The sequence below is a fragment of the Epinephelus fuscoguttatus genome, linkage group LG9 (genome assembly GCF_011397635.1).
Source record: "Epinephelus fuscoguttatus linkage group LG9, E.fuscoguttatus.final_Chr_v1".
In the NCBI taxonomy this organism is placed as follows: domain Eukaryota; kingdom Metazoa; phylum Chordata; class Actinopteri; order Perciformes; family Serranidae; genus Epinephelus; species Epinephelus fuscoguttatus.
In genome coordinates this window covers 17109871-17352636 of record NC_064760.1, presented here as the reverse complement: position 1 = coordinate 17352636, position 242766 = coordinate 17109871, and the positions used below count along the sequence as shown (strand labels likewise).

Here is a 242766-nt window from a genome sequence, read left to right as displayed (position 1 = left end):
TGGGGGGGTTAAGTGCTGAGAAGAAAATGTTAGCATGCTAATATGCTAAATTCATACCTGCTTAACATTAACATGTTAGCATTTAGCTCAAAGGACCCTCATCTCTAAGTATAGCCTCACACTATGGGTACAGACTAGTCTTGTTTTAACTAAATTACACCAGCAACATTGGCGTAATTTAACCAACACTGATTTAGAAGTTCATAATTGTTTACCAGGGACTGTGGTTAATGGGGAAGTTTACCTGTTTCTCTCAATATCAGTAAATATTTATATAACAGTGTGAGATAAGGTGATTAAGATTTTGTGTTTGATTTCAGACACATCACAATGACACACCAGTGAATAAAATAGCAGATGTTTATATGCAGGTAGTGCAATACAAACACCAGTGAATAAAATAGCAGATGTTTATATGCAGGTAGTGCAATACAATTAAGTTAAAATAGTAAAAGAATAATTTATTTACCATCAGGGAACCGTCATTGCTAATTGACAGAAAAGGGACATTTTGTACATTGCAAACAGAACCGAGTGTTTAATAACTATTTCATTTTGTCTACTGCTATAAACCTAATAAATACATCTGAGACAGTTTCTTTTAAAAAAGCAGGATTAACACAAATATACTGTACATCACACACCTATGTTAATCTGTCAATTAAAAAAACAAATCCTGCATTACTTTATTGAATGACAAAGTAGAACAGATCCCCATGTTAGCACTACTTTTTTTTTACTCATACTGACCAATCACTACATTTTAACAAAACGGAAAACAAAAGTGAAAAAGTAAAAATAATACAAAAACAAATTCTTCTGCATGATCCAACACTAAGTGCTATATGTACGGACTGAAGAAATCCTCAATTTGTGTCTCCTATTATCACATTTGTATGCAAAATCTCTAGCCTGTGCTCTGTAGCAGGCAGATGTTGCATTAAAAGAACATTTAGGAAACATGGCAAGCACAGGAAATCAAAGTGTACAGGTGTATCAAAATAAAACAGAGGGCGTTTAATGAAAAAAAAATAAAATAAAATAAAGCCATTTGTTTTTCCAGCCACTTTAAAATTAAATATCTTCCCTGCTACAACACCCACATGCGGGATCGCCAACAGTCACACAATGAAAAAATATATTTCAGATCATAATGAACATTCTCTTGTACAGAATTCAGATTAAAACAGTTTCAGCTGGGGACAAGGAACGATCAGTCTGGGAAATGTTGCATTTAATCCTCAAAAACAGGCTGAGTCATGATTGATGCAGCCGGTCAGTTCTGAGCAACTTTATTTCATTATGGATCACATCCTGTATTTTACACAAATCTGGTGAAACCACAAAATGCATTATAATGTATCCTGTGGAAAAAAAAGTCACATGGTTACACACAAACTCATCAGTTGAAGTTTTTTAAATAGGTGAACCCCATTCATATTTTATGTAACGGAGCTCAGCGAGCTGCTTTAGGCATCGAGGCCTTAAAAAATCTACTGCTGAAACAAGAGAGCATCATTCAAAGGTCTTAATTCAATGCTTTGTGCTTCAGATCGTGTAGCTGAGATGTTCTAGCTGATAAGTTAAACATACATGATTTTATTACAGCTGTTGTGATAGGTCTTAAACTCTGCCTTATTTTGGGGGGCAGTTTTTGATTCTTGCATGATTCATATGAACTAATTATTTCCTTTGCTGCGTGTGAACCACTTCTATGGTTTTTTTTGGCTAGTGTGACTATCATTTATTCCAATGATACAAAAGATAAAGGCTACTACACAAGCAGAGTAATATGAGTAAAGATACGGTCACATTACACTTCCTTCCTGCTGCAATCCGCTCCATCTCCCTTTCACTTCGACTGAAGATGGCATAGCTGACGAATTCACTCCAGCGGACTCGTAATTCACAGTTCACTGTGCGTACGCCACATATTTCATTCAACAAAAAGGCTAATGTGACCTTACCTCGAGCTGACACTATTGAGAATTACAGAAGAATATTGTTGACATGGAAGCAAAGAGGAGTAAAGGGTGGGGGGGCACCTAAAAGGCACAGGTAATACAGCAGCGGGTGCTGCTCAGTAGGTCTCTGGTATAACAAAGTCAAACTCTGTGGCCCCCTGTGTAGGACTGTTCATGGCTGACGCCGGTCTGCCATGAGCATCAGGTGGCATGTGAGCATCGGGCTCGATAAAGATGTCGTCCCAGTTCAACATCCTGCTCTGGGTGGAGGAGTGGACGTCTTCGCTGACGCTGGTTATGTGGTGCACGCTGCCGTCCTCGGATATGACGGGGACCCCCTGCCCCTCAGTACTCCACGAGTACGGCCTCATCTGCACTGTTTTACACGGCAGGAGTCGGTATAAGTTGTTATCCGTCTCGTCTTTCTCTTTCCTCCCGCTGGGGTCCTGGTTGTGGACTTGCTTGCAGTGGGTGGACAGTAGCTGGTAGTTCATGAACATGTCGTTGCACACCAAGCACTGGTACCTCCTCTCTCCTGTGTGGTGGATTTCGTGTTTAGTTCTGTACTCAGCCAGTGCAAACACCTTGTTACAGTAGCGACACGGGTATTTCTTTTCCCATGAGTGGGTGTTGAAGTGACGGCGGAGACTCGTCAGACACACATAGGGGCGCTTGCAGACGATGCACACGTAGAAAGTCTTCCCGTCCATGATCAGCTCATAGTGATCCTCGAGCTCTGTTTTGGCCTTCTTCTTGTTTGGGCTGCCTTTCTGTGACATGGGAGTTTTATCAAAGGGTTTGATAGGTGTTGCCATTAATGATCTCTTCCCTTTACTGGACTTAGAGCCTCCTTCACCTGGATCTTCTTTCACGGGGACAATGTCATAAGTGTCTTCTCCAATATTGGCATACACTTTACAGCCTGATGAAATTGAATCAATCTCTGTGGCTGTGTTGAGGGTCACTGTCTTTTTTGCTGCTATAGCTGATTTGGGACTGTTGGTCTGATTTGTTTCGCCTCCATCTACATCTACGATCCTTATTTTGAAATCCCCTTGCTGAGATGACGCTGAGACTTGCTTCTTGTGGACTCCCATTATGTCGCTGCTTTCAGAGGACTGAGAGGCACTCGAGGGCTCAGGGGTGAAACTGCTTGACCTGGCTGGTGTTGTGGGAGCACTTCCTGAGGAAACTCTGGCAGGGGAAGACGAGTTATTGGAGCTGCTGTCTGGACTGCGCAGAGGGCTTCTGTTGGGCAAACTGGTGTTTGTAGAGCTGATGCTGGGAGGCTTTGGAGCGGATGATTTCAAGGGGGGTTTGGCTTTCTCTTTCTCTTTCGGTTTTGCAGCTGTATGATTTGATTCAGTTTGCGTTGATGCTGCATTTTCTGAATCAGCTGTGTCCAAATCGATGATCTCACCAGAGCTGGATTTCTGACTGGCAGCTCTGGTTTGAGCATCTGTTTGTGACACAAACATAACATCACTGTCCGAGTCCTCGTCATTACCTCCAACCCTGCTTGTCTGATTGAATTCCTCTGCAGATATTGAGAAAGACTCTGTGATGATGGGCATCATCTCTGCTTTGCTTTCTGTCTCCTTCGACAAACCAGGCAGACCCTTAACTTGTGATAACGGAGACCCCAGGTTTGCAATGAACTTGACCCCCAGGATCTGTCCAGCGTTGATGAGCTCCTCCAGCATGTCGGAGCGGACACGGACAATCTTGGAGGTGTAAATGTAATTGAGAATCTCCTCAAAGATTTCTGCTCTGATGAAGTTTAACTCAATCACTTGTCCAGCGACACTGAAGAGCTGGTGGAAATATGTGCTTGAGGCAGACAGGATTGTTTTGTGAGCCCTGAATTTCTTGTCCTGTATGATAATGGTGACATCACAAAATAATCCATGGTTTCGCTGCTCATTCATCGACTTCAGCACAGCTGCTGAATACTGTGTGTCCGTCGCAGATATCAGCTTCAGACTTGGCATGGCTGCAGAGAGAAAAACAGAGAGAGAACAAGTCAGAATCCCATTTCTGAATGCACAAAAAAGTTGATTAATTTCACTGTAGTGACATGTAGAATATCATGAGGTGCTAAAACAGACCAGGTAGTTAAAGGGTTTGGTTCAAATTAACCTGCTTTTCCAGTTTAACAGTCAGTTACCTTTGACGCCCAAGAAGACAACAGGTAAACAACACAAAGTTTGCTAAAGGAATTTTAACATTAAAACACTTTCGGTTTCTTTTGTCTATGCTTTACTGCGTGTTACACCCAGTTTTCAGTGTATTTGCCAACTGTAAGTCCAACATCCATGAGGATTATAATATCTGTTTTTTTGGGGGGGAAATTGTCTTATGGATGTGTTGAATCAAGTTCACGGCCATATCATGTAAGATGTGGAGATGCTGTTGAAGTGTAGTGCAGCATACCTGACCAATAGACGATCTATGTGACAAAAATGTGAGTTTGGCTTTTCTACACTGACACTAGCTGTAATTTGTCAGTCAACATATACACCAATTTCAATAAACATAAATTGGTCTAACTCTAGTTTCTAATACTTACTTTACCCACACCAGAAAAAGACATGAACAAAATATTAGAAAGCAGTTTTCTCTGTTAATCTCATGACAAAATGAAACAGCAAGCAACACAAGCTAAAAGCTCCAAAATCAAAAACCATGAAGCTGAATCAAAACAGTTTAAGCAAAAATAGTAAGTCAAGGCTTGATTTATGGCTGTTTTAACAGATTTTTTGGGTCACTCCCCTCCAGTAGGAGGAGGCTTCAGTCCATCAGGACCAAAACCTAACACCACTGACACGGCCTCTTGCCTCCCACAGACATCTAACCCTATACATTACATTAACGCATATTTTGAACAACTAACTCTGCACACTGCACATGTTCTTTATACTGTGACTTTTTTCCACATCCCCTTTTCAAGAGTTTTTGCACATCCTGAACAAAACTGTTCAGGTCTCTCATTTAAACACAGTTAAAGGTCTATAGATCTATTATACACGTTATAGTGTTCCTAGTAGCTTTTTACTTTTAATACAATTTATCCATTCTATATTTAGCCAATTTTCTTGACTTTTGCAGCACGTGTTTGTTTTTCATCTTAATGTTTATTGTATGCACCAAACATCAAGGCAAAATCCTTGTAAATTAAAAACCTGCTGGACAATTAAACCATATTCTGATAAATGTGCCCTATAAACCGGCTACAGTTCAGGTGCAATTACATGTTAATTATTAGCAGAAAAATACTCTTCAGTAACTGATGCAAACAGGAAGAGTGAGTATAAATGTGAACATCAGTGTTTGTCGTGGTGCAAACAAATGTTAGGCATGAAAATGTTATTCATATCAGGCTACAAAACAATAACGTTACCATAGCTGACGTTAGCTTCAGGCTCATTTAACAAAGTTGCAGCTGAAATGTTAGTCTCGAGTGACACTGCACACGTGCACAACCATATTTACTTCACTTGCACGTGCACGTTAACGTTAACTAATTTGACATATCTATTATTGTTGCTCTTTAAGCGTTTAAAGTAATATTGAACCGCTGTCGTTAGCTAGCTAACAAAGGTAGTGCTAGCTGTGTTTCCTCTTCCTCTTTAATGAGCAGCGCGGCCTACTGTTTAGCATCTAGTTAGCATGCTAGCTCCAAATGCAACACCACAATGCATGCGTTAAAAGCTGCTACTTTAAAAGGCTGCGCTTAAAATGATTTATGTTTACCTGCGACCCTGGTGTTCACTGCCAAGACCTAGCAGGACCGCTACCGCCGGCTGTAGTGAGTGTTAACTGTCTAACGTTACAGACAATGGCTAACAACAGAACAGACAGCTTCCCCTGCCAGCTGCACTACAGCCTCATTCATTGAGCTGCCACGAGGGGGCGCCCTCGGGTTGCATTAACAACCACACACAATTAAAACTGCATACCATCACAAGACATGTTTAATAACATACATTTATTAGTTTAGTCACTTTTACAACAAATAAATCAGAGAAAGAGTACAAATAAACTCAGATTTAACACCAGAAGTTACAATATTGTGCAAAAACAACCAAGAAAATCCCTGCAGCATGATGGCAGAGACACCAGGCGTTAAATAGTCCAGGTAGGGTACCTAAATTGTATATAATTGATCTATTTTTAAATGTAATATGCATGTAAGGCAGTCTAATGGCACTAAATCATACAGCACTCTCTGCAGACTTTTCACAGTTGGTACTTTTTCTTACATCTATGACAATATATCTTATTATCTTATTAGGGTCCTGGCAGCACTATTGTAATCCTAGGTATTCTTCTTCTTCTGAGGAAATCATACTTCCCATGGGTGAAAACTCACCAAACTTTGCACAAAGGTCCAGTCTCATGCCAGATATCCTCAGCTGTAAACTCAAGCCAATAGTCCTGATGGTGGCGCTACAGCAAGCGTCTAAAGTTCAAAACTTTGAAAATTCATAACAAATCAACCATATGTGCTACAACTTTCATCAAACTGTAGCCCCAATACTGAAGAAGCGTTTGTACATTTAAACCTATTAAAAATTCTGAAGTTCATCACTGTTTTTTTTTTTTTAAAAAACTGTAAAACTTCTTAAACCTATCTCCTCCCACAATTTTTGTTCAATTGACACCAAACTTGCTACAGAGCATCTTCAGACTGTCCTACAAAAACTGCATTTCTCAGATTTTTGATTTATCAAAAATTGAGACTACAGTGCATCAAAATGTTTGACTGTAAACGGTACTGTAAACATATACATGCAAATTCTTGCTAAATAAATCTTCAATGTTCATGAAAAAAATGACAAAATTCTAGAGTCATGGTAGATGATGTGTGGCAAATTTCCGAATTTTATCTCAAAAACTGAATTTTTGACAGCATTTTGAATTTTGCTCTAATGTGAACAATTGGAGTCAATATAAAAATGGCAATTTTAAACATCAGTTTAAACAAATTACCAACATCTCCATGCTGTCTAGATGCAATATGTGTATTTTCAGATTTTTGTTTCGATAACTGAATTTTTTTACAGTGGTTTGAAATCTGCTTTTCCATGCATGGACGGCTGCTAAACCTGCACGTCTGGCTTAGTCAATTTGTGAAGCTACACATAAATTGTCACTGACTAATTAGCTCAGTGAGATAGAAATTGATTCTTAGTCTCAGAGGTTCTGAGTTCAAGCCTCAGCTGATGCAAAAGGCAGATTGTGTTGCTAAATTCCTAAATGTCTTCCAATTCTTCTGCTTGTTGCTCAGAATTGACTAAAAATGCCCGGACCCGACCCATCGCTGCACAGCAGCTATAATTTTAGTATAATTTTTTTCTAAAATAATTCTTTATTGAGCTTAACAAATACAAACAAGGGGTCATTTTCAAGTCCTTTAGCTCAGGTATCATCTGCCTTTGGTCGAGCCAACAAAGTAAACTACATACCAAAGTCCAACAAAAAAAGAAAATAACTAAACATACATACAAATGACAGAAAATAGGGATAGACCGATATGGATTTTTTTTTAGGGCCGATGCCGATACCGATTTTTTCCATCACCCTTAGCCGATGACCGATTGTGGACTGCCGATTTTCTTGAGCCGATATTTGGGGCTGATACTGCTTTTGCTCCCTCAATTTACATCAAAAAAATGACACAATGATAACAAATATTACAGGTCTCAAGTTTAAAATAAGAAACATTTATTGAACAGTAAAAAATACTAAAACAAGATGGAAAGTTGAGGTAGAACAGGTAGAATATTATTATTATTATTATTATTATTATACATTCAAATAAAAAAAAGAGTCCAGTGCTCTTAAATCTTCCAGTAATGTCTTTATAAAATAAACAAATATTTAAGCTGAAGCATAAATAAAACAACAACTACTGTACACAGTAGGATTCGCTGCATGTGCGCTGCATGGTCTTCCGGCAACGCAGAGCTGCCCGTGGATGCCTGTCTGTAAATCATGCCAGGGAAAAATAAATCCGCGAACCCACGCGCGTATCGGCCGATGCCGATACAAGTAAAAAACTCAAATATCGGCCCGATATATCAGCCGGCCGATGTATCGGCCTATCCTTAACAGAAAAGCAGGGCTACCTCAAATTAATTTTAAAAAATTATGGTAATAAACAAGTTCCAGTGACTTACACAGAGTTTAAATTCATTATTCCAATGGCTGAAGCAGGGTTTAGTCTTAATGCATCTACTTTCATGAATGAAAAACTCCCCCAGTAATAAGACAGTGTTAAGAGTGATAACTAACGGTTCACTCCCTTCAAAATAAAAGTATCTGCTCCTATAACTACACACATTAAATAAAAATTAATCAAAATACCTGGGGTGCTCTGTTGAGGTTCAGATGGTCTTCTCAGACCGAGGCCTGCTGAGGTCCCTGTGGAGTGGCTGAAGTCTGCATGCAGCTCATCGGACATCATCTTCCTCCTCCGTCCCTTGTATTTATCATACTCCACAGCGTGTTTGGCGATGTAATGCTGCTTCATATTAAACTCTCTGTGCAGTACTTTCTTCCTGCAGATAAGGCACATAGCGGTGGAGCTCAGCTCTGTGAAGAAGAACTCCAGTGCCAGTGCCTCCTTCACTTTGTTGGTCGCCGTCTCCAAGTTTGTCTTCACTTTAATATCAGAAGACATCTTGATTTCCTGAGATGTGTTAACGAGAGTCTCTGTTGTTAGGCTGGAAAAACTCACAGACTACTTCACAGAGTACCAGTGTTGTTGTGTAGCGTCCCCAGCTCATTCATTCAGTGTCATTGCTCGGTTACAACTGTGGTTAAAAGTCCACTGAAGTCCACATTGTTTTTCACAGTGTCACTTCTTTTTCTCTGAAATTGAATGGCGGTTGGACAGCAAGGACTTAATGCGCTACCGCCACCAGCTGGTTTATTTTATATTATATGTTATTCATTGTACATTGTTTTATGTGTATTTTAGTAAATTTAACTTATTAACATATAGTTTTATCTTTTAGTGCTGCAGTTGGTGTTGGCCTCTGGTGACATGAGCGGCTGGTGCAGTGGGAGTTCACCTGTTGAGTTGTGGTGATATAATTTAAGGACCCATGGACACCCTGGATCCACCACAAACGCCTTGGTGCCAGACACCACAGGACACACCCAGAGGTCCCCGTGTCTATGCCTCGACAGGTCAGAGGCCCAACTTTGGACTGAACTTGGCTCTGACCTGTCGAGGCATGGACACAGGACCTCTGGCATTCTAGCATGTCTCACCGGTGCTCGATCAGATTGGGATTTGTGGAAGTTTGACAGCTTGTCGGCAGTCAGGTAAAAGTCATTTGAAAATCTACATGGAAGTCTTGTGGCGATTGCCAGCTGGGGAGCACAACTTCAGCAATCCCAACACCAAAAACAGGCAGTTCATCAGTTAAAAGAAATTTCCAATCAGACACTCGATGCCAGTGCATGCCACCTTCAGTGTCTGTTACCTCAGTGACTACAAACCCCACTGAATCTCAGCCATGTTTTCCAACTAAATTTATAATGTATAAATTTAATAATTTATAAATTTATAAAGTTCTGCCCTTCTGATACGTAACCGCTCCCTTCTGGTGAGAGCGCTTACATTATCCTTGAGCCAGCGCTACATGTTGTTATACAAACTGAAATTCTGAGAGCGGAGGGATATGGAAAGGCTATGGCAGGTGCATGCTTGTTGCCTTGCGAGTGGAGTTTTCCATCATATGCATAAGGCTGCCCATAAAACCTGTCCTTCAGTCACCTCATGGGAGAGCATATATCTGCATCACTCTTTGAGACCACAACTGTGTCTCTCCCTTCAGCCCATTCGTGATACATGAAACTACCTCATATTATGACTCACCTTGTTGTTTTATGTTGAGCTTTATGTCGGCCTGCTCAGCAGCATGTTGTGTGTTGACGAGTCCTGCCTGGCACCTGATCTCTCTGGTGTGTTTAGGCTGAAAAAGAACAGAAAGAATTCAAGTTTATCCACGTTAAAGTTTTTTTTTTTTAAAAAATAACCATGTTATAGATGTTAAATGTGCAGTCATATTAGTCAAAGCAATGTTCTAACCAACTCTACAATTCACATAAACTGTCACAACAGCTTTCAATGAAGGTATAGATTAACATTATCAACGGCTGCCATATTACACACTCTCATGGCTACAGCACAGCTTTATAGGACCGATGGAATTGACTCACTGTACGATTGTATGAATGTAATTAAGGACTGGATGTCTTCTAACTCCCTTCAGGTGAACGCAGCTAAAACTGAGATTTTAATTTTAATTATTGCACCTGATGCCTCAGCATCTAAAGTGGCCAGCTGCTTAGGGTCCCTCAGTGCAAATGTGCGCCCCAAGTCGAGAAACCTTGGGGTCACATTTGATCAGGCCATGCTCTTCGATGACCACATCAAAACTGTCACTCGCTCCTGCTTTTTCCACCTCAAAAACATTTCCAAACTCAGATCCATGTTAACTTATTCCGAGCTAGAAATGATCATCCGTGCTTTTATATTCCTAACGTCTGGATTACTGTAATTCTCTTTTCACCTGTCTAAATAAAACTTCATTAGACCGCCTCCAGCTGGTCCAGAATGCTGCTGCCAGGCTTCTGTCCAGATCTCATAAGTTCACTCACATCACTCCAGTCCTGGCATCCCTGCACTGGCTCCCTGTTAATTTCAGGATCCAACACAAGATTCTAACCATCACTTACAGAGCCCTCCATGGTCAAGCACCTGCATACTTGACGGATCTGGCGTCCTTTCACTGTCCTGTCTAGGATTTTTGCTGCAATACCACAAGTGCCCACTGGGGAAAATTTGCTGCCAGGCTGAGCACCGTGTGGGGCCGCATATGTACACAGAGATAAGGTTACCATATTTTTCCAAATAGTAGCCTGGGCGTTTATTTCACAAAATCGATTTTGACCCCAGGCGTTTAAAAGAACCAGGCGGCTATTTGCTCAAGGCTTTTTTTTTTTTTTTTTTGCACCAACCTGCACCAGGCTGTTATTTAGCTACAGCTCCAGTCCAGTATGTTTTTTAGTGCAAAAATACTGTATAAGGCATAAGGTAACGGTAAACATATCCGTACATACGGTACGATACAAACATGAACAAGAACAAGTACAGTATTACGGTATTCTTCAAACAAGACGTAGCGAAGACATCAACATGCCAGTAGTGCACAAGATACTGTGTGCAAACAAGAGGTAAATCAACATGTAGTGCAACAATTGTCTAACACCGTAATAAAAAATAAAATACGGTACCACATACCAGTACTAAAAATACTGTAAATCAAAGCTACGGTACACTACCTTTTAAATAAAACAGTGCATAAAATAAAATGATGGCACCAAGTACTGTATAAAACAATCAAAACAACACAGCAACAATAATATTGTAGCAATCTCATCCTCCTCCTCCTCCTCTCCCTCATCATCATCTTCCTCGATCACAAGTTCGTTGAGGAACTGAACTGCTGTTCCTCATCGCTCTCATCCTCTTCCTCAGCCACTGTAGCCTGCTGCCTAGCCCTCGCGAGCTGCTCTCTCCCTGCCTGGCATGGCTGTCCCTCCTTGAGGCAATGAATGAGCTGGTCCTCACTCCCATCAGCTGCAACCATCAACCCACACACCTTGTAAGATACCGGTACCAAAATCAGCTATCAGCCGGCTACCTTGTACACACACACACACACACACACACACACACACACACACACACACACACACACACACACACACACACCATGTCGAACCGCGCAGCTGTTTCGTCCATGGCGATGATATTCTTCGGCTGCATCTTCTTACTCTCCATCTGGTGACTGGAGCAGATGGCACAGTTGACTTGCTTCTCAATAGGAGCTTCCTTCTGAGCAATAGTTGTTCTCCTCTTGTGGGAAAAATTGTTACGTCGGAGGAATCGGTCAAGCCATCCATTAGTCGCTCCAAACGCGTCCCCACCTCTCTTATCCCCCGCTGTGGTATACAACTCCTTGGCCTTCCTGATAATCATTGTGCGGGAGACCCGGAGGTTCCGTCCGCGAGTTTGGTGTATCCACTTGCACAAGTTATTCTCAAGCTCTTCGCTCTTTTTTTTCCTCCCTCCACCTGACAAGCGAAGCCGCTTGGCATCTGTGGCCGCCTGCGATGCCATTTCACCTTTTTTTTTCTTCCATTCACGGACGCGCCTCGGGTCCACGTTAAACTCTCTGGCAGCTGCTTCTCCGGAGTGCTGCTCTGCATATTTCACAACTGCTAGCTTAAACTCCATGTCAAACTTTCTGTTTTTCTTCCCTCTTAGCTTATCGTTTTTGTCCCTCTCCTGACTATTCTCCTCATTCCACTCCATCTCTGTGTTTTCCTCTCCACCGGTGTAAACTTCCCTCGCGTCCGCCATGCTGGCTGTTTTTTAGTGACGCGAGAGTGGAGGACGTGATGTCACGTGACTCCCGTATCAAATAATTGCCCCAACATTTAATCGGACACACCGGCTTTTAATACACAAAATGGGGTCAAACCCCCGGCGGCTTTTTGGAAATATACGGTATGTGGAAACATTATGTAAGCTAACCAAGGGTGTTTCTTTACATAAAATGTAAGAATTCAGGTTATAAGTGATCACTTGAGACACATGTGGAGACACATATCAGGTGTGAACACAACAGAGCTGTCCACTTTGATCGCATCAGATAAGACCATTATAATACCAGGTGTAAACAGGCTCTGAGTTTAGCCTTGCTTCAGCCATACACCGTTAGCTAGTCATGTCACGGTTATTACAATGCTTGTTACAAGCTGTTTATACACTCACCTGGTCATGTAGCTGAGGTGCTGGCAGTATGTACCGCGGCTGTGATGAAAGTCTCTTCGGGAGACCGATGTTTGGCACTGCGTTGTTCTTTAGCTGGGGCAGTTTAGAGAAACCCATGCTCACCTCCATGAGATTAGAGAAGCAGTCCTGAGAGAAGTGACGGTTACAAACACCAGCTCTGGGCGGGAGGTCACAGTCTGGTAAACCCAGAGCCCGTAACCACTGACGCCTCGCCTCCTCGTCCGATGGGAAGCTGTGTAGTCCGGAGGTGTTCTTACAGCCGGGGAAACTACACTGACGACCCATCCTGTAACGTTACAGTTAATTATGATGCTTGTTTTCCACTAATAAATGAACATGATCAATTCCGCCCACAGAAAGCTGAGCTACCTGTCAAATATCAAATCGGGCGGTAACTGAACTGTTGACGCTGCTTCTTCTTCTTCTTCTCTGTGTTTTCTGGCAGATTGCAATACCAACTTTAAAGGTGCATACCGCCACCTACTGGACCGGAGTATGTAAGACAGGATCTAGTTTTACATTACTATCATGGATAAATAATAAAGAAACAAAACAAAATAAAACAAAACAAACAAACAAAAAAAAAACAAAAAAAGAAAGAAAGAAACGCCAACCGCTATATTCCATAGAACAAACCAGTGTTATATAGGTAATCTATTACCCCTCTCACCCACACCTTATCTCCCTTAGTTCCCAGTATCCCTACCAAATTCCAATCCCGTCCTGCCTCTCTCACCCTTTCTTGCAACCTTACCCTTTCTTCGTTATATTTACTACAGTACATAATTACATGTTTAACATTTTCCAATAATATTACAATATGTGCAAACTTGTGAGTTTACTTTTCCCAGTAAAAATAAACCAGTATGATCAAACCTTAATCTTGATAGAACTACCTCCTCTCTTCTACTTCTTCCCTTAATACTCTGCGCTCTGACTGTGTTTTGTATTCGGCAGCTAACACACCAACTTTTAGGCGCATCACCCTACTGGACTGGAGTGGTGAGCGGTTGATTGGCAGGAGAACAAAACAAAACAAAACAAAACATACAAACAACTCATTTATTTCTATTGTTCCTGCTGTTATTATAAAATCAGCTGACGCTTTCATACTTTCCTTGACGTGTATTGTAGCTGATTCCCTAGTGTATTGTGTTATACAGAGAATGGAGTGGTTTCAATAATGGGGGAAGGTTACTTTGGAAATGTAATTGTTTACCAAATAGTTATTTATTACACTGTCAAAAATATGATGAGTAATTGAACTAATGTAACTTATTAGATTTTATTATTTTTTAATCACTTAATAACAAATGTTTTAAACTGGGCAGTAAAGCGAGAAAAATGTTTGGACATATTCTATGCCAAAAAAAGGTTTTCCTGCACATCAAGAAAATGCGAAGCAACAGAATTTAAATGTCTTATTCTACATATAAACTTTTTACCAAAAAGAATATATTCAGATGTAATCCCTTTATTATCCCCATCATTTTGATTGGTAACTGTAATTTAACTATTTTTTTTCCTCAGTACCTGTAACTGATTAAAATGAAACCATTTTGTAATTTACTTACATGTCACTAGTTACTAATTAATAAAAATAAAGATAAAGACAAAAAATAAAATGAAACCAAAACATTGAGAAACGATTAACAATTTAGTCTCAAGTAACTAAGTATAAGTCATTTTTGGATATAGTACCTTTTGTGCTTCATTCATCTTTTAAAATATATCTTTCTATTTATTCTATTTTGACAAACCATACTGCCTCCAAGGACAAGCGGAACTATGTTCATCAAAGATTGTGATAGACCGGTTCCTATTTGGGGACGGACGTAAGAACACTTCCTGTTATTAAACGCAGAGAAGAAGAGAAGAAACAACAACATGGACGCGTGTTAATTTCTCTCTAAATCTCCCTCAATTCATTTACTTTTTATCTTCAGTGTGTCCCGTAGTTTCAGTGAGAGTCTACAGCGGTCGGTGGATATGCCTATGTCCGATCGTTCGAGCTCAGACGGCGGCGGGGAGCCCCGGAGTCCTCGGAGTCCTCGGGCCCGGAGACCTCGCACTCGCTCCCGCAGCCGCCACCGCAGCGACAGCCGTGAGCGGAGCCTGTCTCCGTACAGCTTCGGACCCAAACTGCCGAAGCCTCGTAACAGGGAGAAGGAGCACGAGGAGCGGGATCGCCGGTTCAAAGAGGCCAGAAACATCCGGAGGATCCGCATAGGAAGCCCCCGTAGGAGTCGGTCTCGGTCCAGGTCCAGGTCCAGGTCCAGATCCAGATCCAGGGATCGTCACGGTGCTAACAACAACCACTGGTCCGAGCAGCGGGACGGTCCTGGAAAACATGGCAGCTTCAAAGATGATTATTACTATGAGCAGCAGCGGGACGACGCTCAGAGACAGAGACAGGAGGCCTTCATCGCCAGGTAACACATGAACACACAAACTATCGATTAACCGGTTTATTTCATTAAGTATTTAAAGGGTTCCTCAAATAGCAAAGCCTGATAATAGTAATGCTTTTATAAATATATTTTCAGGGATTTCTACTAGAAAAAAATAGATATGACCCAGAAGAACTACTCTGAATCTTGGAACAAATAAATCCTACAAGAATAAATTCATTCAGATATGATGAAGGGCTGGGCGATATGGAAATTATTAAATATCATTACATAGGCTATTTATTTTTTTTACGATTATTTTTTGGGCTTTTTTGCCTTTTATTGTGTAGGACAGAGTGAAGGGGGTGAGAGAGAGGGCGGGGGGTGACATGCAGAAATGGTCTGATACTCTGATCTCAACATTGCAACTATATCGTAGGGTTGGCTGTTGGTGCTTTCACAAAATATTTACTTGACGAGATACTTTATTCATGAATATCAGTATTGTGGATATAATGACAAGGTGGGTAAAGGGAAATAATAAAATGGCAGCAGCAGTGTTTTCCAGCCTTTAATACCAGGACAAGACAGCACTTATAATATTATGATATCCAAAAGTTAAGGCAATATTTAATCTCGTATTATGATGTCAATATAATATTGATATATTGACCAGCTCTATTATGAAATGCCTGAAACATATCAAACGATTTAATGAATCACAAAATAACATCAAGTGGAGAACTGTCAGCCAGTTACAACACAGAGAGAGAAAAATCTATTAAAAGTCCCACCTCGATGGCGGATGAAGAGCTTTTCACAGTCTAAGGATGTTGTTGCCCTGTGTAATATATTTTTTATGGTAGTATAGGTCATTATTTTGTAAGCAAAGTATCTAACACAATGGGTTGTCCTTTTAGAATTCATCAAAGGAGATCACCCATCTTTCAATTAACGTTACCCCGCTTAACAGTCTACAGGTTATTTTTAGTAAAGGCTAATTTACTTGGGAATGTAAAGTATGTTATAAATTACAGCATACTGTTTGTGCAATATTAAAGTCAAGGGTTTGATTGTAATAGTCAAGCCCTTTACTGATTTTTTTTTGATGTATCATTAAGTATAGTGATTGTACCCAGTGCTCTGAAGTTAGCTAAAATCTTCCCAATACCTACCTTCTTCAATTAATACCCAGTCCCAATGGAGGTCTAATGCATCCACTTAAAAATTGTTGCCCAGTTTTTCTGAATTAATGAGATAATAGGCTCATACATTTTTGTTTTTCTGAATTTATGAATTTATTATGTCATTAATTCAGTAAATCAAAAGCAGAATTGTTTTCTCATGTGTATGTTTAACGCTTCCACTAATTCTTCCCTGTTTTTCCAAGATCTCAGAAAAACCTGACAAGAGACCTCTAAATCTTTTGAGTAAAGACAATATAATCTGTAATATATAATGTGGACATGTTTGATACAATATCCACAAAGAACAACAAACTCTTGGAATAGTCCTCAATCCTTCAAAACCTTCCAGGACAGTTAAACCAATAGATATTTGCTTGGTGACTTATCCTGATACAGTTCAAGAGACACAGCTGAAATCAATGTCACTATACAATTTGGGTATTGTTTGTCATTGCCAGTACTGAATTGTTGTACAGCTCTACAGCTGATCTGACAAATGATGTAATTAGGTTTTTAAGGATTATAGGAACTGATGTGATGCTGCCTCAGTGGTTTTCCCACATTTATCTAACTGACACTGTAAAATAGTTATTTGCTGCATCTGTTTGTGTCTCTGTTACAGGCGTCTGCAGGAGAGGGAGAGGATCGGGGAGTTAGGTTGTCCTGAAGTTTGGGGATATTCACCCAGAGTGAAGGAGCCAGAGTGAGTTGAGATGCTCCTTCACTGTCTGCAACACATTTATTGTATGATGTTGTATTTTAGAAGCACTAGATTTTGTTTCTCTAGAGCGAAACACCTCGCTCTCCTCTTTGTGTGTTCGGGTGCAGAAAGCATGAATTTCTTTCTCTGTTCTTCACCAGCTCTGATGAGTTCACACCAGTCGAAGAAGATGAGAAAAACAGCAGCTCAGAGTCGAGCTCAGAAGGTAGAGCACACACAGTGTTTGAACATGATTAAATAACTGTGATATTTAATGCTGTTTGAATTTACAAATAATTCTGTCTTGTTCACAGAAGAAAGGAAGAAGAAAAAGAAGAAGAAGAAATCTAAGAAGAAGAAGAACAAGAAGCACTCGGAGGACAGCGAGCTGGAGTCAGATTCAGATGGTATCCCAACTTAATTGTCATAGTGTAATAACATGAAGTCTTTCTCCATGAGTTTCATCAGCTCAACTGTCATGTTATTATCTTTCAGAGGAAGAAATAAAGAAGAAGAAAAAGAAAAAGAAGAGCAAGAAGTAAGTGCCAACCTCCAACTAAATACCAACTTCATTCACACAGAAAAAAGGGGCATCAGATTAACAAAACATCCCACTTTTCTTAACAGGTCGAAGAAGTCCAAGAAGAAGAAGGCGAAGAAGAGCCGCAAGGAGTCCAGCAACTCCAGCAGTGAAGAGTCAGAGGAGGAGGAGGAGGATCCCAACGGGGTGATGTGGGTGGAGAAAACCTGCATGGATGAACACGTGGTCGGCCCCGAAGCTCCGCTCACACACTTGTCGCAGGACGACCGACCTTTGGAGTGAGTCTGTTCAGCTGTTGCACTTTATGTGACGTTAGTAACACAGTTTACAGCACTGCAACTAGAATTTACACAATAAAAACACTGCAGAGGGTTTTCTGGTAACCCCTAATATTCATAAACACTGACAGGTTTTGTTTTTCAGTGATGATAAGAGGCAAACTCCCTGTAGTTATTCTGTTTCAGCACAGTTTAGAGCAAAATAAATGTGACTCAATCATGTTTTTACCAGTAAAAATGTACCTGAAAGCACCACTGTGCAGCCTCACAGACATGCTAACAAGGCTGTGGACTTTTAGGCTCGTAAATTCAGTGATTCCAGCGAATGAAATGTGACTGTTTGCTGTTTTTCTTTAGCCCCGTTTCCACCAAACACTTTCGGTATGGTACCTTTGGAACCAAAAGTAACCCTTCAGACATGGTACCTAGACCCTTCACTGCAAACAGTACCCTTAAATGTGGGTGAGGTTGTTGTCACTCACTGCTCCGCCCAGCACTCACTGTATTTCCTCCTTTCCTCAGTCTTTACCAGTTAAATATAGCAGGTTTGTGCATTTAGTCCTTCTCCTCCAAGACTTGTTCATGTTCTTACGCCTCCCTGTAGTCCCCTCCATGTTTACTGTCTACGCAGTTGGGTGCTGGAAATAGTGCTGCTGTGGTTGTTGGCAATGTTCATGTCATTCAACGTCAGTGTCTGTATGAGCCAAGACTAAAAACTAGGATAATATTAAACATGTTGATTTTGTTAGAACGTCAAGATGAGATAAAGACTGACTTAGGACTCTCGGTTTTATGATCACCTTACACCAAACTATGGAGATCATAGGAGCGTGCACCACCTGAGGTAAAACGGTGAGCTTATTCTGAGATTGGAAATATGTATGCGACAATAAAATCGCATGGCAAGAAGCTTGCTGAAAGGCCGGCAATTGGACAAACAAGACATTTAAAAAGGTCAGCTTGGACAATCAGACCTGTTGATGTCCATTTTTTCACCATTTTCCTACATGTCGTTTGTCAAACAGTCAATAAAATTATCTGCAGGATGATGAAATTAATCATTAGTTGCAGTTGTTGCTTTGCAGTGGTATGAGCTCTGCTAAGAATAAGCAAAAGCTCCTCCCTAACTCAAGTTTAACAAGTGCATTTTTCCTCTTCTCCCAGTTTTGGTCATGCACTGTTGCCAGGTGAAGGTGCTGCGATGGCGGAGTACGTGAAAGCAGGCAAACGTATCCCCAGAAGAGGTGAGATCGGTCTCACCAGCGATGAGATCGCAAACTTCGAGAAGTCTGGCTACGTGATGAGCGGCAGCAGGTATGTGATGTTTAGAAATACAACTCTATATTATCACCATGGCTGTGAGACGATTTGTACGGCAGCAGTTCAATAGCTGCTGATGTTTCAGATGTCATATTACTGTTACACTGACATATTTGACATGTAACCCCGCAGACATCGCCGTATGGAGGCCGTGCGTCTGAGAAAGGAAAACCAGATCTACAGTGCAGACGAGAAGAGAGCGCTGGCGTCCTTCAACCAGGAGGAGAGGAGGAAGAGAGAGAGCAAGATCCTGTCGAGCTTCAGGGAAATGGTGTACAGGAAGACCAAAGGCAAGGAGGAGAAGTGACATCACACATCTCTACAGATCAGAAAACACCTTTACTTCCTGTCTTGATGTATTAATGTTTTATTTTTTTGGAGGATGAATACATACAGTTTAAACCGAATGTAAACTGTGGAGAGAGAATTTTAATTGTAAAGAAATGTGTTGAATGAGTCTGAGAAGTTTTCTGTTGTATTATATTCTCCATCATATCTACTCACTGGAACTAGTCTCTGCAGTGTTCAACCTTAATTTTCTGTTGTAAATATTTTGTGAATGATCCTGATTAAAATGGTAAATAAATTCTCATCACCAGGCTGTAGTTTTCACAGTTCTTTTTCATAGTTGTGGTTGCACTAAGAGATAAACATTTACAGTAATTCTGAAGCAAAAAAGGAAAGATTAGAAAAACTTAACATCGTGTTTAACATTTTTTCATCTTTCCTATTCAGATTTATCTTTCAACTCCTTATTCTGTTGTTCTGAGACACAGTTTAAGAGCAATCTTTTAATTAATAGTCATTTGATTTCCTTGTTTACCTGAGCTTCTAATTGTAAATATTTCAGCTGGATAACTTTCAGTATAGCTCACTGATAGTTTAGTAACCAGACCTAAATGAAATCTGCAGATTTTTCATACAGTTCTTAGCAATCCAGAATGAAAATCTGTTGAATTCTGCACAATGTTTTGTTTGCTTATAACATGAAACATATATTAAAAAACTTTTTTTTTTCTAAACCTGCGCTGATGTCTTCAGAATTTGTGGGTGTGGATTCACTGTTCGAGTTTTACTTGCTCAAATACCTCCAGATATTTGGGATATGACTCTATTTCAACTGGACTCTTTTAATCAATGAATCAGTTGAAACGTCTCTGTTAAATGTCAGAGTTCTGAAAAATGCTCCTCAAAACTAAAAGTAACATCTTCAAATGTCTTGAGTTGAATGAACAAACTCAAAAACTTTCAACTGATGAAATAAAACATTGAAAAGCAGCAATTTGTCGCATTTGAGATGCAATTATGTAAATAGTTGCTGATTTATTTTCAGCTCTGTTGGCAGGCAGAGGGACTCCGTGTGCTCTGAAAAATTTAATTAGTTTGGAGAGTTCATTTTGCTGATGAGAAGAAAACATTTAAAGGAGCACTTCACCCACAAAATAACTATTTGTATATCAGTTAGTCACGTTAGGTTACCTTTAATTTGTGAAGAAAACTTTAAATCGCTCACATCCTCCATGAACAATGGCAAATATATTTTTGTATTGGAGTCTAGCTTTGAAGATGGCAAGATTAGTTTTACCTTCACTTCAGGTTTAAATAGTACGGTTTTAGTGAAAATGCACGTGTTTGAAAAGCACTGAGCATACGGATGGTCAAATGAGACTTAAATTATACTGAATGAGAATGAATGAATGGGTTGTGTGAGAGTTTATAAGTAGATGATTTGATAGTTTTGCTTTTGTGAGTTATAGTTTTGTTTCTGGGTTTTTTTCACAGTGTAACACAGCACGACAAATTGATTTACAAATAGTCATTTTATGGGTAAAGTCTTCCTTTAAGCTGTATCACAACTACGTATCTCAGACGATGTCTAATCTTACTGCAGATATTGATATGTTTCTAAACTGCAACACCGAATTATCACCTGAACAGGAAACATGACACCTAACAGTATATGAACAAGTGCAAAATATTTATTTGATCAGAGCATCAATCTCTTGTCAGCTGCTTTTGAAATTAAACATATGAGCCAAGAAGTCTCAGAATATTTCCACAGTGGAACATTTTAATGGACAACAGAGACAAGTGTCTTAAAAGACTGAAAAAACAACCAGCTGAATGTTAAATATAATCTTTTATTGTACAACTTTCTTCTCATCAGGGTCTCCACATTCCTCGTCATCAGTTGATGTTCTCGAGTCCCTGTGGAGGAAAAACAAAAAAGTATCAAAACTACAGTCTTTTACAATTACAAAACATGGCATCATTTTCATCAATCGACCTTTTTTTCTAGTTGTTTTTGACATGTCTCTGCCCTCCATACAGCTTTTTGTTATAGTTCATTCACTGAATGAATCTCATGTTGCACAAACTAGAAACTTAACGGAGATGATAATGACCATGTCGTACACACTGTCCTCTCACACAGGTGTTTGATCACACTTCTTCTACCACTTCACCCCCGTGTGGGTGCTTTTCAACATAAATGGGTTTTGGTGACCTCAAGTAGTTTCTAGCAAAGCTCTGTCCACCTTGAACCTGAGCAGAGGCATAATCAGCCAAATATATAAAAAAAAACAAAAAAACACCACGTGTGTGTTTGTGTTGATTTAATGGGTTTAAGTAGTCTGGCTCATGAACACAACAAAGTTCAGCAGCTGACACTCAAACTGTGGTTTTAGGTGTATTTTACCTCCCCAAAATAATGTCATCATTATACCAGACTTTTGTCAAATATGTTGTAGCTTCTGCCCCATGAAACAGTGACTTAACTTTAACTAAACTAAAAAAGCAATTTTGAATTATTTATGTAAATAAGTCTAAAGATTACTGGCTGATTTTGATGGCATGCTGATGTACACGTTCCTGCAAGTTACAAATAACTTCTGCTTTTAATCGAACCTGTTTTTGCAATGTGTATTCACTTATGTTGTCTGTCTTGTTTGCTCATCACTGATTTTTAATAGAAAGATAGATACTTAATTAATTGCAAGGGACATTAAGGCACCCACACATACAAAAACACAGATACAAACAGAGATAAGGACAGAAAATATAAGTGTAATAATAAAAACAGTTTGGTCCCAGGACTACTACTGAGCGCTGTTACTACTACTTGTGATGGTAGTGCAAATGTAAGTGGTGGACAGTGCAGGTATTGCAATGTAAGGTGATTAAATGAGAGTGTAAGAGCAGTGCAGGAGTAATGAATACTTTCCTATGGATAATATAAATACAACTGAAGATAAATATATGTACAGATGCCAATGCAAATACACATTTTTTTTAAAATTTGATTATTTTTTATAGAAGGTGCTTAATAGTAAAAACTTTGTTGAGCAAGGTAATAGGGATGCTGGTAAATATAAAATTCAAACAGAAGACGAAAATTGTACATAAAGACACTTGTGACGTCAGTTAGTAGCTGAGAGACAGCGCAACTAAAGAGACTAGTGACTAGGTGGAGGGTGAGGGAGTGCATACAAAATAAAATAGCACGAAACAATACGCTTTCTGTGCAAATAACACACATTTCAAAGAAGGACTTTCCTTGTAAAAGATTATAATACCATAGTTATAGACACATGGACACTTGCCTTGGAATCATAGTGTCGTCCTGTTCCCGACACTCGCCTGTCTCTCTCCAACAGGTACCACTGCCACGGCTGCCGGACAATCCTCTTTTCCTACAAGAAAAATAAGTACTACTTTAATTAAGTAGTTTAGAGGACAAAACACTAACATGTTTTCTACATGTTAGCATGGTCAGAGCCACATTAGCGCCCAGCATCCTCCTCACCTTCCCTCCGTTGGTGCCCTTGTGGATCCAGGCTGTGGCGACGCCAGGAATGATCATACACACGGTCATGATGCCGAAGCTGGGCAGGATTTCATACCACATGATTGCGGCTGGTAACTGTAAGGCGACAGAGGGCAACTATAATGACAACCAAGTTGCCCAAAGACTATCACCAATGGTTTATTTTGCTAAGAAGCTAACAAAATGTCGCCTCTCCTGACGACCTATGTTCCGCAAGCAGAAGAAGACAAATACTTCCTGTCGGGGTTTTCAAAAGAAAAGCAAAAGCTCTGTAAAGATGATGAAAATCGCCATTATTGTAACAAAACGTTAGTGTACTTCCAGAGAAATAGTTTATGTTTATATATTTGTTGAAAGATTGCTTCTACAGGTAAATAGAGGAAGTACAGTTTAGACTACAAATGGATTTTTAGAGAAACGTTTACTTTGCAACGAATATACCGTGTACCGCTGTTTTTGGATTAAATTAACATAATGGCATCAGATACTGACTGAGAACTTTCTTAGTCGATGTGACAATTGGTGTCAAATACAATATAAACCGCTCAAAAACGTTAACTTAAACTTGCAAGCTTTTATTTTGAAGGGCACCTGAAAAGGGGAAGCTTCATTTTGCTGGTTTCGATGTTCCTTTTTTTATTTATCAAAACGACGAAATATATCATACCAGTCAAATTTCTAATAAATAAACGAAACAGACAGGAACAAATAGACAAAAAATAAATTTAATCATGATTTAAATTTCACTTCTTTTATACAACGGTTTTCATTCACAGCGCCCCCGCACGGCGGTAAGGCGGAAGTGCAGGCCCAACGGTCAGAGAGGAAGTTAAGGTTAGTTCGTTTGCTACTAGCCGGCTAACTTGCTAAAAAAAGTAAACAAGTCTGCGGAATGAGGTGAAATACAACCGCGGGACGAAACTAGCTTTTCAACTATGAAGGAAGACAAGGAAAACGCTCGGCCCAAGGAGAGAAAGGTGGAAATAAAGTGTGAAGATGGAGAAAAGACGGAGAAGTCCAAGGAAAAGAAAGAGGCCATGACAAAGGTAAAACTTGCTAGCTGTGTTAGCTACGGTTGCTACAAACCGACAGTTATGGATATTTCTAGTTTCATGAAATAATTTTAATTAGCTTTGTTTTGTCAGATACAACATGCTTAGTCTACTTTTGTAATTTATATAGTGAGGAAGACAAATTTTCACCTGGGCAACCAAAACTTAATGTTATTATTAGTTAACTGTTTTCATTTCCTCAGTCTGACAGTTCTCCCAGTTGTAGTAATATCTTCACCTGTCAAAAATGTTTCCTTTAGATCGTGATCAGACGATTACCACCTAGTCTGACCAAGGAGGAGCTGGAGGAGCAGTTGCAGCCTCTCCCAGAGGTGGACTACCTGGAATTCTTCTCCAATGACACCAGGTGAGTTAGTATAAAGACGCTGCATCATTAAAAAAAGTCATATAAGTGTCTCCAACGGTGTAACCTGGCATGAGTTTTCTTTCCTTTCAGCCTGTACCCTCACCTCTTTGCAAGGGCTTACATAAACTTCAAAAACCAAGAGGATATTGTTCTCTTCAGAGATCGTTTTGATGGATACGTGTTCATTGACAGCAGAGGTATGAAGAGCACACATTTACAACTTAAAAGACAACCTGGAGGATTTTCTCAGACATTAGTTTAGGCTTCATGCTTGTCTTCATGTTGTTTTTAACAGGACAGGAGTATCCTGCCATCGTGGAGTTTGCACCTTTCCAAAAGACGGCCAAGAAAAGAAGCAAGAAGAAGGATGCAAAGTGTGGAACAATTACTGAAGGTAGAGACATTTACTCGTGAAGGTTATGTTAAGATAGAAAAGTAAGATTTGATGATGGTGGAGTTGAGTAGGACTTGGCATTTATTCATCAAAGGGTCCTGTAAAAAGTCTGGATTAATGCTTGTGGTAGCACTGTTTTTAAGATGATGGTTCTGTTTGACCAAAAATAGTTCTAAAATAAGTTGCACCATATTAAGCTACAGATAAGCAGTCTTAACAGGAGCAGCAACTTGTCTTTATATGTATGTTGTAAATTTTCTTTCAGATCCTGATTACAAGAAGTTTCTTGAATTTTACAACGGTGATGAAGACAAGTTGGCATCAACACCTGAGACCCTGCTGGAAGAGATTGAGGCAAAGTCAAAGGAACTTGTTGGTAGGTGAACAGTCCCTTAAATTAAAAATATGCACCTGAAAGATCATTGTATGAATATTGAAACAGACACACTGCTGGAGTGATTCATTTAAACATGTTTTTTTCCCTCTTCAAGCTAAAAAAACAACTCCTCTGCTGGACTTCCTGAAGAATAAACAGGTAAATTAACATTGTGGTGTTCCTAGTTGTGATTTTTTTAGTTGCATGATGAAAGCTGGCCTCATGTCCTCTTTAAATGCTGTACAGAGAATACGGGAGGAAAAGAAAGAGGAGAGAAGAAGGAGGGAGCTTGAACGCAAGCGTCTGCGTGACGAAGAGCGTCGCAAGTGGAGGGAGGAGGAGAGAAGGAAGCGCAAAGAGGCCGATAAGATGAAGAGACTTGAGAAACCGCTGGAGAAAGATAAGGACCAAGTTAAAGAGGAACCAAAGATTAAGGTATGTGCTGCAGTGGACTGAAGTGATTAAAGATAGTGTGTCATTTTCAATATCTCATTAGGATTTTGTCTTAATTTTCAACTGTGAAGCTCCTGAAGAAGCCAGACAGAGGGGAGGATGCTGATTCTGAGAAGCCCAAGGAAAAGGCCAAGAAGCCAGAGAGGCCAAATAAAGAGGAGAGATCCACAGGGAGCAGTGATCATAAGAGGCGTCAGCATGGTGAAAACAAGGAGGATCGAGGAAGGAAGTTAGTTGGATTCATTTATTTTTTTTTAAATACGTTTCTCACTTTGAGCAGGATGCTTAAACCAGATTTGTGCTTTACACACAGAGGGGACGAAGATGGGAGGAAGGAGTTCAGGGAGCGTGACCTAGATCGAGATAGAGAGCGCGATCGGGAGAAGGAGAGGCGGCAGAGAGAGAAGGAGCGCATCAGGCGACAGGACGAAGATCGGCGGAGAAGGAGGGAACGGCAGGATGGAGAGAACTCATGCAGGAAACGGGAGGATGAGGTCAAAAAAGATAAAGAGCGTGTCTTGGAGAAGAAAAAGGGTGATAACACTGGAGACTCCGCTCACTCTGAGAGGCCCGAGAAACCTGCCAAAGACAAGAAGGAGGACAGCGGTAAAAGAGAGCGACTGAGAAATAAGGTAACGACCCCAGCCTCTTAAATTAAGTCATTTTTTAAAGTATTTTCAGTTTGTCTAAGAGAGTTGTTTCTTTGCATCAGGACCGTCCTGCGATTCAGCTGTACCAGCCAGGAGCAAGAAGCCGAAATCGAGGTGGTGGAGGAGGAGGAGGAGGAGGAGCAGCAGAATCCAGCCCCGCTGACAGGAAGCCAGACACTGAGACCCAAAAAGTGGCTGACAAAGGAGACGATTGAGCAGATTTCTACTTATGGCATTTTAAGTTTGGTGAAGAGAGGGGAGACAGGCCTGTGAGGCTCAGAGCAGCGCTGTGGTGCCTCAGGGTGACACGCACTGCATTTCAAGCAGGGCTGCATCCGGCTCTCCCAGTCTCAGAGGCAGAGATGCGATTGTGGAGCCTCTTAGTGCCTGAATGTGACCCTCTTTAGTTTAATTTGTTAGGAGAGGTAACAGTAACCTTTGGAAAGAGTTTGGCTGCAGGGCACATTGGGCGGAGCCAAAGCTTTCTTGGACCATATGAACTCAAAGTGACCTTATTTCAGTATTGTTTCTCTGATGTTAGGTGTCGTACACACGGCAACATGTCAGTTCATATCACAGGTGTAAACCTACCAATTACTCAACATGTCAGCATTGCCAAGCCCATCAATATTGTTTCTACACTGTCTCGATATCTGTTGTTGCATTGCCATTTTCAGTTTGAAGTGTACACATTGAAGTTACATCTTACTCTGCCCGGGGGTTAGACAATCCTAATGTATGTGCAGAGCTTTAATTCAAGGCTTTCATGGTCTGTAACTGTAAAACCGCCTCACAGACACAACAGTCTGTGCTCACCTGGTTTAGGATCATGTGTTTTGTTCATACAGTGACCGAGGAGAAATAGCCATTCCTGCCTAGACTGCCATGTGACAGCCTCGCCTGCATGCAGACCTTAATCAGAGATCTCAACCTGTGGCCTTTCCCCCTTTTTTCTAATGTGAAACTCCCCTTAAACATTAACGTGTGATGCACTAAACTGAATGCAGCATGAGAACGCATCCCTGCTGGTGATGCTAACATACAGTTGCTACTTTTGACTGGAAATAAAAGAGGCCTTTGCTAATGTGTACATGTCTTGTTTTTCCTCTTTTAATTTATTTTTGTTTTAAGTTAAAGGCTTTTGAGCTATTTCATAACACTGCACCTCGTCCTCCATTTAACTAGGCTGTGTAGGCCTAATTAGCTGCTGAGAATAGACTTGAATCTTTGGGACTGGGGCAGAAAGTTCCTGTCAGGCCCCTGCTGACCACCTCAGAATACTCCTGTAATATTTAATTATATTTAACAAAGTTGAGTATGTATTATTTGAGCACTATATGTGACAACGGGTCCTTCTCTCATGCCCACATAATGACCTTATGATGCAGATCCAGCTTTAGCCAACTAACAGTGGTGCACATTACCAAACAAATGTGCAATTATTACATTTACCAAAACAAAACTGACATGGAGTAAATCTTGGGTTTTTGTTGGATCCTTTAATCCAAAACATTTTGATCTGTTCGTATAAAAAGTCACACTGAATACATTTTATTTTGTTGGTATCCAAATATTCTCCAGATATCCCATCAGTAATGGGAAATAGGACTTAATCAGAGGGGATTAGCCCCTGGCAGTTGTGGAAGCAGAACTCAGATCCTAATGTATATGTAGTTACTGGTATACCAAGATACAAAAAGTCATGAAGTACACCATTAAAGTGTCAAAAGTAGAAGTACCCACATAGATGGCTCTTTTCAAAGTTTCATTTTATGCATTAAGTTGAGTTTCAGTATTGCAGCAGATGGAAGTGGAGCCAGTTTTAACCACTTTAAATATTGCTGGCTACTCTCATCTGTAGTAATGCATCTTTTTAATGAGCTTTTCATTGGTTTGTATGTTTATTTTTATCTGCAAAGTAGCTACAGCTGTCAGAGGAGTAAACAGTGCAATGATTCCCTCTAAATTGTAGTGGAGTATAAGCATTAAGTAGCATGAAATATACTCAAGTATAGTGCATACACCTCAGGATTGTATATAAGTTTTTGTATTACCAGTGTTCACACAATGCATCTGGTGGTTAATACATTCAGTTTGCATACAAAGTCGAAAGCGATGATTGTAAACCATAAATGAGAATAATGTAATAAATGAGCAAAATCTTCAGTAATAAATGAATCATACAAAACCAAATAAATAAAACAGAATAAAATAAAGCCACAAGTATGAGCACACACAATTAGGGGTTTAGCTAGTTGGTCATAAAGCTGTAAGATATGCATTAATCATTTGCTTTAGTCATTTTTTTATGACGTATTTTTAAGTTTTATTTTTTTATTTTTTTTTTAATATTATTAATTTCAAAAAGCAACTCTCTGATTTGTTGGGCAGCATCACCATCAAGAGTTTGGTCTGTCTATTAATATTTTGCAGGTGGTACTGTTAAGTGAATGTCTAATTAAAGCATTGTTGAATTTTTTTTGTCCATAATTGAGATTCCATCCACATTAATGCTGTAACTGACTACAGTAATGTTGTCATACATATTTGAGTTGCAGTGTGATGAGGTTATGAAGCCAGTTGGCAGAATTGTATTAAAGTAATCGCATCAAGCCTGAAGCTCCTCAGGTGTAGTAACCCAACTCGCCTCGTGGTGTCGCTGTGTGTAGAACTCGCAGCCCGCTCGGCGGACGCTGATTGGATAAAAGAGCTGACGTCACTTCCTTCTTCCTCTTCTACTACCGCCATAGTTCGGGAAAGGACTGTGGACAAAATGGTAAATACAAAATCTTTAACCATCCGTGTCAGCAGCCCCTGTAAACATGTACAGATATATTGAATGATTAATAAATATCTCAGTGGTGCCTTATAAATCTGTATGTCGTGTAAAAAGAAGTAATATGAGCGTATTAAAGTTGCTCGATGATGCTAGCCGGTACCCACTCTGTAGAGCTACGCATGTTAGTCTGTGACTTCCTTCATATGACTTACCTGCTAGCTTGTTCAGTTTTACGTTATTTGCCTTGAATATGTTCCTTTTGAATGTAGCACTCATTTCATAAAAGGTAGAAATATTGTGCATTGATGTGGTATTAATGGCGCTCTCTGTTGTTTGTAGTCGTCCCACAAGACTTTCAGGATCAAGCGCTTCCTCGCCAAGAAGCAGAAACAGAACAGGCCCATTCCCCAGTGGATCAGAATGAAGACTGGCAACAAGATCAGGTCAGTTTGTAATGTGTGTTATTGTGTACAGAGAACCGTATTAAGTAGAGATGCTGTGTGCTGAAGGCTAACAGTCTGTGCATGTGGACGCTGCGTGTGTATATGACTAGATAAGGTGTACCTGTATTGATCCTCTGTGGGGACATTAAGCTTTTACAACAGAATGAACAGAAGTACAAGCAAGTACAGAAAGAAGTAGATTATTTAAAATGAGAATAGAACAAAAACAATTCAACATTTGGAGGCAAATAATAGGGTGGAGTGACAGTGTGATCAGTAGCTGCAGACTTAGTAAGACAATGTAAACGGTACACCTGATTAAAGTACGACTAAGTAATGGTGCTTAGTGTTTGTATTAATATAATAGAATGTAATGCATTAGTCAGTTTTATATTAACATAACATGGTTTATGATATATTAAAGGATGAGAAATAGCAAAAGTTGAATTGTCATGACACATTTTAATGTAAAGTATAGTACCTCAATATAACATTGTATATAGTGCAGCAATAGCACATACTTTAAAGAATATTCTAGTGAGTTGAGCCCCAGTAATTCACTCCTATTTAAACCAGTTGCCAGTTAACGAGGTACATTTACTTGCGTTAATACACTCTACCAGAATAACTGTGCAATAATTTCCATCTGTCATTTTAATGTTCAGTTAGGATGAAAAAGATGCTCACAAACACTGTCAGGATAGGAAGTTACTAAATGACAACACACAATTGACTACTCTCGATAGTAAATTTATTTCAATGCTTTATGCAGAATACAGGTGTTTTGCACAGTTTCTCAGATACTGGGCATTTTGTCCATTACACATATATTTATATTTACAAGTTAGGGCTACACAAGCACCAAAAAGACAGATAATGCAATATGAGTCACAGTTTTAGTGGGAATGGTAATTGTACATGTCACTTTCAGTTGGAGAATAAAAAGAGCCAAAGAGGCATGTTACCTTACCACTATAATATGATGTGTATATATGTGTCTCTTTAGCACCACAATGCTTTATTTACAATGATACATTGTGACATATTTTACCTTTTATTAAAAAAAAAAAAAACAACTGCATCTCCTGCGGTTTTGATACCACACTACTGTGATTTTGATAATATTTGGATTAATTGTGCAGCCACGTCATGAGAAGCCAAGTCACTGCAGCTCCATTAAGTGCTAGACGTATTCACCATGTACACTCAGTTGCCATTTTATTAGGTACACATATCTCAAATGAATGCACTCTTTATACAACAGTCCTGCTCTTAATCTGACCTCCATGTAAGTTACAATGTTCAGTTTCTGCTAAGACTGTTCAGAGTGGTCTTTATTCAGTGTTATCATTTTAGAGGCTGCAGTTGCTAGTGTGTGGTGGTGTTGACTTGTGCTGTCATATTGAGATGTTTTACATTGAAGACAGTCAGCTAATGTTAAGCAATATCATAATGGGACATAATTCAACAGCACCACAAACTCCAGCCTCCAAAATGGTCAAAGAGAACATATGGCCTGTTGTATTATATTGCATTACTTGCTCTCTGGAGATTTACTGTTATAAACTGACAACTGAGTGTTTACATAAAACCTATGTAATAGCCTGTTATATTCAGTTGCACATAACATGCACTTAGATAATTTCAGCAGTACAATTAAATGAACATTCAAAAGAAGAAATGTCCTTAAGAGGTTTGCAGGACTGTCCAACCTTCTACTCGAGAACTTGTCTGTTTTCTAATGGGTTTAAAATTGCACCCCAGTACTGTTTCACTGTCAAGCTGCCTCTGAGCTCTCTGTTATCACTAAGTGCAGAGATGCATGACTGACTAATGCGAGGAAGGAACAGGAACTTCATGTCATGTAAAGCAGGTCTGCAATTGCAGCACTCCGTTGCAGTAGAGTGCTGTCATTAACCCTGCTGAGAGCATCTTTCTGCTACAGAGATCTGACTCCTGCTCACTGTGGTGGTGATTAGGAGGCTCTCTGTAGCCGAACATTTCACTGTTTGCCCAATCGGCTGATCTGCCCACTTAATTGCTTTCCTGAAGGATTTCCATGGTATTTTTTTTCTGGAATTACTGAGGTCTGGAACAATTCCCACAGTGGCCTCACTGATTTAGTGCCAGTGGAAAGAGATTATGTATAATTGTTTCTTCAGAGGGGGGTTGACAAGTAGATTTACAGTCGCTTTAAATGTTATTATTGCAGTGACTTTAGTGATGGAGTGTGTATCAAACCGACTGTTTCTATCAGGATGTGGTGTCAGTTTGTAGCCTCTGAAATCGGAGCAGCACCAACAGAATTTGCATAGTTTCAGCTGAACCCTTGAACTTGCCCTTAATTTTACTTTTCCGTATTTGAATGAGAAGCCTGGTATCATCTGTTTAGTAGTTTTCGACTACCCAGTTAGTCCTGACATGTCCAAGAGAACACCATTAATACAGGACATAATTACAACCTGTAAAATCAATGAGGCTTGGGCCTGAACATAAATTTCCAGACCTGTGTAGTAATAGGTGGATTCTATCTTTGTTAGTTAAGCTCTTGCCATTGAATTAAGACTTTAAGGGAAACTTTCCCATGGTTTTGTGTCTTAAGTTATTAAGGGAGACAACAATTTTTCGTCCAGTATTGAAACCGCCGTGGCGGAATAGGCTGCAAAGTAAGCCCTAAGAGCAATAGTGCATCGTCAATTTATGTCCATTAAAAATGCTTGTTTTTGCCACAAGTGTTTGATGACATTATGAAAAGGACCCTATGGAGAAGTTAAACATTTTTCCTCGCACTTTGCTGATCCGTTTGTTATTTTGGCAAAGTCTTGCTCAAGGAGAAGTCTTGTGAAATCTTTTGAGTTGTTGCAGGAAACAACGGTGGAAATGTTGACAGTTGGAGTGCCTGGGAGAGTTTGTGTTTGAGAACAGAAAGCATAGCATAGTGTAAAAGATTTTCAGTGCCATGGCTAAATGTTCGACTGATTTAGATGAGGAATGTTAGATTTCAGAACGCGACTTCTCCTTGAGCAAGACTTGGTTACACACATTAAAAACAGATCATTGAAAAGCAAGGAAAAGGTTTCACTTCTCTGTAGGGTCCTTTCTGTAATGTAGTCAGACACTTAAAAGCACTTTAAGGAGACATAAATTGACGATGCACAGTTGCCCTCAGAAACTACATTGCAGCCTGTTTCACTGGTGTGGCTGCCATGCTCTTGTCAATACTGGACCAATCTCAACAATGGTTCCCATCAGTCATATAGACACAAAACCATGGGAAAACTAAGTTAAAAAATTCTAATGTGTCCCTTTAATTGCAAAAATGGCACAACCAATAGACGACAGAGGAGATCACTGCAAGATACATGTTCTGCCTCAGTGTTTATCATGAACATGGAAACCACAGTTTGACAGCATAGCTCAGGGTGGAGTTTTTAATCTCTTAAAATGTTATGACAAGCTTTACTACTCAGACTCGATCTTAGTTCAGCTGCCATCTGTGTCACTATAAATTCATCCCTCTTTTGAGCCCTGTTTTATAGTTTATTTGTTATCATGACATCATCTGAAATTTGTTGTTCATGTCTTTAGGTACAACTCCAAGAGGAGACACTGGAGGAGGACCAAGCTGGGCCTGTAAACATGAGGGTCCCAGGATCCCAGAGTCCCTCCATCCCAACATCTGCCAGGACCTCCAGCTGCTGGGCCTGACCGCGGGGAGGGAGCCATGTTATCTGGAGCAGCAGTCGTTTTGTACAGAAACTCTGGTTGTGCTCATGTTTGACAATAAAAGATCTGTGATCAAACTTGATACGAGGCTGTTTTTGTAATCCATCTACTAGTTGAGTGTTTTTCTGAGGCAAACCAAACATGGCATGGGGAAGGGTGGTGCTGACACAGCTCTGCAGAAACAGAAGTACTCACTCTGAAGGGGTCTCACTCTTGGCCACACAGCAAATACTTTGTGAATCACTGTTTCATGGAAGATTGTGGTCAGAATCTGAGCTCTGGCTTTGTTGCTTGTGCCAAACACAGCACTGCTATTCAAGGAGTCTAATGTAGTAGCAGGACAAACTATGATATGTTTACTTAAAGTGTTAAAACCTGGGGGAAAACGTACGCCACGTCAGTAATCGCTTACATTTGTGTACACAAGCAGAACTGGGTCAGCTGCAAGACATGTTAAAAATAAGCTCAGTATGTGTATTAAGTGTTTTATTAAAGTGGGGTTCGGTGAAAGTTAATGCAGAGTAATGTACTCATGTGCCAGTACTCAAACCAGATGAAACTCTGGGACCATCTGAAAAGCAGTATTGACACTGAGTGGATTATTGATGAAACTGTGCAGTGTCTCCTTTTTGGCTTGAGTCCAGTTAATCCTTTGAAACCCTGTAGCAACATCACTTTTCCTGTGCTGCTTTCAGACGCCTTTCGTAAATATTCAAAGCTTTGAACCCTGAGCAAACTGGTGCAGTTTCTTTGAAGAACGTGGGGAAAAAGACAAAGAGCAGCTTGGTAGGAAATGTTCCACAAATTGGAAAAAAATAATAGATTTAGAACAATATTTTTTTTAAAAAGCTAGGGGATTAAAGACAAGCTAGGGTAAAAAATATGTATTTAAAATAATGATACAAAATTTTTAGTTCTTTCCCTGGTCGTATATACTTTTTATTATTTACTTTACTAATTTCCTTTTAATTTTTTTTCTTTTTACTACGTTCTTGCTGTTTTTTGGGTTATTTCTTTTAACTGCCTTCATCCCATGTTTTTGAAGGAACCCAAGCCAGTGTGCTCAGGTTTCAGAGGGTGAATATGTATTTGGTGACCCTCTCACAAGAGGATATGAGTCATAAGCAGTTTCATTTTAAGGATTTTTAGAAGCTTTAAAATGGAAAATATCAAGTATTTGACAAGGAAAACATTTCAAGAAAAAAGCTTGTTATCCTTTTGTTCACTGATAATATATCCAGCCATTTCTGCCTGTAATTAAAGCCTGAAAACCTGTTTTCTTAAAAATCTGCAAGTAGGCCTACAGCAGGAAATTTTAGTCTGTTTCCAACAGAGAACTTGTTTTAAAGAATATATTACAAATTGCTGTTTGTCTTAAAAGGTCAAACCAGGTTGTTGCTGTCGAAAAATAATTTTGATTAAACAAATAGATTCACCCTGGCTTGTCCCACTGTAAGGACTCATTCATAGGCAGAAATGACTTGGTAATGACTTGGTAAGGAGTCTCTGAGAGTGAAGTAATGCACATATTTGGAGGCTTGTGTCATAATAACTCAGCCTTTGCTTCCAAAAAATGAAAACGAGGGCAGCAGCTTCCTTAAAGACCCAAGCCTCCAGCCGCCTGCTCTCTTAGTCCGGTCACACGAGTCCACCTCATCTGTCCCTCCATGATCCACCTCGTCATATGCAGCAGAGTTCATGGCACCAGCACCAGCGCTGTTATTGTTGACGTTCCTGTTGACATTTAGTGGCGCACACGCACAGCTGTGCTCATCGTCCCAGGTCCCCAGCAGCTCCTTCATCTCCAGCGGGGCGTCTCCCTGCAGATACTGCCACGGTCTCTTCCCATTGTAATCCATGGCATCGACGTTGGCGCTGAAAGCTCCCACCAGCAGCTTGACGACCATGTACTGTCTGTGCATGCTGGCGACATGCAGCGGGGTGAGCCCGCCGCTGCCCCGCACGTTCACATTCACCGGGATCCCCGCGCTCTCCGCGTACCGCAAAAGTTTGAGCAGAGTCTCGTCCTGTCCTCTCTTGGCCAGCCAGTGCAGCACCGAGTACCCACTGATGAAATCCCTCCTGGTCAGCAGATGAGGGTCCTCTGAGATGAAGTCCAGGATGGTCTCATAGCTGCCCTCCACTGCAGAAAGCATCCACGCGTGCTCCATCGGGTACAGAGCCCAGCTCGCGTCCTGCTCAGAGGACACGCTGGGAGTGTGTGACAGCACGCTGCTGAAGCCGCTGTGTGACGGGTTGCTCAAAAGCAGCTCCTTCAGGTACTTTTTACGCATAGCGGGTGTGATAGAGACTCTCTCCGGAGGCTCCCTGTCCTCAGAGCCTCCGGGCGCGGAGCTGTCAGTGACCTCATGCTGCCTCTGCAGCCGCGACCTACGCTGGAAAGCACTGGGCATGACCTGCATGCCATACCGCGAGAGTCGCTCCACAACGGTGCCCTGTTTGGACCTCCCGCTGCCGTGGGCGTCAGTGTCACTGACAGCTGGTTCACATCCAACATCATCCGATCTGTTCTCATACATGCCTCCCTGCACGATGACTCCGAGGCTACTTCCTTTATTTAGACAACACCCCGAAGATAGCAATGTCAGGCTAGAAACTGGGAACCGTTTCCCTCCATTCCGCTGGACTCATTCCCTGTGTCATAGGAGCAAACAGTCTATTTTTAATATATACGTACACAGATCTAAATCATTTTGGTAATGCGCAAACATGCAATTTTACGCGTCTTAACTGCAAAATGACCAAGTTCCTCTTTTTGTAAGCACAATTAAGACATTTAAATGCATTACCTTTTCCAAAAAACACCTTAAAACAACTAATGTTTAATTCAGTCCTGTGTGCATCCGGTTGATCCCGCGCCAATGTTACTCACCTGTTCTGTGTCCAAAGCGCACCCCGACTCTCCAGCTGTGTCTGCTATTAACCATTAAGCGCCTCACTCTTTGTCAAACACATTTGGTCCATTGATAAAACACTTATTTAAAGTATTTCTCCTACATACCGAGCTACAGACGCATACCGCGAGTCTCCCTTCCTTTACAAGAGGAACTGAGACAAAGTTCATTCTAATCTCAGGCAAAACCAATAGCGAGAATCCCTCACATGTGACCACTGATGGACTTCAAAAGCAGGAAGTAAGTACAATGCTCACTCCCCTGATACTCTCACAGCCTGTCACCAGCCATGAATCATCACTGCAAAGCAAATAAAGAGATAGCAGAGACAGATAAAAGATAAAACAACTTTATTTCAGTAAAAAATTTCAGAATTACACATTAACATTCAGTCAGTAGAAGACTCTGGGGGAAGCTCAACAGTCAGCTCATCAAGTGTTTGAAGGAAGGCGTCCAGCTCGAGGCAGTAATCTGGAGAGGGGAGATACAGTCAAGTTAATGATACCTGTGGTTAATGATACTTGTAGTTTCAAACCTGTGCCCTGTACTTAATGGCTGCAGCTGCCAGGCAATGGTAACTTCTTATTTAGTGCTGCATGTTGCCTTTGAAATCATCACATATCAGATAACAATTCACTCATTAAAACTTGTTCCTCCACATGATGGTTATTTTTTACAGTTAAGAGAAAAAAGAAAAAAAAAAAAAAAAAAAAGTACAGTGAATTTCTGATAGCATATGGTACAATTAATTTACAACAAAGTGGCTTCAATGAAAACTTTAGAAGTCTGGATTATTCACCATAACAAGGGCACTGTGTCTGAGAAGTCACGCTGTATATATTTTAAATCGGACAAACAGAAAGTTCAAGGTCCACACAGTTTAACAGCCAGCGTCACACTTGCGTTTGGCAATGAAAGCTGTGTGCTGGAAATTATCTGTACTTAAATTTTTTTTTATTTTTTTTTTAACTAACTTGACAAGTTTGCAAGTCACTTGTGGTCCATTCAGGGGAGGACCCACCACCCACCAGTTAGAAACCAGTGCACTAGAGGGGACACCAGAGGACTCAGACAGGGCTCAACAATAAGGATCGCCTGTAGCAAGTTAAGTGCCAGGGGAGGTTAGTATATTTAGCAACTCACTTGCCTGATAAGCAAGAGGTGAAAAAACTAATTAAAAAGCATTGTTTTTAAAGCTGATGTAAGTAGCTAAGGAGTGAGCCATATTGCTTCCCTCTCATCTCTGTTCACAGCTGCATGTGTGCAGTATCAGTCAGGCACTCATGAGAAAATGGCCATGGTTAAGGACAAAGTTTATGAGCAAAAGTGAGCATTTCAGTTATCCTGGAAACAGACGTTTAGGTGGTGTTAAAGGAGGTGGGCAAAACTTATTCTAAGCATGTCAAGTTTCTGAAAAATGTGATAACTGCTAATAAATAAAAAACAGTAGGGGTTAGTAAAAACTGACTTCAGGGAAGAAAATGTCCGAAGTTTCCTCAGGCAAATGAAAAAACAAACAAAAACAACACATTAATGCTGCATCCTGAACATGGCGACACTAAAGGACGTTACTGTATTGTTAATTCTGAGATCAAGGCAAAAAATAGTGGCGCCATCAGAGATGATAAAACAAGCACATCCTGACAACAACAAGAATGGATCTCTCGCTCAGCCAGTGTTCACTGCCCCTCCTGCTCATGTGCATATGGCATCTGACCAACACGTCACAGTAATTTCTGAGGATGTGCACAACCCAACGCTCCAAACAACAAGGTGGAGGCATAATACACAAGGCAGCCATCATGCACACACAAACACATGGTGAAAAATCAAGCATCTTTCTGGCTTAACACTATACATCAAGGTTGGGCATCACACAACAGGAGAAAACAAATGTGCAAGTGGTCAGATGTTACCATAACGATAGGGGTGATATTTGATCATCACAGAAAAATGTTGCAAATCAGTCAGACTGTTTTATAGCAATTCTGGATACACTGATTTGTGCATGGATTAGTTGAGTATTTAATTTTTTGTACCAGCGAAAACAGACAATCCTATCTGATTATTTCATCCATAAACATTTTTTTGATCAATTGTTCCAGAAATCTACTATAATAACTGTAACAAATGTCATGACATCATGTTACATATACTTATGGGTGGGTTCATGCAAGATTTCATCGTGGATTGTGATTTTTTAAAAAAAGCTACAAAACACAATAAGTTGATCATGGTGAATTTCCATTATTGGGATAATTGTAAATATTGTGTCCAGCAGTGCCCAAAGAGACTGCTGAGCAACAAATGATAAAAGACTCTGCAAAAACAGACTTCATGACCAGCAAACGTAAAGAAATCTTAATCAAGAAATATGTTTTCAAACCCAAACAGTAAGTGTGGCTGCAGCCCTGTTAGGAAGGTGGGATACCTGAACGTTTTGGCATCTTTACAGGTGACAGGTCTGGGAGTGGATCAAACTTTTCCAGCTCCTCTTCACACAGATGTGAAGCTTGTGGGAAACAGGCCAGTCCAGGCAGGGCAAAGCCACTGAGAGGGATCAGATCCTCAGGTATGCCATACTTCTCAAACTCTGGAAAAATACACATCAAATCACATGTTTTAGATCAAATGTTTTAAAACATTGTAGGGAAAAAAAAGGGGCACAAGATCGGTGGATGAACCTTATACACAGAGTCTGTAATATATTTGGCACATGCACGTTCTTAAATACATATGAGCCTCAGTGGGTTGAGTCCTGAGGGAATAAATCATGAATGAACTCAAAGGAAGCAAAGCTAATGTGATGCTGCAGTGGGATTCATACAGAAATTGTCCATGTCATTTCTGATTGAGCAGCATTTACAACTAATACACATAACTGAAACGTGATTGTACAGCTGATTATAGTGTGATGGTACATATAGACTTTTTAAACTGTGCCTTTTATAACTATACAATTTTGAAATACGACCTTCTCTGCAAGTAGTGAGAACTGCGGTGTGATAGTCACCTAGTGGGTCATAAGGGATGAACTTCTCAATTTCTGGATATTCCTCCACTTTGGTCTTCTGGTCTGAAGCATGTTTGACTTTAGTTTCCTGTGGGGAACAAAAACGTTTTTACATGTAGAGGTTCGAGCACAACAATCCCATTAGTCTGGCAATACTTTTAGAATATAACTATGATGCTTTATTCCAACCTGTGGCTTTAGGAGTTTCTTCTCTTGTGTGTTTACAGCAGGGGTTGAGACTTTTTTGTTGACAGCTCCAAACGCCTTACGACCAGATGGCAGAGGGGTGTGTAAGGTTTTGGCAGTCATAGGGGATAAGAGTTTCTCTAGAGGGGGAAAGAATGAAAGCTTAATGCACATTGTCATACAGACCAATACTACTGCTAGAAAAATAATTCTATGTATGCACAAGGTTGGCATTTCCATACCTGGAGCAGACTGAAGCCGCTGTCGCATCTTCAGAGACGGCGGATGAAGACATGCATTTTCTCGCTCTGCAAAGATTATGTTGTCCATTTTATCTGAAAAGACAACCAGATATTATATCATATATCTATTGTTACATATTAAAAACCATCACAATGGAAGAGGCCTTTCTGTGGCAGCTGTTTTGACACATTGTAAGTACACAGGTGTAATTGCTGAATTTGCAGGGCCATGGTATTGTGCATGCGGGCTCATGGGACACTGTAATGCAACCAAGCCATCATTAATGTTTTTAGGGCTGAAACAAATAAAGTAATTAATAAAATCAGCAGAAAATAATCCACTATTTTGATAATCAATTAACATTTTCAGCCGTATACCAAGCAAAAATGTGAAATAATCCACAGTTTCAGCTTTTCATTGTCATATATTTCAGTAGTTTCTACTGTTGTATGAAACAAGTAAGCTGAAGATGTCACTTTGGGCTCTGGGATTGGGCATAATCATTTCTCCAACATTCTATGAACAAATAATTAGGAACATTAAATCAATTAAAAAACATTAGTTGCTTCCATGAATGTTGGTAAAAGTTTATTCTTCACTTTGTGAGTAGTTTGACAAAATAAAGTACCAAATCAAGAGACACATACTAGCTTTAAACGGCATCTCAGGTCTTTGTCAAAGGTAATTTGTGATAACTGAGCAGATGCAATCTGCTGATTAAGAAGGGGTTGAAACTCTGGGAAAAAAGTTAGCAAGTGGACTTCAAGTCAAGATTTTATTTTGTCATTTTAGTATGTCATCTTAATTGAGCACAGATATACTTCATGTTATAAAGGTTAATCAAAACAAACAACATATTACATTGAGTTCTGGCACCTTCACAGGAAAACTGTGTTTCCAATGGATCAGGTCATGTGAAATCAAAACTAGAGTGAAAGGTCTTGGTGCTAATAGCCACTATGGCTGGTAGCCAGCCTGTGTTTACTCAGCCTCCGACATTAAACATTCAACTAACAGTAAAGTGTAGTGCGACTAATAGCCAACCTGGCAGTGTTACAGCACTAATAGCTCTAGCTACCACTAATGAACGACACAGGTCCTGTGCTGAGGGCTGAAATAAAAGCTGGCTGTCTCCCTGTCTGTAGATAAACGTTAGCACTTTGACTTCACGTTGTTGTCGTGCTGCATGCTCTGTCTTAAGACACAATTTAATTAACGTTCGTAAGATTTCTGTTTGTCATGGCGACCAGTTAAAGAAACGTTACACAACGTCTGTGAAACGTTTACAAACATAACGGTCGGGAACGTTTGTCGATCATCATAATGCTAACATCATTTTCGCAGTTTCTTTATAAGAAACTCCAGCTTAGGTTAAAGTTTAACAAACACACAGACAGTCTACAGCTAATTAAAGTTAGCATCGACTGACTTATTGCTAGCTTAATTAGGTCAAGTTATCAGGCTTCCATGTGCGCAAGATGAGGATACATACTCAATATCTGACCGAATTTAACTAAGCTAGCTAGCTAACGTTAGTGACGTCCCGTCTTCGTAGAGTTATAAAACCTAAAGGTATTTGTTAAAAGTGCCGATAAACTCAACAATAACCTAGATACACCAGTGTTAACGTAACATTACCTCGGTCAGATGTGCTAAACGCCGTTGGTTGCTGTTTTCCTCTCACACCGGAAAGTTGTTATGATTTGGTTCTGACGGACCGCGCTTCCGTTTTAAATTCACTGCCTTCTTCCTATTGGTCACTGAAGCACACGTGACTTCAGTGGGCGTTACCCAAAATAATGTACACAAACGTTACAATTTTTATACAGTCTATGGTTACAACACAGCCAAAATATACAATAGCGTCATTATTCACAGAGATGCAACTGTTGTCATAATCAGCCTTACTTCCTCATATGATGAAACACCTCATGTGTTTATGAAGTCATATCGTTGTCATCTATATGTTGCTTTTATATTCAGTATTTCCCGTGGTGAATACAGATTATAGTACTGATATAACTGAGGGAACTGCAAGACAGATAAATAACAATGAAAGACAAAAACATTATGATAATAAAAAATTAATAATATGTGACATTTGAATACAGATACAAAATAGAATTAAAAAATCATGTGACATTTGAATACAGATCACAGTATTAATATAACTGAGCTAACTGCAAGTCAGAGATAAATAACAATGAAAGACAATAATAATAATAATAATAATAATAATAATAAATGTTTCAAAAAAATTGAATAAAAAAATTAATAAAAAGAACAAAATACAAGTGGTCATTTAGTTACGGAAGAGCAGTAGGGCCACTGGAAAAAAAAAAAAACTGAGTTGTGACTTTTTTCTCAGAATTCTGAGAAAAAAGTCAGAACTCAGTTTTTTACCCCCACAGTGGCCCTACTCCTCTTCCGTATTTAGCAATTACAGTACACAGATATACATAAAGACATAGGGCCTTCCCAATTTTACAACATTTTACTTATTTGTTTTAGTAAAGTTATCTCATTTAGAAATGCGGGAGATATTGGGTTAGTTTTACACCAACCTTTATATTTTCATAATTTACTATCATAATTTTGATCGTTATAAGTCAACAACTATTGGAAAAATGTCCCAAAATTACTTAGTGACATAACAAGAGAAAAAAAGATGTTCTGAGGTTTTAATGTCTGTGTTGCAGAAAATATATTCAAAAATATTCAAATCTAAATGAAACCTTTGGTGTAAGAAGTCATTATATATGTAAATCTCATTCATCATTTTAAGCTGAACTTCTTTAGCCTTGGGTTGAATTGGTAAAGAGAGGTATCTGGGTCTTATTTTAACTGTCAGATTACTGCTGTATTTTTGGAACACATGTTTTTAATCGTAATGGGAAACAAACTAAAGTGAGAACATTACTTGATAATTTATTATTGGGTTTTTTTTATCTAAAAGAAAATTACATCCATCTATTACTTATGAAGGATTTTGTGGAATAACCGCAGAATAAAACAGCATGCCTCTAATTAGCTTGTGGAATTGCCTTAATTACTGTGTTACATTGCCTGTCAGTACAACCAAGATTGTATTTTCTCACAACACTATATATGTTAAAATGCTGCCATGATTATCTAATAAATGAATAATGGACCAGACACCCCTCTCCATCCATTCCTTGTGATAAAATGATTTTTTTTAAATTAAAATACTTCTTTTATTCCAAATAGAAACCGTGTGTGAGGTAAAGTTATACTCTTATCAATTTCCAATAATCTCCGTTTGTAACCTTCATTGACTGCGGCTCACTTCACACTGGACGACACCATGAACGCATCCCGTGGGGGAGCTCAGTGGGTAGAGCTCATCTTTTAATCATAAAAATTCGGAAGTTTTTTTCCCAAACACGAATTGGAGTGTATGTGGCTTTTATAATTGCCTTAAACTAAACACACACACAGAGTTATCGCCGTGTTATACAATCGTAAATTAGCCTGTTGAACAGTGGTACATTCCTACTAGGCCATCTTTCGGCGTAACTGGAACGGTGCAGCTTCCTTTGCTAACCAGAGAGAGCAGCAGAGGTTTCGTCCTCCGGCTAACAGCTACTACCATGGCGTCAACCGAGATAGCAAGGCAAGCGGTGAGTAGCCTATTTTACTCAGGATGCCATCGTCACTGCAAATACGTACCTCTTGAAATTTATTTTCTGTCCTCGATAACGGCATGTATGTATTTTAAGCTTTACGTAAGAGGCTGTATTTTGGGGTAGATTTAGGTTGGCTAGCATCCGCTTTTCGTGGTTATATCCCATCCTCAATTCAATGTAACGTCGCTAAAGAAACGGCTTCTAGTGACGGTTTGCGATTAGGAATAGGATTAAGCATTTTTAAAATCTTTTAAAGTGAGGCCCGAGGCTGATAAATCGTAGCTTTCCCTTAAATATCTTCATTCTAGTATTTTCATTTTCGTGAGCTAACGGCTGCAGATTTCCTGTGCTGATATCGCTAGCTAAAACTGACGTTACATATCAAACGAGATGGTTCTTTTACGTGTGGTGAAACGTTTTAAACACTATGTAGTAGACTGTATTAGCTCACGGTAAAGCTATAACCTATTATAGAGCCATCGGTAGGCCATTCATTCTGTACGCCCCCATTTCAGCACAGCTACGGTGCTCATTTCCGTTATGTTGTTTCATCTAAGTCCCGTTAACTTTGAGTCGGGCGTTGTCTGATGGTCAAAGAAAATATGGACAAACAGAATCCCACTAGCTACCGGCATTTAGGCTCAGCAGTTTGAGAAGTGTGTGTAAAGTTTGCCTGTATTTTTGTCTGGGGGGAAAAAGGAAGCCACTACACCCAGAAGGAGTGCTCAGAATAGCCAGGTTTTGCAGCTTGATATCCCTTTGCGGCTCAATGAATGAAAACCCGCTGTGTGTAACTTGGCTGTGACTGTCTTGAAAAGCAGGAATGGTTCCAGGAATGTTGCACTTGCAGCTGAAGAGGAAAGGCTGTTTGTCCAGTCACATTACCCCCAGTTTTCCAAATACTCCTTTCAGCTGTTTAAACCCCATTTCAACTATCCAAATAATCCACAACTGTCCGGCACCGTCAGCTTGACCAGTTATTTTAAATTGACCCTCAAACGGAATGTTTTCCTCTCAAAGCCACATTGGAAAGCAACGCTGTGTTATGTTAAGCCACATAATGGCCGGTTGGCTGAGGTTTAGCTGGTTGAGCGCTCTTGCTTTGCCATATAATCTAAATTCTTTGCTTTCCTGCACCTCTTAATGTAGACGTGGGCTGCAGAAATGAGATTCGCAGAGATGGAGATACTCACCAGCAGCCACACGCCCCCACACACATGTAACAACTGTGCTTTTACACTTTGGTGTTTTGTGTCTCTGGTCCAGAGATAGCCTGTGTACAAACAGTGTAAAAGTAGAGTGAAGGGAAGTGCAGCCAGCCAAAAATAGTGAGTTTAAGGGTTCAAGTCAGAGTGACACCACAGTCATGCACAGTGGGCTATGTTAAATGGACTCTTTGGCCCTTAAAACAGTCAGCTTTTATATATTGTCAGCGTTCTTTGCTGTTTTTGCAGCTATCTTGACAACAACAGCGACACCTTTCCATATATGTACATTGTGGTTTGTAACTGTCTCGTCGGTGGGAAGAAAGTCACAGCTCAGGAAACAGGAAGTGAGCAACATTGCACCTGAAGTCAGTCTCAAAGACGAACGTAATCGAAGATGCTGGAAAGTTTGGTAATTTCAGTGTTATTTGGTAATATAATGTTAGTTTTCAACAGGAAACCATGATCAAAATGTACTGCAGATGACAGAGAAGTGTACATGTTTACAGACGTGAGAGCATAGTGTCTTAACAAGGCATATCAATGCATAAGATGGTCGGTAGTTGATTTGTATTTGCCTGATGTTTGTTTTTAGGGTGAAGGTGCTCGTGCTGTCCCTCTGGCAGGCCATGTCGGCTTTGACAGTATGCCTGACCAGCTGGTCAACAAGTCTGTCAACCACGGATTCTGCTTTAACATCCTCTGTGTTGGTGAGTACGTCATGCGTGAAAATGCTTTTACCCTCTCTCTCTCTCCTGAGGCTAAAAGACGACTTATTTGCTTCAATGAACGTCTGGCTTTTCCACAAGATGCAAAGCACATTGCTCAGTACTTGATATGCTTAGACTGCTTTGGACCAGTCAGCAGTGGTTAACATGATGAGTAAGATGCTCTGGGTCCAGAGAGGAAGTTTAGAAATGTCTGCAGGTAGTTATGCAGTTTCAGTATGACATTATTCATTTGCATTGTGGTTAACAGAATACAAGCCTTTTGAAAGATTTGTCAGACTGTACATCTGTTTTATCGACAAAACAAGTCACTTCAGCTTCATTGAGTGCCAGGATTATTCACTCAGGTACACTCAGTTGCCAGTTTATTAGATGCACCCAGCTACAACTAATGAAATCTAATACAACAGTCCTGCAATAAACCAGAGCTTTATGGAGGGGATGAAGTTCAGTTTGCATTTAAGCTGTAATAGAGAGGCGTCAATTCAACTTTATGGTCATTTTAATGGCTGTTCTTTGTGGTGCTGTTAAAGTGTGAGAGGTGCTTCTAATATTTTTCCTTTCCATTTGCACCAGTGAGTGCTGGCTAGGACTTAAGATGTTTCAATTTTTGGCAACATTTCATCTCTGCCTGCTGCACACAAGCAATTTTTGCTTTCTGGAATCATGTAGTTTTAGCACATGAAATCCCCAAGCAGCAATGGAAATGTGTAACCAATTTGTTGGCCATCTTTTCTTCCCCTGCCTTTTGTTTGATTTTACCCATCACATCTTCTAATTTTAGAACACAGAGGAAAGGAGACACAGCATACAGACGCACAAATGTGGTGCACACCAATATGTAAACACTTTCAATCTCTGAATTCTACACTGATATTTTTGTTGATTGAATTTGTGATGATAAAGCTTCAGTTACTGGTCACAGAGCAGCGGCAAATGTCAAACGTTTCTATTTTTCTAAGACTCTGTGTGCTATCTGTTTGTCATATGATGCTATTTAGAGATCTAGAATACTACAGTCTGTGTCTGTTTGTTTAAAGCGTTTTCATCAGCGGAAATCCCTTGTGACCATTTTTTAGTGGTGTAATTTGGCATGAGTCGGTTTTAGATAAGTGTCGGATTGAAAAGTGGGAAAAGGCCAAAAACAATTTGTTTGTCATAATTTAAATAAAACCATTGTCATTGTTAATTTATATTGGTCCTAGCAGAGGGCTGACAACAGCTTTTGTTGCAAACTGTAAATGCTGTTGTGTGACTCATGAGTGCAGCATTTCACAGTCGCACAAGCATTGCTCGAGGCAAAGACATGTGATCTTTGTTTTTCATAATTTGGTTGTGGTCTAAAATTCCGAAGAGGGAATCAGAAATGTGGAGATGATTGTTTCCATTGGGGTTAAAGACAACTGATATTTCTGCACAGGGTTTTTATTATGTTATTTACGATTTCAGGAGGTTTGATTCGACCCTTCTACAGTTTGTCCCTTCATTTCTTTAAACAAGATGCCAAATTGCCTTCAGCATGAGAGACTTCTCTATAGTGACTTAAACAGAGCTTAGAAACAGGCAGAAAGACCATTGATGTGTATGTTACTGTGGATTTTGAGGGAAAGATTAGAAATATGGAACATTGTGAGATATCCTATAAAAATGGGCTATGGTGCTGAGACTGTAGGTCAGGCTGTGATGAATAAAAATAGAAGTTCTTACAGAGCGTGCTCTGTATCTGAGTCATCTGACAGCCTCCAACAGCAAATGGATGTCAGAAGACATCAGCAAATGAGCAGCTTCTTCTGCTGCTTTTGTGACTGTAAGCACTTGAAAATGATATATTTTGTCCAGAGCATCTTCAAAATGTCATATTTAATCTACTCTCACTTTAATTCGACACCTTCCTTTTAAGGCTTTATTTTTTAGTTCCATTAAATAGGCGGTGAATAAAAATGGCTGATGAGCTCAGCGAAAATGTGTCAGACGCTAAAAACTAAAATGGGACACTCAAGGAAAATCTGCAGTGTGAAGTGATAGACATTACTACGTAAGTGGAGGTGAAGAGGACAATTCAGTGTGACTGAAAACACGCCATTGATTTAAATTACATAATCAACAAGGCAATAGCTGACTGAGCACAAGATCAAGGTTTTATAGGATCCCATTAACATGATGTATTGTCTCTGTGTCGTCTAGGCGAGACGGGTCTGGGGAAGTCCACCCTCATGGACACGTTGTTCAACACCAAGTTTGAAGGTGAGCCCACTCAGCACAACCAGCCAGGAGTCACGCTCAAGTCCAACACCTACGAGCTCCAGGAGAGTAACGTGCGCCTCAAACTCACTGTCGTCAACACCGTGGGCTTTGGAGACCAGATCAATAAAGAGGACAGGTAAACAAGTCTGGATAACTGCCATTTCTTTAACAGACAGAAAGGTCTGATATCAGAAAACTGGTTTCTTTCATACAGTTCTATTTTTGCTGGCAGGCTCTGTCTTTGTGAGCAACACCAGAAATCCACACTTGATTGTGCACACAACATTTCTGACGAACAATGACTCTGTCAGAGCTCTGAGCCTTTTGGGAGCTTGGGTTTCATTCAGGATCAGGACTGAATGAAACCGTACCCGCAGGATTTGGAATCAAGTCTCCATCTGGGGTTTTCTGAGAACGTTCATAGTATCGAGTTTTACAAACAGAAATCAGATGTAGATGCTTTTTTCCCCCCTTCTTTTTCATTGGTGAAGCTCAGTGCACATCAGGTTGAAATGTCTTTCTGTAGTATGTGTCCTTTTCATGTTTGCATGCAATGCTGAAATAATCTTTGTATTAGTCTGTTGGTTGAAAATTAATAACAATTTAAAAAATCTATTTGTTATTCTAATCATTCAATTAAGTCAAGATGAAATGAAAAATGCCTTTTCAACCCTCTTAGATCACATCTCCACCCATATTATACACCTATTTAACAATATATGGGAAAAATTACAAAGATGAATTTCTTTGTTTTCTTATAACAAAATCTGATCATGTTTTCTCTTGTAAAATAAAATATGGCACATGTTTACATATTCTAATGCCAGCCAATTTGAACCAATTATATCATGACATCCACCCATCAATCAATCTGCAACTTTTAGCCTCACAGAGCAAAGATCAAGTTAGCTAGCTAGCAACAACATGCTACACTGGTGTCTTCGTTTCCCCAAAATACTGTGGTTACTGCACCTCAGGCTAGAATGTATTCACTTTTAAGGAAAGTGATAAATGTGACAGCTTCAGATTACGCGCTGCTTCAGCAGCTCACGTTAATGGAGCATACAGTGGACGTGCTGTCCATTCAGCATCACACCGTCAGCCCTTCACGGTTATGAAACGCCCACTTTTCAACAATCTAATCAGGGTCCTCCCAACGTTATATCCTGCCCGTCTATCCTGTTTTACTTGGAAATGCATCACAGTGCTGAAGTTAGATACTCTCAAAATGTTGTTTCATCTGTACTTCAAATAAAATACTAAACATTTGGAAATTAAACCCTCTCAAATGGATGCAACCCTTGAAGGTGGGATCTTAAGGCCAGACTGAGACGTCACCTTCTCCTCACATGAGGTGGTCTATCCTCACAGAGACCGAAACTGATGATGGATTGCATCAGCTTGTTAAGTTTACCAGGAAGTTGCTCTCAAATGAATGAAGTATATATGCAGTGACTCTTTCACTGGTTTAGTTTAAGTGATGTTTTTACTGGTGATGACCAGCTGAATACTAATACCTTGTAAAAACACATAATTGGTACATAATATTTCTCAGCTTCAGGAGTTGATGAGGGTGACCTGAATGCTTCATTAAGCAATTTAAACTTCACAATGGATTATGAGGATAAGGGCCCCACAACATACTTTGTCTTTGTTTTCCAAATTGTGTCTACATCCAGCCAGAGTTCACCTTTTTATATGCTGTAATGGTGTGACATAATTTCTGAACAGGACAGGTGCTAAGATGCTTAAATCACCTCCTTGTTTCTCCGTTTTCTGACAGCTACAAGTCAATCGTGGAGTTCATCGATGCCCAGTTTGAAGCATATCTACAAGAGGAGCTGAAAATCAAGCGCACGCTACACAGCTACCACGACACCCGCATCCACGCATGCCTTTACTTTATAGCTCCAACAGGACACTCGCTCAAGTCCCTGGACTTGGTGACCATGAAGAAACTCGATAGCAAGGTGAGCTTTACTTCACTTCATCAGCCAGAAGCCATTTGTTTGTCTCAGAGTTTCCAGTAGAATTTCTTTTGTTGTGTGTAGGGCTGCCACTAAGGATTATTTTTATTGTCGACTAATCTGTCGATTATTTCTTCGATTAGTCGACTAATCATTTCATCGAAAAATGTGTTAAAATGTTGAAAAATGTCGGTCTGTCTCTCACAAACCCCAAAATTACATCATCTAATGTCTTGTTTCTTAGTCACGCCAAAGGGTTTTACTTCACCGTCATGGGAGAGTGTGTAAAGCTGCCAATATTTGACCGTAAGAAGCTGCAGTAAGAGTATTTTGGGGTACTTTTATGGTACTTTTCTATGAAACATGACTCAAACCGATTAGTCAACTACTAAAATAGTCATCGATTATTTTAATAGTCGATTAGTCATCGATTAGTCGACTAATCGTGGCAGCCCTAGTTGTTTGTTTGTAAGCTGGGGATCATTTGTTCATTCAGTGACCCACTTTCAGCTCTGAGTGTTTTCCATCAGTTCCGGATCAATTCCAGTGAGTGTTAGGCTTAATTAGGGCTCTGTTAAAGTTCCTCTCCTGGCATTGATTAAACCCCTAAACACTCGTCTCTGTTCATCACAATTACACATATGGAAGTTTTTCCTACGAAAAAAAACCCTTCGTACCTTAAAATGGCTTAGATGGAACTCTACAACTTGGTCACATTTAGTATTTCAGCCATTGCAGCTCGAGTATACCTGCTCATCACTCTCTATCACATTGGAAATGTAACGGTAATACATAGCATGGGCTTACAACTTGACTACGTTATCAAATGGCTGATAATGTGTTGCCAATGCTAGATAAACTTTGCTCCACCAGCTCTGACAAATTGAAATTAACTTGAAAAATACTTAGGGCTACGATCTAAAAGTCAAAGATTTGACTCATCAGTCAGAAACCCCCTCGGTCGACTGAGGCTCTTCAGGTTGAGCAGGTTTCTTTTCTGTCAGTCAATGTAATACAGTGTACTTCTGGGGTAAGTTTGGGTCCTCAGATTTAGCCGCAGAGTGAGTGCTCCTTGCTTTCACACTGCTCTCTGGCTGCCTGGAGGAAGACAGGCTTTGCACTGTTAGGCTCTGAGATAATGTTTTGTTCTGCCCTCTGCTTAGAAGTGGTGACTTTACAGCTCACAGCAACTTGATATGATACAGTCTCTAGTTTTTGTTTATTATACAGTGAAATGTTGTTTCACATTTCCAATCTGTTGTTAGCATAGTTAGCACGTATTAGCTTGGAGGGCTACGTTGCTGTCACCCTGAACGTCCTGCCAAACCTTCCTCAAACTTTCAAACTTTGTATGGAAACAATGAAACAAATAGATGAATATTCGTATTGAACAGCCAAATCTGATTCGACTGACAAAATTCTGAGCTGGATACAGCCCTAAAAATACTGATTCCTAGCTACACCTGGCTTCCTCCTTGTTTCATCATAGCATTTTGCTAATGATATTGGACGCTCCACCCAGAAAGTTGACAGGTCATGATGACTGTCATTGGTACACTACAGCTCAGAGGTGGAAATGCTGAGCCATGGCGTTGACTGCTTATTTCGCTCATGATATGTCTTGTAACATATAACAAACACCATATGGACCTGTTAACATGTCCATGTGGTGTTGAAAACTTGATTTTCATTGGATGGAGGGCTTTAATATAAAAACATCATACAACAATCGTCATTAGCAATCCTGCAAGATTCACAAATCTAATAGCCATCGTGTTTGTATTGTTTTTTAGTGTTGCAAAGACAGGATAACTGATATGATGCTTACGAACATGACTAGACTTACTGTAGCACGTCACAGACATACTGTAGGTAAATCCTTTGGCACTGCATTGTTGTTTGCAGCATCTGATCTATCTGCTGTAGTCACGGGCCATAAACCTTTTCTAGGCCATCTGCCTGCATGCAGATTGGCTCTGGTCTTGTTACTGCGTCGGTGTAGGTCAGCTGTGAAATGCAGTCAGCTCAGTGACTCCAGCCTCGTTTTTTTTATGTGAGGGCCTTTCCACAGTAGCTGATTTGCATGGACCTCCTGGCTTTTGTACAAAGAGTCGGCTCAGTGTTTGCCAGAGCAGCTGTACCCTCTGGCAAACGCTCACACCAACGTGATGCAGAGCAGAGCCTCCTCTCTGTTTACACATTCACCTGGGGGGGTGTTCAAACAATACTCTGCTGAAGTGTCCATGAGCAAGACGTTAAGCCCTCACCAGACAGTAAAGTATTACTCGTTCACATGACCCTGAGGGTGCCCTGCCGTTAGTTAAAGGGGCCCCCATTTGGAGAGCAAATAATTTGGGATCGTGTAGGCGACAGGGTTTGTAGAAAATAGTTGTGTGGGAGTGGGAGTGGAAGTCACATTTTTCACCAGCCAGTTGTGAGTGCATGTATAAGAATGACCCTGCCTGTTCTTCCCTTGTTTGGATAACACGAATAGCTTAAGTGCTACTGAAATCATTTGAGTCAGACTATTAACACCATGTTTGGAGAGTGATGTGGAGCAGAAGATGGAGGCCCGCTGCTCCCTTTGCAGCTTTTACTATTTTTATCTCTGAGCTTAGGAATGTGTAATTGTTTGCGATACACAAAGGCCTGGGGCTAGAGAGAGGTACAGTGACGTGTTGAAATGATTAGGAGAGCATGAGTTACTCAGTACTCAGTACTCAGTCCTTAATGAAACTGCTTAAAAATTTACAATCCTAGGCAACCTGTGATTGGAAGGGACATAACAGAATAAGGTAAAGGTAGATTTTATTCAGCTACTAAACCTGAATGTTGTTCAGTTGGAGCTACTACTTATTGGCTTGTAATGTCTTTAACATTTTGATCAACTCATTTCCAAATTTAAACTACGTAAATGTTGTCAGGAAGCTTTTAAACAGATTCAGTTTTAGCAGCATATCTGAAAGCATGGTGTGCACCTTGTCATTGTTTTTTTAGCCTACATTAAACCTCTCATTTCTCATCTGCAGGTCAACATTATCCCAATCGTTGCCAAGTCGGACGCCATCTCCAAGAGTGAGCTGGCCAAGTTCAAAATCAAAATCACCAGTGAGCTGGTCAGCAACGGAGTCCAGATCTACCAGTTCCCCACTGATGACGAGTCAGTGGCAGAGATAAACTCCACCATGAACGTGAGCATCACAACTACTTTTTTTATTTACACAGGGTTCCCGCAGATCAGTAAAAAGTCTTAAATAACATTGAAGTCATGAAGCTAAAAATAAGGCCTTCATTGGTATTAAAATGTTTTAAACCAATCTTTCAAACGTCTTAAATGCCAAGATGTGAGATGTAGGATTTTATTGGTACAAGACAACACATACAAGGCCCTGTATTTGGTGCAAAATGGTTTTCAAACTTGGCATGATGGGAGTCAAGGCAGTGGAATCCCACATGCAGAGTGAGAAATACAAAATCGCCAGGAACACTTGCCAACAAACACCAGGTATTTCCCAGTTCTGTTCTACCCCCTTCTTTTGGCAAAATTTCCGCTAACCCAAAGTATTTGATGTCAGTTCATATGTTTTTTTTCTTCAGTTTCTGGTATTGTAAAATTGGTCTTATATTTCATACCACTTTGCGTTAAGAAAATCTTAAATCTATCTTGCTTTAAGCTGTAGAAACCCTGCTGCATCACATGCTTTTACACAGAATATGTTATTTAGTTCACATTAGAGATGTCGTGTAAGGTCATGTTTGTCAGACTTAAACTTCAATTTTATCTCAAGGAAGCACATTGTAATACGCAACACATTTCTTGTAAGTTTTAACACAAATTCTGTTATGTGTTACCGGAAGATGTGATGTAGAATCAGGACAGGCATAGTCTGTGTCTGCTGAGACAGTCAGGATGCCGCCCCATGCAGGGAGGAGTGTGTTCAGGGGAGCACATTCAGCCAGCTCACTCTGCAGGAAGCCGGCAGTGTGGGAAAGGGCCTGTGCTCACTGACAGATGAGCCAAGCGGCTCACTCAGCTGTTTATGAGGTCTGATCTGTGGAAATGCCTGAACTCACCCTAAATGACTGTGTTAGACCGTTGCCTCTGGGCTATTGTTGTACAGTCTGACCACGACTCTGTTCTGATGAAAATGTCATACATCTTCCTGTCAGAGCTGCTTCTTGGTGTCTGTGAAAATTGGCCCTTAATGGTCAGGTCACGTAATGAACACAGCACATTTTCCTCTCTTTTCTCAGTCATGTTGACACTGTTTAGAAACGTATACTTAGCATTTGTGAATGAGATAGTTGCAGTAATTCTCTCTGATTTGTGAGTAATGACATGTTAGCAGAGCTGCAGCATGTATGTACAAATTTATCAGTGGTTTCTGATGAGAATTGAGTTGAATCAGCACAGCTCTCAGGCATGTTTCACAGTATACCAATGCGGCTTTCCCCTCTGCTCCACAGAGCCATTTGCCTTTTGCTGTGGTGGGGAGCACAGAGGAAGTAAAGATTGGGAACAAGATGGTGAAGGCCCGGCAGTACCCCTGGGGAACGGTTCAGGGTAAGCCTAGGTCACATCCTACACAGGAAATGAGAGTGTGCTCCCTCTCGTCAGAGCTGCCGCAGCTACTCCCTCCCCCATCATAGTCCTCCTAAGCTCCGACAGCTGCTGCAAACTCGTTGATAACCTGTTATATAACCTCATTTAGCAGCGGCACCCTCTCTGCCATCACACTGTGTTAGAGCTGCAGCAGCTCTTGGTGCCTACAGATTTTTATGTCACTAACAGTGTTTTAATTGATTTGATCAATCCATAATTGAGTCTTTGCAATGTGTTGCAAATACATCACAAGTAGATTGATAGTTAAACTGAAATGTGTGGCAAAGCTCATGTTTCACTGATCGGCTCTTTAGCGATTTGATACTATTCTAAAACATTTTAACAGTTATCAGAATAGTTGCAGTTTCATGTTATGCAGACTGACTAATCAATCTCTAGTACTGTGTTCCAGCAAATTGGATTTAAAATGTATTGTTGCCCACAAGGTTGACTGTCATTTGCTTTAGCTGTGTTTACATCCACATCCAATGATCCGTGTAGAAATCAAAGCCCTTTTTATACACAACACTGGAGGGTGAATCAGGCTACGGTTTCTACACTGTTTACCCAATATGGATGTGAACACAGTCAAACAGCCCCGTCAGCACTTTAACCTCAAAGCCATTGTTTCATCTAAAATTCAATGTGTTGAGTTACAGCCAAAACAATGAAAAACATATCACTGTCCTAACGCTTACAGGCTGCACTGACTGTATTATATTTCTGGCCAGGGGCTTTATCTGACATTGTTTATCAAAGGCCGGCAGTGTGCGTGCATACTCACATGATGCCACATGGTCTGTGGGAGTGTGGTGAGTGTGGTGCTCTGCCCAATAACAAAATCAATAGAGGAACCACAGGACATGAACACTGCTCTTTTCTGTTCTTCGTGTACAGGTACTGTTGGTAGCACTGGGTCTTTGAAATACTCTCCTTGTTTAATACATGAGACTATTGCTGTTAGTTAACATAAACCGTAAAGTTGGGGTAGGCTTTCTTGTGTCATTGGGGAAAGAAGTCCAAACTTTGAGCATATTGTGATTCAAGAGGTCTGAGAGAACACTAGACTTCAGCACATCCTTGTGGCTCTTTTTACAGGAAAAAGTCTAGCCCATGGCAGGAAAGTTTGGCCAATCACAGGTCATTTCAGAGAGAGGGCTGTTAGATAAGGTGCACATTCAGATAGTGAAAGCCTGATTCACTGGTGGTAAATCCTGCAGAAAATGTTGCTATCCCTGCATTGGCAACACGCTGCAAAGCAACTAGGGATGTCAGTTTTGGTTAATATTGCTTTTGATAGCCTGACACCCATCAACCAGTAACTAACCGGTTAATTTAATAACTAAATAATGTGAAATAAGAGAGGCCTTTCCTTTTAGTGTAGTTAGTGTAATTAGTCATTTTGTGCTGCAAAACCTTTTTACCATTGTTGACTATGTTAGTCCCACTAGTTGTGCTGACACAGCTAATGGTGCTAACAGAGCTAACAATGATGCTAAAGTTGCTTTGTGGCTTGAATTTGAGCCACTTACTCATTGGGTCAACGTGGGGAGCGACCACCGAGTGAGCAGAATATTTCCACAGCAACTCTGTCATGTCGGGATGGTGTTACTAGCAGCTGAAACATAGCAGTGGGCACTATGTTTCAGCATGTTGACGCAGCTACGTGACTGGCTGTCTCCCACCAGATCCAGGTGGTGCGCAGTGCAGTAAACTGAAGATTACCTGAATTAACCTACAAACAAACACGTGTAACCAGTCAAAAATATTCTTTGCTATTAATTTGTTAACAGTTAACCACTGACATCTCTAGAAGCAACACAAAAAAGGAGGACGGACCTATTAAAAAGAGATTCTAAATGAGTGTCATATATAGGCAAAGCAATATAAGCAAAGTGTTTCAAAGATCTAGAGAAAATGTTGCTAAAACTTGAGCCTTTTGTTAACTGGAGCCAAAGGCTCACAGCTGCAGCAAATTCAGGTTCATGTTAAGATAGTTAGCAAGAGCGTTGAATCACAGTGTCAGCTCAAAGGGCTTTACATGCCCACAAGTTTGCAAAGAAAACAGGACAGTAATTCTTTTAGAAAGGCTGCTATATAACGGCATCACAATCAGAATGATGGACAGGTTACTGTATAAAATGTGTACATATCTTCTTGTTCATCTGGTTTGAGAGGCGTTGGACTGAGAGTGGAAAACTGAGAGTGGAGAGCTGCAGGAGGATTGTATTCTTGTATTTGTATTTTATCTCACTAGGTTTTTTAGGAATTGTGTGTTTGTGTGTTGTGTTGTGTTGTTTGTTGTATGAGCAACGTCTAAGACGATTTTCTGTCACGACAGACAATAAAGCTTTTGTGATTCTGATTCTGATTCTCAAACTATGGCTTTTTTGCCTTTGTCCAAAAAAAACCTACCTATCCTGGCTTGTGTCGGGTAAAACATTCATATGTCACTATGATGTTTGTCTCTCACAGTGGAGAATGAGAATCACTGCGATTTCGTCAAACTGCGTGAAATGCTCATCAGAGTTAACATGGAGGACCTGCGAGAGCAGACTCACACGCGTCATTATGAGCTCTACCGCCGATGCAAACTCGAGGAGATGGGCTTTAAAGACACAGACCCTGACAGCAAGCCCTTCAGGTAGTAGACCAGCTAGGTTTTCTTTGATCATGTGGCTCTCCACCTACATCTGCTTGTTCCTACTCTGCTCTCTCACTTTGCATTTTTCTACTTCCATGTAAGCCCTTTATTTTTTGTTAGAGTGCACCAGTTTGAGTTTGTGTTTTGTGCAGTGCACAGTTCATAATTAATTTGTGTTCCCTTTTTCCTGTGCTAGTCTGCAGGAGACGTACGAAGCAAAGAGGAACGAGTTCATGGGTGAGCTGCAGAAGAAAGAAGAGGAAATGAGGCAAATGTTCGTCCAAAGAGTCAAAGAGAAGGAGGCTGAGCTCAAAGAAGCAGAGAAAGAGGTACTGTCCTCAAACTTTGATCTGACACCATCCTGAAATCCTGAAACATCATGTGCTTCACTTGTTCAAGGAAGCTTCCACTCTTGTCTTGAATAATACACAGCATTGTTGTTGTTTTTTTCTGTCACTGGCACATAGTTGCACGAGAAGTTCGACCGTCTGAAGAAGCTCCACCAGGATGAGAAAAAGAAACTGGAGGAGAAGAAGAAGTCCCTGGACGATGAGCTCAACATGTTCAAACAGAAAAAGACTGCTGCAGAGCTCTTGCAGAACCAAGCCCAGCAGGCAGGGGGCTCCACCACACTCAAGAGGGACAAAGAGAGGAAAAAGTAAGTATTGTTCTCTTCCTCCTGTGCCTTCCTTACATCTGTCCTGACATCTTAGGTGCAGGAGACGAGCTCCAGTTGTGTAAGGACTGGAAAAGTCTGGATACTTTGAGGCTGGGAGGAACAAGGCCACATATTATTACACTGACATTTCAGGATGTAGATAATTTGCCAAATGAGTGCATGAATATTATTGCCGATGTGTGAGAAGTTGTTTGTAAAGCCTTTGGGGTCCTTATATTGTGCATTAGTCTAAAATGTGTAGCTGTATTCTGATAAAAGTGCAAATTCCTTGAGCCTTTACGCTGCTTTGTGCACATGTGCTGCAGACAGAACTTAATCTTCGTCTGTCCCACTAATATCAAGCACTTAATGGTTTCTCTGTCACCACTTGTTAATAATCTGCCTAATATTTAATGCGTAGAGTAGTGAAAGGCTCCGGCTAAGCCTCAGACTTCTCTCTGCTCTAGTGTACCCTCTGTACATTATGTTCAACGCTAAATTCCATGCTCAAAGAGCTGACCAGAATTATAATTTATGACCAAAGGGGGGAATTACGAGGAGCAGAGAGGGGGAGAGACTGGTGACAATGAGTCGCTGTCCTCATCTAAATAGATCTAACAGATTTGTGCAAATAACTATATTTCAACTCTGTTAACAGTCATTGGACAGTCTCATTAACTTGAAAGTGAGCTGATGATTAAGGATCAGAGTTCATATTGTTACAGTTGCGTCATGGAAACTACTAAATCGTCCCTCACAGTGGCCACTCCTCTGGTTTTAATGAACCGACAGTATGAACTCTCAGTTTTCCATATTTGTTTTTCCTCACATGGTTAATATAAATGGTTTCTTTAAATAATTAGTGTATGTGACTGTTCTCCACAACATGTTTCAGACAGCGTTTGAAGCCAGATGTGTTCTCATATGGTTGTAGCGTGCTGTTGACATTGTTGGTCCCTTCATGTTGGTAATCAACTCCTGGTTTTGTGTTGAAGCTGATGTGACGCCGTGCCTGTTAGAAAAGGAAGAAGACACTTGCACTGAGAAGGTTCTTGTTGCTTTATTTTTTTCCTTCCTTGTTAATTTATTTTCTTCACAGCCACTTATTCTCTTTATGAGCTCTGCCTGGAAAGTTCCTCTTCCCAAAAAGGGGCAGCTGTGCAACTTTTGTCTGTGGGTCACTGATTAAAACTGACTAGAGAGGTCTTGCACACGTTAATGTTTGTATCTGTCGGTGTTTTCTTCAGTTCCCAGACGACACTGTGATTGATCTCTGCTTGTTGTGTAGATGTGAATCTGTCCTGTGAGTGCATGTGTCACCTATGTTGCATCCATAATGTTTTCCAGTTAACTCCTCCCACACTTGCTGCATGCTGCATGGGGCATCTCTTCTGGTAAGACACCACCAACGATCTAAAAATACAACTATGAAAAAATATAAATGAGGTTTATACTTTTAATATGTGACATGTACATGAAAAAGGATCACTGCCAAATACAATAAATAAATAAATCGTTGCTAAAAAAGGGTAGATCAAAGAACCGAAAATGTTTCTCCGCTGCCTATTGTCTGGAGATTTAATCTGTTCTGTGGATACTCTCCATTTTTGTCCTTCATTGAATGTGACATCCTGCTCCTCACCTAAATATAGAACAGGCTGCATCTCCACATTAGACTTTAACAAAAATCAATGAACCTTTCAAAGCTGTTTGAATATTATCAAAATTAACATGCATTTAATTTGCTCTTTAAAGTTATGTTAGATAGTGGTAATTGGGCACAGGCATTCAGATATTCACAGGGCTACAGTATATCATTGCTAACATCTGTGTCGATCATATCCTTGAGCTGGCAGTGTTTACTGTCCTTGCGCCAGCTTCTAAATCAACCAGTTTATTAGCTCCCCACACACCCATTTGATATACTGCCCCATCTGCCTCCCTAAATCCACAACAGTCTCTTTTTTGTGGCTCTACTTCCCCACCCGGCCTTGCGATCGCACAAAGAGCCATTCAAGGCTGAACTGAGACTAACAGGTCACACCAGAACAGCAACCAGCCTCGGGGCTCGTCTCTGTTTGTAGAGATGACATGTTTTGTTGATCTCACAGCCATATGACGACCCCCTCCGCCCACCCCTCCCTCTTGAGTGGATACAAGAGCCAAATCCACAGAGGGAGATGTTGTTGAGACTCAACCGCTGGGGAGGGTGGAATTGAACCAAGACATCTGTCTCACAATCTGTAAACTCCTCAAGCAGCTCAGGACTGTTAAAATAGATGAAAACAAGCTGCTGTTCGATGAGTACAATCAGACACATTGTTTAAAGCTCAGGGGCGGGACAAAATTTCTTCTTCTGATGACACAAAATACACGACTGTACTTGCACCCTAACCTCTGTACACTCAAACCTCTTTGAGTTGCCTTGAAAGCACGATCTCCTCTAAATGTCATGTGGTCACTAATGTTAATGTGATGTCACCCATGTGAAACAGTGTGTGTCGTGATGATGTTTTAACTCAAAAGAAAGCAATAACAGCCCCTTCTCTCTCATTTCCAGCTTAGGATTCCTGTAGAAAAAGTGCTCCCTTGTGGCCATCCTGCTGTGAATGAGTTTCCACCCCATCATCCTTTTTACAGTACCCCTTCCCCACCTTCACCTTCACCCAACCCCCATAATTCAACCCTCCACATGCCCCTCCCTGCTCTCTGGAAGACGCTGGGCATTGCTATCAGTTTGACATCACTTTTTTTTTTTTTTTTTTTTGCTGAATGATGCTTGTCTGTTATATGATTTGTACAAGCAATTATTCGGCTTGTCTTTTTATACGAATTTACAAAATAATGCATTCCATGTTTGTTTTGTATTCAGTGCTTAATTGCATGACGGAGTGAGCTTTTTTGAATATTAACATACATGACTACTGTTGTGATGGGCAGAAATGTGTTGAGGGTAAAGTGAAACACGCATCAGACGGTGGGACTTGAAGATGTTTGTGTGGTTTGCAGTAGATTACAGAGAAAACAGAATTAAGACATCTGAGGATTGGATTAAGTTAATGTTGACCCATCTTCAGATTAAAGAACAGCAATCGACTTTGTCTGTTTCAGTGTTACAAACTCTATTCAGTAGCTGTTTCTGAAATATCTACTTACCTTGACAATGTTAACAACAACGTACTTGTTAGTAATTAGTCATTGAGCTTGGGCTCGGGGTAGGGATAATTATAATCCTTAAGATTTCAGTCCTGGTTTATTTTAGCAACACCCGCAGGTGCCAACTTCAAAGAACTAGCGGCAACGAAAGCCGACTGCTGCATCACCTGTGTCTCGGCCAAAATATTCCACATAAACATGACGCAAAGACGACGAGCCTGAACGTTCTGCACTTGCGTGAGAGGAAATAACTCTTTATACCAGCAGATGGGGAAAAAGGGAAGGGAAACTGGAAGGCCATCTCAATGCTAGTTAGCCAGTTAGCACATTAACAACACAATCCAATGTTGAAAGACTTTAGCTGTTTGTTTACTTTCCTCACTTCCGTTTCTCTTCTCGTGCACTGAGCTGAACTGCCAATCAGAGTGATTTCATTCGCCAACGGACTCTGTTGTCTATGACGCTGGTTCAACATGCTGAATCGGCTAAAACAAAGCCAAGGTGGGCTAATGAAGGGGCAATGGTGTGGGACGTACCGCAAAAACTAGGGCAAAAGACGCTCACTGACGGACCAACAACGACTGACGGCCAACTATCGGCTTGGTGTGTCAGGGCCTTGCTTAGCAGCTGCTTTGTCAGAAATACAACAGACGAGCAACTGGTGTATGTTTACAGCCAAGACAAAAGAAACTCACACTGTCAGCCAAACACTTTTTTTAGTAGTGTGATGAGTATACACACGGTGCGAGTTACTCAGTTTACCTTAATTTGTCAAATGGTGCTAATAAATGACAGTGGCCTTCTTTTGTATACACATTTTTGATCAGCGGTCTTTGTTAGCGCTAATCGTAGTGACGAGTACATTGCATTTCCTGTGACTGCATCACAATAAAAGCACCATGTGTTTCGCCAGTTGAATGCTTTTATTGTGTAGCAGTAGGAAAAGAAGAAGTACCAGTAATTTAATACAGATTTGGGGTATTATTTATAACTGTTGTGTACACACAAAACAAGGCCTGAAAGAGGCGTACGCCACCTACCACGCAAAGTTGTGATCTATAAAAAAAAAAACACCTTGATGTGTGCACCTGTATGGAAACTCTGGCGCCTTTTTCCGCTTTTGTCTGCACATACAATTTTAGTAGTGTTTTATAAACGAGAACCCTGATCCGGCTGTGTGAGAGGGAACAGTAAACAGTGAGTCTGATATTGTTGATTTTTAATGACAGTAACACTGGATAACACGCATCTTTTCCCCATAATCCCTTGTCCATCTAAGGGCAAAATGAATCCACCTCAGGAATGGCGGACCCTGCCACCAACAATGTAGACTATTATTACAGAATATAGATGCATTCAGTGACTATTTCAGGAAAAAATGCAGACCATAAATAAGATCAAAAAGGAGATTTTATTTTTTAATGAAAATCTGAAATACAGCTTTAAAGGTCCTACTGGTTATCACCTCTGCCGTGTATGTACCAGACTTCCAAAACAGTATGAATTTATTTAATCTGTTTAGTATTTTTGTCCCTCTGCTGATGCTGTTTCACTTTATCCAGATGCATGAGTAGTTGTGAGCCTAATCTCTTTGCCACTTCTCCCATACCTCGTTCATTGTCATGTGTCATGTGCATACCTGTATTAGCTTTCACATTTGCACTTTTTTTTTATACACAAATGTGATGTTTTTTAAGTATATATATATGTGTATTAATGTTGTCAGTGCAATTGTAACTTTCTTTTTTATTTTACTTATTATGAAGGCACATTTGAAAGTCAATCACCATCATGTCCGTGGTCCTGCAGGGACCGGTGTTGTTTTGTATCAATGTTAAACATAAAAGAATTATTATCTCAAAAGAAAATAAAGGCCAATTTTTCACCAAATATTACAACTGTGGCCATAATCATTGTGTATGACTAATATTGCTCTAAATCAGGAGATTAGATGAAAGTTTAATAACTCCAAATGGGGACAGTGGGTTTGCTTGACTTGAACAGTGAAGGAATGTCGATGCCAGTACATGTCGCTTTCTATTGACCTCAGTTATTCCTTGTTTTAACGCTGCCCAAAGGTTCAAGGTTGTTTAATTGTCTTTAAAAAGAGAAAACTGTCTTGGATTCCAGACACTGCTGCATGACAACATATTCCACATGACACAAGTGTCAAAATACATCAAGTCAAAGAGCCATTCCCTCCTCCTAATCCTCAGCTCACTGGTCTGTGTGGTGTCACTTTCCTTTGCAGTAATCCCTGGCTCTGCACTGAGTAGGTCCTCAGCCCTCAAGCTTTGCTAAGGGACCAGCCTTTGTGGGTACTGAGTACCTCAAATGTGACCAGAGGCTTTGTGGACCCCGTCCTTCAGGGTTTCTTAATCATTACCTGCTCTGCTATAATATGATTAATGTGTATCCGTTTGTCACCGCAGCTCTAACCTCAGCTTTCTAATTCTTGCTGTGTTTTTGCCTCCGCTTGTATTTATGTGGTTTTTTTTTTTTGTACGCTGTGACTAACACCTTTTCCACGTGGTGGATATTACATGCGCACTTGTTCATTTGTTGTCAAAGTTGGATTGTTATTAACATTTTTTCACACCTAAACGGACCACAGACGAGAAGACAATCACTTTAATTAATTCACTGTTTGAAAATCATCAGCGGGCACAATATAATCTAATGATTTCATGCTTAATGTGTTGTTTGAAAATGATCCCAGGGATGTTACCAGCTACTTTTATATGTATAATCATCAAATCTATTTTCTACCTGATACCAGATGCACCTCTAAACCTCAGGCTTGTCTTTTTTGTAAACGTCTCTGCTTTGCCACCTCTCTAACTGCTGGCTTTCTCTCTCTTTGTCTCTTTAGCTTCTTTTAATCTGTCTTGACCAACTGAAGAGGGGATGTTTGCAGCTTCAGCAAGAACTAAGCACCCTTTACCTCCTCCCGTTTTTTCTCGCTGTCTCAACCCCTTTTTTTTATTCTTCCCATTGCATCTCTTTTCATTGATTATGGCCTTATGTGGACTCGCATGGTATTTCTGACCACCTAGTGAAGCTCTAAAGCATGCAGGTTGGGAACCGGGCACAGTTTAAATCTGCTGTTATGTCTTAATGTAAATAAAGAGACTTCTGTAGTTACTAGGGAGTCATCATCAGTTGGGGTTGCAGGACTCACAGGTGAAATCATTATTTGATCTTTACTTGAAACTAAATTTGCAATGACCTGCACTATGCACTCATCTTTTTAACAGGATTCTTAATACAAAGCGCACATTAAGATAAAACTGAAACACTGAGGCTTGCTGATTAAAAAAACACTCATAAAGGACGGAAGCATTTAATGCACAACACATAATAAAAACCTCCTGCTGTCAGGTTTTTTTCTCAACATTAAAATTAAATTTAGAGTCCTAATCATGCAAAAGCCAAAGCAATATTTCTACTTAGCACTTCATCTTAAGGTGCCCATGTTTACATGTCACTGTTTAATACCATGGAGGTCACATGTCATGGCCTTTTATTACACATTGTGCTTTAATATTCACCAGCCTATTCTATATATTTTTTTGCATGCATCTTTTTATTTCATTACCGCTGTGATCTTTGAACCTGCTTGATTTTATCCCCCTAATAACTTTACAGTCTATTTCATCTTCATCACTGTTTTCTTCAAATGGTGCATATTATTAATGTATATTTGCTCTGTCCTATGATTTCAGCTCCCTTTTTGCCAAATATTAGTATAAGATGGAGTTGGACTGAATCCCAGTTAGGAGTATGAAGAAAAAAAAAGATACTCATGCATTTGTATAATTTATAAGGATATATTTTGTGTATTGAAGTGGAGACCTGTTGTTTATTACCTATGACCTTTGGACGTGACTCTGAGTGTAAAGTAACATTTTGGTGTCAGAAAATGCCATACATTTTTCTAGTATCAGTCATCACCTCTTGTAGTCAGAAACTCTCCCACACTACAAATAATTAAATATCTTACTTTAGTTTGATTCCATTGATGTACATTTTCAATAAAAAATATGATCCGAACATGTTAAGCTTTTGTCATTTATTTACAGTGTTTGAATCTCATGGTTACCCCAACTAATGTATTTTGGAGATAGCACTGTTTTTATGGGCTGTAAATAAAAATAAAAATGAAAATAAAATAAAAATACATCTCATTTACTGTGCAATTTTGAGGCACTTGTACTTAACTTCACTAGGTCCTAGTTCCAGCTACTTAATACCTCTACTCACTCTGGAGGAAAATATCATACTCTTCACTAAATTTGTGTGACAGCTTTAGTTAACTTTTCTTTGTAGATTTAGACTATAAATACAAAGTATAATCAACCAATAAAGTATGATATATAATAGGTTAAACAACCCAACGGTATACACTAATTAAAATGAGCTGCATCTTCACCAGCTGCAACATTTAAGTGATGAAAACATTAATGCATCGATACCTATTGGATGGACCATTGTCAAACCATGGGTAATAAAACAGTGATTTATGTTTGTGTAGGATATGAGGTTGATCCAAGTGTGGACAGTTCCAAATTGATTGCCAGGCGTACACAGGGTTTTATAAATCAGACTTTTTTTTGGCACACACCCTTTTCTGCTTTTGTTCACATATACAATTTTAGTATGGACCCTGTGCACTGTTTTATAAAGGAGACCCGAGAGTTAATGGTAAACAGTGAGTCTGAGTCCAGTTATTCAAAATTACAGTAACACTGGATAATGTGTATCTTTTCCATCCATGTAAAGGCAAAATTAATCCACCTCAGGAATGGCGGACCCCGCCACTAACAATTAAGACTATTATTATGGAATGTAAATATGTTCAATGACTATTCTCCCCCCAAAAAAGAAAAAGAAAGTAGACCATAGATAATGTCAAAAAGGAGATTTGAATTTCATGAAAATCTGAAATACAATTTAACAGGTTCCACTGGTTATCACCTGTCGATTTATTTTTCGATAGAATATCCTTATTCTAGATTAAGATTGTGATAAAATTGTGTTTATATACTAATAGCCAGGCTGAAAAGGCTTGCTTATGAAAGTTGCCTAATTTAATTGGGATATTAGCACAGAAAAATTGCATTTTAACAAATCATGCCACATGTAGAATTAAATAAATATGTGAGGAAAGCATTACAGAGACAGGATTAAAAAAAAATCCATTTAATTTTGAATGTATTATTTAAGATATTAATATCCAAGATCTCCAGATCACCTTGTGCTCTACTACTATAATAAATAATTTTTAATTTTATTTTTTTTTTATTGTTTTTTATATATTTTTTTCTTCATCCGAAGATAATCAGATATAATTTTATCCAACTCCTTGATAACACTTGCTGGGATACTGACTAACAATGTCATGAATGATGTTTCTACATTTATCTCATTCAGTTTCTGAACCACATGTACACATGAATGACGTAAGCAGCATCAGCCCGCTGTGCTTGAACCGTCCGGCGGCAAAGCATTCTGGGTCAGTGCAGTGACGGACCGACGCCATGATTTTTACTGTAGCTGAGCTGGACCAGAAAATGGATGCTTCCTGCTAGTTAGCTGAGTCGCTGTCTGTAGCTCCCAGCAGGTTTTGCGCAGCACTTTAAACCACCCGCCTCGGATATCACACTCAAACGACACAAGCCTACATGTCTGGTTCCTCTAGAGACAAGCTGAAGCTAATATAAAACTGTATGAGGAGGCTGTTGTGGCTGAAGTGGAGCTGGGTCAGCTAGCAGCTAGCTGGCTAATGCTAGCAGACACCACCGGTTTGCCAGTGTTAGCTAAGTTAGCTAAAAGAGGCTAACACGATAATAACAGACAACTGATCAGAGAAATAAATGTACTGTCTCTCACTCAGCGGAAGAACAGAGATATAAATCGGACCAAAGGCTACACCTTAAGGTAGGAATATGACACAGCTCAGTAGTGACACCTTTAATTGTTGACAAATTATTTTTTTAAACATGTTTAGCTGTGAAAGATGCACTGTATGTCGGCCTACTGCGTCACTCTGTCAGGGCCTTGTGGTGGCAGAACATGCACCTGTTTTATCTCATTTAACGTCATATTCATTATATTTTTAATTGTACAATATAATGTTTTGTCCAGACACATGGTTTTTGTTTCAGTCTCTGCATGCTGCTGCCAGTCCATCCCTGTCATGCATCAACATTTATCTCCCCATGAATTATTCATATTTCTCTACTCTAAAATATGTTAAACATTTCTAACAAATGGTTTAAGGTCTTCTGCATCACATAAACACATATTAATGTACGTTAAAACACTTCTTTTTACTTTACAGATCTTTTTTAAGCACATGTGGGTCATTTTTCCATGCCCACAGTGCAAAGTTAACAACTTAACTCAAGAACTATGAGCCATAAGATTATAAAATGCTCAAAATGTTTTAGATAATATTAACTTACAGGCCATGTTTAACTATCAATATCTATTTATAAATCTCACTACCTCTCTATACATACAGACATACATATAAATACTTACAAATATGGCTATTTATTTATACATTTTTACCATTTTTTATCATTTATCATGTGTCTGGGATGGGTCTGTAGACCAAAAACTAATCTCCACCCATAAGGATTATTCTTTGAGTGCCTAAGATTGGCTAATGTTTTCCTGACAGTTACATGTCACTATTTTTATATAAATAAAAAATCCCCTATGAAAATCCCATCTTTTTTCCCTTCTCCAAAAGTAATGAGGCTGAAACATTGCTGCAAAACAGGAACGGCCCATGTGGTGTTTTTCCAGGAAATGTTTTGAGCCTCTAAAGGCAGCATGAAGCATAAACTCATTATGACCAGATGTTGTGTTTGTTTGTTTAATCCATTTGTGCGTTTGTGTCTAACTTACATTTCTGGCCTCAATGACAGGTATGGCCTGGATTTGATTTGGACGGCGCTGGTGATGGCAGAAGGGACTGACACTGGCGAAATGCCCTCCTTTGACCAAAGTCCTAGTTCTGAAGCAAAAAAGAGACCTACTTCTTCTGATGGCAGTGAGTGTTGATCTGGGTTGTGTACTATGTGTTTGAGTTTAAAAGTTTTCCATATCCACATTGTTGTCTACTGTTTGTGTTTCACTGTTACAACCTTATAGCAAATATAATTCATATCACACTTTTATAACTGCTCTTGGACATGAGGAAAGTCAAGTAATTAAACAGAAGACTGGTTTGCTTTTTGGGGGGACAATCCAAACATTTTACAGTAGTAACATATATCAGGTTGCAATAATAAGGCTGACACTCTTCTTCATGTTTACTACGCATGAAAAGACCAGTTAAGTTTTATGTCTGCCTTTTCACTTTTCTCAAACCTCTCCAGCCTGTCTGTGGCTTTCAGGCCGAGCCCATTCATTCCCACTGAATGTGTAAATCTTTAAAAACAGGCCACACATATAAATTCTCATTTGGGCACTGTTATTTTTAACAAATGTCACTCAAACACGAATATATAATGTATTTGTTGGCAGTTATTTTCAGATGCCTAAATGAATATTTAAGGCACAAGGACAGTTTAAGCTATGTAGGATTGGCTCTTAATACACCACAGTCAGTGCCCATGTTCATCTTTATGAAGGAACATGTCACGGGGTGCAACTGTGTGGCTTATGTATATGTCTCTAGCAGTTTTTGCTACACCCATGGAAGCCTATGGCACAAAGGAATAAGATATATCAGGCTTTGGCTTTACAGATGATACAGGATCAATTAATTCTTGCACTTTTTCATGGGATTCATTGACAATAAGAAGAATATAGACTTTTACCAGCCATTTCCATTAAAGGATCAGATCTGTATTGCTCAGCACTTAAAACATGTACTTCTACCTCCTCTGTGAGTAGGGATGGTTGAGGAGGTAAATGCTGCCTACGCACGATGACTTAAGTGCCCATTGAACAGTCTTTGACCTGCCTACTTCAGAAACTTGACCATTAAGTCCTGTCACAGCATCCTGTTTGAAGATATGAATGCTATCTATCACACTAGCCTCATGGGACTTTTATCACATTAACCCTGGTGTGCCCATTCATTCAAGTAAAATCAGACGTCCTTTTTGGTTTTCTAACTGCCCGCCTGTGTCCTGTTCCTACAGGAGACGAGCCCATGAGGAAAATGCCTGTGTCAAAATTTGGTTCCAGGCCTCGATTCGAGCCTGTACACTTTGTCAGTGGTGGAAGCAGTGGAGGAACTGGCGCTGATGAGAAGGAGAACGATAAGGAGCGCAGGAGGAGTGAGTCATATAGTGCGAGACGGGACTCTGAACACTCTTCGTACAGCAGCACTAGCAGAGCGCAGGGCTCCTCCTCTCTGAGGCCTGCTTTTGACAGAGTGCCCTCATACAGTTCTGACTCATGGGGTCCCCATAGAGACAGAGACAGAGAAAGGGACAGAGAGAGTTTTTCAGGTAGCACAAGTGGGCTGGGTTATGGAGGACGTGGGTCCACTTCAAACTTCATGGCAAAAACACAGCAGGAATACGCAGCCAAGTATGAAGCCCACTCCTCACGAACTTCGGACTCCTATTCTCTGCCCCACAGATACAATGGATATGGGGGAGGGAGCAGATCAGGAGGCTGGGAATCTGGACGTCAGGGATTGGGGTACGGTCATCAGGACCGGCCGTCATCAAGCAGGCCATTCAGCCGAGTCTACAACAGCCCGGGCAGGAGCAGTCCCACCACATCTCAGCTGGGCTCTTCGTTGCAGCCTGTTCCCATATCTCAGTCAACGTTAGATGAGAAGCAAAGGCTGATTTCCAATGTAGCGTCTGCTTTGGCTGTTGCTTTTAGAGACCCTATGTTCATGACCGGAAGTGAATCGCCAAACTATAATTTCATGCTGAGCCGCAGCATTCAGGCCTGCAAGACCAATCCTGAGTATATTTATGTCAACCTGAAGGACATTCCTCAGGCAGACCTACCGAAGAACAGGAAAGTACCAACAGATGGTTATGCCTGTGAACTGAGATGTCAGGGTGTGTATCTTGCTACCGGATACTCTGGTAGTAAAAATGGAGCGAGGGACCGGGCCTCTGAGCAGGCTGTGAAACTCTTCCTGAAAGCAGTCGAGGTTCGTGTGGTGCAGCGCAAATTCAGACACTTGGTAGTCACTGACATGGTTGTGTGCCAGGTACACAGCCCAACCCCAGGCTTTTTACCTGCACTCCGAAACCCAGAGGATAAACCCACACCCAGCTCCAAGGGCCAATACGAGCCTGACAAACGGAAGCACTGGACAGAGTTTGTGGTTATGGATAATGCTCACGATGCCATCTGCATACTCAACAATTCTGCGGCTTTTAATCGCATGAAGATAGACTACAAGTTCGACCTGCTCCCCAACAACTCTTGGCTGTGCAGTGTTTTCCTGCAGGATGAACTGGTCGCTCAGGCGACAGGTACCAAAAAGAGCTCAAAGCATGCAGCAGCTCAGGAGGCAGTGAGGAAACTTCGCATGAATCAGGCACAACGACAACAGCAGCAGCAGCAGCAGCAGCAACAACACTACCACCACCACCACCACCAACCACAACAACAACAACAACAACAACAGCCGCAACAACTATCACAATACTCCAGAGAAAATAATCAGTCAGATGCTGGGGGACGCTTTGGGCCACCGGTTGGCAAAAAGAAGCATCTGAGTGAATTGGTCATCCTGGAAAACTCTGACAATGCAATCTGTATCATTAATGACACAGCGCAGTTTAATAAAGTGTCTGCTGATTACAAGTTCACAGTTCTGCCTGATCATCGCTGGAGGTGTGAAGTCTACTTGGAAGGACAGTATGTAGCAGCAGGAATCGGGCCCAAAAAAATAGTGAAGCACATTGCAGCAAAGGAAGCCTTGGCCACCTTGAGGCAAACACAGGCTGTGGTCAAATCCAACTTGAGAAAGGAAGGTCACAACGACGCCATATCCCGATCCCAGATCCTGGCTCGCTCTGGTGAAGAGGCCACAAGGCAGGAGATTAAGGAAGACAACATTGGAAACCAGCTGCTCCGCAAGATGGGCTGGAAAGGAGGCGGCCTGGGCCGAGATGGGGAGGGCATCGCAGAACCAATCAGAGTGAAGGAACAGTTCTCCAGAGAGGGATTGGGTATGGACACGGACAAAACTGGGAACCAGCTCAGCAAGCGTGATATCGAGGACATCATTCGTAACTATGCCAGCTCAGACCGTCAGGACGATCTTCGCTTCTCCACTGATCTCACCAATGACGAACGCAAGCAGATCCATCAGATATCACAGAAATACGGCCTACGGAGCAAGTCATACGGACAGGGACGGCAGCGGTTCCTCGTTGTCAGCCGCAAAGTACACAAAGACCAGCTGATTGGTCAGCTGTTACAGGAGGGACAGGTGGGACGATATGAACTTGTGAAACCTCAGGCCTCTCACTGACTTGCATGCAGGGCAAAATTAAAAAAAAATCATCAGACATCAGCTCGGACTTCATTACAAATCACAAGTGTAACAGCTGTGTTTATACTTGTGTGACAATTTACAACATGTTAACACATGCGAATCCTTCAGGGATCACCTGTGGTTTCTGCATTCCTTTGCCATAAACTGTACTTTAGCTTTAGCAGGGGCTGTAGGATAAGTGTCTTTTTTGTCTCCTGTCATTCCATGTCTTATTCGTTTCACTTTTGCACAACGAGCTTGTGTTCAGTACTTTGTGGTATCATGTCCTGATGATGACTCTGAGTTTTTTTGTTTTTTCTTGGTCACCAAAATCCACTTTTTGTTTTGTGGCTATTTAAGGAACCTGGCAGAATATGCAGCTTTCCACTGCTTGTTTGTGAACATTGTTGACAGTAGACTCGTGAGAGGCATCAACATCCAACCGTAGCTAGGTGCTCATATCAGTCTCACTGTAGTGTTACATCTCTATACAGCAATACCAGCAATGTCGTCTGCTCTTTCAACACCCAGAGGTCATTCTACAAGTACAAGCTGCAACCATTATCGGAAAAATCTTCACCTGGAAACTGTAAGCTGTGATCTTTGTTAAGTGTCAGATGTGTTGGTTTATGTGAGTACAGTTAACTTGTCTGCTTGTTTTCACAGCTGTAATGACTGAATAAATTAAAACTGATAACCATCAGATGGATATTTTTGTGCTGAGTTAAAAAGGCAACAAAGACGATTGATGTATATTTATTTTATTTACAAGAAAATGTACAGTTTGTTACATGGGTTACCAGTGCAAAGTCTTATAATCTGAAAACAGACACCATCCTGTTTCAAACAGTAGTATCAGCCTATTATGTCAGCTGACCTGTAAGATTGTAAAATAGCATAGAAATGTTCTCACACAGCCTTAAAACATCAGCATTATGAAACTGTGCATGAAACAAAGTTAAGCACCCACAGAGGGTACTAAATGTCTTGTTTCTGTGTTGAAGAGGGACGACTGTATTCACCAATATCTCTTTTAAAATCAAAGGCATGGCTTTACAAGTACAGTTGAGAGAAAAACAACCCTCAAAGGCATCTGTTGAGTTGACAACTTGTTCGAGGGATGGATGTCCATGCCAGGGTAATTTTCTATCCCTCTGAAAGCCTTTCAAAAGACAGAAAGAAACAAAACCAAACGGAGTGAGGCCACTGAAACAGAAGGAGAAACTCCCATGAACGCCTTTGTTTTGTTTTTTTTTGTTTTGTAAAACTGACGTGTCGGTATCTACACAGCAAACCACACAGCAAGCACATCTAATAAACTGTCGCCGTGTCAACCAACCAGTTTACTTCATGTATAAATAAACAGGTAGAAAAGCGACAGCTGAGAGACCGCCTGTTTTTAAAAAAAGAAAAAGAGTCGGGGCATTTAGCAAGTAACCCAGATATAACAAGGTACATTAACTTTTAACAAACATATGCTATCGCCCAACAATAGCATTCGGCAGGAGTGAATGCCACAACACAACAGCATACAAACTTAGCAACAGTTATGGGACAAATATACTGAGAAGGATTTTTAAGATGTGTCGTTTTATTATTTTTTATTTTTTTGTGAGCTCAGTTTTCTTGATCGGTGGTTTCTTGATTCTGGGCCGGACACTGTTCGTACTCGAACAATAACAGGGGTCAACAGTCACGCCAACTCTGTTCAACAATAGCAGAAACCCTCTTCTCGTACTCCCGCTTGTTTTCCTGGTACAGCTGGGCTGCTTGGCTGTTGGCGGGACTGTTTGGGTTTGGCTCGTCCAGTAAAGACTTTAAATATAAAAAAAAGAATGTCAGAGGGTTAGGTTTCTAATAAAGTTTTATGATATTATAACTTAGGGCTGGGTATTGATATATGATACCTTTGGGGGGACAGAAATAACCCAGTACCAAGTAGTATTGAAACTTATCTAGTCAAACACTACCTGCATTCGATCCTGTTTGTACCCAGATTGAGGAAGAAATGACCACTGATATGGTTTTGCTCGCGGCCAATCACTGGAGGCGTTCATCAGTTAAATGCAACGTATGACTGCCTCACTACCACCGAAACTACAACCCATACAGTCTATGGGTGAGGTCGAGTTGGGGATTCACAGGGTTCCTACACATTTTCCTTTTCAAAGTTCCATACTTTTCCTGAGTCAAATTTCCAAACTTCTGTGTACATTTTTCAGACCATATTATTCATCTGAGTTCTAATAGCAAGATGTTTATGATGTAAATTAATGGTTTTAAAATCCAACTGTTAACATGTACTGTATGTTACACTCTGACTATGTTGCCAACTAATTGCCACAGGATTGTAACTAGGTACTGTCGCTCATACAAACTGATTAACACAAAACTGAACTGACTTTAACACACAGCATTTGTTTGAAGCTGCAACACTAAAACAATACAATGCTATTTAAATAACTGTAAACCTTCCACCACTTCAGTAACAGAAGGGATGTTCATGTGCAATTCGTCAGGGAACTAGAAAAGAGAACTGAAGTCCACTCACATTGCGTCATTAGCTGTTATATTATTCTCCCCCCCCCATATTTTTTAGAAACTAAGAACCAAAAAAATCAGTTGAGAAAAGTGAACTAATTCATTTTCACAGCATCTGTGCAGCCTTGTTTATTTACTGTGTCCATGGATATGACAATGAACACAGCCATAAAGTTAGGGATTCCTTGTGCAGAAAAGACAGTCCATTTACTTTTCTGATAACCTAATCACTGTGTAACTCAAACATTCAGAGAAGCTTGATACTTGTATTTGTGATGCTTTCAAATATGTGCAGTTCACAGATACTGCTGCATTTTCTTTCAAACTAATTTGGTTGTGAATATCTGGATTTGGTCCAGAGCTGTTTTGCAGGCTGTAATGTACAGGCAGCTCTGTGTAGGAGTGTTCAATCACACGCTATACTTCCTGCCTTGCTTTCAACATCAAGCTCACTCTGGCACGCACTCTCTGACACAGTGGTAAACATTTTGTCTGCGCTGCCTGCCTGCTCCAAATGCCATGAAAAACACTCTGCTTGTTTGATGAATTTATTTTTAGAAATGAAATATTTTCGAAAACAGAATTGGAACCAAAGAATTACATTTATATACTCTCTTTTTTTCAATGCATACCCAAACCTGGTAATTACTAAAACCAAATTCCATACTTTTTCATATTGCGTAGGAACCCTGAGTTCAGCGTGCTGAGATGTCACCAAAATGTTAGAAAGTGTGGCTATTCTAATACCTGTGGCATCTGGTGGTGTTTTTACGCTACAGAATGCTTCCATTCACAGAGTATCAAATTAAGTGGAGAAAAAAGGTATCAAATAAAGTACTCTACTGATATTGGTATAACTTTGAGGGTACTTGAAGTGGTAGTGGTTCTGGTATCGTAATTTATTAAACAACAACCAGCCCTAGTTTTAACAGTCATTTCAGCACTGGACAGTCATTGTGTGTAAATGACAATACGTATATTGTGCAGGTATTTCTCTTTATCACTACAAATTTGATCTTCATTAATTTGCATTAGCACAGGATATGTTCATGTGTAAGTAAGAATGTTAGATTACCTGTATTGAAGTTAAGATCGAAGAGACATCATAGGTTGGACTCCAACGATTCTGAAGTATATCTAAGCATATGCTGCCATCTGCATACACTGCAAAAGAGCACACAGAATATAAAGCGTTTACTCTGCAGATAATACAGAAAACAAGTCAGTGTTCTTGGGGAAAATAAAAGATACATTTAAAACACTTAATTGCTGCTATTGAAATTGTTAGTGGCGTTGAAGTACATACCATTTGGATGAAACATTTTGGAGACAAATCGCACTGTTGGAGGTTTATTTGGATATTCCTCTGTGAATTCAATGGTAAGTTTGAAGGTTCCTGAAAGTAATAAGTAATGACACAGACTGAATTAAAATACATTAACTAAAAACAGTCCAATCCAGTAACCAAGTAGAAAGTGCAGGTATCAGTTTGTGGACCTGACTGTTTTGATCAAAAGCAACATTAAATCATTTTTGTAACTCAGCTGCCTAGTTAGTGATCAGAAACTGATATCTGTAGTGAAATGGTGCTGCTTAAAGTAAAGACCAATGAAAGCTGTATTTATAACACTTATTTTTATTGTCCACAGATGCTGAGGGCAACAGTAAGGGAATTAACTCCCAAGTCAAAGTTTGCTTTCTTGGACAGAGTCCAGTGCAATAAGTTATTCGTTTAAACATCTAAACTTCTTTAAATACAATCCATCTGATCGATGTTGGAGAGCTGATCACTAGTTAACAAGCAAAACAAAACTTTCTCCTGATTCACTTTAAGGGCCCATTTAAAAGCTACTGATATCAATCAATATAATCTAACTTCCAATATCTGATGGTTAAAATCAGCATGAGTATTTGCCTAATCTTTGTTATATCAGAGTTGGAAAGACAAATTATTTGAACGTAAAGAGCTTTTCAGAATACATACCATCTTCAAAAGGTGTTCCCTCCGGTCTGAAAGAGAGGCAACAAACAGGTTGTAGATCATCACTTACAAAAAGCTCCAAATAACTTTTCAGATTCTAGTCTGAAATACTCAAAAAACCTGCTGACATGAACTACAGCTTTATAACATATGTCCAAAAACAAGCAGTGACAACTTCTACAAAACATTTGATTACTAAAATTGCCAAAAACCTCCCATTTATATGTTTTATTTTAACAAATCAACTTACCCAAAAATGACAGCGTTCCATACCATAATATTGTTTTCTGATGGGGCCCCACTAACTCCAGCTGGAGGATCCTCTTGCAGCCTAACAGGAACAGTGAAAGCATCACAACATGCAGGTGATATCAGACAGAGCATACCACACAGATGTCAAAGTCATTACTGCTAGACCAACATCAGGGGCATAATACTGCATAATGCTGCTGATGGTGGTCAACCATGCAGGTGATTAATAATAATAACTAACATTAAAAAGTAGGAGTGAAGACTCTAATGTACAAATCAGCAGACAGCAAGGCTCCAGTGAATACAAAACCAGGAGTACAGGCCCTGAATTGTGTCTCTAAACCTGGGTGGATAATTGTATGCAAATTCTCCAATGGTAAACACCTCAGCAGGATTTACAGCTGGGTGGTATATATCTACACAACATTATTCTTTACATTATAATGAAAAAACAATGACAGCAATCATGCTGTAGTGCCGCTGGAAAGTGTTACTTATAGTGTACTGTCCTACCTGAGTGAACACAGACAACGCTTTTATGTGTTTGGCCTTTACAACCACATTCCTAATTCATGTTTATTAAAGTTTAATCCATTACGCACGTTGTCTAAAAGACTGGTGTATGATTTAGACAGTGGGCCAACAGGATTAAGTCTTGGACTCTATGACCCTGAGTTTTGTTCAGCTGAACATACTGGAGATCAGGGAAAAGAAACCATGTGCCATAGCGGGCTGTGTTGACTGTCTGCAGGTTTTCAGTGACTGCATGGCAGATGGTTGTTTATCCTCAGGCTTAGATAGTGATCTATCAGCGAAGAGGAGCTCCCTTGATCAGGGTGTATTTGCACAGTGTATATCTACCACTGCGTTTCATCTGCCTATGAAGGGCCATCTGGCCAAGGACTTGAACTGTATCCTCAATAACCAGTTACATATGAAACCCATTGATATCATATGAACAGAGCCATTAACTGTTATGTTGCAAAGGATAATACGTCGCAGTTTAACGACATCCATCCTCGAAAGCGAGCAGTGACCATAAGTTTCACAACGTCTATGTTAGAACTCCTGGCTGCCTTGCCAACGGCTCTTACCGGTAACGTTAACAATTATCGTTAACGTTACCTGTCAATATCTTAGCGGTCATCCACTTATTAACCCCACCCTAATTAAGCGGTAGATACTCTAATCAAAGACAAAAACACGGTTATAATCCACCGATGTTTCAATGTCTATTTGTGTTATTATTTCATGGCGGTGTTTAGTTTAGAATACCGTCTAGGCTGAAGCTAACAGGCTAGCCTTCGGCTGCTAACATTAGCTACAGCTACTTCTCTGTTGTTTTCTTCACGCTTACCGTTTAAAATCTCTCATTAAACGTCGTCTTGCTGGAGTTGACATCCTGCTCACACGGAAACCTAAATCCTTGGCATAAACGTAACCGGCTCAAGTGTGAGGAAGTGTATTTTTTAACCGGCGTATTATTTCAACTCCTAGCTGGCTAGCCAACGATTGCTAGTTTGTCAAATATTTGGCTGGATCTGCTCGTCTGAGGACGCAACCACTTCGACGGGGGACGCTAACATCGACTGGCGCTAAATTGGTGAGCTGTGTGGCTACATAGAGGCGAGCTAACAGTATGACTGAACGTGGAATTATCGAGTATGTCTAGTTACAAGTTTGAACCAGTTTTAGCTTGTTGTAATTATCGTTAGAATATTTTGCATTTACCTAAAAAGACCCCGTCTCTACACTTGTATCATTCCACAGAAAATTACGTCATATGTTTAGCAACCATATTTAGTTTGATCGGAACACGGCTAAGGTTCGTGTGATTTTAAGGTTTTACCCTTCAGTTTTTCTTCATATGCATTTTTTATACCGCGGCCAATTTTCCGATTAATTGAATCCAGTTCAGTTAATCACTTTGAGTATAACCAGCGACTGTTTCTAACACAAGGTATTTATGGCTGACATCCTGGATTCAAGTTGCAGTAACGCTAAAAGACCACTAGATGGTACCTAGCCCCTGAGTGTTGTAAATGATACGGCACACAACCCCGAACAAGAATAATAACACGTTTGCCTTTAATGTAATGTGTAACTATCACAGTAACGATAGTTTGTTGGTTTATTATGCCATTGTAAAGATAATAATTCTGAAAACAAACAGAAAAACAGCAATACACAGCTTGTATACTACACTATAAATAGAACTCTTAAATGCTTTTGACGCAAGTTTCCCATATGGTCTAGCGGTTAGGATTCCTGGTTTTCACCCAGGCGGCCCGGGTTCGACTCCCGGTATGGGAACATAAGATTTTGTCCACTTTCAACAAACTAATGTTTTATGATACCGACTATCTACCATTTTATCTCAGCAGGAAGCAGATAATTACTGGCACATGTTGAGTGCTCCAGTTCCACTTTATTTGATACAACATCCCACCATAAGCTCATCATTTCCAGGGAACCTACTGTAAACCCCGCCCGTTGAGGAGTTATCCTCATTTGCTCTCATCTCACAAGGGCTTGGACTTTCCCGGAAGATGCCCAGTCCCACTTATATCTCCCCGTACTAACATTTATCGTTGTTTAACGTAGTACAGGAAAATAAACTCGACTCAAACGCTACTTTTTTTTTTAACGTACAACCGATATTTTTATCCGTCAGCAACGTAATTTGTCTAACTTAAACCGAGTTCAGCTGTGGACAAAATTGCCTGTAAAGTGACACCTGTGACCGCGTTTACTAAACATTAACGTTAACCGACCCGTCGCTTAGATACCAGTTTGTTTAACGGTTCGTTAAGTTGCAGTGCAAAACCCATAGCTGTTACTTAGCGTCAGTCTGCACTTAAATAATATTAATATCCATTAACAATTAAATATTGATAATCCTTTACTTTTTAGGCACGCGGACCTTGAACAACTTTTTCCCATCGTTTTTTGGTGTGTCGTCCCTCGCTGCTTATTGCTCAATAGTGAAGCCTCCTGATTCCTCTGGTCTTACTACTACCAGGCTGCAGCCAAACTTGGTGCTGGGCCAATCATTTCCCAGGAAAATGTGACTGCTAGGAATTCCCCACGCATCAGCCCCTGTCGGAGAAAACTGCAATCTTGTATCAGGGAAGCACACGAAAGCAGCAGGAGGCTACAGCCGACCGGTGACTCTGCCATGATGGAGTTATAGGACCGTCTGTCTCCCAACTCGCACCCCAGGGATAATAATGTTTTTCTAACGTCGCCGTGTTTTCATGAGGACAGCCACTAAAACTGCCTGCATAAAGCCAGGGGACATGCTGTGCTGATGACAACTTCTACAAGGGTGAGTCCACAGTCAGGCATGTTTTATTCTTATTTCATGCTCTCTTGTAACTAACAATGAAACTATCTGTACATAATGTGACCTCTCTGTTATATACTTGATTTATATTTTTCCTCATATTGGTGCTTTTCATGTCAAATAATCAAACTTCAGCAGATAATAGCTACAGTTGTAGAATATTATATCAGTTTGGGCCTTTTATAGCACAATGGCTATACTCAGTGCTCTGAAAGTTATCACACCTCAACTAAAGAAGCATGACTGAACTCATATGATGTTAGCACTAGCCTCTGGGATACATGACCTGCTGCAGCCTACTACTCCATAGATTACTGTGACTCCCCTTTGTGTCAGACAGCCAGCATGTGACTGCACTGATGTGGGTGTGTGTGTATGTGTGTGTGCGCGCTGAAAATCTTGACAATCAGTGCTAGGAGATGCCCCCTTCACAGTGCCACAGCTATAACTGTAATAATCATCCCTTTATACATCAGAGAGCACTTTCAAAACAAATTTCAGTGCAGTTTTTAGTGCTTATATGTGTTTAGGGTTATATTATATATAGTTAATATAAAAAGAGAGCCCATAATTTGTCCTCCATAGCCAGAAATAGTCTGCCTTGACCCTGATGCCAGGTGTGGCCTTGTCCTGAAAACACTGGAAAAAGTTGATCTACTGTAGATATACCGAACATGGAGTTCACTGGCTTGAAAGCTAGAATGATGAATCAATTAATCCATTAGTTAAGCAACGGAAAAGCGACTAATCATTCAAAGTATTTTAAGCATGAATGGCAAAAAATTACTAGTCCCAGCCAGGGGTGTAGCACAAAATCCTGGACCCTGTACTTAATATAATACTGTGGATCCCTCTCGCATCCACAGCTATTCAAGTATCTTTGTGGACCCTCCTCACAAGAGGGCCCTGTAAACTCAGTCCCCCTTACCCAGTCCTAAACCACCAGCTTCTAAAAGGTGGATATTTGCTATATTTTAGTCTTCAGTGATAGTAAACTGATTATCTTTGTTTTGGAGTGTTGGTTTTATAATAAGCAGCTGAAATATGTCAAATTCTGCTCAAGGAAATTGTGATGATCACTTTTGAGCTATTTCCACAGCAGTCACTGATAATCTGACTCCACTGTGTGTCACTCATTCCACCGAGGAGCCCTCAGACTGAATATACTCACTGAAATGGGAAAGAGTTGCCCTGAGAGTGAGTCTCAGATTCTCACTGAGATTCTTTGGAGTACAAATATAAATGTTTGTTTGCTGTTTTCCCCAATTTATACACATACAGGTCCGCTTGACCAGACAAAAAAGTCTTTTTTTATAGTATCAACCCTATTCTGTGGCTAAGTCTAAATGTTTGCCAGATGTTTACATTTTTCAGTTAAGATGCTTGTATCATGGGACAGACAAACACATTCTCATTGGCCCGTCGGCAGTCTCACCCTTCAGAGGAGGCGGCTGTGACGCAGAGGGAGGGGAAGAGTTACGAGCCCAGCTTGTCAGTCCCACTAGAGACAGGACCAGCTGGACCCACCAGCTCTTCAACCACCATCTCTCCCCTCCCCTGCAACCTTCCTATGGTGGGAACTCTGGCAGAGGCCTGCAGATAATTGGAAACTTCAATCCACTGAAAGCAATTATCCAGAGCAAGACTTTCCAAATATATGCCAGTGTGGAGCCGTCTTGTTTGTTCCGAGCATGTGCCCTTGTTTTAGAGACAAGCCTCTGCCCACACATTCAGCCTCTTTTGCCCCTGTCCTCTGTGCATTGATAGCTTTAATGCTGCACAGGCCATGAGTGATGTGTGTGTGTGTGTGTGTGTGCGCACTGCAGATGGAAGACTGTGTGGTTGAGACCAAAGCAGTTCCCGGTAGCCTTTTTATCCTGTGACAGTGATGTCACCATCAGTAGTCTGAGGAGTGCAAGGATGACCGAGGGCAATAATGGAGAGCTTTCCCGTGCTGTTCTCCCCTCAGTGACGAGGAGCTCCTTAGACATTAGACACTTCTTCTCCTTGCCCAAGATGTACCCGCCTGTCTTAATGGGCTGCTGGATATTGATTTGGCTACACAAAAAGAAGATCTGAGCTTTTATCTATTTAGTAAGCAGCACTCCAGTTTCACAAAAGCTTTCAGAGTGGCCTTGCAAGAGACAGGGAATCTTTTGCAAGTTGGCATATGGGGTAATCTGTAAAAAGGGTTCACCTCCCTGTTACAGTGTTCAGATATATTTGAGCATACAGGTGTAAATAAGACAAATAGTTAATGTGAAGCGTCCACACATGCAACTACAAATAAAGGCCACCTCCATCTTTACTGAATGATCCTTCCTTAGGTGTCACTGTGTGTAATTGGGTGCTTTAGAAATAACCACAAGATGGCAATGTTCATATGCTTTGACTAAACAAACAATCATATGAGATGGCTGACACCTCAAATGACTTGCAGAAATGCAGGAACTGACTCGTGAAAAGAGAAATAAAACTGTTAAACTTCCCTTTTTCAGGTGTAGGGAAAAAAACACCCTGTGCTGGCCTGTTTTCTGTTGAGGGCTTGCAGGGGAACTGCTGGTTTGCAAAGTTCCTTAATTGTATGCTGCTGCTTCACCACCCGGGCTTTTGACACCTGAATATCACCTTGTCGGACATGTTTGATTGCTAGGCAGCAGCAGCAGTAAACCACTGCCACTGGACATGACGTCGGAGAGAAAGGAGAGACGAGGGAAATTCCACCTGTAACCTCATTCTGCTCTCATGCTGCCTGTCTCACAGGCATGTGACTTGGACGAGTCATCATGCCCGAGTTTCTCCCTGAATCTGTGCATTGTCATGATGTAATGTAGGGTTCCTGTAAAGCTATTTTTAGCACGTAGAAGAGGCCTGGACTTTGTGTTGTAAGTATGTAGTTGTTATGTAAATGTGTTAGTAAAGGTTAGACTTGTTAAATGAGTCGGAGTGATTCAGGAGGTGGAACATAGACTGATAGAAGCTATACAAAAAAACATTGTTTTCAATGATGTAGGGGATTTTTTGATTCAGTAGTCATAAAATTAAATATTGAGGCACTAATAAAGACTTTGTGGTGATCATGGGCTGATTATGAGACAACAGGCCCCTGGGCACAGATATGCAAGAGGCTTCACGACCTCCCCCACATGGGAGCAAGAAACACAGACTTCATAGTGGTGCTGACTCCTTTTTATGTTTTGTTTTTTGCCTCTTTGTCGTCACTGTACCAATTTTTGTGTCTCTTTGTGGTCATTTTGTATTTCTTGGAGGTAATTGGTGTCTCTTGGTGGTTGTTTTGCCCCTTTTTTTTGTTATTTTTGTGTCCCTTTTTAGCTCATTTGGATCTCTTTGTGGTCTCTTCCTGATCAGTATGTAATATTTTGAGCAAACGGTAGGGCCAGGTGGGCTCCTGACACTTAAGACCTCTGGGGATGTGTCTGTCTGTCAGTAATCCATCGATGGTGGTGATAATCAAGTGAGAACAGACTATATTTGAATTAAAGCGTTAGAGTTATAGCTCAGCATTTTGGGAAATATGCTTTCTTGCTGAGAGTTCGATGAGAAGATTGATACCACTCATGATATACTGCCAGCAACCAGCTATCTTAGCTTAGCTTAGCTTAGGACAATGACTGGAAACAAGGGGAAACAGCTAGCCTGGCTCTGTCCAAATGTAACAAAATCTGCCTACCAGCAACTCTAAAGCTCACTAATTCGTAAGTTAAATCTCATCAAGTTGTCATTGACAAATTGTGGTTTTGTGGGATTAATGCCGGAGTATTTCTTGTCATCATGAGGTTGCCAAACAACCAGCGGATCTTTGTAAGCTTAATAGGTGCTGGTAGGCTGGTACCTTTGTCACCCTTGGACAGATATGGGCTAGCTGTTCCCATCTCATTTCAGTCTTTACGCTAAAATAGGCTAAGCTAAGATAAGATAAACTAAGCCAAGCTTAAAAAAAAGCTAAGCTAACCAGCTACTGGCTGACAGATATCCGTGCAGTGAATAAGAAGCCACCATTAGCTTACCATAAAGATAGCTAGCGGTAGGTTCACCAAATCTGCCTCTAAACCCACAAATAGTTGTTTTTGTATGGATTAAGCAAACAAGATATAATGTGTTAATCTTATTAATTAGATTGTGTTTTCTCCCCTGTTTCCAGTCTTTATGCTAGGCTAAGCTAACTGGCTCATAGCTTCATATTGAACAGATATAAGAGTAGTTTCGGTTTTCACATCTAATTCTTGGCTAAAAACTAAGTGTATTTCCTTACATGTCAAACTATTGCCTTAGATTAAAATATAAGACATCCAATTAGTTTCTTTTCAGCTGAAAAGGCTGAAATCCTTCAGATACCATGGGGAGAGTAAGAAACCCTTAGTCCCAACATATGACTTTGTCTACAGGGAGAACTACTCAAGGATGAATCAGAGTCTAACATGTCCACTCTGGCAGCATGTTGACATCATGAGATTAGTTAACCACATTACTTTGATATTTTTATGGTGCCCTCTGAGGTCCATGTAAGCACACAGCATAGTAGGCCGTACCACTGTTGTATGTGTAATTACATTAAGGAGTGATGGCTTGGGTTGTAATGTTCTAGCTTACTGTAGTTTGACCACACAAAGTAGCTCCTCACAAAAATAGAAACTGGCTTAGCCTGCAACTCTGGCGCATAATGATATTTCACCCTGTCATTTTTCATGTCTCTTGGAGCTAATGAGGTAGCAGTGAGAGGTTCACAGAGGCCTTTCATGAGTCAGCTCAGCCACTGGTTCTTGGATTCAAAGAGTAATCTTTGCTCGAAGACGGCAAATGATCTTTCCTCATTCAAGTTTTAACAAACTCTTTCAACAAATGTGACTAATATGAGCGAAGACAGGGTTGACAGAATTTGCAGTGAGCTCTGGCAGCTCATCACATCTGCTGAGAGGCAGTTGTCTGTCTTCACCGTCGGTAAAATTATTATTTTTTCCTTTTGGGTTAATTTCAGAGTGACAGGCAGACCTCAGGCTTGTTGAATTATTTAAGTGCTCACAGCCAATGGGTATTATAATCTAGGCCCTGAGTGACAGAGCAATATGCTCTTAGGGCCTCATGGCATTTTATAAATAATGAGCTTGAGATAAACTAGAGCTCTCGGGTTAGAAACTACTGGAGCAGGCCCGCACCTTTAGCCCTGAATCAGCTCATGTGACACAGACGGACTTTTCAAAACCTCAGTGATTGTTTATGATAAGATGTCTGTATGAGAAGCAGCAGTTATGTGGTTCAGTCATGTGATGTAGCAATGAATGCTGTCCGCCTGTATCTGACTGCAGGTAGCTGTTACAGTCCACAGAGGTGTGATGTGGATGATCTGGATTGTTGGCCTGCTCTCTGTGTTTACTAATTCATGAGTTGCAGTCTGTGTGTGTGTGTATGTGGATTCACCATCAATAGACCTAATGCTACTACAGCAGCTAGCCACTGCTCGTCTGTTCAACAGCTACTGTATGTTGTGTTATAAACTAAACCCACAGAGAGGATAAATTTAATACTATGGAAACTCCAACTAACCCCTTATATATACAAGGGGTCTCAAACTGTTGGCCAAGGTGCTAGATTTAATGCATGAAACACGTTAATAAGGCTCCTTACATGTTGAGAATTTATTGTTAAAGCTGCTATAATCAATATTTTTACACTAACAGTGGATCCTCACTGTGGAGGTTCATGCACACCCTCAATTTCTTGTAGACAGGTTCATAGGAGAAAATGTCCTCAGGGAAGAGAGGAGAGAATTCACACACACTGTCCTTTACCTGCAATATACTTTATTTTTATGTTTCGGTCTTTAAACCTTCATTTAGTTCTAAGTATTGAAACATTAAAAAACTTTTTATTGCAAGTAAAGGCCAGTGTGCGGGAATTCTCCCCACTCTGTGCTGACAGTGGATCAAATAACTACATGTTTGTGAAACACAGATAAATATCAGCTGACTCTGCAGTTCCCCTCAGCTCTGAGGAGTGCTTTAGCGTCTTATAGATAGATAGATTTACTGTTTTGGTTCGGTTTCAGTGCTCTCATCAACACCGTTTCCAGATGCAACAGGCAGCTGTATGTAGCAAGAAGCTCTGTAAACCCACTACATGCTACCTGCTCAGCTTTAATCGGCGGACAGATGCAGTTAGGGACAGGCTGGTCATTTCTGTCAGGAGGTGATGAAGAGCAAAATAAGAGAAAATATTGAACTTCCATTCATCAAATGGCCAGACACATGACTCCAAGTGGATGTTAATGGTGCTTTGTAACTGTTTCCTTTTGCCAACAAATTCTACTTACCCACAGAAAAGGTGATAATTATGTCACTGTTGTTTTACAGCTTGTTTCTGCTGCCCCAAAGTAATGCATCTTAAAATCCGGTCCACAAATTATTTTATTTCTTCCTGGTTTGATTTTCCCCAATGTTTTATTTTAGAGTAATCATGTAATGTTCTGGCAAGGCAGCAAAATCAGAGCTTAGGTAAATCAAATAGCACAATAAATATTTCTGCTAAATGCCTGTGGCCTATGCATCATTGTCTGCTCCGAGGTGCTGCTGAATCACCGACATTCAGTTGGATGAGCTGTTGCACATTAAATGCATTTTCGTGTTGATAGCTCTAAACCTACAGAGCTCTTTACCAGGTCTGTATGTCATACTATAGTCATACTCAGTCAGCACAGTGAATCATGTTAGATCCTGGCTCAGCTCAGGATGCTCACTGTCGGAGAATGATGAAGTTTTCACAGCACTATTAGCCGTCAGCTTCTTGAACAAACCAGATTGTTGCAACAACAAAATCTGACCTCAACCAGCTGGCAGACTTTTAAACTGCAATATTTGTTTAGTACCTTACTTGCCTTCAATCTTTCATAACAATCTACACATGGCAGATGCTTTTTTGAGTGTTTTGTCCTGGAATAATTATTTGTCCATCTCAGCGGGGTTAATTATGAAGCCTCATTGCCCTCTCGTTCACCTCAGAGTGCATCTCTTGTGGGATGCACTTCTGTCCTGTTAGCAGGCGTCCCTCATCCTCGGCTAAAAGCTTCCCTGATCTGTATTTGAGCGGCTAGAGCAGCCATCAGATGACCTCGAAACTACACAAATAATTCTGTTCGTCCTCCAAAGGCTCCCGTATCTCATCTTGTCAAGGATTGTTCCAAATGTTTGTCAGGTTTTATGAGTCTCTCCAAAATAACTGTGCACCGAGTGATCTAGATTTTCTGAGTGCAGTACATAGTGGAATGGTTTGTCAGGTACAAATGTAGTTCATTCCTAGATAAAGTGTGTCATATAAATCAAGTTTGAATGGGGGCAAATATATAAAATGCAGTGGGCACTAGTCATACGGTATTTGCAGGGACCTATATACTCAACTTTTATCTTATTAAGCATAAAATTTACTGTCATTGACATTTATGTAGCAACCTGAATAACATAATGATAATAACACAAATACTGTTATATTCCAATTAAAATATTAGCATTATAATGTGGATCTAGGTGCTAAAAAGTGCATTAACATTTGGATAAACAAGCAGGAAGATTAACAGCATGCAATTAGTGATCATGCCCCCCTTTTGGGATAAAGGGAATTCCCTGACACAGGCCTTAACCACATCAGCTTTGTGGTGCACAGTATTGCTGTGCTCTGCCCTTTAATGGGGACATAGCACAGGCTTCGAGGCCCGTTGCTGTTGGCTGGCCTCTGTTGTGCAGAGCTAGTACAAAAGAGTCAAGAATTTTTTCATTCTCAGGCTGTAAAGGAAAGGTGTGTCTGAGTCTACAGGGTCACGTGGCTCGGCACTGATCACTCATCAAAGCTTTCTCTTTTTTTGGCTTGAGTTACTACACCACTCATAGAAATAAAGAGAGCACAATGTACTATGCGAGACAGGCCTTTTGTGTTTTCACACTGTGGGCTGATTTTAATTGTATCCCACTGACATGTCATGAAGCACCAGCAATTTAAACATCTTCACTTTTATTGCTTTTTCCCCAGAGCATGGATGTGATTTGTTGCACACTTCTGGGGGAGTTTGCGTTCAGTATTACAGAGGATAATTGGAGGGATTGTAAATTCTTTGGAGAGAATACGTGCAAACAGTTTTTTTTTGGTGTTCAATAAAAATACACAATAACACATTATTCACATTCATGAGGCTTTGCAGTTTAGTCTAGATTCCATGGCATGAATGTGCCTCGACAAACACTGTAAACCAAAGAGCAAAGACGCGTGTCTGGTGTAACTAAGTAACATTTGTGCTGCTTTTCTGTTTCTATTTAATTGAGTCCAAACTTTTGAGCTGTGATTTTCTAACAGTCTAGTGTCGGTTTGTGCCCAAACATCAGATGCGTCTATATGCACCGACCAGCAACAATATTAAAACCACTGACAGGTGAAACGAATATCATTGATCATCTTATTACAATGCAATGTTCTGTTGGGAATCCTTGGGTCCTGGCGTTAGGCGTGCCCCAGCCACCCAAACACCATTGGAGACCAAGTACACCCCCTCATGGCAATGATACTCCCCCAGCAGGACAATGCATCATGCCACACTGCAAAAACTGCTCAGGAACGGCCTGAGAACATGACAAAGAGCTCAAGGCATCGACTTGGCTTCCAAATTCCCCACATCCCAATCTGATCGAGCATCTGTTGGGAGCACTGGTACCCCAAAGGCCCTGTGTCCTTGCCTCCACAGGTCAGAGCAAAGTCCAATCCGCAGTGGGGCATCTGAACTCTTGAGACATGGACACACTACCTCTGGGGTGTCCTGTGGTATCTGGCACTACGACCTTGAGTCCTGTGGGTTGTGAGGTGGGGTATTGGCACGTCCTACAAGTGCTTGATCAGATCTGGGAGAATCTGGAGGCCTACCCCTTGAGCTCATGTTCCTTGATACCGAAACCCAGCCCTATACACAGTACATATCTATCTATAATATGTAATTATAGCTGATGTGCAGGTTTAGGTGGTGGTTCTCGCTCTGCATCGCTCAGTGAAACAATTACAGGACATGTACAGACATTTAGTTCATTCATGTCACCGTAGATCCTCAAACCAAAACTTCAAGGACAGTTTAAACGATACTGGCACACACAGAGGAATATCACGTGCTCCTTAGTATTCACTGAAGGAGAGCCATGAAGTGTTTGTGATGCCCTACCCTCTCGTCTATTTGTTTGCTCCCTGACTCTGTCGAGGAAATATTTCTCCGACACAGCTGATTACCCACAATTAACAGATCACTGGAATGCAGCGCGGGCTCATTTCAGTTTTCTCCCTTTTTTTCAGATTTTGTAAAGAACATGCAGAATTTGTGTGTCGGGAATATAAAAGCTTACAGTCACAGCTCAGTGCTGCAGCTCTAAAATATTTCCCCAGTTTATTGAAAATGTTTCCTTTGATGGCTTTCTTTCAGATAAACTGTGTGAATATGTAAATAGGATTTTAACATAATAAAATAAGGGTGAACTAAAGATGCAGAAAACCTAAAAGATAAAAAACGCCCCTATTTGCATTACATCCCTAATATTTTTGCTAAATGTATGCAGCTCTCCGTTAGGCCTCAGATACTGTTTTAAACTCGTTGGTGTTAGTACAGAGCTTTGGATCGTCTGCAAGGCTTACATAGGGGAGTAACATAGGAATTAAATTTGCTTGTGTACATGCATGTGTGTGTTTTTGTATGTTTACATAGTTGTCCTGGATCTCGGCAGCACTGCAGTGCATTAGCCTTTAGAGTTTATATCACAAGAAGTGAACAGTTTCCTCCAAGGCTCTGGGGTTGTGGACAGTATTTCCAAAGACGGTGATAAATGGGGCTTGTTTGGTGTAACTTTCCCCCACAGCAAGGCTATCAATTTGCTCCGAGGCAAACAGCTGCTTTCTACTCTGAACTGAACTACATTGAAAGGAGGCCAGGAAGAATTAATGTGATGATGAGAGCACTCAGTGGAGACTGAGAGGGTGATTTGGGCGTCCCTGACAAACAGACCCCGCCACAGTTGCAATTGAGTTTAACGGGTTCATTTTTTAAATATCAATCTCCCAAGTCTTGTGTTTGTTTATGTTCTTTCCCAACAATCCCAATTTGAGCCAAGTTTTATTTAAATATTTGACTTTGGTTCTGTTGAATACACTATATGAGGCTTTTCAGTGGAAAGCGTGTACAAATTGATGCACAGACGAGAGTTTGAAGACACAGGGTGCTCACCACTCACCACAGACCACCACTTCCTGTTTGCTTGAGTGTCATTTCTGATAAAGATTCTTATCAAGTCTTGGCTATATCTGTACGCACAGAACTTTAAAAAATATGTGTCAGTAAAAATTATCTGTTACCATCTGCTGCTGCTCTGTGGCACTTTCTGCATAATGTAATAACTTTAAATGTAAAATTTGAGACGTGAATACCTGAGTTTAACTTGCATGTGATGATTGCTCACAGCAGGAGCTTTCCCATGATCACTGAATCTTGAAGAGGCGGAGGAGGAGGAAGAGAGATTATTTCGGGCCTCTGAGGTGAAACACTTGCTCATACCTAAATGCAGTCGACTTTACAGTTTCATTTCTTTGTACCTCCCACTGGTAGAAGTTGTTTTATGGGGCTTTGTGTTACAGGGAGAACAACTCCCCCACAAGTCAGCAGCGTAACTGGCTCCCTGACACGGCTAATAGACTCACAATTCACTGTGAATGTTTTAATGGGACACAAAGAGATGTGAACTTTACTTCTGATCTGCCACACAGATTTTAATCACCGTGCTTGGCCCCTATTGTATGGTCAAAGTCTAAAGTAAGCACATACCTGCCCAACTGTTTACCTGCACCTCCAGCACTCCTCCGCCTCTGCAGGAGAAACCCGTCTATCGTCTTTCATGCTGTTTGAGGTGTGGCCCTCTGGTTGGACCTCTCTGCTCTCCCCTCCCCCGCTGCAGCCCCGTCCAATCCCTGCCACACGAAGAACTCACCTGAAAGGATTTGCATTTAGGGCCGATACTCATCGCTGATTGGCCAGGTGAAAGCACTCTGCCTCAGGGCTCCCCTACCAATGGCGACAGCGCTGCGTGACTCATAGGGAGAGGACAAGTTGCTTCACTACACTTCTCCTTTTTCTGCTTCTAACAGCAGCCATTGCATTGTCTTTTTTTTCCCTCCCTCCTCTCCAGTTTTGTTTTGTCGCTGTGAGAAAGAGGTGTGGGGCTGACCAGTGGTCCACACCTTTAGACAGCTTTGTCCCCCTCTGAACGCACCTTGGATTATTCCCCTTTTTGTCTTTTGTTGTCTACTTTACTCTTGATTTTCATTGGTCACTGTGATCGACACTTGTTCGGGTGCTATTATGGACATTGTCACCCGAATCCTGAGTCTTTGAGGTTAGTGATGAATAGTTCTTCCATTCCTACTCTTCTTCACACCTTACCTATTTTGTTGGTTCATGTTAGTTGAAACAAATGGTTTAAAATGGATTTCTAGGAATTTTTAAATTCAAGAATTTTAAAATAAGTTTTTCTGTATTAAAGGCTTAATATGTTTGCATAATGTAGAGTTGTTTTTGTTGGTGGACACGCAGCTATGTAGTTAGTTTGCCAAAATGCACCTTTAACTTTATCGTCGCACTTTCATCAGCACATTTGACATGTTAAGGTTTTTTTAAGTGAACTTTAACAAGTCATGCAAATACAGTTGATATTTAGTTACATGTTTTCCCCATCAAATGTCTTCCAAGCGTACTTTAAATCAAACTATGTTCAAATTAACAGCAGACGCTATTTATAGAACCATGATCATGGGAGTTCTATACATTAAGTTTTAATGTTGGGGCACTCAACCGGTTTCAAACTCGGCTGACACTTTCTACAGCTTGACAACACGTGAGACCGTGTGATAGGTTTGAATTTCTGCATTTGTCTTTTTAACAACTACTACGAATGATCCTTTGCTGATGTGTCTGATTGTTGCTTTTCATTTATGAGTTGTTGCCTTATAAGGGTGTGCTGAAGCAAGGGCGGGAACAGCGTTTTGCAAGCCCCTTGACCAAGCCCACATGTATTTTTTTATGGTGTAGTAATCAGTAATTACGCACCATGTCGATTTTGATCCGTGATTGCTCTCCAAATCTAATACAGCCATTATTTAAAATGTCAAATGCTGCATTGAGTTGACACCAAAACTGCTGCGGTTTTGCTGTTGTTGCTCTCCACAGTCTAGAGCGTGGAGTCAGTCATGCACCGCCTCATGCATCAAAATCTTGAGGCCATCAGAACAGAATGTTGCTCATCTTGTAAAGTAGAGGCTCTTCATTTTAACTCAGAGGGAAGTTTGAACCCACAGTACTGTGCTTCCTCTTTTATGCACAAATTAGATGACCTTCCCCAAAGTCAGTTGTTTTTTCTTCTCAGCAGCCAGTTGAAATATTCTTCTTAATGCTGATGAGAATCTGTCTCTAAAAGCTGCTCAGTGCAGCAGAGATAAAAGCACACTTCCTGTTTCACCAGAAATCTACTCTGCACTTTTTTAGACCACACCAGACAATGTGCACATTCTACATCATTGAATCAACATGGCTACAGTTTGAGCAACAACTCGATTTCACACCCTCTTTTTATTTAATCTGTCTACAATTGTTGCTGCTGCGTGCTGCACAGAGCACTACACTTATCATAGAAAAGATTTCCATCCAATTTTGGTCAGTATTTTACATAGTTATATGCAAAAGACCAAAGCTTGTGATTGTTTCATCAGTTTGGCATTCAGAATTGATTTTGTTGATGTAATATCTGACGTAACTTGCAGTCGGGGCCCAAGACAGGCAACTTAGAACAGATCACTGCAGAGATACCAAATAAATATCTGTGTGCTTTCAGCTCCGTCACTGAGCTATTATTATATTTGGATCAATTGGCCTTGCACTCTGTTTGTATTTATCACCTGCTGTGCATCAGCACATGACCCAGTGAGTGAATGGCCCTGTTGTGTTTTAGCAGGTATGAGTTTGCATTTGTCCTAACTTTTTCATCATACTGTGTGCCCACCCTGATTTGGATTGTAAATGAGGCCTTTGCGTCTCAGAGGATGAACTCATACCGTAGATGCTGTTTAATTTGTGTCTCGCTCAGAGGACACAGAGGCTGATGAGGAGGCAGAGAGAGAGAGGCTGGACGGTATTGTCAGGTAGGCTCCTCTTTCAATACAAAGTCAACAAGTCTTAGCCTGTAATTAGATCATTAGGCTTGGGCAAGATGACGGAGGCGTTGCAAGAGAAGGCCATGACGAGAGGAGGAGGTGGGGTGGAGTTTATTACTACAGTCCCAGCATGCCGCGATATGTAAAAATTGAGGATTTATCTAGTTTCATGTTACTGACACATGCTTTGAATAGAATAGACCTAAAGCCAAGTTTGTATAGTTCATTACAAACTGTTTTTCTATGCCTTGAATTTAACAAAACACACAGCCAGATTCAGTTTCACATGGACAGGTACAAACTGTTCTTTATCACAAGAAGGATCAAAAGTATTTCTTTCTTTGTGTTCATGTCGTCATATCTTTTGGCAGCACTAATGCAAACATAAGGCATTGGCAAAGTATTAATATACTGATTGTAAGTCGGTGGCATAAAGAAGCTTTTAAACTTGGATGTTATACAGCCTGGTTGCCAGAAGAAAATGGTGGCATTGTATGTTTCTGCAAACCATGGAAATGTTACATTTGTGAGTTTCATACGAATCATATCAACGCTTCTAAAGTGACGGAGTACATGAGCTCACGTTGTCAAGGGTAGGTGGAGGGAATGGGGGTTGAGTGAGCCATCGCTGTGTTTCCAGCAGCTTTTTAGCCACCAAACGTGGGTGTTTTTAGTGACTCGTTGTGTTTCTACCAGAGATAGTGCCACAAAAAGTGGTTGTTTTTTTTATCAAGACATTGCTGCATTTCCAGCCAGGATGGTGCCACGAAAAGCGATTGTTTTTACCTGAGACACTGCTGTGTTTCCATCTGGGAGAGGGAATCAAAAGCAGCTGTTTTTTACCAAGACATTGCTGACTTTCTTGCCAGCACAGTGCCATCAAAAGTGGGTATTTTAAGCCAAAACATGAGCTTTTCCTAAGAATAACCAAGTTGTTTTTGTGCCTAAACCTAACCATATTAACCACAGCGTTGTTTAAACTAAAGAAACATAAAACTTTAACATATTCGCTACATTATGCCAAAGACATTTAATGTATCTGTTGTTTACAGAAACTTACAATGCCAGTATTTCTTGGAGATTGGGTTGAAGTTATTACAGAGAAGGGTGTCCGTTCATAGTGTCTAGTGACAAGACTGATTTCTTTCTCTTTATGTTAATAAGTTTCAGCTCTTTCACTTCTGTCTACCAGGTCTCTTACTCTTACCACAACCCCTGATTAACTGCCCATTTATTGAGGGGGATGCCGAAAACCAGTGGACTCATATTGAAACTTGTAGACACATAGGCCTTGTTTACCCACGGTCATTATCTTTAAATAAACCCGGCTGGAAAATGTTAACATGTGAAAGCCAAGTCAGGGCTCCTATCCTGTTTCAATGGTTTGTTTGGCTGTTTTTACATCGCTCGAGGATCAATTTGCATCATGCATCATGTCAGTTTCTCCATTTCTTCTGTGCCATTTAAATTTCCATAGCACTCTCTTTTTCTGGAGTGGATGGAGGCTTAAAGTTTGAAGAAGTGGGCTTGTGACGGGAAGTTTGAACTTCTCTGACCAGCTGGAAAAAACTGGGTGGGGAAAGTTAATGTGTAACACTCTCCTCTGCCCTAACGGCTGCTGTCAAGGTGCCTCTGAGCAAGGCACACACACTGTGAGTCTCCAGCTGCTCTACACTCGGCAGGTCAAAGCCGGTGGTGTATCGGTGTTAATGTGTTGCAGGTACGCGCAGGAAACCCTCCCTTGATAAATAAAGTGAAATCGATTGAGCAACTGTCTCCCTGTGTTGCAACTCTCACACTCAGAGCGTGCTGGGACTGGCAGCCCGCTGTTCTGAAGAACACAACGAACCAGAGCTGTGATCATCACATCTGAACACAGAGCCCAGAGAAAGCTCAGTGTTTCTCTATCCAGACAGATTTGATTTCAGCCCTGAAAATCGTGATTTGCAACAGGGAAGCAGCGATGTTGGTTTTTATTCCTCTTGTTGTCTCATATTTCGTGAGAACAAGAAAGGATGTGATGTGATGTAATGCTGCTGGACTTTTCAGTGATGATGAACACCTTCATGCTCCAGAATGTTCAAAGGTTGGTGTAGGTCTATCAGAGATTTTTATTTTTGCTTTTGTGGTTGATGTATGGTGAAGAGACAAGACTCTGAGTGCACTCCATGTCACGTAACTACAAAGTTTCACATGTCATTTTTGATGATGGGCCTCCGTTGCCAAAATTTTCACTCTAATTTATCACATTAAAACCAGCTTAAATCCACTGGACACTGTAAAAGATGTGAACTCTCTCCTCTTACTTGTACGAGACTCATAACACCCACCTGGCAGGAATGGGTGAAAGACAAGAACGCCATGTTTTCAGACACACAGAGAAAGAGTGTGTGTGTGTGTGTGTGTGTGTGTGTGTGTGTGTGTGTGTGTGTGTGTGTGTGTGCATGTGTGTAAGAGAGAGAGAAAGAGATGATATGCAGAATATCAGGTCACACCTTTTGATAACACTCCTGGTTATGCAACGTACCATGCCGGTCAGGGCACAGATTCTGTGCAAGTAAAACCAACTTTGCTCTGAATGTGGCTGTAAATAGGTTAGCGTACTGCAGAGTCGAGTAGCTTACTGTAGTGGAAAGTAACTAAGTGCATTAACTCAACTACTGTACATAAGTACAGCTTTTAAGTTACTCCACCACATTTTCAGAGGGAATATTCACCTTTTACTTCACCTTTTTGAAAGCTATAGTTAAAGTTTCTTCTTAGATTAAGAGTCTTCACACAAAACCAATAACGACATTATAAAATTTGCACTTTTACAGGATCAGCGACTAAACCATGTCAAAAACAAGTCATAATGCGCTCTTTATCAAATGTAATGCCATTTTAACAACAGAGTATTATATGTTAAATTTAAATTTACAGAAATAATGACTGCTTAACTTTTTTTTGTTATAGCAAGTTTGTTAAAAAGTTACTTGGTTGTTAAGCTAACATTAGCTAAGCATTAGTACGCTAACTACATTAATATTAGCTTCTACTTGACGTTCTTCGTGCAGCTTCAAATATTGAAGGAAGCTTGAAAATGGTGCCTCTCAGTATGTATTTTTTGACCTGCATGTTTTTCATCCTGCAGTTTGTTTTCTGTTGACCACCAGGCAACTTTTGTACACAAAGAAAATTATCTTTGGTGTCGTTTTTTTCCAGCTGGTGCTCAGAATTGTAACATTAGTTCATGTTCCTCTCCCGCATCTTGATTGGATGCTGTCAGATTGGTTCAAACAAAGTGCTGGAAATAAAAAGCATTAACATTAGTTGATTCAAGAAATGAAGTCAAATGAATTGATTCATGGCACACTTTCAATAAACGTTTTAATCTTTAGTCGAGAGGCAAGTCCGTTTTGAATTGTCAAGTCGAGTCTAAAGTCTTAGACTTTGACTTGAGTCTGACTTGAGTTCAAGTCATGTGACTGAAGTCCACACCTCTGCCTGTTAGTTTTACTCTCGTAAAGGATCTGAGTACTTCTTTCACCACTGATAATGCTGGATTTACAATTGAAAGTGAATGCAAAGTGCTTCCTGTGAATTTCAGAATTAAAAGTTGTTTTTTGTCAGTAGATAGTGTGATGATCAGGTTATGATGATGCCATCAGACAGCAGGGTAAGAAGCCGTTTTATGAGCTACTAGAATTTAACTTAACTTACTAATACTGTCAGTAATATTTAGATCGTATTTTTGGAAATGACTTGCCTTTCAGTACCCTGCAGTTCATATAACTAACTTTAAAGTTTTTTAATACACTCCACTATTTTCTGTAATGAGCTGCTTTACTATGGAAATCGTGGTAGTGCATATATCTTGATTAATGTTTATCTGTTGTAGTACTTGTATGGGTGGAGGCAGGTTTGAGGTTTAAGTTTATTTTGTGCCAGATAAACGCAGCATGTAGAACCTCATAAAAATTTCCATTACAGCTTTCTGTTGGTTCTGTCTTTGTTTGAAGTACAGATATTTGTGACTGCATGGTAATTTGTAAATACGGGAATTTGATACAGCTAGCTGACTGCTATAAATTGCTAGCACTGCACTATATAATGCAGTGGCCTGAGACGTATTTACATTGCACTGTTTTTCTTTCCAATTATGTTGGTTCCACCCTGCTTGAGGTAATATGCCTGAAAAAAAGGCTGTGAGATGCATTTGAACATAAAACTGACATCCTCAGTGAAATACGTTTTAGCTGGTGTCCGTTGCCAACTCGCTCACACTCCCTCATGCTAATTTAAACATCATGCTGCTTTAATGCAGTATCACTTGGTACAAAGAGGCATTCTGACCCAGGCACAGAGGGAAATCGATTTCCCACATGGTTTTCAGAGGCTTTGGTCCCAGACACCCAGCTGCAGTGGTGTCTGTGTCTGCAAGCCTCAGCAGCAGGCTGCTATATGGAAAACTGGCCATGCCCATAATGACTCCAGCACTCAAGTGATCTGCTGAACTCCTGTCTGAGTGGAAAGGTCTTAGTTAAGGAGGCTGAAGTTAAAGTTCATTTGTTTCCTAATTTATTTATGTGTGTCTTGAAACCTCTCCTCCTTTTTTCCTTGATGCTTTGCTGTCATACTGTTTGAATGTCACTTTTTCCCTCTCATCACCTTCTCCTGCATGTTCATGTAATGCTCTCTGACCATGAACGAGAACACTGTGGTGAAAGCTCGGGCATTTAATTTAGCTCAAATTGAGCCTCACAGAGCCACATTTACAAGCATGAAGGTGCCTTTTTTGTGAAAATTTGTCATGCGGTTTGTGTGGTGGAAACGATGTGTGAAAAACAAGAGGCCGAACCTCAGGTTTGACAGACGAATGCCACGAACACGTCAGTTCACACTCATAGGGCTGCATGCAAAAAATGACAGATTTTAGGGACAGTAACTTTCCAGTGACATTTTCATTTCTTCTTAAATTTGCCCATCAAGCATCTCCCAGTTGAAACTGTAAATTCTTACATTTTAGCTTAATGGCTGCTCAGTAGTGCTGCCTCATTCACATCAAATCGAACAATTTTACTTTTACTTAACGCTATTGTTTGACATTTTGTGAAATATGCATATTTGCTTTCTTGCTAAGAGTTGGACAAGAGTAAATATGAAGCTACAGGCAACAGCTAGTTAGCTTAGCATAAAGACTGGAAAGAGTGGGAAACACGTTGACTGCTTTGTCCAGGGTAATGAAATCCACCTACTAGAACTTCCAAAGTTCACCAAATAACACATGATATCTTGTTTGTTCAATTCACGCAATAACCAGAAGATGTAAAAAGGAAACTGTGATTTTTAGAGTGTTATTTGCTGCATTTTTTTCTTGGCTTGGCACAGATTAAACAAACAGGATAAAGCCTAATGTGTTAATTAGTGAGATTGAAATGTTCTGGCTGGCAGATTTTGCACCTTTGGATCATAGAGTGTATTAAAATGATGGATGTAGCTACCGTGACATCGCCATTTTGGGGGGTTTTTGGAGCCAGAAGTGACCATATTTGGACGAAAGCCCAAGGACACTATCGGCATACAGACAAAAATCAACCCTTGTGTAGCTGTGTTGAATAGGGAAATTCGCCTCAGAGACCAAAGCCATTTTTTTGTACTCGCCTGTAAACAGCAGTTTTTGACACTTTTGCTTTGGCTTCAGTTTTCAGCCCTGGACAGAGTCTTTATGCTAAGCTAACTGTCTCCTTCCTCTAGCTTTTTATCTACCAGACATATCACAGTGGTATTGATTGTGCCATCTAATTCTCGGCATGAAAGAGAAGAAGCCTATTTCCCAAAATGTTAAACTATTCTTTTCATGGCAGTCGACTGCTTGTCACCAGTGCAGCTCCATTTACATCACATTAACACAACCTCATAACTGTATCTGAAACTTTACAATAGTGCGAGTGGTGTTTAAACAACTTAATCTTCCAGTTTCTCAATGAGTCACAGTATCTCTGCTTGAACAAATATCTTTAACTTGTTTCACAATTCATTTCTTTGATTCATTTAGTAAGAGCAGTGCAGGCAGAAGCAGTTTTAAAATCCACGCAGTCGTCTGTTTATGCTCGTCGTGCTTTGTCTTCCACATGCGTCCTTGCAAACACTGCAAACACACCGGGCTGAGCCGAGTGAGGCCCACCTTCTCACTCTTTCTTGTACCACACAGCCTACTTTACAAGCCCTCTCCCTCTGCTTGTTCCTAAGCAACAGCCACTCCTTGTTTACCTTTGCGTTTTTGCATTGTGATTCTCGTCAGAACAACATAACCCCAGCCCCTCGGGAGGCTGATTGTCAGGCCTCTTTATTCAAAGCAGTGCCGAGGCAGAGGTTAGTGTGTACATAAGTAGTCAATGTATGTATCCTGAGAAATAAGTAGATATAGAGCCAGTTTTATTAAACCCATTTCTGCTTCCACTCCCAGCACATAATTATTACAAGTCCTTAATATGGTTAAACAATAACAGCATGTAAATATTTTCTTATATAACACGATTGAGCACGTCTCTCGCTTGAGCCAGGCACTTTATTGTCCTCATCTCCTGCACCCATGCTGCACCTTCCTCATCACCTGACTGTCATAAATGAACGTATTTCATAAAGCCTTCTCAAATATTGACCTGACTGTCCTTCTGCTTCCTGTACAAGCTCAGATACTTCTCCAAAGACGGGAAACGAGCCTCTGATTGATGTTTGCAGCGGCTGATATACATGGTCTAAATGAAAATGGCTGGGATTAGTTCAGTAATCCTGACTTTTACATGATTAGTAACAGTTCAGACACAGTTACAGAGAACATGTCAAGAAGTTAACCGACCGAAGTGCAAGTAATGATGTAATACCTAAAGCATGCAATCCAAACATGACCTCACGAGTAGTAGTTTAGGCTTGTTAGTTCAGTCACATGGCTTAACAGTTTTTGTCCCTATTTGAAGTATGCAGCTGAGATCATGACTCAGCACCGTGGTCCTGAGATCCAGCAGCGTGGCAGACGTTCACTGGCTCCAAGATTACATCGAAACATTGGCCAGTGATACCTAATACCACACTGACCTAGTATCCAATTGTGTGAAATCAGATAAGCTCTCTTGAAGGGGGCTAAGCTGTCTCAGTGTGAGTGGTCCTATCTGCGAGGCTTTACAAGGGATCAGATGAGAAGAGCTGATTTAGGTGTTATTAGCTGCTAAACTGAAGCTTGATCTGCGGGAATCTTAAAAACGGCTTTGCTCAAGCTTTCATGGTGTTTTAGCCATTCACGCAGAGGACATGTTATCATACATAATAGATAGATATTCTCCAGTGTGACATACTGTAAGCTGACAAAATTGAGAGTGGATTTAAAGGAATAATTCAACATTTTTGGAAAAAAGCCCTATTTGTTTTGTTGGAGACAGTTGATGCCCTGACGCACCAAGCCAACAGTTGGCTGTCAGTCGTCATCAGGGAGCATCTGTCACCCTAGTTTTTGTGGTGTGTCCCGCATCATTGACTCTAGTCAGCCCTTGTCATCCATTTTTTGACAGATTCAGCGTATGGAATAGGTGTTAGAGAAGGCGGAAAGGTGTTGGAGAGAGAAATCACCCTAAATGGTAGTTCAGCTCTGTGTACAAGAAGAGAAATGGAAGTGAAGAAAGCAAACTAATGGCTAAAGTAAAGATACCGTGAGATTGAGACAAACTTGTTATATTAAGTAAGATGATTTTTAGCCATTGAGCTCTTCAGCAGAAACTGTTCATAATTGTTTGTGTTGTTCACTACTGCACAGTGAATATAATTTGTCCTTTTAACATTGGGTTGTGTTTTAAATGTGCTAACTGGCATCTTGAATCCATCCTCTTGGTCTTCCGGTCTTCCTTTTTGAATAAAGACTATCACTGCCTTCTGCTAGCGAGAGTTATTTCTGCTCACGAAGGCGCAGAAGGTACATGCTAGGTGGCCGTCGGCTGTAGCCTGTGTGGTGTGTTCAGGTGCAACTTTTTGCCCAAGACACAGGCTGTCTGAGGCGACGCAACAGTTGGCCTTCATTGCCACTAGTTCCTTGATGTTGGTTTGATCCGTCTGAGCTTAACTTAGCATAAACACTAGAAACAAGTGGAGACACCAAGCCTGTCTCTGTCCAACGAGAACAAAATACCAGCACCTTTCAAATCTCACTCGATAATTTGTTATATCTCGTCAGTTTTAAGCCCAGACTAGCTGTTGACAGCTGTTTCCAGTCTTTATGCTAAACTATGCTAACTGGCCACTGGCTCCTTCTACATACCTGCTGTACAGATGTGAGAGTGGTGCAGATTTTATCACCTCCCTCTTGGCAAAAAGCGAACAAGCGCCCAAAATGTTGGACGATAAGAAGAGCTTGACCCCAAAGTGTTTGACAAGGCAGAGAAAAATGAGATAATTTCATCTCATGTTTGGTTTTATTCCCTCTCTAGGCGTATTGCTGCATGCCTGACTATGGGTGGACACATTAGCCTGCTTGTGTCCAGACCTGTTTGGTATGCAGCCTCCTCTGCAGCAGCCGGGTCCCCTGTTACCAACCTCGACTCAGACTTGGATCCCTGAGATTTCAGAGCTCCATCTGAACATGTACCTTGTGGCGTGCTGCAAGGCTGGTGTGGAAAGTATCTTGGCAAAGTTCGTACAGTATATAAGCTCCAACTGGAATTTCTCCCTTAGAGAAAATTAGCTGTGTGGGAAGTTACGTAATCTGATGGCTGCTATCAGGGTTAGAATTGGCACCTTGTTTTATAGTTTAAGAAAGCAACAGGAATGTCATCCTTGTTTTTATTCAAGCTTGGTTGAGAGTACCCTGCTGGTATTTTATTGGTATGATGTCCTCTGTTACTCCTTGCAGCTGCCAGTATACCTGTGCTGTGACATGTTAGTATCGGTATGAATGTAAACACATCAGGGATGGGCGTGTGAAAACGCAAGTACATTATGCACAATAGCACTGCTCTAAGGAACACTTATGCATTTGAATTTAGCTTTGGTTATTATTTTTAGGGGGGTTTGTATATGATTATTTTATTTTTTCTTTTACAGATATTCTGTGCAGTAGCCTCCCGTTCATGTCTAATGCCTGTGGGAGGTTTGCTTACTGTATAAAAAGGGGAGAATTTAGCTTTTCCAGTCTAGTCATGCATCAAATTGCTCCCACACAGCAGCCAAAACAACAGCAGAGTCAGGATGAAGCATTTCAAATATGTCTGCAAGAAAGGAATCAGCAGGGCAATGTGAGGCAACTCACACACACGCACAGACTTGCATGTTTTTATCCCTTACATTTTGTGTCTTTTGACTTGGAATCATTACGAATCATCATCTGAAATTACGTAATCAAGCTGAGACACAAGTGAATCTGTAGGGAGTGATATATCTGCTTCCACCTGGCACGTTCATGTTGTTTATGATGTCATTTTAGATCTCCAGAACTTAACAAATTTTCTGTCTTCTGTCTTTTTGGGGCAGATGGTAAAAGAGTTATGTAGACGTGGTCGTGGCGTGATCAACATTTCCTGCAACACAATGTTCTTGACAAGAGCACCTGAACAGTGTCATATACTGCAGCCCTGTCTCATGGAAATACTTGAAATGGACACGATGTCCTAACAACACTTCAATGGTGGATTGCACAAACTGTGTAAAAATTAGGTGCCAGCAATACGAAAACGATGCCAGTGCAAAGCCAGTGAGGATCTTTTGTTGTTGGGATGGGTCAAACAAACATGGACTTTCAACCAGGGGACTGCTGTGTCCTGTGTGAAACCGTAACTCCCGTCCCATAACGTAGTTATTTTAACTGAAACCACAATCGTTTCCTAAACTTAACTAAGTATTTTTGTGTTCTCTAAACCTAACCAAGTGTTGTGTTTTCATGTTTTAAGGCATTTTGTACCCACCACCATAATGTGTGAAGAATTTCACATATTTCTGTGAGACTGTGTTTGACATTGTTGCTGCTTGACCTCATAACAGTATGTGTCAACCCAAACGTAGGTTGTTATTTGACCAGAAAAGAAACAGATCTATAAGAAACAATGGATGCTCGACATTTTTTAAGTACTTTTCTCTACATGTATTTCAGCACCAAGTCTGACTGCAGCCTGCAGAGACCAAAATAAAAAGAATACTGATCTGCACACAAACTCAATAATAAGGACTGTTTGACTAAGCTTCTTTGTATTCTAAAATATACATTTGCACATCTTATTTTGGGATTTTTAGAGAAGGTGTTGTCATTTAGTGTTAAGGCCAATGCTTTGGCCTGCGGTGGAGAGGGACAAGTCTGGATCCAGTCCTGGTTGGGCGAATACCAAGATTTCCTTTGCTCTGACACCAACAGATCTCTTACTAAACCTTTAATCACTCCTGTTCTTTTTTTCATTAGCAAACAGTAATATAGAAACCATTTTGATGCCAGGGTTGCGTGTGGTGTTGCTTTCACCAGTTAAAAGGTAAAATGTCACTAGCAGTTGATCATATCAGCTGGAAGAACAGGCTGTCAAAATTTTGTTGCCTTGAGTGTTAATTTTGAAATGATGGCACTTTCCCTCCTCTGACACACCTTGTCTTCTCGCTCCACATCTTACTAATAATGCCCAGATTCTCTAATAAACCCTTAAAGCCTTGTGGACATTACGGCAGCACACAGCACATCAAACTGTGATGTTTGCGTGTGCCGATAACTCTTCTAAAAACTTTGCTGCAATTTCCTGTCCTGTTTTCACAACTTCATTGGTCCTTCCTATGTGTGACATGTGGCCGGTTGCCACATAATAGATATAGGCCACTGGGGGTAGTTTTTTGACGAATGGGCCACATCTGTGAAGCTAAAACAAGCTTCTCTGTGCTGAAAAGCTAGTTCTGGATTCATCTGATAAAACAGCAGTAATACAGTAAATATGGAAATTTATGACACATGCAGCTTTGAAGGATTTGAATGAGTACATTTCCAGGCTTATTGTTTGTTCTTATTAACCAGGAGCAGAAGTTAATGCAGCAGATGGAATTTTTATACATTGTTAATGAATGGCTTGTATGTGCTTTAGGCCAGGGCGGTTGTTCTCTGTGGCTCATAAAAAGTTTGCGGGGTGCTGTAGTTGCACACACTGCAACTCGCGTACTGATATGTGCTCGCAGTCTGACCTATAAGTGAAAACTGTGTGACAGGAACTTTGTAGTTTGTTCTGAGAATTTCTGTAAAACCGACTCATGGGGCCCAGTGAGGGATGTGTGTGTGCATGTGCGTGTGTGTGGATGGGTGGGGGGTTAGTAATGCTGTCTGTGTTTGCACGCCTTGTGTCAGCATTGTGGGGAAGACATGTCTGCAATTGGTAGGTGTGGCTTCGAGAGCACTATTGTGATCCTTTTTAATTCACCATCAGTGTCATTAAACAACTTGAGTGTGTAGCAGGCATGAAATTGTCGGTGTCTCATTTGCAGATCATATTTTAGAAATAAATTTTCAGCCTAACATGTGTTTATGGGTTACATCACATCTGTGCTTAAAGTACTGGAGATTTTGACTCTTGCATGCGACTAAAACACTGAAATTCATTGTGAAAGTACCAGACTTTGTTATTATTTAAAAACAGTCCAAAGAAAGTCGATTATTTTTATCTTTTACGTCACTCGTAGACATAGTTACTATATTATTCATGTAGGAAATGCTACCTATGTCACAAGCCTCACATCTATGATAGCAATAGCATGTTGTTTGAGAAGGAAGGAGGGGGAGTTGAGAACTTTCCGCTCTTACACAGAGGAAGAAATTTTCTTCTGAGTGTGGTTTAACAGACAGGAAGCAGCAGAAACCAACTGTTCAGTGATGCTGTTCCTGTGAGTGCAAGATTCACAGGTCAGTTTGTGGGTGTTTTTTTTTTCTTTTTCTTTTTTGTTTTTGTGTGTGTGTGTGTTCTACCCGCTTTTAAAATATGTCCCTGCTATTTATGGCTGCCATTATTTCTCTTGTATGCCCTGAAACAAGCAAGTCCAGTACACTGTGCTGTGATAAAGGGCATGTTAGTTGAGTATATATGGGACAGAGAACAGCTTGCAATGTCTCAGCAGGAAACATGCCTCGTACATATGACCAAAAAAGAAGTGGAATTTGGTCTTTGGAGACCTTTGTAAAATTTTTGTCACTGGGGACGTTACTGAGCTTTCATCCCTGCCCTCCAGACCATAATATTCTACTAACGCCAAAGCCAAATGTGATAGTGTAGGCCTATTAGTTGGCACAAACAACTGTTGTCACAGGAAGGCATGGGTCCTTCTCCTGGAGCCTCCAGCCCAGAGTGGAAAAGTACAAGGTTCGCAGGAGATGAGATTAAATTCCATTCTCCTTCTGAAAGCCGGGGCTCGAGGTGACGTTTTTCTTTCAGTCTTCATTTGGCCCTGGCACGGCAGAGGCCAAATGCCTCCCACTTTTAAGACAGACACGGTGCCAGAGCTGCTGGCTCCGACACAGTGCCCTCTCGCTTGTGTTTCTGCTGCCTTGTGTTCTGCAGCTGCGTGCTATTAGCCAGTGTCTCTGTGCGGGCCTCTGTGCCCGTCTCTGCCATTTTATCGCCACACGCATGGTGTGGCCTCAGGATTGCAGTGAAAGCACTCCTTTATTTAGCTCAATAAAGTGGAGTTTGGAACATGGTGAGACATGCTGCATTGTGCAACACTGTGTGGTGAGTAAAATGTAGAATGCAAAGTGAAATACTGTATTCAAAACAGTTTTTATAGCGCTGACATAGTGTGTGTAGCACCTCTGTGTGTTTTTTGTCTGGCATTGATGCAACTCCTTAATTACCATCTACCCACTCTTGCATTGACAAACACGTTTCCAGCACTTTGACCTGCTGCTATAATTCAACCACCACTTTACCTGCTTTCTTGTTGTCTTGAAATAGGATAGATGAATATACATAAGCTGACATTACTTACTTTACTCATTATTTCCCTTAACTAAGCCATGTTTTTACCTTGCCACAACTATTTTTCCTGGCGCTAAATGTGTTATTGTCACATAGTTGTGCACAGTTCAATGACATCTGTACCATGACATGCCCAAAAAGGAATTGCTGTCCAGAAATGACGACCAGGATCCTCTGATGCCCATATGAGCTATCACAGGGCTCCAGGAATGAGCTCGAGCCTCATATCACTGACTCATTTCCTTTACAGGAACCCAGAGGATCCTGCAAAAACAGCATGTCTGTGCTGACAACCATTCAATAACATGGTAGTGGTAAGCCCACGCATTTTCTGCCATTTTGCACACCGGTGTTTCTCCGCACAGCTGAGTCGGGAAAACTAAAGCTTTGCAGGACTCATTTAAGGTTTTCTGTTAGTACTAAAATGTGTCTCTCAGCACTGTGTGATTCAGAGCAAAATCACTGCTTCTGTCAGTTTTAAGCCTTTGCAGGTGTTTAGTGAGTGCAGAGAGGACTCATTTCAAATACCAGGAATACCACCCGCTCTCTCACATCTTCAAGCCCTGTGACCGCTGTAGCACAGCCACACTAGAACACCCCTGCTATGTCACCTGAAGAAATCTAGATATTTGTAACCTGAGCTGAAAATGGCTGATAAGTAAAGTTTGCCCTGGTCCTTTTCTCGCATCTCGCAATGTTTGCACTCACCACATGCAGAGTGAGTCATTGCATAGTCATTCAATTGGCTTAAATTACCTCCTTTCATGGTCAACAATGAGCTCAGCTGAAGAGACTAAAGCGGGGGAAGTAGGGCCTTCTGGGAATGCTCCATTTGTTCATGAATCCTGACTCTAATTGGTTGTTATTGCGACTGGCAGTCACCATGCTGTAGGGGTGGAGTAGGCCAGTGTTTGCTTCATGCTCCCCCTCAGTCTGCTGCACACCAGCCTGCCATATATAACAGACAGCTGTAATCGCCGGAGGAGAGGCGACTGATAAAAAGATCAGGTCACCATGGTTGCAGAGAAGGGCCATGATGGGGCCATACTATCATTTAGTCATATTGGTGATTGTCTTTGGGGCTACTGACATGTGTTGACCTAGGGTTCAAATAATAATTGAATTAAGTAAATATTAACGAAAGCAATCATTTTATTTATTTTATAAGATATTAAAGTAATCCTCAAATTGCTCAGGCTGTTTGCAGATTTTTGTTTGATAAGCTTCTTAAAGGTCCAGTGTGTAGGATTTAGGGGGATGTATTGGCAGGAATGGAATATAATACTCATTACTTTGTTTTCATTAGTATATAATTACCTGCCTGTGTAATGCCGAAGGAGTCATAACCACAGCTTTCGCTCAGCTTTATTGAGCATTTTAGCATCTTTCAGCTCATTGCTTTGGATTTACACCATTGCAGTTCTGGTTCACTTATACAGCTTTCATCAGAATTCTCTCCAGATGCAGCAGGCAGCTGTTTTCAACAAAAAAATGTTCCAAAAAATGACTGTATGCTACCTGTTCAGCACCAAACAGATGACATAGACAGCTAGCGACTAGCCGGTGAACATAGTAGAGCATTTAGGAGCTAAAGAGGCAGATGTTTTAGAGCTGAAATAAGAGCAAACATGACGTGAATTCATCAGGTGGACAAAAACATGACTTTAAATCAGGGAAATAGGCAACTGTAGGCTAGCCATAAAACGTCTTAGGATGATAACATGTCAATAGGCGTTTTCGGACCAAACAGTTGGAGCTCCCTCGAGAACTTCATACCTTCAAGGGCTATTTTTCTTTTGTTCTGTTTGCACCACTAATAGGAAGGCTGGCTGGCAGTTGGTGTAGCAACGACCCTTTTGTGTTGACGAGTCAAAATCATCGTCTTGCATCATGTTTACAATCACATATACTCAGCATAGCCTAGTCTTCGCTGTCAGTCCATTTGTTCACGTATTTCTTCGAAGTTTGTAGTTAAAAGCTGTTGTTTGGTGTTTTGTGTTGTCTGTTGTCTACTTGGCTATGGTGTTTTTTAAGATGGTGGTTGCTGGTGCTGCATTGTCTGTGGTCGACCAGTCACCATACACTTGCATCACTCATGGTTCCTCTTGTGCTGTGAGAGTATCTACTCTGAAATAGCTTAAAAAAGTCCCTCGGAACAGCGCTCTAACAACTATGATCGTTCCTTGTTCTTGTGGTGCAGACACAGCTAAAAGGGGGGTTCTTGAAACTATGAAAAAGCTCCAGTCCGAAAATGCCTAATATTGTGTTCCAAGTGACCAAAATTCAGTTGGTGCTGTTTTGAAACTGGTTATGAAGATAGTTGTTTATACATGATTACTGCCTAAATGACAAATAGTTTCAGCACAAAGTGTGTGATTAGCAGTTGTGCCTTCATTGAGATTTTAAAAGTGGAGAGCAATAGGAATAAGAAGGGGGTGGGGGGCTGACATGCATCACGTGTTTGGTTTGATTTAAACCCAGGACACCACTGTTACACATTTCATGCCGCAGATCTCAGGATGCCCCGCCTGGTAACCACACTAAAATACTCAAGTCTGTCAAAAGAACGCCCCACCCATGAGTCACAGGCAGTCTATTTGCTCTGTGGACTATTATGCATTGACTAACATCCCAGTAAAATCCCTCCCTTCGTTGTTCTCCTCCTCTTCTCTTCATGACGTAGTACGTTCACTTACAACCCTGCCCCTGTGCTAGGACAAGGCAGCTGTTGTCATGTGCTCTGGGATAATGTGCAGGCTGCGTCTGACTAATGGCTGGCTCTCTTGTATCCCTGTCTGCTGTTAGCACGATGCCAACTGGGCCATTCAGATCAATGAAGCACTGACAGGAGGGGTATGGAAAATACACACATGCAAACACTGACACAGCCTGATGCATTATAGTGCGAATTCAGCAAGTCAATTAGACACAAATACAAAACACAGGAAAGAGGATTTACTGTTTACATCTATCCTGACTCCTGTGATCTCCCACAGTTTGTTTCCTGTCATCTGATTTGTCCATAGTTTAATAAAAGTCGTGTCCATGGGATCATAAGCTGAAGTTTTTGCCCTAACAGCTCCATAAATATCCTTAAAAGTAACACAAACTGTGACAATAACAAAAGAAGAACAAAGATGCTCTGTTACAGAGGACACATGTTGTTTTAGCTCCCTATATGTGGGAGAAGGCAGCGAGGCTGGGCAGGGCAATATCAGAGTGATCCCATATGATTCAGGCCGCTGCACTCCTCCCTCATCTCACATGAGGTGTCCTGCTCTCAGCAGAGGGCAGATAAGGGCATCTGCTGCAAATGTGTGTATGTGGTCCATGTGAAATTACAAACGAAGTCGCTCAGCATGCAGACACGTGTCCATCTGCGTTTTTTTTTAACATGATTTATACATCTTCCTCCATTTGGAAGCCTCGTGTGATACATCCCCTCTTTTCCGCTCAAGTCTGGTAATGGCTTGTCACACTCTCCCGGCACAAACATGCCAGGAAGACCAGGGCACTGAAGAGCTCCAGACAGATGGCAGCAGCGTCCAGCTTTGGCAGAGGTGGGCATGGACACTGCCCAGCAGAGACAGCAAGAGGGGGGACTGACTGGAATGAAACGCCAGCCTTCAAAAAGATTTAGTATCCCCGTCTCTCTCTCTTCTGTTTCCCAAAGCGATGCTTTCCAGACCACGGCCACATGTTACTATTCTGTCTGGATGCTTAGCAGGAAGATAAACTAAATCGTAAAATGTGTTTGGCCCCTGCGCCCCGCGAGCTGCTCAGAAGTTTAGTCTGCTATCACCTCCTCTCCTCCTGTTACCCCCCCCCCCCTTTTCAAAACTTCAAAATACAATTGGGCCTGGTATGCAACTTCGTCAGTCACACAGGCATTTCAAAGCAAATGAGCTCCACCCTGCAGCAGTGGAAAAAGCAGGGATGGTGTGTGTGTGTTGAGGGGGTGCATTAAACACTGCCATCTCTTACTTCTCTACTGCTGCCAGCTCTTTGGTCTCAGGGAAAGAGGAGGGTGGGGGGCTTTTGGCTCAGGGGTGTCCGCTTATTTTTCAGCCCCTCCCAACCTTCAGCCCTGAAACCTGCCTTTGGGCATTGTGTTTTTGGGACACACCTCAGCACATACACACACTAACAAGCAACTCGACCACCAGTTTCCCTCCCCCGCTGCCTGTGATCACAGTAACTCCCTGAGGGTCAGCACAGAGGGGCTTCCAGAGCATCATCAGACAAGTGATCGCTCGCCTTTGTGTGTGTGTGTGTGTTTCTGTGTAGAGGGAGGGCTCGTTCAGACCCTCTCATGTGATCATAATATCAGCCCCTTGAGTCTTATGATCTAGGGTGGTGTGCTGAGGGGTGCCTTCATTTCAGGGATGGACACAGACATGAAATGAGAGGCAATGGTGTTGAAATAAGGAGGAGTTGTGCTCCGAGATCATCCTGACTATACACTTGATGTGCTTGTTTTAGAGCAAAGGAAATTAATCAATTAGCTGATTTGAATTGAAAACTGTTGTGATAATTGAGTTAAACGTCATTTCTCAAGCTGAACATTTGATGGTTCCAGGCACTTAAATATGAGAATATGCTGCTTTTCTTCGTCTTAAGTTAAAGTAAATTTAATATTCGGGTGTTTGTGTCGATGGTCCGACAAAACAAGCCATCTGAAGGTGTCACTTTGTGCTCTGGGATTTTGTGATCATCATTTTCCATTGTTTTCTGATGTTTCATAGACCCAAGGATTACATCAATTGGTAATTTGTTGCAGACCTGCCTTATTTAAAAGATCACTTTAACAACATCCATAATTGTTTCAACTTTTAAGCCTCACAGCCTGAACTTTTGGACGATTGAGGCTGAGCTTTTATATATTTTGGCGTCACATCTCTGATATTTGAATTAAGATGCGTAAAAGCAACTGTACAACATCAAAACAGATTTCTATTGCTTGCAGGAATATATTTAAGTAGTCAATAAGCCTGAAACCTTGTGCAAACTTTTTGGAGAGGGGAGAAAAAATGAGTTTTTAGCTTGGTCTTGACTAGTTTTGTGAGTTCACTAGAGGGTTTGTCAGGCAGGGAGGCAGGAGTTAGACAGTGATCTGATTTCTCTGCTGAGATTTGTGGCCTTTTCCGATTTCAGAGCTAAACATAGCCTAGATACGTACAGTATGTCCTGCCTGAAGCTGTGCAGGTCTGTTATTAGTTGAATGGTGAGTTCTCAGGCCTCAGACATACTCTGGGTTTCTATCCTCTCACACAGGCACTCTTCCTCTGCACTGTCCCCGCTCCTCCCTGCCTCTCTTGTCTCTCAGTGAAATTAAACTGATCTAATATGTCTCCTGACCTTAGCCCCTATCTCTTTCTCTCCCTCTGCCAGGTGTAGATGCTCCAGGCGCAGCGGGACCCAGCCTCCGTGTCAGAGAGGGACGAGGCTGCTCCCACCTGGGCCACAGCACTCCTCTGAAACTCGGCTCGTGGTCTCTCTCTTACTAAGCGCCCAGATTAGAGAACAGGACAACGACAGGGAAGCCATTTTGTGAGGTGAAGCTGAGTGTCGGGAGCCAGGAGTAGTCAGGATATTTTAGGCTGCTCCCTGCCCTCTGAACTGAACATGACAACTGCAGTTCAGCCCAGCGAGCTGGTGTTCGAATTCGCCAGCAACGGGATGGACGAAATCAACCAGGTAGGTATCACACTGGAGAAACCACATGTAAAAGTTTCTTAATCCATTTGTTTGTGGCTTTTAGGCTTAACTGGGCTTTTAGACTGCATTTTTTTATTTCACTCATGACCATCCATCGTTTTTCAACCAGATTTTGTTGATAGATGTAAAAGGGCATATAAAAACTTGTGTAAACATCATGGTCACTGGGGTAGGATTAGCTGTAGCTCAGAGCCTGTGATCTTTAACTGTGACAACATGTTGGGGAAGGAGGCAGGCGGAGGGGAGGATGGAGCGGAGAGGAGGTCTGGGAAGAGGAGTGCAGGGCTGCTGGGAGCGCAGACATGGAAAGACTGAAAAACCTGCAGTGAGGTTAGGGTGCGTGGGAGGGAAAGGGTGGGGCTTGGCCATGAACGTGTGTAGTGGCACAAAGGTTACTGTGTGTGCATACTATGTGAACCTGTGTGCCTATGTGTCTTTTCATTGCCTGGTCAGGTTTGCAGTTATCTCATCCCCACAACCGTGTCTGAATCCTGTGGAGCAGGCTTGATTGTAAGTGTGGTCGTGTTTGTGTGTGCTGGTATCTGTGTGTGTGTGTGTATCTAGAACGACAAGTTGTCACTGGATCCCTGAATAGCACCAACTCAGGTCTAACCTGATGGACGAGTTACAAGGCTGTTTGGAAGGGATGGGATAAAAGGTCTTGCATTGTTCCAGCGCTACAGTTTTGTTCCTTGCTGCACCCACTCAGCCTGTTATGTAAGCATCATGCCCCTATTTACCAAGTCCTGGAAATACCCCCAAAAGGAACAGCACACTGACACACTAGTGCAGTAGCCATTTTGTATCTGCTGTCTGTTGTAAAGATTTATTTAAGCTACAATAAAGCTGTTTCAGCTGAGTGAAATCTTAGTGTTCTCTAATGATTAGCCACGCTATATTGGTTTTTCAAGCCAATAAGAAGCTCCCTAAGGTGTATCATGTAATAACTGCAGGATAGCTGTAACATATAGCTATAAAACATATAGCACTTTCAAGCCACAGAAACTTACATTTGGATTTTAGGTGAACAACACAGTAGTGTCAGTCATGCTACACAGGCTGCTGCACTCTCACATATTGTGATAATGAGGATATATAAAGTGTACAGACAGTTGGACTCATTGTGGCCGGGCAGGTAAAGCAGAAGAGAGCGGGGTTTGGAGGGAACAGCTTGCACAGATGCTGTTGCTTTCAAAGGCAGAATGGGGAACTCAGAAATGCAAATCGTGCCTGATTCGTATCGCCTACCGTTTCCCTACTAGAAACACTCTTCACTTCAACAAAGAGGAAGAGGGCAGTTAAGACCTTTATGGTGTTCAATATTATTTGTCAGACCGGGTTGCGTGTCGGGCGCCGCTTCTCCTGAGAGCCCCACCTTATCAACCTTTAAACAACGCTGTCTCTTTCTCCTCCATAGTGATTATCTTTCACATTGCAGAGTGTTTCGTTTACATGACAATACAAGACCAGTCTGAGGTGTTCCCAGCAAAAAAAACCCCATCAAAACAACAGCGGAGACAGCAGCTTCAGATGTCTAATGCTCTGTCAGCAAACTGAGTGGATACTTTGTGCGCTGAATGGGAGGAGGGGAGCTGTTTCAGGAGCTCAGCAGACCAATAGTCAAAATGCCTTTGTCTACACACACACACACGCTTGACTCCCACTCAAGGACAGCAAACATCATTTAAGCCCAGACGTGGAGATGTGGTAGCCTCACTGTCTCGCTATCTGATAATGTGTCTACCAAAGACTCTGATTAATGGGAAACATTCAGTGTACGTCAGTGAGACATTGACTGTAGTCAAAGCAAAACTCAGGCTTTTTATTAGCCCCTTGAGGTTTCTCACTGCTGAGATGTCACTCAGCTGTTTGTTGTGGATCTTCAAAGTTATGATCTGGAGTGTGGAGGCATTTTGCTCCAGACTCACAGACACCTACATTATGTACAGTGTATCAAGTTACAAATAAACAATCCTTTGGTAGTCGCTCCTGGTCCTGCCCGGGAGGCCCAACCTTTCTTAACCGTGTCCAAATAATGAGTCGATCTGTTAGTTTCCTGGTTAAAGTGTAGCCGAAATGGGAGTGTATCCATCGCCCCCTCTTTTCACCCCTACGGCTCAGAGCCCAGACACCTGGTATGCCCCAGAGGTCCAAAGCAACAATGGACACTTGTGCAAAGAGACAGATAAGCCTTTATTCTTGTTCCTCCTACTGCACCTTTTCTCTACCCTGTTCCCCCTTTAATTAGGTCAGGACTGTACAAATGTCTTCTTAATTGAAATGGTTAAAATTTAAAAAATAATCCGAACATGTACATTCTGTTGAGTGTTTTAAGAGTTTTGTGATACAGTCCAGTCAGCAGTGCAAAGGTTCTAGTTGACGGAGCTTGTTATTTGTGGGGCAGCAGTGTAAGTTACACCCTGATTGTAGGCAGTGTGATATCAAGAAGGTGTTTGTCAGGTTTTGCAAACATTCATCTTTTGTTTGGACACATTTGACCTAATTTCTTTTACTAATCTTTCAACTTCAGAGAATATTTTCAGAGGTTGCACGTCTCTTATCCCTGGTGGGCCGAAACAGTCCTGCTAAGATAAATATTTTATCCAAATCTGATCTGTTTCAGTGCGGTCTAGACACATTATACACTTACAGGCCAGAGCAGTTGCATTAGCTGCATGGCACTGACATGGTAAAAGAAATTATCAGTTCACTTTTGAAGTGTAGTCTGCTGCCATCTGCTGGTGTTGACCTGAGTTGTTTTGCATCAAAGTACCTGAGGTGACCTTTCCATTTAAAACAAAAGCCAGCATGTAGCGTAAAAAGTTAAGTTTTGTTGATGCTTTCCACATCAGATCCGCCTGTCAGTCTCTTATGATTACACAAATGAGCAGATGTCAAATCCAGAAAGTCATCAAAATAAGAGTTTTAGAGGACTGCATGACTTATTCAGAGGACTGAATTAGTCCCCATGTCCCTCCCATTGACACGAACCAAGCGCCCTGTGAGCACTCTTGACCCAGTCTATGTTTGAGGAGCTCTCGAGTATTTTGGGCTCCTCAGTTTCAACGGTTTGGCACGAGCTCCAATAATTCCCCTCCGTCCCCCGACTCCTTCCTGCATCAGGCTGAGCCATGCCTGAAATGAGACGGCAAGCTGAGAATTCCCAAAGCACGTTTAGGACATGATGAAAGAGGTGCTCGCCTGCAACTCACGATTGATCCATTAACATTCAATTGGGCTTATATAATTTCTGAGCATAAGATTAACTTCTCAGGAGAAGTAGGCCAAATCAAACAGCTGGTTCCTGTCTTCTTCAGCGGGTCCCTGTGGACCGCTGCAACACCACAGAAATGAGCTCTCCGCCATGCCGTGTGCCTCCACATTAGCTGAAATTGAGTATGAATCCACAGTATTTTTACAAGGCAATAAAAATAAGGAACCAAATCTGGTTATAGCATTAATCTGATGTCATCTGGGGTTTTTAAATTGCATTTATGATGTGTAGTGAAGGAATAAAAGGCGTTTTTATTGCATATACACACAGAGTACGTATGTGCAAAGACCGTCAGACCCCTGCCTCCCTGTGACGGCTCCTGCATCACAACTTCTCACCTTCCTCTGTATGTGTGTGTGTCCTTTCTCTGTTCAGCTGGATGACCCGTCAGTATTCCCAGCAGTCATTGTTGAGCAGGTGCCTGCGGCTGATTTGCTGCAGGTCTACTCAGGCCTGGAGTCCGACGAGGTGACCAACGGCATTATGGTGGACACAACTCTTCATGTCGTGGAGGAGCCCTCTATCTTGGTGGGAGGCGTTGACCTCACAGGTAAAGATGTTTGACTTAACTGTCATTTAAAGGGAACTGTGCTCAGTGAGGTGCATTTAAAATACACTAGTGTTCTCAGATTCACAATTATAACAAATGTAAATCTCGAAGAACACCCTGGGTCCATCATTAAAAAGTTTCTAGAAATACGATTGTGATTGATACTAATTATTGGGAAAATAAAGACATGTTTGATTGAAGGTACGTTCAATTGGTACAGCTCCAATCAATTAATTCCAATTAATTGCCAGCATAACCTAGAGAGTCTCAAGACGGGGCACATTAGGTCGCACGAGAATGCAAAAACCTCTTTACTAATAAATTATTGGAGAATTTATTATTTAAAAGACTTATTTTTTTTACTCATTTTTTGTGAAAAGAGGAATGAGTCAAAAAATACATCTTTCTGAGAAACTTATTAAACATTATTAGTAATTTATTTGGTAGACCTTTCCGCCTAATTCTTCTTTACCTTGCAACCACAATGTCTTGATTGTGCCCACGTCCCTCAGCACAAACAAAACTGATCAGGATGTTACCTTAAAACTCATTTAATGCCAGCAGCCATAAAAAAGGAGCCTGGTACTTGTGCTTACCATTCAGCTGTATCAGAGAAAGACTCAGACATACAAGTGCCCAAAGCACCACAATATACAAAGCAGTTACCAACAAGGATTTCATATCAATTAATTTGTTGTCTGTTGGACAGAAACAACAGTCTCTGGGCCAGAGGACAGCATGGAGACGAACGAGGCTGCAGCAGCTCTCCTTAACATGGAGTCTCCAAACAACATTTTGGACGAGAAGCGCATGAGTGAGTCATTTTGCATATTCTACATTTAACTTTGATCAGTGGTTGTATGTTGAGCTTGAGATGTGTCATTAACGCTCTATTCATGGTTCGTCTGTGCTTCTCTCTATCCTCTTTATGTATAGTTCACACCTACGGCACTCTGCTGGAGTCAGACTTGACGTACGCCCCTCTGAGGCCCGACCAGATGGATAATAGTGCCCTTGACGTGTCCCTCGACGAGGACACTTCATCCATGGATGAGATACCCCAAAAGTGCCCCTTAAAACATCCGAAAAAAACCAAAGGTAACACAGCTGTCCTCCTCCTCCTTGTTAGAACACAGGAATGATCTCTTCTGCTAAAATTTCAGCCTTATAGGTAATTGGATGATTTCACTGTGACCTTTCACCTCATAACACACCACCCCTCAATTTGAATCGCAGTGCGGAAGCCGCGGGCGGTGCGTCCCTGCTCCCCAATCACCACCCCTAACCTGCCACTCAGGAAGAAGAGCAAAGAGGGCAAAGGTAGGCCTCACTAACTTGTCCGCTTCTCTGTAATGAGCCAATAAAAATCAAGGTCTCCCCTCCTCTTGTGTATGCTCTGTTTCCTCCTGTGGAGTGTGCAAACAGCAGTCCTCAACCCCTGCAGTCCGGCGGGGTTGAATCTGGGCGAGTTAATGGATGAGGGGATCTCAGAGTGCTGTGTTTCGCAGGGAAACAGAAGTGATTGCAGGCTGGAGGGCACATTGATGCTCTACCGATAGAAGCAGACTAGTGCTGCTCGATGTGAGCCCTCATTGCACCATACAGTGTGACACAAAGAGGAGGGGGCTGGGGACCGCAGGTTCAGCTGCACACATATACATCACCCTGTCACTGTGTCTGGGATTCAAGTGACTACTGGGAGCGTTGCTGTTTTTAACCACTTCTGGCCAAAGCATCTCACAAATTAGAGTAATCTACTCCCAGGCCTGGTGTAATTGATTTCCTTCCAAGGCACACATGTACACGTACGACTGACACAACAATAGTTATTAGAAAAGAGTTATTTCTCCTGCAACCCTTTAGCCACCTTGTACACACATTTTTATGCAAGACTCTAAATTACTAAATGAATTATAGATGCCTATAGCGCAGCTCGCAGGCCCCACCATGAATGTCTGATGTGCTCGAGTGTTAAAAACATGACTTAATTTAGTCCCCCCCCCCCTCAATTTGCAGGCAACACGATCTACCTGTGGGAATTCCTTCTGGCTTTACTGCAGGATAAGAACACCTGTCCCAAATACATCAAGTGGACACAGCGGGAGAAAGGCATCTTTAAGCTGGTGGACTCCAAGGCTGTTTCAAAGCTGTGGGGCAAACACAAAAACAAGCCTGACATGAACTATGAGACCATGGGACGAGCTCTCAGGTAAGGGGAACATACGAATGAGCACCATTTTCTAAAGCTTTGTCAATATGCACATCATCTCCAATTTAGCTCTGACCCATGTGAGGACCCTGCACCCTACAGTGACGTTTTATGGGGCTGTTAAATTTGAATGACGATACTGTGATAAACAGCTCTCTATCTCTTTCAGGTACTACTATCAGAGAGGCATCCTGGCCAAAGTGGAAGGGCAGCGGCTCGTTTATCAGTTTAAAGAGATGCCGGCAGATCTGGTGGTGATCGAGGATGAGGATGGCACCTCTGATGCCAACGTTAGCTACGGGAATCAGAGGTCCACCAACGGGCGGTCTATGGTGCGCGGAGGCTCCAAAGGGCACGGGAGGGCTCATGGTCAACACCATGTCTCGGTGAAGCACATGAAGAAGGAGCCTCACGATGAATATATGTACCAGGAAGCTAACGGAGGACAGGCTGAGCAGCTCCTCCACTCTGTCCATATGTTGCAGAGCAACCAAGGGTCGGCTGCCCACGATCCAGCACAAGCTATGAGGTAGGAGATTTGGCAAGAGGAAGACACACTCTTTAAAAGAGCTGTTTTCCACACCGTGAATTATACACAGGTCTGTTGAGAGGCACTGTCAGCTAAATTAAAAATGAGGTTTCATTTACTTGAAAGTAGCACGGTAGGTGCTAGAGAACATTGATTTCTGATCGTGATCTTTCAAACCAAAGCTAGATGGATGAACTGACCAAGGTGATATTATTATCTTTAATCTGTCATGTCGATATCGGCAAATAGGAAACACAAAATTGCAGGTCAAGGATATGTTGGAGATCATATATCGACTAATTTATACCACTCTCATGTCTGCACGTTGAATATAGTCTCACATTGCCAGACTTATCTCTCGGCCATTCACAATAACAACTTTTGTTGACGATATATTGTCCAAGGAATAGTTGTGCGAAATAATATGAGTGTCATTTAAAGATCATTTTATGCCACATTTATGCGACACACTTTCAAAGAGCAATGAACTTTTAATTTGACCACAAATTACAGCAAAATGTGGCATATTTGTTTCTGTTCATTCACTGTGAAAAAAATGCTCAGGTGCTGCAGCCAAGTCTTAGAACGCTCAGAAAAACCCTGTTGTTTATTCTGGCATCATGTTGGCTAAGATTGTGATGACACTCTTATGTAAACCAACACACATGTAAACACGAGGGCAATATTGCACGATATATGGACATGACCTTGATCTTCTTTTTGCTGACCTTGATATGTCTATCATTAATTATCGTGGCAGGCCTACCTATCTCCGCAATCCGTTTGTGCCAGTGCTGGAGAAAGATCTGACTGAACCCATTATGATTTCGCACTATGGGAAAACAAAACACTCTGGAATCGTTATATAAACTAATCACAATAATTTTTGGTGGCGCTAAGCCAGCTAGCCTGGCTCTGCTGGTTGTATGGCTACCCTTACAGTGACAGAAAGATATTAGTGCCTTATAACCATGTAAATGCCAAGTCCGATTTTTTTGATTTCTCTCGGTTTCTTTTTGGTTGGAACAATGTGCATGTTTGCCCCAGGTGGAGGTAACATATGGTGATGGAGCTGGTGCGTGCACCACACGCAACATGCCGCAAGAGCTGTTTCTGTGTGCCTCCCTCGTCTGATTTGGAAAGAGAATCGAAAAAGAATAATTGCAGGACATATCAATCATCGATCATCACTAGTAGCAGTAGCCTGCATAAGGGACACTTGGGGGAACATCAGTAAATTGTAGCGTCCACCGATAAATCCACATATGAGGTGTTTAGGGGACATCTGTAATTTATATCTATAGAAAAAAACTGGGGTTACACTTGCATTACAAGTGTTAACAGGCAAAAACACTTCTTCTCCATGTGTACTTTATGCCTTGAATTAAAAAACTTATTTAGTTTTATTTCCTGCAGATTAGACGCTTCACAGCAGGAGGCACTATGCGCAAGTCAAAAAACGTTATTTTCTGATGAAATGCTTTGGGGCATGAAAACGCACATCATATGGGAGCCCTTTAATTAGCGTACATGTAAACAGGTCAGTTGGAATCTCTAACCAGAACATTTCTGATCAGACTGAAGAAATACTGTCCGTGTAACCACAGCTAGTGTGGACCTAAAAAAAAATCCAGCATCTGACGGGAGGTATTTGAAACCCACGGGATGCTTTGATGGGAAAAAAAATCTTTTCAGAGCAGTGTTTGAGGTGTGAAGCACATTTTATTTGGTGGGCCTAGAAATTTACAAAATGTGAGAACCCCTGACACACACACAAAATTACTCGAAGATGGCGCTCATACACAAACGCACATGCACAAAAATTCACTTGTCCTTGAAATTCACATAATATGACTGACTCAACCCGTGTCGACCTTTTGTTAATGGCTGCGTCTTTAAAGGGAATTCAATTCTGACTCTAAACCTTGTCAGCTTTTCAGAAATTGAGATAAACTGTTTGCTTGAACCTTTGCTGCAGAGGGCTGGATGCAGTAAAACATTAATATAATCCAATGTAATCAAGTCGCCCTGCAGCAAATACTACCTTTATAGAGCTTATAATGCTCATTTGTTGGTGATGTCAAAGAGGTGATGACCCAACTCTTTGGTATTCTTTGTTTTTTGTTTTCATACTTCCTGAATAATCAATGTATTATCAGTCATCTGGCTTTTTTTCTAAGCTGTTAAACATTGTCTGCAGATAGGAATCAAGGAGAATAATGACTTCTGCAGTACAGCTGACAACGCCGTTTGTTATATTAATAAGGGCATTAGTTCTGCTGTTTAGGATCATAACTGTGCACTGGGTAACTTTCTCAATAGGGTTCCATTAAAAAATAATCCTTGTCTGTATTTGCAGAGATACAAACTGAAAATTCAATTACAACAGCTCTGTCAGAGAAGATGAAGAAACACGAGTACGCACTCAGTTTATTTTGTCTTCCCAGGGCCATTGCTGCTCCTGCATCAGTTCCCATGGTGCTGACATCACCTGGCTCTCTTCAGTCTGTTCCCCTCACCACTGTCCTGGCCAACGGGGACTCCTGCCACTCCTCCCCCCCTCGGGTTATCCTCCACACTGTGCCCTCCACCACTGCAGGTGGTAAAGATGTGCTGACCATCCAGACGGCCTCTCTAGCAGGCGGAGCCAACAGCCTGCAGGATGGCCTCCCTCAGCACCTCCTGGTCACCAGTCTGGGCTCCACCGTCTCCTCTTCCTCCTCCTCCATCTCCTCCTGCTGCACTTCCCCTCCAGGAGTCATTAGTTCCACTGCTTCCAACCTCAACGGTCTCCCCCGCCTGGTCACCATCAACACGACCTGCGGGCAGACCATGGTGGCCCAGCAGCCCGGCACTGTAATTGCCACCGTGCTCAAACCCAGCGACCTCTCGGGGCTGCAGGTCAAAGAGGAGATGCTGGACCCCAGTTACTTTGAGTCGATGGTGAATGGGGATCCATCACTGGCGGCAAATACGTTTGAGAAAGAAGAGATTGAGGTAGGGGAGGCAGAGCTGCAGTATAGGACTGTGATCATTGATACCAGTCAAAGCCGGGGCCATGAGGCTGTGAGTGAAACTATAATTAATGGACATTTCTCCCAGAGCAGCAGCCCCAGCGAGGGCCTGACCCCTGTGGAGGAGCTGGAAGTGCGTGGGGAGATGTCCCTGCAGCCTGAGCAGGGAATCAAAGGCCTGCAGGAGCTGCCACTGTCTGTCCAATTGCCTGCAAACTTTATCCAGATAAAGACAGAGCCTGCGGAGGCTTAGTGCTGCAGGACACAAGCTGAACCAAAAAACAACAATTGAATCCTTTTTGACCACAGACTTAATATTTTCTTTTTCGTACCACAGTGATCTGATCAAAGATCAGAGCGAGGGATCTTTGCAGCATGTTGCTCTTAAAGGTTGGTCAGTTCAGCCTCAGGATTTATTGTTTACTCACATATTTTGTGACCATGTGCCTAATTTTAAAAGAATCAAAGGAGTGTTTAGGTTTTCTAAAAAGTCACTTTTTAGACTTGGGATTATTTTCCATAGACATTAACCCCAACACACACACATACACAGAGATACAGAAACACATACACACATGCAAACATAACAAAGCCTCCCCTTCTAGGAGAACAGCCATTGGATGAACCAGGGATCCCTGTCTACCAAATGTGCCAGTTAATCATTTTCGTACTTTACATCTCATTGGACTCGTATGTTTAAACAGGAAAACGCAACAAACCAAAACTGAGGACTGGATGCCAAACGGTGCAATGAAATCAGACTTCTGAGAATGTGCAGAGGACATGTGTGTGTGTTTTTAGGATGCTGTGTCACAGTGTCCAATCCATTGGGGAAAAAACACACACATCTCAGAGTTTAATTGAAGAGTGCCTTACAGGAAGTTCAAACCGTAAAGACTCTTTTGTGGAAATGTCTGGGAAAGAGGTGAAAAACGGACTAAATGGCTTTTCAGACCTTTACGAACTTATTACTCATTTATTTTCATATAAACAAAAATAAGGTATGCATTCACTCTCTATTACTCCTGGCCTTAAAACACTGTGTTACTATGGAAATGGGCATTTTCTGTCCACCAAGGACAGTCCGACATCAAAACTGTTTGTATAGAGCTGCAGACTGGAGGCACAGCAAGATAGGGAGGCACAAACGGAGAGAAAGAATACGCAGGATAAAACAGATTTTATCAGCCTCTGCTTCAGAGGCTCCAAGGTTTAAATCCTGTTTATATGAAATGGAATATATATGGATATATATATATACATATAATATACAATTGAGATTCAATTTTAAGGCCATAGTGAATTTATTTATTTTGTGAATTTCTAAATTCTGTATAAAAAAAGGCACATTTGTCTTCTATTTACATGTGTAAACATGAGGGAAAATACAAAGAATATGAACGTTAATACCAGGAAGCTTATTAGGTTTTCTCTTTTTTCTTTTTTAAAGACCAACATTTTTCAGTTGTATAGCATTCCATGTAATCAGCTTTGGTATTTTCTTGAGTTTTTGGACTCTCGTGCTCAGTGCAGCATCATTATTCCACTGTTATATTCTCGTATTGTAGATATCCTCTGTTGTGTGTCTGATTTGAACATGTACTGAATGTGCTTTTGGTTCCTTCTTTTCAGCAGACATACCTCTTTACCTTATCAACAGTTAAGCAGTCGGGACTATGCATTCACAAAGATTACGTTCTGTGTCCTGCACAAAGCATCACATGTATCAATCAGTATGTCTTTGAAATCATAGCTCAAGTTTCTTTAGTTATTTGGTACTAAGATGTACCAGTGCTGTTTTTAAAGCTCCTCTCCTTTCTTCTCTTCCTCTCCTCTCCTCTTTTTCTTCTCCTGCTCTCGGGTCAGACCAGTCTGTGCCTTCTTTATTTGCTGTCCCACTTTGTTAAGGACCTCTCAGGCCAGCCATCCGATTGGCCCCTCGGTCCTGCCGGGGATGAAGCCATATTGATCCTGAGTGGTATCACGGCTAAATTGGTTGTATTTTCCACCCGGACTGTAGCTGCAGAGTGAGGACATTCAGACATACTGACCTCCATCCGCACTGGCACCTAAGGACAGGAGTTAAACGCTGCTTTACAACCCCACATCAGCCAAAGGGGCTCTGGGTCTGCAAAGACACTCTGAATGTATACTTAAAGTACATGCAAATTTTTTGACAATCAATAATTACACTGGGTTACATTTGCATAGAAATCTTTTGAGTGGGGATTTGCTGCTTTCTTTTTTTTTCTTCTTTTTTTTTTTTTTTGCGTTGTATATATTCCCGTATCTGCCCTGCCTTTTTCCCTAAAGCACTGTTGTCTGTGAGATGTTGAGGTATGTCCACTGCTTATGTTTTGTTTTGTTGCTTCTGTTATCTTGAGGTTGCCTCCCTTATGCTGAATATAAAGTAGATTTTCAAGAAAAAGTCAATGTACTAATTAAAAACAAAATCTTGGTCACTGAATATATTTTCATTTGTTGTCTTTGTTGCAGACAGAGTGGTTTTGAGTCGGCGCGAGACGCAGATAAAATGTCACTCTGAAAAAAATTAAACAAAACAAAATTAAACTTGGAAACAAATAGCACACAAGGCGGGTTACTATGTCAATTAATTTCTACTGTCGAGATAATGAAAATGAAGCATTTCTGTCTCAAAGTCGTATTGTCGGGCTGTTGCGGCTTTGAGGGACATTCGACCACATGGCATTTGAAGAGAGAGAAAAAGCTACTGTAGGGAACTGGATTGGAGCCATTAGCAGGCCAGAGACTGATTGGACTGTACTTAAGAGCGCTGCTTCTCCAGTTGCTGTGGGTGGATGAATACATTAGCATGTGACATGCCCAGAACTGAAGACAGCCGAGTCTGTCACCACAGCTTGCAGAGTGAAGTGTGTGTGTCTGTGTGTGTGTGTGTGGCTGGCGAGTGGAGGGGTTACACTGACTTGGACTGATTCAGTTTGAGCATGTGTTATGTTGATGTGTTTGTGTGTGTGTGTGTGTGTGTGTGGTGGATGTGTGTCGGGGTGTGTGCATTGGCTTGGATTGACTGTGTGTGTGTGTGTGTGTTCAGGGTCGGGGAGAAAGAGGAGGGGTGGTGGTGTTGAGGAAGCTGTCTGGCAGCAGGGCTTGCCTACTGTGCCTAGCTCTGTCTACACCCACATACACAGCTGTGTACCACACAATCCAGTGTTGCCATAGGGTTATCACACACACTCACACACACACATATATGAACACAGAAAATAAGGCCAGGAGTTCAGTCACAGCCACGTCCACCACTCCAGCCTTCTTCACTCCAGCAAACATCCTTCTCAACCTTTTGCAGGTGAGAATATGGTTTGAAATAACAATGAAAATCAACAGCCCTCCATTACATCTAAACAGACACTTTGCTTTTCTGTTCAGCGGTTCATCGATCGCCTGCCATATGGTAAGCGGAGGTTGTTATAGATTACTAAAATAATGAAAGGCTACTAGCAGCCGTTACGTCTGCGCTATTCCTTTGGTTAGTGAGTCAGAGACCCTGAAGATGGAGCGAGAGTCGGGTCCTGGGAGAGGAGGACTATTTCTGTGTCGCCTGCAGCCACTGACACAGCGCGAGTGTTTACTGCTGTGCCATGCTGCCTCTCACAGTGGGAGCAGTTGAAGGATGACGGCTGACATTATTGTGCCTCCAGCCTGTAGCAGGAACAGTACAGGGAGAGCTTATTTAACCATCAGGTCAACAGACTGACTGCAACATTACAGAGAAAAGGAGTTGATGACTGCAGTCTCATGGCCATTGCAGCCGTGCGCAGTCTGTTAACTTGACAACCTGCAGCCAAGGTTAGATTTAAATAGACCACTTTTAAATTTTGAGGGTCTTCTCCGAGAAGAAGAGATGTATTTAAGGACAGCAGGTGTAGCATGGATTCAAAATGTAAAAAAGGAAAAGAAAAAGAGTGAACAGTGTCTGGTTTGATATTGCAGCAGTACACCTCTCTCTACACAAGATGGCACTGGTGATACATGTGTCCTCAGCTGAGCCTGAGCCTCAGTCTGGGTTGCAGCAAGCTATTCCTTCAGGTTACTAATCTAAATACAGACACTCCTCATACATTGGTTTTCACTCTCCTCCGCCCCAGAATAGCAACTCATTGATCTAAATGAACGAGAGATTATTTGAAATGAAAATAAGCAGCTGGGAGTGAAGTTTCACTGCATTTTTTTGATAAGTAACAAAAGGAATTAATTCACTTGTGAACCTCAATGATAGTGGCCATTCCTCGGGCCAGGTAGGCAAAATCCTTTGAACTGTGCCAACCCGGTAGACGCTCGGTATCTCTGTTTTTCCTGCAGAGTAGTCGATCTTGTTTCCTCTCCCCATCAAAACACTGATAAACAAGTGCTGGAGGGTTTTTTTTCCTAGACAGTGTATAAAATGCATGAGAAAAAAAACTGTGCAGGGCTTCATTTGAGATGATATATTCTTTCATTCTGGTGCTCACTGTCACTGACTCACAAATTTGCCCCATATCTAATGTAGACAGTACTGAACCACATCATGCATGGTATGGGAATGCAAATAAACCTTTATTTAATTAGATGTAGGGGGTATAAAAAAGCCCCATACTAATAATCAGAGATCATTGGATTTGGAGTTGTTCAAGTGTTTGCTTTTGTAGATGAAAAACATCCTTTTTCAAGCTGAACTCCACTGACTCTGCCTTGTTTTCCTTCCTCTCTACGTGTCTGAAGTGGTCTTTAAATGCAGTCACTAATAAATATCTCTTTAACTGAGCTACACTGGGTTACTTAACATCACATTATTTACATTTCATTTGAAAGTGAAACCACTGAACATTAAATTCAAAATGGGATTTTGGGGATATTTTTTTCTGTTGTAGATTTGATTCAGCTGGTTACCTCAAGATGCTTTCAATGACCTCTGGAGATATATGTATCACATACCAAATGCTGATTCACTTTTTTAAGCACACAACTGGACTGTATAGATGTAACTGCAGTATCGCCACCATCCTGTTTCTTTTCTGGGTCTCCTCCTTGATGATTTTTAATTGTAAGTACTTTTAAAGTTTGACTTTCATGGTTAATATTGGACTTTTGTCCCATCAGGCACGAGGAGCTCTCGGGGAGCCGGCTGTAATATCTGTATCAGCCTCTCCAGTCAGGGTGAGCCATCCCATTCAGACCGACTCTCAGGGCTTCCATGGCAATTTACTCTCACGACTACACAAAAGAGTCCTCAAAGTCCTCAGAGACCTCGGCAGATAGACAACTAACAGCATCTTACGAAAAGGGAACACTTTACACTATTTCCCAACGTTGTGAAGGCAAATGCTCCACAGCAGCAGCAGCAACCAGCACGCTTCATGCATCCGTTTTAATAAACACTCCACTATTTGTTGTGATAAGCGGGACATAGTGAGAAATGAATTATATAAACACTGATTTTATGAACTTTTCAGAAATGCCTCGGGGGCTTTGCTGTACACTTGTCAGTTTATTTGAAGTATGTTTGCAATTATTGCATTTGTTAACTCATGCCACTATTTTTTACTTGACATGTTGCTTTGGGCTATTGACATTATTGATTTAAAAATAACAATACAGTTGCAGTGTGAACTCCATTTATGAGCATATCCATAAAACATTTACATACAGTAATATGTTTCGCCGTCTTTTTCACAAAATCCATTTGGCTGCCAAATATTATTGATATCACTGACATTATTATCACACTGAGCCAACATGAGTCAACATCCAGCTTTACTTAGCAGGCGAGCTGATTTTATATTACTGTAAACAATGCATTATTATGCATCAGATACACAAGAGAGACTCGGGTTATGAAATAGGAACAATAAAAGCATGCATGTCTAGTTTTTCCTTGTCAATTTGATGCTAAATGTTTTTGCTAATGAGCAATGGGACTAATGCAGAAGAGAGAAGGAGGCCTGTCTATTGTATGGAGTGCATGAGTCAGATTCAAGCCCACACTTCATCAGCTTTCAAATCATATTGTTTCATATGATAGGACAACTCACATTATTCATACAATGCAATTTTAATTGGGGGGAAAAATATCAGGAAAGAGACGGGAACATACAGAAGGCTTCAAAGCAAACCATGACAACATGAGTGCTCCATTTTTGTCTCTCGGTTTAACTTTTGAATATCTTGCATTGCTTGAATACTCTTGGGCATTTATGCACCTTGTTATTGTGATGACAGAACATCAATTGCGAATGCCTATCTCGCTTGCTTATCTGTTACTTGCAGATGAGAGTTATTTCAGCTCGACAGATTGAGACGTGGTGTTACAGATTAAAATCGCCTCAGCAGAGGAATGTGTTTGAACAGTAGCACTATTTAAAGCATTTTGTGGATTGCAACAAGAGGGAAAACAATGGAGGATAAGACAACAGTAACTACATCACAAGAGACAGCTGAGGCCTGTGCATCTTATACTGTACCTCCTTAGTTTAACATGATCTTAAAAACAGATAAAAGAATTGTTAGGATACAGAAAGCCAGCAAAGAAAGCTTCCTTTAATTCTGGGCTGGCGTGTTAGTATTTTATCTTTTAGCTTGTTTGTTTCTTTCCCTCATTTCACTTTAGTTTGATTATGTTGCGCACACTGCTCTAATTGCATGTGAATATGGGGAGGCTTTATATCTGCTTTAAAGCTCGAGTAGGGAGTTTAATTTTGATGTCATTTGGCAAAAATCCCATAACAAAGTATATTGTAATTCAAGTGAACTGAGAGAAAAGTAGACTTCTGCACCTCAGGCTTTAGAAAATCCAACCCATGACGGGGGACTTTGGTCAATCACAGGTCGTTTCAGAGACAGAGTTCCTGTTGGCTGTTCTACAAATGCATCCCCTCAGTGAAAGCCTGATTCAATGGCGGAGGATCCTGCAGAGAAAGTTGCTGTTCCAGCATTAGCATCAACTGCCTACACTGCAAAGCAAGCCAAAACGGGAAGACGTACTTATCAAAAAGAAGAATTAGCCAACACCTGTCAATAGCAGCAGATTTTTTTGTAGTTTTCAGACTTTCAGTTTTTCAGACATGGACCAAAAATGCTGCTAATTGTTTTGCCTTCTGCTGATTGGCTTCATGCTCAAGTTTATGTAGCTAACGTTAGCTGGAGTGTCAAATCACAGTATGTCTGCCTCACTCCCCGCCTCTACAGACCACTATACCTGGAGGAGAGTGGGCAGCAGCTCCTGAGATGGACCCCAAGTCAGTGGCCGCAGCAACCTGAATCCAGCTAGCACACACTCCAGCTGCAGGGGACCAGACAGCCGCAGCTGAAAGGTTAGCCACCTGGTAGACCCAGTGCTGCTGCTGGCCGAATTCGAATTTGAGCCGCTACTGCCCACTCACCTCCCAGGGAAACAGTCCACAGCGGCAGGGAGCAAGGCGACGTGATGGTGAGGTGGCTAATGTTTAGCTGGTTACTTCCTGTCTCATTTGTGGTGTGAGAAAGACAAAGAGTAGAGCAAGGAGAGGCTGAGTGATTGAGCTGTGCACAACTCTTTAATCAAACATAAAATAACTGATCACAAACAACTGAGACAAATACAAGTAGTTAAATGACTAAATGTGATAGCACCACTCAGACTGCTGCACATATTGTTATGCTGCATGTACATTTTCATATATTATAGTGTAAGTTGAACAAGTCTTTTAAATCTATGAGGTGAAAAATGTATGGACAGGCAGTGCTTAAGTTTTTTTTAAGCAGATTAGTTTCTGGTGACATCTTCCAGACTAAATTGCACCTATTCAACAGGATCAAACAGCAAAGACACTAAATGGGTAGATAAGCAGAGAAAATTAGACAGCTGTAAACGAGCAATGCCTTTTAAGAAAGAATCAAAACGCCTCAAATGCCATTTAGACTGTTTAAACTGGCTAATACTCTGTGGGCCAACTTTCAGATTGGATAATAATTGTGTGCAATGGACTGCTTTGGTCTCACAACGTGGTCTGGAATATTTATCAAAAGGAGAAGTTGCACCTGTGTTGACACAAACAGTTTAAATCCCAGACAGCACGCGCCCTCCTCAGATCCTCCCCAGCATGCGGGCGATCCACCAGTTGCACGGCATGACAACCTGACAGATGACCCTGCCTCCTTGGTAGTAGTATGGCCACGGGTTGAAGCCACCCAGGGGCTCGTGGTAGCGGCGGCAGTAGCGGTAACCACGGCGACAGTGCTGGCAGCAGTAGCCGTGGTCATCCAGACGGTTATCCAGCTCGATTCCAACGTCTCTCTGCAGAGGACACAGCAGTGGGCAGGGTTACAATCACACACATGACAAATGCCAGTTCTCCTACGGCAAGGGCAGGGGAAGAAGACGAAGGAAAAGAGGAAGAGGAAGAGGAGGGGATGGCGTGAATTGATGAGCCTGTTTTCCTTGTAGGTCAGCAGAATATATGTAAAAACCAAACAAGAGTGAAAAGATCAGAATTGATGTCTGTGAAAATGCAAACTTGTGCTGTGCTTGATGACTGTGACAAAGAGATCAAGATAGCAAGGAGAGTGAGCGAGCTTGATTTAAGCTGCAGGAGCATAAAACATGATATAATACCCTTGACCTTTCTATTATACCAGCGGTAGCAAGACTGCACAATGCCCCTGTCTCTGGATCCGGCATTCACAGCCTCTCCACCAGTGCTATCTTCAATCAAAGGGACTCTAACGTTGGTAGTTACCAGCATAATTACACTATTTCTTTCATCTTTGACCTCTTAACTCCCTCGACCGAGGCCCACACTCTGCACCAAAATGGCAGCCCCTCCTCCAATAGAGCATTCAAATTAGAGCTCCCCACGTCTTGGCGCCCTCCCCCTGACCTTGACTTTAAGTGCATGGCACATTCCTAAAGCAATTAGCAGAGTAATGATCGCCTAACAAGGATTCTTTCATTTGCTCTTGCTGGCTGCCTCTGAATTTATAGAGGGGCCAAATGAAATCCAAACGAAAGGTAAATTGGGTAGAATTAATGGCCCTTGGATTTTTCCATTGTGCTGGTTGGTTCATGCCCCCGTAGACTCATGGGGGCTGAGTGCCATGCCTTTGATCAAGAGCAACTCCAAATGGGGTTCGGAGAAGTGCCACTTAACTCACTGCGCAAGTTGAGGCAGCAACTGCCCTCAGTACGCATTTGACCACATTTCAATCTCTTTTAGTAAATGAATCCTCAGAGACAATCCGCCGCTGTCTCGTTAAACTGCACGGATCCAGGAGTCAATGACTTCACGTGCAGAACAAACTGGCATAATTCTTTGCCAAGCGCCTACAGTGACTCAGCTACATGCAACAGTGCAGAACAAAACACATCCACTGTTGGGAATAAGGAATGCGTGGGAATTGTTTAAGAGGACAGGACCCGCAGGAACACATGGTTGAGTCCCTTCAGTCCCCTGCTACATTAAATGTGGGAATTAGTGGCTTTCTTGCATCCACTGTACAAGTTGGTGGGAAGTCAATCAGAGTGAGTTTACACACATTATTTGATTTCTTTTCTGTCCCAGCTACAATCATGTCACAAACAGGGCCACTGAAAATCTTGGGGTGGCAAACCAGAACCAAAAGCCATAACTGAATCTCAGCAATTCAATAATGCTGTCAAAGTATATAGGCTAGTTATAAGCTAGTTGAAAACTATGTCATTATGGAGAGTTGAGGAATCATATACTGATATACTTTGGTTTCTTATTTTACAGCTAATATTACTAATTATCTGATGTGGATGAATATCAGTTTACATATTAAGTTCCTTAACTTGGCTGGTTGTCCTTCTCCTTAAAAAAAAAGACAAATATACAGCTTTAATCTGAAAGAGTACATCAATTGAAATGAACAACATAGTTACTGGGAAGCCTTCTCAAGCTTGGGGGAGACTTGTGGGTACCCCAGAACAACGTATTCTCATCGAATGGTTTGTATTATACCCTACAAAAATGGAGACACAACAGTTCATTCAATATCCTACCAATTAGTGCCCTACAAATGATGTTACATCCTTAATGTACAGTTACTTGATTAACATAAATTCACAGAGGTTAGGTTTAGGCAAGTAAAGTTAATGTGGTTAGGTTTAGGAAAAAAAACACAGTGACTATGTAACTTAATCCTTTAAAACCAGAGAAAATTGGCTTGATGTCTCTTAAAAGCATGGAGAAAAGGCACTTCACAACGAAAGAAGAAATGCCCCCCAAAAAAAGAAAATTCGAAGAAAGAAAGAAAGAAAGAAAGAAAGAAAGAAAGAAAGAAAGGACATTTTAAAAAACAAAAAACAAGGACATGAACTGGAAAGAGTGCTTTAAAATGTTCTGTGACATCATTTTAAACATAATAATAATAATAGTTTTTCCTTCCTTTTTTCCCCTTAGTTTATTTTTTTTATATAATTTTCTAAATCTATTATATTTTTGCAATTTGTCGGACATTTCCAACCAAGTTGCTCATTGCCTTTCCTCCCATGTTTTTGAAAGAAATCAGTGCTCTCAGGGTTCAAAAGCAGCACAAGAAAATTGATGTTACTCCAGGTTTCAAAGGGTTAAAAGGATTCAAAGTTTACTCAGAGTTCACACTGTTCTGCACATGATACTCTTGGGGAGACTTTCTGCGTTTCTTATTCACTCTTGTCAGTGCCTTGGTCACATGATTGCAGGCTTTCAAAGGATGTGCGATATTTGGGTGCATTATTTTTTGTAGTAAATTGTACAAACAGTTTATGAGACCAGCCCGCCAAGAACCCACTTTTATTAGATATCTTGAGGTGAGAGTTCAAAGGACCCATTTAAGCCATGTGAGTTTTTCCCTTGTCAAAACTTTAGCCCCATTACCAACAAGCTGTACAAACATGGTCTGAACAAACGGGTGCCGTTGGTTGTCTAGTGTCACAGGATATCTCTCCCTTTGTATGAGCTTAAAAAGTGAGCATGCCACAGTCTCTTAAAAACAGTAATGTTGGTCTCCAGTTAATTTTGCTAGCGAGGGCAGCAGTAATTGTTTCTGAGAACAAGAGAAGGAGGTAATGAGAGATCAACACAAACAAACAACTTAGCTCACAAAACATACTGATACAAAACAAGTCAATTTCTTCTTCTTTTATATATTTTTCTGATGCTGATGGCTTTTGCATTTTCAGTTTGGTCTCCACATGTGTTGCACTCCACCATACCCTTCAGTGCTCCAGCATGTTATGACTGCTATGATCACTCACACATTGTCATGATCCTGGGTTTGTGTTTGGCGTCTCTTATCTTGAGGACTTTGTTTTCTGGGTTTTGGGTGTTCTGTGTTGTCTTTTTATTGTTCCATGTTCATGTTCAATATGTTTCCTGTTATATTTTGTAGTTTAACTCCCCATATGTCGGGTTTTTCTTCCTGCCTTTGTGTACGTGTTTTCCCGCCTTGGTGATTGTCTGCCCCGCCCTGATTTGTTTCACCTGTCACTCGTTATCTCCCTGCTGTCCTTGTGTTTTTGGTCTTTGCTCCCCTTGTCTTTTGCCGTCTGCGTTGGTCTTCTGTGCTCCTTGCTGGGTTCCCTCCACGCTCCTCGATTACTGTTTTATTCCCAGTTAAGTTTTTGTGTTTCTTATTTGTTTTACTTCAGTCTGTTCCCTCCGTTTTGTTGCCTGATTGTTTTTTTCTTTTGGTATCAGCTCTCCTTTTGCTCCTGAAACCTGCCTGCTTGGTGTTTGGGCACAGTCACACATGAAATTAACACGGGTGAATATCTGCCTCCCGTTCATTTCCATTTAATATGAGCAAAGGAGCCAATAAAAATATTGCTTGTGGTGGCAAAGCAAATTCACATCTAAGCATCGTACGGAGTTAACTTTGGTGAACTCTGACCAGTCGCAGCCTCAACAAACAAAAGAGAAGTACGTGTGGAGGAGCCAGTGATTCTTGAATGAATTGCAAGAAAATGGAAAATTTACCAGTAACATCATGTTGCTTTCTAGATTAGCAAGTTAGCTAACATTAGCCAGCAAGCTAGCTTTCTGTTTGCATCACAACCAGCACTGCCCATATTACTGGCTCAGCAGGTGATAGTTATTCGCCTGCATTCGCTCATGTGTGACCGTGCATTTATGCATTTGAGTCCTCTTTCTGAACCATAAGGCCTGACACACATTACAGTGAGCTGCACTGCCAGGAGTACAGGTTGCACCCCCCTGCAGATCGACCTTTAGCATTAGATAATTGGATCATTTTCCCCTTATGTTTACATTTTTTTAAAACATTCATTTATGTATTTATTTGGAGGTTGGCTCCCTGCTCTGTGTGGCACCCCAGGCAACCACCTAGGTCGCCTATAGGAAGATCCTCCACTGGTAAGCATGACTAATAAAATCAAAAAGTGCAGCATGCATCTGATGTGAGCGATGATAAATTGAGTGAAATTACACACTCGTGAGACATACTTAAAACACATGGACAGGGTGCGACGGATGATATCGAGAATAGCCCCGTTTGATTTATTGCTATGACAAGCGCAGGTAGGCTTTTAATGATTTATTGTTTCAGTCAAGTTTCAGGTCATCAGCTTCCAGGCAACAATCTGTTATGGAAACAACACGAAAGCTGTCAATGGACCAGCGATAATCTTATCAGCTCCTCGCAGCCCAAAATGGGATGTTACCAAATCTGGAGCTCCAGCTTGGAAAATGAAGAAAATATTTTATTCAAATGATGCCGCGTTTATCAAAACAAACAGCCAATAGGCAGCATTGTACCTTAAAGACAATTAATCAGAGCTATCCTTTTAAAACGGAGGGTACATATTAATCATTCTGGCTTTGAGTTGCCGTCTCTAGTGGGATGCCGCGGTGATAAGAATGGTTCACCTTGGGAAATCTGAGGCAGTCACTCAAAAACAAGCAGCATTAATGAAGAGTAAAAGCCATTACCCCCTTGCTGCATCTGATTTCATCACACACCCCGGCTCACGTATACACATGCAAACACACACTCGCACACACAGAGGCACCTCTGTGCATAATATGAGGCGGTGGATATGAATGAGTCTGCAGAGTAGAAAACTGCGTCAGTCATTCAATAAGATGTAATGAATCAAAGCACGACTCTTCTAATCTCCACACTTGTTGGTGTTATTTCACACACGCTGATCACCGCTCTTCATGAGCTTCAAGCACGTGCCTGGATGTGGTATTAAATCTCATAGCCGAGCTCATCACATTCATTCTGGGATCAAAACAGCAGAGATAACATTTCTGTTTCATACCCTGCTTTGTATTCCAAGTGGGGTTTTTATGTGGAGGCACAGGACAGTGCAACGTATAAAAATGCCTCAGCGCTTGTCCCTGATCTCAGATTTTTATCTCACTGTGCTCTACAGTGAGGTGGAATGACAATGCAATTGGATGTAATTGAATAAGGAGATAGTCATGTATTTCAGTAAACAGTGCTGGTTTACCAGAGTGATAAGGGGCTTTAGCTTCAGTGTAAAGATTCCTCTGGAGGCACAAACAGCTCCTGCATTTATAGATTTGAATTCCTTCAGCTTTTTACACATCTACTATGCACGAGGAGCCATCCAGCCTGACCCTGAGTGTGGTCCAAACACCTCAACGCGAGCAGAAACACACACCAAACATGTTTACATGCATGTGAGGTCACTCCATATTGGAGGCCTCTCCTTGCTTTACGGGTCAAGGACGGTGGAACCATCCCTACAGCCTTGTCAGATGGTAGTTATTCAGTTTGAAATTTCCAGGGCCACCTCTGATACACACTGCACTATGACATGGCAGCCGTGGCAAAGGTCAGTTTCATATATCTGTCAGCCTCTGTCACAAGGACTCAGGCGATTATTCTGCTTTACAGACGTGAACTGCCGGGCTGAGATTCAGACTTATGAAACGCAGATGAAGTGAATGCATGTTATTATGTGTCTGCATGTTTGTGTGAGAGTGATGGATAAAAGGATGTAGGTAGAAACCTAAGCAGACTGTGTGTGTGTGTGTGTGTGTGTGTGTGTGTGTGTGTGTGTGCTTGTTTTCAGACTGTGTGCACATTTACATGAGTTCTGGATGAATGAAAAAAAAAAGAAAAAAAAAAAGGTTTGGCTAACACATGTGGCATCCCACTGGAATGAGCGAGAGTTCAGACTCCCAATTACAGACTGCTGCCTGCCCTCTGCTTGGCCACAAAGGCCTTTGTTATCGCCGGACCCACAAACAGAGCCTGGATGTGCTGCTGGAATGGATTGCAGTGGTATGCATTACTCAGCTGATAGTGCCAGAACGTTTCAAAAGGAGAGCCGAGTTTTTCATCCCCTGGTATGTTTTAATTGCATAGCACTGCATCTCCTGCCGCAGACGATGAGGGAGAAGACAGAGGAGGCTGTGGGGAGTGGGGGCTGGGGATTGAGGAGTTGAGCGGGAGGTGTTTCTGGGACGGGCCTGATAAATGTCAACATTATAGGACGTCTCATTTCTCTGCGTGTCTCTCACCGTTTCTCACAGCTCTGAGACGGAGAGGGAGCCTGACTCATTATCCTTGAATTTAACTTTAGTGGCTATTCACCTGTGAGTGCTGAATGTGTGTGTCGGATATCTTTGCACCTGCGTATGTTCCTGATATCTTTAGTGTGCAACTGCTATGTTTTTTGTGTCGGTGTGAGTGCGTAATTCCTGTGTGCCGCTTTATATGATTTCCCCTCAGAGTCAGGGATGATTAAGCGTACAGTATTGAGAGGTGTGTATGCGGCACAGCAAAATATGCCACTTGGCCTTTCCAGTCATTTCATACGCTTTGATAATTAAAGCATTATTAATAAATGTAACTTATCTGTGCAGCAATGAGTGACCTTGAGAGTGCTCCTTTGTAGTCCCTGAGAAAAAAGGAAGTGAGAAGAGGAACTAACGGGCGCTGTAAGGCACAAGTTTCTGCCTTTGAAAGGCTGGATATTCCTCTCAATTAATGGAGAGACATTAAGGGAGTCTTCAATGAACTGGCCTTACTTAAACAGATATATAGAGCAATTGCTATGCCCTCTGGTGCACAAAGTCAGTTTTAACATCAATTAGTGAGCGATTTATATGCAGAAAGAGTCGAGGCAGAGCTGGAGCTGATTGAAGTGGCTCCACTGTATCTCGTGGTGTGGTCCCCGGTTGATGCGGTGCACAGGGGCCCACTTACATAGTCGTTTACGGGCTGGTGGTCCAGGACATCTCGGGTGAAACGCTGACCAGTGGCCTCCGCGTCGGGCGTGTCCTCATTTCCCACCTCGGCATCTGAGACAGCAGGAAGAGTGAGGAGATGTTTATGTGCTTGCAACAGTTCTTCTATTGTTTGAAGTGAAGCTCTTAGATTAAATTTTGGCTCGTACACTCTATTTTCCCAGTGGCTTGATGTTAATTACTAACATTCAGGAGAAATACACTGGAATTCATTCCAAAGCTTTTTCATGCTTCTGTCAAACAATGGTGTTGTTGCTGTTGTGATACAAACACACAAATCACTTTCCACAGATCCTAATTAGTAAAGCCTACACATCCTTTAGAGGAAAATCCCTAGAAAGCCAATCTCCAGATGACCATCAACACCGAAGGAATGTAAGTAAGTACATTTACTTATGTACAGTGAGGAGGTATCTGTAGGGGGGTGGTTGGCACACTTTTCAGTCTTACTTATTTCTCTGGCATCATTTATGTTAGAATGTTCAAACCAGCAGCAAATAAAAGGTCACAGTCTCAGCTATAAATAACATGTTTTAATGTTCACAGATGTTTTCCAAAATCAGGTGATTTGTGATTCACTGTGCAAACCGGCCCCTTTACAGGGTTGGTTGGGCACATTGTTCACATCACTCCAGTTTTAGCCTCTTTACACTGGCTCCTATTTTTGTTATGCACATATTGGCTGCTGAAACAGGTGACGTGCATTACATCCGAAAACCAGCCGCCGGCGGTTTTACCAGCGGCGTTGCAGGTGACACTATCAGCCGGCTTGAATCACAACTTTTCTCTGCAATGTTCTAAAATGGTTTTGTCTCGTTGCCAATCTTTGGCTTGAACTGGGCTGTAGAGTTGATTTTAAGATTTTACTGATTACTTTTAGGCTCTTCATTGTCTCTCTCTCAGCTATATCTCTGACCTCTTAGCATCGTAGACACGAGGACGTACTTTGAGGTCCTTGGGCAGAGGTCTTTTACCTGTTTCAGAGGCCCGGCTGAATACTAAAGGGGGCAGAGGGTTTGCTGTCAGAGCCCCGAGGCTGTGGAACAATCTGCCCAAGGAAATCAGGCCGGCCGAGTCAGTGATCTGTCGTAAGTTCCTGATTTTACTTGAGTTTTAAGTTCATTTAGACTGTCTTTTGTTTTTATACACTTAAGTGTTTTTATCAGCTCTTTTAAAAGTCGTTGTTTTCATGTCTTGTCTGTTTTAATTATTGACATGTAAAGCACTGTTTTCAAACTTTTAAACTGGTTAATATACAGTTATAGTTACTGTTGCAACTGACCCTTCGCTAAGTACTGTCCTTTGAATGCAGACTGGCCAATCATAGCATAGCATCGTTACCATAGCATCACTCCAACAAGAGTCCAACATCTATGCAGCTGTGCTCGATTCACTCTCATGCAATCATTCAGATTTCCTTCATTTTCATGCTGGTTTTGTGGATTTTGAGATAAATGTTGCGCCTGGTGCAAAGTATCAATTAAACTCATTACTTGGAGAGGTTGGAAGGAAATACATGTTTCTCCTCCATTCCAAAACCAAAATCAAGGGTCAGTTGGTTTGCACATGTGCCAACAAACCCCAAAATCAGTGTGCCAACCAACCCCACTCACATTTTACCCAGCCTTGTGATGAAATTATTTCAGCCAGCTACAATCACTCGTCACATACTTTCAAATCTTACATTAAAATGTAGCTGAATAGCTAAATGTTACAGCAAACATGATGAAATTCAGATATCTTAACACAGTAGATGAGTGCAGGTGAAGAAAGCAAACACTTTAATCCTGCATTTATGTTTTGCGACCTTCAAAGACCAGAAAGTAGCTGCGTGCCAACCAACCCTGGTCTCTCCTACTTTGCATGACTTTGCTTCTTTATACATCTATACACCAACTACGCTTCAGAGGGAAATATTGTACTTATTTTTTTAAAAACTTAATTTCTCTGATCGCTGGAGTTACTTTGTAGATTTAATATACAGTGCACACACTGCAAAAATCTTCTTGGCAAGTTTTTTCTTCCTAATCTTTTATTGAGTCCTAAAAGTCTTACTTTCTTGAAGGATGTGAAAAACACAACATAATAGAATTCAACTGGTTTTTACAAGCTTTGTGGAAAAAGGTGAAATATTTCTTTTTACAGCATCTTTTATTTTGCCTACTTTTGAGATTCGTTTTTTCATTACTTATTTTTTTCCACACAAAATATATAAGCTACAAAATGTTACAACATAATGGACGATCGAAAAGTTAGGTAGGACAAAAACTTATTTTAATTCCCCTCTCAACACAAGTTTCAGAAACGGTCTACTGTAGATAGTCTGCCACTTTCAACAATCTTTTATAAGACAGTGCACACTTCCAACTGAACACGCACACAGTCGATGACAGAATATTATACGTCATATTGTTCAATTATTTGGTATCTATACATTTGCTGAAGCTGAACAATAGATGAACAACATTTGACACATTTATAAAGTTTTATTACCCTTTTTTCAAAAATGTAGTATGAACCGTGTAGGAATGACAACCATTTCTTCACACAGTCCCCCAACTTTAAGGGCTCATAAGTATTTGGACAAACTAACATAATCATCAGTTAAACAGTCAGTTTTAATACTTGGTTGCAAATCCTTTACAGTCAATGACTGCCTGAAGTGTTGGACACATAGGCATCATCAGATACTGGGTTTCTTCCCTGGTGATGCTCTGCCAGCCCTTTACTGCAGCCGTCTGCACTTCCTGCTTGTGTTTTGGGTGTTTTGCCCTCAGTTTTGGCTTCAGCAAGAGAAACGCATGCTCAGTTGGATTCAGGTCAGATGATATGACTTGACCATTGCAGAACATTCCACTTCTTTGCCTTAAAAATGTCTTTGGTTGCTTTTGCAGTATGCTTCAGGTCAATGTCCATCTGCACTGTGAAGCATCGTCCAATGAGTTTTGAAGCATTTGGTTGAATCTGAGCAGATAATGTAGCCCCAAACACTTCAGCTTTCATCCTGCTGCTCTTGTAAGCAAGACAAGACTTCACTAGAATAAATACAGAGGGTTTATCACAAGATGCAAACCATTGGTTAGCCTTAAAAATGGAAGGCCAGATTAGAGTTTGTCAAAAACCATCTAAAAAGCCTGTACAGTTGTGGAACAGCATGCTATGGACAGATAAGACAAAGATCAACTACCAGAATGATGGGAAGACAAGAGAAGGAAGAAGGGAAGGAACTGCTCATGATCCAAAGCACACCACCTCATCAGTGAAGCATGGTGGAGGTATGTTGTTATGTCATGGCCATGTATGGCTGCCAGTGGAGCTGGTTCTCTTGTATTTATTGATGATGTGACTGCTGACAAGAGCAGCAGGATGAAAGCTGAAGTGTTTGGGGCACCATTATCTGCTCAGATTCAACCAAATGCTTCAAAACTCATTGGACGATGCTTCACAGTGCAGTTGGACAATGACCTGAAGCATACTGCAAAAGCAACCAAAGACATTTTTAAGGCAAAGAAGTGGAATGTTCTGCAATGGTCAAGTCATATCATCTGACCTGAATCCAACTGAACATGCGTTTCTCTTGCTGAAGCCAAAACTGAGGGCAAAACACCCAAAACACAAGCAGGAAGTGCAGATGGCTACAGTAAAGGGCTGGCAGAGCATCACCAGGGAAGAAACCCAGCATGTGGTGATGCCTATGTGTCCAACACTTCAGGCAGTCATTGACTGTAAAGGATTTGCAACCAAGTATTAAAACTGACTGTTTAATTGATGATTATGTTAGTTTGTCCAAATACTTATGAGCCCTTAAGGTTGGGGGACTGTGTGAAGAAATGGTTGTAATTCCTACACGGTTCATACTACATTTTTGAAAAAAGCCTTAAATGAAAGCTGAGAGTCTGCACTTTCAGCAGGTATTCATTGTTTCATTTAAAACCCATTGTGGTGGTGTACAGAGCCAAAATGACGACAACTGTATCATTGTCCAAATAATTATGGACCCGACTGTATATATGCACAAAGTGGAGAGATGTCAGAGTGAGGGGGCTGCCCTTGGTGAGGCGCCCCGAGCAGTTGGTGGTTCGGTGCCTTGCTCAAGGGCACCTTGGCAGTGCCCAAGAGGTGAACTGGCACGTCTCCAGCCACCAGTCCACGCTCCATATTTTGGTCCAGACAGGGACTTGAACAGGAGACCCTCCGGTTCCCAACCCAAGTCCCTATGGACTGAGCTACTGCCGCCTATTGCTATTGCTCTTTTCTATAGTGTATATATATCAGATCTGTTGCAGCTGTACAGTAAGTGTGTCACCACACACCTCTACACAGTCACTGAAATATAACTGAAGGGCCATATAATCAAACATATCCTTTGCTTTGTTCAGAATTTTAATACTGGGGCGCCAGTGGCTTAGTGGTAGAGCAGGCGCCCCATGTACAAGACTGTTGACGCAGTGGCCCGGGTTCGACTCCAGCCTGTGGCCTTTTGCTGCGTGTCACTCCCTCTCTCTTTCTCCCCCTTCACACTCATCTGTCCTATCGATTAAAGGCTTGAAAATGCCCCAAAAAAAATCTTAAAAAAAAAAAAAAGAATTTTAATACTGTTCCTATGTGAGGTTTATAAGAGAGCTTAGGCTATAATTACACCCCTAAGTTACTAACACTATTGATCATGTGACTTCATTACTCTCGTTTGTGAAATTCAGTCAGGACACTAGTTAAAGAAAAGTTTATTTCCATTTGCAGTATTATATTTGGCGGTATGGCTCTGTTCTGTGGCCTCTCTGATTTCCTAGGCTTACACCAGAGTCCTGCACTGGGTCGGGTACCCACAAAAACAGCTGATTTGTGGGTGGTTTTTAAAAAAACATTTTTCCCGGGTTCGGATCTGGATGGAAAAAATAACATGCGGGTCGGATTGCGGGTTTTAGATAAACACATCAGTCATTAGTTTGGTAAACTACAGATAACTATCTTGGTCGTTATTTACTCTCTGAGGATCGCCTCCGCTATTTCGCAGCAGTCATTGGTTCAGCTGTTTACACGCGTTTCACCATCTAATAACACAATTTGTGATTGGACGACAGAATCAACATGGCTGCCACCGTCTAACAAGCGCTGCTTCCAAAACAGTAAATAATTATTTAGGTATTTGAGAAATAAGTGGATAAAACGTACAACTATCACTTTATAATGTTTCTGAAGTGTTTCCCTGATGGATTACTTCTCTCCTCGATGGAATCTAAAAACACGTGACGGCTCGTACGTCGCTCTGGACAGAAAGTAAGTCTATTATTACACATGTAAAGTTCCTTTACATAGATTAAAAGTTTAAAAGCATTAAACGTAACAAACGAGTGCTTTTACACTCGTATGGGAGAAGAACACAGAGGGTTGATGATGGAGCTGAAGTCAGGTTTTTATTGTGAGAGCTGCTTCATTCAGGTCGTTGTTTACTTACTGGCACCTTAACTGTGGCGATATGCTGTTCAGTATTCAGCCAATATGACCCAACATGATTACTTTAAATCCGCGTTATGGGTTGGGCTGCGGGTCGTGTTTCAACGGGTCGGACCGGGTTGCGGTACTAATTAGCCTGATGCGTGGGTTTGCGGTTCGGGTGCAGGTTTGTACGTCGCCGGGTCGGGTAGGGGCGGATCTTGAAAACTGGACTTGTGCAGGACTCTGGCCTATGCAGAAAGCCTAAGGCAGAGAGAGCACACCTCCCTGCCCTTCCATGCGCCTACATGGGAAGCCTAAGGCAGGGAGAGCAGCAGCAAAGACGGCCAATGGGAACGGAACAGCCACTCTGACCATCCTGCTATGCTGATTTGGACGGAAATGTCCGCTCTACTTTCATTTTATTTCTATGAACAGTGCTGACAGAGTTAACAGTGTTAACCTGGGGGAACTGTACGATGGGCACTACGCTTTTGTGACAACGTTGTCCCTATCAACCATATCAGCGGTATCTGCTGAATCAGTGCAGTATAGAGTGGTGGTGATTAGCTAAACAGTTGGATACACTTAAGGGGACTCACATACACTAACATGCAACCATGGCTGGACACTATACCTTTACATAAATGAAAATAAGAACTGTTGTGTTTTCGTCACCTTAGAATGAGCCATTTATATCTACATAGGGAGTGGGTTCTCTCCCATGGAGTCTGCCATGTTGTTTCTACAGTAGCCCAAAATGGACAAATCAAACACTGGCTCTGGATAGAGCCTTTTGCATTTTCGCGTGGCACATGGAGAAGTTTCAGTTGGTTCAGCCCGGTCTCACTCCAAAGTCATTGAGATCCAGCACTTGGGCAGTGATTTACAGCGTCAGAAACCAATAAAAAAGGCACCCTTTAATGCTGGCATTATACGCGACCAGTTGCTGTTATAGTTTAATGGCGCCCGGTCAGTGCCAGGGGCATAGGGGTGGTCGATGGGTCCAACAAACACTGACTTTCACCTGAGAGAGTGGTGCTCATGTACCGTAAGATTATAAAGCCAAACCTGTTCTTTTTCCTAAACTTAACCATGTGTGTTTATTGTTGAAGGAAACAAAAACGTCAATTTTTGGTGTATCGACGTAGTGCGCTTATTTTGAAAGAGACTGTATGTAAATGTTAAATTTCCTGTGAAAACGGAGGTGTACCTTGAAAGAAGACAATGCATGTAACACCCAGGGTACCTTGCATGTCGTATGTGGACGTGGAAAGTCCATGACCAAGCACCTCAATATGTGACGAGGTCGGGGTGAGAATGTGTCGGTTGGTTGCAATCTACAACCTCACCACTAGATGCCACTAAATCGCACTACTTACTGGACCTTTAGGGAAAGGATCTGAATGTTTCTTCAAATGCTGACCATCAGTCTCTCAACTTCCAGACACACTGAGAGTAGCCCGGGCTGGATACTCATGTGGTTGGGAAAACATGTGGTCCCAGTGGACCTTTATATGGCCTGCAGGGATGCCCTCCAGCGAGAATGTTAATAGTCTGCATTTAGAGGCAGAGATGCCCCCTGCTCTCACCGCTCAGAGGGGAGGGATGGATCCAGTGGATGGGCAGCTCCTGGCAAATCTCCCAGATCTTGGAGTCGAAGAGGAAAGCTGGGTTAACGATGGGCTCCTCGGCAGGAACCCACACTTGGGAGTCCTCCATCTTCATATCCATGGCCTCAGTCTCATCCACCTGCTGGAAAACAACACACACACAGACACGCACACTTATATAATACAGCATGTCAGAGCCTGCCCCGGCCCCACACAAAGTATAGTCCTGCATTCGCACTCTCCTCCCATGAGCCACACAGCAGCTCCAGACTCATCGTTTTTATCTATCACCTTTCTGTCCGCTGAGAGGGCGGCAACTTCCTGACTCCTGACTCCCACTGCCCCGACTGCCTCCTCTTTCTCTCCCTCACCCTCTCCTCGAGCCTGCGGCATGCTCTTTCTATTATACATCATTGAAATTCACAGACAGTGATGATTTGACTTTTAAATGACTTTAGAAGTGGTCTTCATTACTCTGAGTGTGGCTGCAATATCGTTTAATGTGACAGACACAATAAAGCCTTGCATTCTCCTCCCCCACCTCCTCCTCCACCCCCCCACCTCCGCCACAATGCTTTGCTTGGCACCCAGCGCTATCAGTGGGCTTAATTTGTTGATACTGTAGTTCATGAGCTGTAAAGTAAACTATTATTGCTTAATGATAGGGACTACATGTCAGTGTTGTCTAATAGAGACATATGAAGGGGATTTGGTAATGCTCTTCCCTAACAGTGCTGATATTTATTTTCTTCATGTATATGTAAATACACACACAAACAAACCCCCTCTTCCCATTCCCTTGTTAATTAGCTACCCAGAACAGAAAAACAGTTCACTTGACAAATGTTTTTACAAGGTGATTTTCTCCCAGTCTAAAGCTTAATTGCACATTAGTTAAGCTTGACGTAGAATCCTGGGGCTATAGTAGGAGCAAGAATCATTTATATTGGGTCGCGCCCCCTCCCTCATGTTCACCCCTGTCACTCTCACTTGAATTAGAGTTTTACTATCCGTGCTGCTTCTTGTTTGTCATCGAGCTGTGACCTGCAGAGAAGGGGGAAAAAAAAGACTTAAGCGCATTCTGTCACATCAAAGATTGTGTTTTGGGGGTGTTAGGTCCAAGCTTTTGACACACTTTCCCCCACTTTTTAGGCGCTGTCCAGTTGACTAATGACGACTCCAAGGACTGGTGCAGCAGGGTTGTGGTGGTACATCAGAGGGGGTGCTCTGGCAATGAGCTGGTGCGCTTGCCATTCCCGTGGCTGCAGAAATTAAAATCAAACTGGAGGAACACAAACAGCACTCTCTAATTGGACCTCTTAACTACTGAAGCCAAGTGAGTCTTCTCTGGAAAGTAAATGGAGGTCACGACACGGGGCGCACAACATGACTTTGACTTCACAGTTGAGAAACGACTCCAATAACTTGCAGGAGAGGGCCTGGGGGGGGGAGTGGTAAAGGTCAGCATTTTAGCATGGGGCAGGGATTTCTAAATGCCAGTTGACAAGCACAAAGACAACATGATTACAGTCCTCCAGTTTATACACACTTCTGAAAGGCTTTTCCATTTTGCTATTGACAAATGATATATTATTAGGACACAAGCAAGTTTTTATCAAGTATTGGACCTTGGGAATGACGGTAATTTGTTTTGTGCGGCCTGCTCCTGGTGTATGTTTGCTTTCTGCCCACAGTGCACAACTTAATTATACACCAGTTGTGCTGTAGTTAATGAATTTACCCTCTCCTGCCACTGAGTCCCAAGGGGGGAAACACTGTCTACATGGCACATTGTTTAAAGTGGTGCTATGTTTGCCAGAGATCAACAAAGATTTTCTCATGATACCCAAAAGCTTTCACATAACTGTACAGAACAAAGGCAGGGGGTTTCATTATGCAGTGTACCAGGTGGTTCATTTGAGTTCATACGCATATTAAAGGGGAACTACGCACATTGTACATTCATACACATTATTCCCATGGTCTAAGCTAATACAAAAATATTAGTAAGCGGGGTGTCGGTGGCTTAGTGGTAGAGCAGGCGCCCCATGTACAAGGCTGTTGCCGCAGCGGCCCGGGTTCAACTCCAGCCTGTGGCCCTGTGCTGCATGTCACTCCCTCTCTCTCCCCCCTTCACACTCATCTGTCCTATCAATTACAGGCTTAAAAAATGCCCCAAAAAAATCTTAAAAAAAAAAAAAAAAATTAGTAAGCAATAGTCACTCTCTTTCATATCCTAAATCTCTAATTTGTGATGTCAACAAGTATAAAGTCTGGAGCTACTCCATAGACAGTGACCCAGGAAAGATGTTATAGATGACAATGAGAGCACCCAGGGGAATGTTCTGAGTATAGACTGAACCACAATTCACATTAACTTCCAGGTATAAAACCCCCATTTCACAAAGATACAATAAAATGGCGCTGAGCAAATGCTGCCTCAATTGGTTCGTTTTTAGACACCTAAAGAAAAGTCACAATACATAACATTTTCTCCGCTTTACCTTGCCATCCGACAGTCCATGCTGTTGGGGAACTGAAGCCATTATCATGAAGCCACCAGACTCCACTCACAAAAACAGTCATTTTACTTTGCAGAGCACAAGATTTGTTGGTCTACTGCAGCCTAGATTGGTTAGTGTGAAAGGTAAAGCGGAGCAAATATTCAAATATACTGTACACCGACATTGATTCTTGTGTGTGGCTAAAATACATTTTGCTGTGGCCCATTCACAGCAGTATATTTTTTAGCTTTCATGCTGTTAGATTTAGTTTATCAAGGATGAGAGCAAAGCAACACAGTGCCTACATAAAATAATGTAAAATGAGATTTATTTTCGTGAAATGTATCCAGTAGATTGTCTTGTTTTTCTCTGTTCGTTATTTTGCATCTACATAATTTAATGTTAACTACATTCATATGTTATTTACATATTTTATTTTGCTCTTTACGTTAAATTTGGAATATTGCGCACCTTACATGGAGGTAATGAGAATTAGGATTAAGTTTGGCGGAGTGATATTAGATGTGAGATCCCACTATTGTTACCAATGTTCAGTTGACCTATATTCTCTTCTTGGACATTAAAGTGGATCAAGTTAAACAGAGAACTTGTCCTCGAGCTCTTACTTCACCCACAGCCCTTTGATAGTTAATTCAGTAACTAGTAAGGTTATAGGTAAGAGAGACCTGCCTTACAATAAGCACAGCAGAAACATCAAATAGGTCGGACCACTGTGTTTAACTTTATATCTTTGAACGTTACAGTTACGGCTTAAAATCACAACAGAAATAAACAAATTTGCTGATTTCACATATCTTCACGATTCAAATCAAGCCAGTCCTCTCCCTGGGAGGGACTGTTGTTGTTGTCACAGTGATGCGGCCATTGTGGGTACATTTTCTTTTTCACAACTGAGAACACTACAGTAATATAAACCCCATTTGAGTTCAACTTTTGTAAACTTTAACTTGCAAATGTGTGTTGAAGACAAATAGCAACCTATCGTTACAGTGCTGACTGAGGGATCAGACAGAGTGAAAATACAGAACAGAGAAAGATATTGTAGCTATTTTATTCAGGCCCCCAGGAGCAGCACTTAGCTTTGAAGCCAATTTTCATCGCGGCCAAACAGTGAAATTACAGTTTCCATCATAGGATGCCATGGGACCAAAAAAACTTTTCCCCATAGACTTGCAATGTGAAAGAGACATCTGTAAATCAATGGATAATTTTTTTGGGCACCTCAACCCCCATGAAATGACTGGTTTCAAAATCAGAATTTGATCTATTAGTTCCAATAACATTTTGAAAGTCTAGAAGAGCCCCATGACTTAATAATTTTATCCCCATTTGGGTTAGTAGAGGGCGAAACCGGAAATTAGCCACTTGGCTGGTGGAAGTCACTGCTGCACTTGCTCTATGGGCCCCACGATGCAGAAGGTCTGGGTAATTTTATACCCAGGAAGTTGAACTTTTTTGGTTTCCTGCGCCACTGAGCACCTTTTATATGAATGAACAGGCCCCACCTCAAACACTGTATCCAGTTTTCTTTATAGGCTACATCCATGAGTTTATTAGGTACATGTGCTGCATCTTCCACTTTTATTTAGTGGAGGTATATTATGAGGAAGTAGGCCTATAAACTGCCCTGCTCTTGTTAGCAACAGTGCTATCATGCTAGCTAACTGACACTGAGCTAACTTGCTAGCTTGGATAGAATAGGAATAGAAAGATGTTCTTATTATGATGACATGTTCCTGGCTTGCTAGCATGTTAGCAGTTAGCTCAACAGCTTCACTAGTTTGCCTACGAGTAATCACTCCTTTACAAAGACACGTGGATGAATTTTGCTTTGCCACTTTCTGGCCTTAAGACTGAATATGCCACCAGCTGCAGGAACTGAAGTTTTATTTTTTTGTTGCAAAACAGTCCCACTGGTCACCCTGTCATGAATTGAGCTCCTATCTTCATGCAGACAAACATGAGACAAAACAATTCGTACTGTGTGCTTGCAGGACTTCGGTGTATTCACATCCTCTGCTGTGGTGTTGTTCCTCGGCGCACTCTATTTTTCTGTTTGCAGTTGTTTGTCTGAGTGGGAGGTTTTGGGTTGCTGGGTGAGCTTTGGTCATCCATATTAAGTGGCTGTTTAATGGAGCAAGCAGCATCAGTTGACAATGTTAAGGGCTGTGAGGGAGGTGGATGGCGATTTCCGTGTCAGACTGGGGGAACTGGAATGAAGCTCAGGGATTACTCCCTCAGACGTTTCATAGAGGAGGCAAATTGAAAAGGGAGGAAAAAATCCTGGCAAACAATTCATGTTTGTCACCTGGTTTTCCCTCGCAGGGGCTGCATTTCCTTATCAGCCACTTGCAGTTTTTCCGCAATTTTTTCCATTGTTTTTCACCTCAGCTCTAAAGCCTGCCGCGGCTGCTCTGAGCCCTTTTTCCTGAAAGCCTGCGGCTGGGTTAAGCTAGGAACCATTAGTGCTTGGCTTTAACCCCTGTGAACATCATGTGTTTCACCACCTGAGGAGGAACTTGTGCTGATCTTCTCCAGTGTCCCACGTGGGTGGATTCTAACAGAGGACGGATCAGAGCCCGCTGTCTAATGTGATAACAGACCATGGAGAGGTCAGGCCAAGGTGACTTTTTATTACCAAAATATTCCCTCCACTGATATTTATAGTTTCTCTTCTGAAATCCCGTGTTTTTGTGGTGAAAAACATCCTCTGCAGCAATAAATATACAAAAATACACTTCATATAGATGAAATTGGTGTGGGAATATTGTATGTCATTTTTTAAACTGAACAGTTAGTTTGACATAGATTGACATTTTGGGGTATATGTTGATTTGGTTTCCTCCATTGATCCCCAACAAATCATGGTAAAATGCACAGCTACAAGCACAGGAACTCCAGTGTACACAAGAAATATCTAGATCACCCTTACTAATTAATTTACTTTAACAGATTATTATTTCAAATGCAATATAACATAGTCTACGAACAAGTTAGGTTTAGAGGTGCACATAGGCAGATTTTATCTTCACACTGAGCCAGGCTTGCTGTTTCACCCTGTTTCCAGCCTTTAACGCCAAACCAAGATAACATGCTCCTGGCTGTCGTTTAAAATTGAGCATCCAGCCACGAGTGTTGCATCAGTTTTCTCATCTAATAAAATAATGGACATAGCTACCGTGACGTCACCTATTGGTTTATTGGTTTGTGGACTCCCATTATACAGCCTAAAGTTTAGCATTTCACCGTCGCCATCTTGGTGTTGTGGGGCCAGAAAGTGACCATATTTGGATGAGTGGCTCGCACTTTGGAGGACTGAGGACATAATCCGCAGACAGAATGACGCTCAGAGAGGCCAACCCTTGATTGTGCATAACTTTAAGCCTTAATAAAATGTCAATATGTGAGTAAAAATTTACCCCCGTGCAGTTGTCATGAAGGGGGAAATTAGTTATAGAGGCCATTGTTTACTTCTGCTGTAAAGTTGGCCATTTTAACACGGGGGTCTGTGGGGACTGACTCGCTTTTGGAGCCACTCTCAAGTGGCCATTAGAGGAACTGCAATTTTTGGCACCTCTATGCTGGCTTCCTTCTTTTAGCCCCAAAATGTCCAACTGTTCCTTTAAAGACTAGACTGTTGTAGAGACTGTGGACTCCACATTGCCAGAAAGACTTTGCAACAGCAAATAAGTGAAATGTTTTTTTTTGTTTTTTTTTTATCAACATGAAGAGTACATATTTTTAATGAAAATATTTGCCAAACCACAAAGTGTATCTGCTAAACTTTCAGCCACAACATATGTTGAATACAAATTCAGCCAGCTCTTTCTATTCATCCTGTTGCCTGCTCTGGTTTCCCTGCCTTATGCTACTTCTCCTGTCATTCCACATCAAGCCACTCCCCCTGTGCTGCCGTAACCCCCTTTCCTGCCATTCCCATCACCTGCTCAGCTGTTCCCCACTTCCCTTATCAGTCTCACTTCACAATATATATACCTGCCAGTTTCCAGCCTTTGTTCTCCCCAGCTTAAGCTAACCTAACCCCTTTCTATAGGTAAGCTGTTTATTAATTCAAGTCAATATAAATCTGTCTGTGAGTTATGCTTTTGACTTCAAGCTTGATGTTTTTCTGAGCCATTACAACATATTTCAATTGTTTTTCAATATAAAATCTACATGTAGCAACTAAAGCATTGTTCACAAAGTGCTAAACCTAATCACATGCTGGACCTGGGATGCAAATCCTGATCAAACTCCTGCAATCTGTATGCCCGCCGTCTACCTTTTAAGATATAAAAAGCAAGATTAAGTTAAAAAAAACCAAAACAATGTATGGACTCATACTGAAGTAATCCCTCTCAATCATCACTTATGACTCACTAGCCGTGTGTGGCGGTGTGTTTATCAGCAGAGACTCTGCCCTCTGACTGTATGTTCTTATTTTCTTTCTATTTTCTGTGCTCGGGACATTTATGGGCGCTCAGGTGAGGTCGTGCTTTATAAAAAGGTAGCGGCCAGGTGCCAGACTGTAAGCAGCAGGCATCCAAGAGAGGCAGCACCAACAAAAACCCACCCCGAAACAAACAAACAAAGAAAAAAACCCACATATAAGGCAAAATGCCAAACGGGAGTGAATCTGTTGCTGGCTTTACTTTCACTTTTGCAGGTGAGCTTGTTTCCAAACAGTAAATGACAATCCTTTATATACCTTTAATCACCTCCTTATAACTAGCATGTGGTGCAGATACTCAAACAAGCATTGCCTGTGAATGACAGACAGCAATTAAGTTTTTCTCATTCAATATAACACATTAGTATATATATGTAAGGTCTAGCAGACAGGGTTGATGTCTGACTGTTGATTCAAGGCTCCTTGCTGAGTGTACTTCAGTGTCACATAAGAAAAGGCTGTGAATGACTTTTCACAGAGATTGATTAGAAAAACATCATGTATAGCATACCATATACACATTTTTTGTATTTAGTACAACATGGTGTAAAGTCTATTTTACTCATGGCAGTCCTGATAAGGGCTTCGGTATCTACTGCTATAAGCCCTAGTCACTCTCCTGGCCTTAGATGATTCACTTTGGAGCTGTGAATTAAGCCAATTAGGCTTCACAGTGCACAAAAGAAGACAGAAATGGCATGGACATATGGTGCTGCCTGGGCAATTAGTATCTGTAAACGTGGATCAGACATTATGAAGATGAGAGGGGGGGAAAAAAACAAAACAGCGTTTGGTTTTTGGGTGTAACAGCTTGTGTTCTTAAAGTTAAAACTGAGACTGGGTTTTGCTTGAACTGACAATTGGCTTATTCTGTTTTTAAAATGAAGCCGTGAGTGGGGAGCGTCAGATATTTGCCAGCCATTTCTTCCCAGCTACAATGTGAAATGTAAATGAGAGCATGCAAGCGGTAGACACATTTGAGAGAGGGATTTTCTCTTTGAACATACGGCCCACTCAGTGAATTGCACTGTGACACTGAAAAAACTGGGAATTTTGATTGATTGAATTTCCTCCATTGCTTTTTCACAAGTTCACATACAACTATGAGAATCACTCTCAACTTGGAGAGAGAGAGCCTTGTGAATTTTACAAAGAAATCATCTCTTAAAAAATACCATTTTAATGGCTTACCTCTCACTCAGACCTCTCCTGCAACCCTTCCCCCTTTAGGCTATTTGGGTAGAGCCTTTGGAGGAGATGATTAAAAATTAATATTGGCTCAAGATTGACAGCAAACACTATTTGATGTGAGCCACAAAGATGTTATGGGTTTGTGGGCAGCTGTCTGACGGTTTCACAGGCACCACAAACCACAGTTTACTCTTCAGTGAAAGGGGTGGGGGAGATGGGATAAGATGGACAGACGGGGGATTGGTGTGGTGCTCGCAGAGCTCTTCTCTGGTTATCCCCCTACAATATGCATGACAGCCTCTGTAGGACTACAGAGAGTCTGAGGTACAGACAGACGAGGGGAGGAGGCGTACCAGTAACTCTGTGTCCTCAGCCTCCACCTCTGCCACTGTGGGTAGCTTCCTAGTTTGGGTCCTGATGTAGCACCTCTGATGTTCGGCAAACCGGATCCCAGTGATTCCCTTTGAAAAAAAAAAAAAAAAGGAAAAGAAATGAAGGGTTACTCATGAATTCAGATATATGTATCATTCATTAGCTCTCTGTGATGTGGGTATCCCATAAGCACCGGGGCAATCGTTTTAAAATGCTCAGCTTTTTGCTGATAATCAAAGCTGTTAAAAAAGTCACAGAAGTTAAAACCTAATGAGTGAGAAGAGGTGCGTTTTGATCTTTTTTTCCTTTTAGCATGGTATAAAACTGATGACTGCCTGGCCCTGGCAACACAGCTCTTGCTTTCAGGCTGAATGGAAGTAAAAAAGCGGGGGTGTTCCTCCGTGGATGTATAATACTTAGCAGATAGCGGCATATATTGCACAGGAGAGCAAAGTGACATTGTTGAGAATGAAGTGTTTTCTACAGAGAGTGCCCCCATTGAATTAGGCAGTCATAGGTCCCTGTCACTCTCTTAATCTGCGCAGTCAAGTGTGGAGTCACTCTCTTCAGCTCCACTGATGATCCTCCACCATGTGGACTGTAGCTCTATTCAGTCTGACACATAGAGCCTCAATAGGCAAGAAAGATCTGTTAATTCTCTCCCGCTGCCATTCTGTGTTAATCTAAGATATTCAGCCGGAATAAGTCTGAAAGACTCTCAGTATCTCAGATTGTATCCAATTTATTTTCTGCAGAGTAGAGCTGCTCATTCAGCACACTGTATTAGAACAGACGGCAGGATCTACATCTGCCATGGCTGCTTTAGAATTGTATCAACTGAAAATTGTATGAGCGGCACCATGAAAATGGACTTGATTCAATCTAAATTTAATTACAGTAACACGGTGATTGCAATGACATCTCCTTTGAATCGGTTAACTTGACCATGCGGGTGCCTTTTTTCCACATTTTCAGTGGTGCTGTCAGTCTGAGGACCAGATCCCAGCCACACATGACATGATACAAAGTGATGCCTGTCATAATGTACTGCGTGTAATTTCGTCTGCGCGGGAAAAAGGGATGGGGCAATAATGGTCTCAAGCACAAAAGCATAATGTTTATGCCAGGCTTTATTGTGATGAGTCTCTGTTTAATTTGGGTCTTGTGTTTTGGCGAGCCGCAGCAGAAGAGGAGAGGGCAATGTTGTGATGAGATACGATGATTACCGGGGTTGGTCAATCAGAAAATGAAGACAGGCACATTAACACGAGAATGAGGAATGGAGAAGCGATGTCATTTAAACACACAGTGATATAATATCCACTCGGAGCATCCACATGGAAGATGCTCATTCAAGAGGATAGAGAACATGTACCTGCATGCATCACTCAGCTCCTGGGAATAGGGAAGTAAAGCCATGTCGGCAGGTATTAGTCTGGTTGATGTCTTTATATTATCAACATAATTTTATGTATCAGAGGCACATTTCTTACTCTTACTTCTTTGTGCTTTAGGCCACAGAATAAAAATGGCTTCATGTGTTAAAATCACAACATAAAAATGCAGCAAATGTAACATATTACATATAATCTGCATGTCTGTGTCTGTCTCTAACCTCATGTTTAGCTAAATCTTCCTATAAATCACATAAATCATGTTTGTAATAGGCCTCTCCACAATATCTGGACATCACAGTGGAGCGCCAGCATCTGAGCAGGATGTAATATTACCGGAGGCTATCCTCAATATCATCAGTAGTTCTCCTGCAGTCATGGATTTTCCAAAGTACTCCAAAAAATATTTGGCCGGATGAAACGCTGGAGGGGATTTTTGTTGCTTCCGTATTATTTGCTCTGAGAAGAGGATGCAGTGCAGCTGAAGGAAAAAAAAAAGGTTAGCCTTGTTTTTTTTTAAATTCCCCTCTGACTTCCACATCCTCATGGCTAAAGGCGATCTGACAGAGAGGCAGCACTGACAACATGAGACACAAACAACTATACACTTAAAGAATGGTATTTCAAATACAGTGAGAGGATTAAAGGAGGAAAAATTTTTCAATAATTGAGTGACAAAATTTCACCTGGTGTTGTTTAGATAATTGGATAGTCTTTGCCAATTAGGTTAGCAAACCTTTTTTTTTCTCATTTTGTCTTCAATTGTTATGTCATTCTTATATATTTTTATTTGTTCAACCATATACATGTCTCATACAGTGTCTGTCTTTTGAAAGAGTCACACTGCTATCGAAATCAGCCCATTCTCATTCCTAGGGCGTCAGATACCACCGCTTTGTGGTGGTATTTGACGCCCTTGTGTGCCGGGCTTTCAACTAACTGCAGTGTAAATCTCATCCACAGCGAGGTAACGTTTTTCTTGTTTTTGTTTTTTTTATTTTATTTTACAGTGAGCTAACGTTACGTAACGTCATTGTTGTTTGAATATAACATTATGCAATTTTCGTACAATCTATGCACACTGACGTCACTCACTTGACGTATTTACATCCCATTATGTGATAAACTTTTTCATCTTAACTCAAAACATGATCTTTTTCTCTTGCATGAACTTAACTGCGACTGTTTCACAACATTAATCATATGTTACAATGTTTTTTTAAGCTGTGTGTCACATAGAGATGCTAAAGGGTACCCTGTGCTTCATGCAGAGGAGTGTGACAAAGCGTTGGTATTTGACAACCTGGAAATGGAACAATATACAACAAACCCTGGACTTTCACCCGGGAGCCTGGTGTTCACTGTCCGAATGCCAAACCAGGATGTTTTTTTTTTATCTAAACCTAACCATGTGCTTTTATTGACGTCCGACATTGGCAGCGTGTCCTGGAACAGCAGATGCAGGAGAATACCTTATGTGTAACATATAGACATGAAAGGCCACTGACAGAATGGTAATATGTGACAATTTTGGATGAGAATGTGTTGACTGTTCACACTGATGTATACTCAAGCAATACGTTTGCTCTTCATCACAGGACTATATCAGTCACGATGTTATGGTTACTAATCTGAGCTACCATTCAGTAAAAACTGTTTATCACAAATGAAAATCAACATTAAGGCTTTCACTTCAGTATTATCTTAAGGCAAATTAAAATATTTCAATGTTAAATTTAAGTATTTTATACAAATGAGCTCCTGCTTTTTTCTCCTTATCTTTATTCATAATTAAATTATCAAAACAGTTAAAGTGGAAATAGATCAGTTTTTCTGCTTTTACTTATTATGATGTAAATGTTGACTGAACAATGTAAAGGCTACAGAATAATGACACCATCAGTGTTTAGTTTGGTTCACTATATGACTCACTTTCACTATGCAATTCTGTCTGTCATCGAGTACGATCTCCTGAAAAAAATAAAGGCTTGATTCTTGGTGCATAGGGGGTGTGTCAACCATTGCGCAAACAAAACAGGAAGAGGATAGTGGAAGTTATTCCCAGTTATCTAAGAGTATTAATTTAAGTTCTTTGCAGTCCCCAGTAGAGGACATGGCGGACAGTGGAACAACAGAAGTAACTGAAGTCCACTTTAATTATTTTAAATGTTTGCCTTGCAGTCTGAAGAGTCACAATGCATTTTGGGGCAGTTGAGTATGTCAGATAAGCTCACATCTCATGTTCATGACATTCTTGCTAATTTAGTGCAGTGGTTCCCAACTGGTCCAGCCACAGGGTCCAGATTTCTTCTAAGTCATTAGTTCACGATCCACACAGTTTAATATATTCAGTGTCATACTTGTGTTTGGACATGTCATCAAGCTAGTTTGCCGTCTCTGTCCATTAGTCACTCACTCTACAGCAGGAAACTGCACTCCTGAGTAATATGTTAGTTTGCAATTTCGAACAAACTCCTCTATTTTTTTTCAGCTTGCAGGAAGTTATTTCTTGCTCTTTGCTCCAACAGTAACACCTCCAGTATTGACGTGGTAAAATAAAATTGTGTCTTAAGAGTTATCTTTTTTTTCATTTCACAGAGACTTCAGAGATACTTGTAAATTAGCCAGATATTTATATTTATTCTCTGTCCCACCTGTCAGCCACACTCTCCAGGTCCCTTCTTTCAGTGTTATTCTCTACCTGTCCACAAGATGCCCTCAGACCTTCCCACCTGTGCCAGTCACCTGACTCCCACTTCCAGCTCCTCCCTCCTGGCCTGTAGTAACCCCTCTCCTTCCACTCCCATCACCTGACCTTCCCCACCCCCATTGCTCACCTGTTCCCCATTTCTCTCATTTGTCACAGAGCCCATTTCCACCCACACTTTTGTTCACAGATCCTCCTGTCCACATACTTACATACAGCCACATACTCTGACCCGACAGTGTGCCCCGGTGCTGAGCTTCAGTCAGGTAAACAGTATTTAAGTAATTATGTTTAACAATAAAACTGAGTAATTAGACATTACAGATTGTTTAAGTCACATGGTACATAATGTGTTTTCTTAATTTAAACATTACAAAATAAAGTTGAATCTTAATGTAACTCATTAAATGAAAACTGATGTCTTACACATTAACATTAAACAAGCTAGTTAGAAATAAGGTTCAGGTTATATAAACTTTACATGTGCTACCATTAGGTGGGTACAAAATCAAGACAATTTGTTCAGTTGCTTTTATTTTAATTACTGATTAAAAATGAACCATAGATGATAGAAAAAGCAGAAAAGGGTTCTTCCTCTGCTTTTTCACCATGTTCTCATGACACACATCATGTGACATAAGTCGCTATGGCGGCATGTTACACATACTAGAACACATTTTGGTTATAGACAAGAGACAAACATTGGGCTCTTGGGTGAAAGTCCCGCTGGCCAGGCGTTTCTTAAGAGAAAGATACCTCTGTGCGTTGGATGTCCACTCACAAAGTGGCAGTATTTCACAAGTTGCGTTGATGCCTAATGTGTCAACATTTGCATCAGTATCTGACACTGAACTAACTGACAAAGCAGAAGTATTTCATGAGTTGGGAGTAAGAACAGGCTGGCCTTTTTTCCCAAAAAGACAAAACTACCACTTCTTGCTGTTGTCACATTACTTCTTGTCTATATATATATACATAGATGTATGACCATTGTGACTGATGTTCTCCAAATGTGTGCCTCTTTGTTCTATTGTATTGCTCAGAGATAATTGGCTGAAAAGTCATATTGGCACAGACAGGTCTGGTTATCAAGGTGAGGTTAGCAGCTACACTACAGTGAGTCTATAAGAGCAACATCGGTGGAAAACAGTGAGAAATTAACAAAAATGTAAACTAAATCTATTGAGAAACAAAACCTTGACATTAGTATTACTTATTACAGATTGACTGTATTCACCAGCTGTTTCTTCCAACATCTGTGATGATTTATGGATTTTGTTCAAGCTTCAGGCATGATGCAATCTGAAGGTAAGTGACTAAAACAGGATGATTGACAATTGCTGCAGTGTGGACTTCACCATAACTGAATCTGGTGTAGCTGGCAATATCTGTGCTGAGGGGCTGGTGGCTGTTCTGGGTGTGTTGAAACAGATCGAGTAGGTCTGGTGACAAGTGAAAGAGAAGAAAGAGGAAATGCCAGTAACAATTGTGGTGCTGAGACACAAAATGTTTTGTCCACTCTGCATACAAGGTGGCACAGTGGTGCGGTACAGCAAGAAGGCTCTGGGTCCTCGGGTGTCCTCCCACAATCCACAAATACACAGATTAGGGTAATTGCGACTCTAAAGCTGCCAGTAGTTGTAATTGATAGTGTTATCCTATTTGTCCATAGTATTAGTATTAGCCCTGTGATGTACGCTGCCTCTAGCTATGATGAGCCCCCAGGTGCCTGCGATCCAGTAAAGGATAAGTGGGCACAGATACTGGATGGATCCACACATATGGACATAATATTAGAAACACCTGCTAATATAACAAACATCTATAAATATGAATTTAAATCTGTAAATCTGTATGTAAAATTATAAACATATGTAAAACAAACCATCAGATGTGTGCTTTACAATAAGTCAGTGAACGCTCAGGGCTGTTCCCTGTGAAACTGGCTTCAGGGCATCACAGAAATCAGTTCTTGAGGGCTCTCATGTTGATTTGTTGAACGCCTTTTACGCAGACTGTGCACATTGTTGGAAAGTATTAGTAAAAGGTCAGAAAAACAAAAATATTTGGCCCGATCAAATTAACATGTAAAAATCAGACCAGTTCTTTGTTCTGTGAAGGCACAATCATGGACTGAATGTAGAGAAGAGAACTTTGCAACTTTGGCGCCCTGCAGGAATTTTGTGCTCGAATCTGGAAAAAAAACCAACAGAACTACACACTTCATATGCTGACAGCAATGACTGAAATACAGCAGCATACAGTAGTGTCATGGTGGATCAGTTCAGTCAGTTAAACTTACCTGTGAGTGACAGCATGACAAAAATCATTTAGCAGAACATTTTCTTGTCTAACTATGACTAAACCTCAACCAAAATGTCAGCGTTTTTGTAGCTTCAATCATTATTTTTGTCTGACTGTATCATAGCTAGGCTTGGGCGATATCATGGTAATACGATATACCAGGACATGTGGAGTCCTGATTGTTAGATTTTCAATATTGTCAAAAATGCAGATGCTCTTCTTTATATTAAACTGATACAGAGATGCTGTACTGAGGTGATGCAGTGCACAGCATGTGCCACCAGAGGTCAGTCTCTACTGCTGGAACAGGGAGCTTAGCTGACAGACAGGACCATAAACAGGCGGTCTGAAACAGCATAGAAAGACCGCTTGGAAAAATGGTGGTAGAGCCAGCATATTTTCACATTTAACTAAATTAATTAGGGATTTATTTTCAGAGATGGTGATTGTTGGAATAATTGAAAGACTAACCAAGACAGATCCGTTACATTCGCACATTATTATGTAGCAGATGTTTCAATAAAACTGTGGTGACATCCAGGCACAAAGGCACTTGGTCATAGTCAGGAAAAGATCATGTTTTTGCTTAAAATAGCCATATTGGAGATACAAACCTGGGAGGAAAAGCAGCAATGTCTTGGTTCAAAACAACCACTATTGTACCTTTTTTAAAAGCCTCTGGAAACACAGCAACAAGTTGCTACAAGACACCCATGTTTTGTTCCTAAAAAGCGACTGGGAAAACAGCAGTGACTTGCTAAATCACAAGTGCTTTTGTTGTTTGTTGGTCTGCAGCTTGTCAGGTGTCTAGTGTAGGTGTCACGCCATCCATCATCCCCTCCACTTCCAGATGACAACATCAGCTCATATGCTGTGTCCCTTTAGAAATTTTGATATAGGTATGAAAGATACAAATGTAATGTATTTGTGGTTTGCAGAAACACACAACACCAACATTTGCTTTTGGTAACTGGGCTGGAGTTTGAACAAAGCATGTTTTGTGATGAGTTAAGGAAATTAAGCTCGTCACAGTTCGATAAAAGTGAGAAATTTGAATTCGGAAGATGTACAGTTGTATTTTTCTGTTAAACAGATGTTAGGATATTCCCTTTCTTGACATTTTAAGTTTATTTTTTCATTTATTTACTAGACTAAAGAAGCTATGGAGTACTGTGGGCGCCACACAACATAGAAATACCATCCTATACCATTTAGGCTATCCCTCTGAAACATCAGGAAAGTATGAAAAAATAGAAACCACCCAGTACTTATTATAGCTTTCCTTTCATGCACAGTTAAAATGTAGAGAGTAATTTGTGTTGTAACATTAAATCAGATGTCATTTAATTGAACTAAAATGAGCAAGTTAAAGACCAAATGAGCTTCAGTTCACCTGTCAAAGAATATTTATTCTGAGTATTATTTTAATCTAAAAGTGACCCTGCTGATTATCTCTCAGCATGACTCTTTTGCTCTCTTTTTTTGTAACTTTCTCTCCTGTTAAAATGAGTGCAGTGTTGGTCTGAAACAACAGCGAATAGATTTTTCCTCGGTCCACAGTCCTGGTGGCATAATCCCCTCATTTTCCATTCCTCACACAGCCCTCAGGCTTGATGGAGATTGTTTTAGAGGTGGCTTTAGTCTGTCTAACAGCATGCAACATCCCCTTTTTTTATATTAAAAAATCTACTCTAACATCAGCACACAAGCTACCACTTAGTACAACCCACTGTTTTTCTGTGGATTTCCTTCCCCTCCTTTAAGGAAAAAATCACAATGAGGTTTGAATTACTCTGCTCACTCGCTTGTTTCTTAGTCTTCCATGGTGGAGCACTGAATCACACAAATCTCCTCGGGGGCTGTGCTTCACTAACAGGAAGTGGAACAAGCAACAGGCACATGTGTTTATGCGTGTATGTGTGTGGGTAAGTGGGACACACATGCACACACACACTCTGGTACTTGGTGAGGGAGAGTGAAAGAAATAGAGACTGATTGCAGAGGTTAAAGTTTTCCGGTGCTGTGCTGGGTTTCCATCATATAGAGCCGCTTTAGATTCACACAGACCATTGTACCAAAAACAATAACAACTCAATGTGGGTTTTGTTTGGGATGAGCAGCATCCTGTAACGTTCAGCCTCGCGACTTAACATTTCACAGTAAATAACGACGTGAGAATAAGAGCACTCATTAACCAGTCAAACAGCACGCTCCCCTCTCTGAGGTGCAGCGTGTGTAACCTCCTGCACACTCGAGGAAGGATTTAGGAATGAAAGGTAAGTTAATGAGTTCTGCTGGAGACAAAATTGCAGTTGAAAAAAAGGTGTGAAAAACAAATAGAGATGGGCTTTTTAATGGTGTTTGTTTCTGTAGTGCAAAGAAGTCACTGTATAAATTAACAGGAGGAAAACAGTCTTATAGTAAAAGACTTTCTCTTTAGGCTCCTGTGTGTGTGCTTGTGTGTGTGTGTGTGCACTCACATAATCTCAAGTAGTACAGTTACTGATTCAGGTAGGTGTTTTTTAAAATATATTCCTGATCTGTGTGTACACCTCGCTGAGTATAATTTCCATTATTTAGTTTCTCAGATGTTTAAAAGGTTTGTCACACCTGTTTTCACGGAGAGAGTGACAAAAGAGGAGAAAATATTGCTGAAGAGGAAAATATGATTTCAACAAAGGATAAATGTTGTCAAGCGCCTCTTTGAAAAGGGCAGAATGTGAAAATCATAATCCCTCCGCTGAAGAGAAGACACAATTACAGCATCACGTTTTCAGTAAAAGAAGAATAGCTCTCGCAGCCTTGTTAAACCCTTTCACTTACATTTTTGAAGTCGTGCACTTCAAGTACCTCCTCACTCCCATTTCCCATTCTGAAGATCTCAATGCGCTGACCGGGGTCGATCTCCAGCAAACCGTCCGTCTCTACGCCATCCAACACAGCCTTGTACTGGTGGTCATACACCTGCAACGGCACAAAAAAACCTTTCATCATTGTGACTGTTAGATCAATGTCACAGTGGCGCATTTACCACTCACTGTATCATCATTTTCCACCAAAGAATAGTACAAGGTCAGTAAAAGCTTAAAAAGAAGGACAATTTTTGAGGAGTCCATCCCATATGACAGTCAGAATTAAGAATCGCCTGTGCAGACTTATAAATAAGTTGCCAACACGTAAGATTTTTTCAGCGATTCAAATAGATGTGGTATTGACAGCTGTTCCCCAAGTTGTCAAAAAAAATAAAGCCAAAAGGAGTTTTGTAGAATGTGAGCACCGTCCTCCTGATGTCATCTGCCGGATCCAAAAAATAGCTGCATCCATGGACAGGAAAATGCCACAACAATAGCAACAAGTGTCCATGAAATTTCTACATCTGCACAGGTTGTTTCAAGTCAAGTTACAGACATAACAAACCTTAGAGTCTAAATCAGCATTTTTTTTTTTTTTTAAATCAGGGAAGTCGTCAAGTTCATTTTTCCTACAAACTTCTACTACAGTTTGACTGAAGATGACAACAACTGGCCTGATATGTCACTTGCTCCTAACTGAAATGAAAAAACAGCTGACATAAACATGATGTCTGACTAAATAATTAAGTGAAATGGCTCTTGCCAGTTTCTAAACCTAATCAAGTAGTTTTGTTGCCTTAACCTAAAGCAGTTTTGGTGATGAAACTCACATTGCCTGCAAAAGGTTTCTTTTGTAAAGACACAAGTAGAAATTGACCATGGATGTGTAAAGAGAACTGGATACAGCATTAGAGGCGGGGCCTTGCTCATTCCTATGACAGTTGCGAGGTGGCATAGTTGCTGCTAACAGACAGCTGCCTCTGTGGACAGGGACGCTGACTACAAATAAGAGTCAGTGTGGATGAAAAACTACCATCTCCATGGTAACGATAGTTTCCGCCCCACAGTTTCCGCCCGGGCTTTGACCCAGACGAAGAAAGCATTAAATGCATAACAGAAGAAGAGGCGGGAAACAACATATAGAAATCAACATCCAGAGCTGTGCATTTGTGGTCGGACAAAATATACAGACCTGTAAAGTTGTCCATTATGATACCAGTTAGTGTTAGCTAACCAAGTATAACTCATTTGTTGCTAGTTTGGTCTGTGACGTAATAAGTCAGCTGGAAAAGGGTCCATACTAACGAGATGAAAGAGGGAGTAACACCACTTTTCATAGTGGAGTTGGACTTACTTTAGTCAATAAATCAATGCCCCTCTCATGCTTGTATACTGGGACAAGAACAGTAGTCCAATAAATGGCCCAGTCGAGTGTAACTGTAGCTCGACTAGACTGTGCGTGTAAACATACTATCTGTGGAGATTCATAGCCTGCCTGCGTTGCATTGTGGTAAACAGAATTTTTGCCTTCACTTCCTGTTTAACGCCATTATACATAGCAATGCACAGACAGAAGGAGAATGACAGGGAAGTGGGCTAAGTTAAAAACAAAACATTTTAGTAAGGCTATAATTAAAAATTCATTCTTTGTCTGATTTTTGGGTGTGCCAGCTGCCTCTTTGGGCGGCACAGGCACACCCATGGCTACACGGGTACTCCGATTCAAGAATGCTCAATTTTGGGATTCTTTCTTTACCGAAGACGTGTGTGAGAAAAACAAAGTTTTCTTCCTAAGTTCAAGGTAACACTGGCTGAGTAACTGACATACAAATGATCATTTTGGAGGATGAAATATTCCTTTAATGTTGTGGACGGCAAAAACCAAAACAATGAGCTGAAAGCCAATAAAACATATATAACAGCTCAAAATGATCAAAAGCTATAAATTTCCTTGACTTCCCATATTAGTTACACTAGCAACATCCATGATCTGAAACATCACAGCAGCTACAGTTAGTCATAAACTAACATCAGTGATAAGAAATACTTACTGCAATTAAAACATTTGCACTGACAAGTTGTGAAGTTAAATAATAAAATGTATTGATAGAAGAAGCCTTAAGTAAGTAAAATAAAGACCTTTTCAATCCCTGGTACAGTTAAAGCCTTCTCTTCACTGTTGCCTTGAAGCAGTGTTGTTTATCACAACTGCTTGCTTATGTACTGTTCTTGGACATGCATGGATGGCTCTTAAAATTCCCTGTCTGAAAAATGATTCATGCCCACCAGCTGAAAATATGCTATTAATATTTATGTGAGGGTTGTGTTATGATGAGAAATATATTGCTGAGTTCATCTTCATCTGTCTCAGTGGCAAATCAGAGCCTCGCCAATGAGACGCATGATTAATGAATACACTCGGATGGGAGTCCATCAGGATTTATATCCCTCATCAGAAACATCAGAATGCCCTGCAACGCTCCGATGCAAAATTAGCTCTCACTCCACACTCACGTTCAGCATTTAACATGTTTTGTGTCTGCTTGCTTACACGTAGTATCCAGCACATTTAAACACACCGCATCACACGCAGGGATGACTTTTCTTCTGCTGGGAGTAATAATGATCAAATGGGATATAATTCTTAATAGAAGATCACTGTTAGAATGGCACTCGCCTATAAATCTCCATTAACATGGGTCACAGTAGCCTTGGCTCCAAAGAGAAGTAGAACTTAAAATCGTCAGGAGAAGCCAAATTAAGATGGGCTTGAAATTTAAGTGTCAATTGAGCAGTTATGGATAAAATTGGGGCTATTAAACAGTCTGAAAGTCTGTGTGGTGAATTAAACTTCTATTTGAGCATTTCTTTTATATTAACATAAAGGTGGAATGGGGGAATAGATTCTGGAGGCTTATTGATTTATACTAAAACAGTGAATTACATTTTCAGCAGGCTATCACTTTTGATGAAAATCCAACGGTGAGAATCTCCCTACTGCACCGGGTTGAAATAGATAATAATGTATTACAACAGTTTGACTTCAACTGGTTCAATATCCAAAGCTGCTGCTGTGCACCATAATTGGCATTCTGAAAATAGAAATGAATAGCCTCTGTACGGCCTCTTCTGATACTTATAGGTGCTTCAGTACATTGGGAAACTTGCAGTGTGATTTATGCTGCAATAAGAATGAGAGTTTAGAACACAGCACAATATTTTGCCTGGCTGTAATGACGATGATCGTTATAATTTGTTTTTGTGCTGACTCTCATTATTTACGTCGTGCGTTTTGGTTTGAAAATATAGCAATGGGAGATTTAAAGAAGGCTTGTTTTGCATAATTTACTGGTACCGTTTCTAAATAGCCATTCACAGGAACCATCACTTGGCTGCAAAACCTTTCAGAAAATATTTTGTGTGAAAGTTAATTAGCTTCCCATATGACACTGAGCAGGAATATGAAAGGCCAGCACATATGAGAGGCTCCAATTTAAGCTACACTCTTTGTACAAAGGCCACTATATGACTACTTTGGTCACAAAGACTTTTATAATACACTTGAAACTCTTGAAAACCACTGTGACGTTAAGCTACAGTAGGCAAGTTTTTGCCTGCATTTTTTGGGGGTTGTTTTTTGGCCTCTTACAGGCATTGCAACGCACTATAAACACATTGACATACCATAAAAATTGTTGTTGCAAATAAAAGCAAACTTTAAATTAAAATTATTTTATCTGGTGGATATTTATCCAGATTTGTTTGGACTTGTGTTTTGGTCACCTGATGATTTTTAAGTCCAATACTCACTCTCCTTTTAACTCTGTCTCTGTACTCAGATAAATATCTGGCTCTTAAAGGAATACTTCCCTCGCCCAGATGATTATCTGTATATTAATGTCTCGTAGCTACATGTCACAGTGACGTAGACCTCCTGTCTATTTTTGTAAGCTGAAACCATTTCCCTCAGTGGAGCTTTGATTTACTTTAATTTCACAGATAAGAAACAATAAATTGTGAAGAAAATAAAGCCTCCACAACATAGCATTTTAAGTCTTGTGTATGATTTATCCTGGCTGCATATGAGTAGAGGAAAAGTCTGCTAGCCATTAGGCTACTTTAAACAATGTAACATGCCATAGGCTTGTGCTAACAACGTTAGCATTTTATATTTGCTTGGAAAACGTGTTTAGTATAAGACAGTTGTTTTGTTGGTGAACCTTATGAGTTGTAATGGAGCCAAATTTTATCACGTTACCTTTGTTAATGTTGAGGTTTTTCCTGGCTTCTTATGAGTAGAGGAAAAGTCCGCTAACAACTAAGCTAGTTTCTGCATTGTAAAATACCATAGGCTTGTGCTAATAATGTCAGCATGTTGTATTTGTGGCAAAAATGTGTCCAGATAAAGACAAGTGTTTGTCTGTGAATGCTGTGAGTTATAGTGAAGCTGATTTGTGTACTTGTGTTTGAAATTGTTGCTATTAAGCCATGTTTAATGTGTGTTGAAGGTGTGTTTTGGGTGTTTTTTGAATCAGCTAAACTTCAGAGCACTTCACAGAAACCCTGACACAGACTAGTGTTTTGGACGTGCAACTGCAGAGTGACACAGACACACCACAGCACAAGTATAAATGCTCACAACGGTGTAGACCATGTGTGTAAGCTATAGCGTAGGGTCTGCATAGGGTCTCAGAAGTACTGAGCATACGAGTGGATAAATGAGACTTGGAACATACTCCACAAGTTGTGTGAGAGATTGTAAACAGATGTTTTGATATAGTTTTGCTGTTGTTAAGGCTGACCCCTCTGACTTTAATTCAAGAATTCCCTCTTTTTTTTGATTCTTCGTTCACCCGAGGCATGCAGGAAAAACTATTTTCTTCATGCATTCAGAGTAACACAGGGCAAGTAATTGATGTACAAATGGTGATTTGTGGTGGTGGTGGTGGTGGTGGTGGGGGGGGGTGATGTATTCCTTTAAGCTGCTACAAGTTCAACTATGTTCAACAGCTTGTAGCTAACTTTGTCTGCTGTTTGGGCTGAGCTGGCTGCATAGGGTTTATCAGAGTTTATTTTTTGGCCAAAATCAGCTGCCTGCTTCTTTGAAAATGATGCTGATGGGAGAAGGGTGAACCAAAACAGTAAAGTTGGAGGGTGTAAAACCAAAACATTGAGCTAAAAGTTGTTAAAATTCAGTGTAGGGAGCTGCAGAGTCGACTGATAATTATCTGTGGGTTCATCATTTATTCATTGCTAATATGAAAATACTGATTGGTGCAACTTCAACTACAGACATGAACTCTGACCTTTACTTTGTTTAGGACAAATTTATATTTACTCCACAACTTTCTTCAGAAAAACGTCCTTTAGTATAACCTCTCTAGTCTTAGCTTGTCTTCTAAAAAACACTATTTTAGAAGAAACTGTCCTAGTTAATGAATCCGGCCATTCTTTGAAAGACTGCACAGCTCTCTGAAATCACATTTCATGATTTCTGGGATTTGACATTTTCAAAATTCGAAAGAGTTTCCTGTCAGCATGTGAAGCTTCCTACTGCGGCAATAAGCAACAGACTTTAATCTGAAGTTCAGCATCCTCTCCCTGTTGTCCCACCAGCGCAGCAACTTCTAAGAGCACGCTGAAGTGCAAAAACAACTCGCAGGAATAAGAGCAGTTGTTTATAACTGCTGTTTATCAGACAGCAGAGCAGCAACAACAATACAATGATGTCTTTGGATGTTATTGTTATTTTACAAAACTGAACAATGTATTTGAACACAAAGGTTACACAGCAAAAAATCTGACACTGTACTAATTGCCAAGAAACATTACTGCGAAACCAAGTCTTGTTATTTGTTTGAAAAACTGCCTTGTCCGATATCCCTCTGGAACAACTGGTCCTTTCTCACATCACAAGACGCCTCAGACTGTTGTACAGTATGAGATAAAGAATTCAGATCTCCGCAGCCAGGAAAAAACATTCAAGCTCAGGAGTGTGAGGCGATCTGTGTGGAAGCCTTCACAGACAATGCCTTATTTATTTCCTCTGTTCAAGGTTTCTGTCTGAAGTGGTTCTTAACAACCTCCACCTAGACGGTTTCAAACACAGACTCACAGAGAACGGAGTGAATGAGAAGCGGCAGGCACAGCCAGGGTTGTTTGTGCAAACGGGTTGTGGTGTGGCACCCAAGGACATTAAGCAAAGGTCACGTAGATCTTGTTACAGGTGAGTGGGTCGCAGTCGGTACTGTGTGTGTAGGTGTGTAAATGTGTGTGTGTGTGTGGTGGGGGTGCGCATATGTGCATCTATGAAGGAGGTGGCCGTGGGAATGAGAGAGATGACTTGATGGCAATACGTCGTCTTAGTTGTCCTTGAGGGTTAGGAGATAGAAGCTCCAGTCAGGCGGAACTGGATGCCTGTCACTCACAGCGGGGTGGTGATGGCGGTGGAGGCGGGAGGGCGGGAGGGCGGGAGGGTGGAAGGTGTGGGGGGGCTGCATTGTGGTGTAGGGCTGCACAGTGCATGGGCCTCCTGGGAGCCATAGGGAGTCCTGTGATAGATCGAGGTGGGCAGCAGCTTAGACAGTCACAGTGGCGAACATCGTGTTCCTTTGGTTTTAGTCCTTTTAAAGTCCTCGCTGGTTTTAAAACACTCAGAGACTTGTGGCTTCAGATCCTGTTTGACAAAACTTGTCATGAATAAGCCACTTAATATACCTATACTTATCTACAGTATGATACAGTTTAACAACAAATCAGCAAGCATATGTTAAAGACAAAAACATCCTCTGTACTAATTCTATGCTAGTTTACATTTCAGTAACACTTTGATTAACATGTGGTTATGTTTAGGCATAAAAAAAACAACACATTCTCACTCCGACCTCGTCACGATGTTTGGTCAAGGACTTTCCACGTCCAGATACAACATGAAAGGTACCCTGCGTTGGTTGTTGACGTTCTGGGATGCCGTGTCAAGTTCTGCCTGTTACATGCATCGTCATCTTTCAAAATACGCTCCCGCTTTTACAGGAAATTTACCGGTTACATACAGTCTCTTTCAAAATAAAAGCACTACGTCAGTAAAACAAAGCAAATTGATATTTTTTTGCCCTCAACAACAAACACACATGGTTGTGTTCAGGAGAAAAGAACAGGTTGGCTTCATAATCTTATGGGACACGAACACTGCTCTCTCGGGTGAAAGTTGGTTCCCACTCGCCTTCGCGGACTTTTGTTGCCTTACCTTTCATTTGTGTCCTGCCGCATTTCCCCCTGATGCCACCAAGCGCCATTAAACTATACTGGTGACCACCCATGTACAGTATCTTGCCCTTGTTAAAGGTCTGACGCCACAAGCCATTGCCCAAGCACTGGATTTGGATGACTTTGGAATGAGACCAATTTGGATAAAACTCTCAGTTAGGGTTAGGAAAAGATCATGATTTGGCGTAAAATGCCTAATTTTGGTGCCAAAATCGCTGCTGGAAATGTGGCAATACTTTCGCTAAAAACCACCCACTGTTAATGGTACAATCCCCGCAGGAAATGTATGGATGTTTTGCTTAAAATACAACCGTTGGTCTTGGCAGCTGTGTCGCCAGGTGTCATGCCATCCATCATCCCCTCTGCCTCCCAATGAGGAAGTCAGCTCATGTATATGTAATCATAGCTACATCACTGTAGAAACGTTGGTATGATATATATGAAACTTGAGAAGTAGTCTGTATCATTCTGAACGCCACTGCCATCTTTTTTAAAACCAACATCGCTCAGTTTAAAATTTTGTTTCAAAACAGAACTCATGTCGAAGTGTCCTTGGGCAAAATACTGAACTCCAGTTTTCTCCCAATGGTTGAGCCGTCAGAGTGTGATTGTGTATGAATGTTGAATTCAGTAGCAGGTGGCACCTTTTACAGTAGCCTCGGCCACCAATGTGTAAATGTGTGTGAATGTGGCTCTGTAGTGTAAAAGCTCTTTGACTGGTTGGGAGACTAAAATACAAGACTATGAACAAGTGCACGTCCTTTTACATATTCATGGTTTTCAGAAACATATAATGCCAACATTTTCTCTTGGTGATTGGGCTGGCCAAGGAGCAAAATGTTTATACTGTAAAATGTTCTCATCCTTAGTTTTTCCTACAGTATCTGCTACTGCAATACAATATTAACTCCTCATAAATACAGCCTGATAAAACATTTTACCTGTTAGATTTAGGCAGTCACAGCACCTAATTAAAGCCACTGAAAGATCGTGGTCTTGGTTTAATACAGAAATATTCAGCAATGCCTGAACATAATCAAGGCAGCAACGTTACATTTCTCAACAAATAATCACATATTTGGCAAAACAAATTAGTAGTAGGCTGTATTTAGGAGACAGTGTTGCCAAGCCATGTGACCATTACAAAAACTACCACTAATTTGAGTGGTTTCTGCTCCCCTTGTTTAAGTTATGGAGAGTTGTAAACTCAAACTACAAGGTTAGGGGAAAAATCACATTCTTTATTACAGTAAAACAAACACTGGTCACTGTTGGTGGATGACGGACTGTGACCTGCTGGTGAGCAGAGCCTCTGCACGCCCAACTATCCAAGCAAACTATTTGCGATGGTTACGATGGTCGCACTTCATCCGGCTTTGCTACTGACTGTTAACATATTGTATGTTATATTCTTTAAGTAAATGACCAATCATGCTTGTTCTCTAGACAGCCATTAATTGCATGGCTGCAGCTGTTTTCTACCTCAAGAGGAGGTAATTTGGATGTTTATTATTGGATGTTTATTCATGATCCACTGTCACCTCATGGATTGAATTTTAATTATGACTTGAAATGCTTTTTGTAATTGACTTCTGCTTATTGGATGTTTAGATGAAGCTGTTTATGATGCTGATTAAGAGCAGATGCTTTAATGTTTGCTATTTATTTAATAGGTAACTAATTAATGCTGAAGTATTTTGACATTTTTTTAATACACTGAACCAAAAAATAACATGTTAAACTGAAACTGCTTGTCTTGGTGGTGTAGCATGATTATCTAATCACCATCAGGTGTGTGACGAAGGTGCGGCCTATATAACAGATCAGTGGGCCTGTGTCAGACGATGATTGTTGATCTTGAGGAAGGCCTGAGGGCCTGAACGTCATCAGAATGAAAGAGAAATGCGTACAGAGACAGAGTGTGCGACACTTGTTTCCTACTTGCAACCAGTTTCTTGTCAAGAAAATGTAAAAATAGAATTGTTTAAAAACAACTGACAAACGCCAGCGGTTATTTGATGAGAACTGTCCCATTTTAGGATGAGGGGACCGTCTTTGCATTCATTTTTTCGCAGTCATTTTGCAGACATGCTCTACGTAGAATTCACATAAAAATATCATGATCTTTGCTTGATATTGCATTTTCAAACAAGATGTGTGCACCTACAAATAAGCCTGCTAAATGGAAGGTTAATGGCCAAAAGCATTTTGACAGTTCAGTAGGAAAAGCACAGGTGTAAATAATAAAATGAATGATGGCTGAGGTCCATTTAGCTGCATCAGATTCCTGGTATTGTTCATGTTGGATCTCTGTCACTCTTTGGTTTTGACAATAAAAACAGCAGGTTTATTGACATATATATTTGTGAATGTGTTTGACTCAGCTGACCATAATTTAAATTACAGGCCTGTGTTTACAAACAAACAAACAAACAAGTGTAAATAAACCTTAATCAGCATCAGGGGACATTCATAACTCAGATTTAGTTGTTTAGCGATAGTCTGTGTATCAACCTGTCTGCCAATTTGGGGTGAGAGCTTGTTTTAAACCTGTGATTCAAATTTTGGTAATGGGCCGAGCCATTAGTTCACATTTGAATAACAGATTGTGCCTTCAACTGGCTGAAAATGACGGTGTGCTTCGCCCGCTGCAGAGCTGATTTTAATAGGCAGTGAATGGAACACTCAGCCGTATTTGATTGGAAGAAGCTGACATTTCCTAAAGTGTGGGGTTTTTTTTTAATTTTATTTTTAGTAGATTCCTGAGTTTCACTCACAATGAAGCTGCAGATAGTCATGCTGTCGGAGTGCTGAGTCACACAGAGTTTGAAGTCTCCAGATCCTCTCTGTTGTACTGTGCCAGAAGTTGCATTGTTGTCAGTGTGATGTCAAACTAGAAGACTTCAGATATTTATGGTTTGTTTTATTGCCATGAACAATGACAGGGCGTGAGCTGAGCGTGGCGACATGGAGGTCATGTCAGTAGAGGTGGGAGGGGGAAGAGCAGCGCATGCTGTGTTTGTTTACCAGAAAGGTCATGTGTGTTTTGGGGTGACAAGAGAAGACATGGCCAACGTATACTCAGTCCCAACTTGTCACATATCACCACTTGTTCAGTGGACTTTTGACGTCTACATATGATGCGTTAAGTATCCTGGGTGCATCTGTGGTTGATGTTCTGGGACGCTGTGTTAATTAATGTGTGTCTTCTCAAAATGCACTCCCGTTTTCACAGGAAGTGTTCAGTTTCTGTTCAGTAGATGCTACTTTTTAAAAAAATAAACCTAAAACGTTGCAAAACAAGTCATATTTATGTATTTTGTCTTTGTGCAATAAACACACATGGTTAGCTTTAGAAATAAATGTCCTGTTTTGGCTCATCATTCCTACAGGATGTGAACACCGGGTTCCTGTGTTAAAGTCTGGTGATGGTTGGACCCATCCACCACCCATTTCACCCACCCTATGGCCCCAATCACACAGAAGCTTTTTGCATTGCTACATGCCTCAGGTTTCTGTGCTCTAGGCACCTGGTCCTCTTGCAAGAGAACCCTGAGCTCCTGGAGTTGAAAAAACTTCAACTCAGCGGAAAAGTGCCCCACGTCATCTCTTTTTTCTCTATCTTTTTCTGTATTTCCTTAGGTTACGTTGTTTTCTGGCAGTGTTTCAAACTGACGCTGCCCAGGGACGTTATAAACTTATGCTGCCTGGTGGCTTTATACAGCGCAAAAGGTGGCATTTCTCGTAGGTGTCAGATGCGGAAATCACCCGCCAAGCGGCAGTATTTGATGAATGAGAAAGGGTTGACACTGCAGAGTTAGTCTCTCAAGAAAACCAAAACCGCGCCAATATGGCAATATTTTGGATATGAAGCCGACTAAAGAGGTGTAACTGGCTACAGTCAGCGCGATGCAACAGTTTTGAGCTGAACTTTTGTCAGACACCCTGTTTCTGTTTACTCCTGTCGTATGCTTTGAAAGCACAGCAATGGACGAAGAGCTGCTGATTTATGAAGATGAAATGAGGAGTTAATTATATGATACCTCTTTATCTCACTTTTTTTGTTTAAAAAGTGCAAACGTAGGAAGATGGCAAGTAGGCTAGTCACCCATCTTTTAAGTGGTTACATCTCCAGTCTCATCTCGAGCGCATAGCTGATATTTACGTGATTTGTGTATATGACATAAGTGCATATTTAAGGGATTCAATGTGAACAAAGAGCTCTGGTGTTACATTAAGTGACGCTATAGTCAGACGCTTGTTTGCTGTTAGGACACAGTGTCAGCGTGTTCCTCTTGGGAGCAGCTGTTGAGTCAAGTGCGACAGCTCGTGGTAAACTACTGGTCCAGTTTGGCTCTTAATATTAAACCGGTTTTTACACTGGCCCAACCCTACTGTAAAGTGTTATTATTGGCTAAGATTTTGCAGTGAAATTTAGCTCCAGCACAGTGTCCAAGTGTCCTTTGAATTAATTACAAAACCAAAAGTGAGAGATAGAGCAAGAGGAAAAAAAACACCGCTGTAGTAATGAGGTTTGTCTGCTGGACTGCTTTTTTAACTGGAGTGCTCAAACTCAAATCAGCTGGGCCTGGAAAAGCAGAGTCACTTGATCACCTCGGCGTTCTTGCCAGTGTTGCAGAGGAAGCTTTCGCTCTCTGTGTGTTTCCCTTGTCTCCACTGCTGGCTCTTTGTCCTCAAGCAGCCTATGCCAGACTTATTTTTCAGAGCTCAAGTCTCTTCACATGGGCAGTCACATGAGAACGACTAATGTCTCCCAAGTACTCTGGTTGCACTCTAGCTGTTTTTATTAGAGTTTCTCATTTTCTCAGGAGTAAAAATGGAACATCTCTGTTAGGCACATTGGAACTTGCCACTGCAGAGGTGTAACCTTTACAAATAAAGTGAGCACGGTTACTGCCAGAATTATGACAATCAAAGAGACGCACGCACCAAGATGTTTTACCAGAGACATGAGAAAATTACAGGTAATCAAAACAAACCTGTGAGTGAGAATTCTCTGAGACAGAACACATGGCACCGAGGGAAGTGCAGGAGCAGCTTCCTATGGAGATATTACTGGAAACTGAGGATTCGCGAGGGAAATAATTACAGCTGGTATAGATTTTCCACCCAGGAACAGTGGTGCAGATGGCCTTCACACATATGAACACATGTTCTCTATATTCGCTGTCAGACACTGTGTGGTATGCATATTTGTGGATGTGTTTTCTCTCACAAGGTGATTTTAACAGATTTTATTTATAAAGCCTGAGAGAAGGAGAGGGAGAGCGCATACACACGCGCACACACACACAGAGATCTGATTGTGTGGTGTCTTGAGACTATGGGGATTATGCTTGTGGACACTGATTACCAAGCCTGTCAACTCTCAAGGCCTGGAGAATTCGGATAAATGAAGTAGGAATGCTCTCCGGCTGCCAAACACATGCAGTCTGCTGTTTGGTGATGCCTCCTGAATACAGGCAGCTGGTTTTGGACAGGCGCCAGCTTCGAAAATTCAATTTAGAAAATACTGGTCAGTCACTAATGCGTCATCAACTTAGTTGGTACAGGGTAAAATGAGCCCACTGGCAGTGCACGACATCAATCTTACTGAAGATAACCTGACAGCGAGCTGAATACAACACGGTGCAACATGTTGCGAAGAGTGGAAATACAGTATGTGGCTGTGCATCATTTATTTCATGATGACACCCGTTCTTGTGTGAGTACATTTACATACATGTATACTGACAATGAAAATGATTTAAGTCAGGAAATGGCTACAAAGACATATCTTGGCAAAAGAAAAAAAATGAAACAAAAAAAGCAATTTAGTCCAAACAAAACAGAACAATAGACAGCAACACAACATAGCAGACAGATTTACTACTGACAGAAGACTTGTTGGCTAAAGTTGTGGTTTAATTGACCATTTTTAAACCGCAGCACTGAAGGAGTTTACCCTTCGCTAAGCCCTGCCCCTTCGTTAGCTACGGCTACACTGTCAAGCTGTCGAAGCTAGGATGGAGCCCACTGACACTCCCTGAAGAAATAGGTCTTTATTCACTGGGTTTGTTTGGAAATACTAACTCCAAGTGTCGCAGTGCACTCTGGCACAAATTGGACTGTTCATAATTTCAAAGCGTGTTGGATTGTAGTGTTCTGTTATTCAGAGCATCAAACTCTCGGAGCAGCAGATCATACTCCAGGCACTCCCAGGAAACAGAGCAGTGGAGCGAACAGTGCTCTCATTTTAGTGTTTTTACAGATGCACCCACTGTCACCGTCATCGTCTCTGGGTGAGGAGGAGCAGGACAAGCAATGCCAGAGCCCTACAGAGGGACCTCCAGCAGGCTACTGGTGTGCATGTTTCTGAGCAAACTGTCAGAAACAGACTCTATGAGGGTGGCACGAGGGCCTGACGTTCTTTAGTGGGACCTGTGCTCACAGCCCAGCAGCATGCAGCTTGATTGGCGTTCGCCACAGAATACTGTGATAAAATTCAAACAAGTTGGATCAGCCTGTGATGTAAATTTTTTACTTTGATATTCTGTGTGATTTTGAACCCAGCCCTCAGTGGGTTGATGAAATTTGGTTTCCACTGATCGTTGTTGCATCATTTTGTTCTTAACAAATAATACAATGTACATCAGTTAAGATTTTCATCTTGAATATTTCGTTTGAGTTCTGATGTGTGATTTAGGTGTTCCCTTAATGTTTTTGAGCAGTGTAGTTAGCCCGATAGAATATTAGAAAGTTGCATTAGTGACATCAGCCTCGCAAAACTACTATAATGTAATTCTTAATTGTTTCAGTATCTCAGAAACAGCAGTTACAAAATCGTATAGTGTGGTCTGGTGGATAAAATATTTGCCACAGAGCTGACAAAATGACAATAACAGTGTCAGTTAAACTTCAACTACGGTGGAACTGTGTCAGTCATGGTTACTATTAGCAACAGGATGTCCAACTGAAACCAACTGCTGGTGACAGAACAGTTACCGTTCAGTCCGACAACTGAATGTAACAGAAGGAAACTGTGCAGGGAGTTTTAAGACTAGAACAAGAGTTTATTTTAAGTATCCATCTCTTTTTTTTTTTTAAATTTTTACTCACTTAAAATATGCTTAACATTCAAATCAGCAACCACGCCGAGCTTTCTTGGAAGCAAATTCAGAGAAATCTTCCAAATATAAAGCCAAAACATGTAGTCTCAACTTTTGTCTGGAAGCTGTGTGCACGGGCCCACTCAGTGTGTAATGAGAGGACGCAAAGTCAGACTCTGGCTCTAAATATAAACATTTGTAAGGCACTGAGACATTTCTGCATTGTAATTAGCACCAGTCTTTTCTGTGGTTTCTCTCGGCTATATGTGGAGGTAAATAACTGCATGCAAGCAATTAAGAAACTGTGCCCTCTTTTTATCTGCAGGAAGTTCTATCAATAGTGCCAACAAACACCCATGGATGTTTTAACTCAACCTTGAATATTTACTACTCACTACACTGGCATAAAAAATAATGAAAACCTATTTTGATCTTGCTGAACTTTATCACGTTGTGCATACTTGAGCTTCAACTCATGCACTCGTGTACTCTTGCATTTTTGTGGGATCTTAATATGTTTTTGGAGGCCATATAAAAATCACAATCTGAGCACGCGGTGTACGTAGCATTAAATGGAAAGCTAAAACTAGGCTGGCACTGGGGTGAAAGTGCTTTTGGCAATTCACCCAAGCAATTACTTTAAGCATCAATTTGATGTTAAAATGTTTTACAGCTGCCAATGCCAAAGGCCAGTTAAGGAAAATGCTAAGGTCATTAGCCTCTCAAAGAATAATATACAACGTGTCAACTTGCAAAAGCTTAATGGAGCCATCTTCCTAAAGCACATTAACACTGTTAAAACAAACAGCTACTGGCAACGTACCTCACATGTACCTCCCGTCGGAGCCAATTTCGTCGCTTAATGGTGTATTTTTCTCATTTAGCAGACAACTCGCCAGCACATACTGTAGACAGTATGATGCCACTCTCCGATATTTGTAGCAGAGCCACAGAGGAGTTTATACACTTAAAAACATCAGTGATAAAGGTCAGAGTTTGGAGTCAATCTTACAGGAGCAAAGAGCAGAAGCTTCTCTCTGAGCCCACTATTTTTTACACTGATGTTCAATAATCACACAAATCCACTGTACAAGGAAAAAAAGGTGAAAAAGAAAAAACTCCATGCAGACTGTGATACAGCTGCGGGTTGAAAGAGGTGCATTTACTACCAAAAACACTCCTGAAGTACATTAAATATCACAAAGTGATGATACTTAACAGCTCAAGAGTGTCTGAGGGTGAAATTTTTCCTTCAATGTGCAGCAGACTGGAAAACTATATTAGTGTAAGTCTATTGACAACCTCCTCCTCCTCCTCCTCCCCTTCTTCCTCCTCCTCCTCCTCCTCCTCAAAAAAGCTGTTTATACACAGTAGGCATAGTGGTCGTGAGAATGCTTGAGCTTCACAGGGTAATGGGTTTACGTCTCCTGCCTTTAATCAGATTGGTATCAGATAGGTGTCAGGTAGCACAGACGGCCATCTGTTTCATGAAGTATTACTGTGAGATTTATGAACTCTTCCCTCTGAGTTCTTCACAGATGTACAGCAGGTTATGTAGATAGTTCTTCGAGGACTTTAAGGGAACAGGGTGCACACAGCTTTACGGGAAATATGCCTATCTGCTTTCTTGCAGACTGTTAGACAAGAAGATCAATACCTTTTTCATGTCTGTGACCTACACTAAACAGGAAGTCTGGAGATGATTACCTCAGTTCAGCATAAAAACTGGAGGCAGTGGATAACAGCTAGTCTGGGTCTCTCCAACGTTCAAAACCAGAAATATCACCACTTCTAAAGCTCAATTAACACACTACATCTGCTTTGTTGAATTCATATAGAAATAGAATAGAAATAGAAATAAAATAATAGAAATAAAAATCTAAAATCAGAGTTGTAACTAGCCTATATGTTAGCTAGTTAACTGGGAATATGGATAAAATGCTCTTTGTTCAGAAATAGCTACAGCATGTAAATCACTCTAAAATCACAAATTTGTATTATTTTTTTGTGCAAGGTGTAAACAAATAAGATACATATATGGGTGTGGGCCTACTTTTGATCTTTGTGGTGAGCCAAGCTGGGCATGTCCAGCTTTTTCAAGTCTTCTTCTGAGCTAAGCTAATCACCTCCCAGCTGTAGCTCCATATTCCATATGCTGTATCCCCACAACTGCCAATGAGTAAAATTTATCCACTATTAGTATACATTGATTTTCAAGGTACAAAAAGTTGTAGAATGATAAATCAGCCTAAATGAACCTTGTACACAGGTACACGGCTCTTTATTTATTATTCTACAGCACAGGGTTGTAAAGTGGAATGCCATGGTTGTAGTCCCTGGATGGTACTTGCAAAATGACAATATAACAAAAAATATAAAATATAAACTTGCACTGAAAAGGTCTTATCCCTGATGTACATCCATCAGTCTCTTATCTTGTCCATAGTGAAGGTTAGCCTATGATTTATGATGCTGCTCTCTTATGCACAGTTGTAGCAACAAAGATTTTTTATCTAAACGAGTGACATTACACTAATAGATTAAAAAATGACTGTATTCTCCACAGAAGTACATTTTACCAGCTGATGCGTGTCGGTAAAAAGTCTTTTTTTTTTTCTTTATCTTTTTCTTTATCTTTCGTTATCTTGACATGTTTTATCAATAGAGGCACTACATAACATAGTTTTAAGAAAAGTCACAGACTGGGGGAACTTGAATGTTTTATTGAAACAATGTCATGTACAGTCAAAAACAGCTGTAGGTAAATTTCACCCATTAGCAGTTCTAGTGTTAAAGGTATACTATGCTGGAACTATTGCCAGTGAAAGTATAAGGCCGCATTTACACCGCAAGTGATGCGGTCCACAAGCGTAGCGGCAGCACACGTGTATTCACACCAAAACCGATGGGACAGCAGTGGCCGCTGTCCCGTCAAAATACAAACCAGTTGGTGGCGGTAGTGCACCGTGTTTGCAAATCTCCAATAAACCCCAAAGAAGAAGAAATGAGTTTGGACCCAAAGCCCAAGGTGAACAGGTTCGCACGCCAGTGATTATTCCAGCACTTGGAGAATTAATATTTAGCACAGATATGGGTACATTAAACATATGTCAGGTCTCGCTTGGTTAAAGCTGCAGTAGGTAGAAAGCCTGAAAACGGTTGCCCCTCCTACCAGACGAGCATGTGAGTATTTTATCCTACTTGGTTCTATTTCTCCCTCTCCGGGAGCTTTGGCTCTCCCTCACTGCGCAGCAGCCCTCCCCATCCCTCCCTCGTGGACCCGCATATACTCCCGAGGCTCGGCTCTCCCTCTCCGTGGAGGGCCCTCAGCTCTGCTCCCACGGCCGACCCTTGCGCCCTCCAGCCGGGCCCGGCCCCTCCTCCCCCTTCCCCTCCCTCCGGGGCTCCTGGGAACCAAGTTCTGTCTTCCTTTTTTTGGGTTTAGCCGTGAAGGCAGTTGTAGCCAACTCATGAAAGCGGCGTGACTCATGCAGCGCGTAGAATGGATGCAGTGTGAATGCTCCAAACTGTTAACATGCTCGCCGAAATGAAAACGCAAGTTAACAGCGACTGTTCACGAGCGCTATGCGAACGCATCACTTGCGGTGTAAATGAGGCCTAAGTGAAAGCTAACCCCAGTTTTATCCTGTTTGGTCTTTTGCCTCACTATTCTATTTTTTATTTTTTTTGGCACTGTATCCACGATTTTCATAGCCTCCGATTGGATGCGTGCTGCGTGGTCTGGCACCTGAACCCTACTTTGTTATACTGCCCTGACCTCACTTGCATGCTGTGCCCAGAACAAAAACTACCTTTTCCTAGGATGGCAAAGACATGTCCTGTCCTTCTTTCCCTCTGATTGGCTAGTATTTGTTGCCTTTGTTAGTTGGGTTGGTTAGGTCAACAAAAGCACATAGTTAGGTTTAGGCAACAAAAAAGTGCATCATAAAAATCATGGTTTGGCTCTACATTCATATGGGAAACAAACACTGGGCTCCCGACTGAAAGTCCGGGGTTTGATGGACCCATCAACACTAAGCAGTGCAGATCAAACATGAACTAAGATTGCCTCAAATGTTTTTAGAAAATCTAAAACAAGATCCTTTGTTACTGGCTGGCCACCATGTTGTTTCTGATGAGGATGAGCAACTATCTTTATGTTCCCCACTAAAAGGAGTGCTTATCGGTCAGTGTGACACAGTGTATTCTGGTATTTGTAGGTTTTCCACCACTTGTGCAAAACTAAATGCCACAGCCATTTTCCCCCCGTCTTCTCAGGTCATGTAGCACCGATTTCAAAAGTATTTGCATCTTTCTACTGCATCGACAGCCCAGTTTTATGAAAAGACCATCTTTCCAGCAGTGAAATTCTTCTTGCATTGTTGGTGAAGACAGCAAAAATGCAGAAACTATTCCTGTAAATCATCTCATATAAACAGGCATACCAAAAATCATTGCTTGGCTCTTCTCTGTTGGCTCAATGTGAAGCCAGGCATCCACAGGTTCAGTAAAACTATTATCTGTAGATTCTTTATAGGCTAAAAAAAAGAGGAAAGAGGATATAATACTTTTTAAAAAAGGCAAAAAACAAAAACCAGTTACCAAATAAAAGGCTTCTTCCAGTAGCACCTTTTTGTCAGGAATAATAGAGCGTGGCGATATCTGAAGGCTTGGGGGAATATATGGAGCATATTTGTGCAGTAACTCAAGTGGAATTTTGGCAGAACTCACAGACTATCACACTTCTCCTGTTTTATTTTCATTGCTGAAATCAATTCATCTCAGAGCTGCTGAATCTTTAACATAGCCTACCTTTTATCTTCTGTCAACCTACTCATACCTGAAAGGGGTGTAATGACCCACTTTCTCTCCTTGTCCCCCGGCGACTCCGCCGCTTACCACGTTTGACCACCTTGCTGTGGTCGACTACAGTCTGCAGCTGCTGTTAATTTACAGGAGCACTGTGCACCCCTTTTTCAGCTCTGAAGCATATATGACTAATCACACCAGTCATTTTAAACAACTTGAGCTCTCTCTGGCAATAAATCACCTTGATACGTGCTACTGTGCCCATAATAGAGCTGCGTTCAGGAGGGAGGAGTGCTGGGGGAACTTTGGGAGCTATTCAGTACTTTTGGTCAACACACTATTGTGAAACAAACTCAGGGACTGGGACATATTGTTCTTCAATGTGTTGTTTGTTTCTATGATCTCAATAAAAATCAAAGTGAGAACAACAAAGGGTTGCATTTCCTTTATACAACAGCTCAGGGAATATGATGTTTCCCTGGACTTTCTGCTTAAAAAGTAAATATTTTCCTTTCTTTTTATCTTTTTTATTTTGCAGTTACAACTTGTACAAAATCCATAACACACAATCTTACTGCTATAAATACGCCATAGAGGCTTTCCAAGACACAAAGTTGTGTGTGCTGAAGCAAATGTGACACCGACCCAGGCTGAAAATGAAATCTTGCTAACGTACATTTAACCAATGTTTGATCTACTTTCAACTTTCTTTTTTTAAAGTTTTAGCCAAACCCCAGATAAACTAGAAAGGGGAAATAGTGGCTTTTTTCTTCACCTCAATAACATGGAGAAAAAAGTGCCTCAAAAATGGCCAAGAGTTTTTTTTCTTTTTTATCTTCACCTGCCAACTGTAAGAGAGAACAGAGGGACTTCACAAGGCCTTTAAAGATGGTGGTAAAGCACCTTTTTTTGGGACATGACAAATGATGTAACATCCCTCAAATTCCACAAACCAACATGAGTTAGATATGGCTTCCTCAGTATCAACGACTAGAAAGTGGTAAAAGAGAATTAAACGACATAAAGGCCTGGGCTTCGACTGTGTTGTGCCATTTCTCTTTTCTCCCTGTCATTGTATTGTTTCATGTTGCATCTTCCCTTTGTGCCTTTCCCTGCCTGGTAACCACTGTGTGTCGAGCTGAAGAACAGTCTGCGGCTTGTCAGGAGCGCTGAATGAATCCTGTTGCTTATTGTTATCTCACAATCTGACACAGGCTTCAACAGACAAAAGACTGCAAGGAGTGACTGCAAGCAAGCTTCTGAAGTATGAGGCAGACAGTCACAAGGTGAACGACCTCTATAATGGATACATCTCCTTGTTGCTCTGCTGGTTTTCAGCCATTCCACCTCCTAATAAATCAACAAGAGCACACTCTGGGATCCAGCAGCTAAGTGGCATTTAAGAAACAGCTTGTGAGAGCTGTAAGGCTGCAATTTGGATCATTTAGACGCGAGGCAATAATTTGGCCAGATGAACGGCATTAACAGCAACTGGAAAGTTTTTAAGCCACTCAAGCCACTAAAGGAAAAGAAAGTAGCATTTTGTTAAAAGTCAATGAAGGCTGAACTTCTTGTGGTTCATAAGGGCAAAAAAAAAAAAATGCTTTCCATTTGCTCAGGTTCACTCAATATTGGGGATGTGACACTTTAAAATTCAGTGGCAATTCACCAACAGATGACAATAGATAGTCGCCTTGCTATTTATCAGCAGTGCATGTAGTGCATTTATCTGTGTGCCAACTTATGCATAAAAAAAATGTGCGTGGAAAGCAATAAAAGCCGGTTTGCATTCAACTTACTGCAAAAATGCCAAGATAATGTTTCTGCTACAAATACCAATAACAGCAGCTTCGGCACACATCCATGGTTTAGTCAGGATGATCAAAGTCAGGAATCACTACAACAAGAGCACGATCACCTCTCTTCTTTTATCCTAACACATCTGATATTCCCAATGTTACTTCATCTGTGCCTTATAACATATAGAACAAGCCAGCGCTGCCTGTAACAAGGTAGGCCGTTAGAACAATTCCTAACAGAGCTTCTGGGAGATATACAGGCTCATAATTGTTCAAACATTGTTTACACCATGCCTCTGCCTTGAAGACACAATAAAAGAGGCAGTGATAGTCCTATGCAGAGACACTGGGCCATCACACTGGGACTATGGGTACTGATGAGAGGCTCTTGGTCTGTTGCCATGGCCCCTGAGTGGGTTGCATGTCACTGCTGCTCTGCCCTTCTTTTAATAACACTGAAAAATACTTTGAAGACCCAATGGGGGAACACAACACACTATGCTCCCAGTAGTCTGGGTCTGTCTATGCAGCTTAACATTGTCTCATACTATTACAAAAAAACAACAACTCTGGAGCATCATTATTTGAAAACTATGTGGTCCATCACGGTCAGACACTAATCAAAGACATGCAAATTAAGCACTCTACAAGAGCAAATTAATGCTTTTTAGTGTTTTTGCCACTGGCTGGGAGTGGAACATGAGGAGAGGGAGCAGCCAATATGACTGTTTTCTGTGAATGAGGTAAATGAGCAAGCTGGTGTCAGGTGGGGTCATGAGGTTGTTTTGGTTTAAGTATAAACATTAAACACCCTTCATCGACTATTAGCTAATGTCACTTCCATTAACAACCTGTTTTGTGGCCAGTTTAGGTCAAGTGTTGGAAACTGAAGACACTTATTGACGATTTACTTAGAGGCTAATTAAATAGTTTTTGCAATGATTACAGTTGACAATTTATTAATTACCAGGAGATTTACTGTAATGGGGTGGATGCAGGGCGGACCTTTGACTACATAAGATTTAAAAAAATGCTGAGGTCAGATCTATTTCCGTCACAGCTGAGGTAGTTTCCAGGAAGTTGCATTTTGAAGTCAATGTGCTAAACAATGTATCCTCATACAACGGTTTGTATAATATCTAACATATTAGCGCCCCACTAATGAAGATATGTGCTTAATGTTACGTTTGGTGAGTTAGGTTTAAGTAAGTAAAGTTACCAACCTGGTCTCACTCCGAAACATCCAAATCCGGCTTTTGGGTAGTGACTGTTATAGTTCAATGGTGCTTGGCAGTGTCGGGAGAACGTGGCGGGACAAGAACAAAAGTCAAGGTGGTGAAACTCCAAGTAGAGTGACATGTCTTCCCAGAACGTCAGCAAACAACACACTCAGGGTACCTTTCACGTTGTATCTGGATGGTCCATGACCAAACATTGGTGTGTGACAAGGTTGGAGTGAGAACGTGTTTAACATAGGTCAGGTTTAGGGAAAAGAAACATGGTGATGACGTGCCTTATAATAACTCAAAGTTTACTTGGCTTCACCTCCACAACCCCAATCTGCCTCCTAATGTGAACTTTCACTCTTGATACAACTTTTCCCTTCGCTCCCATCAGCGCATTGATCATGTGATCTCAGCCTTCCCAATTACGAATTCTAACCCAAATTATGACAACATAGTATTAACTGTACTCCCAACTGACCCTTTGCTACATCCCATCCCTTGAACGCAGAGTGGCCAATCATAGTGTAGCATTGGCCAGTTCAGACAAGGGTCTGACATGGCTAGTTTTGTGGATTTCGAGCTAAACATTGAGCCTGGGGCATGTGTAATGGTGATGCTTGTTAGCTGGAGATGTTGGAAGGAGATTATTTTCATTGTCTAATGTGGCGATCAGCAGTGATGTGGTGGTTCACTTTTACACTGTGATCTGTAGCCTATAGTTCGTTCGTTGTGAAATCGTGCAACACCAGTGAAGCGAAATGCAGCTCCTCTAATTTGTGCATTACAATTTTGTCCTTTTTTGCCTCTTCTTACATGAAGCACTACATTCATCTACCTCAACAGAATCGTGAGGAGAGATCTGTAGTTGTGTCCAGGAAGCTAAACCTCTTGAGGTTATGGAGAGATCATGGTTTCAATTAAATGTTTATAATCATATTATGTTTTGTGACTCACATCTATGTTGACTTTTTCTGCATCTCAACAAGGGCTGCCAATACCTAGACATAACCAAAAAGTTTAATAACGCTAAAGTCACTATGCAACGTATCCTCATGCAATGATTTGTTTGATATCTAACGTATTTTGGTTAGGTCTCAGAAAAGAGACATGATGGCGACGTATCCTTAAAACAACTTAAAGTTCACCTGGTTTCACATGGTGCCAAACACCAGTCTCGTTGGGGAAAGTCATATGTTTGTTTGACCCATTCACCACCCTGACCTGCCTCCATACGCTGACTTTCGGCCTTTATACTACTTCCTTCTTTATTTCTGTCAATGTCTCGGTCACGTGATCTCAGCCCTCTCAATTATGTGTGATATATACAAATTACTGGCTCATGATTACATGGGTTATGTATGAGTTGTGGTGCATTACTTCTCGTAGTATACCTATGAGTAGTGGATGACAACGACCTGCACAACACGTAGATATTGTTTTACAAGCAATGTTGTGCATGTTCACACAAATTTTCAGAATTTGAATTTTGTTCGAAGTTTGCAATCCCCAAAAAGTAAACATTTACTTAATTTCCCAATCTTCTTTGATAAAACAAAATCCTGTGGTCAGAATTTACTCACAGATACGACTGGTCGTGTGCTTTAGAGATAAGAAATAAGATAAAATCAGGTGAAGATACACTGGGGAAGAGGACAGCAGCTATTCAACTTCCACACACACGTCTAAATGAGACAAAACATTGTTACCATCGTTAACAAATGCTCTTTGCAAGTTTATAATATAACTGAAATTCCAATTACCACCTTCAGAACGTCTGCACCTTGATATATACATATATGAAACCCGTCACATGTAATTATTACTGCAGAAATAAGAAAATGAGCTGTTTCTTTCTTTAGTTACTTTGTTAATGTCTATACAGCGTAATTATCCAGTGACAATAATAATGCAATTTTAGAGGTGTAAACTGGTAAAGTCACACAGCATGTGTTAGGATGTTCAAACTCCAGTCCTGATAGACAGTGTAAAAATCTGCTTCTCAGCAGGAATGAATTTTGATATTAATATGTAGTGTATGACAGTATTGTTGTTAATTAAACCCTGCAACATTTTACCCAGGCTATTATTTGTTCCTGCCAGACAGCTAATGAGCCCCACATTATCTCAGCGAGAGACAAAAGCCCAGAGGACACACTGTACTTTAAGGAGCCTGAGACCCCTCGCGAAACTGGTGGGAAGAAAGCAGCGTTTCCAAAACGATGCTTCTGTGAGCAGAGGGAGCAGGGAAAAACAATGACAAAAAAAAAAAAAAACAGCAATCCTTCTCCTTTTACATTTAACATGAATTGGACCTTTCCATTTCATACATTCATGTTGCAGCAGCTCAGGCAGGTCAGTGGGTCAGCTCCGTTGCCAACATGAATACCAGGAAAGAGATCTTGACAAGCTTTATCACCGTCAGCTGACAAAGTGAAGTACATTTTCTGGGCAAATGAGACACAGCAGCCAAGCAGCAGCTGTCATCCATCATACTCGTGGTGATGAGTGCTGGATAACTACACATCCACCACACAATATGAAAAAAAAAATCACTGTACAATACTTCAGAGTGTTCAGGCGCATCAAAATATAATGCATTCTAAACATGGTATTAAGTGGTTCTTTGGGCAAGTGGACCATTGAAAAATCATGACCGTGTGTCAAACACAGAGACACAAAGAGGAACAACATGGACACACAGTACGTGTATATAAGGAGGTCGAGCAGTACTGCTAATTAACAGCACATTATTATTGTTTCTGTTGTGGCCTGCTTTGGAGGCCGATGAGATTTTACGCCCCCTGATGTGAAAATCAACTTAACTTTAATAAGCCAGTCACAAGTTGGAGTTATTAAAATCAGATCATGAACCGTTTCTTTTCATGCATTTTTCTCATTAATTTCTGTGCAAATGAAAAGTGGAAGTTAAATTCTGCCCAAACTGAGTTTTCAGACACAAAAGACACAATTTCCCTACTCCATTGTGACAACCCTCTGGCCTGTGTCATTGTGCCTTGTTTGCTCTTCTCTTGCAGGTACATAATTGGTAGGCTAACTGGGAGCACCTGAGCCCAGTGCTCCTAGTCACTATAAAAGCTGCCACATTAGGCCTCCCAGGGAGACACTCTCCATGTGCTTTGTTTGCTTCCCTTAGCATTTTACCCACCAGTACTTCCCACACATCCACTCACTTACACTCCGGACTTTAGTGCCATCCACATCTCATCTCTTTTGCAATTTAATTTGTTTTTGTGAATAAATCAATTAAATGGAGTGCATGTTTGGTCTCTCTCCCTTTATTCGCCATTGTCCTTGAGATGGTCATGACAAATACTGAGTGACCAAGATAGGCTTCTTCATCCCCTGGTTCTGACTGACATGTCTGCCTAAAGGGGACCTATTATGCTTTTCCTTATATTCTGTCATATGTATAATGTTAGAATGATGGATGTTCATATTAAAGCTTCAAATAATGAGGTAGACATATGTCAAAGTAATCCCCCTGAGCTAAAACTTAAGGCTTCACACCACTTCAAATACTCCATTTCCAGCATTTTCCCTACTATCGAGACGAGCCAACGTCAGCTCTTGAAAGATATTATTACATGGTCATCTGCTCCAGGCACCCAACTGTAAGTGTCTACATTACATACACTGCTACATGAAGCTGCATGCTAACAGCAGGGAAACGTATAATCTCGGTAGCCAGTGTTGTTAATTTCCTCCCAGTTTGGGATCATGTCCAGCTGTTTTGAGAAGCTTTTATTGTTGGTTTTCTTAATGGGATAAAGTGCCACTTTAAACAATCATTCCCTTGCTGCCAGAACACGGTGGCATGTAGCTACATGCTAACTGCAGGGAAACATATAATCTTGGTTGCTGTTGTTTTTAATTTCTCCAAGGTTTTGGGTCACATTCCTGCTGGGACATGTCCGGTTGTAACATTTTGGTTTAGAGGCTTTCACAGTAGTACCGCTTTACACTGTTACCATCACTCTAGGGCTGCAATGACAGAGATGCAGAGATACGGAAGACCTGAAAATGGTGACCAATAAGAGCAGACTGGGTTTTGTCAGGAGGGGAACTCAAAGAGACTGAGCCTTCTCAGACAGAGGGTGATTACAGGTGTTCCAGCACAGACTGCAAGATGCTCTGTAGAGTTTTTGACCACAAGTGCTGCTATTGAACAAAAAAGCCCTGATGAAGACCTGCAGTGGTCCAAGCATGTTGACTCTTTTTACGATTTACCCACTACAGTAACGGCTTTTTAATATTTCCTTCCTCATTTTTCTATATTTTATCAGAGTGCTTGGGATGCCTTCCTGTCACTCCTGTTGTTTCCCGTTCTCCACAAGCACCTCACTAGGTTTGTATATACAGAGCAACCAGTCATCTCTCTCTTTTGCTAGTGGGCAATGTTTACATGCTAGTCCCTGTTTTGTTTGTGTTCTACTACCGCAGGCCCAATGAAAAACATAAATTCATGCATACACGGACATAAGTGGTGTGACACACATTAATATAAACTGTGTTTGTTTACAAGAAAACTCCACAGGAGAGTGTAATTATTAAAGAAAGATAGTGTTCTCATGAGATTAAGCTGTCTATACACTAGAAAGATGGAAATACTTTTAAAATGGGCTCTATGTGATCAGAGAAAACAGAGGAAAAATGGCTGTTGGCATTTGCTTTTGCTTCAAGAAGTATAAAGCCTACAATTACCAGAATGCACTGCAGAACAGTAAACACTTCCGCTGGTGGGTGATGTAATGCAAGCTTGGACGTTTTTCCACGGGAAACAATATGGCAGCCAACTGGTAACAAACAATCTGGAGTTACAGTTTCTGAAAACATCTGAGGTGAGACATAGCAAACACAGTATCAGAAACCTGGTTTATATTTAATCAGCACTGCCTAGTTTTACTCGTTGACCTCAGCTTTTTCAGCCTGTTTTTTACAATACAGGAAACAGTATGGAGCCCCCTTCCTGTTCACAAATTCTAGTGTTACAGCCAAACAGTGCACTTAAACATGTTCCTGAACACATTTTAGGGGAGACATAGGCAATACTGTGGAGGAATCTTGGTTCCTGTATGATCAGCACATACAGCTTCTATACTCTGTCTGTGGTGGCGGCATATGAAAATGTGAAAATACACCCTGCAGTTCGAGCAACAGCCCGAGAGCCAGTGAGAATTTGAGCAGGGAGATCTGGGCGCTGGTAAGATGGAGGGAAGTTTAACATAGTTCATTACACATATTACCCACATTGTTATGATACAAAGCTGGAAATCGGCAAAGTATCCCTTTAATCATTTTTAGTGCTGCTTAAGCTATTTTGTCTTCCCCCACCGTAGGGTCACGTCCCCTTCTTTGTTTTCAAACTGTCACATGTGATGCTGAAGTGATACCTGCATTATGTCCCAGTAGGTCAGCCCACCAGCTGTATTATCCAGTATGTTGAAGAATAATTTTTTATACTGTGACTTCACAACATCTGGAATGACTACCTCATCATTAATGAGCTTCATTACAGCTCTGAAAAGTGAGCTGTCTGGCTTACTTTGCTCATTTCCTGAGTAAACACTTGAAGTTTCCCTGGATGAAAGATCTTCTTTAAACAGTGTTATTTTTGCTGATTTTTCATGTTTATTTCACCAATTTAAAAAAAAAAAAGGCCCTAACGAGCCTGGCAGGTCTGGATGCATGTCATTAAAATTAGCTAACATTCCAACTTTTAGAGCTGTTACAAGTTCTCATTTTCTCACATTAAAATATGGCTAATCAGCTCAGGTTATTTAACATGAAGTGTTAGACTGAGCAGCAGACAGAGACCTGAAGGGATGATTTAGCTGCCGCTCTCTGCTCACACATTGAGCAAGGTGACTAATGGGGCAAACTCACAAAAAGTCAATGCAACCTTTTAATTGCTGACAGATATATAGCCGAGCACTCTGGCATACCCATTTCTCAGAATAGAGATTTACTCGTTTCTAAAATCATGAGCGTTTACAGCAACATAAAAGCAGATTTTTGATCTGCAACCTCAAATATATTGAGAAAGGACAGACGAACAGAGTATTTCCAGTTTGTTGTTCACTTCCCTGCCTCAGCATTGTGGCTGTGAATGCACGTCGAGGCTATAAGCGGTGCAGACTTACTGGGAGAGCGAAAGTGGATGTGAAAGCTCAATCACATTCTAAATTGTACAACAGAGCAGAGGAGTCTTCTTGGCAGTCACAGTGGTGAGACAGAGACAAGAGAGAAACACAGAGAGTCTGGAAAAAAGAAAAGGCGAGCATTTGTGTCTGTTTACCCAGCGCACTGTACATACAACATGCTGCACATGAGCTGCTGGTGGATTGGCAAAATGAAGTACTGGCAATTAAGATGCTGATCTTTCCCACACTCGTGCTATTCTAGCTTCTAAAAAGAAAATCACAGACGTGCTAAAGTGCTGTATGGCACAATAAATAACTCCCGGTGGGCTTTGCAGTGCTGTCACGCTCTCTGTAGCAGTCACTGTCCCAGAAGAAGGCAATGTGCCACAACCGCCATGAAGCCTTCCTACCTCAGGCACTCCACTGGCAACAATTTAAAACAACTCTCTTTTGTTCTTCCCGGTCTGCATCCCCTCCCTCTTCCTGACTGCTCCCTGAATAGAGGGCATAATGCATCATCTTAGGAGGGAGCCCGTAGCGGCCTAATTTAACAGCCAGGGAGAAACACCAGTGGACACTGGCCTGCTAATGAATGAATGAGCCTGACGTGTAAAATCAGAAAAGATTACAGACTGAGGGGCAGGCCCCCCAAAAGGTCCCGCCAAACCAGCTGTTTAGATAAGCCCTGTTGCCTCCCCAGAATAATAATTCCTCCATGTGAGACACGGTAAACAAACACAGAGTCAGGAGAAGCTGTCTTGTTTTGTTCCTGGAGACAAACTTAGAAGAGAAAAAAAAAAGACGATAGAATCATATCATGATCAAATCTTGTGTCTCTCTCCCCTGTTGCATGTTGACATCTGGACACTGAGGGGACTGTTGGGTATACACAGTCTACGAGCAATAAATAAACAAAGGGGGGCCCGGCCTTGAAAACCCATACACCTGTGACCAGTGGAAAAGCAGCAGGCGCAGCAGTGTTCATTAAAGAAGCCGGGCCTGACAGTGAGGCATTTAAGAGGCCATCAGGAGCGACAACTCAGCAGCTACCTTGGGACCGGAGAGGGAAAGGCATCAAGGTGAGCAATGCAATTTCAGCTTGAATAATGGAGCACTTTCCTCAGGTCTGACATTCATGTATTTCTCAGGCAGTTTTGCCATACAGCCCAACAACACCTGTGAGCTCTTCAATGTTCCACAGGAAAAACTGGTTTACAATGTCTACAGGTCCACAATCACTCTGCGCCTGGCTGCTGGTCTGCAGATAATCTCGCTCAAAGTGGTTCATGAATTAAAAATAGCACTAAATATGTCAAATGTAATGATGTGAAAATTTAGATGTTGGCTGCCGTGCACTGTACGGCAACGTCGACATCTCATTTTTACTCTTTACAATTTTTTAAAAATAACTTCGTCAAGGCAAATTATTCTCAGTTTTCTCTTGGATTCACCAGCCAGATTCCATTTTCACGGAGTTGCTGATGTAAACTGGTAATAACAGAGGATTAATTTACAAGGAGGCAAAATCCCCCAGTGAGACTTGTGGCCCAGAACAATAATGAGCACATAGTAAACAGAAATTTGCCGTAAGCCAAAAGAGAATGCAGAGGCACCTAATCTACACACTGAAACACACAGTGCACACCGATGCGTACACAATTGCATGCACAACCACGCCCTCACACACACACACGCAGAGAAAACGATGGCAAACTATCTTCCCCAGGCCTGTGTAACAACATATGTTTTCAGGTAATTAAAAGACGATCCCAAGTGGTTGTCATGTCATATTGAAATACAATGCACAGAGCAAATTACCATTCTGTGGTTATTTATATAAAGCCGGGTGCACGAGGTCACGTGAGAGAGGAGACGAGAAGTGTTTTGTGGCTGTATTCGGGCTGTGGTTTTAACTTTAATTAGAAGTGCTGACATCAAAGTGCTCTGTAATATGTTAGATATAATATGTGTTTTATTTGAGTGATAGCCATAAGTAATTGTTTTTTGTGCGAGTACACGAGTTAAACTATTGACTGAGCATAAAAGTAATTTAAGCAGTCGTCAATATGCATGAGAGTGTGCGAGAACCGATTTTTTTGGGTGCAGAACACATTTTGTAATCAGTGTTTTTAGTAATTAGATCCAGGGCAGCATTAGAGTTTCCTTTGCTTGTTATCTTCAAAGCTGTGGATCCTTGGATTTGTCAGTTTTGATCCTTCACTTGAAAAAAGTCCAGCTGAGAGCGGAGTATCCCTTGTTTTAAAGCTGGAAGTAAGGCGCCATACTGTTCAACACCACCTAACGTTAGAGTACTTCCTAGTGTGCTCCAGCACCTCTTTCATTTTTCAGCTGTGAAAGGGATGTGACTTTTGCAGCTAGTTTGCACCTCTCACAGTCTCAGAATCTGTCAAAACAGCTGGAGGAGGAAGTGAATTCAAGCTGAGAGGGGATCACATCAGGAGCTTTCTCTGCAAACTTGTTTTACACTTGTGAATCAGTTCCTGCACACTTTAAAGGTCTTCTTTTCCAGTGATTATGACTTTAAAGAAACATTCAGAGCATTAATACAGCAGCAAACAGCTATTAACTTTGTGAAGATATAGTGGAGTAATGGTGTCCTGAGCAGAGAATGAAGTCACGCTCCCTCTGTGTAAGTGTTGTAATCTGTGCTTCTCTGTTCTTTGTTGTGGTAGACGATCCAGCTGCCTGTGCATCAGTGCATGTGAGTGTGTCCCACGGGTTAGCTAATTGCTAACACTATGCACTGTGCTCATAAAGCTGATACCTGGAAAGAATCGTTGCAGAAGTGTAGCGCCCTACTTCTGCTTCACTGTTAGTTCTGTTGGCAATGTTGCCGTTGTTTGCACTGTTTGTCCAATTAGCTGCCAGTCAACTCCATGTTGAGAGCCGTGTGCAGACAATCTCTGTTAATATCATATAGAGCTTCTTCAATACATTGTGTGCTCTCTACAGTTTGGTCATCAATGCACTGGCAGGTTTTGAGCATGTACTAGGAGCACATATTCCATTTGTGTTTTAAGGGTCCAGTGCATGGGATTTAATGGCATCTAGTGGTGAGGTTGCAGAACTGACATTTTTTACATGTGTGGAGCTTGTAGGAGAACTACAATAGCTGATGCAAAAACGTGAATGGTCCTATTTAAAGCTATTTGGAGGTTTCTGTAATGACAATAAAGAGGGCTTTCACACTGCTGCGCCAACCTAGTATCATTTTGAAGTCAATGATTAGTAGCACTTGGGCAGTGACTTTTGGCATTAGACATCGCCAAAAAAGCCATCCTTTCATGTCAGCATGATATGCGGCAGGTTTCTGTTCCTTTGTAACAGTGCTGGCAGCATCAGGGGGAAACACAACGGGACAACAATGTCAATTAAGGGGGCGAAAATACAAGTAGGATGGGTGGGAGTGGTGATGGATGGGTCCAGCAACCACCGACTTTAACCTGGGAGGACGGTGTTTGCTTCCCATTTGAATGTAAAGCCAACAGGTAACGTTAGAGGACGAGAGAGGAGGAATGGCTGCTGGAAGGATTTAGCTCTGGAGATTGGTGGTGTAATGCTACCTGTGAATGCTGTAACCCAGTGCCCACAGAAGTGGAATGCCTCTGTTGCAAGGAATGGGACCGGTTGCAGCCTTAGCTAAATGGTAAACAACAAACATGGCAGCACACCGGTAAGGTAAGACAACACATTTACATGTCGTTTTCTATATGTTCTCTGACATTTATCCTAACGATATGAGACGGTCTTTGTGGAGAAAAAGCTTGTTTAGTGGACTAACTTTACACTTGAAAGGATGCCCGTTCAATTACGTTTTAACAGGTCTGGCGCTACGGCTGTATCTAGGCTAACGGCTAACATGCTAACTATTATTTCTATGTCACTAGTGACTTGAAACAAATTTAGGACGATAGGAGACAGGTTGAAATAAACCGAAATTTCCCTTTAAGGGCGAGGAGAGGGGCTCATTTGATTGGTGTGATGTGTGTAAAACCCACTCCACGCCTTCTCTCCTCCCTCTTTCCCACTTGCGCAGGTAGGAGGGACGGAGGTGGGAAACAGGAGTAGCTACGCCAGGCGCACGGTGTGCCAAACTTGCAAAATCTACCTGGCCACACCCAGCTGGCGAAACTAGAGCCCCTGGAGTTACGGTGCCAGCAACTTGTAAGGACAACCAGAAGAAAAACTAGACCTGGGAAAACTTTTTCACTAAACTTCAGATGACTGGTAAACTGTCCAAATAAGTAGAAACCTTCGGTAATTTCACTGATTTCCGTTGTCTTGCAGCTACTTTTAAAAGTGCTTTGCTTATTGGAGGAATGCTCTTGCAGGTAGGTGGTTGTCAGGGCGATTACTGCGCGGCAGTGTGAAAGCAGCTTTACAGTCACCTAAACAACATGGTGGACTCCTTGAAAGAGACCCACTTGATATGTAAATATAAATGGCTCATTCCAAGACAACAAACACACAAGAATCAATATTTTCAGGTGATTATTAACTCATGAAAACACAGTGACTGATGATTATATTCCATTCCTGCCAATAGATGCCCCTAAATCCCACACACTGGACCTTTAAACCTGCATTAATTGATATTTTGGCACGACAGGCTGTGAAAACAACACCAATATATTATCATATTATAAAGTTGTTATGGCAACATTAGCATTCATACAGGGACATTTCTGTCCACCTGCCAATGTGAGTCCAATATTCAGTCTCCTTTTTTCGCTCTTTCATTCTCTACTCCCGAGGGAAATATCTGGCTCTCAAGCTGCTACATGTTCCACTATGTTCACCAGCTAACTTTGTCTGTCAGCCTCGTAGTGCTGGGCAGGAAGTGTACAGTGAGTTTATGAGAGCTTCAAATGACACCTTTTACACATGGGCGGATTGTGAGACAACAGGTCCTTGGGTACATGGTCATTTAAAGGTCCCCACCACCTCCTACATAGGAGCAAGACACACAGACCCTGAGCCAATTTGGCATCTCTTTGTAGTCGTTGGGCATCTTTTAGTCTCTTTGTAGTAATTTTGTGTTTCTTTGTGATTGTTTTGTCCCTTCTTTTGGGTTGTTTTGTGTCTCCTTGCTGTTTTGTGTGTCTTAGTGGTAATTTTGTGTGTCAGAATTTTAGCCATTTTGTTTCCTGTCTCGTTGTTATGGCCTCTTTGGGCCTCTTTAATTGTGTGTCTCTTTCAAGTTGTGTCTGATTGTAGTAATTTTGTGTTTCCTTGTGGTTGTTTTGCGTGTGTTTACAGTTGCTATGGTGGCTTTGAGGTAATTTTAAGTCTTTTTTTGGTTGTTTTGTTTCTCTTTGTCGTCATTTCGGGTCTCCTCATGATTGTTTTATGTGTCTCTGTGGTAATTTTATGTCTTTTTGTAGTTGTTTCGGTCTCTTTAAGGTAATTTTGTCTCTCCCTGTGGTTGTTTTGTGTCTTTTTGTAGTTGTTTGGGTCTCTATGAGGTAATTTTAATTAATTCTTGGGTTGTTGTTGAGTGGTTGTAGTCATTTTGTGTCTTTTCATGATTGTTTTGTGTGTATTTGTGGTAATTTCGTAGTTGTTTGGGTCTCTTTGAGGAACTTTTATGGCTTGTTTTGTTGTTTTGTGTCTCTTTGTAGTCATTTTGTCTCTCCTCATGGTGGTATTGTGTGTCTTTGGGGAATTCTTGTGTCAGCATTTTATTCATCTTTGTCTCTTTGTTGTCATTTTGTTTCCTTTGTAGTTGTTGGGGGAAATTTAAGGTGATTTTGTGTCTCTCTCAAGTCCTTTTGTGTCTCATTGTAGTCATTTTGTGTTTTCTTGTGGTTGTTTTGCATCAGTTTGTAGTAGTTTGGGTCTTTTTGAGGTAATGTTATGTCATTTTAGTTGTTTTGTGTCTCTTTGTATTTGTTATGTATCTCCTTGTTGTTTTTTTTGTCTCTTTGTCATTATTTTCTGTCTCTTTGCAGTTCCTTTGCATGTCTTCGAGGTCTTTTTGTGTGTCTGCGTCATCATGTTTAGTCTCTTTCTGGTCATTAGGTGTTAATGTGAGCAACATTTTGCTGTTGAAGGCCAGGAGGCTCTCTGTCACTTTTGGCCCCTGCGCCTGTGCCCGATAGACCCATTCAGTAATCCATCCATGCTTTTACATTACACATTATGTTTTGATGCATTGTTAATATAGAAATATTGATCAGTGCAGCTTTAAAGAGTAACTAATTCAACATCATCTTATATAAGGACCGTCTGTGGACTCTGGTTAATCTTGATTTGAGTATGTTTCCTGGCAGCCTGGAGCTGGGGAGATAATTAAAACCATCAGAACCATGGTTACGGTTATGTATGTGTCTGAGTCTTTGTTGTGTCACATCTAATGTATTCCATGTGTGAAAGGAATCAGAGGGAAGCATTTTACTTTAGTTGAATATGAGTTGTCACCAGAATGCTCATCTATGTGCTCAAATAAAAAAACAACCCCCACTCAGCTGCTTCTTAAAATAAGTGAAGTACACTCCCCTTGGCTTCAGATCCTGTGCTCTGCTGCCCAGAGTCTATACATGTAGGTGCCAGACGCTGCTCAGGATTAGCTGGTGAGTCAAGTGTCCTGCTGCATTGGACCCAATACCCATTCACCAAACAGGGTGCTGCCGGCTGCCACGTCGATGCAGGAGAACTAATCCATCCATATCATTCCATCTTTTTACCTTCAGAGTCGTCTCCAGATAGTTTTACTGAGGATACATACCTGAGTTTTACTGTCCTGCTGTGTCTGAGGGAGCGTCCTTCCCATCTGACAGACAGGTGAATCTCCTTTGAAGTGGCTCCGTCTCACTCACTGATGGGGAGGCCAGAGAACGAGCCTCCCCCTCAAGACCCCATTAAAGCAAAACCCAGGGTCCACAGGTTTGATATTCATCGCCTGGGCAACCTCTGCCATCAACACATTTTGTGCCACGTGAGAATGATCACAGCTTATTAAAGTGGAAATAATGACTGCTCTACCTCCGGCATGAAATATTTAACAAGGACAAAGGAGATGGCTCAAAGGTGATTCATATCTGTGTTGAAAGGAGGGAACGTGGACAATACCGGCTACGCAGGAAGTGCAGATGAACCTTGGTTAACCCGGGCTTAGAAGAGACTGTCAGCACTTGAAATTTGTGTCTTAATGGAGGCAGAAAGAGCAGAATGGTGAAAGAGGGTGTTCTGAATTAATGTTTATTAGGCATAACAAAGATGTTGGTGTAACAGCGAGCAACATCCTGCACGGTACATTTCCCTCTGTTCACCTCATAGCATTTATTGCACAAAGCAGACACTCAGGTTTGAAATGTATGTATTAACCATCATTTCATTGTAATCATTTCTCTCTCATTCGCAAAGTGCTCAGAACGTATAGAGCTTCCAATTCCTGGATGTGAAATTATTGATGTATTTTTCCTCCTAGCTTTGGTAAATTAGCTTTTTTGGCCCCTTGGGAAAATGAGGGGAAAAGAGCCGAGTGAAAATGTTCTCCATCAAGTGTGATTGAATTGGATTTTACAAGATGAATTGCCAGGACAAGAGTTTATCCCAATTACATTGCCAAGAGGTTTCAGTCCTGCTGCAGCCACTCTGGTCAACAGCAATTAGGGTCACCTTTGAGTTATCAGAATCCTTCATTGTAAGAAGATGTTTACAATGCGAGCAGAAAGTAGATAAATGCAACAGGCCGACATTCGCAACAGCAAAAAGCGGTTTGTGGTTTGGTCCAAGAATTCATGAAATTACAGATCTGACAGCCAAAACACGAGCAGAGCAAAACACAGCTGTCTTTTCCATAGCCCACACATCTTTAAATCTAGTGGGATACAATGCACACGACAGAGACTGCCTTTGGCTCTTTGTGTGGCTGTCCATTTTCCTTACTCGGGTTTTTCTGTCTTTGACGTATGATTTGCTGATGCGTCTTTCATCTGAAGACCACACTTAACCACAGACAGTGGCAATAAGGCTGGTGACTGGCAAACAATGAGGTGATAATTATGTCTTACCTTCCCCAGACTTGGGCTCCACAGATATCTCAGGCTGAAAACACACAGTGCCAGAACGAGGAAGACCAGAGCCAGAACCAGAGCTACTCGCTGGTAGGTGTGGTACTTGGCCTTCTTCTCTTTTCCCGCCTCAACCTGTGAACAACATACTGTAGGTTTAATATTATACATGGTGTTAACACAATACCTCACAGCCCATTGGTATGAATGAGTTGATAGTTTGACGTTGTGGAAAATATGCTTTCTTGCTTTCTTGCCAAGACTTAGATAAGAAGATCACTCTCTGGACTGGAAACAGTGAACCTGGCTCTGTTCTAATGTAAAAAAAAAAAATAAACACAGCATAGCAGCACCTCCAAAGCCAAACCAGTTGCCAGAATAAATGTCGGCATATGTTCTGCAAACCATGGATACATTACGTGTGTACATTATTATGTAGCAGATATATTAAAACTTTGTTTCCTTACATTTCAACAATGTTACAGTTTAACGGTGGTTAGATTTAGGCACCAAAACCTCTGGGGTATGGTTACGAAAAGAACATATTTTGGCTTAAAATACCAGATTTAGGTGGCACAGTCTCCACTGGAAACGCAGCAATGTCTTGGTAAAAACAGCTGCTTTTCGGGGCAATATCCACGCTGGAAAAAGAGGGACGGTCGCTAAAAAAGCACTCACATTTGGTGCCTAATATGCCACTGGAAATGCAACAATGACTCACTAAAAAACAATCAGTTTTGTTGTTTGTTGGTCTCGAATGTCTGCAGTGGTCTGCAGCTCGGCAGACATCTTACCCCCAAATTCCACCAGATGCGTGTGGGTTGCGTCTGTGCTCCGGAACGGCAGCGGAGCCTATACGTTTCAATTCTAGTCAATGTGTGTGTTTCCACCGACTGTGCTGCGTTCCAGCTCCGTCACAGCTGCGGCGCTCCGGAGCCCTCCGCAACAGATACGCAGGACTTCTATTTTCGCTGGACGCCGGAGCACAACGCAGCAATTCAGCACAGAGCAGATTGTGCGGGGCAGGAAGTCGTGCACAGAAAAAAAAACAAAACAAAACATCCGGTTAATTTTCAAAATAAAATACACAGTGTTCACGGCGAATCAAATTTCCCTGCACTACACCTTGAAAACATCATAATGGGCGGAGGCAGGCCTGAAGTCAACAGGTCAGAGGTTTTCAGACGTCATTTCACCCCGTTGACACCATGGACGAGGAGATGTTAACCATGGAGGTGCAAAACCATAAAATCATATATGACCCGTATAATATATCATATATACATCTTGTTATATCGCGTGATTATGCGTGAATTCTGCGAGATCTCGTGGGTCCTCGTGACTCCTGCTGTCCAGCGGAGCTGCACCGCTCCGCATCACAAACGCAGACGGTGCGGTGGGTGTTGACGGACGGCGGAGCACGCAGCGGACCATTCCGCAACCAACATGCATCCAGTGGAATTCCGACATAAGTCACATCATATACTGCATCACTGTAGAAACACTGATATGATATGAATGTACAATGCCAACATTTTCTTCTGGTGACTGGGCTGCTAAAGCTCACTGGTTTGTGGTTGGTAACCCCACACAACCCTTCATGAAACCTTATGTTGTTGTTTTAAGTATTAGGTTTTTGTCGGGATTAAAGAAATGAGACATGATGGGTTAATGTGTGTGCTTTACAGGTGCTGGTGGACAGATTTTGTTACCATTACACAGAATCCGGCAGTTTCCAGTCTTGATGCTAAGCTATGCTAACTTGCTGCTGGCTGTAGCCTCAGATATAGTTGCAGAGTGCGAGGAGCTGCTGAGTTTTTAAGATATTTTTTGGGGCATTTTTACCCTTTAATGGATAGGACAGACAAGTGTGAAAGGGGGAGAGAGAGAGAGGGAGTGATACGCGGCAAAGGGCCACAGGCCGGCGGCAACAGCTCTGCACATGGGGCGCCCGCTCCACCACCAAGCCACGGATGCCCCAGTTCAACATTTTTTTTCAACAATATCTTCAGTGTTACCTCACTTTGAAACACAGAACTGGATAATATAATGATCACACAGGCTGATGCTATAGTCACCAGATTTTGTGAACAAATCACGATGCAGTAGTGGCAGAATTCAGCCAGACCCCCAGATTTTGGGGCTGTTTCTGGTAGAACAAAAAGGAAATTACCCTTAAACTTGTCTTCTCTGTAGGGATCCTTTCCGTAATGTTGTGTAAACACATAGAATAATAATCTGAGTCTGTCAGTGGTGAAACAAGCTCTTTTGGTTGATGTAAATTGATGATGCTCAGTTGCCCCGAGGTATTACATTGCAGCCTGTCTCACAGCTGCTGCTCTGTCACTTAAAACTGGACCAGTTTTAAAAGCTCCTATTAGTCATTTACATACAAAGACATTGGAAAAGGGTTCAGGTTTAAATAAATACTGATGTTACCCTTTAAATACATAGGCTCATGCTTTTGATTTTTTTTTTTTATTATCAGAGAAGAAGAGTTTCATGTCCATTCAAGCTGTAGAAGTGCTCCAACTGTGAGTCATGTATCTTTGTCTATGGGAAGAAATGAATGGGACTTTTACATTCGGAACAAGGGACGCCTGAAATATTTCCCTCCACAACTCTATTTAACGGAGATATATGAGAGTGGAATCAATCCTCTCATCTAACTCTCAGCAAGAACGCTTATAAGCACATTTCCCAAAATGTCCAACTATTGCTTCAATTTATCATTTTCATGTCTGAATGCATATTTCCCCCTTTCAGTTTTCCTTTTTATCAGTATTGCATTTACTCCAAAGAGAGGCCATTTGATTTGGTCTCTCATCTGTAAAATGTTTCTGCCAGCGAGGCTACTAATGACAAAAATATAACCATCCCAATGCCAAGTGCAGGGAAGAACAGACAGCTACAAGTGCTACAGAAAGGTTACGTTTATTAAACTTTTCCTTAAATGAAAACTCTGCCCACTGTAGTCAATTCCCCAAGCTCAGGCCACAAATTAATAAAGACGGGCTTTTGTTCCACAAGAGCTCCAGCAGGGAGAAAATGAAAGCTTCTCATTCACACTGGACCACTTTTGAAGGTCTCAGAGGACAACAGAAAAGCAGATATGTAAAATAATAAAAAGAACGAACCAACTTCAATTAGCAAAATTGGTGTTGCTTATCTTCGTGTCTTTTAAAACGATGATAAAGCAGCTTTGGTTTCCTATTGTGGCTGAGGCTGTTACCGTAGTTAAGCTGCAGTAGATTGGGCAGCACTTTAACATGCTGACTTCTTAAAATAATATGCAGGAATAATTTTTGGATAATACTTGAATGGGTTTTCTGGCATTTGGACTTGCTGTTAAAATAATTATCCAGAATTAGGCATAGGCTGATATGAAATTGTCACTATTATCCTGGTGGCAGTAATTGTGATTACGGATAATCATTAAATATGCCTGAAACTCTTTAGAAATGGCATTAAAACATACTGGAAACACTTTACCTTACACTTTATAAAGAAACAAATGTTTTTATTGCATCACAGAGCGGATGCACATCTTACAAGGTGAAAAACAATCAATCTTAAAAGCAGGCTTTTTAACTAATGAAATTACATTATATCTTTGAATGTGAAGTCCACCAGTGCTTAATCAAGTGAAACAGTCTCACTCCGACCTCGTCACATATCGACGTCTGGTCAATGACTTTCCACGTCCAGATACGGTACCTTGGGAGTGTTGGTTGTTGGCGTTCTTGGACGCCGTGTCAAGTTCTGCCTGTTACATGCATTGTCTTTTAAAATACACTTCCATTTTTCAGTGCAACACCGCAAATTGACATTTTTTTTCCTCCAACAACAAACACTCATGGTTTGGTTACAGCAACAAAAACACATGGTTAGGTTTTGGAAAAAAGAACACAGTTTGGCTTCATCATCTTACGGGACACAAACACTGCTCTCCCAGGTGAAAGTTAGTGCTTGTTGGTCCGATCCACCACCCCACCTACCCACCCTACTCAGATTTTCACCGCCTTAACTTTTCCCCTGATGCCGCAGAGCGCTGTTTAACTATAACTGTGACTGGCCACACATCATGCCGACGTTAAGGGACGGGGTTTTTTTTTGTCAGTGTCTGATACTGCCCAAGCACCTGATTTCGACAACCTCAGAGTGAGACTTGGTTGGATTAAGATCTCATTCAGCCTGTTTTTACAGAGTCCTTTTTAATATTGGTTGCCCAGCAGCCTCTTGCAGGACACAACAAAAATGATAATAATTATGATAATAATCTCTTTTTATAGAGCACTTTTCATACAAAAGCTCAAAAGTGCTTCACAATGAAAGTGCCACATATTAAAACAAAAGCAAAAAGGACATAAAATCATAAAATTAGACAATAAAGAGACAGCAGATAATAAACTAAATAACAACCTTGGCGATGTTTCTTAAGTGATAAAAAGTTGTTTTGGTCACCATCTTTATGTGTGAAGTAAAGTTTTACTCTGAATCCAGAACAATGCCCAGGAATGTTACTTCAGATTTAATCTCTGGAGCCAGATACACAAGCTTATAAGAGATCTCTTTTAGCTTGGGGGCCAACCAGGAGCATCTCAGTTTTATTTTCATTTAGTTTCAAGAAATTATTGCTCATCCAGTTTTTTAACTGCTGCCATCCCAGTAGTCTGGGATCACAGGGCATTGTTATCATCAGGCTTGAGCATAGCTGCATGTCATCAGCGTAGATATGAAAATGACGTTTATGATCCCTGATGATGTTACCTGAAGGGAGCATATATAAAGAAATCCATTTATGACAACATGTGTTAAAATCATATGCAGTCCCATCCCTACCCTGAATCATCCTGGAAATATATTTCACATAACCTTTTTATTTTCTTAAAAACTAAAGTATGTAGGTGGCGTGACGCATGAGAGGAAATAGCATCCAGCATTAACAGCAGTCAGACTGTGTGCTTGCTGGATATGGATTGAATTTCTGATTGGTAAATACATTACCAGCACGACTTTGGAGAAAGACAGAGGACACATTATTCAAGATAGCCCCCTAAACACTAAACCTTTGCCATAATGAATGCCACATTGTTAACGTTCTTTATTTGATATATTAGAGACAGTAGCCACAGAAGCGTGAGGCACATCAAAGTATAGTACATTCCTAAGGCATGATGAAAAACAGAGTGCTACAATAAGAGAGCCAGAAATTCCTTTCATTGTGAATTTTTCAGAGTGAAGGGAAAAAAAACAAAAAAAAAAACGGTTGTTGAAATCCTCTGCTCTCCTGTGGCAGGTTGCATAAGCAGTGGAAACTTTACTAGAGGACAAACCTTTCTCTGCCTGTGCTTTGAATATCGAATACTCAGAGGAAGAGGGTGGGATTGAGGGACAGACAGACGGACGGACAGACAGACAGAAATAAAGGCAGGGATGGAGACAGAGTGAGCAGTCTAAGTGCGCAGCACTCGCCAACTAGTGTTTAAAGGTTTAGGAGTTCAGAATCAGCCAGGCAATTCCTCTTGAGCTTTGTGAGGAAGAGTGCCTGGAGCCCCCTGCTGTTATCATGCAGGGAGGGAGCTTTTCCTCGAGAAAACAACAGGGGAAAAAAAAAAAGTAGCCTACATAACCAACAAGCAGAGGCAGTGGTTTATCACACTGGGGTACGCTCATATTAGCATTTGAATTCCTGCAAAAAAACTGTTCTGGTATATGAAGCCACAGGTGATTTCTTAATCATCATCATTTTCCATCCATCACCTACAGTGTAGCTATGATGAGATTCCGCTGGAACACTTGCCTTTCCTTTGATGGACATTAAAAGAGTTTTTTCCACATACATATAGAAAGATAATATAACACTGTGCAGTGTAGGTACTTACCCCTATTGCTCTATTGTTCGCAAGTTCTGCAACAAGTGAAGTATGAGAAGTGGAGGAAGAAGAAGGATTTCAGAGCTAAAAATCCTCTCTCCCTCAATAATAAAGTCTCAAATACAGACAAGTCTTGGTGTATATTTTAATGCTGCCTGCGTGTGAGAAGGGAGGATATTGTAGATATAAAGCAAATACAATGGTTCAGGTGAGACTGAATATAAGAATGGAAATAAAGAAAGGAAGCTAAGGTGAGAAGCCAAAAGGAATTAGATGGAAAAATTATTATTCTGAGAAAAACCCAGATCACTGAGCAAGAGATCAAGCAGCAGCTCCTTTAAAGAAAGACTTCTGTCATATTTTACTTTAAGCTTACATTCAAATATCACAGAAAACCCCCTCCCCACTTTAAACCACCACTACTGTCACAACTCTTAATTTACTGAGCTGTAAAATTTTAAGGGTGCTCCCATTCCCATGACACTACAGTGACTTAAAATTCTGCACACTATTCATAAAGAAACTAAATGTTGGAATTTATTTTAAATATTTTTTTTGCAATTAATATAAGTGCAATAAGTCAGCCATAAAAAGAAAAAAAAAACTGGACTCACATCTTTCCAAAGAATCTGTTGACTGCTGGATTGACTGCTTGCCTCCATGATGCAAGCCCACAGGAGGAATCTTTCCGATCCTTTTAGCTGGGGAAAATACTAACGTACTGCAAGGCAAAGAGTCCCAGCTTCATTCCAGTGCTGTAATTTGGGAGTGTGCTGAAGGGGAGGGAAGTTTCAGGTGGAGTGGAATTACTGAAACATTTGTGATACCCATTAAAAGCAAGGCAGATGTCTCTCCCGCCCGCCTGCCTGCTCCCATTTCAAAGGTGGGAAGCCACGAACGGATTCAGACTGAAAGACAAACCTTCTGTTGAATAAATTACATACTATACTTGGATGAAAATACTATAGTGAATCAGTACTTTCAAAAGATTCCTGCATGGAGGACACAAAGTTTTCATGTGGAAAAAAAGGAGTAAATCGTACCCACATAGTGCAGATGCTGATGTTTTCAGTTATATTTTCTGAAGTATCAAAAAGAGTTCAAGTACCTGCTCTTTGCTTTTGTTCCCTAGTCAGTCAGTCTGCACACTCTGCAACAAACAGGTACAGTAAACAAGAACTGAGGCGACTGAATAGCAGCATAATGAAAAGATTCAGGCTTAAAAAATGAAAATAATTTGCACTTGTGCACATACGGAGGTAAAAGAGGAATGAAGCAAAAGCTGTAATCTGAAGACAGAAGTTTAAAGATCCCCTCCAGACATGTTTTCAGACGTATAAAAATCCTCAAATTGGAATAATTATTGTCTGAATGTTTTTTTCCAAATTTAAAAAAAAATCCACTCTTTCTTTTAGATAAAACAACAAACTAAATCTATGCCATTTGTTTTAAGGGACGTTTAAAGGGACAGGTCATCCTAAAATCAAAAATACATATTTTCCTGCCTGTAGTGATATTCATCAATCAAGGTTTGGTGTGAGCTGCCAAGTGTTGGAGTTATGGGCTGTAGAGATGTCTGTCTTTTATACAGTATAATGGAACTAGATGTCACTCAGCTTGTGGTGCTCAAAGCGCCAAAAAAAAAAAAAAAAAAACATTTGAAAAACTCAATAGCAATGTGTCTTTACATAAACCATGACCTGGTTACTATAATAATAATAATAATAATAAGTGATAATCCACAGACCTTGTTGTGAGCAGTTTCATGAAGGACCTTCTTTCCATCGAACTACACCCACCAAACGTATTACCATGGACAAAGACGTGTGCATCTACTGTTAGCTTACCTAGCACCACTGAGCTAGCTAACGTTACACCTCAGCAGAGTAGGACTCCATTCATATTTACATCTCGTACTGTTGTGAGCATGAGCGTCTTGTCCAGAAGTAGATGCACACTTCCTTCTGTGCCAGCCTGGTCTCAGTCCCAGAGCGTTAAAATATCCTTCTTGGGCAATGTCCCCACCCTTTAGCGGCTGTGTGAGATACACCCGACTTACCACTGACTCATATGTAAACCCATCCACGTCATTATTAGGTGCTTAGAGTTAAGGACATAGTCAGTAGTAAAGCAGTGTAACGACGTAAGTACTAAAGAGTGTAAAACTCATGGTGGATGTGAGGGGAGATAGATGGGTCCAACAAACACAAAGCAGTGGTAAGCAGTGGTCAAAACCAACAAACAACAACATTGGTTGCAATATTTGTGGCACTCAAAGCTAGCTTTTTTTAGCGTCACACTGCTGCCTTTCTGGACGTATTTTGTAGTGACATCTGTGATCTTTTTCTAACGTAGACTTGTTACCTAAACCTAACCAGTGAGCCCCTTCTTATCACCGTGTTTGTGGCAAAGCCAGGTGGGTTTTTTTTTTTTAGCAATATCCGCAATCTTTTCCTAACTTTAACTGTTGCCTAAACCTTATTGCCAACTCTTACCTTCTGCATTAAGACACAACGCAAAAGGCTGCTCCTAGCGTCAGTTTTGCCCAAAAGGCAAAATACAACAAGTAGGGATGAGATCATAGCCTGAGTGTCAGACTGAAGCTCCCAGAACCTTCAGTCTGACAAGGGGGAGGGAATTTGATTTTTTCCCTAACCAATCAGTAGAGATCAACGACTCACCCAGAATCTGACGTCATTAGTATCCATGCCTCAGGGGTGCCGAAAACAAGCAAGCATTGCCCTTTAAAATGTCTCCGTCGTCGTGCACGCCCAGCTGCATCGCCGTTAAATCCAGTTTAGCAGCTTTCTTAATTTGGTCTTCCATTAACGTGAGTAGCGGCGAAATACCTCGATAGCATCGTTAATGTGGTCTGTAGGATCTGTAGCGGTCGCCATTCTTGCTATCCTCACCAGTTACCCACCGGTGCACAGCTTGACATCATGTGGCGCTGATTGGCTAATCGCTAGACCCGCCCCACCCCCGGCGTTCATTGGTCCGTCCATCGTTTGGACGAGATAAATCGCAAATTCATTGCAGTATGCCAGACCAGAGATGCAAGCCTACTCAGTTGAGTGGGCGGGGTCTATGGTCTGGAACCAGGCTAATGAGATCACTGTTTGTGTGGTAAATGGTTGACACATGCTGTATGGCAGAAAGAAACTGCTCCTGTGTAAAACTGCTCAAAACAAGGTCTGTGGATTATTTTGAGTAACCGGGTGGCAATTTCTGAAAAGAGACATTGCTGTTGAGTTTCTATAATTTATTTTTTGGGTGCTTTCAGCACCAGAAGCTGAGTGCCATCTAGTTCCATTATATTAGAGAGAAGACATCTCTACAGCAGATATCTCCAGCACTCAGGATCTCACACTGAAACAATCTAGATGGATAAACAGAACGACAGGTAAGAGGAAAAATATGGATTTTTGATTTGGGGGTGAACTGTCCCTTTAACTGTTGAATGCAAAATGTCTCCTACTTTCCATTCTCAGTAAAAAAAAAAAGTTTGCACTTGAGGTTTGAAGTTTCCACATCACACATCATATTGGACTATTATTGGTTTCTAAACTAGTTGTAATGTCACAAAATCATGCTCACACATTCACTTATTGAACTGAGATTTGAGCACAGAGAGTGTGATTAATGTGAAAAACAGCCTTCTAGTGCACAAACATCATTCTGCACAGTGAGGCTCAAACATCCAAGTGAAACAACAATAAACAAAACCCATTTTTGGAGGGGAGGGGGTATGTAAAAATGCATCTGGAGGTCATCTGAGGAGCTTTGGCCTGCCACAGACTGCGAATAATGTTGTTGTGTCTGTGATAAAAGCAACTTTCAAAGGGAAAATAAAAACACAAGATAAAAACTCAAATTTTTAAACTAAGCGATGCGTTTTTCTTTATGTTTTCTGTCGTGCACACTGAGACCCCACTGTGGGAAGCCTTTTAGTTGTTTTTTTATATAAATAAATGCAATTAGTATTGAACTAGTTTAAGGAGCTCACAAGGGAGGGGTTAAAAACACGAGCAGTAACTGAAGCTCTTCAAGTATTGGCACCCTCAGAACTTTATACAGCTCTTGGCAAGCTTAATAATGCCATCCGACGGTACCCAGTCATTTCTCTCATCCATACAGCGCATATTACCATTTATAGTTTTTGAAAATGTCAATGTGGCTCAGGGAAGCTGTGAATGACACCTGCAGTTATTTTCTCCTTTGGTCAGGACTGCAGTGGAAACGTTAACCTTGTTACATTCTGTTTGCTTTGTTTAACGTCTTCTTATTATTATGCAGCTTTAGGTGAGCCATGACTTACAAACAAATACATTTTTAGGTTTTTAGTAACATGTCATTCTGTAAGTCAAGGCTTGTTAACAGCCCCTGTACAGCACAGAGTGACTGACGTCTCTGCACTCTGTTCTATGATTCATTTGTACTGGAAGTAAGTGGAGTCAGACAGCAACGACTGGGAGAGCGAGATCATGATAATGACACATAATGAAGGTCATGGGCAGGATTCAGACCCAGGATGTAGTGCTGGCATGGTACATCATGATACCCTGCTGCTTTCTGTAAATTACTTTCTCCGGTGTTCAAACCAGTTACACACCTAAAAACACACCAGCCAGGGTTGTATTTTTCTGTCTCCGTCAAGAACGTCAGTATAGGTTGGTTCTGGATTTTGTTAAATGCCAACGATTTATAAAGTCTAATGTGAAACATTTATAAAATTCTGGACTTTTCAGTCTAGGTTATGGATAGTACAAATAAATTATAGATGCGGTAGGACCATAGTTGAACTAAATCACTTGTTTATGGTTAGGGAATAACTGTGGTTACTGTCAATAATTTAAGGTCTCCCATGACATTATCACAGGCTGATGTGCGGCACACCCATCTGACCTCCACATTAGAGGGCTGCATTGGGACTGGATCCCGCCCTGTCCCGCGGGACCCAACGCAAATATTGCGGGAGTGGGCGGTTTGGACTTTGCTGCAGGCGGGAACGGGCAGCTACAAAAAAAACACTGCGGGATCTTGGTGCACATGCATAAGCATTATTCATAAATGGACAAATATGCCCTGAACCAGTTTTTATACCAATTTGCCGCTTGCTCCACCTGTCTGTCTGTCTGTAAGCTCCATCTGTCATGAGACAAACATGAAAGAAGACGCGCAGTTTATTGTGTTTCACCGACGACAAGCTGTCATTACGCGCGACAATTACGCACGGCTGCGTGTTCTTTATAACTCACTGTGGACCTATGTTGCATAATAAAGATTTGCCTTCTCGTAATTTTTAATCACCCACTCAGTAACTTCATCCTGGCGCCAGGCCTGCCTTAACCTCAATCACTGTGTGATTATATAAAGGTAGAAAAATAAATAAAATACAGAGGAGGAGAATAGAATATGAAACAGCCTTTATTTTATTAAAAACTAAATGAAAACAACGAAATAGGAGCGCTATTCCTGACAGTGCGTCAAAAGACATGCAGGCCAGGGAAACGAAACAAACAACCCCATGAATCTCTTTATTAATAGCCTATAAAAAGACGTGTTTTCTCCTGCGGGACGGGAGAAGACACAAAATCATCGATCTCTATTGTTGTGCGGGCATAAATTCTCAGAGTTTTGCGGGTGCGGGCGGGAGTGTAATAGACACGTTGCAGTTGTGGGCGGTAATGGTCAGAAATTCAGCGGGAGCGGGCAGGAGCAGGATGAAGAAAACAGTCCCACGCAGGGCTCTACTCCACATCCTAACGCTCTGTCCATGGATTATATAAAGAAAACTGGATACAGATTTGGAGGCACAGCCCTATTCATTCTCATAAAAGTTGCTCAATCTGCCAATCAGCTAACTTCTAACTATTAACTCGAATGGGGATAAAATGATTTGATTGTGTGGGATTTCTGGACTTTCGAAATGTTATCAAACCTAATCAAATGCTGATAGTGAAACACGTCATTTTGCGAGGGGTTGTGACACTCAAAAACATTTGTCCACTGATTTACAGATGTCTTTTTACATTGTAACTCTATGGGAAAAATCTATCTGGATACCATGCAGTGGCGTATGGTAGTTATGATGCACAAATCATCTCGTTCTTCTTTGAATCACTCATAAGGGCCCATTCTCCATCCAGCACATTGTTGGAGGGCCCACTCTCTCTATAAGCCCCCCGTCTCATGGGCCCCAGTGTAACTGCACTACCTGCATTGTCTATACTGTATTTACACCCCTGTTCCCATGGCATCACATGATGGATGCTGAAGTTGTAGTTACATGGTTTTGCCACTATGTCAAATTGGCTTCAAAGTTCAGCACACCTCCTGGTGGCCCAGTTCTGCCTTACTCCATGTAGGGCTCACAACTTCCTACATTTGTACTGAACATTTTGCACTAGGCCTAAATCATGAGGCACAGAAAACTCTCATATGGACTTCATTTTTTCCTTGTTTTTCTCTGTTATGCTCGGCTTCTTGTGAGTTACTGCTTGGTATCTAATGTCAACAACCACAACCTTATAAAACCTTTGAGTTTTGTGTTATTTACCCTTTACGGTCTCCTTCCTGGGACTACAACAGCAATTTTAGATGGTCTGTTGGGTAAGGTATTTTGGTGACACTGAAGTTCAAATGCGTCACTCTCCCACTTGGATCAAAGTGAAGGAGCAAACATGCCCAAGTTCAAAGAAAGCTCATGCCTGCTGAGAGAGAGAGCTCAATAAAACAACTCAAAAACAAAACCCTCCCCCTAACCCTGGTGACATAATAGACCATTCATTATTAAACTGATGAACAAACTTTGAAATTTTGTGTCATCATAATGAAGAAATATACAATAATGTGATGGTGAACTGCTCTCACTGAACTTCTCTGTATAAATGAAGGTTGAATGAATGAATGGTGAACCACAAAAATGGCCAGTCCATTTACCAGAATTAAATATTGTCATTTTATTTTATTTTATGTCTCAGCAAAACATGAATATGATATGTAGCTTCATACTTACAGTCGGATGTTCAGATTACATGTATATGTGTTGTGTTTCCAATCAGGAGATAAAGAGGATCTGGTATGACATGACACCTTTGCAAGACGGCAGCCAACCAGTAGACCGCTGTTCAAGAACAACGAAAGTGGGTATTTTTTAACAACAGGTCAGCATTTCCAGCCGTACTTGTAATCTTGTGTGTGATTTATTCTGGCTTCATATGAGTAGAGTCAGTTGGAAATGTCATAGGCTTATGCTAATATTGTTAGCATGTTATACATGTTGGGAAAACGTGTCAAATTTAAGACAGTTGTTTTGTCCGTAAACCATGTCAGTTGGCAAATTTTGTAACATTTCTTTTATTAAATGTTAAATAGAGGGAAAGACCACCAGCTGTAAGGCTTATTTATGCGATGCAAAATCGAACGGGTTGTACTAAATCAGGTAAAAAGCAACCTGATCAGTGGTAAATGTTACAGCTCCATAGAAAACAGGTCCCTTCTGCTGTGTGAGTGTGTCTAAGTGTATTGTTCTTCATTTTACTGTACTATATTTGCCAGGACTGCTACAGTGATTCCAGCACTGTTAGTGTTAGTCCAAGACTGAGTGAATGCCACCACTTCCTGTTTCAAATTAAAAGCTGTCTAGTGTTTAATACATGGTCCAGCTATACACTATGTTTTGACCTAGAGAGGTCGGGGCATTTCCAGCCATGTTTGTAGCAACGAAAATAGGTACTCTTAACCACAGGTCAGTGCATTTCCAGCTTTGTTTGTAGTGACAGAAACAGATTTTAAGTTTGAGACATTTCCAGCTGTGTTTACAGTGCAAAAAGCAGGTATCATTTTTAACGAGGATTGGGGACATTCTTTGCCATTTTTATAGTGATGAAAGCAGGTTTTTTTATAATGAGAGGTGGGGCATTTCCAACCATGTTTGTAGCGACAAAGGGAGGTATTTTTAACATAAGTTTGGAACATTTCCATCTGTGTGTGTAGTGCAAAAAAATAGTATTTTTAATGAGGGTTGGGAACATTCCTCGTTGTGTTTATAGTGACAAAAGTGGTTATTTTTTAATGAGAGGTTGGGGCATTTCCAGCAGGGGCGATTGCTCTGAGACAAGGGAGGCTGAACTTCCCCTAAAATTTCATAGAAGAAATGGTCAAATATGCACTATTGAATTTACATTAAAATAAGAATTTACATTGCATTAAACGTGCGCTAGGATGCGTTTCACATCATGACTATGATGTTCAAACGTCAGCTGTTTATCACCAGTTTTCAAACGCGACCTTCCTGTCATACTTTCTCTTGTCAACACGGTGGACGCAGAGCCTCCAAGCATATGAGACAGCGCTGAGCAGGTTTTTTCATGCAGCAAAGTGAGACTGTCATTGGATAAATGCGACAAAATCGTCACTTCCAGGGAGGCTCAGCTTCCCTGGGACCTAATGGAGCGGTAGGTGGGAGAGGACGCTCGGTGTATGCATGATGATTGGAGGAATTGTCTAAAAGGCTGAACCCCTTTGTGATTGACAGCGCTTCCCATTTTGAGCTCAGTCCCATGCGGAAATTTGCGAGTGGAGTCTTCTGACAGAGTGCCGTCCGGAGTTCCTTATTTCCATAAGCCATATAGCTCATTTTCATTTTCACAGTTACGGTGTTTAAACCCATCTGAAAATCACTGAGGTGTGTTTTGCTGTGATTCTATGGCATGAGTGTGGTTAAAAATGGTTTCAATTAAATGTTCTAAGTTACTGCGTCGCTACAATATGACAAATTTTATGATGTAAACTTAAAGTGAGCTTCCCCTGTTTGAAAGACCAGCAGCCGCCACTGGTTTCCAGCCTTGTTTGTAGCGACAAAGGAGGGTATTTTTGACCACAGCTCAACACATTTCCAATCGTGTTCGAAGCGGAATAAAAAGTGGGGTATTTTAAGCTGAAACATGATGTTTTCCTAACTCCAACTAAGTGGTTTTTGTGCCTAAACCTAACCACACATTAACCACAGCGTTGTCACAACATAAAAAGAAACACTAAGAAAAATAAAGTTTCAATATATCCACTACATATGAAACATACAAATGTAACATACCTGTGGTTTGCAGAAATGCACAGTGCTAATATTTATTCTAGCAAGTGGTTTGAAATGGAAATAACTGTTGATTTACACATGTTGATGGACTCATCATTACATAATGATTCATCACACAGTCTGTTCTCAAGTAACTTGTCTTAAACTCAGTTATTCAGGAGCTACTTATTGTGTTACTGTGTTAGCCCTCTTGCTGTTAGCCTACTCAGCATTTTGTGTACCTTAATGTTAACTTTATTATCATGCCACCATCATTATCAACCACAGCACTTTTCTGACACACTGCATCGTATAGCTGACAGTATCTTTACAGCATGCCACCTGTTCACTTGTTTTAAGACATGAAAAACACACACTGCCTGTTTAATTCCATCTGAACATATCATGTGGCAGGGAGTGAAGGACACGATATCAAAACACACCTGCGATCAGCCTGTTTATACAAACCGCCTGTCAGTCTTTCTTTTTTCATAACATCTCAGATGGCACACAAAGCAAAAAGCTCATAAAAAATGTTTTGTCCTGATTCTAGTTTATTAAAAACACAATTTCACAACCTAAAAGTTCCACTTCACACTCGATTTACAGAAGTGAAAAACGACGGCTCGGTCAATACCATCTGAGGTGGAACATTCCGGGTAAAATTGGTCAACCTGCAAGCCTTTAGTGTGGCAGGCAACATTTGAGCACATATTAAGTCTGTCAGATCTGATAGCTGTGGGACCTCGTCAGCTCTTTCCCATTGATATAAATCTTCACAATTACTGTGACATTTTGCTTGGGTAAATCAAGCGGCGGGTCTTTCAGGAATAGTGTTGTGTCAGCAGCAGAGTTGAGCATCCTGGGACCCTCATTCCCCCGATAGCATTCAGCGGCAGGCTGGGGCTTTCACACCCGCAGAATAGAATAAACAGCAATTTAGTCTGGAGTGCATACCAGATACTCACAGATTAGAGCAGAGGTTGATGGGAGCAGCCTTAGCAAACCAGGAAGAATCACAAAATAAACATTTACTCTATCCTCTTCATGCTTCAGGCCTGATAGCTTTGATAGGAATTTTTCTCTTTTGTATTTGTCACTTTTGCAAACACAGACTGAGCGCTGTGACCAACAGCAAGGCCCATTACAAATCCAACAGACCAAGTTGGATCCTGTGAGGTTTTTTTATATATATAAATAGACCCGTTTTCCATCAGACAACAGTAGTTTTGCTCAAAATGACTTGTCGTACTTCAGGCAGGCGCTGCCTCCATAAACTTGCCGAGTATATTCTGCTCTATTTTGCAGTGGCCATCTGGAAAGAAGCTGTTCCTTGTTTGCTTTTCTTAACTCTTAAGCCAGCCTCTAAAGCCTTGTCGAGCTTCTGTCACTCAGAGAGAAAGCTGCGGTGGAAACCCACACATTTCCCACGTGCTCATCCACATTCATTAACAGTCCCTTCCCACATGAAGGGAGACTGTCACAGCTAAAGAAAGAGAAAAAGATGTGGAAAGAATATGTGTACGGGAGATAGACATACAGGAAAAAAATAGAAAAATTCAGCAGGACTGAGAATTTATTTGTCTCTCTCTTGCTCACTTTTTCTCCTTCTCTCAGACACTGACAGAAAAATAAACTCCTCTGTGGCTTGAATCACACTTCTGAGCACAGAAACTGGGTCCATACAGGTCAAATGTGACACATAATCCTGTGTGATTTGATTATCCGCCTCCTGGCTCGACACAGCTACAACACCACCTCAGTCTTTCATTACAGGAGCAGCAGAGGTGGGGCAAGAACGGGCTCATGATGAAGAGGCAGTCACGGATCCTGACTTGGTCTGGACGCAAGATCTGAGAGCCTCCATCCGTCATCTTTCAGGATCGTCCTCGCGCTTCAGTGACGGTAGGAAGGAAGTGTACCTCTGCATGAGGAAGTTTACGCAGTGCTCTTTTTCCCAGGAGTCACTTGGTTCTTCAACAGACTGTGGCGAAGGCCTGACACGTCGTGCTGATATACTACTACTGCAAATATCTAAGAGTAAAAATACTCAGCGAGTCCCAGCAAAATAACAGTAGTAGAAGAGTGCTTGTCAGATGTATCTGTATGTTTGTCAGTTCAGATTCATTTGCAATAGTTATTCTTAATTGGCACATCTGAGTCCATCATACACCTCTTCTCCTGTGCACCATGTTTTATCCATGTTTTCTTTTTATATTCGCTTTAAATACAGTTAACTGATCATTCGTTTGACTCTTAAACCACCAGATACAAACTTTACACAACATTTTCATCATCTTTTAAAACACTCTTATAATACCACATTTACCCCTGATGGATAAAGGAGAAATAAATATAAAACATACAACATTACAAACAACTTTTTAGAATATTCTTTGGCAAATACAGTCTTTGATCTCCACCCACCAAAGGGTTATTTTTTCATTACAAAGCAGCAAATTCTGCACTCTTTCAACCTCATTTTTCAAGACACAGAACACTCAGATCTCCTACACCTCTTAATATTTTGGGTTTATGAATAACGTCAACTCATTAATTAGTCTGTGGTTGATTAGAAATCCATCTTTTAACTTAATTTCAATTCAGTTTAATAGAACTTTATTTATCCCAAAAGAAATTGTTGTGCAAGAGCATGCTTCAAATTACAGTGACATTAAGTGCAGTATTAAACGATTCACAACCAGTAACAAACAAACAACCAGTGGGTTCCCCGGGTCAGGGTCATTCACTGGGCCCAGTTTTAGGAACTATACTATTATTATTATTATTATTATCATTATTATCATTATTCTTAACAATAGTATTCACTAACAAAGACCACGCCAATAGAGTTATAGATAGTAATTAGTTTATTATGTATAATGGATGATGGGGATGAGAGTTGAGGGATGAGGGGATGCAGGGACAGGGAAGAAAGGAAGGTGGGGGGAATGATGGAAGAAATTAGGGTCGCAGACAGGTGGAGGGTGGAATCTGATAGCAGTCAAGTGTCGGCTGAAGGGAGGAAGACGTAACAGTATGGGGGAGTCATCTCTTCGCCTGCTCTGCTATGGATAGAGCCCCCTGGTTATTCCTTTATTCTGCAGAGAAACAGAGAAAAGCGAGAGTTAACAGCTAAAAGACAAATAACGAAAAAGGGGCTTGAGAGGGAAGAATGTGAGAACGGAGTCAAAGGGTAGGGAAACGGATAAGGTGTGCTTAAATACTTTTAGTGTGGGAATGGATGAGACTGAGGTGTGGTCTTTGTTCCCTCATTTAAATATCTGGCAAAATATCCAAATAAACAAGATAAGAAGTGTTTTCAATGAGCAAAAGCAAAACAAGTGCCTGAAAGAGTAACACTAGGAGTAAGATTAGTACCAGAGTTACTAAAAATGAACTAAAATAGTGGAAAAAGCAGACTGTGCCTGATAATCAATATTATATTGAATATGTATTTTTTGCACTACTCTCACGAAAGTCCTGTTATTCAACAACAAATACAAGGTCTAAAAAATGTCCCTAAGTTTAGTTCCTCTTGGGGTTTAAGTTCCAAATTTAGAAATCCAGAACAACTCCCTCTCAGACTTGCAGTAGATATTTTTGGCCACTTGGGGGCAGTGGAAACAAGCTGCAAACACACCACCGACATATTATCATGTTTTCACTTGATATGGAGAAATATTAGCTGAAAACTAGCTGAAAACGATGCTGTGAGAGGGGTGAGAGTTGCTGTGTCTCAATTTGGATAATGCTGAGTACACTTCCATGCAAGGCCGTAACTACCATTGAGGACACCGAGGTCATGACCTCGGTATTTTTTCCCGACCTAAATGAATGAACAAAATGAAAATAAAAATAAACCATTTCATTTGTGCGGTGAAAGTACGTGGGAGGACCGATGGAAGGTGATTGAGTGACTCTCTCTTCTCTATAATAACAATTATTTAAAAAAAAGAAAATTTTGGTACTCTTGTTTGATCAACGCAGCTTTCATACAGCTTTGCACACACATTACTCTTGGATGGATTACTCATGAATGCAGGGTCGCACAGAAATGCCACACATATCATATGAAAGTGCAGGACCAGAGCTTTCCGAGGATGCCACACACATCATTGTGCTGTCATCCCATCACGCTATAAATACAGATCAATTGTCTACAAAATAAAAACCTGATGAATTTCTTTACAATCCGTTATACAGATCTTCTTATCAGTCACTTCATATAGTGAGGAATATCGTATCTTACCACGTCTCAGGCTTGTGTGTGTTTCTCCCTGTCTATCCACACTTGTAGTCCGGCTTTCAAGATGCAAATATCTCCATATTCTCCAGTTGTCACTCAATCAAACTTTGTATGACAAGACCAGCGCACTTCACCTTTGCACACCCAGACAACTGTAGCCTAATTATGCATGCCTGACAGGGCCGTAGTCACCATATACATTGAGGAACACGCCCAAGATCATGTCGACAAGAAAACGTCCAGAATTTTTTTTTTACTGCAAAGTGGCAAATATTATCTTGGAGGACATCATTGCACTGGGTTCACTATTTTTCTATTATCTTAGATGTAAATATTGCATGTTTATTTCAAATGAAACACATTTTTGACTTGTGAATGAGTCAATGGAATTTCTTGCAATAATGAAAATATACTGGCAATCATGTCCGCCTGGCACAAACCACATGTTTTGGACAGCTGTGAAGTGACAGAATGTCCCACCATCATGGTTCTTATATTGCCAGATTCCAGAGAGTCTCCCCTCTTTATATATGGCAGAATATGTCATCTTCCAACTTGCTATGGTGAGATACATGTAAAAATGTAAGAATTTAGTCACACGGATTTGTTTTTTTCATTGATATAAAAATTAATATAACTGACAACTGACAGATGAAGAGAAGTACTTCTTGCTAAAGAATAAGTGGTTCAAACATAATTATAAATACCCACAAACAAAGTTTGTTGAAAGGCAATTACGCTATAGTATGAAGTGGGAAGAGAAACATGATAAGATGGGATTAATCTAATATGATGTGTGTAGTTCTTTATAGATGTAGCCTCTTAATTTGGCTGTCAAAGTACACCAGATTGAAGGCTTTTGATATATAATTGACAAAAATTTCTGACCCCCCCATGTGCACCACGACTAAATGACCTCGGTATTTCAAAAATCCTGCATACGGCCCTGTTTCCATGTAGTACACCATGTACTTACTTGCCTATTGTGTTACTGTGTAAAGTTTGACAGGGTAGTGTTGTTTTAAACACATCTGTTACCACTTACCAGATATGATGATCACAACATTTAAACACTCCTTTGTCTTCTTTTTCTTCTTCTTTTTAATTGCAAATTACATGCAGTTGGATCATACTGCCAGTATTTGACCACAATTGTCAACCACAAAAAAAAATGCTACATAGCCAAGATGGCGACCATTGAGGGTGAGAAATATTCCATTTTGACTATTAAGAGTACACCATCCATGTACTGATGTGCACTGCACTTGCCATAGTTTTCAGTGTGAAGTACTCGTGCACTCAAAATATAAAGTGTAAGTGTGTTAGGACGCAAACTGAGATACAGAACCAAAATCGTTAAAGCTGCAGGCTGGAAAACAAAACAATGAAGTGAAAGTTGCTGCAAAAGCTTCCTTGAGTCGAGGGGTCATCACTGGTCATCATTCTGAGCATCATGTGATTCATTGTTAATAAATAATATTGATCATAGTCAGTTGAAAGTTCAACTTCTCTAACTCTTTACCTGTCTTTGACAGAGATACCGTCTTGATTCCTGTAAGTGAAGAGATGTGCAGCATTTTTTTTATTTTTTAGGACTTGCATAGAGGCCCTTACTGATCTGCACTTTGCTGTGAGTGTATTCTTATAGTTAGAATGATTAAATATGAAACACGCAGACCTCAGCCAAGGCCAATACCCTGAATTGCAATGTTAACAAAAGTAAAAAATAATTTGTGTATCTGCCCAACTGTGTTTGGGATCCACTGCAAAAGTCAGTGGGTTCTTCCTTGACCTATGCTACACTCTACCACCAAGTTTCATTAAATTCAGGTCTATAGTTTTTGTTCGTTGTTAGTTGTTATCCTGCTGATAAACAAACCAACAAACCAAACCAAATCAAACTCTGGCAGAGGTTAAAACTCTTTGCTGCAGTTAGTTGGCCAAATGTTAGTCAATCAGAAAGGTCATTAGGGGGCAAGATTTCATTGGTTACTTAGTAACAGAAAAAAAACAAACCAAACAAACAAACAAAGTCCATTAGGAGCTGCGCCTTGTCAAAATAAATCAAATCCGATATGACTGGACCATGTGGGAATTTAATTTGAAAGGACAGACACAGGATGTGTCCATGCTCAGCAGTCAGACAAGTGTCAGGGTAATTTCCAGGGCTGGTACCTGCGGTTATTCCACAGGCTAGTTAATAACATGTTGGGCAGGAAATCCAAAGTGTGGGATCATTTTGAGAAGGTGAAGGACGAACCCAAGGTGATATGTAAACTCATCTTCATTGGTCGACTACAAACATGACGTATCATCTGAAACATGGAAGTAGCTACATGCCCATTAGCTACTTAGCATAATCATTACTGCTTTGCCGACAGCGTCATTAACAGGCGGCTCGCTCAGTGTGTGACGTGCACTTGTAGATAAAATATAGGCCTATATTAATGAAGGTTCATTAGTACGGTTTTGTATTTCTCTGTAATGTAGCACAGTGTTAACAATGTTACTGATACTATTCTTTCTCACACCTTCAACTCAAACCATTGTTTTGCCCCGCACAAAATATATAGTTTAATAATTGAATTAATATCATAAACATGCAGGTGACTAGTCGACTAATGGCTCTAATTGACGACTGTTTGTTGACTGGGAAAATTCTTAGTCGGGTGCAGCTCTAATAACTTCACAGGACAGCGGTACAGCCTAAATCAGGCTTTTCTCATGCACTGTTCTACGTACAGAAGTAATGCACCACAATTTGTATAACTTACATAATCATAAGCCAGTGATTCATGTACAACCCACCTGATTGGGAAAGCTATGATCATGTGACCAATGCACTGACAGGTATAGAGAGGGAAGGAGTATAAAGACCCAAAGTCCACATCAGAAAGCAGGTTCTGGGGGTGGATGGGTCACAAAAGACAGGACTTTCCCCCAGGAGACATGTTTGGAACCATGTGCTTTTAAGTAATTACATCGTCACCATGTTTCTTTTCCTGAACCTAACAGACATGACTTCACTTGTCTAAATTTAACGGGGTCATCCCTGTGTTTCCTGGGTTCTATGTTCTCCACTTAACCCTGCAAAAAAAGCTTCTATGTTCTCTGCTTACACAAAAAGGGTTCTATGTTTCCTGCTTGGTTGAGCGGGCAACATAGAACCCAGGCAACCTAGAATCTGGGAAACATAGAACCTTTTTTGCAGGGTTAAGTGGGGAACATAGAACCCGGGAAACATATAACCCTGGGAACATAGATACGCTCCCAATCTAACCTACATAACTTTATGGTAAGTACGTAACATCATTTATGGGGTACTAATTTGTTAGATGTCATACGAACCATTGTATGAGGATATGTCGCGTAAATATTTGCCTTTGTGCCATACTTAGACCATATTTGTGTCATATTTGCTGGAATATTCTTGGATTTATCTTTATTCAAACAATACCTGTCTATTTTTGTAAAATGAAACTCATTTGCTCAAGAGGAAGCCAATTTTTTATTTACTTTTATAGATGAGAAACACAAAATTGAAAAGACAGTAAGGAGCCAACATAATAACATTTGAAATCAGGTGTGTGATTTATCCCAGCTTCACATTTTACCATTTTCCTTATTTATAAATCCAGATGTTTGTCTGTGAGACATAAGTATGAAATGGAATTAGAATAGTGGCTATTTTATTCACTCAGACGCTGGTTCTAGCTGACATTAAATAAGAAGAATAAGGAGGTTGAGGGAGCCATGCACCATCTCCACAGAGTTCCTCTGACACACTGAGGAACTAGATGAATAGGAATGTGGATTATGGCGCTGCAAATCTTCCCCAAGTTTATACATTAATTTCCCAAATCTCACCTTGAGAGTAAAGCTACTTGCTGGGGGATTTTCTCAATTTCTTGCTTGATGGGACAGGTGTATTTACTTACATAATTGTATTCCTCATCCAATTTATAATGCGATTAAATATTAATACAATTCAGAGTTTGAAGAGAGGCAGATCTGTGAAAATTATCTAGACAGCAATATTGTGAAATTGTTCTTCTTGCTTTGCAACTTTTTCAATCACCCATAAATGAAACAGAAGCAGTGAAAGAGAAAATATTCTGCGCCTTAGGATGCATTGAAAATGGCATTTCAACAAATAAAGCCCTCTGAGTGGAAGATAAAAATAGGCGCAGGTATTTTTCACTGTGATGATCTTGACTCATCTTGGCTGAGCTTTGTTTAGTTAGTGGAGGAGCTCTCTGGGGGAACATTGAGTGGTGTAGTCAAAGTGGAACTCTCCTGAATGAGCTTTGAGCTTCAAGTTCCCAATATCCCAGCATGTGCGCCACAGAGTCAGACAATAGAGCCAAACGCAAGTCATAGCCAAATCGTAATTACCTCTGCACCCTGCAGAAGCAGACCAATTGACTCCTCTAGATGAATGACAACAGGTAAAGGGCAGTGATTAGCCGTAGGCCTCAGAAGCTTTGTTTGGTGCAGAGGGAGAGGGAATTCTCTATATAGGGCAGAAGATATGCTTCACTTATTACACTCTTATTATTCTGTGGACTTATTACGGGGAAAATTCTGCTCAGTACTGGAAACTTTGCTTGTCACGGTTGGCTGCCAGTGCACACACAGTCTAGTACATCCAGATATCAACTTGTTTGTGCTGTTCTGTTACAGTTGTAGCATCCTGACCAATTACCAAATGATTTATTATTGATTGAGGATACCTATAATTGTTTGATATTGAATTAGTTACTATAATATTTCATGCTCTGGGCTCATAGTGTGTCATTAGTGATTTAAGTAGTCATCCACAATTAATGAGAGTTAGACAGCTATTGTTGATGTAGAGGAGATTAAGGATATATTGGGACATGATAAACAACCAGTGATTGATGCAAGTGCAAATAAAATGTCAGTCGTACTTCAGGTAACGAAAAGCTGCAAATTCCTGGATGATTTTTGCAGACATTATTAAACATAAACTTTCATTTTTACACCTTCATTTACTCAAACTGAACCTCCAAATTTATTGTTGTGAAAAAAATGCCCACACTAATTTACTATTCTAAAGAGACAGCAGCCTAATTACAGCCACCTAGGTGATGAAAAATAGCCAAAAATGATTTAATCATGTACAAATGATCTGCGCCCATGTAATGAAATACTACTTAAACTCATTTATTTGGGAGCTATTGATTATACATTCATTAATAAATCAGAAGTTAATTGTTTGCACCTGATGTGTTATTGGAAACAAAGGAGTGATCCATCTAAATAGTTATAAGTGTAATGCTGTTTGCTTAATGGAGTTCTGCTTTACATGGATAACAAGTTGAACCCTTTAAACTAAAACTTGTTTTTAAATTACCATCCTCACTCTGCTTAAAGCAGTGTGAGAACATTTTCTTTTCACTCATTAAATATTGATAAAATTAATTATTATCAATATGAGTGTAATTATTCATTCACTGCATGGATCCATTAATTAAGAATTATGCTGATTCAACTGCATCCATCTGGTAAAAATAAAGAAACAATCTAAAGCTCTCAGCTTTATTTTTGTGCTTTCTGGCATTGCACATACTTAAAACATCTATTAACCCTATTTTTAATTTATAACACAAAATGGATCGACTGATTTAAGCGTCCACCTATAGTAACAACTTAACAGATTCCTATGATTTGACTCTACGATTCCTCTTAACTTTACGAAGCTTTAAAGCATTCAGCTATTTACAGCACCAAACAGCAGACAGACAGTTAGCACCTAGCTGGTGAACATATTGGAACATTTAAATGGTAAATGGACTGCACTTATATTGCACCTTTCTAGTCTTCCCACCACTCAAAGTGTCACATTCACCCATTCACACACTTGTGGCCGATGCTACCATACATAGTGACACCTGTTACTCAGTAACCACTCACACACCAATGGTACAGCCATCGGGAGCATCTTGGGGCTCAGTATCTTGCCCAAGGATACTTTGACATGTGGAGCTGGGGAGCTGGGGAGCTGGGGATTGAACCGCCAATCTTCAGATTAGTGGGTGACCCCCTCTACCTCTGAGCCACAGCTAAAGCACCTAAAGAGATAGGTATTTCCCTCAGGAGCTGGTGGAGACCAAAAACAGAGCTAAAATGACAGTAAATATTGGACACACATCTCTCCAAATGAATGATAATTTTGCTCTCTACTGATGATGTGGTTGGGGTGCCCCCAACTCATCCAGGCTGTTCTCATGCACTGTTCACATGTTTTCCTTTAAAAGTAATGCTCCGAAATTTGTATATATCCCATAATGACGAGCCTCATGCATAACCCATGTAGTTTTGAAGGCTGCAATCACATGACCAATGCGCTGATGGGAGGCAGGTTGGGGTGGATGGGTCACAAAACACAGGACTTTCCCCCAGGACACAGGTATTCAGAGCTTTAAGTGAACTTTTAATCCTTTTAAAGTACGTCCTCACTGTTTATTTTCCTACACCTATCCTTAACTTGCCTGAATCTAACCATTTAAACTTAATGTTAATTACTTAACTTTTCATTAAAAACATAACGTCATTCATGTTTATTCATAGGATTTTTATACAAACTGTTGCGTATGCACTTTTATAGGTTATCATATGAACCATTGTATGAGCATATGTTGAATAGTTGACTATTCAACAATTTGATAAGGAGCCAGATTTAATTGCCAGTCTCAAAGTCAAATCATTGCAGTGGCAGGAAAATGTGGATATAAAACAAAGATCATTCCATTATGGTTATATGGGGGGTGGTGAATGTCTGATTTTCACATCAAATAATTTGGTTTCTTCAAATAAATCATGATACATAACCTATTTTGTGATAAATTCATTAACCAGAGCCCTCACATAAGAACATGACTCTACAGTATATCCTATTATGAAATAAGTTCTTATACCAAGTCAAGAGGACAGATTGTTGAGTTGGATGTTTCAGCTCTTTTGTCTGGCGTGAAAAAAATGGAGACTAATGTTTGCAAATGAAAATGTAGATCATAAAACAAAAAATCAGTCAACAATAGGCAATACTTGACTGATCAGATTCGACTATGTATAGTCTTAGTTGGGTGTACCATTAATAACAGTGTTGTTGTTCAGCCTGTTTTCTCTGCCCCGGAGTGGCCAAAAAATAGTTATTAGAGCTTTAAATGATTTGAAATTGACAATTTGTCATGTGGCACAGCCCATCCTCTGCTGTTATTCAAAAGCTAAAATGTACTTACTGCTACCTACAGTACGACTGTCAGTGTCACTACTGCTTTTAAAACTGCTGAGACTGAAACCTGAAGTCTGCACAGCTCAAGCTAACATCTAAATGTGGGAATTTTATTCATGCTCCATATCACTGAACAACATATTAAGTCTTTAGATCTCTGTTTAGTGGTAGATTGAATATATAATTCAACTAATTAAACATATTGTATATTACTGCTTCGTTTGTATTTACGTTGTCTGGATACGTTGCTGCCTGTTTTTTAATTGTCTTGCTGACTTGGGTGTCCTTGAGTGGTTTGAAAAGTGCCTTTAAAAAATGTCTTTATTATTAAATCAGTTATATATGCACAATCAAAACAGTGGTGACTTACAATACACACACACACACACACACACACACACACACACAGGACAGAAAAAGAAAACAAGGTAATGTACTGAACTTGATAACATAGCAAACCAAACATGGATAATTCTAATAGTAACATTTTGCAGTTACTGTTACCTAAATGGATATAATTACTGAGTGTCACAGGAGAAATCTTTTAAAAATGAAAGAAAGAAATAATAAATAAAAAATAAATAAATAATAAATAATACGTAAGTAGGTGATAAGAATGTAATGTAAAATAGATAAAATCATGTTTGTCTAATTTAGCTAAAACCAAATTAATTGAATTGTGACAAATCGAATTTTAAAAATGAGATTAGCTCTTCATGAATTAAATCTAGCGTGGTAAAGCAAACAGTTCTATACATCATCAACTTTAAAGGCCACATACAGTAATTGGAAGTGCACCAGCTTTAATCCATTTAAATTCCCAAACGATATAATGTGTGAGATTTGAGCAATCGGAGCATAAACCAACGTGTCACAGCTGGCACAATGTGCGAAAGCCAACACTGAGCTATAGTGAACGAGGATTAAATGATCTGTGAAAACATTGTGATAACACCATTACACCTGTTGGGCTGTGACAACAGGCGCGCGCAGCAGCTCTCAAACTGTGATCTTACATCTCGTATTCAGGCAACACAGTAATAACTCGATAATGTAATTTATCTGAGATCTAACACGATAATACAGACAGTGTAGTGAATGTGACCAATCTGTTATCATTCACTGTGAACAAAGGGCTTCGTCATGAGATAATACAGGCAGTGAGTGTACACAAATGATCTTAGAACATGCATTAATTGGATTATAACATGCAGCTATCACGAGCTGTAATCTTAATCCCCTGCTGAGGACACATCTGGATCTCCAGTGATGAAAGTAAACAACTGTTTGCTAAATGATGCCAATAATCTCCTGGAAACAAAAGTTAAAATAGTACAAGGTGAACGGCACACAGAACATTAAACCCTCCAGGGTTTAGGAAAGCAGAATAAGTAGAGGCTGTGCAGACGGCTCCTGTGAAGGGCTCCATGGGAAGAGGGAAGTGGTTCCCAAGCAACTATTGCTGATTTGCTGTGGGGAACCGCAGAGGTCCTGTTGAAAACTAGACCATTACAAGAATTAACCCCTGCCATTACAAAAAAAGCCTGCCTGTCTTTTGCAGTAAGTACATATTAACAGCTGGCTGAATTACAGTATTCAGGATGAAGTGGGCAGTTGACGCAGAGCTATTATTCATGTAATTCTTCAATATCTTAAACTCCCTGTAAAACTCACTACTGAAGGGTGTGCACCTCAAAATATCACCTCTGTTGCTGCCCTGAAAACGAAGCAGTGAAAAAACTGCAACGTTCAAATGAGAAGTCACTGGAAAAGAAATAGATGGATGTTGCTATTGAAGCGATGAGGCCTTTTAATGGGTTTGTCTTTATCAAGTAAAGTTAAAGTTGAATGTTGAATCAGGTCTCTTGAGGTAGAGTGACGTAAGCGAGACGAGGCAGAACAGTAAACAACAGTGGCAGAGATGGATTAACAATGTTGGCTCTGTTGATGAAGCGGTGTCTTCTGCTACTGCAGAATTCAAGGGTAAACACACGAGGGGAACAAACAACTAAACTTAGAGCATACCTTATTTGACCTTTCGTCTGATCCATCCACCACCTCTGCGGGTGGCGAGTAAAACAGCACAGTGAGACAGCCCGATATAATTGTTGTGTTGCAGACCAGATCGAACATACAGTATGCACATCTCTCAAACAAGTATTGAGATCCTTGACTTAAATCCATTTTCTTAAGTTTATGAGACATGCACTGTCACTTTATTATACTCTATAATCTACTAATCTTGATCCAGTTTATAGTGTCTGTATAAAATCTGCAACATAGGCTGGGACACTCTGCGCCGAAACTGTGAACTGCAGGTGACTTATGTACATTAAGAAAATGTATTCCCATACAGCACTCCATTTGAAATTTAATAAGTTAACAATGAACAAATTAACACCCCTACTGCGAACTGTTGTACCGTGATGCCAATCCAGGTGTGCTGTGGGATTTTGTGATATCCACACATTATTATGGCAATATTCAGCTTGGCCTTTACAAAAAGTTATGAATGAATTTGTATTAAATATGTATGTTGTGAGCACCCATTTCCTAATAAAGAGGCAGACTCTTGCTAAAAATAATTTATTAATAAATTAAAAAAAGTAATTTGATTTAATTTAATACGAAAAAAACCTTTACGGGGAACCTATTTGTCACCGTTGATGTGTGTGAATTATAACTATGTGATACTTTGAAAGCCCTGATTGGCAGCCAGTGTGAGGGATGATAACATTTAAAATGAGAAAGCTGTGAGTGAATGGAATGTTTTAATGTACGGAGCAGAGTACAACAAAGCACCAGCAAAGACGACCTACCACAGTATCAGGAAAGCTACCTGTCTTATTTTTTTCTTATTCTTTTATGTCTTATATCATGATAAGAGTGATAACACACATTATAGAAGCTATTGTTCTGAGATATAAATACAGGTGTGCCTTGAAACTTTGGCTTGCTCTTTGCCGTAGCTTGGGCACAAAATGCTTGAAAATCATGAATTCTGAGAATCGTGATTTGGTGTTGTGACATTATGTACATAAAGCTGTGTTTATTTAATATGAAGTTATGAAGGTAAGGTTCAGGAAAATCCACATGGTTGGATGATCACGTACCTTAAAATTATTCAAAGTTCACTTGGTTTAATACGGGACACAAACACTGGTCTCCTGAGGCAAAGTCCTGTGTTTGTTTGACCGATCCACCACCCCAAACTGCGTTTTTATGCACATTTTTCCTCTTTATACTTATATATTTTATATTTGTAAGTGCATTTGTCATGTGATCTCAGTCCTCAAGATTACATGGGTTGTATACAGCGTTGGAGAGAAACTAGTTACATGTAATTAAATTAAAAAATAAATGTTATTGTAGTCCGTTACAATTGCTAGAAAAAACATATAATTAAATTAGAGTTACTAATCAAAATGTTGGTGAGTCCAAAGGTTGTATGTTGTATGTTATATGTTGAAAAAACATTAATTATGTTGCTCTGGATCTTTTTTCCATGTAGGAACACTTTCTTTCTGCATAGCCTATTTCTGTATTTCCTTCTGGCTTAATTTCCCAGTTTAAAACATCTGTTAGAAAAGTAACTGTAATCAAATGTAATGGGTAACATTACTTTGATGAAGTTATTAAAATAGTTACATCAGTCATTAAAATTTTTACAGGGCAACTAGTAATCTGTAACTATGATATACCAAAAGTAACCTTCCCAACACTGGTTATAAATGTACAACTGGCTCATGATTGCATGGGTTTTATATGAATTCTGGTGTATAACTTTTCATTGGTATACATGTCAACAGTGCCTATATATATTATATATAATATCCTGACATAAATAAATACACTCACATGCACATATCCATGTAGGTTGGTGAGCATGGTTTCACAGTATGTTACTGATCAGCAGTTGGTAGTAACGTGCCGAGAAATGTAGCAATGCGTCAATAAAGGAGAAGAAGAAGAAGAGGAGGATAACTAGCTACCAAACACATGTTTTCTTCTGCATGGTGACATGGTTGGCAGGTGTAGTTTGGTAGAAAGAAAGTAGTTCCTACATGAAACTGCTCACAACAAGGTCTGTGGATTATCTTGAGTAACAAGGTCATGATTTCTGTAAAGCGACATTGCTGTTGAGTTTTTCAAATGTATTTTTTTGGCGCTTTGAGCACCACAAGCTGAGTGCCATCTAATTCCATTGTAATGGAGAGAAATCAGACATCTCTACGGCTGATATCTCCAACACTCAGCAACTCACACCAAAATAATCTAGACTGATAAGTAGCTCTACAAGTAATAATAAAAGTCTCTATTTTTCATTTTGAGGTGAACTGTCCCTTTGACTTGGATCTTTAAGGTCAAATCTGACTCTCGTAAATTAATTACCTTCATCTTGCGAAGGCGGGATTTATTGTCATGGCACCAGGCAAGGCAAGTGGCCGTTTCCTGCCTCTCCAGAGACTCCTCCACCTCCTTAGCCGTGAGGAACATCTTAATGTTGGCCAGATCATATGTATATGTAAAATATGTATATTTGATTTTGGGGTGAACAGCACCTTTAAAGTATCAAAAGTCAAAATAGGCTACCTGTAATGTGCAATTATGCTCCCTGTATGCATTTATATTTGTAAGCAGCGTATCTCTGTTGTAGTTTGTCAGGGTGAAACTCCTTTTTCCTATAGTGTATACTGCAGATCTTGATCTGTAACGTCTATATTTTATCATATTCTTTAAACCTAAATGTATTCTGTCCATTAAATCTTAAATAGAGCTGTCGGACACATGTAATGGAGTAAAAAGTTGAATAATTCTTAAAGGTGGTGGAGAGACTTAAAGTCAACTTGAGTAAATATCTCACCACATCCTTCATAGTAATAACTGACAATTTTACTCAGTTTAGATTTTTTGCCAAAAGGCCAGCTTGAAGAATTTGAGTAACAAACCAAACTGATGAACCAGGACTCATAAAGTTAACATTAAATACTACATTACTTTGCCTCTCTGAGGTCTGGCCTCAGTAATGAGAGCCCTGCACTTTCTGTACTCTTGGATTTTGTGCTGTATGACTGTGGCACAGCTTTTGGCAGCAGACTCCGGTTTTCCTGCGACGGTTTATGAGAGCATCTGTTGAAAGATTCCCTGCAACTGTGATTGAAAGCATCTGCAGAAACTCTGATTTGTCCAGCAAAGAGCTTACACACCAAGCAGAGCTCAGTGGATGCCAGCTTTCACCCAGATCAATACTACAGGTAGTCTTTTAACTGGCACACCTTCACTGTAACATGGCCGATCTACCTTGTGTGGTTTAAGATTGTAAATCCATGTTTTCATTCTCAGTTTAATTTAAAGTAGTAACCGTATTTTATTTGAAAAATTAAGTAATGGAAATGCTGGACAGTGGCATTCATAAGGTTATTATGTGAATTAGTTTAATATGGGCCATGCTTCTTTTAAAACCTGTGGAAATAAATTGGATGCACCACAAGACAAATAGACGTCAATCCTTCATTATCTTTGTGCTTATGAGCAGCAGGACACAAGAGACCCATTCATCACATATTAATTATCATGATTTGCCTCCACAGATTAGGTATTTTGGAGGCCGTGGACTATTCATATGGACCTTTACTTTCTGAGAACCCTAATTCAAAGAAGGGCTCTAAATTATTTTAATGTAGTCATTTTTCTCTTCCTTTCATCAGAAGAGGCCATGGACAGCACACAACTATATTTTAATTTGCTGGAGAGGAATAATTCACCTCATCACTTTAAATTACGCGCACGGTTTAAAATTAAATAATGGCTCTTCTTGTGTCTGTGCTCAGCTACTACCAAACGTTGGGGAATTCACTGAAGGGTGACACTAGTAAAAAGAGTAGAAGAAGAAACCTCATCTAATGCTCGCCATAGACATTCATTACATTTCCTTTATTTTAAACCGTTTGCGCCTAAAACTCTTAACAGAAGCGGTAATAGTTAGTCACCGAGAAGTTTTAAGATGCAGAGAGAACTTAACAGAGCTACATAGTCTGTAATACTCAACCATGGCATTTTGTCAGTCTCAGTATTAGACTCTCCGAGTGTTACCTGAACTTTTAATGGACATTGGTTATGAATATTTGATCAAAATGACCTTCGTAGAGCTATTACAAGAAGGTAATAAAGTTCAGAAGTGTCTGTAATGGCAGCGGTGCAGTAATGGTAGACTTTAGTGATGAAACAGCAACAGAAAATTCAGTATTTCTCCAATATCTCATCTGATGCAACACCCGAGAGAAGTGAACAGGCAAGAAAATGCTGCTCACATCGATATAAAAACATCATTGTAATAGAAACAGAGTTTAAATGATAATTGGCTGCAGCACGTCCACTGAAAGCAGGACTGGAAGGGCTGGATTTTTATCTCATTTTATCAAATCTCTTGTATCCAATGATCACATTATACCCAGAGTCTAAACACTTATTTAATAGTGTATTTACAGTGCTATATATTGTAGTTGCGAACAGATATAGGCACATCTATTCTGTTATAATATGTAATAATATACAACATTTATTGATGATTTATACACACACACACACACAAATCATTCACAGCAGGTTTAAAACTGTAAAAGTGAAGACATGTTGAAGAGTTGAAGCGTCATTATTAAAAACAGATAGAAGTTTGACAAATAAATTCACAGTCCATTTTTTATATTTCTTTCAGAGCTTTGAGCCCCATCTCATGGACTTCATTAGTGGATGGAGTTTGCTCATGAGGAGTGAGGAACTATTATATAAATAAATGAATACTAGAATGAATTTATCATCAGAGCCCAACAATTAGGATTGCCAAATTGCCCAGGGCAAGTAAAATGCCACATTGAGCTGGTAAACCTAGCAACTCATTAGCTCGATCCAGTAAGTGGTAAAAAAAAAAAAGAACAGACAGCATATTTTCCTGGAGCTGATCATGGAAGAATTGAGTCATCTCACTCTCTTCTTATCTCTGTAAAGTCATGCACATGCACAGTACTGATCGGTCACTCGTAAGAAAGTGGTGGCGGGTAAAGGCAAAGTTTATGAGCTGAAGTGCAAGCGAGCATTTTATTTATCCTGCCAACAGGAGTTTAGTTGGGTGGCGTTAGAGGATTCCTGTGAGCGTCTAACGACTCCATCTCTGGGGAGAATAAGGGGGGACTGTCTCACTGTTTTCAGTATGCAAAAATGTTGAGTTTAGAATCTATTTCGGTCTGCAAATAGAAATCAGAACATTGTGTATTTCTCTACAAATTCATGTAAATAAAGTCACAGCCGCTCACAGAAAATGACAAGTGCAAAACATTACAATAAAGTAATTTAACATAACTCTAACATAACACTTCTGCAGCCTGAAAAAAAAGTGTAGGCTGAAGCTGCAGCTTCTAACACCTGCCCTTTTGTTGCTTTACATCTGTGACACACTGAGTCTTTGTTCTGATTCATTTACTGAAATAAATTTAAGACATGACAATTAGCATAAGTCTTTGTTATTTGGTAACTACTCAGAAATAATGTAGGGGCAAGTAAAAATGGAAGCTGGGTAAGTAGATTCCTGAAGTTGAGCGAAACATTAATATTGAACCCTGTATAATAAACTGATTCATATTTCATATCCATATGAACACATTTTGCATTATAAAAACTGTTATTTTATATAGTCAGTCATTAGTGTTATAGTTGTTGACACATTCATACTGTATATCTAATAACACTTAGAAATGTCATTATATATTGTACTGTGACTTACATTACTGTGTGTTAAAAGCAATTTTAGAGCTTGCTGATCAATGGAAAATTAATATGCAGCCATTTTGATAACTAATTTATGCCAAACATTTCTGGTCCCATCCTCTTTAGCATGAGGAGTCTCTGCTTTTTCTTAGTTTCATATAATAGTAACCTGGATTCATGCTGTTGGTTGGACAAAACAAGACATTTGAAAGCAATTCGCTGAACAGCTAAGGAGCTGTAAAAGACATTCAGAGTGTATCTAGGGCTTGGTGGTCCATTTTTTTATATCTTTATACCGTTCTTAAATTTCTCCAGGGTTTACAGTATATAATGTTATTTGTGTTTGTTAGCTTTTTCAGTCTAACATTACTAAATAAACAGTAAACCCACAAAATGTCCAGACAGGTAATATCCTTGCATCTATTCTACTTATTAAACAGAGAAATACAAGCATACACCTTGTGAATTTAAGTTTCTTTCTTCTACCAAACTAAGACTAACTTAATTGCCTTGTTATTTATGATTAAGGTTACTGAACAATTTTTTTTTTTTTTTTTTCCTCACAGTTCACTGACAAAGTTTGTACTGTAAATATGCTCAATGAAAGAGTATATATCTTTGCGAAGGCACTTGTTGCTTGGCGCTTGTCAGTCTTTCTTTTTTTAAGCTGCGCACTGTTCATATTCTGGAAAGTGATTGTTCTGCAAGTGCTGAAACAGATTTGTGGTTTTACCTTTGGTCACTGAAACCTTTTTTTCCGCAGCGTTTACATTTGATTTCTTTCTGTTCGGTGTCAGCTTCACGAAAGCCAAAATTAGCCCAAATGACAGACGTAGCAATTCTCTTTGGTACTAAGCTGCTCAAGTTGCTCAGTTGGCTCAGTGTTTGAGTTCTCCTCTGTGTTGCTTCCAGGTCACGGACTGGACAGGGCACAGTCATGCATGCACAAGTACGTTTTTAAGAGGACACTATGAACACACACACAGTGGGGTAAGTATTTACAGAATGCAAAAAACAAAAAAACAAAATTACCGACATAGGCAAGATTACATCAGTTAGAGCTGTTCAATTAGTTTTCAAGAATCACCAACTTTGGTTTGGTCAAAAATAAAACCTAGTAAGATTTGAAAATATGCTGTTTTCCCTTGCGGTCCCTCTCTCTCTTTTTTTTTTGTTCGCCAGCTATTTACAGTCCTGTAATGTTATCCCCTATACTGGCAGTCATCATGTTTGTCCATTCAGCTGCCTGTTGCACCAGACTGACCTCTGGTGACGCGTACATATAATACATCCTCACTAAATCCTCTCTGGTATGAGGTTAATAGAAGAATGTGCATCTGTACTTTTGATGGTATTGAAAATCTTATTGTCTGGATTCCCAAATACCCTGCTAAGCCGTAATATCGTGATACGGCTCAAGCCCAATTCAGAGGTTGTCTGCACATAGCTCTCAAAATGGAGGTAGCTGAACTGGTGGCTAACGGTGCTAACAACACTAACAGGGCTAACAATGACCACAGACCAGAGTGTTGGCGTCACATTTCCACAATGACCAGTCCAAAAATCGGCACTAACAGCCATATGAGTGCAGTGCAGAGCGGCAGTGATTAGCTAGCCAATAGGATACACACACAGGGACTCATGCTAACATGCGATTCATTATTGATGCTTTTATTTATTTTCTTTACTTGTGTTTTTTATTGTTTTTACTTCTTGTTGCCACTTTTATTAAGTTTCTCTTTGGCTTCTCTGTGCTTTTATGTTTATCTTTTATTATTTTACTTGGCTACATTGTAAAAGAGGTCTCTACTTTAATGTATTTCCGAGTTAAAATAAAGGAAATAAAGGAAATAATAACATGGCAAGACCGTCCACCACATCAACAAACATAGAGGCTCGGATAACAACAAACACAAAGGTAGCATGACTTCATTCTCTGCTCAGGACACCTTTAACCCGCTGTATCTCTTTACAAGTCTAATAGTTGTTCGCTACTTTATGAATGCCCTGAATGTTGTGTAGCGTTCCTTTAATCAAGATAAAAATCTGCAGAGGAAATAACTGTTGGTTGCCATTAACCGTGTATTAATTGTTATTTGTATGAGTGCGAAATAATTGGGGTGAAATCAAAGTGTCACCCAACGTTTATTTAACACAGAAAACCACAAAAATAAAGGTTTTGATTTTTAGGAAATCAACAGTTCTGCTGGAGAAGCTTGTTGAATGTCTCACAGCTGTAATGCACTGATTTTTGCCTTGAGGCAGGAAGTGTATTGTTAGTCTTGCCCTCCTCCTCCTCAGCTGGTCAAGTCTGATGAAGGATCTGGCCCGAGGCTGCGGCACCTTCCATCCATGAAGCACACTGAAAGGGAAAAAAACACTAATGCTGATGTTCAGTATGTTTTTGAGCGAGGTCTGATACGCTGTATGTGGAGCGCTGATGTTAATTTGTTTCTTCCTGCTTTCCCTCTCATTGTAGTTGTTGCTATGACTTCCCCTGATAGCCAGCTGACTGCTCGCCATGCCTGCAGCAGATTGTATAGGATGAATAAACATTGCAGAAATCACTGAAAAGCCAATTTCAGGCCGAGCCGTTTATGCTTGTATGCACAGAATGAAAATGTATGGACGATTCGGCATCTGCAGCAGTAGGTAGTGCATTCCTGTTAAAGAGGTTAATTTCTTACAAAGACAGAGTGGGAACATGGGACGGGGAACACGTTACCAATTTATCTGTGAATTTAATCAAATGGAACTAAACTGATTAAACTATATTTCATGCAAAGGGACAAAGTAATTTACTTTATAACATTTCCTCATTGAATCACCTAATGTATAATTTTAATCAACTCATATGTATTCTCCCTTTTAAATTTGCTCATTCAGAAATAATAGCAGCTATAATTGCTGTGTAATTACTTTGTGATATAATTAGACCATGATTAGCACAAAACTGGTGATATTTATTGGTGCTCGTACTTTTTCCAGCATTTTCAGAGAGTTTTTTTTTTCCCCACGGTGTAAGGCAAACATAGAGTCATGTCCAAGGAGTTTAAACATCACAGCCGGAGCCAATTAAACCTCAACCTGTCCTCTGTTTTCTTACTGTTATCTTGTCAGTGCCCAACAGCTGTCAGTTGAAGTATTTGTTTGTGTAAAACGGACCAAAACTGAATTATTAAATTGAAGGTAAAACACATGCAATCTCCTGTATAGGAAGCTTAAAGCAAGACAGCATGTTATTAAAGCTGCTCTTCCTTTTAAGTGGCTCGCGATGTCTTCATGGTTTTATACCAACAGCCGGCAACTTTGCCTCCATCCATTACCTTGTCAGAAACTTTGGATTGAGACTGACTTATCTAGTGACTCCCGATCCACAATACATCTAAAACACTCTCATGAGACCCAATTTTCCACCTGTATCCGTGCACCTCCTCGTTTGAGTTATTTCCTCTGTGAGCACAAGTAAGCCATCATGCTGGACAATACTGAAGACAAAACTTCTTACAATGATGAAACACCCACACAGACCCAAACCGAAGAGTCTTGAGGGTGTTTTTTGATTCACCTTTTTTAAGAAATTTATTGGCATTTGTGAGCCGAGAGACACAAACAACTTTGCCATTTAATGATATGTTCACTGTGCTGGGATTTTTTTTTTGTGCAGAAAATCTGAGTTAGTTTAAGGAAATGGAAATACATGATAAGTAAGTAAAATAATATACAGTGCATGCAGATAAGCTTCATTAAGCGTTTGACATTTCAACAGGCTGGAGATTTACTTTGCAAAATTAAATTCACAGCAAAGCAGATAACTTTTACACAAGCTGACATGTTTTACTCTGAAGAAACGTATAAATTTGGCTCGGGTCATGTGTTTTATTGCCCAGGCCAACAAAAATAATGATGAAAATTTAGACAAGTATTGAGCAGTGGAAAAAATATTCATATTCCTAGAGGTACCATCATTAGCTGCTATACTCCTTGCTCAGTGTTTACTCTCTGGGGCTACAGCTGGAACGAATTACAGTAATTGATTGGATGCACAGAGGTGGATTGAGCATAGAGCTGTCAACATTTCTGACTGATCTCCTTGTTATAGTGCGTCTCCCTCCTCCCTCCTCTCTGTCTCCCAGCTTCACAGAGCCCGTCCTAATGTATGACCATTGTCTAGAGGTCACTGTGGATGTCCGAGTCATGTGGAGGTAGCTCGTCATGCAGAGCGCTGCATGCTTCAGGGAGTAATCACAAGCCTCCAGCTTCCCCCATCAACATTCTTCGCTGCCCTTAGGCCAACAAACCAGATTTTTCATGTCAGCTGGCATGCACCTTCAACTCATAAGTAGCTGTTTGACTTTCACAAGTCTCGCATCATCCAAGCATACACACTCCCAGGCAAGGTTGCCATATCCTTGGTCCATAATTATATGCCAGTTATAAGTGTCCACTTGCGCATGCAGATGGGCCGGGCTCCTTAAAAATCCAGGTAGCAGGTCGAACCTATCTGCACAGACTATTTATCATTCCCTAAGGGGGGAGCCCTCACATCGTAATAACAATTTCAAATATTTCTCATTACTTTTGTTCTTCTCTCCCCCGCCTCCCTCCCACACGCCACGGAGAGGAAGACTGTAAATACGGGCAACTTTTTAATTTATTTTCCTTGACTTCCTGTGCTGTTGATTCTGTATTAAATAATCCTGCTCTTTCTTTTCAATAGATCTTTTTAATGCTGACAACCCTACATAAAAAGATGAAGTCAAATTGTTACAGAAAGCACAGAGACACACATTTCAATGGCTGACATTCAGTTTATAAAATGACTCAAACAGGCACTTGTTCCTTGACTTTTCTGCTAAGTTATTTGAGATTTTCTCTAATGGGCAAACACAGTACACATGTAAGATTTAGTATTCAGGCAATAAAAACATTACAGTAGCAAAAGACTTTTACTCTGCCAACGAACAACATAAGTTATTGCAAAAAATGCACAATTTGGTGCATAACAAAATCACCAAAATGGGTGTTGCTCAGACAGGTGATAGGAGGCAGGGTCAGGATTGACGTCACACTCAGGGGGTGTCGGCATGGACTCATTAGCATCCATCAGTGGCACCTGTGGGAGAGCTTGGCAGGCCTTTGAGCTGGATCGAGCATGCCATGAGGAAGACGCCGGAGGCAAGACATTCTGAAGACAAAAGAGACTGAGAAAGTGTTTCTCACACACACCACCATGAACTATCAATGCATCTTTTACTCTGAACAACCGCATCAAAGAGCGAGTTGGTTGGCTGGCCCAATGGAAATGCACCTGAGTGGTATCCATAGGAGTCACCTGGCCTGACTGAGCCGGTGGCTTGGTGGTGAGTTAACCACACACACACACAGGCTCATCCAGGGAAGTCCAGTGCTGTGTCTCAAATTGCGTACTTCTGTAATTACACTAAATATTTTGAGTGCGTTCACACTGAGAAGTATGGAATAATGCAGTTCACTGTGAGTACCCAGATGGTGCACTCAAAACGGTCAAGAAGTTGAGTGTGGAACTATGGACACTTCTCGCCCTCAATGGTCGCCATCTTGGCTACGTAGTGGAAGGGGAGGGACCACTTTTCAAACTGGAAATGGCGGCCGAGGACTGTGCGACCATGAACGTCGCTGCATTGTACAGATACATGTCTTTTGTAGTAAGTGCCACTTGTTGTGTTTGTTGGGTATCAGCCAGCAGTATGTTTATTGGGTTAATTTAGCAGTCTGTAATGATCTGGTACCATGAACAATAACGCAAATGCTAATGCTAGTTTGCTAACTAGCTAATTTGCGGTCGTCATTTCCGGTGAATGCACAACGGCGCACTACCCTGTTGAAATTCGCGCACTACGCCGATGAATACATAGTGCACATAGAATACTACATGGAAGTGTAGTGACGGAAGTATGTAATTTGAGACACACCACAGGCCATATTTTTCATGTCATGTGACGCAACACGTGGGGAGAAACACAAAGTTATGTGCTTACTAGCCTTAGCTAATGAGAATTCACAAGCCTGGTTAATCATAGCAGCATAACAGTGCTCAACATTTTCTTGTGCAGGACGCCCCCCCCCCACTGGTGGATCTTCTTACATGTGACAAAGACAGCCATCTGGGGCCGTTTAATGTTTGTTAGGGAAGTTGTTAAAAATTGCTTGTTCTTGTTTGTAGTAAATACAATAGATATAATAAAAGTTCTACTACTACTAGTACTACTAATGATATTTGGGGGGTGCTAGTGGAACCTTGCCTGTCTTAATGTTCTAGGTCCAGCAATGGTCCGCCCAATTTCCGAATAAAACCCACATCCTTGCATAAGGAGTTATGTTAGATCAAAATGAACAGTACATAAACATTTCTACATTGTTCCCCATCATATGCAGTAGGAAAAAAACACAACCAATCATTTGAATAAATAAATAAATAAATAAAATATCAAAGTAATGAGCCTTCAAAAATCTGACTGATTGCATCAAATTCTGATTGTAGCTCATTACTGCCCACTTCATCTGAAGTGACAGTGACTCTCAGTTGTAATGTATAACATGAAGTTAGTAGTGACAGGTATTTATGAACAGTTTTTCTGTAATGTCGGGGGAAGGTTCTCAAATGGAGGTGCTAATGTATATTAAGGTTATACATGTACATTCGTAAGTGTATTTTCAAATGGAGTATACTTAAAGGTCAGTGCTTTTTGTACGGTACATGTAATGAGCATGGCTTTAGAAATACGATGATTAAAGTGTGTCACACCTCTGCATTAGCTGCCTTTTTTCATAAACACGAGCTGCAGATTGTAGGAGCTGAAAGGGCATGAAGTATCTGTGAGCGTCAGCCTTGACTGCTGGCAGAGGAGCAGGAAAGCACATCCCCTAATAAATCCGAGAACTTCTGCAAAATAATCCAGCTACCACCGTTATTTCTTACTTTTCTGAAACAGCACACACTTTGAATATTTATGCTATACGCTCGCAGCCATATACCTCCACACTTCCCACTTTATTCTCCTGTGTCGGGTTTTACATGCTGTGAATGTACTTTGAAAGTCTAAGTAGCAATGATGGCTTGTGATTGACTTTCCGCGTGATGCGAACATCGGAGGACGCAGAGAGAGTGTTGTCTTCGCTCATTACAACCACCAGGGCCCAGCTGCAGAGACAGCTGCGGCGCTCGTCAACACCTGCCAGAGGAGGTACAGGATATATCACTCGTCAGGCTCGATCTCAGCTTGATCTCAGCTCTGAACCAAACTTAATGAGTGTCACAGTAAATAAACATGAACACACCTGCAAATGTCAACAGTTCAGACCAATTTGGAGTCTGTTAATTAAAAGATGCTGATTGTTGATTTTCTCACATTGTGGAGGAATTGATGAATGCACGGTTTAACACCACGAGGAACAACTGCTTTGCCGTCATTAAGATCTTAATTGAAAATGTGCTCTGATGGTGAGATTGACAGCTCTGCTTATGTGTCTTGACACCAGCACTACAGCAGAGCAGACTTGGGGTCCATGAGGTAATTTCTGTGCACAGTTGGGATCCAGTCAGAGACTTCTTCCAGTGGGACAGGCCGGCGTACGACCCTCACACTCGGAAGCTCTACAAAATAGTCATTACAGAGTTCAGCACAGTCAGCAGATTCCAGCAGAACTTTGTAGCTCCGTGTTGGCAGCCAACTTGATACTCAGCAGAGGTTAACCATTGGCTTCCCTTGCTAACATAAAAATGTGGGGAGTTGTGACCTCTGCTGTTCTGAAGATAACACACTGCATCTTATATGGGAAATTACTTGCAGATTGGTCCTGTCACAGCTGAGGGTGAAGTTGATTAAGTTTTATCCATTTGGGCCTCTGGGAAAAACTCAGATTTTAGGTTGGATTTTAATTAAATGTTGTCAGTGTTTTGTTTTTCACACCAATATTCTGTTCTATAATTTTGCATTTTTCCTTTGTAGGATAGTGAGAGTAGATACACAGACAGGAATCATGGTGAGAGAGAGGGAGGGGTAACACATGCAACTGAAGTCTGCAGCCAGAATCAGACAGGAGATATTGAGGTTTTACTGTATCATCTTAAGCGATCAGGCTGCCTTTATTCTCTATTTTTGCTCTGGTCAGCAAATCCCAGCAAATCTCATCCTTACTGAAGACTCAACAGGTCACAAACATATGATTTTATTCTTTGAAAAAGTGAAAAGAATTTTCCTAAATCAGATTGGTACTGTAGTTTCTTTACCAACTGTCACTCAAACAGGGGTCAAACAGATATATCGTTGAGAATAAAAATATGCAGAAGAAGAGAACCAACTTATCCTTTAACCACCTGGACTCCTGATAGATAAAAGTGTAGATACTATTATTACCGTGACAAATCCAAAGCATAAATGCCAGGTCCCAGTTATTGGGTCAGGTGTCAAAATAATAAGGTAGTTTGTTTGTAAGCAGTTTGTCTGCAACCCAATTACCAGGAGAAAATGTTGGCATTGCACACTTCTGCAAACCACAGATACACCTACATTACATTTTTATGTTTCATACATATCATGTCAATGTTTCTGAAGTGATGTAGTTCTGATAACATGTATATAAGCTGACTTGTCATCCAGAGGTGGAGGTGGAGGTGGGGGTGGATGGCATGACACCTAAGTGAGACGGCTGCCAAGCTGCAGATCACTGTTTGACACCAACAACCAATAAAAATGTTTTTAGCAAGACACTGGCAGCATTTCTGCCTGAGACTGTAATAATAATAATAATAATAATAATACATTTCATTTAAAAGCGCCTTTCTCAAAACTCAATTAAAATCACAATAAAAATAAATAAAAACAACAGACAAGAGTGCCGCCAAAACCGTGTTTTTGAGTGTGACATTAGCAGCATTACCACATCAATTATGCCACCAAAATCTGGTGTTTCTCTAGTGAGACATAAGCTGTAACTCCAACGGACATTGTGCCACCAAAACCGGGAGTTTCATATTTCATATCACAGAGTTATTTCCAGCTGTGCCATCCAAAGCAGATATTTTAAGCCAAAACACGATCCTTCCTAATTCATTATCAAGTACTTTTGTGCCTAAACATAGCCACACATTAACTACTGTGTTGTTGAGACATTAAGAAACATAATGTTTGAACATATCTGCTGTATAATAACGCACAGATGTATCATATCCATGGTTTGGCCAACATTTATTCTGGCGATTGGGCTGATGTTTGAATATGGAACAGGTGCAGGTGGAATCAATCATGGCCATCCGTTTGGTTTTCTGGGTCATGCTGGGTGTGACTAGGATGAGGAAATATTTCCCCCCTGAGTGCAGCTGAGTTTTATAGGAAGGAGAAGCTCTATAAACCGAACTGGAGCAGACTCTGGCCTCTCCTTCATAAGGTTGTCGCGCAGGACACACATCATCTCTGCTGCATCATTGCCATGATCCTTCATGTAATATTGGCCATCTGAAGGGTAGTTTAAAGCTCGACACTTGTTATCCTGAGAAGTTTCTTTCCAGTTGCATCACTCCTGATCTCACTTTTTGAGCACAGCCATAGGGAACAGTGTGTTTTGTGATACTTACACCTTTGGCTGTTCGCACCTTTTGCCCTCCCCCATAATGAATAGAAATAAAGCTGGATATATTTGAAATGAGGATTTGTTCTCTGAAAGTAATTAGGGGGTGATGTCCACAGAACTCATAAAAGGTATTGGTACAATGGTGGTTACCATAGAAACCTTGTGGCCGAAGTGGTCTTCTGGGAGACGTGCTGTAATAATATACCGGCCAAGCAGAGAAGGCAAATATAATATCACTCTATAGAAATGCCAGTCAATGATTAGATATGACTGCGTTCCTTTTGAGAGGCTGGATGTATGAGGGCACATATGCTGTTAAAAATGATTTGACCGCTGGGCTTTTGGAGAAAAATGCCCACAGGTGAAAGTCATATTACCTGCAGTACATTAACTTTAAGATGATGCAAATGTGTCGTAAAACCAATCTGTCCCAGAAATAAGAGTGAAAATTAGAAATTAGAATTGGGAATAGCATGAAAGTCCTATTCTCATTATTGTGGCTGGAAACATGTCACTATTTCTCTGCATGCAGTAACAGCTGCAGGACATTATATTAGAATTGCTTGGCAACCAGCAGTATATGATGTGTATTTTGTATCTTTCTTGCACCACCATAGCCTTGTACAACCTCCACTTTAAAATCCAGATTAGTTATCAGACACATATTTAACCCTTTAACAGAAATCTGATTCTCAGGCGTTACACTGCAGGGCAACTGATGCGCACATGGAGAGGTGAGTGTCAAATTTTAATCTTAATATCTTCACAACCTCATGGGTATTTCAGGTAATTGTGCACCTTTCAACCATCCGCTATTCTTGTTATTATCTGGATTTGCAGCTCTCTGTAAATATTTAACTGTACAGATGTTCCAGTCTATACATAACCATTGACCATTTAGTAGATGAAAGGTCAAAAGAACAAGAACAGTAGCAACAAAAGTTTTTCCACACGTTGCTGCAACATGTGGTCTGTTCAACAATTTAAATATGGACTGAATAAAATCTCTATGGGAGCAGTGATGCAGAAGTTTTGATCGTTTATCTGTGGTGACTGGGGATGGAAATGTGTCAGCTCCTTCATGCAGACCAATTAGTCACAGATTTGATCTCCGGTGTTGATTTTTGAGATGGTCCAGCTCTAGGGTAAGCTCATGCGCTCTCTTCTGAAGGGATGTTTCTGGTAAGCGAGGAAATGTCGTCTTCAACGTTGCTAATGCGGGTCACGGCTAAAGTTAGTCTCTCAGAGAAAACACAGATGAGACAACCTCTCTTAGTTGACTGGAGAAATCTGTTCTCAATGATTGTATGGCTGGTAAAATAGTAGCCCCATTGGCTAGGCCGCTAGCATTAGCTTCCTCCATCTCATCGACTAGCAAGATCAGGTCATTGCTAATCCTCGCCGATTGTTTCTAATATCTTTGATCTGTTTCTGTATATAGCATTTTAGACCACAAGATATGTATATGTAGCAGTCCTAGAACAGGAGGCGTTAGTTGAGTGACAAATTGGCTAAATGGAGGTGCAGATTAGGGCCCAGTGGGATGGAGCTACGCTTCTGCTGCTGCTCAGGTAGACAGCATAACGGTAAGTCAGCAGTGATATTTTATCTGTGGTAATATGATATAATCCCTGATTAAGCATATGACCCTGTAAAAAAAAAAGTTTATTATAGTTTACGGGGGAAAGGATGATACTGCAAAATTGATATTGTCTCTCAGTTGATCTTTAGAGCTCTCATATCAATTTAGAGACACATAACACCTTAAGATATCCTTGATTATCTTATACAGCTTCCAGTCTTTTATTGAAATACATTATAAGGCTTTATTTTCATACACATA

The 242766-nt window shown here is 40.9% G+C and overlaps 12 protein-coding genes and 2 non-coding genes across 24 annotated transcripts; 8 read left to right on the top strand and 6 right to left on the bottom strand.

Moving 5' to 3' along the window:
- Positions 1–440: 440 nt before the first annotated feature.
- zbtb33 (zinc finger and BTB domain containing 33) lies at positions 441–13253 on the bottom strand. 2 transcript variants are annotated; one of them, XM_049586181.1, is made up of 3 exons: positions 12823–13253; positions 9856–9952; positions 441–3957 (listed from the first exon to the last, which is right to left on the bottom strand). In XM_049586181.1, the coding sequence occupies exons 1-3, from the start codon at positions 13126–13128 to the stop codon at positions 2081–2083; spliced, it is 2280 nt and encodes a 759-aa protein (XP_049442138.1). In that variant the 5' UTR covers positions 13129–13253; the 3' UTR covers positions 441–2080. The 2 variants fall into 2 exon arrangements, with proteins under 2 accessions (XP_049442138.1, XP_049442137.1); XM_049586180.1 differs by lacking the exon at positions 12823–13253 and adding an exon at positions 11758–12417.
- Positions 13254–14679: 1426 nt separating this feature from the next.
- Positions 14680–20267, top strand: LOC125894599 (NFKB activating protein). Of its 2 annotated transcripts, none has more exons than XM_049586119.1 (8): positions 14680–15275; positions 17043–17123; positions 17282–17346; positions 17438–17527; positions 17616–17658; positions 17748–17939; positions 19104–19253; positions 19392–20267. In XM_049586119.1, exons 1-8 carry the CDS (start codon positions 14833–14835, stop codon positions 19564–19566), a joined length of 1239 nt encoding a protein of 412 aa, XP_049442076.1. In that variant the 5' UTR covers positions 14680–14832; the 3' UTR covers positions 19567–20267. The 2 variants fall into 2 exon arrangements, with proteins under 2 accessions (XP_049442076.1, XP_049442075.1); XM_049586118.1 differs by having other exon boundaries at positions 17435–17527; positions 19392–20265.
- A 1035-nt stretch (positions 20268–21302) lies between these two features.
- Positions 21303–23320, bottom strand: ndufa1 (NADH:ubiquinone oxidoreductase subunit A1). The gene is made up of 3 exons (XM_049586125.1): positions 23065–23320; positions 22862–22951; positions 21303–21467 (listed from the first exon to the last, which is right to left on the bottom strand). The coding sequence occupies exons 1-3, from the start codon at positions 23164–23166 to the stop codon at positions 21447–21449; spliced, it is 213 nt and encodes a 70-aa protein (XP_049442082.1). The 5' UTR covers positions 23167–23320; the 3' UTR covers positions 21303–21446.
- A 433-nt stretch (positions 23321–23753) lies between these two features.
- upf3b (UPF3B regulator of nonsense mediated mRNA decay) lies at positions 23754–27467 on the top strand. Its single transcript, XM_049586110.1, has 10 exons — positions 23754–24131; positions 24398–24504; positions 24595–24701; positions 24800–24898; positions 25164–25274; positions 25390–25433; positions 25521–25709; positions 25799–25956; positions 26041–26359; positions 26440–27467. Exons 1-10 carry the CDS (start codon positions 24021–24023, stop codon positions 26590–26592), a joined length of 1398 nt encoding a protein of 465 aa, XP_049442067.1. The 5' UTR covers positions 23754–24020; the 3' UTR covers positions 26593–27467.
- A 1569-nt stretch (positions 27468–29036) lies between these two features.
- Positions 29037–33407, top strand: rpl39 (ribosomal protein L39). Its single transcript, XM_049586127.1, has 3 exons — positions 29037–29153; positions 29496–29599; positions 33188–33407. Exons 1-3 carry the CDS (start codon positions 29151–29153, stop codon positions 33234–33236), a joined length of 156 nt encoding a protein of 51 aa, XP_049442084.1. The 5' UTR covers positions 29037–29150; the 3' UTR covers positions 33237–33407.
- sowahd (sosondowah ankyrin repeat domain family d) lies at positions 30334–36468 on the bottom strand. Its single transcript, XM_049586120.1, has 2 exons — positions 36219–36468; positions 30334–35980 (listed from the first exon to the last, which is right to left on the bottom strand). The coding sequence occupies exon 2, from the start codon at positions 35863–35865 to the stop codon at positions 34879–34881; it is 987 nt and encodes a 328-aa protein (XP_049442077.1). The 5' UTR covers positions 35866–35980; positions 36219–36468; the 3' UTR covers positions 30334–34878.
- Positions 31466–31602, top strand: LOC125895086 (small nucleolar RNA SNORA69). The gene has a single exon (XR_007450145.1). It is a non-coding gene; the product is annotated as a small nucleolar RNA SNORA69 (small nucleolar RNA).
- A 105-nt stretch (positions 36469–36573) lies between the features above and the next one.
- Positions 36574–41422, bottom strand: pttg1 (PTTG1 regulator of sister chromatid separation, securin). Its single transcript, XM_049586123.1, has 6 exons — positions 41321–41422; positions 39682–39774; positions 39443–39579; positions 39254–39341; positions 38672–38833; positions 36574–36711 (listed from the first exon to the last, which is right to left on the bottom strand). Exons 2-6 carry the CDS (start codon positions 39767–39769, stop codon positions 36629–36631), a joined length of 558 nt encoding a protein of 185 aa, XP_049442080.1. The 5' UTR covers positions 39770–39774; positions 41321–41422; the 3' UTR covers positions 36574–36628.
- A 1754-nt stretch (positions 41423–43176) lies between these two features.
- septin6 (septin 6) lies at positions 43177–64587 on the top strand. 6 transcript variants are annotated; one of them, XM_049586115.1, is made up of 11 exons: positions 43177–43323; positions 45130–45244; positions 47447–47642; positions 49290–49476; positions 52503–52664; positions 53941–54037; positions 56552–56720; positions 56917–57049; positions 57188–57378; positions 58726–58772; positions 59939–61695. In XM_049586115.1, exons 1-10 carry the CDS (start codon positions 43294–43296, stop codon positions 58727–58729), a joined length of 1284 nt encoding a protein of 427 aa, XP_049442072.1. In that variant the 5' UTR covers positions 43177–43293; the 3' UTR covers positions 58730–58772; positions 59939–61695. The 6 variants fall into 6 exon arrangements, with proteins under 6 accessions (XP_049442072.1, XP_049442073.1, XP_049442070.1 ...); XM_049586116.1 differs by lacking the exon at positions 58726–58772 and adding an exon at positions 58374–58426; XM_049586113.1 differs by lacking the exons at positions 58726–58772; positions 59939–61695 and adding an exon at positions 63407–64587.
- A 1472-nt stretch (positions 64588–66059) lies between these two features.
- On the top strand, positions 66060–71714 carry nkrf (NFKB repressing factor). Its single transcript, XM_049586105.1, has 3 exons — positions 66060–66474; positions 67473–67597; positions 68697–71714. The coding sequence occupies exons 2-3, from the start codon at positions 67507–67509 to the stop codon at positions 71006–71008; spliced, it is 2403 nt and encodes an 800-aa protein (XP_049442062.1). The 5' UTR covers positions 66060–66474; positions 67473–67506; the 3' UTR covers positions 71009–71714.
- Positions 71715–71756: 42 nt separating this feature from the next.
- Positions 71757–77340, bottom strand: LOC125894603 (ubiquitin-conjugating enzyme E2 A). The gene is made up of 6 exons (XM_049586124.1): positions 77143–77340; positions 75784–75864; positions 75537–75562; positions 74859–74948; positions 74628–74716; positions 71757–72826 (listed from the first exon to the last, which is right to left on the bottom strand). The coding sequence occupies exons 1-6, from the start codon at positions 77184–77186 to the stop codon at positions 72698–72700; spliced, it is 459 nt and encodes a 152-aa protein (XP_049442081.1). The 5' UTR covers positions 77187–77340; the 3' UTR covers positions 71757–72697.
- Positions 77341–78026: 686 nt separating this feature from the next.
- Positions 78027–78098, top strand: trnae-uuc (transfer RNA glutamic acid (anticodon UUC)). Its single transcript has one exon. It is a non-coding gene; the product is annotated as a tRNA-Glu (tRNA).
- A 218-nt stretch (positions 78099–78316) lies between these two features.
- Positions 78317–123072, top strand: elf1 (E74-like ETS transcription factor 1). 3 transcript variants are annotated; one of them, XM_049586107.1, is made up of 10 exons: positions 78317–79113; positions 110703–111008; positions 111483–111539; positions 114679–114853; positions 115563–115667; positions 115790–115951; positions 116090–116173; positions 116870–117062; positions 117232–117591; positions 120039–123072. In XM_049586107.1, exons 2-10 carry the CDS (start codon positions 110937–110939, stop codon positions 120856–120858), a joined length of 2028 nt encoding a protein of 675 aa, XP_049442064.1. In that variant the 5' UTR covers positions 78317–79113; positions 110703–110936; the 3' UTR covers positions 120859–123072. The 3 variants fall into 3 exon arrangements, with proteins under 3 accessions (XP_049442064.1, XP_049442063.1, XP_049442066.1); XM_049586106.1 differs by lacking the exon at positions 78317–79113 and adding an exon at positions 90266–90548; XM_049586109.1 differs by lacking the exons at positions 78317–79113; positions 111483–111539 and adding an exon at positions 90267–90548.
- Positions 122786–203779, bottom strand: tnmd (tenomodulin). 2 transcript variants are annotated; one of them, XM_049586122.1, is made up of 7 exons: positions 203582–203779; positions 197092–197226; positions 160657–160797; positions 151410–151517; positions 142870–143029; positions 135804–135898; positions 122786–128895 (listed from the first exon to the last, which is right to left on the bottom strand). In XM_049586122.1, the coding sequence occupies exons 1-7, from the start codon at positions 203627–203629 to the stop codon at positions 128686–128688; spliced, it is 897 nt and encodes a 298-aa protein (XP_049442079.1). In that variant the 5' UTR covers positions 203630–203779; the 3' UTR covers positions 122786–128685. The 2 variants fall into 2 exon arrangements, with proteins under 2 accessions (XP_049442079.1, XP_049442078.1); XM_049586121.1 differs by having other exon boundaries at positions 142870–143032; positions 203582–203777.
- Between the last annotated feature and the right edge of the window lie 38987 nt (positions 203780–242766).

What these genes read in the sequence shown, in the direction of transcription:
- zbtb33 (XM_049586180.1), bottom strand. Translation starts at nt 12,408, where the DNA reads ATGGCGGACGCGAGGGAAGTTTACACCGGTGGAGAGGAAAACACAGAG. An exon ending in CAGCTGCGCGGTTCGACATG is followed by an intron (nt 9,953 to 11,757) that starts GTGTGTGTGTGT and finishes GTTCTTTTTCAG; the next exon opens with CCTAAACACACCAGAGAGAT. An exon ending in GCTCAACATAAAACAACAAG is followed by an intron (nt 3,958 to 9,855) that starts GTGAGTCATAAT and finishes TTCTCTCTGCAG; the next exon opens with CCATGCCAAGTCTGAAGCTG.
- LOC125894599 (XM_049586118.1), top strand. Translation starts at nt 14,833, where the DNA reads ATGCCTATGTCCGATCGTTCGAGCTCAGACGGCGGCGGGGAGCCCCGG. An exon ending in CTCAGAGTCGAGCTCAGAAG is followed by an intron (nt 17,347 to 17,434) that starts GTAGAGCACACA and finishes TCTTGTTCACAG; the next exon opens with AAGAAAGGAAGAAGAAAAAG. An exon ending in TACGTGATGAGCGGCAGCAG is followed by an intron (nt 19,254 to 19,391) that starts GTATGTGATGTT and finishes GTAACCCCGCAG; the next exon opens with ACATCGCCGTATGGAGGCCG.
- ndufa1 (XM_049586125.1), bottom strand. Translation starts at nt 23,166, where the DNA reads ATGTGGTATGAAATCCTGCCCAGCTTCGGCATCATGACCGTGTGTATG. An exon ending in AGGGCACCAACGGAGGGAAG is followed by an intron (nt 22,952 to 23,064) that starts GTGAGGAGGATG and finishes TTTTTCTTGTAG; the next exon opens with GAAAAGAGGATTGTCCGGCA. An exon ending in GACGACACTATGATTCCAAG is followed by an intron (nt 21,468 to 22,861) that starts GCAAGTGTCCAT and finishes TTTCCTCCACAG; the next exon opens with GGACTCGAGAACATCAACTG.
- upf3b (XM_049586110.1), top strand. Translation starts at nt 24,021, where the DNA reads ATGAAGGAAGACAAGGAAAACGCTCGGCCCAAGGAGAGAAAGGTGGAA. An exon ending in AAAGTCAAAGGAACTTGTTG is followed by an intron (nt 25,275 to 25,389) that starts GTAGGTGAACAG and finishes TCCCTCTTCAAG; the next exon opens with CTAAAAAAACAACTCCTCTG. An exon ending in AAGGAGGATCGAGGAAGGAA is followed by an intron (nt 25,957 to 26,040) that starts GTTAGTTGGATT and finishes CTTTACACACAG; the next exon opens with AGGGGACGAAGATGGGAGGA.
- rpl39 (XM_049586127.1), top strand. An exon ending in AAGACTGGCAACAAGATCAG is followed by an intron (nt 29,600 to 33,187) that starts GTCAGTTTGTAA and finishes TCATGTCTTTAG; the next exon opens with GTACAACTCCAAGAGGAGAC.
- sowahd (XM_049586120.1), bottom strand. Translation starts at nt 35,865, where the DNA reads ATGTATGAGAACAGATCGGATGATGTTGGATGTGAACCAGCTGTCAGT.
- pttg1 (XM_049586123.1), bottom strand. Translation starts at nt 39,769, where the DNA reads ATGGACAACATAATCTTTGCAGAGCGAGAAAATGCATGTCTTCATCCG. An exon ending in GCGGCTTCAGTCTGCTCCAG is followed by an intron (nt 39,580 to 39,681) that starts GTATGGAAATGC and finishes TTCCCCCTCTAG; the next exon opens with AGAAACTCTTATCCCCTATG. An exon ending in AAAGATGCCAAAACGTTCAG is followed by an intron (nt 36,712 to 38,671) that starts GTATCCCACCTT and finishes TCCCCTCTCCAG; the next exon opens with ATTACTGCCTCGAGCTGGAC.
- septin6 (XM_049586111.1), top strand. Translation starts at nt 43,294, where the DNA reads ATGGCGTCAACCGAGATAGCAAGGCAAGCG. An exon ending in CAGATCAATAAAGAGGACAG is followed by an intron (nt 47,643 to 49,289) that starts GTAAACAAGTCT and finishes GTTTTCTGACAG; the next exon opens with CTACAAGTCAATCGTGGAGT. An exon ending in TGAAGAAACTCGATAGCAAG is followed by an intron (nt 49,477 to 52,502) that starts GTGAGCTTTACT and finishes TCTCATCTGCAG; the next exon opens with GTCAACATTATCCCAATCGT.
- nkrf (XM_049586105.1), top strand. Translation starts at nt 67,507, where the DNA reads ATGGCAGAAGGGACTGACACTGGCGAAATGCCCTCCTTTGACCAAAGT. An exon ending in ACCTACTTCTTCTGATGGCA is followed by an intron (nt 67,598 to 68,696) that starts GTGAGTGTTGAT and finishes CTGTTCCTACAG; the next exon opens with GAGACGAGCCCATGAGGAAA.
- LOC125894603 (XM_049586124.1), bottom strand. Translation starts at nt 77,186, where the DNA reads ATGTCAACTCCAGCAAGACGACGTTTAATGAGAGATTTTAAACG. An exon ending in TTAATGAGAGATTTTAAACG is followed by an intron (nt 75,865 to 77,142) that starts GTAAGCGTGAAG and finishes TGTTCCTGTTAG; the next exon opens with GCTGCAAGAGGATCCTCCAG. An exon ending in GGGAACACCTTTTGAAGATG is followed by an intron (nt 74,949 to 75,536) that starts GTATGTATTCTG and finishes TATTACTTTCAG; the next exon opens with GAACCTTCAAACTTACCATT.
- elf1 (XM_049586107.1), top strand. Translation starts at nt 110,937, where the DNA reads ATGACAACTGCAGTTCAGCCCAGCGAGCTGGTGTTCGAATTCGCCAGC. An exon ending in GGATGGACGAAATCAACCAG is followed by an intron (nt 111,009 to 111,482) that starts GTAGGTATCACA and finishes TTGCCTGGTCAG; the next exon opens with GTTTGCAGTTATCTCATCCC. An exon ending in GAAGAGCAAAGAGGGCAAAG is followed by an intron (nt 116,174 to 116,869) that starts GTAGGCCTCACT and finishes CTCAATTTGCAG; the next exon opens with GCAACACGATCTACCTGTGG.
- tnmd (XM_049586121.1), bottom strand. Translation starts at nt 203,629, where the DNA reads ATGGAGGCAAGCAGTCAATCCAGCAGTCAACAGATTCTTTGGAAAGAT. An exon ending in GGAGCCCAAGTCTGGGGAAG is followed by an intron (nt 160,798 to 197,091) that starts GTAAGACATAAT and finishes GTGCCGTTGCAG; the next exon opens with GTGTATGACCACCAGTACAA. An exon ending in AAGTGCACGACTTCAAAAAT is followed by an intron (nt 151,518 to 160,656) that starts GTAAGTGAAAGG and finishes TTTTTTTCAAAG; the next exon opens with GGAATCACTGGGATCCGGTT.